Below are 288,358 nucleotides of genomic sequence, written 5' to 3'. Positions count from 1 at the left end.
AGCAAGGGTATTGCCTCGAGCAGGACGACCAGTTATAACTACCGGGGAAACGGATAGGTAGAGAGGGAGAACGGAACGTTCTGGAAGACCGTCCTACTGACCCTACGGTCCAGGAATCTCCCAGTCTCCCGCTGGCAGGAGGTCCTTCCCGATGCACTCCACTCCATCCGATCACTGCTGTGTACCACAACAAACGAAACACCTCATGAACGTCTCCTGGTCTTCCCTCGGACGCCCTCCTCCGGAACCACGCTCCCAACCTGGCTGGCAGCTCCTGGACCCATTCTGCTCCGCAAACATGTGCGGGCGCACAAGTCAGACCCATTGGTAGAGAGGGTCCACCTCCTTCACGCTAACCCTCAGTACGCCTACGTGGCGTACCCCGACAGCAGGCAGGATACGGTCTCCCTACGGGACCTGGCGCCCGCTGGATCCCCACCCACACCCCACCAGCCCCCTCCTCCCTCCCACCGGCGCACCCCACGGCAGTCCCCTTCCCAGGGGGCTTGGTTCTTCCACTGGTCCCACCCAGGGATGATGAAGCCACCGAAGAAGCCAAAGTCACTCTCCCGGAGTCACGGATGCCCGAGCCGGCACTTGCATCACCGCCGAAACTGTGACGATCACAGAGGACGACCAGGGCCCCTGATCGACTAATTGTTTCATTCTGATATGTACATGTAAAATGAATACTGTAACTAGTTGTGACATGTAATAAGGCAAAACACTGTACCACCGACAGGTACCACCATAACCTCTATTACTGTATGACGCAAGACCACCACCCCCGCCGGACTCTTTTTTTAACAGGGGGTGAATGTGGTAGCCGGTATTAGGGGTATTACGGTACCTAGATTGAAGCTGTAAGATCATTGGTGTGGGATGTATCTGAGACAGGAAGATCATTGGTGAAGCCTGCCTGCTGGTTCCGCCCAGTAAGGCGGAGTATAAGAGCCTGTGTCTCCCTAGCAGCTGCATTCTGTACCTGCGCTGCTGGGGAAACATCTAGTCCAATCAAGCCTTCAATTGTCATCCAATCTCGCTTCTGGAGCCATTGATCGTGCATCACACTTAAAATGGCCGCCTGCACTGAGACCATGTTTCGTCATGACGTGTGTCACAGCGCTAATGGTGCTGATGTCTTCCTCTGAGTTGGGTCCAAAATTGTGTGAGCTAATTGCATTGTTTTGCTGTGCAGGCACCTCTTTCACAAGACACATTTTACTGTGGCATTCTGATTGAGCCCTTCTTTCTGGGTACACGTACTAACTATGTTACGTTAACATGCTTCGCTATTTTTCATAGAGCAATACCGATCGATGTATTTTAATGTTTCATCATAGCTCTTGTTCTGCTTTTCAGTGCATTAGGCAAAGGTATATAGTTCTGCTGCTTGAGGACCTGCTACCGCTAGGAGCAACGCAATTAGCCTGTCGACAGGCTGTGCCTGGAGGCCTAGGGCTAAAAGTTAGAATTGGAATTGCTGCTTAAAAAGTCACCAATTTCTTTCTACGTTACACGTGAACTGGAGCTGGTGGGGTCCCCTGACTTTGTCCATCTCTAGCTCCAACCTTCTACAGGGTTGAGTCGCCTCAGGCTTCAGTTTGCCAGATCGGTCTCTCCACTGAATTCCTAACTTTGTCACTGCCTTTGTTATCTTCAAATCTTCAGCACACTTGGTACCATGTTGTGTTTGGTCTTCTATACCTTGCTAAGGAATCCACCAGGCACGTAGACCTGTCCAAACTAGGATCTTTATTGAATCTTGCGTGGTAAGATAGTGATTGTGGTGATATGCCTATGGGCTATATCACAGATTGATGGTGTGTGACCTCTGACCAGCAGATGGCAGTGCAGACACACCACACGGCCTCTAGACCAAGGCATGTGACCAGTGACTCCCATATAAGGGGAGACACATCCGGCCATCTTCAGAAGATTGAGAGGGTAATAAGACATACAAGTGAATGGTCAGTGCTAGGTGCAGAGTCCAGAGGAGTAGTAAACAGACTTCATTATAACATGCTCTGTATCAGATTGCTATCTTACCACACGAGACTCAGTTAAAGATTTTGGTTTGGACAAGTCCAAGTGTTTGGTGGATTCCTTCGTAAGGTATAAAGGACCAAACACAAAAGCGATCTGTTACAGAGCAAGTTGTCATGGAATTTCTTTGTACTCCTCTGGAATTGCACCTGGCACGACTGTTCACCTGTATGTCTTACTACCATCTCCTCTATTCATCTTCTGACGATGGCCAGATGTGTCTCCACTTATGACCACGGTCCAGAGACAGCATGGTGTGTCTGCACCGCCACCTACTGGTTGGAGGTCACACATCATCCTTCTATGATATTGCTTACAGGCATATCACCACAATCCTCACCTCCTGACACTTTGGTTCCCCCCCATCCCTGCCTCAACCCCTTCCCTAAGACCTTCATCCATCCTTCCAAACACTCCCACCCGGTTCACCCTTTCCTGTCCCCCAATCTCGCTGGTCATCCCTACCTTCCCATGGCGCAGTCTCTTAACTTCTGCAGCAGGTCCGAAGCTGCAGCTAAGTCACATTCGGTGTGTGAAGACTTCTCATCTTCCGATAGATGTTTCACCGGGAAGCCATCTTGATGATGCTCCACCCACCATGCAATACATGTGTTCCTCCAGGATCTGGCAGCAGTTGGCCTCCATCATCTTCCTCTCTCGGGATGTCTGTAAGCTGAACAAGGCCCGAAAGGTAGGTGCCTACTTTTGCATGACATGCTTATGTGGACGTGTTCTGCGCCGGCGTATTTTCATGGCGATGTGATGGTAAATCAGATGTGGGGGGATGATTCCGGTGGGTAGACAAGTTGATGAGATGCTGATACATAAATATTACATTCCCATGTTGGACGGCGGGAAGGTGGCCCACCATTGACAGGCGCAGTGGACGACCGCTAACTGGTTTCACAATGGTGTGAAATCGATGGTTGGCCTTCCCGCCACATTGTATGCTCATGCCACCAAGCTCACCTGTCGCAAATGGGGTGGGAAATTCCCCTCTTGGCTTGTGGACCTGACAATATTTTTCCCACTCGTCCAAAGTTGTTGCTTCGCTGTTCCTTTACTTTCGCTGAGTCAAAATCTTGGAACTCCCTCCCGAACGCCATAGTGGGTGTACCTACACCTCAGGGACTGCAGCGGTTCAAGAAGGCAACTCACCACCAACTTTTGAAAGGCAATTAGGGATGGGCAACAAGTGCTGGCCTAACCACATCACATAAATTAATTTTTTTTAAAGCCTCTCCTCCTCCCAGAGTGTGGCAGAAAGGGACAAAGAGCACAAACTCAAGAGTGCACCAGCCGATAAGCCAGAGAATGGTAAAAAGACAGGGTGGCATTTTCCCCGAATTGCACTGAATGCGGTAGTGGACGTGAAATTGGCCTTTTCCCTGTGGCTATAATGTTGGTCTTTTGGGCTGTATCGTCTGCTTCCCGCCTCTTTAATTATGCAAGCATGGGAAACATTTGGACTGGGCGTCAATTAGTAGAAGGAACATGGATCCTTGAAAAGGGCCTGCGAAATCTGCATGCAAGCGTGCCCAAGGCCGCCCTGGCCATTCCCAGTAACGTAGGGGCCCTCTCTGAAAAGTCCCAGCAGGGGCTTATGATCAGTCACGATAGTGAAATGGCGGCCGTACACGTACTGGTGGAAGCATTTCACCGCAAAAACCACTGCCAGGCCCTCCTTCTCGATCTGCGCGTACTTTTTCTCCGCTGCAGTCAATGTGCCGGAGGCGAAAGCTATCGGTCGTTCGGCCCCGTTCTCCATCTTGTGGGACAGGACGGCCCCGATACCATACGGGGATGCATCACATGTGACGAGCCAAGGCTTTCCAGGATCATAGTGGGTTAGTAACCCAGACGACGACAATTGTTGCTTTACCCGCCGGAAAGCGGTTTCTTGCGGCTGACCCCAAACCCAGGTGTGATTTTTCTTTAGCAGTAGGTGCAAAGGGGCCAGCGTAGTTGCCAGATTGGGGAGGAACTTCCCGTAATAGTTTACGAGACCGAGAAAAGAACGAAGATACGAAGTGTCAGTCGGGATGGGAGCATGTAGAATTGCACGCACCTTCTCTGCGACGGGGTGCAGACCTTCGCGGTCCACCCGGTAACCTAGGTAGACTACTTCCTTTGCCTGAAATACGCACTTTGTGCGACGTAAACGGACTCCAGCCTCCGAAAGGCGTCTAAGGACAGCCTCCAGATTTTCCAAATGTTCCTGCTCCGACGTCCCTGTAATCAAAACGTCATCTAGGTAGACAGCCACACGTGGTAAACCTCTCAAAATGCCCTCCATAACACGTTGAAAAATTGCGCAGGCAGAGGATACTCCAAAGGGCAACCGTGTATATTCATACAGGCCCCGGTGTATATTAATCGTTACATATGGTCGGGAGGCAGGGTCCAGCTCCAACTGCAGGTAGGCGTGACTCATATCTAATTTTGTGAACGAGAGTCCACCTGCAAGTTTCGCGTAGGGATCCTCGATGCGAGGCATTGGATATCAGTCGAGTCGGGAAACCGTATTCACTGTAAGTTTATAGTCGCCACACAAGCGAACTGTGGCATCTGGCTTCATTACAGGTACAATTGGTGCTGCCCAGTCAGCAAAACGGACGGGCCTGATAATACCCAAACTCTCCAAACGAGTGAGCTCCCCTTCTCGAGCAAGGCATAAGGCACTGGGCGCGTCCGGAAATAGCGCGGCGTGGCTCCTGGTTCAACTTGGATACGGGCTACGGCCCCTTTTATTTTCCCCAAACCAGGCTGGAATACATCTGGGTATCGTCCTAGCACCTCAGTCAACCCTTCAGAAACTGTTTGGAGGATGTGCTGCCATTGCAACCGCAAATGGCGCAACCAGTCCTGACCCAACAGGCTGGGCCCATGGCCGTGCACCACGATAAGTGGGAAACGCCCCTCCTGGCGTCCATAGACAACAGGGGTCATTGTAGTTCCAGCAATGTCCAGTGGTTCCCCCGTGTAGGTGGCCAACCTGGCCTGAGAGTCGGTTAATGTAAGGGTCTGTATACCCTGCTTGATGCGGTTGAATGTCCTCTGGGCGATCACGGAGACCGCTGCGCCAGTATCCAACTCCATCTCAAGTGGGTGGCCATTGACCCGTACTGTCACCTTAATGGGGGCCACACGGGGAGCTGCCACACAATGCAACTGCAGGCAGTCATCCTCCGTCTCCACAGGTTCATCCACATGGAAGGTACGGTCTCTGGGCTGGTCCCAGTTACGGCCCCTGGGCTGGTCCCAGTTTCGGTCAGAATGACGGCGCCTCTGGCGCCCCCAGGACCGCCGTCCTCGACGGGGTCGGCGCCTACAAGTCTGACATGGACATGGCTCCTCATCCATTGGCTCTGGAGAAGGCTCCCTTCGGGGAGGAATGTCCGACCGCCACTGGCGTCGGTCCGGACATTGCCTCGCCCAAGGTACCGCAGGAGTGCGGAGGGATGTTTTCGGACGGAAGGGGTTGCGCCCCAAGGCATGCACTTCCATTCCCTGTAGCTCCTGTACTCCTCGCTCTGCACTCTCTCGGGACAATACTATTTGAATGGCCTGTTGAAAAGTCAATGTTGGCTCAGCTAACAACTTTCTCTGGGTGGCCGCATTGTTAATACCGCAAACCAAACGGTCGCGTAACATTTCTGACAAGGTCTCACCATAGTCACAGTACTCCGCAATCCTGCGTAACCTGGATAGAAAATCGGCAAGGGATTCTCCAGGGGTCCTCTCAGCGGTATTAAACCGGTAACGTGGACTATCGCGGACGGGGTTGGGTTAAAATGTTGCCCCACTATATTCACAAGTTCATCAAACGTTTTGGTGTCCGGCGCAGCTGGGTACGTAAGGCTCCTAATCACCCCAAATGTATGCGGGCCGCAGGCGGTGAGCAATATGACCACCTGGCGCTCGTTTTCGGTGATATTGTTTGCCCGGAAATAGTAACGCATTCGTTGTGTGTACTGGTTCCAGCTTTCCAGCGCAGCATCAAAAACATCCAAACGTCCGTACAGAGGCATGGTATAATAGAAAACAACTTCCAACCTGTATCCAACAAAAATCCAGGGAGGTGGCTTCAGCAGTGTAGACGGCTATTCACTTTAACCTTTGTCGCCAGTTTTGTAAGGGCCACGAAGAATCCAGCACGAGTTATAAGGATACAAAGTAATAACATTTATTTACTATAACATATATACATAACAGTAGCAGTAACTTCCCTTGCTACATACTCCTTCCTGCTGGTTCCTGAACTGGCCAGCTTATTTATACTAGGAGTTTACTAGTGGTTGCTCCGCCCCCCTCATTGGGAAGCTCATACTCCCACAGGATTGTGGGATAGTCATTAGTCCCCAGCCAATGGTAAGTAGGCAGGTTATAACACATATTAAAGCCTTCAATTGTCTCCAACCTTGCTTCTGGAGTTATTGATCGTGCATCATTTTAATACGCTAGTTTTTAAAGGATGGAGCTCCGAATCAAGCCGGAGTGTCTGCAACTCAGCCCCCACGTGGCAAACCCAGCGGCAACCTTCAAGCACTGGCTGGCGTGCTTCAACGGATATCTCGGGAAAACACACCTATGGGAGAACAGAAACTACAAGTTCTGCACTCGAGGGTGAGCCCAGAAATCTACACCCTCATCGAGGACGCGGACGATTTCGATGCCGCAATGGAGCTGCTGAAAGGACATTATATTCGCCCTGTAAACCAGGTCTATGCCCGACATCTACTAGCGATGAGGCGACAAATCCCTGGAGAGTCACTGGAAGAATTCTACTGTGCGCTCTTGGTGTTGAGGAGAAACTGCAGTTGCCCGCAGGTTTTGGCGAGCGACCACACAGAACTTTTGATCTGGGACGCTTTTGTTGCAGGTATGCTGTCCTCCCAAATCCGCCAGCGATTGCTGGAGAAAGAGACACTAGGCCTTAAGGAGGCACGGGCCCTTGCCGGCTCCCTGGATGTGGCCTCCCGAAACGCCCGCGCTTACGTCCCCGACCGCGCGGCAGCCCTACTGGGCAGCATGGAACCCCCCCGCCGCTGACCCCGAAGCATCTCCCATCCCCCCACAAGCTTGAGCTAGGTTTTTTTTCCTACTATGCGGACAAGGCCCGTCCACTGATACAATCCACAGTTTTTCCCCTGTCGATAGAGGCCCGCCAGGCCTTCAGCCGCATCAAAGCAGACATTGCAAAGGCCACGATGCACGCCATCGACGAGTTCCTCCCCTTTCAGGTCAAGAATGGTGCATCCGACGTAGCTCTGGCGGCCACCCTCAACCAAACGGGCAGACCCATGACCTGCTTCTCACGCACCCTCCACGCCTCCGAAATCCGCCATTCCTCAGTCGAAAAGGAGGCCCAGGCTATGGTAGAAGCTGTGCGACATTGGAGGCATTACCTGGCTGGCAGGAGATTCACTCTCCTCACTGACCAACAGTCAGTTGCTTTCATGTTTGATAATGCACAGCGGGGCAAGATAAAAAAACGACAAGATTTTACGGTGGAGGATCAAACTCTCCACCTACACCTATGAGATCTTGTATCGTCCCGGGAAGCTAAACGAGCCTCCTGATGCCCTATTCCGTGGCACATGTGCCAACGCACAAGTGGACCGCCTCTGAGCCCTCCACGAGGACCACTGCCACCCGGGGGGTCACTCAATTTTTCCACTTCATCAAGACCCGCAACCTGCCCTACTCCATCGAGGAGGTCAGGACAGCCACCAGGAATTGCCAAATCTGTGCGGATTTCTACAGGCCAGAGAAAGCACACCTGATAAAGGCTTCCCATCCCTTTGAGCGCCTCAATATGGATTTCAAAGGCCCCCTCCCCTCCAACGACCGCAACACATACTTCCTGAACGTGATTGACGAGTACTCCCAGTTCCCATTCGCCATCCCCTGCCCCGACATGACCGCAATCACCGTCATCAAAGTCCTCCAGTATCTTTATGCTGTTTGGTTTCCCCGCCTACATACACAGTGATAGGGGGTCCTCCTTTATGAGCAAAGAACTGCGTCAATTTCTGCTCAGCAAGGGCATTGCCTCGAGCAGGACGACCAGTTACAACCCCCGGGGAAACGAACAGGTAGAGAGGGAGAACGGAACGGTCTGGAAGACCATCCTACTGGCCCTGCGGTCCAGGAATCTCCCAGTCTCCCGCTGGCAGGAAGTCCTCCCGGATGCCCTCCACTCCATCCAGTCACTGCTCTGTACCACGACCAACCAAGCACCTCACGAACGTCTCCTTGTTTTCCCCAGGAAGTCCTCACCTGGGACCTCGCTCCCGACCTGGCTGGCAGCTCCCGGACCCAGCCTGCTCCGAAAACACGTGTGGGCGCACAAATCGGACCCATTGGTCGAGAGGGTCCATCTCCTACACGCTAACCCTCAGTACGCCTACGTGGCTACCCCGACGGCCGACAGGATATGGTCTCCCTACGGGACCTGCCGCCTGCTGTATCCACCCCCCCCCCCCCCCCCCCCCCCACCGCCACCAGTCCCACCCTCCCTCCCACCAGCGCACCCCACAGCCGCCGCCTTCCCAGGTCAGTCGGTCCTTCCACTGGCCCCGTCTAGGGGTGATGAAGCTGCCACAGAAGCCGAAACCACACTCCCGGAGTCACAGACACCCGAACCTCCACCGGCATCACCACCAAAGCTACAACGATCGCAGAGGACAACCAGGGCCCCCGATCGAGACTATTACAGCCATCAGATCACCTGAAGCGCTACCCCACCACCAACAGATACTACTGCAATGACAGTGCTTTGGACAGTCGCCTAAATCTGCAAGAATCTTGCCCGGCATTGAAAGGCTCTGCGAGACTGCATCCATTGGTTTACACAGCAGCTCAAATGACCAATTAGGGTCTGGGAGTATTTTAGGGGTGTGGGGTCCCTTCTCTAAACCTGCCAGTTGTAGGGTTTAGAGGTCTAATGGCCAACAGGCATCAGTATTTTGTCCTGTTGCCCCCTTTTCTATTGGTACATTCTTACAATCTAGATTTTTCAAGCCTGGAACAAAGGGTTTTGGCAAGGAGATCATTCAATGGCCTGATTATAAATTACTCAAGCATGAGAGCATTATAACAGTGAAGGATCCATATTCCCTAAATTGGGTTTGAATGCTCCTAACATGTCTCAGTTATGCCTCCCTCTTTATTTGGGGATGTGAAATTTTGGAGGGTGCCCATCAGGGGGGAGGGTCTGTCAGTCCTTTGTCAGTCATGTATAGCATGGTTGGACAGGGCGTGATGATCCCCTCCCATATGTCAGTCCTGGAGGTTTCTGGCTTCATATTAGGCCAGAGGGGGCACAGTCTGTAATGACTTAGGCCAGGCCTTTGAGATTGGCCAATTAGAATATGAGTTCCCTGATTAGTGGCCCAATCAGGGAACCCCTTTCTCTGTATATAACAGGGAGTGTCAGATCCTCTGCATTCCCAGTGTAGACAGCAAGCTGAATGCACCTGGTTGGTCGGCTGTTGGTTTTGTAAATAAAAGGAATTCTGGTGAAGCGACTTCTGCCTCCATGAACTTATTACACTGTCACAGTCAAGGGAGGCATCTGCTGCCTATAAATGGAAAAGAGGTAATGTAGGAGCGGGCACTCAATGGTCTTATAGTGGGATCTCGCTAAGTGACAGTACATTAGACTTCAAGTTGGGGAGGGGTCAGGTCAAGATGGGGCATGGAGACATCAACATCAAACAGTTTGGTAGGACAGGGATACTCACGACTATGACTATGGGATCAAGAATTAGTGGGGGAAGAAGCAAAGTGGTTGGAGGGCAGGAAGCCTGAGAACTGTGCTCCTCCAGGATGATGGAAGATCAAGATTGGGACTTAGATATTGAAGGCTATTTGACAGTTTGAAAAGATAGGAAGCTCAGAAAAGGTGGTAGGGTAGTTCTGTTAATATAGGATGCAATAGGTACGAGAGTCAGAGATGACCTTGGCTTGAAAGAGCAAAATGTAGAAACAGTTTGAGTAATTAAGAAATAGTAAGGTCACCTGTGGGAGTAGTTTATAGGCCCTCTAACTGTAGTTAAATGGTAGGATAAGGTATACTGGAAGAAATAAATAGCTACATTTATGGGGAGGCGGTGGTGCAGTGGTACTGTCGCTGGACTAGTATTCCAGAAATTCAGGATAATGGTCTGGAGTTTGAATCTCAAAATTTGAATTCAATAAGAAATCTGGAATTTTTTTTTTTAGAAAATATTTTATTGAAGTATTTGTAATTTTCACAGTTTAAACACTTTAACATTTCTTAAACAGCCGCGTGGGCCAACACACGCAAAAAACATAAGAATAACATGCCCTACTACCCCTGCCCTATTTCCTAATTACCTGTATATTAAGTTCCCTGTCCTTGTCTTACACTACCATGCCTCCCATTTTCCTCCCCCCACTGTTGCCCCCCCCCCCCCCCCCCCCCTGCTGCTGATGTTCAATTTTCCTTGAAGAAGTTGATAAACGGCTGGCACCTCTGGGCAAACCCCCGAATTGAACCTCAAGGCGAACTTAATCTTTTCCGTGAGCACAGTAAGAAGTCTTACAACACCAGGTTAAAGTCCAACAGGCTTGTTTCGATATCACTAGCTTTCGGAGCGCTGCTCCTTCCTCAGGTGAATGAGAAAGGAGCAGTGCTCCGAAAGCTAGTGTTTGAAACAAACCTGTTGGACTTTAACCTGGTGTTGTAAGACTTCTTACTGTGCTCACCCCAGTCCAACGCCGGCATCTCCATATCATGGCTTAATCTTTTCCAGCCTGAGGAACCCTGCCATGTTGCTGACCCACACTCCTGACTTTGGAGGCTGCGAGTCCCTCCATCGCAGCAAAATCCGTCTCCGGGCCACCAGGGAGGAGAAGGCCAGAACATCGGCCTCCTCCTCTTCCCCCCCGTACATTGCCAATTCTGAACTCGGAGTCACCCTCCCTTCCAGGACGTCTGACATGATGTCCGCAAAACCCTGCCAGAATCCCTCAACTTCGGACCTTGGGTAGGGTGCTTTTTCCAAGAGCTGATGCAGACTCGATGGGCCGAATGGCCTCCTTCTGCACTGTAAATTCTATGATAATCTCTGATGCATCGACCCGTTACCAGATCGATACCAGCAACCATCAGCATAACAAAACACCAGCCATCTGCATACTAATGAGCAATCCCTGGGAACACTGAGCAACATTTAGACACACAAAGCAAAACCAGACTCTTCGGCGCCAGCAGAAGCCTACACAAAAGGAGGTGAACGACCACCTCAAGACCACCCATCGATCAGGGAACCGCTCCAGCATTGGAGAAAATCATACCAAGTGATTGGGACAAAGTCCAATCACTTGGGACCAGGTACAGGGTCCGCCCCGAAAGGCGGGAAGCCCCTGGGGACTATAAGAATTGAGCCCCAAGTTCAAGGCGCTCTCTCTTCAACCTCTTCCAGCTCTCTTCCTGCTCGCTTAACTCTTCAACAGCCGCTCAAAAAACTGTAACGCTCGCTACGAGATAGGCGCTCCTAGCTACCAATCTGTACCAACTTTGAATCCCGCAGGCTCAAAACCTGAACGAAAGGCCATTCATTTCCCTGACCTGGTGGGCCAGTTCCAAGTTAAGTATTGGCCTGTTAACTGTAGAAGTAGCTTAGACGTAGAATTTGTACATGAGTAGTGATTACTGTGGATAATAAATGTGCTTTGATTTAAATCTTACTAAGCGGTGTATTGGATTATTGATCATTACTCGGACTTGAACCACGTGGCGGTATCATAAAGATACCTGGCGACTCAAGAGCAAAGGTGATAAAACAGAGCAATTAAACTAAGGCAAAGTTAGCAACAATTTATCCTCCACTTCCTCAAAAAAACCTCCTCATCGGGGCCACAGTCATATGAGCCCTATGAACCACCTTGAACTGGATCAGGCTAAGCCTGGCACATGACAAGGATGAATTGATTCTCCTCAAGGCCTTTTCCCATAGTCCGACTTCCAACTCCCCTCCCAACTCTTCTTCCCACTTCGTCATCACCTCCCCGATTGGGACCCCTTCCTACTCCATCAATTCCTTGTATGTATCCGAGACCCTCCCCTCCCCAACCCCCGTTTTTGACATCACCTTATCCTGTAGTCCCCTCGGGCGGGGGGGGGCACCTCCTAAAGCCCCCGTCCAGCCGTCCCCGGAACAAAACGGTGATTGTCACAGATCGGCGACCACACTGACGCCCCCTCCAATCCCATTTGCTGTCTCCATTGCCCCCACACCCTCAGGGCTGCCACAACCACTGGGCTTGTGGAGTACCGAGCTGGCGGGAACGGCAGGGGCGGCGTTAGTAAAGCCTCCAAACTCATACCTTTACAGGATGCCGCCTCTACTTAGAAATCTGGAATTAATGATGACCATGAAATCATTGCTGATTGTTGTAAAAACCCATCTGGTTCACTAATGTCCTTTAGGGAAGGACATCTGCCATCCTTAGTGGTCTGACCTACATGTGACTCCAGACCTATAGCAATGTGGTTGACTCTTAACTGCCCTCAGGGATTGATAATGCAGGCAGTGAAGGTGAACGTTCTGCCACATTTTTTGTTTCTGTTTCAGTGTCTGCCGGTCTTTTTACCAAAGTCATGTTTTAAGGGGGTGAATAGGCTGGTCTTGTTGTTTGCGTGGGCAGGGAAGGTGGCTAGGATAAGGAACGTAGTGCTCCAAAGGGCACAGCAGTCGGGGGATACTATTCCTGGGCAGCGAATGTGGAGAAGGTGAGGGGCTGGAGTAGAAAGATGGAGGCCTAATGGGTGCGGATGAGGCGGGTTCCTGTAAGGGGTTGGAGTTGCAGGTGCTGGCAACGTTGCGAGAAAGTCTTCCTTAATTTTCCGGTGCCACTGTCCTCTTCATTGCTTGAGGAGGTGCTGTCAGTGATGGGGCTGGAGGGTGGGGTCATTTGGGCAATTTATAGTATGATCATGGAGGAGGATAAGGTGTCCATGGAAGAAATTAAGGCCAAGTGGGAGGAGGAGCTGGGGATGTTGTTAGAGGAGGGATTATGGTGCAAGGTGCTGCGGAGGGACAATGCCTCAACCTTGTGAGCGAGACTGGGATTGATTCAATTAAAAGTGGTGCACAGGGCACACTTAATGAACGTGAAGATGAGCCAACTCTTTGAGGGGGGTAGTGGATAGCTGCAAAGAGTGTGGGAGTGGCCCAGCTAATCATGTTCATATGTGCTGGTCCTGCCCAAAGTTGGAGACATTTTGGGGGTTGTCTCTTAGCACCATGTCAGATGTCCAACATGTAGATTTGGAGCCTGATACCCTGAAGGCTATATTTGGGGTGTCAAACCTGCCGGAGTTGCAGATGGATGTGGGGGCAGATGTCTTCGCCTTCACCTCGTTGATCGCGCGCAGGTGGGTCCTGTTGGGATGGAGGTCAGTTCCTTCCCCTGTGCCTCGCTGTGGCTGAGGGATCTAATGGAGTTCCTGTACTTGGAGAAGGTGAAATTTGCTCTGAGGTGGCAGATGACGGGTTCCACAAGAGATGGGGTTTGTTTATCTTCCACTTTGGGAATCCGGTTGCCATCAAGGGGTTGTGGCGGGGCAGGGTTTTGTGTTTATTCTTTGTATAAATGTTAAAATATTGAAAATTTGAATAAAATATTTTTCAAACTTTTCAAATAATATTTTCAAATAAAATATTTGTCAGACTCTTCTGCTCAACCTAACAGAATTTTGAAAAAATGAAAACTACAGACTGACCTGGCTCCTCCCATTAATTACGTCCACCATATCCCACTGAGGTGTCCTATCACCTGCTTAGTTTAAAAAAAAAATGTTGTCCAATTAAGGGGCAGTTCAGCATGGCCAATCCACCTACCTTGCACATCTTTGGGTTGCGGGGGTGAGACCCATGCAGAGAATGTGCAAACTCCATACGCACAGATACTCGGGGCCAGGATCGAACCCGGGTCCTCGGCGCCATGAGGCAGCAGTGCTAACCACTGTGTCATCATGAAGCTGTTTCACCTGCTTAGTTAGCACCAAATACAATCCCTCATAAATTATCTACTTTTCAGGGAATCTTCAGCAATCAAAACAATATCCTATTGTAGATCCCCAAATTTCTTTCTCTGTCAGTCTGGCCTCAATAAAAGTTGAGACGGATTCGCACGTAAAAAGAAGTTATTTATTTAGCTTGCAAGCTTAATCATCTTACAGAAACGTAAAAGACATCCAGCCTCTTACACCCCAGAAAAACGACTGACTAAAAGACAAAGGGATCTCTGCAAAATCAATTCAAATGGTATCAAGTTTCACATACTCGACGGACATAGGTCAGCCTATGTCCCTCCTGACCTGTTTAATCTATTCTGATTGGCTCACTTCCAATCCCTTTCTTTGGCCCCTATCAATGCAGCATCACTCTCATAGACACACCTCTTCCTGCTTTTTCCATGCGGTCTCAAACCCCTTTGTCCCTAACTGCCAGAATCAAAGTGGCTTATTTCTACATTACATTAACTAGTATCTCTAAAGTAACTATTTTATATCACATTCGTCACTATGCGCCATCTCTCTGTAAATAAGTAAATGGTTAAAATCATTAATTGCCTCACCTTTTATGACTTCATAATTACAACATTAGTAGAAGCACTGCGTGTATGTATTTTAAACCAGAATTTGTAATAACATCACTGCCAAAAATATGATGGCCTATCTGGGGAAAACAACAGCAGCGGCCAGAGCAGTGGCACCACAGCTGGCTCTGTTGTTCAGCAGGGAGGGTTAAAGTGCAGAAGAGCAATAGTCATTGGGAACTCCATAGTCAGGGGAACAGATAGGCGCTTCTGTGGTCGTGAAAAATACTCCAGGATGGTGTGTTTCCTCCCTGGTGCCAGGGTCCTGGATGTCACTGAATGGCTGCAGGACATCCTGAAGGGGAAGGGTGATAAGGCAGAGGCCATGGTACATGTTGGTACCAGTGACATAGGTAGAAAGAGGGATGAGGTTTTGCATCAGGAATTCAGGGAGTTAGGCAATAGACCAGGAGCTCGACCTTTCAGGTTCTAATATCTGGATTACTCCCAATGCCCTGTGGTAGTGAGTACAGGAATAGGAGAATAGCACAGATGTGTGGCCTTAAGTGTTGGTGCAGGAGGGAGGGTTTTAGATTCCTGGACCATTGGGACCATTTTTGTGGAAGGTGGGACCTGTACAAGAGGGACGGACTACATCTAAACAATAGCGGGACTAACATCCTTGCTGGCGGGTTTGCTAGTGCTGTTGGGAAGAGTTTAAACTAGTTTGGCAAGGGGAGGGGACGCAGACTGATAGCACAATAGGGACACAGTATAACATAAAAAAGCAATCAGGTCAGTGGGAATACAGCAGCTGGATGGCCTCTACTTTAATACCAGGAGTATTAAAGGTAAAACGGATGAATTAAGGGTGATGACTGACACGTGTAATTATGATATAATAGCTATCACAGAGACATGGTTGAGTGATGGGGAGGATTGGCAGCTCAACATCTCAGGATATAGAATCTTCAGGCAAGACAGAGGAGGGGGTAGAGGAGGACGAGTGTTGCTCGTTTTCGCCTTAGTTTAATTGCTCTTGTTCTATCACCTTTGCTCTTGAGTCGCCAAGTATCTTTCTGATACCGCCACGTGGTTCAAGTCCGAGTAATGATCAATAATCCAACACACTGCTTAGTAAGAGTTAAATCAACACACATTTATTATATACAGTAATCAATACTTATACATTAATTCTACTTCTAAGCTACTTCCTACAACTAACAGGCCAATACTTAACTTTGGAAATGGCCCACCAGGTCAGGGAAATGAATGGCCTTTCGTATGGGTTCTGCGCCTGCGGGATTCAAAGCGGGTACAGGTCGATAGTCAGGAGTGCCTATCTCGTAGCGAGCGTTGGAGTAAGACTTACAGTTCTTGCAGCTGTTGTAGAAGGTCAGCAGAAGGGTCTCGAAGGGTGCGGAGAGGAGAAGAGACTGAAGAAGGGTCAATTTGAACTCGGACTCTATTCTTATAGTCCCAAGGGGCTTCCCGCCTTTCGGGGCGGACCCTGTACCTGGTTCGATATTCTCCAATGCTGGAGCGATTCCTTGATCGGTGGGCGGTTTTGGGGTGGTCGTTCACCTCTCTACTCGCGCCAGGCCTTGTCGCCCGCGTAAAAGCAGCGCGCATAGATGACGCGGCCGGTGCCGCATAACGGGTGTCATCCGCGCATGCGTGGTTGCCGTCTTCTCTAAGTCCGCCCCGCAAGAAGATGGGGGACGGATCTTGCGGGGCCGCGGAAGGAAGCAGGTCCTCCTTCAGAGAGGACGGCCCGACGATCGATGGGCACCGATCGCGGGCCACCCCACATTCCAGGTAAAGCCCGGTGCAGGATCCCCCCTCGCGCCACCCCCCCCGCCCCCGCAGGCCGCTCCCCAGCGTTCATGACTGCAGTGACCAGGGGCGGCATTCTCCGACCCCCCGCCGGGTTGGCCACCGTGAATCCCGCCCCCACCCCCGCCGAAGTCTCCGCTCCCGGAGATTGGGCGGGGGCGGGAATCGGGCTGCGCCGGTTGGCGGGACCCCCCGCTGGATTCTCCGGCCCGGATGGGCCGAAGTCCCGCCCAGAAATTGCCTGTCCCGCCGGCGTAAATCAAACCTGGTATTTACCGGCGGGACCAGGCGGCGTGGGCGGGCTCCGGGGTCCTGGGGGAGGGGGCGCGGGGCGATCTGACCCCGGGGGGTGTCCCCACGGTGGCCTGGCCCGCGATCGGGGCCCACCGATCCGCGGGCGGGCCTGTGCCGTGGGGGCACTCTTTCCCTTCCGCCTCTGCCACGGCCTCCACCATGGCGGAAGCGGAAGAGACTCTCCCCGCTGCGCATGCGCGGGAAACTGTCAGCGGCCGCTGACGCTCCCGCGCATGCGCCGCATTTCCGCGCCAGCTGGCGGGGCAACAAACGCCATTTCCGCCAGCTGGCGGGGCGGAAATCCCTCCGGCGTCGGCCTAGCCCCTCAATGTTGGGGCTAGGCCGCCAAAGATGCGGAGCATTCCGCACCTTTGGGCCGGCGCGATGCCCGTCTGATTGGTGCCGTCTTTGGCGCCAGTCGGCGGACATCGCGCCGTTGGGGGAGAATTTCGCCCCAGGTGTGGATGGCGCCGGGGGGAACCCGCCGTTTTGGCCTGGCCGCTCGGCCCATCCGGGTCTCAGAATAGCGGGGGTGCCGGAGAATCGCCATTTTCGGTGTCTCCAGCGATTCTCCGGCCTGCGAAACTCGACCTGGCCGTTCCCGCCACTTGGAAGAATCGCGGGAGGGCGTTGGACCGGCGTCCCCGGAAATTTTGGCGGCCCAGGTGATTCTCCCAACCGGCGTGGGAGTGGAGAATTGCGCCCACTGTTTTACCTGCAGCTGTCTGTTTGAGTTCTGTTGGCTGATTTTCCCATCAGCCTCTTCCATTCGCCATTTGAAATCGGGGTTTGGCCATTCTAATCGGGAGTTAGCCATTTTAACCGGCTACACGAGGCATGGCATTATCAGTTAAAGAGGCAGTTACTGCAGTAAGGAGAGATGATATCTTGGAGCGGGCATCAAATGAAGATTCGTGGGTAGAGCTTTGGAATAAAAAAGGGACAGCTATGTTGCTAGGTGTTTATTGTAGACTCCCCAGACAGTCAGCGGGAAATTAAGAGCAAAAATGTGCACAATTTGTGGAGGGGTGTAAAAATAATAAGGGAATTATATTAGGGGGTAACTTTCCCAAAATTAATTGGGATAGCCATCATGTTAAGGACTTAGATGGAGTAGAGTTCTTAAAATGTATATCGGGGAATTTTTAACTCAATATATAGAGGATGTAGATGTATTGGGTAACACGGTAGCACAGTGGTTAGCACTGTTGCTTCACAGCTCCTGGTCACAGGTTCGATTCCCAGCTTGGGTCACTGTCTGTGCGGAGTCTGCACCTTCTCCCCGTATCTGTGTGGGTTTCCACTGGGTGCTCCGGTTTCCTCCCACAGTCCAAAGGTGTGCAGATTAGGTGGATTAGCCATGCTAAATTGCCCTTAGTGTCCAAAAAGATTCGGAGGGTAGTTTACATGGATTCCAGCAAAGCCTTTGACAAGGTCCCACATGGGAGACTTATTAAGAAGGCAAATGCACATAGGATACAGGGTGAATTGATCAGGCGGATTCATAATTGGCTCAGCGGTAGGAGACAGAGGGTGACGATAGACGGCTGCTTTCGTGTCCGGGAGTCAATGTCCAGTGGCATACCACAAGGATCCGTGCTAGCTTCCTATTGTTTGTCATTTATATAAATGACATTGATGACTATGTGGGGGGTAGGATAAGTAAGTTTGCACATGACACAAAGATTGGCCGGGTGGTTAACAGTGAGGTTGAGTGTCTTGGGTTACAGGAAGATATCGACGGGATGGCCAAATGGGCGGATAAGTGACAGATGGAATTTAACTCTGAAAAGTGTGGGGTGATCAGTTTTAAAGGAGTAATTTAACAAGGAAGTATACTATGAAAGGCTGACACTGGGATGTTCCGAAGAACAAAGGGACCTCGGCATGTTTGTCCATAGATCTCTAAAGGCAGAAGGGAAGGTTAATAGAGTGGTGAAAAAGGCACATGGGACTCTCACTTTTATCATTGGGGCATAGGTTACAAAAGCAGGGAAGTCATGAGGGAGCTGTATAGAACTTTGGTGAGGCCACAGCTGGAGTACTGTGTGCAATTCTGGGCGCATTATAGGATGTAATTGCACTGGAAGCGGTGCAGAGAAGGTTCACCAGAATGTTGCCTGGGATGGAACATTTAAGTTATAAAGGGAGATTGGATAGACTTGTTTTTTTTTTCTCTGAGGCAGAGAACACTGAGGGCGATCTGATTGAGGTGTACAAGGTTATGAGGAGCATGGACAAGGTGGATAGGGAGCATCTGTTCCCCTTAGTTGAAGGGTCAGTTATGAGGGGACACAAGTTCAAAGTGAGGGGTGGAATGTTCAGGGGTGATTTGAGGGAAACCTTTTTTACCCTGAGAGTGGTGACAGTCTGGAATGCACTGCCTCGAGGGTGATAGAGGCAGGGTGCCACACATCCTTTAAAAAGTACCTGGATGAGTACTTGGCACGCCGTAACTCTCAAGACTATGGGTCAAATGCTCGCAAGCGGGATTAGGTGAGCTGGTCAGGGCCTTTCATGCGTCGGTTCAGACTCGATGGGCCGAAGAGCCTCTTCTGCACTGTAGTATTCTGTGATTCTGTGATATAACAATTTCTACATTCATTACATAACATCAATCAGGGAGCAAAATATTCTGGTCCTGGTAATGAGACAGGATTAATTAAAAAAATCATATAAAGGAGTCTTTATGTGATAGCAATCATAACATGATATAATTTCATGTTAATTTTGATGGGGAGAAGTGTGAATCTAAGACTTGTGTTTTAGACTGGAATAAAGGTTATTGTAAGTGTATGAAAGCAAATCTAGCTGAAGGAAACTATGTAACGAAACTATGTTACAAAGTAAGATGGTAGAGATGTAGTGGTAGACTTCTGAGGAAATAGTTAATAACCCTCAGCAAAAATTTATCCCAGTGAGAAAGAAAGACCCTTTGAGAAGGATGCACCATCCGTGCTGAATAAGAAAGTATCAAATTGAATGAAACATTGCACAAATCTGCAAAGATTAGTGGTAGGTCAGAAGATTGATCAAATCTTAAGAATCAGCAAGGAATGACTAAAAAAAACAAAAAGGGAGAAAAATACATGTGAGAATGAAAGCTACTAATATAAAAACAAGAGTTTCTATCTACAAGTATTTAAATAGGAAAAGTGTTACTAAATCTAGTGTTGGTCTTCTAGAGAGAGTCTGGGGAATTGATAGTGAAAAAAGCAAGGAAATGGCACATGCTTTGAATCAATATTTTGTGACTGCTTTCATGTAGAAGACTTAAGAAACTTCCCAAAGATACTTGAAAATTACGGTGGCATGATGGTTAACACTGCTGCCTCACAGCTCCAGGGACCCGGTTCAAATCCAGCCTTGGATGACTGCCTGTGTTGAGTTTGCACTTTCTCCCCGTGTCTGCGTGGGTTTCCTCCCACAGTCCAAAGATGTGCAGGTTAGGTGGATTGGCCATGCTAAATTGCCCCTTAGTGTCCAAAAGGTTAGGTGGGGTTACTGGGTTATGGGGATAGGGTGGAGGCATGGGCTTAAGTAGAGTGCTCTTTCCAAGGGCCGGTGGTGACGCGATGGGCCGAATGGCCTCCATCTGGACTGTAAGTTCTATGATTCTATAAGAGGTGAATGGAGGGAGGGAGGCTGAAAAATCCCCAGGAGTAATTGGATTGCATCCTAGGGCCTTAAACAAACTGGCTGTAGTAATAGTAGATGCATTGATTATAATCTCCAAAATTGACGGCACGGTGGTGCAGTGGTTAACACTGCTGCCTCACGGCGCTGAGGACCAGGTTCGATCCCAGCCCCGGGTCACTGTCGGTGTGGAGTTTGCACATTTTCTCCATGTCTGTGTGGGTCCCACCCCAATAATCCAAATATGTGCAGGGTAGGTGGATTGTCAATCTAAATTGCCCCTTAATCGGAAAAAAAATAATTGAGTACTCTAAATTAATTTTAAAACTATTTCTCCAAAATTCCTTAGATCCTGGAAAAGTCTCGGTGGATTGAAAAATGGCTAATGTAACACCTTTATTTAAGAAAAGAGGAAGACAGGATGCAGGAAACTACAGGCGGGTTAGCCTAAAATGCCTTAGGGAAACGGTTAGAGTCCATTATCAAAGAGGTTATAGCAGGATACTAAGAAAATTATAATTTGATCAGTCAGAGCCAACATGGATTTGTGAAAGGGAAATCATGTTTAATTAATTCATTCGAGTTTTTGAGCAAGTAACAGGCACATGAAGGTGTGGTATATTTGGATTTCCAGAAGGCATTTTATTGGATGCCACATCAAAGGTTACTACACCAAATAATATTACATAGTGTAGGAGGTAGCTCATTAGCTTGGATAAAGGTTTAGTCAGTTCATAAGGCGCAGAAAGTAGGGATGAATTGATCTTTTTTGGATTGGCAAGTTGGAACAAGTTGCCACAGGGATCAATGTGGGGCCTGAATTATTTACAATCTACACCAATGAATTTTGTGAAGGATCGAATGCATGATAGCTAAATTTGCCGATGACACCAAGAAAGTAAATTATCAAGAGGAAGGATAGTGTCTGCAAAATGATATAGATCAGTTAAGTCAGTGAGCAAAAATTTAGCAACTGGAGTACAATGTAGGAAAATGTGAACTTGTCCACTTCAGCAGGAAACATAGGAAGGGAGTACACTATTTGAATTGATGGAGATTGCACAACTTGGCGGTACAGAGGGATCGGATGTCATTGTACATGAATCACCTAAATGGTGATTCAGCAAGTGAATAGAAAGGCAAATGGGATATTGGCATTTATTGCAAGGGGAATGGGAATATAAAGGTAGAGAAGCTTTGTTGCTATTGTATAGGGCCTGGGGCAGCACGGTGGCGCAGTGGTTAGCACTGCTGCTTCACGGCGCCAAGGTCTCAGGTTCGATCCCGGCTCTGGGTCACTGTCCGTGTGGAGTTTGCACATTCTCCCCATGTTTGTGTAGGTTTCGCCCCCACACCCAAAGATGTGCAGGGTAGGTGGATTGGCCATGCTAAATTGCCCCTTAATTGGGAAAAATGAATTGGGTACTTTAAATTTTTTTTTAACTATTGAAGAGGGCTATTTTTTAAACTATTGCAGTGAGACTACATCTGGAATACTGTGTACAGTTCTGATCTCCTTATTTGAAATAAATATACAATAGCGATAGAAGCAGTTCAGAGAAGGTTCACTTGCCTCATTCCTGGGATGAGGGACTTATCCTGTGAAGAAAGGTTGAATAGGTTGAGTCTTTCACCATTGGAGTTTACAAGAATGAGAGGTGGTGTCATTGAAACATAAGATCCTGGGGGGATTTGATAGAGTAGATAATGGAAAGATGTTTCAACTACTGCGAGACTAGCACCAGGGGACACAGTTTAAAAATAAGAGGTCTACCGTTTAAAATGAAAATAAGGAGAAATATTTTCTCTGAGTGTTATTAGTATATGGAATTATTTTCCCTGGAAAGCAGTGAAGGCTGGGTCATTGAATTTATTCAATGCAGAGTTAGACAGGTTTTTGATAGACAAGGGAGTCAGGGCATATGGGGGGTGTTGCTAACTTTTGGTTGGTTCAATTGGCTCTGTTTTATAACCTTTGCTCTAGAGTCGCCAGGTATCTTTATGATACCGCCATGAGGTTCAAGTTCAAATAATGATCAATAACTCAACACACCAATTAGTAAGATTCAAATCAAAGCACATTTATTATACACAGTAAATCACTACTCATGCATAAACTCTACTTTCTAAGCTATTTCTATCACTAACAGGCCAATACTTAGCTTCGGACTGGCCCACCAGGTCAGGGGAATAAATGGCCTTTCGTTCGGGTTCTGAGTCTGCAGGATTCAAAAGCTGGTATAGACTGGTAGCTAGGAGCGCCTATCTCGTAGCGAGCGTTGACTTGAGACTTACTTCTTTGGAGGCCACCGGACAGGTCACTGTCAAGGGTTAGTTCGCGTTGCTGAGTGACCCTGTCAAGAAGGACGATTTGAACTTGGGGGCTTTACTTTATAGTCCCCAGGGGATTCCCGCCTTTCGGGGCGGACCCCGTACCTGGTTTTAAGTGATTGGACTTCGTTCCAATCGCTTGGCTCGATTTCTCCAATACTGGAGCGGTTCCCTGATCGTTGGGCGGTCTTTAAGTGTCCGTTAACCTCTTTTGTGTTGGCTCCTGCTGGCGCCGAGGAGTCTGGCTTGGCTTTGTTTACCTTAAAATGTTTTGATTGTTCCCGGGGATCGCTCATTACTATGCCGATGGCTGCTACATTACTATGCAGATGGCTGCTTGTATCGATGCTGTCTCGGTTTTTGCAGAGTCTAATACACAGTAACTTGCGCCTGCTAGTTTTTGCCTGTGTTGGCTGAATTTCCCTTCAGCCTTTGCTGTTCTCCATTTTAAGTCGGGAAGTGGCCAACTCAGGTGGCTACACGCCCTCCTTGCGATCCTAACGCGAAGCGTGAAGGATCACAGAACTGCGTTGTCTTCATTCCCTGACCCGGCGAGCACTCTTCTATGGCCTCTATACTGACCATAACAATGCAAGAAAATTTTAACTAACATTTCTAAGTGGCGCTATGTCAAAACAGGGACATGCATTACAAAATAAGAAAAACGGTACCTCTAACTGTCCTTAATAAACTACACTCACTCAAACATTCGATCATACTCACTTCCTAAACAATACACACAAAATCATGGCAGCATTATTCACATTTTTCCTGGCTACGGCTGGGTGGGGGGGGGGGGGGTTGGGGTTAGGGGGTTCGCATTCGCGCGTTCATTAGGGTGATGAGCAACACGGAGGATGTCCTCATGGTTCTTCTTCTTTCTCTTCTCTTCGTTTCGTCTCTTTTCCTGGAGCTTCTGGTGTTCTGTGGGATCAAGCATAGTGTCTGTTACTATCTTGGTTTAATATCTCATTTATTAGTATGTCTGTCCTTCAGTGCCAATTCTCCCTTTACAATTTGTCACCATGTGTGACTCCCTCATTTAAAAAAAAACCCGAATGTTCAGGACAAGACACGCTTAAAAATACTGAAACAGTGCGAGCCGTCTCGCAGGCTGTGCGCTTTACCATCCAAATGTTTGAGGATGTAAATAGCATAGGGTTGGCAACCTAAGGGTCACCTGAAAACGAAACAAAACTTTTTGAACGAAAATTGCCGAAATGAGGTGCATATGGGCCGCGACGGGTAAGAAGTGGATGGAATCCCCGGGTAGGACGGCGACTAATGCCGTGTGTGCTCTACCCGAGCGTAGCTGACCAGAGGGGGGGTCCTCAGGCAGGGCGGAGACCAATGCCGTTTCTCCACTGCCTGAGCAACCGACAAGAACGGGCAAGAAATGTAGTCATCGTGGGGGGTTGCCGTATTGGTTCTTCCTTCGAACCATAAGGGCAGTTATGAACGGGGGTTTGGCAAGCTCTTAGAGGTTTCGGCCGATGAGTGTGCTGGCACGTTCTCAAAGGTTTCTGCCGACAAATAAGGCGTGGGGCCGTGGGAATTTTTTTTTTCCGGTCTTACATACAACATTTGACAATACAACTACAAACAACATTAAACATGCTGCAGGTTCCATCAGAAAGGACTCAGTTTCTCCCAAGCGGTTCCTTTTTAAAACATCATCTGGACACCTCAGTTATCGGTTGTGAACAGGGTCGCAAAGGGGTTCTCGTTTTGGGAGTCAGACTCAGTCGTCATCTTCTCCCGGATGCCAAACTCTCGAATGTATCAGGGTGGATAGGGCTGCATGGTGTGATTTGGGATCCATCTCTTCATTCCGGACGAGTCTGAATGAATTGTCCCGGTGCCAAAAGATGGTGTCTAATTCTGTGGGGACGGAGTTAGGGTCGTCATTGTAGGTCGGTGGTCGGTGGTGGGGTTTGTTTCGGAAAGTGATCATGAAGGGATCACTCGAATCGTGCTCAGATTCGCTGGGTGTGGGGCCTGATGTATGGGGATAGTAGGGTGGCGTGCTGTGGCTGTTGTCTGAGTCACAGTCGCTGTCTCTGCTGCTGCAATCTGTGGGTGTTCCGGGGCGTAGTGTATAGTTCGGGGGTGGAGTCGGGGTTGAGTCCGTGGCTGGGCTGGACGTGTTGGGGGAGGGTAGGGTTACATTGGCTGTGGGCGGGGCGTGGTCTGCTGCGTCGAGCATGACGTGGTGTGTGTGGTTCGACTGTGGTCCATATGCCTTAAGCTGGTTAATATGGAACCACGCAGTCTTTCCGATGGGGAACTTTATTTTGTGCATGGAGGGGCTTACTTTGTCTGCAATGGAGTACGGACCCGAATATTTAGGTGACAGGAATGTGCTGGGGTTGTATATGGAGAGCATGACCTGCTGTCCTACACTGAACTCAGTCGCATGTACTGTCTTATCGAAACAGGCCTTTCTCTGTTTCTTTCGTGGCCCAATCAGCTGCTAGCTGAGCCGTTTTAACATTCTGTACCAGTTGTTCTACTGCTTTCTCATGTGTGAGGGCCGTCACTTCGGGGCTGGTCAAATCTAATCCCAATAAAAATTCTGTGCCTTTCATGGGGCGTCCGGTCATGAGAGTGTGTGGGGTGTAACCTGTAGATGTTGAAAATGTATTTCGTAAAAACATCAGCGCAAAAGGGAGGACTGAATCCCAAGTGGTGTTGTTCTGCTGGACCATTTTTTGGAGGGTAGCTTTTAGGGTCCGATTCATGCGCTCCACGATACCACTCGACTGTGGGTGGTATGCTATGTGGAATTTTTGGGTAATGCCAAATATCGTGAGGGCTTTCTTCATGACACGTCCCGTAAAATGAGAACCTTGGTCGGATTCAATGCTGCGGGGGAGTCCCCATCTCATAAAGATGTGGGTTAAGATCTTGGCTATGGTCTTTGCCGTGTTCGTTCTCGATGGGAATGCCTCTACTCATTTTGTAAACATGCCTATCACAATGAGTACATACTTATAACCATTCCTGCAAGGGGGCAATGGTCCTATAAAATCAATCTGGAGGTTAGTCCAGGGGCCATTAACGGGGCGGGTGTGACTAAGCTGAGCCTTCTTTGCGTATCTGTCCGGGTTGTTCTGGCCACAGATAAGGCAATTCTCAACATACTGCGTTACGTCTTCTTTTAAGCTGGGCCACCAACAGAGCTGCCTGAAGTGGGCTGTAGTGGGATCAATTCCCTGATGTCCATGACTGTCATGGAACAAACAAATGAGGTGATTCCTGTCCTGTTCAGGAACCACATAAAGGGTGTCTTTTAACACCACACCGTCATGTGTGGTCAGAGCATTTTTAAAACTATCGTAAGGTGCTGGATAGTTTCCTTTCAAAATCTCCCTGAGATTGTTATCCTGCTTCTGGGCCTGCACTAAATCCTCGATATTAGTCTGCGAGACCTGAACTGCATTTACTGGTGCGCTTTCGGGGGGTGTCCAAAAATATCCGTGCCTGGAACCTGCCTTAGCCAGTACATCGGCTTTTACATTTCTAGCGGGGGAGGAACGATGGTGACTACGACCTTTGACAATTCCGAATGTCCTGTTCTGTGCCTTTTCTAAAATGTGGCGGAGCAATGGGGCTGAGGGGAGGGGTTTTCTGTCTGCGGAAACAAATCCTCTTGCTTTCCACAGGGGTAGGAACTCTGTAAGGCTGTTGCAGACATAGAGGCTGTCCGAATATATGTCTGCTGGGCTGGGGAAGGAATCTGGGTGTTCTACAATGTATGCAATGGCTGCTAGTTCTGCCGCTTGTGCGCCTAAGTGTCCTGGAAGTTTTATTGCGATTTCTTCTAAGGCGCGTCCCTGCGCGTCCTCTACATAAATGCCGCATCCTGTTATGCGCTTTCCTTCTAATATTGTGGAAGATCCATCCACATATATTCTTATGGGTTTGCACGTGTCTGTGTGCTGGGGGCTCTGGGGTGAACTACCTATCTTTCTGGGGGGTGTTTTTGCAATAAAGGGGCCATTTGTTGTGGTGTGGTGAGATGATTTCACATTCGTGGGGGGTGCCTGGGTACTGTAGGTTATCTGCTAAGAAAGTGTGGGTCTTGGTCCTTTTAACAGTGATGTCCCGTCCCTGCAAAAGAAGGGTCCATCTGGCTGCTCTTATTTGACTAACTGTACCATCCTGGAGTCGTCCGTCCAGTAAAAGTTGGGTGGGGGTGAGTTCCGTCAGGATTGTGATGGGGTTTAGTCCGGTTATGTAAGAAAAATACTGAACTGCCCAGAAAACCACGAGCAGGTGCCTTTCACAGGCTGAAAATCCCTGCTCCACAGCATCTAAAACTCTGGAGGTGTAAGCCACGGGCCTTAACTGTTTGTGCCGTTCCTGGAGGAGCACGGCCGAAAGAGTGCGGTCTATGCTTGCTACCTCTATCGCGTAGGGGGAGAGCGGGTCTGGAACTTGTAGTGCGGGGGCTGCTATGAGTGCTCTTTTCAAAGAGTCCACAGCATCCGTATGCTGCGGAAGCCATTCCCAAGGGGTTCCTTTCTTTAGGAGGTCTGAGAGGGGTGCTGCCTTGCTGGCAAAACTGTCAATGTGGTTTCGGCAGTAGCCAACCAGTCTTAAAAACGACTGGAGGGCTGAAACGTTCTGGGGAAGGGGCAATTTGGTAATCGAGTCAATCCTTTTGTGCTCGATCTCGCGTTTACCATGTGTGATAATTGTACCCAAATATATCACTTTGTTTTCCAAAATTTGGGCCTTTTTGGGGTTCACCTTACAACCAATTTTCTGTAGAAGTTCCAGGAGTTCGGCCAGAAGCTCGATGTGCTCTGCCTTGGTGTCTGTCTGCAGTAATAGGTCATCCACATACTGGACCAGACATTTGGAGCGAGAAAATTTCGATAATCCATTTGCCTGCTGTCGGTGGAAAATGGAGGGGGAGTTGTGGAATCCTTGTGGAAGTCATGTCCATGTGTACTGCTGATTTTTAAAAGTGAAGGCAAATTTGTACTGGCACGCTTTTGCCAATGGAATGGACCAGAATCCATTGCTGACGTCCAAAACCGTAATGTATTGTGAGTTGAGTCCCTGTTTGAGCATGGTCTCGGGACTTGTGGCTACCGTGGGGGCTGCTGCGGGGGTGACTTTGTTGAGTTCCCGGTAATCGATGGTCAGTCACCATGATCCATCGGGCTTTCTCACTGGCCAAATCGGGGCATTATTAGTGGAGGCTACTGATCTGAGTATGCCCTGCTCTAATAAGCTGTCGATAACTTTTGCGATTTCTCCCTCTGCCTCTTGGGGAAATCTATATTGTTTTGGGGGTCTAGGGTCAGGTCTTGTGATTTGAACGGAACCAGTCATCCGGCCACAGTCGTGTTTGTGGGTCGCGAATGCTGTCCTGTTCTTTTGTAAAACTGCCCTAACCTGCTTGTCTGTGCTAATTGTGGTCGGGTCAAACCAAAATTTGCCTACTGCGCTAATTTTGTTTGCATATTCTCCTATGGTGAGTGTTGCGGGGGCTCTTGTGGATTTTGCCATTCTCCAGACACATTGGTTGACTGGATCAAAGGATAGGTTGTGGGAATTCATAAAATCTATGCCTAAAATGTGTTCTGCTGTGTGGGGTAGATTGACTAAAACTATGGGGTGCTTGGTGGTGATGTTGCCGATTTGAATGGGTACAGGTGCTGTGACGTGTCCCTGCTGTGAGTGGCCTGTAAAGCCGCTAAGGGTGATGGTGGCTGTAGTGGGCCACATGTCCTTTTGAAACATGGTGGAGGAATTGATTGTGGTGCGGGACCCTCCTGTGTCCCAGAGAAACTCGATGGGCTGTCCCCGTATTTTTGATGCAACTACTGGTCGGCCTATCCCAAAGGGTGTCGCAGACCCAACTGGGGGAGCCCGAACACCGTCAGTCCGTTCCGCTCAGGTCCGTCTGATCTGAATGGGTGCTAACGCTATGTATTGGCTGTGTCCTGTTGTTATTTAGAGTGCCTGAATGCTGGGCTCTCTGTTGCTTTTGTGGGGCATTGCACTCTCTTGCAAAGTGTCCCAACTGTCCACAATTGTAACACTCCTGTGACTTTTGTGGTGTTGCTCTTATTAGCCTTAGTTTTATTAGCTCTAATTCTGTCACCTTTGCTCACGAGTCGCCAGGTATCTTTCTGATACCGCCACGTGGTTCAAGCTCAAGTAATGATTAATAATGCAGCACATCGCTTAGTAAAAGTTAAATCAACGATCATTTATTATATACAGCAATAAATACTTATACAATAATCCTACTTCTAGACTATTACCTACCACTAAAGGCCAATACTTAACTTTGGTGATGGCCCACCAGGTCAGGGAAACGAATGGTCTATCGAATTGGGTCTTGCCTGCGGGATTCAGAAAGGCTGGTACGAGTCGATAGTCTGGAACACCTATCTGGGAGCGATCGCTGGAGTAACACTTACTTGTTCTTCGTCGAAGGGTCTCGAAGGTTGCGAGTAGGAGAAGAAGGGTCGATCTGAACTTGGCCCCTATTTTTATAGTTCCCAGGGGCTTACCGCCTCTCGGGGCGGACCTTGACCCTGGTCCCAAGTGATTGGACTTGGTCCCAATCACTGGGTTCGATATGCTCCAATAATGGGGCGATTCCTTGATCAGGGGGTGGTCGTTCACCTTTCTTTGTTTCGGCCACTGCTGGCGCTGAGAGGTCTGGATCGGCTTTCAATTGCTAATTTGTAGCAATTGTTCCCGGGGATAGCCGATTAAACTGCAGATGGCTGGGTTGATGTGCTGCTAATGGTTGCAGATATCGGTCTGGGCCGACTTCCCCAGAGCCGAATACACTGTTCTGTCTGCAGCTGTCTGTTTGAGTCCTGTTGGCTGATTTTCCAATCAGCCTTTTCAGTTCGCCATTTTACATCGGGGCTTGGCCAAATTAATCGGGAATCAGCCATTTTAGGTGGCTACATTTAGGTGTTCTTGCCTTCATTTGCCCATGTGGGGTTCTGGTGTGCCTTAACTGTGTGTATGTCTGCTTCTGCCTGCTGTTCCTCGGGATTTTTATTCGTGGGTTTGTTTTGAACAGATTGCTCCCAGGCGCGGCATAATCTTTTTATAACCCATTTCTCATTATGAGCCTCCTCTGAGGGATCATAATTGGCACAGGCTTTTTGTCCTGTTTCTGTGGCATGGGAGATAAGGGTGCAGGTCCATTTGGCCATGTTGTCTGGGGACAACTGGGCACGGTCTAAGTCTCCGAAAACTGCTGCGAAATGGACCCACAAGCATCCAGCAAATGCTGTGGGGTGCTCGGTTTTCTTTTGCCTGCACTTATTGAGGCCATCTACGGGGTCACCCCTGTTATACCCGATCGCATTTCTGCAAGGGTGCCTCCTCCTACATTCTGTGGTTCGGGAAGGGCTGCTATGACCGAAGGGTCTAAACTCAAAACTGTGAGCTTTACTCTCGCTCATCCAGGCCGTACATGGTAGCCTGCTGTTTTACTCTGGCAAAGAAGTGGTGGGGGTCTGAGGTGGGGAGGAACGGTTTGATTTTATCGCACGCGTCACATAATTGAGTCACTGTTAAGGGGGTGGTGTACAGAAATTCAGTGTCGTCCGATGTGGCTGTGCGGTGGGTGGTGACTGGGTTCATTGGAGCCTGAATTATCTGCTCTGTGGGGGGTTGGGGCGCTTTTCTCTTCTTGGGCTTTCCCTGCACACATGTTCCCTGAACATATCTCTGCGCTGTCTCACTCAATTCTTCCCAATCAGGGCCGTCTTCCTCATCTAGTTGTGATCCAAAGGTTTCCTGGAAGCCTTTTTGAACTGTAAGCAGAGATTGCAGTTCTGCAATCTGCTTCCGGCACTTTGCATGGTTTAATGAGCTTTGTCTTTGCTCCGTGGTGGCAGCATGGAGTGCTCTTAACGCTGCCTTCAGGTCACTACACTGCCTCTGCAATGCCTTTACCTGCCTCTCAGTTTCCTCTCGTACCAGGACTGCACATTGCGTGTCCTGATAGGCCTTTTCGTACTGGGATTGGAAGCTGCTTAAGTGCGCCAGACAAGACTGGTGTGCCCGCTTGGCATCATCCACCTCTCCGTCCTTTGCTGCTAACTTCCTCCTCAATTCTACATTCTCTTTCTCTACCTCACTGACATCGACCTTGCTCATTCGCTGTATGCCTTCTATCACTTTTCGGAGCGTCCTAACAACCTCCTCTGTGCCTCACAATTGTGCCAATAGGACACGACTGCCATCGGCTTGCGAGCTTTTCCTAAGCTCTTCTTGTGAATCTCGCTCAGGTTCTCCCACCAAGTATGTCCAATACGCCCGAGACCTGTTTCCTCATTTTCACAGAATTTCCTCCAAAGGGGCCATCCTTTCCCTATGAGGTACTTTCTGATTTCCTCTTCCCAAACGGGACACTGTCCTACTCTACTGCTGGTCGCTGCGACCACAAATTCTTCAGGGTTCATGAGGCGTTGCATTGCCTGCATTGCCATCTTTCTTCTCTGAATACTTCTCTTGAAATTTTGAACAAGGGGTATTAAGGCGGTGCTGTAATTACGAGTGCGGCTTTCGCTATTTTCCGGAATACAAACTCCCGACAGTTTTGTTGTAACAAAAATCTATCAGTATTACCTTATCGCCCTGTTAGTTACGCATGCATTAACACACTTCCGAATTATGAGGATTGATCAGAACTGCTTGAACACTTGTGGGTTTTTTCTGTTCCCAATTGGATTTCTAATTCAAATTTTGGGTTCTCCCGGAGTGGTTAAGCCACTTCTAGATCGGGTCCCGGCGGAGTCGCCAGTAATATGTTGCTAACTTTTGGTTGGTTCAATTGGCTCTGTTTTATAACCTTTGCTCTAGAGTCGCCAGGTTTCTTTATGATACCGCCACGAGGTTCAAGTTCAAGTAATGATCAATAACTCAACACATCAATTAGTAAGATTCAAATCAAAGCACATTTATTATACACAGTGAATCACTACTCATGCATAAACTCTACTTTCTAAGCTATTTCTATAACTAACAGGCCTATACTTAGCTTCGGACTGGCCCACCAGGTCAGGGGAACAAATGGCCCTTCTTTCGGGTTCTGAGTCTGCAGGATTCAAAAGCTGGTGTCGACTAGTAGCTAGGAGCGCCTATCTCGTAGCGAGCATTGACTTGAGACTTACTTCTTTGGAGGCCGCTGGACAGGTCACTGTCAAGGGTTGGTTCGGGGTGGACCCCGTACCTGGTTTCAAGTGATTGGATTTCGTTCCAATCGCTTGGTTCGATTTCTCCAATACTGGAGCTGTTCCCTGATCGTTGGGCGGTCTTTAAGTGTCCGTTAACCTCTTTTGTGTTGGCTCCTGCTGGCGCCGAGGAGTCTGGCTTGGCTTTGTTTACCTTAAAATGTTTTGATTGTTCCCGGGGATCGCTCATTACTATGCAGATGGCTGCTACATTACTATGCAGATGGCTGCTTGTATCGATGCTGTCTGGGTTTTTGCAGAGTCTAATATACAGTAACGTGCGCCTGCTAGCTTTTGCCTGTGTTGGCTGAATTTCCCTTCAGCCTTTGCTGTTCTCCATTTTAAGTCGGGAAGTGGCCAACTCAGGTGTCTACAGGGGCAGACAGCAAAGTGAGGTTGAGACATAACCACAGATCTTACTGAATGGGGAAACAGGCTTGAAGGTCTGAATGGCTTATTCTTGCACCTAAATACTATGTTCTTATGTTCTCATTCACCAGGCTTCGGAAATCTGTTGCTGACCATTGATCTCAAAGAAAATGGTCCCTTTTTACCTTTCCAAATATTGCACTTTTGCTCTTACATCTGAACTTTAAAATTTTAAGAGGCTTTAGGAAGTGACAAAAAGGTATTAATGAAATAAAAGTCTTACATTTAGATAGCACCTTTGACAAGACCAGGTGTTTTACAGCTTATTAGGTGAGGTTTAGACAGTTCTGTAATGTTGGAAACATGGCAACTAATTTGCATGCAGCAATGAGATAATGACTAGATAATCTATTTTTAGTGATGATGGTAGAAGAAAAATATTGGCCAGTATACTGTGGAGAACTCCCCTGTTCTTCTTTGAAATAATGCAATGAGAACTTTTACATTTACCTGCAAGGGTAGACCTTGGTTTCATACTTCAACAAATACACTGCACCTCCAAAAGTGCAGCACTCCTTCAGTACTGTGCTGACATGTCAGCTTACATTTTGTGCTCAAGTCCCTGAAGTGGGACTTGAATCCTTAACTTTCTGACTCGCCACTAGAAAACCACCACAGCAATATACATATGGAAAACTTTATTATTCTAATGTTTGTATTAATTGATTGATTTGATTTATTGTCACGTGTACCGAGGTATAGTAAAAAGTTTTGTTCTGCGTACAGTCCAGGAAAATCGTTCCGTACAGGAAAAACGTAGGATATAAGTAAATGTAAATACATCAACACAGACATCGGTTGCAGCATACGGAGTGTAGTGCTACTCAGTAGTGAAGATGTGTGTAGAGATCAGTTCAGTCCATAAGAGGGCATTCAGGAGTCAAGGGAGAAGCCGTTTTTGAATCTGTTAATGTGTGTTCTCAGACTTTTGTATCTCCTGCCCGATGGAAGAGTTTGAGAGAGAGAATAACCCGGGTTATTCCTGGGGCATTGAAACCGGTTCTGGGGGAGGTGGGTCCAGTACAAATCGGACGGTCTGCACCTGGGCAGGACTGGAACCGATGTCCGGGGGGGGGGCGGGGTTTGCTAGTGCTGTTGGGGAAGGTTTAAACTAATGTGGCAAACTAATATGCAGGAAGTCAGAGGGAAATAAAACGGGGCCAGAAACAAAAAGCAGTAAGGGGGATAGTGTAAGGCAGAGAAGCCAGAGTCAAAAATCAAAAAGGGCCACAGTACAGGGTACAGTGACTGAGGAGAGAGTGAAAAGGGTCAATGCAGGATTGAGGGTGTTGTACCGAAATGTGCGCAGTTTACGGAACAAGGTAAATGAGCTTGTTGCGCACATTGAAATTGTCTGGTACGATCTTGTGGGCATCACAAGACGTGGCTGCAAGGGGCTGGGATCTAAATATTCAAGGATATTTGTCCTATCGAAAGGACAGGCAGATGGGCAAAGGGGGTTGCATTGTGAGTAAGGAATGAAGTTAAATCGATTGCAAGGAGCAATATAGGATCAGAAGGCATAGAATCTCTGTGGGTAGAATTGAGGAATCGCAAAGGTAAAAATACCCTCATGGGAGTTATGTGCAGGCCCCCTAGCAGTAGTCAGGATGTGGGGCAAAAAATAAATCAGGAGATAGAAAAGACATGTAAAAAAGGCAATATTACAATAATCATGGGGGACTTCAATATACAGGTGGACTGGGAAAACAGGTTGGTAGTGGATCCCAAAAAAAGGAATTTGTGGAATGCCTAAGAGATGTTTTTTTGGAGCAGCTTGTGACAGAGTCTACTAGGAAACAGGCAATTCTGGATTTGGTGATGTGTAATGAGGCAGACTTGATTAGGCAACTTAAGGTGAAGGAACCCTTAGGGAGCAGTGACCACAATATGATAGAATTTACCCTGCAGTTTGAGAGGGAGAAGCTGCAATCATAAGACATAGGAGCGGAAGTAAGGCCATTCGGCCCATCGAGTCCACTCCGCCATTCAATCATGGCTGATTTCAACTCCATTTACCCGCGCTCTCCCCATAGCCCTTAATTCCTCGAGAAATCAAGAATTTATCAACTTCTGTCTTAAAGGCACTCAACGTCCCGGCCTCCACCGCCCTCTGTGGCAATGAATTCCACAGACCCACCACTCTCTGGCTGAAGAAGTTTCTCCTCATCTCTGTTCTAAAGTGACTCCCTTTTATTCTAAGGCTGTGCCCCTGGGTCCTAGTCTCCCCTGCTAATGGAAACAACTTCCCTACATCCACCCTATCTAAGCCATTCATTATCTTGTAAGTTTCTATTAGATCTCCCCTCAATCTCCTAAACTCCAATGAATATAATCCCAGGCTCCTCAGACGTTCATCGTATGTTAGGCCTACCATTCCTGGGATCATCCGTGTGAATCTCCGCTGGACCCGCTCCAGTGCCAGTATGTCCTTCCTGAGGTGTGGGGCCCAAAATTGCTCACAGTATTCTAAATGGGGCCTAACTAATGCTTTATAAAGCTTCAGAAGTACATCCCTGCTTTTATATTCCAAGCCTCTTGAGATGAATGACAACATTGCATTTGCTTTCTTAATTACGGACTCAACCTGCAAGTTTACCTTTAGAGAATCCTGGACTAGGACTCCCAAGTCCCTTTGCACTTCAGCATTATGAATTTTGTCACCGTTTAGAAAATAGTCCATGCCTCTATTCTTTTTTCCAAAGTGCAAGACCTCGCACTTGCCCACGTTGAATTTCATCAGCCATTTCTTGGACCACTCTCCTAAACTGCAATCAGATGTAACGGTATTAAATAAGGGTAACTACAAAGACATGAGGGAGGAGCTGGCCAGAGTTGATTGGAAAAGGAGCCTAGCAGGAAAGCCAGTGGAACAGCAATGCAGGTTTTTGGGGGGATTATTACAGAGGCACAACAGAAATTCATCCCAAGGAGGAGGAAACATGCTAAGGGGAAGACAAGCCATCCATGGCTGATGAAGGCTGTCAAGGACAGCATAAAAGCTAACGAAAAAGCATACAAAATGGCGAGGATTAGTGGGAAGCCAGAGGATTGGGAAGCCTTTAAATGTGAGCAGAGGTTAACTAAAAAAGCAATAAGGTGGGAGAAGATGAAGTATGAGTGCAAGCGAGCTAGTAATATAAAAGAAGATAGGAAGAGTTTTTTTATAAATAAAAGGCAAGAGAGAGGCAAAAATAGACATTGGACCACTAGAAAATGTGGCTGGAGATGTAATAAGAGGAAATAAAGAAATGGCAAACGAACTGAGTGGTTACTTTGCATCAGTCTTCACGGTGGAAGACACCAGTGGGATGCCAGAGGTCCAGGACTACCAGGGGGCAGAGGTGAGTGCAGTGTCCATTACTAAGGAGAAGGTTCTGGGGAAACTGAAAGGTCTGAAGGTGGATAAGTCACCTGGACCGGATGGACTTCAACCCAGGGTCTTAAAAGAGATAGCTGAGGAAATTGTGGAGGCATTGATGATGATCTTTCAGGAATTACTGGAGGCAGGAAGGGTTACAGAGGACTGGAAAGTGGCTAATGTAACATCACTGTTTAAGAAGGGAAGGAGGCAGAAGACGGGAAATTATAGGCCGGTTAGCCTGACTTCGGTCATTGGTAAGATTTTAGAGTCTGTTATTAAAGATGAGATTGCGAAGTACTTGGAAGTGCATGGTAAAATAGGACTGAGTTAGCACGGCTTTGTCAAAGGGAGGTCGTGTCTGACAAATCTGTTAGAGTTCTTTGAGGAGGTAACAAGGACGTTAGACAAAGGAGAACCAGTGGACGTGATTTAAGAACATAGAACATACAGTGCAGAAGGAGTCCATTCGGCCCATCGAGTCTGCACCGACCCACTTAAGCCCTCACTTCAACCCTATCCCCGTAACCCAATAACCCTCCGAACCTTTTTGGTCACTAAGGGCAATTTAGCGTGACCAATCCACCTAACCTGCGCGTCTTTGTAGGTGGAGGGGCAGGTAGTATGGAGGAGGTGGGGAGGCTGCAGAAAGATTTAGACAGTTTAGGAGAGTGGTCCAAGAAATGGCTGATGAAATTCAACGTGGGCAAGTGCGAGGTCTTGCACTTTGGAAAAAAGAATAGAGGCATGGACTATTTTCTAAACGGTGACAAAATTCATAATGCTGAAGTGCAAAGGGCCTTGGGAGTCCTAGTCCAGAATTCTCTAAAGGTAAACTTGCAGGTTGAGTCCATAATTAAGAAAGCAAATGCAATGTTGTCATTCATCTCAAGAGGCTTGGAATATAAAAGCAGGGATGTACTTCTGAAGCTTTATAAAGCTTTAGTTAGGCCCCATTTAGAATACTGTGAGCAATTTTGGGCCCCACACCTCAGGAAGGACATACTGGCACTGGAGCGGGTCCAGCGGAGATTCACACGGATGATCCCAGGAATGGTAGGCCTAACATACGATGAACGTCTGAGGATCCTGGGATTATATTCATTGGAGTTTAGGAGGTTGAGGGGAGATCTAATAGAAACTTACAAGATAATGAATGGCTTAGATAGGGTGGATGTAGGGAAGTTGTTTCCATTAGCAGGGGAGACTAGGACCTGGGGGCACAGCCTTAGAATAAAAGGGAGTCACTTTAGAACAGAGATGAGGAGAAATTTCTTCAGCCAGAGAGTGGTGGGTCTGTGGAATTCATTGCCACAGAGGGCGGTGGAGGCCGGGACGTTGAGTGCCTTTAAGACAGAAGTTGATAAATTCTTGATTTCTCGAGGAATTAAGGGCTATGGAGAGAGAGCGGGTAAATGGAGTTAAAATCAGCCATGGTTGAATGGTGTAGTGGATTCGATGGGCCGAATGGCCTTACTTCCGCTCCTATGTCTTATGGTCTTATGGTCTTTGGTCTGTGGGAGGAAACCGGAGCACCCGGAGGAAACCCACGCAGACACGGGGAGAACATGCAGACTCCGCACAGACAGTGAAGCCACAGTGCTATCCACTGTGCTACCGTGCTGCCCTTATTTAGATGTCCAGAAGGCCTTTGACAAGTGCCGCATAGGAAACTGTTTCTAAGTTAAAAGCCCATGGTGTAAAGGCTAAGATCCTGGCATGCATAGAGGATTGGCTGACTGGCAGAAGGCAGAGAGTGGGGATAAAGGGGTCTTTTTCAGGATGGCAGCCGGTGACTAGTGGTGGGACCACAACTTTTCAAATATACATTAATGATCTGGAAGAAGGAACTGAAGGCACTGTTGCTAAGTTTGCAGATGATACACCGATCTGTAGAGGGACAGGTAGTATTGAGGAAGCAAGGGGGCTGCAGAAGGATTTGGACAAGCTAGGAGAGTGGGAAATGAAGTGGCAAATGAAATACAATGTGAGGTTATGCACTTTGGAAGGAGGAATTTAGGCATAGACTATTTTCTAAATGGGGAAATGCATAGGAAATCAGAAGTACAAAGGGACTTGGGAGTCCTTGTTCACAATTCTCTTAAGGTTAATGTGCAGGTTCAGTCGGCAGTTAAGAAGGCAAATGCAATGTTAGCATTCATGTCAAGAGGGCTAGAATACAAGACCAGGAATGTACTTCTGAGGCTGTATAAGGCTCTGGTCAGACCCCATTTGGAGTATTGTGAGCAGTTTTGGGCCCCGTATCTAAGGAAGGATGTGCAGGCCTTGGAAAGGGTCCAGAGGAGGGTCACAAGAATGATCCCTGGAATGAAGAACTTGTCGTATGAGGAACAGTTGAGGACTCTGGGTCTGTACTCGTTGGAGTTTACAAGGATGAGGGCGAATCTTATTGAAACTTACAGGATACTGCGAGGCCTCGATAGAGTAGATGTGGAGAGGATGTTTCCACTTGTAGGAAAAACTTGAACCAGAAGACACCATCTCAGACTGAAGAGATGATCCTTTAAAACAGAGATAAGGAGTTTTTTCCAGCCAGAGGGTGGTGAATCTGTGGAACTCTTTGAAGCTGTGGAGGCCAAATCACTGAGTGTCTTTAAGACAGAGATAGATAGGTTCTTGATTAATAAGGGGATCAGGGGTTATGGGGAGAAGGCAGGAGAATGGGGATGAGAAAATATCAACCATGATTGAATGGCGGAGCAGACTCAATGGGCCGAGTGGCCTAATTCTGCTTCTATGTCTTATGGTTTTATGGTCTTATGGAAGGAGTCTTTGATTATGGTGTCTGCTTTTCCAAGGAAGCGGGAGGTGTAGACAGAGTCAATAGTTGGGAGGCAGGTTTGTGTGATGAACTGGGCTGTGTTCACGACTCTCCGAGGTTTCTTATGGTCTTGGGCCGAGCAGTTGCCATACCAGGCTGCGCTGCAGCCAAATAGGATGCTTTCTGTGGTGCCTCTGTAAAAATTGGTAAGGGTCAATTGGACATGCTGAATTTCCTTAGTTTCCTGAGGAAGTATAGGCGCTGTTGTGCTTTCTTGGTCATAGCGATGACATGGGTGAACTAGGACTGACAGATTGTTGGTGATGTGCACATCTAGGAATTTGAAGATAGGAATTTAGCAGCTCAGTGAAACTGAGAATATCCTGAATTACACACAAATCCATGCACTTAGATCAAAAGGGAATCCCTGACACCATGTTCCAGAATGGCTTAAATTCCACTCCTGTAGTGTTAATTTTTCACAGCATTTGAAAGAATAGTTTTGCATGAGTGTATCCATATTTTCCTATTAAACAAAATCTAAATCTGTACTGGATTTCCCATACGCAGTGTTTTATATTCTTAGCTTTCAGGTGTGGAAACAAAATGTAGAGGTACATTCAAGCAAAAGATTGCATACTTTTTGATGCGATGACAACTTTCCCAAAGAAAAGGCATTTGTTTAAAATGTAATGCTCTCAGGATGGGGGTCGGTTAGCTCAAATGGCTGGTTCATGATGCGGCGCAACGCCAACATTGTGGGTTCAATTCCCATACTAGCTGAAGTTATTCATTAAGGCTCAAACTTGCCCCTTGCCTGAGGTGTGGTGATCCTCGGGTTAACTCACCACCAGCCAGCTCTCAAAGCGGGGAGCAGCCTCTGGGACTGTGGTAACATTTACATTTGCTCTCAGCAGCAGGATTGAGGCTGTGAATCTCCCTGGAACAAAGTGTGGAAAAACTGCTCAGATTTTTCCAGCTCAAAAAAATGTATTCAAAAGGGAATTTATTTTTAACCAATCTGTGAGCTGTTCTGGTATATAATCTTTTTAAAAGAACTATCAGGGCTCAACATTTTACAAAGCTACAAGATCTGTAAACATAGCTTTGCAAGATATTGTTCAAATCTTTCAAATGGAATTGAACATGAGAACTTATCAAACAGTAATTTCACCCTGTATCCAGTCATGACAATGCAGTGTCCTACTCCTTTCATACCTAGCCTTTGTTTCTGCTACATCCATGGTATCAGTATTAGTCAAACTCATACCCAATATTGATATTGCTATGATAATGCAATATTTTGTTGTATTGTAATTTATTTGGTGTAAATTGCCTTTGATTTGACTCTGGAGTGTCATAATTAATTAATAAATGAAGAAAGCGTTAAATACGTATCTTCAGAGGGCAGCACGGGGCGCAGTGGTCAACCAAAAGTAAAACAATCGGGAAATAAATTACCAGAGTAGGCCATTAAAAAGGCTGTATCAAAGAGTGCCCAATTCTTTTTTTCCGATTAAGGGACAATTTAGCGTGGTCAAGCCACCTACCCTTCACATTTTTGGGATGTGGGGACGAAACCCATGCAAACACTGGGAGAACGTGCAAACTGTCACTGTGTGGAGTTTGCACGTTCTCCCAGTGTTTGCATGGGTTTCGTCCCCACATCCCAAAAATGTGAAGGGTAGGTGGCTTGACTACGCTAAATTGTCCCTTAATCGGAAAAAAAGAATTGGGTTCTCTTTGATACAGCCTTTTTAATGGCCTACTCTGGTAATTTATTTCCCGATTGTTTTACTTTTGGTTGAAGAGGTTTAATACGCGTGTCCTAACTTCCATAATACTTATTTTGTTCTTTGGCATTTAAACAGATTGATTAAACTGCCAAGATCAATTTTATCACTTCTCTTCAAATCTTGAAAACTTCAGTTTAATTACTAAAAAATTCTAAGGAAAGAAAACCACGGGCGCGATTCTCCGCTCCCACATCGAAGTGCCCACGCCGTCGTGAACGCCGTCGAGGCTCACGACGGCGCGAAACGGCGCCTATCCCAACCGATTCAGGGCCCGATAATGGGCTAGGAGCGGGGCTGCGTCATTTACACGCGCCAGGCCTTGTCGCCACGTAAAGGCGGCGCCGCATACATGACGTGGCCGGCGCTGCGTAACTGCCGTCACCCGCGCGTGCGTGGTTGCCGTCGTCTCTGAGTCCGCCCCGCAAGAAGATGTCAGACGGATCTTGCGGCGCTGCAGAAGAAAGGAGGTCCTCCTTCAGAGAGGACGGCCCGACGATCGGTGGGCACCGATTGCGGGCCAGACCCCATTTGAGGCCCTCCCCCAGTGCAGGATCCTCCCCCCCCCCACCCCCCACCCCGCAGGCCGCCCCCAACGTTCCCGCTCTGTTCCCGCCGGCAGCGACCAGATGTGGACGGCGCCGGGGGGAACCCGCTGTTTTGGCCTGGCCGGTCGGCCCATCCGGGCCTGAGAATAGCAGGGATGCCGGAGAATCGCCATTTTGGGTGTCTCGGGCGATTCTCCGGCCTGCGCTGCGCGGAACTTGACGGGGCCGTTCTCGCCGCTTGGGAGAATCGCGGGAGGGCGTCGGACCGGCGTCGCGGGAAAATTTGGCGACCCAGGCGATTCACCCAACCGGCGCGGGAGCGGAGAATCCTGCCCCATGTTTCTTAATTTGTGTATATAACTTCAATTCCTGAATACTCACAATCACTTTTATTGGTATGTTTCTGTACTCTATTAAGAGGAATAACTTCATTCATTCGATGACTAGAAATTCCCAAAGCACTTCAAAAGGGTGATTTCCTTTCTTTATTACACCTATACAAGAAATCCAGGTACGAGCTCTGCAAAGCCATCAGAGATGCCAGGAGAGAATATCAAACCAAGCTAGAGCCACAGACAGACTCTCGGCGGTTGTGGCAAGGACTAAACAACATAACGGGCTACAAAGCGAAGCCGAACAGTATCTCTGGCAGCAGCGCACCCCTCCCCGATGAACTCAATGCATTCTATGCTCGGTTCGAGCAGGTAACCAACAATCCGCTGTCGAGTGCCCCAGCAGCCCATAATTCACCCATACCCACTATCACAGCTTCCGAAGTCAGATTGGCCTTCCTGAACATGAACCCTTGGAAGGCGACGGGCCCGGACGGGATCCCTGGTCGTGCACTCAGAGCCTGCGCGGACCAGCTGGCAGAGGTATTCACGGACATCTTTAACCTGTCCCAACTCCACTCCGAGGTCCCCACCTGCTTCAAGACCACCACCATCAGGTACCAAAGAAGAACCAGGCAACGTGCCTCAATGACTACCGACCAGTGGCCCTGACTCCAGTCGTAATGAAGTGCTTCGAGAGGTTGATCATGAAGCGCATCACCTCCATACTCCCAGAACGCCTTGATCCACTGCAATTCGCATACCGCTGCAACCGGTCCACATCAGACACCATTTCCCTGGCCCTACACTCATCCCTAGAGCATCTCGAAAACAAGGACTCCTACATCAGACTCCTATTTATTGACTGCAGCTCCGCCTTCAACACCATAATCCCAGCCAAGCTCATATCAAAGCTCCAAAACCTAGGATTTGGCTCCCTACTCTGCAACTGGATCCTCGATTTTCTGACCAACAGACCACAATCAGTAAGAATGAACAACAACACCTCCTCCACAGGAGTCCTCAACACCGGCGTCCCGCAAGGCTGCGTACTTAGCCCCCTACTCTACTCCCTGTACACACACGACTGCGTGGCAAAACTTGGCTCCAACTCCATCTACAAGTTTGCTGATGATACGACCATAGTGGGCCGGATCTCGAATAACGACGCGTCCGAATACAGGAAGGAGATAGAGAATCTAGTGGAGTGGTGTAGTGACAACAATCTCGCCCTCAATGCCAGCAAAACTAAAGATCTGGTAATTGACTTCAGGAAGCAAAGTACTGAAACACACCCCTGTCAGCATCAACGGGGCTGAGGTGGAGATGGTTAGCAGTTGCAAATTCCTAGGGGTGCACATCTCCAAAAATCTGTCCTGGTCAACCCACGTCAACGCTACCACCAAGAAAGCACAACAGCGTCTATACTTCCTCAGGAAACTAAGGAAATTCGGCATGTCCACATTAACCCTTACCAACTTTTACAGATGCACCATAGAAAGCATCCTATCGGGCTGCAACACAGCCTGGTATGGCAACTGCTCGGCCCAGGACCGCAAGAAACTTCAGAGAGTCGTGAACACCGCCCAGTCCATCACACAAACCTGCCTCCCATCCATTGACTCCATCTACACCTCCCACTGCCTGAGGAAAGCGGGCAGCATAATCAAAGATCCCTCCCACCCGGCTTACTCACTCTTCCAACTTCTTCCATCGGGCAGGAGATACAGAAGTCTGAGAACACGCACGAACAGACTCAAAAACAGCTTCTTCCCCACTGTCACAGACTCCTAAATGACCGTCTTATGGATTTACCTCATTGGCACTACACCCTGTATGCTTCAACCAATGTCAGTGCTTATGTAGTTACATTGTATATGTTGTGTTGCCCTATTATGTATTTTCTTTTATTCCCTTTTCTTCTCATGTACTTAATGATCTGTTGAGCTGCTCGCAGAAAAATACTTTTCACTGTACCTCGGTACACGTGACATTAAACAAATCCAATACAATCCAATATAGTTAAATGCTAAATGCACTTAGATGCCATGGTTGGTTTAGTCCCTCTTAGTCAGAAAGTCATAGGTTCAAGCTCCAGTCCAGTCATTTGAAGGTATTATCTTAGCTGGGATTTCAGTGTAGTATTGAGTGAGTAACATTTATGGAAGTTGAGTCTTTCAGATAAGAATTTGAACTGTCCTTTCGGATGACAGCATGTGATGAATGTCAGAAATTGGTATATGTATTGTATTACATGTATCTGGTGCAGTAATGGTTTTAAATGCCTGGATTAGGCTCTGTATATATCTGCTGCAGTAATATACATATTTTTAAATCCTGGTTTAAAAGGACAGTCACAGTGGCTGCAAAATGGTGCAATTAAGATGTCGTAGAAGTGAGATCGTAATTACTTCAAACCATGCTTATATTTAAAAGGAGAGGCTAATGGGTTTTTGTTATGATTTCTGGGGAGTAGATAATTAGAGACATTTTGTTTAAACTTAAGTCAATAGGTCATGGGATCTGAGTGGAATAAATATGATGTAGTAATTGGGAGGAGCCAGGTATGTACCAGGTCTTGAGCAGTCAGTTTAGATTTGGCTGTGAACAGAACAGAAGCTTCTGCAAAAGGCTGTCAGATTGAGCAGTAATCTGACACAGACAAGAATCTGCAGGCTGTTTCCTGACAGGATCTCTCTCTCTCTCCAAGCAGTCTTTCACAACAACTTTCTATCCAAAGATAGGCAAGTAATGCTGTGTTTGTGAACTGTATTTAAAGGTAGTGTTGGACCTGTGATGGGTTTTGCTTGATTGGAGATAAAGAAGGCATTATTTAGAAGTTAAGATGTTTATTTTTACTGTTAAGCATTGTTTAACTGGTAATTGTAAGCTATATTTATGTGCTGTTAAAGTTAGTTCAAGACTGTGTTAATAATAAAGTTTGTTTTAATATACTATATCCCCATTTGGTCTGGTCCGGGATCGTAATGGGCATCCCATGGCACAAATCAAATAGAATCAGGGGATTACTCCTGGTGTCTTGATCAACAATTAGCTCCAAATCACTAGATGAAGTAAAACAGATTATTAAATCACTTACCTCATTATGTTTGCAGGAATACTGTGAGAAAAATGACTACTTTGTTTGCTTAGTTATCAAAAGAACTACATTGGAATGAAGCTCTTCTGGACATTTTGTTTATAGGCTCCCTAACATTAACTACAACACAGGACAGAGTATTTGTCATGAAATAATGGGGGCTTGTAAGAAAAATATTTTCATAACTGTGAGTGATTTTAATCTTCATATAGAATGGCAAAGGTAGATTTGAGGATGAGTTCATATAGTTTAATTAGGGTAGTTTCTCAGAACAAACATAGTGGAACCAATCAGGGAAAAGGCTATTTTCGACCAGGTAATGCATAATAAGACCGGATAAACCAATGATCTCATGGTAAAGGATTCTCTAGGACAGTGTTTTTCAAACTTATTTTCCTGGGATCCACTTTTGCCAACCGGTTTTCCTTCGTGACCATGTTGGCCGACCTTCGTAATCCATACTGGGCGACCTTTGTGACACACGCCACGTTCACTTACTCTTAATGCGAAAGACGATCTGCTTGATCCTCATGATCTCATTCCAATCAGGTTCACAGGCGGAGAAAGCAATGCGCATATCAGGTGCAGAATTCAGCTAGTTCCTTTGTGCTGTCTTCATCTTTGTGAGAATGGAAATGTGCTATCATGGGTCAGGTATAGCATAATATTTTCATTTAGAGTCAGCTGTAAGTTAATAACTAACTCTGGGGTTCAACTAACTCTGGGGGTTCAACCTCAAAGGGAGGAACGGTGGCATAGTGGTCAACACTACTGCTTCACAGCTCCAGGGTCCCGGGTTCAATTCCAGCCTCGGGTGACTGTCTGTGTGGAGTTTGCACTTTCTCCCCGTGTCTGCGTGGGTTTCGTCCAGGTGCTCCGGTTTACCTCCACAGTTCAAAGATGTCCAGGTTAGGTGGATTGGCCATGCTAAGTTGCCCCTTAGTGTCCAAAAGGTTAGGTGTGGTTACTGGGTTATGGGGACAGAGGTGGAGGCGTGGACTTGAGTAGGGTGCTCTTTCCAAGGGCCGGTGCAGACTCAATGGACCAAATGGCATCCTTCGGCACTGTAAATTCTATGATTCAAAGAGAATTTTTCACTCACCACTTCTCTTTCAAAATCTGAAACTTCTCCTTTCATTTGCCAGTACTTTCCTGCATATAACACACATGGGCTTTGCAACTTCATTTGCATTGGCACAATTGACAAAATCATACTTCAAGTACTACTTTGCTCCCAAGTTATGTTTTTTTCTTTGCAGCTGGCTCTCTGTACAGAGCTAACACTAGCATTGTTCTGTCCTGCACTGGACTTTCCCATGCAGCTGTCTCCAGTAGATTCAGTTGTGAGATCTGGCCAGTAGGTATACTGTTTATTTGTGACTTTGAACATCTCTTCCGTGTACGAAAATGATTCATCTTCACAGTACTCCTTTCTTGTTTGCCAGCAGCTGGAAAATGGAAGAAACTGTCCTTCATGATTTGGTGCCAAAAGCACATACATACAGGGCACTTGACGTCATCTGCACGTGCTGGGTGCCTGACCTGGTCGCTGCTGCCACTTCTGGCTGGAAGACTGCACACAGCTTATTTCCTTAAGAGTCATAGAAGTCTACAGAACAGGAAAGGCTCTTGGCCCATCGTGTCTGTGCCGGGCAAAAAACAACCACCTAAGTATCAAATCCCATTTTCCAGCATTTGGCCCATAGCTGTGTATGCTTTGGCATCACAAGTGCACATCAAAACACTTCTTAAATGTTATGAGGGTCTCTGCCTCCACCACCCTTTCAGGCAGTGAGTTCCAGACTCCCACCACCCTCTGTGCAAAAAAGCTTTTCCTCATATGCCCTCTAAACCTCCTACCCCTTACCTTAGATCTATACCCCCTGGTCATTGATCCCTTCACCAAAGGGAAAGGTTTCTTCCTGTCTCCTCTATCTATGCCCCTCATAATTTTATATACCTCAATCATGACCCTCCTCAGTCTCCTCTGCTCCAAGGAAAACAACAGAAATTTCTGGAAATACTCAGCTGGTCTGGTAGCAGCTGAGGATAGAGAAAGAGGAAAGAGTTAATATTTTGAGTCATATATAACTATTCTAGAGAATGGAAAGAAGGTAGAAATATGGTGGGTTGCATGCCATTTGATTAGCTTGCATCATATTTTTGTCCTTGGCCTGCTGCTGTTTTCCAGTAAAGCTCAAAGAAACTCAAGGAACAGCACCTCATCTTCCAATTAGGCACTTGATAGCTTTCTGGACTCAACATTAAGTTCAACAATTTGAGACCATGAACTCTGTCCCCCATTTTGATTGCTTTTTCTGCCATGTGCTAGTATTAGTCTTGTTTTCATGGTTTTGCTTTTGGACAGAGTTAGTTATTATTCTGCCACTCACATTCACACTGGAAAAATGCTTTGTCTCTTTACTACAATCATTGTCACTCCAGGCACAATTTAACACCGTGTTGCGCCTGGCGCAGATCGGAGCGTGCCAGGTGAATAGTGGGAAAGGCCAAAATCAAGATTTTCACCGGGCATGAACCATTTTGCAATTCACCTGGCCCCGTTCCCGATGGCGAGTTCCCAACCTCGACCAAAAATGGGGAGAAAATCATTGACACACATTTGCAGGAATTACCCGACTCCCCAGCGAGAAGTCACGCGGGTGTCGTATAGTACTCCTTTTTAAAAATGTGAAGCTGGCTTCTGTGGGGAAGTGAGGAGGTGAGTGTGTGGATTAGGGGAGAGCTCCTGAGCATGGTTTCCCTAATGTTCCCGGCAGAGGTCTGGCGTCTAGGGGGCTCCCGAAGTGGCCGGGATTGTGCGGAGCAAGATTCGCCAGCACAACTGGCTCGCTGCATGGCACTATGAGCGAAGGTGTGAAACGTAAGGGCGAACATAGAACATACAGTGCAGAAGGAGGCCATTCAGCCCATCGAGTCTGCACCGACCCACTTAAACCATGACTTCCACCCAATCCCCATAACCCCTCCTAACCTTTTTGGACACTAAGGGCAATTTTAGCATGGTCAATCCACCTAACCTGCACGTCTTTGGACTGTGGGAGGAAACCGGAGCATCCGGAGGAAACCCACGCAGACACGGGGAGAACGTGCAGACTCCGCACAGACATTGACCCAGCGGGGAATCGAACCTGGGACCCTGGTGCTGTGAAGCCACAGTGCTAGCCACTTGTGCTACCGTGCTAGGTGGGGGAGGCTTGAGGTATTTGAGGGTCACGGGATGGAATCCCAAACTGATTGTCAGTGTTTCTCCTTGTCTACTTTCTTCCAGATCAAAAAATGTTTGCTGGTGTCGGTCCTGCAGAGGCTGCCCTCATGTTGCTGCTGGCAGCCAAGGCAGGCAAGCAGGCCCCGCAGAAAGCAGCAGTGACGATGCAGGCTGGAGGCAGCATCCCATATGCAAGGGACCATCACACACCCTGAAGATCTGACCACCCATCAGGCTGAGGAGGGACCCAGAAGGGGAGGCCAGTGACAACCCAATATGTACAGGCATTGTTGGTCATTCAATGAGCTGATGAACACCATGTGGCGCAGAAGATTGCATCTCAGAGAGACAGCGCGGCACATGTGGAGGAAGAGGGCTCCAGCTCCCGGTGGCTGTGAAGCTCATCTTTTATGCTAACAGTCATTCCGGGGCTTGGGCGGGGACCATTGTGGCATTTCACAATGTAAAGCCCACCGGTGCATTCGGGAGGTGAATCCAACTATATCACCTTCCACCTGGCCCACCAAAATGCCGGGCTGCGGGATGCCCCAGGTCCATGGGATAACCGATGCACACATGTCACCCTGCGAGTACCGGGCATCAGAGAGTGCTCTATATTAACAGGAAGGTGTTTCCACTCGCTGAATGTTCAGATCGTGTGTGACCACCACCTCAGAATCACGCACTTGTGTGACCGCTGGGAGGGTGCATGACAGCTACATTCTTGGACACTCGAAGATCCTTGGTGTATTTGAGGACCATCCCAGGATGATGGTTTGGCTCGTGGGAGGCAAGGGATACCTGCAGAGGTTATGGCTGATGACACTAGTACGGAAGCCTGAGACCGAAGCGGAGACCCAATATAATGAGGCCCATGTTGCCACCTGTGCTGTCATTAAGTGGTGGATTGGACTGCTGAAAATGTGGTTCCGATGCCTGGATCACTGTGGTGGTGCCCTGAAGTACGCCCCCCAGAGGAGGGACACGTGGCCTCAGCTGAGGAGGGAGACCAGGAGGGACTGGAGGGAAGAGAGGTAAGTGCATTGCAATCACACGCTTGAGTTATTGGAATACACTAAGTGCTTGGAATGCACTTACCTCTTTGATGTGGTCAATGTTTGTAAACATTGGTGCTTCACCACTTAGGAGTCATTGATCCGTGAAGGGAGACGAATGAATCCAGACTGTAGCTGGTTTGTGGAAGCTGTCAATCACAGCCCACTTTGAGAAGATTATAAATGGCTTGCAGCTAACGGATCTGCGAGTTTGAAAAACAGGTCACCACTGTTCTCCTTTGAGGAATGGACACTTGGAGCCTCCAGGTAAGTGTTGCAGCTCTGATTCTTTGCACTGCCACTGTCTGGACGCCTCTCTAGCTTTCAGACAGGAGTCTCTTTTCTGGGGGGAGGGGTCCCTCTAATCAAGGGGTCCATATGTGGTTGTCCTTTTAGTCAGGGGACACTGTGGAGATTGCTTTAGTTAAGGGGGTCTTGTGGGGGGGTTCCTTCAGCTAGAGGGTCTCAGTGGGGAGGTTCCTTCAGTTAGGGGATCTCTGTGGGGGATCCCTTTAGTTAGGGAGTATCTGGGGGGTCTCCTTATTACAGGGGCACAGTTGGCCGGTCAGCCACGTACTTGGGGGGGGGGGGGGGGTACCCAGGCAATCTAGGGTGGAGGGCTATTGTGGAGGGAGGGCGGTTTGGGGATGCTCTGCGGTGTGGGGGGGGCTCAGAATGGCGGCCCAATAGAAGGATCCCCTCGTGAATCCCTCGCATTCCATGTCATGCATAAATTTGCATTGCGGGGAAGACTGAATTGCTTGGCGGTTTGCGTTCCCAGGGAGATTGTAAATCGATTGCATTCACCTCCAGTGGGAGAACTTTGTGAGAATTCACCTCCAGTGGGAGAACAGTCTCCCAAACGAGAATTCAGCCCATCATGTTTCCACCTTGATTTCGTTCAGTAGCAGTCACAGTCAACCTGAACCGTGAACTTTGCTTCTCTTTCCACAGATGCTGCCATACTAGCAGAGTATTTTTTGCACTTCCTGTTTTTGTGATTCAAATTAACCAAAAACTTTATTGGTCCAGCCATATGAATATTGTGGGTCCAAGGACAGGTCAGAGGCTGGAAATCCTGCAGAGTAACTCAGCCCGTGACTCCTCAAAGCTTGTCCACTATCTACAAGCACAAGTCAGGAGTGTGCTGGACACTCTCCACTGTCTGGATCAGTCAAGCCCCAACAGTGTTCAAGAGGTCCAACGACTTCCAGGACCACTTGATCGGCAGCCCATCCAACAAGTAATATTAAATTTTTCTACCATCAGTGCAGTGACAGCAGTGTGTACTGTTCACAAGATGAACTGCAGTGACTTGCCAATTTTCCTTTGCCAGCATGTTCCAAGCCTTCACTAACCATCTTCATCACATAGAAGGACAAGGGCAGCAGATACATGGGAACACCATAAATTGCAAGTTCTCCTCCAAAGCACGCACCATCCTGACTTGGAAATATATCACCGTTCCTTGCCACCAGATCAAAATTCTGGACCTCTTCCTCTGACAGCACTAGATGTACCCTCACAGACGGACTGTAGTGCAGCGATTGACTGTATGACAATGGCTTCTCCATAGAACCTGATGCATCTACAGCCATTTTTAAATGTCTTATTTACTTGCCTCTGTTTGTTAAATGCAGAATAAGGATATAAAAGACGAATTTTGGTTGAAAAAAAGAGCTCGAGCTCACAACAAAGTCAGGCGATATTTTTGAAGTGTTGGAATGATTTAATTACTTCAGTAGAAATCAGCTGAACAATTGGAATTTGCACTGATAGGGCTAGAGCAATGATCGGAAAACATCTGATGTTGCGCAAAAATTAAAAGCAGCTGTACTTCATGCTATTCTAACATTTAAACTGAGAAGCATTTGCTGGAAAAATTATTGAACAAGGTTTTCAGTGTTTTCAATAAAGCAATTAAACTTAATAATTTTATTAAATCCAGAGTAATATGCTCCAAGTATATCATTGCGGTTTGTGAGGAAGTAGGTGCAGAGCACAATTCCGTATCCATGCATACAAAGATGAAATTGCTATCTCAGGGCAGGATGCTTGCTCATACATTTCATCTCGAGGAAGAAATATGCATTTTCACAGCTGGTAAGAAACCTGAACTTGCTGAGCTGCTAAGCGATGTATAGCTGGTGAAACTGGGTTACCAACTAAACATTTTCACTGAGCGAATCAGCTGAATGAAACTCTTTGTTTGCTCAGCATGAAACAATTGTAACAATGAAAAGGAAACTGAAAGTTCTTGTGGGGTGAATATAAGTGTGCTTGGGGCTTCCATTCAAGAAGAATTGTTGAATTTGACATAACTAGGCGCAGTGGTTACTGTTGCTGCCTCACGGTGCCGGGGTCCCAGGTTCGATCCCGGGCTCTGGGCACTGACCGTGTGGAGTTTGCACATTCTCCCCGTGTTTGCGTGGGTTTCGCCTCCACAACCCAAAGATGTGCAGGATAGGTCAATTGGCCACGCTAAATTGCCCCTTAATTGGAAAAATGAATTGGGTACTCTTAAATTAAAAAGAAAAGAATTTGACATAACCAGTCAAGCCTCAACTGACAGCACACTCTTCTGGTTTATGCAACAAAGGCTGAAGCATTTGCAACCATCTCCAGCCAGAAGTGTCAAGTGAACGGACCATCTTGACTTCCTCCAAATGTCCTCAGCACCACAGATGCCAGGCTTCAACCAATTGATTCACTCTACCTGATATCAAGAAACAGCTGAAGTCTGTGGACCTTAAAAGGCAATGGGCCCTGACAATACTTTGGCAAGTTTTAAAGGCGTGCTACAGAACCAGCTGCTCCCCTAGCCAAGCTGTTCCACAATAAGCAGGACAAATCTAATCCGACCAATTACTGTCCCATCAGTCTCGTCTCGATCATTAGCAAAATGATGGAAAGGGTCACCAACAGTGTTATCAAGTGGCACCTACACAGCAATAACCTGCTCACGGATGGTCAATTGGGTCTCGTCAGGGCCATTCAGCTCATGACCTCATTACAGCCTTGTTTCAAACATGAACAAAACAGCTGAACTCAGGAGGTGAGGTGAGAGTGGCTGCCCTTGAAATCAAGGCATTTTTTCAACTGAATATGACATCAAGTTGCACTAGCAAAACTGAAATCAATGGGAATAAAGCGGAAAACTCGCCATTGGTTGGAGACATACCTAGCACAAAATAAAATGGTTGTTGCAGGTCAATCACTTCAATTCCATGGTATTGCTGCAGGAGTTCCCCAGGGTAGTGTCTTAGACCCAACCATCTTCAGCGGCTTCTTCAATGACCTTCCCACCATCATAATGTCAGAAAGGGGTGTGATTCTCTGGTGAGTCACAATGTTCTGTGCAATTCGTAATTCCTCAGGTACTGAAGCAGCTCTTGTCCCTAAGCAGTAAGACCTGCAGAATATTCAGGCTTGTACGTATATGTGGCATGTGACATTCATGCCACACAAGTGCCAGGCAACGATTATCACAAACAAGAGAGAATCTAACAGTGGGTGGCATGGAGGCACAGTGGTTATCACTGCTGCCTCACCACACTAAGGACCCGGATTCAATCCCGGCTCCGGGTCACTGTCCGTGTGGAGTTTATACATTCTCCCCCCCCTCCCCCCATAACCTAAGGATGTGCAGGGTAGGTGGATTGGCCACGCTAAATTGCCCCTTAATTGGAAAAGATACTTGGCTAGTCTAAATTAAAAAAAAAAGAGAATCTAACCATCTCCCCATGACATTCAATGGCATTACCATTGCTGAATTCTCCCACGAACAACATCCTGGGTTTACCATTGATCAGATATTGAACTGGATCAGTGATATAAATACTGTGGCTACAAGAGCAGATCACAGGATGGGAGTTAATTAGTGAGTGACTCACCTCCTAACACCCCACAGCCTTTCCTCCATCCACAAGGCACAAGTCAGAAGTATGGTTGAATAGTCTCCATTTGTCTGGATGAGTGCAACTTGAAATGCACTCAAAAAGCTCGTCACCATCCAGCATGAAACAGCCCGCTAGATTGATATCCCACCCACCACCCCAAATGTTCACTCCCTCCACCACTGACGCACAGTTGCAACGGTGTGAACCATCCGCAAGACACACTGCAGCATCTCAGTGTGGCTCCTTTGACCGCACCTTTCAAACCCGTGACCTTTACCCAAGAAGGACAAGGGGGCTGCAGATGCATGGGAACATCACCATTTGCAAGTTCCCCTCTAAGTCACACACCATCCTGATTTGGAACTATAATTGCTGTTCCTCCACTGTCACCAGGTCAAAAATCCTGAAATTCCCTAACATCACTGTGAATGTACCTACGCCACATGGATTCTAGTGGTTTAAGAAGCTGAACTACAATCCTCTGTCCCATAACAGTATCAGAAGTGCCGATGACATTTCGTGAACCAGCTTCCTCAGAACGGAGTTCAGTGAAATATTGCTGTGGACATTCTGAGTGAATGCTCCAAATAATTCAGCAATGCTTCTTCTGCAGTGGGCACTTGCTAGTCCCATTTAGCACAACCTACTTGTGCCAAGCTGAATTTTCATCTGTAACATCAATGAAAATGAAGTATCAAGCCAGGATGAACATTGGTCATGACACTGCAGGTGTACTTAACAAAAGATAATTCCCATCTTAGCAGCAACAAATTTCACATTAAGAAAGCTGAACAACAATCATAAATAGATGCTATGTATTGAATGACTAATTTTCATACGATACTGAAGAAATAGATGTGTTCAGGGGATCTGCAGAAATGTTATAACACAGGACAGGTGGGGCTCGGAAGCAAAAGAGCTGTGAAACACTCTGGTAGGTAAAAAGAGCATAATTAAAAATGAAAATAGTCTTCCGGTGGCGGCGATGAAGGAGTAAGTCGCACATTTGGTGGCTCCCGCTCTGGTCGGCCTTTTGGACCTTTCCCCCCGATTTTCTAACGGACTTGAATTGTTGAACGGATGTCAGTGGCAATTCTCTACTGAATTCCCACTTCGGTGCATGGAGAAAGGGACTAGAAGTGTTTGTAAGAGCAGAAACAAAAAGATAGAGAAGACTTGGGCTGTAGTTGCAACAGGAGACTATCTGGCGGAGGGTTGGACCTCTGGCTTGTCGACCCAGCAGTCAATGGAGCAGCTGATGCAAGTCATTCAGGAGGGCTTTGCTATGCAGAAATGGGACTGCTTGGACCCGATAAAAGAGTAGATTGAGTGGTTGGAGCTTAGACTGGACGCCCAGGATTGGGCGATCCAGAAGGTGGAGAAGGCGCTGGCTGAGCAGGAGGAGCATCAGACTGCGGTGGAGCTGGAGGTGGGGATGCTGAGGGACCAGCAGAAGAGGCTTTTGGAGAAGGTGGAGGACCTAGAGAATAGGTCCAGCCGGCAGAACCTAAGAATTGTCGGGCTCCCGGAGGGGTCCGAAGGAACATACGCTGGGGCATACATCGCAGACATGTTTGAGAAGCTGCTGGGGGAGGGGGCATTCACCCGGCCCTTGGAGGTGGATAGGGCTCACAGAGCACTTGCGAGGAAGCCGCGAATGGGAGACCCCCCGAGGGCAATGGTGGTGAGATTCCACAAGTTCTCGGATAAGGAGCGTATTCTACAGTGGGCCAAGCAGACACAGAGCTGTAAGTGGGACAATAGCATCCTGCGGGTTTACCAGGACCTGAGTGTGGAGGTGGCCAGGAGGAGAGCAGGCTTCAACCAGATCAGGGCGATTCTTTTCAAGAAAAAGGTGGAAGTGTGGACTGTTATGCCCAGCCCGTCTCTGGGTCACGCATGAGGATCAGCACTTCTACTTCGAGTCGCCTGAGGACGCGTTGGACTTTGCGAAAAAGGGCTGGTGGTGGACTGAGAACTTTTGAACTTGGCTGCAACGTTCATGCTTTCGTTTTTTTCTTTTTGTTTCTCTGTTTTTGTAAAAAGCTTCTCGTTTTGCGTTTTATGGAAGATGTTTGTGATGCAGTTTGCATTGATTTGGAACCAGCAGTAGTGCTGAGTGAGTTAAGGTTTTCATTTGCACTGTTGGGGGATGGAGGTGTGCTTGTTTTGATCTTGGTGTTTTTCTGTTGGGCAATTGTGTGGGGATTGTTTGATATTGGAGTTTGTTTGTATGAACGTGGGGGGGGGGGGTAGTGTAGGGAGGGAACAATAGGTGGGAGACTATCTGGCGCCGGGGATGGGGACCACCAAGCTAGCTGGGTGAGTGAGCTCTCAGAAGCGCAGTTGGGGGGGGGGGGTGCATATGTTTGGTTTAGGAAAGGGGTTGGGTTACAGGGTGTTGTTGCTGGGGGGGGGGGGGTGAATGTTATGCTGACGAGGGAGGGACTTGGGCTGAGGGACAGAGAAGAGGTCGGGGGCTGCCTGGGGATGGACCAGTGGAGGCGCGGAACACAGGCTGGAGGCGGGCCTAAAAAAGGGGATGGCAGAGGGCAATGAGACCCCCAACTAGGCTGATCACCTGGAATGTTCGAGGGTTAAATGGGCCGGTCAAAAGGGCACGTGTGTTCGCGCATTTTAGGGGATTGAAGGCGGACGTGGTAATGTTGCAGGAGACGCACCTTAAGGTAATGGACCAGATTAGACTGAGGAAAGGCTGGGTCAGCCAGATGTTTCACTCGGGACTAGATTCAAAGACTAGAGGGGTCACGATCCTGATCAATAAGCAGGTGGTGTTTGAGGCGGGACGAATAGTCTCGGACGTGGGAGGTCGGTACATTATGGTCAGTGGGAAGCTAGAGGGGGTGCAGGTGGTATTAGTTAATGTATATGCGTCAAACTGGGACAATGTGGAGTTTATTAGCAGGTTGCTGGGAAAGATACCAGACCTGGACTCGCACAGGTTGGTCATGGGAGGGGACTTCAATACAGTTATGGACCTTGGCTTAGACCGGTCAAGCTCGAAAACAGGCAGGGTGCCAGCAATGGCAAAGGAACTGAGAGGGTTCATGGAGCTGATGGGGGGCGGGGGGGCGGGTGGCTGGATCCATGGAGATTTGGGCAGCCGAGGGTGAAGGAGTTCTCCTTCTACTCACACGTGCATAAAGTGTACTCCCGGATTGATTTCTTTATTTTGAGCAGGGCCTTTCTGGCTGGGGTAGTGGACACGGGGTATTCGGCAATTACAATCTCAGACCATGCACCGCACTGGGTTGACCTGCAGGTTAGGAGGTTGGATATGGGACTTTTGGCAGATGAAGGGGTGTACGAGCGGTTGAGGAAATGCATTCAGAGCTACCTGCAGGTCAATGACACGGGGGAAATTTCAGCAGCAGTGGTTTGGGAAGCACTGAAGGCGGTGGTCAGGGGGGGAGCTGATCTCGATCCGGGCACATAGGGAGAAGGTTGACAGGGCAGAGATGGACCGACTGGGAAAGGAGATATTACAGATTGATAGAAGGCATGCAGAGACCCCAGAGGCAGGGCTTTTAAGGGAACAACGGAGGTTGCAGGCAGAGTTTAGCTTGCTGACCACAGGGAGGGCGGTGGAGCAGCTGAGAAAGGCGAGGGGGTTGATTTATGAACATGGAGAGAAGGCCAGCAGAATGCTTGCACAGCAGCTCAGGAAGAGGGAGGCAGCTAGGGAAAGTAAAGGACGGTGAGGGGACCCTGGTTGGTGATTCGGTAGGGGTGAATAAGGCGTTTAGGGATTTCTACAGCAGGCTGTACAAGTCGGAACCCCCTACGGGGCCGGAGGGGATGAGGCACTTCTTGGAGGGGCTGAATTTTCCAACGGTGAACGGGTAGAAGGGCTGGGGGCCCCAATTGGGCTGGAAGAGATAGTGGAGGGCTTCAAGGCCATGCAGGTGGGTAAGGCCCCGGGTCCGGATGGGTAGCCAGTGGAGTTTTATAAAATGTTCTCGGGCACATTGGGGCCAGTGTTGTTGAGCATGTTCAATGAGGCAAGGGAAAGAGGGGTGCTGCCCCCGACGATGTCACAGGCACCAATTTCGCTGATTCTTAAGGACGACAAGAACCCAGAGATGTGTGGGTCCTACAGGCCGATCTCCCTGTTGAATGTGGATGCCAAGTTGCTGGCCAAAATCTTGTCCTCCAGGATTGACGATTGTGTTCCGGATGTTATCGGAGAGGACCAGACGGGTTTGTTAAGGGTAGGCAGTTGGTGGCCAATATAAGAGTGCTGTTAAATGTGGTCATGATGCCCCCGGAAGGGAGGGAGGTGGAGGTAGTCATCGCAATGGATGCAGAAAAGGCTTTTGATCAGGTAGAATAGGATTGTCTGTGGGAGGTACTGGGATGGTTCGGATTTGGGCGGGGCTGTATTGACTGGGTCAGGGTACTGTATCAGGCTCCTGTGACAAGTGTACGGACGAACAGAACAACTTCGGACTATTTTAGACTGCACCGGGGCACGAGACAGGGATGCCCCCTCTCCCCTCTGTTGTTTGCGCTAGCTATAGAGCCGTTGGCAATTGCTCTGAGAGCCTCAAGGGGCTGGAGGGGACTGGTCTAGGGGGGTGGTGGAGCAGAAGGTTTCGCTGTATGCGGATGATCTGCTTCGGTATGTTTCGGACCCAGTAGAGGGAATGGGACCGGCTGCATAAATTGAAGCTGGCCCGGCTAGTGGACCAAATGAAGGACGATGTTCAGAGATGGGACGCACTTCCGTTGTCGCTGGCCGGGAGGGTGCAAACGGTGAAAATTAGGGTCCTCCCGAGATTCCTATTTGTATTTCAGTGTCTCCCCATCTTTATTCTGCGGTCCTTTTTTAAGCGGGTCAACAGAGTGATCACGGGCTTCGTCTGGGTGGGCAAGACCCCGCGTGTAAGGAAGGTAATGCTTGAGCGGAGTCAGGGAGAGGGCGGGCTGGCGCTGCCAAATTTTAGCAACTATTACTGATATAGCCATGGACAGGAAGTGGGTGGTTGTGGGGGGGGGGGGGGGGGGGGCATGGGTGCGTATGGAGGAGGCTTCATGTAAGGGCACCAGTCTGGGGGCGTTGGTAACTGCGCCTCTGCCGCTCTTGCCGGCACGGTACTCCACCAGCCCTGTGGTGGTGGCGGCCCTGAGAGTTTGGGGCCAGTGGAGGCGGCATGTGGGAGCATCGGTCTGGGCCCCAATTTGTGATAATCACTGGTTTGTCCCGGGGAGTATGAATGGGATGTTCCGGTTATGGCGGAGAGCAGGGATTGAGAGGATGGGGGATATGTTCATAGAGGGGAGCTTTCCGAGTATGAGGGCGTTGGAGGAAAAGTTTGGGCTGGCGAGGGGAAGTAAATTCAGGTATCTGCAGGTGCGAGACTTCCTTCGTAAACAGGTGTCAACCTTCCCGTTCCTACCGCTGAGGGGGATTCAGGACAGGGTAATTTCCAGACGGTGGGTAGGGGAGGGGAGCGTCTCGGTCATCTAAAGGGAGCTTATGGGATAGGAGGAGACGTAGACCGAGGAGATGAAGCGCAAGTGGGAGGAGGAGCTGGGAGGTGAGATAGAGGATGGTCTAAGGGCAGACACGTTGAGTAGAGTCAACGCGACCGCAACATGTGCCAGGCTCAGCCTGATACAATTTAAGGTTGCTCACCGGGCTCACATGACAGTGGCCCGGATGAGCAGATTCTTTGGGGTGGAGGACAGGTGCACAAAATGCGCAGGAGGACCAGTGAACCATGTCCACATGTTTTGGACATGTCCAAAGCTTCGGGGATTTTGGCAGGGGTTTGCGGATATCATGTCCAAGGTTTTAAAAACAAGGGTGGCGCTGAGTCCAGAGGTGGCGATTTTCGGGGTATCGGAAGATCCGGGAATCCAGGAGGGAGATGTTCTGGCCTTTGCTTCGCTGGTAGCCCAGAGACAGATACTATTGGCATGGAGGGACTCAAAGCCCCCGAAGTCAGAGACCTGGCTATCGGACATGGCTAGCTTTGTGGAGAAAATTAAGTTCGCCTTGAGAGGTTCACTGTTAGGGTTCGCCCGGAGGTGGCAACCGTTCGTCGACTTCTTTGCGGAAAACTAATCGTCAGCAGACAGGGGGGGGGGGGGGGGGGTAGTCTGAGTAGGGGGGTAATAAGGGTGGGACCTGTATGAAAGGTAAACGGCTTTTGCACTATGTTTATGGTTTCATGTATATTGTTTATTTTGTTGTTGTTACTGTACCAAAAATACCTCAATAAAATGTTTATTAAAAAAAAATGAAAATAATTAGCCGGAGAAAGGACGTTTTATTTATCTGCTCTAGCTGAACGTTTAACTGAACCTGTGGCTTTAAGCTGCTGTCTGTGTCCCAATGTCGCTGACCCTTTTCTGTGATGTGTGCGACAAGTGGCACTGAATAAATGACAAACATGTGGCAAACATGCCACTGCACTGCAGTCAGCCAGTGTTTGGGGGGGGGGGGGGGGGGCTGTTTAAACGTCTTCGTCTCTCTCGAGTTTGATGAAACTTTAATGCAACAGCATCTGCGTGATGGAGGGTTCTCACGCTTTAAAAAAAAATCGAATCGCCGAGTCTTTATTACAGTCACCACGGGCGTCGTGTGTAGGTTCAGAGGATCCGTACCATCGACTCCACTGGCTGAAATATTTGTAAAACAAAAGGATTGGTGAGGTAAATGTGCGAGTTCTAGTTGACCTGCGTAATGATTAACATCGAGTGACTCCTGGATTAAATCAAGAATCGGGTGTGAACTTGGAAGCCCTTTCTCTCTCCTCCTCTTGGAAAGCTACCAAAAATGCAATTAGTCAGGTAACTGGGGATCGGCAGGTCGCAGCAACAGGTAACGCCGCAGATGTGTTGTGTGTTGAAATGTTATCTGCAGCAAAGCCCCCCGCCCTCCTCCCAGAACCGTAACCTGGGAGACGTTGCCAGACACGGATCCCTGGAACCTCGCTTCCAACAGCCGCTTCTTTAAACGTGCTTCACCACTTCACTTGGTTGAAGAAGCCCAATCCTCACGGTTGGCACCAACCCATTTGTCCGACAAGGCCTCCAAGGCGCCCCCACCCTGAGCACAAAGCTCCCCCCAGCCCGGGGGCGGGGCGGGACGCTGAGCTGAGTGACAGCTCCGCCAGCCAACCGCGGTCCTCTGCCCAGCTCGCGGGAGCGGGGAGGGGCGGGGGCGGGGCCGCCACCGGCGCCGCAGCCAATCGCAGGCGGCGGCTCAAGTGGGTCGGCCGCTCCCAGGGTTGGGTGTGGCCGGGGCGGGGCCGCGCGGCGGGGTTTGAAGCACAAGCGCAGACGGCGAGGAGAGCCAGCCAGCCGCGAGCGGGTTGTTGTCAGTGCGCGCACTGGGACGGCGGCTTGAGCGCGCGATCGGCAGCTTGCAGCCAGCCCGTCCGCCAGCCCCTTCAGCAGGACGGCAGCGCGTCACAATCATGCAGAATGGCAGAACCGCCAAGCATCCCGTTCAGAACCACGGGTTCCAGATTGTTCCACCCGCTCAGTGTCCACTTCAATGTGCCGCTGGACCAGGTAAGAAAACCCTCGTCCACCAACAACCCCTGATCCTCCAGCCCTATTTCAGTCTGTTGCTGCTGATCCTCCAGCCCTTACTCAATCTGTTGCTGTTGATCCTCCAGCCGTCGTTCAGTCTGATACTGTTGATCCTCTGGCCCTTCTTCAGTGTGTTGCAGTTAATCCGCCAACTCTCCTTCAGTATATTACAGTTGATCCTCCAGCCCTTCTTCAGTATGTTATTGGCAGTGTGATCCGAGAGAGCATGCATGTCTGATGGCCATGACGGGGTTGTCTATAATGACAGATTGACAAGTTATTTAATTACACTGATGGGAGATGGGCATCGCTGGCAAGGGCTATTATTGTTGCCCCAGCATTATTATTGCTCTTGAGTCGGTGGTGTTGAGTTGCCCCCTGGGGTTGCAGTCGGTCTGTGTGGTGAAGGTGCCCCCATGAGTAAATAGGAAATTCCAGGATTTCAACCCAAAAGCAATTATAGAACAGTGATATATTTTCTGGAGGGGACCTTGGATGTGATGCTGTCACCATATCTCTGCTGCTTTTGAAGTGGTAGATGCCACAAGTTTGAGAGCTGTTGTCAAAGATACTTCTTGTAGACCAAGGATTCTCAACTGGGGCCTGCAGCTTCCTCGGCGTTCCCAACAAGTTTTACCAGTAGATTCATGTCTCCATTGCGCGGACAAATTAAACCCAATCCCCCAAGTGTTAGAATATCCAAGGCTACGGGCAGGATTTTCCGCACTCCCCCGGGTTGTGTTTCACGGTGGCGGAGGTGCCCATCATTGGTCGGTGGCGGGATCTCCTGACCGCATCGCTGCCAAAGGAGTTGCCTGTTCTATGCACCCCCTGCTGCTGGGAGACTCATGGCAGGGGTTCACCATCGGCGGAACCGGAATATTCCACTGGCGAGAACAGCCGGAAAACTCCGGCCAGAAAATTTTATGTTTCAACCCCAAGTCATCAAGCAACATCAGTACGGTATCACTTCAGTCTCTCTCCCCACACAGACAATGAGGGAATAGAAACCATCACTTGGCACAAACGATTCACAGTCATCAGTCCGTCATGTTGGCAAGGAGACAGCACTCAGTCTGAGCAGGTGCATTCTTCTCAATTTGTTATGAAGAGACACTGGAGCAAACATTAGCACCATCGGGTATCACCAGCATTCTACTGGTTTGAATGGCACTGCCATTGAAGTTGATAAAGTGTCAAGATGCTAACTTCAATATACCTCTATCAAGCCAGTTGACAGTCTAATTTCAGCACTATTGAATAAGGGTGAACATGGAGCATGAAATGCGCTTGTGGTTTTTGAAGATATCTCCATGTCTTGGCAGAATTTTTGCTCCGCACCAGCAGCAAGTTTCACATTAAGTAAAACAAAAATAGCCTAGCGTCCTCCGGGGAGATTAGATTTGGCGCTCCTGGCAGACGAGAAGTTCTGCGAGTAGGTAGCCTCGGCAATAGAGGACTATGTGGAGCTTAACCAGAACAGGAAGGTTTCGGCCTCCATGGTTTGGGAAGTGTTGAAGGCAGTGATTAGGGGGGAGGTAATATCCTATAAGGTCCACAGGGATAAGGTTGAGAGGGCGGCAAGGCAAAGGTTGGTCGAGGTTAGTGTGGAAATGGACCGAAGGTATTCAGCGGCCCCGACTAGAGAGCTGTTAGCGGAAAGGAAGAAGTTAAAGGTGGAGTTCGATATTGATAGGGAAGACAGCAGGTGGCCACACGGGAGATAGCACAGGCTAGGGGTGGGTGGAGGCAGTGCTGGTGATGACCCTGTTAAAAATTAACTGGGCATTTGAGGCATTTTATCAGGGGTTGCATAGGTCCAAGCCCCGGGCAGAGAACACATATGGAGCACTTTCTGGACAGGTTGGAATTCTCGGTGGTGGAGGAGGGATAGGGACTAGTGGCACCATTGGGACTGCAGGAGATAATGAAATAAATGAAAATCGCTTATTGTCACAAGTAGGCTTCAAATGAAGTTACTGTGAAAAGCCCCCAGTCGCCACATTCTGGCGCTTGTTCGGGGAGGCTGTTACGGGAATCGAACCGTGCTGCTGGCCTGCCTTGGTCTGCTTTCAAAGCTAGCGATTTATGGAGTACATTGCGCTGATGCATAATGATTGCCGGCCAAGTTGGCAAAGGGGTACATCTCCTTGATCCCAAAGAAGTTTTTTTAAATATAAATTTAGTGTACCCAATTCAGGTTTTTTTTCCAATTAATGGGCAATTTAGCGTGTTCGATCCACCTACCTTGCACATCTTTGGGTTGTGGGGGTGAAACCCACGCAAATACTGGGAGAATGTGCAAACTCCACACGGACAGTAACCCAGAGCCGGGATCGAACCTGGGACCTCGGCGCCGTGAGGCAACAGGGCTAACCCACTGCGCCACCGGGCTACCCAGATCCCAAAGAAGTTTAATGTTCCAGTGGAGTGTGGGTCTTATAGGCCCATTTCCTTGTTGAATATGGATGTGTGAAGGTGCTGGCAGAGGTTTTGGCAAGATGATGGAGGGTGCGTTTCTGAGGATCAGGCAGGCTTTGTCAAGGGGTGAGAGTTGTCGAGTAACATTAGGTGGCCTCTGGACATGCTGATGATCATGTCTAGGGGGAAGATGCCAGAAGTTATTATTTCCTGTGGAGGTACCTGTTCGAGGTCCTGGGAAGGTTTGGGCCAATGTTCATATCCTTGGTAAGATTGCTCTATGCTGCCGTGAAGGCGAGTGTGAGGACGAATGCGGTGAATTCGGGATATTTCTGGCTCCATTGGGGCACGAGTCAGGGATGCTGGTTGTCTCTGTTGTTATTTGCGTTAGCTATTGAGCCTCTGGCCATTGCACTTTGGGCATCAAAGGACTGGAAAGGCATAGTAAGGGGAGATATCTCTCTACGTGGACGATCTGTTGCTATGTGTCTCGGATCTGCTTGTATGTATGGAGAAAATAATGGGGAAGTTTCATTCCTCTTCGGGGTATAAGCTCAACGTGAGAAACCTATTTCCAGTGAATTCTCAGGGAGGTATGAGCCTTTCTGGCCAAGATGAGATTTAGTTATCTTGGTCTTCAGGTGGCTCACGACTAGGCCACGATGCACAAATAGAACTTGGCCAGCTTGGTGGATAGGTTGAGAGGGGAACTGAAGAGGTGGGATGCTCTCCTTGGTGGATAGAGTGCAGACCATAAAAATGAACATTCTCCCGAGGTTTTTGTTCACGTTTCAGTCCCCCCCCCAAAAAGTGTTTTTTGTGACAGTGGATAGGTTAATTTCGGCCTTCGTGTGGGCAGGTAAGACCCCCAAGATCTGGAGAACTTTCCTGCAGAGGGGACAGCGGGGGTGGGTTGGCTGGCATTACCAAATTTGCTACATTATTATTGGGTGGAGAATGTGGAAAATGTGTGGTGGTGGTGGGATGGGAGGGCATCGAAGTAGGTGCAAATGGGGAGGCCTCCTGCGAGGCAACATGTTTAAAGGCGCTGGTTACGGTCCCTCTCTCGTTTACCCTGGCCAGGTGTACAGTGAGCCCGGTGCTGGTGGCATCCCTGAAGATTTGGAACCAGCTTAGGCAGCCCTTTGGGTTGGGGGGGCCATGTCAGTACAGTCATCTATCTGTGGAAATTATAGGTTTGTGTTGGCAGGGATGGATAGGATAGGGAGGGGGTTGAGAGGTTTCAGGATTTGTTTGTGGAAGGGAGTTTGCGGGGCTGGAGGAATTGAAGGAGAAGTATCAGCTCCCGAGGAGGAGTGAAATACAGCACATACAGGTGGGGACTTTATACAAAAAGAGTTTCCTTCATTCCCTCAGCTGCTGAGCCATCCACTGTTAGATAGACTGTTATCAAGTGATGAGCTTTGGGAGGGGAGCTCTTTGACATATATGGGTGGTTGCAGGAGATGGGAACGGCTTCATTAGTAGAGATAAATGGGAAGTTGGAACAGGAGCTGGGAGTGGCACTGGGGGAGAGGTCTGGAGTGAAATATTGTATCGGGTGAGCTTGACCGTCTCCTGTGCTAGGATGAGCCTGATATAATTTAACGTGGTTCGCAGGGCTCATATGACTCGTGCACGGATGAGCAGGATCTTCCTGGAGGTGGAGAATAGGCATGAGAGGTGCCCAAGGGGACCGGCAAATTATGTACATATGTTTTGGTCTTGCCCGAAATTGGTCGTCCTTTGGACATTGGTATTTGAGAAATTGTCGAAGATTGTGAGGGTGGAGCCGTGTCCTTTGGTGGCAATCTTTGGCATATCGGAGTTGCTGGGCTGGAAGGGGGTCGATGTCGTGGCCTTCGTCTCTCTGATTGCCAGGTGACGAATCCTACTGGGTTGGAGGCTGGCAGTGCCACCGAGGGTTTTGGCATGGTTGGGGGATGTGGCAGAATTTTTGCAAATGGAGAAAATAAAGTTTGCCCTTAGGGGGTCTGAGGAGGGGGTTTCTACAGATTGAACCCCCTACAGATTGAGGCTGTTCGTCTCTGTTTTCAAGGAGCTGTTTATCGCCAGCGAGTAGATGGGGCGGGGGCACAGCGATTTTTGGGGGTAGAGTTTGTTAAATTTGTAAGAGATGAAAAATGACCATCTGTTTGTAATTTGATTTTGTTTTTGTGAATGTGGAATTTCCTGTATGGTTTGGAATAAAATATATTAAAAAAAAAAGTAAAACAAAAATAAGGAATGTATATGTTTAATTTTATAACTAATTGTTATTCAGACAAACATTGTGTTGTATTATAGGAGCCTGTAGAATTTTTTGACATGAGAGGGAGTCCTTCAAACTCAAAAATATTGAAAACCCCTACTGGAGATGGCCCAAGTTCAGGTTGAGAACCTCTGTTGGAGATGTACATGCTAATGCCAGTGGTGGAGGGAGTGAATGTTTAAGGTGCCAGTCAAGCGGGCTGCTTTGTCCTGAATGGCATCAAACCTTTTTGAGTGCTGTTGGAACTGGACTCGTCCAGACAAATGGAGAATATGCCATCGCACTCCTGACTTGCATCTTGTAGGTGGTAGATAGGTGTTGGGGAGTCAGATGGTGAGTCATGTACTGCAGAATTCCCAGCCTCTGTTCTGCTCTTGCGGCCACAGCATTATGTGGCTGGTCCAGATAAGTTTCTGGTAAATGGTGTTCCTCCGAATTTTGATTGTGGGAGATGAAACAACTCCTTTAACACAATAAAATAGTTCAAGGCATTTTGTAGAGGCATAATCAAATAAAATGCCGCATAAGGAGATACTCGGCAAGTGACCAAATGCTTGGGTCACTGAGGAAGGTTGAAGGAGTATACGTATGAGAAGAGGAAAGTGAAGTCGAGAGGCAGGGTGATTTACTGAGGGAATTTCATAACGTATGGCCTCAGTAGTTGAAGACACAGTGGAATGATAAAATTGGAGATGATCATGAAGCTAGAATTAAAAGAGTGCAGATGTCGCAGAGGATTTTAGGGCTGGAGGAGAGGACAGAGATAGGGAGAGACGGGCAGCATGGTGGCGCAGTGGTAGCACTGCAGTCTCACGGCGCCGAGGTCCCAGGTTCGATCCCAGCTCTGGGTCACTGTCCGTGTGGAGTTTGCACATTCTCCCCATGTTTGCATGGGTTTCGCCCCCACAACCCAAAGATGTGCAAGGTAGGTGGATTGAACATGCTAAATTGCCCCTTAATTGGAAAATATTAATTGGGTACTCTAAATTAATTTAAAAAAAAAAGAGATAGGGAGAGAACAGGTCATGGAGGGATTTGAAGCGTGAACAGGGCTGTTGAGTGAACGGAATTTTGTGCTAGTTAACTCGCCTGTTAGGAGGGGGTCCCCTACACCCCACATGGGAAGGACATCACCCGGGCCTGAACCCTGGTATGGGCAAAATGCCAGCCTGGCACCTTGGTACAGTCAGCCTGGCACCCAGGGAATGCCCCTGCCAACCTGACAGTGCCACCTGAGCAGTCTGGCACTGTCAGAATGCCTATGTCATATTACCAGGGTGTTAGGTTGGCAGCACCAAGTTTCCCAGGTGGCACCAGCTGTGCCAATCCAGCCAGAGGTCAACCACCCGAGGGCCTCCGATTGCATGGGATACCCCCCCCCCCTTCCCCGAATGCCGTTTTGCCTGATCCACATTTGCGGGGACCAGTGCTAAACGGTGCCTGGCTGGGATCTCCTCGGCAAGGCCGATAGATGTCGGGTGGCCATTGAATCCGGCTAAGTGAGCTTTTAAGCCTTTTTAGTTATGCGAGTCTGGGTCCCGCCCATTGTGGGCAGGATCCAGATCACGACATGTCGTGAGATCTTCTTCGATCTCGCGAGGCTTAATGACCATTGGGAATCCCGAGAGAGGCATTTCCGGATGTACTGGCTGCGTCCACGACCGACTCCGGCGGCCTGTAAGTCACGCCCGGTGTCTTGCTTTTTGTGGATAGGATATACCTAGACAATTTTCCACATTGCTGTGTAGATGCTAGTGTTGTGGCGATACTAGAACAACTCAGCTAGGTACATTGCTAGTTCTAGAGCACAACTCTTTAGCTCCACTGTTGGGATGTTGTCAGGGTCTCTCGTTTTTGTTCATTCTTGTGTGCTGATCTATTTCTTGATATCATTTGGAATGAATCAAATTGGCAGAGGGCTTGGATTCTGTGATGATGGGGTCCTCAGAAGTAGTTGACACAGTTGAAACCCATGTAATATAAAAGGGACAGTGGCAGCCTGGATATAAAATTGTCTGAGTAGTTAGTGGTAAACGTGTTTTTCAGACTGGAGGGTGGTATACCTTAGTCTTCCCTGGGTGTCAGTGCTAGGACCGCTGCTTTCCAACTATATATTAATTTTTTAAAATATAAAGTTAGAGTATCCAATTTTTTCCCGAATTATAACGTGGCCAATCTGCACATCTTTTGGGTTGTGGAGGTAGAGACCCACGCAAAAATGGGGAGAATGTGCAAACTGGTTTAGCAGGAGCTGTTTAGCACACTGGGCGAAATAGCTGGCTTGTAATGCAGAACAAGGCAGCAGCGCGGGTTCAATTCCCGTACCGGCATCCCTGAACAGGTGCCGGAATGTGGCGACTAGGGGTTTTCCACATGAACTTCATTGAAACCTACTTGTGACAATAAGTGATTATTATTATTAACTCCACACGGACAGTGACCTGGGGCTGCGATCGAACCCGGGTCCTCAGCGCTGTGATGCAGCAGTGCTAACCACTGCACCACTTTGCCGCCCCCTTCTTGCTATATATTAATGAAATAGACTTGGATGTACAAGATACAATTTCAACATTTGTAGACTAATGTTTTGAACTGTGAGTTGTGTTGGTGAAATTGATGGATAAGTGGTGAAGAAACTTAATGCAGAGAAACGTGGTGATACATTTTGGCAGGATGAACAAGGAGAGGCAATATAAACTAAAGGGTAGAATTCTCAAAGGATGCAGGATCAGAGAGCTCAGTGGAGGAGAGGCAAGGGGAATCTCTGAGCTCAAATCATCAAAGATGGCTGGTTGAGAAAGTGGTTAAAAGGCAAACAGTATCCTGGGCGTTGTAAATTGAGCCACAAGAGCAACAACAAAGAAGCCATGATAAATCTTTATCAACCACTGGTTTGTCCACCACTGGAGTCGTGTGTCCAATTCTGTGTGCTGCACTTCAGGGCGGATGTGAAGGCTTTTGAGAGGATGCAGAAAAGATTTGCAAAAACGGTACCAGGAATGAGCGAATTCAGTTGGAAAGATATGTCGTAGAAGCTGGGCTTGTTCTACTTGAAAAAAAGGTTGAGAGAAGATTTGATATAGGTGTTCAAACCAGAGGTGGTCTATACAGAGTAGATAGAAATAGTTCCCTATGGCAGAGGGATTTAGAATCAGGGGACTTGGGTTTAAGGTGTTAGGCCAAAGAACCACCCCAGGGCCATATTCAGGACTCAGAAACATTTCCAAGTTTGCTTTCCTGCTCCCAGAAGGAATATCCAGCCCCTGCAGTTTGTACTGGATTGTATTGTCACAATTTGCCCCAAATCACCCAAACCAGTGGAAATGATCGTGGAACTTTGTAGCAATCGAGTTTCCGCGACCTTTCGTGCTTGTTTAAAAAAACGTCATGCTAGAAAATGGCTCTACTCTCAAACCTAGTCACATTTCGTATCAGATTCCTTTCCTTTCCATGTTCCACTGGTTGTGCCTGTTGGTGGCCTTCAATGCGGCCCTTAAAATTAAATATTTGTTTCTCACAGGGTGAGGCACTAACAGGCACAGTTTAGATGACTGAATTTTTTCTTAATTTACTGAGAAAAGTACTTTTGTAAATCAACATAGCTAGTATGTTCTTTGTAGTCTTTGTAAAGTGCTTTTCAGTTATTGATGATCTCTATACTGGTGGTAGCTGAGGCTCTCTTATTAAAAATGCAGTTTTTTGTAATAAACCCATTTCAGCTGCATTAATGAAACTGCACAAGGTCACCCCTCTTAACTTAAGAAGGCACATGGGATAGTTGTCTTTTTAGACGAGGCATGATGGCCGGTGCAGACATGATGGGCCAAAAGGCCTCTTTTAGTACTGTAAAACTCTATGACTCTATCTTAATAATGGAATGTTTGTCAAAACAAAATTTTTTAAACCAATCACTGCCCGGTCATACTGCTTTCTGGTGGGTTTTGCATTCAGTGCTCAGCAAATAAGTCTGAGTGGAAACTTGAAGAGGAAGGAAAACCTCAACATCAGCTCAATTTTGGGTACAGTATGCACCAATCCCACTCATAACAGAAACCCCAGGCTACACAGTTTTCAAGTTCAGTTCAATATGAGCTGATTGGAATTGTGCTGCGAATGACGATTGTAACCATTGCTGTGGGCTTATGACAAATTATGTTATTGTTTCCTAATTACTGCAAGGCATTCATCTGTTTTGCTTTAAAGGTACATCTGCATTTGCCATTGATTTCTTTTAATACTGTAGTTTAGTCAAACATTGTTTTGATGAGATCAAGATTGGGGCAGCAGACTTCCGGGTGCCGCGATGACCAGCTGAGTCGCACGTTTCGGCAGCTCCCGGTGAAACGGACTTTTGGGCTCTTGATAGGAGCCCCAACGGCAATTTTGACGGCTAAAAACACTGTGCGGTAAACCAGAAGGGAATCCCCCCTGGATACGGATGAAAAAAGGAGGAGAAAGTGGCCGGATTGCAGTGGATCCTTTAGAACAGCGGCAAGGAAGGCAAGCAAAAACCAAGATGGCGTCGGAAGGTGGCAGTTTAACATGGGGCCCTGAACAACAAGAGTTCTTGAAATGCTGTGTGGAAGAGCTCAAAAAGGAAATGAAGAAAGAGCTGTTGGCCCCGATACTACAGGCGATCGAAAGGGCTAAAGGAGGAACAAAAGACCCAGGAGCGGGAGCTTCGGGTCGTGAAGGCAAAGGCAGCCGAGAATGAGGACGACATACAGGGCCTGGTGGTGAAGACGGAGATGCATGAGGCACATCAGAAACGATGTGTGGAAAGGTTGGAGGCACTGGAGAACAATGCAAGGAGGAACAACCTGAGGATTCTTGGTCTTCCTGAAGGTGTGGAGGGAGCGGACGTCGGGGCATATGTGAGCACGATGCTGCACTCGTTAATGGGAGGGGAGGCCCCGGCGGGTCCGTTGGAGGTGGAGGGAGCATACCGAGTGATGGCGCGAGGGCCGAGAGCAGGAGAAATTCCCAGAGCCATAGTGGTGAGATTCCTCCGTTTTAAGGATAGAGAAATGGTCCTTAGATGGGCAAAGAAAACTCGGAGCAGTAAATGGGAGAACGCGGTGATCCGCGTTTATCAAGACTGGAGTGCGGAGGTGGCGAGAAGGAGGGCGAGCTTTAATCGGGCCAAGGCGGTGCTTCATAAAAAGAAGATAAAATTTGGAATGCTGCAACCGGCAAGACTGTGGGTCACATATCGAGGGAGGCACCACTACTTTGAGACGGCGGATGAAGCGTGGACTTTTATTGTGGAAGAAAACCTGGAATGAACGGGTTATTAAAAAGAACGTTTGAACAAAGTGGTGGGGCGAATGTGGGGGGCAAAGAGGGGGGTTAAAAAGGGGGGAAAGAGGAGTTTTATGTACTAATCCTGCGATGTAACTTTTCTCTCTTCCACAGGTGGTGATGGGGGGAGGAGGGGAGGTGGAGGAGATGGGGCGTTGGCCATTGGGGGCGGGGCCAAGGGAGAAGCGCGGGCTTGGTTCCCGCGCTATGATAATCATGGCGGGAATAGAGAAGCAGGAAGGAGGGGGCGTCGCACGGTGCGAGCCGAGGTCACGGGGGGGAAGCCGAGGTCGGCCAGAGTTTGCTGACTTCTGGGAGCAACATGGGGGGAGTAATTACGCTAGCGGGGGATCTAGCGGGGGGGGGGGGGGGGTGGGAGGGGGGAATTACTGGGTTGCTGCTGCTGGGGAGAGGGGGGAGCTGGTATGGGAGGGGATGGGCGGGGGTGCACCGCCTGGGGGAGATACAGCTGCGTGGGAACCGGGTGAGGAGCTGGAAAAAGGTGATGGCTAATCGACAAGGGGGGGGGGGGGGGGGGGGGGTAGGAAGCCCCCCAACCCGGCTGATCACGTGGAACGTGAGAGGGCTGAACGGGCCGATAAAGAGGGCACGGGTACTCGCACACCTTAAGAAACTTAAGGCAGATGTGGTTATGTTACAGGAAATGCACCTGAAACTGATAGACCAGGTTAGGCTACGCAAAGGATGGGTGGGGCAGGTGTTCCATTCGGGGCTAGATGCGAAAAACAGGGGGGTGGCTATATTAGTGGGGAAGCGGGTAATGTTCGAGGCAAAGACTATAGTGGCGGATAACGGGGGAAGATACGTGATGGTGAGTGGCAAACTACAGGGGGAGACGGTGGTTTTGGTAAACATATATGCCCCGAACTGGGATGATGCCAATTTTATGAGGCGGATGCTAGGACGCATTCCGGACCTAGAGATGGGAAAGCTGATAATGGGGGGAGATTTTAATACGGTGTTGGAACCAGGGCTGGATAGGTCGAAGTCCAGGACTGGAAGGAGGCCGGCAGCAGCCAAGGTACTTAAAGATTTTATGGAGCAGATGGGAGGTGTAGATTTAGCAGACCTAGGAGTAAGGAGTTCTTGTTTTTCTCCTATGTCCATAAAGTCTACTCGCGAATAGACTTTTTTGTGCTGGGAAGGGCGTTGATCCCGAAGGTGAGGGGAACGGAGTATACGGCTATAGCCATTTCGGATCATGCTTCACACTGGGTAGACTTGGAGATAGGGGAGGAAACAGGAGGGCGCCCACCCTGGAGAATGGACATGGGACTAATGGCAGATGAGGGGGTGTGTCTAAGGGTGAGGGGGTGCATTGAAAAGTACTTTGAACTCAATGATAATGGGGAGGTCCAGGTGGGAGTGATCTGGGAGGCGTTGAAGGCGGTGGTTAGAGGGAAGCTGATATCAATAAGGGCACATAAAGGGAAGCAGGAGAGTAAGGAACGGGAGCGGTTGCTGCAAGAACTTTTGAGGGTGGACAGACAATATGCGGAAGCACCGGAGGAGGGACTGTACAGGGAAAGGCAAAGGCTACATGTAGAATTTGACTTGCTGACTACGGGCACTGCAGAGGCACAATGGAGGAAGGCACAGGGTGTACAGTACGAATATGGGGAGAAGGCGAGCAGGTTGCTGGCACACCAATTGAGGAAAAGGGGAGCAGCGAGGGAAATAGGGGGAGTGAGGGATGAGGAAGGAGAGACGGAGCGGGGAGCGGAGAGAGTGAATGAAGTGTTCAAGACATTTTATAAAAAATTATATGAAGCTCAACCCCCGGATGGGAGGGAGAGAATGATGGGCTTTTTGGATCGGCTGGAATTTCCCAAGGTGGAAGAGCAGGAAAGGGTGGGACTGGGAGCACAGATCGAGGTAGAAGAAGTGGTGAAAGGAATTAGGAGCATGCAGGCGGGAAAGGCCCCGGGACCGGATGGATTCCCAGTCGAATTCTATAGAAAATATGTGGACTTGCTCGCCCCGGTATTGACGAGGACCTTTAATGAGGCAAAGGAAAGGGGACAACTGCCCCCGACTATGTCTGAAGCAATGATATCGCTTCTCTTAAAGAAGGAAAAGGACCCGCTACAATGCGGGTCCTATAGACCTATTTCCCTCCTAAATGTAGATGCCAAGATCCTGGCCAAGGTAATGGCAATGAGAATAGAGGAATGTGTCCCGGGGGTGGTCCACGAGGACCAAACTGGGTTTGTGAAGGGGAGACAGCTGAACACGAATATACGGAGGCTGTTAGGGGTAATGATGATGGCCCCACCAGAGGGGGAAACGGAGATAGTAGTGGCGATGGATGCCGAGAAAGCATTTGATAGAGTGGAGTGGGATTATTTGTGGGAGGTGTTGAGGAGATTTGGTTTTGGAGAGGGGTATGTTAGATGGGTGCAGCTGTTGTATAGGGCCCCGATGGCGAGCGTGGCCACGAATGGACGGGGATCTGCATATTTTCGGCTCCATAGAGGGACAAGGCAGGGATGCCCTCTGTCCTCATTATTGTTTGCACTGGCGATTGAGCCCCTGGCAATAGCGTTGAGGGGTTCCAAGAAGTGGAGGGGAGTACTTAGAGGAGGAGAAGAACACCGGGTATCTTTGTATGCGGACGATTTGTTACTATATGTGGCAGACCCGGCGGAGGGGATGCCAGAAATAATGTGGATACTTGGGGAGTTTGGGGATTTTTCAGGGTATAAATTGAACATGGGGAAAAGTGAGTTGTTTGTGGTGCATCCAGGGGAGCAGAGTCGAGAAATAGAGGACCTACCGTTGAGGAAGGTAACAGGGGACTTTTGTTACCTGGGGATCCAGATAGCCAAGAATTGGGGCACATTGCATAGGTTAAATTTAACGCGGTTGGTGGAACAAATGGAGGAGGATTTTAAGAGATGGGATATGGTATCCCTGTCACTGGCAGGGAGGGTGCAGGCGGTTAAGATGGTGGTCCTCCCAAGATTCCTCTTTGTGTTTCAGTGCCTCCCGGTGGTGATCACGAAGGCTTTTTTTAAAAGGATTGAAAAGAGCATCATGGGTTTTGTGTGGGCCGGGAAGACCCCGAGAGTGAGGAAGGGATTCTTACAGCGTAGCAGGGATGGGGGGGGCTGGCACTACCGAGCCTAAGTGAGTATTATTGGGCCGCTAATATTTCAATGGTGAGTAAGTGGATGGGAGAGGAGGAGGGAGCGGCGTGGAAGAGATTAGAGAGGGCGTCCTGTAGGGGGACTAGCCTACAGGCTATGGTGACAGCCCCATTGCCGTTCTCACCGAGGAACTACACCACAAGCCCGGTGGTGGTGGCTACACTGAAGATTTGGGGACAGTGGAGACGGCATAGGGGAAAGACTGGAGCCTTGGGGGGGTCCCCGATAAGAAACAACCATAGGTTTGGCCCGGGGGGAATGGATGGGGGATATGGAATGTGGCAAAGAGCAGGAATAACGCAACTGAAAGACCTGTTTGTGGATGGGAAGTTCGCGAGTCTGGGAGCGCTGACCGAGAAATATGGGTTGCCCCAAGGGAATGCATTCAGGTATATGCAACTGAGGGCTTTTGCGAGGCAACAGGTGAGGGAATTCCCGCAGCTCCCGACACAAGAGGTGCAGGACAGAGTGATCTCAAAGACATGGGTGGGGGATGGTAAGGTGTCAGATATATATAGGGAAATGAGGGACGAAGGGGAGACTATGGTAGATGAACTAAAAGGGAAATGGGAAGAAGAGCTGGGGGAGGAGATCGAGGAGGGGCTGTGGGCAGATGCCCTAAGCAGGGTAAACTCGTCGTCCTCGTGTGCCAGGCTAAGCCTGATACAGTTTAAGGTATTACACAGGGCGCATATGACTGGAGCAAGGCTCAGTAAATTTTTTGGGGTGGAGGATAGGTGTGCGAGGTGCTCGAGAAGCCCAGTGAATCATACCCATATGTTTTGGTCATGCCCGGCACTACAGGGGTTTTGGATGGGGTGACAAAGGTGCTTTCAAAAGTAGTGGGGGTCCGGGTCGAACCAAGCTGGGGGTTGGCTATATTTGGGGTTGCACAAGAGCCGGGAGTGCAGGAGGCGAGAGAGGCCGATGTTTTGGCCTTTGCGTCCATAGTAGCCCGGCGCAGGATATTGTTAATGTGGAAAGAGGCCAAGCCCCCGGGGGTGGAGACCTGGATAAATGACATGGCAGGGTTTATAACGCTAGAGCGGATTAAGTTTGTTCTAAGGGGGTCGGCTCAAGGGTTCACCAGGCGGTGGCAACCGTTCGTCGAATACCTCGCAGAAAGATAGATGGAATGGAAAAAAGAAGGCAGCAGCAGCAGCCCAGGATCAGGGGGGGGGGGGGGGGCGGGAGGAGGAACCAGAAGGACTCTCAGGGTTGTTAATATATACTGTATAATATGTATAGGTCGTTGCGACAGATAATTATATATTGGACTGTTAAATTATATTTTTGGAGAGTGTTACTTGTGATAAGGCAGTTGCCAATTAGGGTTAGTTTTCATTTTTGTTATTTATTCATTTTTTGTTTATAAAATAGGTCATTGTTATTTGTGTTGTTATAATATTGTGTAAAGGATGCACAATGTACTGTGTTGGTTGACCAAAAATTTTCAATAAAATATTTATTAAAAAAAAAAGATTGGGGCAGCACGGTAGCACAAGTGGATAGCACTGTGGCTTCACAGTGCCAGTGTCCCAGGTTCAATTCCCCGCTGGGTCACTGTTTGTGTGGAGTCTGCACGTTCTCCCCGTGTCTGCGTAGGTTTCCTCCGGGTGCCCCGGTTCCTCCCACAGTCCAAAGACGTGCAGGTTAGGTGGATTGGCCATGGTAAATTGCCCTTAGTGATCAAAAAGGTGAGGAGGGGTTATTGTGTGACGGAGATAGGGTGGAAGTGAGGGCTTAAGTGGGTTGGTGCAGACTCGAAGGGCCGAATGGCCTCCTTCTGCACTGTATGTTCTAAGATCAGTGATGCCATCTGCATGATTAAATAAAAAAATTGATTATCATGTAAATCGAGGAGGACTACTGGGTTTTTGTATGTAAAAGGTTCAAGTTAGCATTTGGAGTCAATGGGGCAGAGTTTCTGCGGGATTGCATTGGTTTCAATAAAATCATCCAAACCAGCATAAAAGATCAAGGAATTTGAAGCTCAAATTACTTTCAACGCAAATCAAATTTCTGCAATCTGTGACGTTGGTTTTAAAAATCTTATGCTGGAAGCTGGCCCTGCCTACAAAGCAGTGCAGTCACAGTTGTAATGCAGGAACTGCGGTAGTCAATTTACGCAAAGCAAGCTCCCACAAACAGCTATTTGATCATGCCCAGATAATCTGACCCCCATCCCAGAGGGTGACAGGAAGAGGCCACACACCCAGTGTGGTAGTAGAGGTATTACAGTACCTGATAGGCTGGAGCACCATTGGTGGAAACTGTATACTTTCTATTGGTTAAGATGTATGGTAGCTCCGCCATGCTAGGCGGGGTATAAGAGCCCGTGCCGACCCAACAGCCTTCATTCTGTACCTGAGCTGCTGGGGAAACATCTAGCTTATTAAAGCCTTCAGTTGGACTACAACCTCGCTTTAGTGGTCATTGATCGTGCATCACCCAGGTTTAGCCCCCACCAATAGTTGAGCATGTGTCCTCTCCATCCACCCCTCAACACAAACAGGGTGAATTAAAAAAAAATATATATATATTAAGATTTTTAACACAATTTTTCACCCTTACAAACAACCCCCCCCCCCCCCCCCCCATAACAAATAGAAAGAAAACGCACATCGCAAGACATAAACATGGTTAAACGATATGTGGCAGAACTTTGTACATTGAACTCCTCCCGTACTTGTCAGTTTTCCAGATCCTTCATGTATTTTCTTGCTCAAATACCCCCCCAGACAGACCCCCCCCCCCCCCCCGGGGTTGCTGCCGACCGACCTTCATCTAACGCTCCGCGAGATAGTCTAGGAACGGTTGCCACCGCCTGTAGAACCCCTGCGCAGACCCTCTCAAGGCAAACTTTATCCTCTCCAATTTGATAAACCCTGCCATATCATTTATCCAGGCCTCCACGCTGGGGGGCTTCGCTTTCTTCCACATTAGCAAGATCCTTCGCCGGGCTACTAGGGACGCAAAGGCCAGAATGCCGGCCTCTTTCGCCTCCTGCACTCCCGGCTCGTCCACTACTCCAAATATTGCTAGCCCCCAGCTTGGCTTGACCCGGACTTTTACCACCTTAGATATTGTTCCCGCCACTCCCCTCCAGAACCCCTCCAGTGCTGGGCATGACCAAAACATATGGACATGGTTTGCCGGGCTTCCTGAGCACCTCCCACATCTGTCCTCCACCCCAAAGAACCTACTCAGCCTCGCCCCCATCATGTGCACTCTATGAACCACCTTAAACTGTATCAGGCTAAGCCTGGCACACGAAGAAGAGGAATTAACCCTACTTAGGGCCTCAGCCCATAGCCCCACCTCAATCTCCTCCCCCAGCTCCTCCTCCCATTTACCCTTCAGCTCCTCTACCAACGCCTCCCCCTCTTCTTTCATCTCCTGGTATATCGCCGACACCTTGCCCTCCCCCGACCCATATGCCCGAGATCACCCTGTCTTGAATTTCCTGTGCCGGGAGCTACGGGAATTCCCTCACATGTCGCCTCACAAACGCCCTCACCTGCATGTATTTGAAAGCATTTCCCGGGGGTAGCCCAAACTTCTCCTTCAGTGCCCCTAGGCTCGCAAACGTCCCATCAATGAACCCCCATTCTTCTAATCCCTGCTCGATGCCAGCTCTGAAACCCCCCCATCCATCCTCCCTGGGACAAACCGATGGTTACCGCTGATCGGGGACCACACCAAGACTCCCATTGCACCCCTGTGCCGTCTCCACTGGCCCCAGATCTTTAGCGTTGCCGCCACCACCGGACTCGTGGTGTACCTTGTCGGTGAGAGCGGCAGCGGTGCCGTCATCAGCGCCCCCAGGCTCGTTCCTTTGCATGACGCCATCTCCAACCTCTTCCATGCTGCTCCCTCTCCCTCCATCACCCACTTACGGATCATCGCCACATTTGCTGCCCAGTAGTAGCCACCCAGATTCGGCAGCGCCAACCCTCCTCAGTCCCTGCTGCGCTCCAGAAACCCCCTCCTTACCCTCGGGGTCTTAATCGCCCACACAAAACCCATCATACTCCTGCCTACCCTCTTAAAAAAGGCCTTGGTGATTACAATTGGAAGACACTGGAACACAAAAAGAAACCTCGGGAGAACCACCATTTTGACCGACTGCACTCTACCCACTAGCGAGAGCGGCAGCATGTCCCATCTTTTGAAGTCCTCCTCCACCTGCTCCACCAGCCTCGTCAGATTCAGTTTATGTAGGGCCCCCCAACTCCTTGCTATTTTGATCCTCCGGTACCAAAGCTCCTTTCCGCCCTCCTCAGCAGTAGATCGTCTATCCCCCTTTCCTGGTCTCCTGACTGTACTACAAAAAGCTCACTCTTCCCTACATTAAGCTTATAGCCCGAAAAGTCCCCAAACTCCCTTAGCGTCTGCATGACCTCCACCATCCCCTCCACTGGATCCGCCACATACAGCAACAGGTCGTCTGCATAAAGCGACACTCGATGCTCCTCTCCCCCTCGGACCACCCTCCTCCATTTCCTAGACTCCCTTAATGCCATGGCCAAGGGTTCAATTGCTAATGCAAGCAACAGGGGGGGACAGGGGGAACCCCTGCCTCGTCCCACGGTACAGCCGAAAATACTCCGACCTCCGCCGATTCGTAACCACACTCGCCACCGGGGCTCTGTAAAGGAGCTTAACCCAACTAATAAACCCTCCCTCGAACCCAAACCTACGCAGCACTTCCCAGAGGTACTCCCACTCTACTCGGTCAAAGGCCTTCTCCGCGTCCATAGCTGCCACTATCTCCGCCTCTCCCTCCACCGATGGCATCATTATCACGTTTAAGAGCCGCCGCACATTGGTGTTTAGTTGCCTGCCCTTTACAAATCCCGTCTGGTCCTCGTGAATCACCCCCGGGACACAGTCCTCAATCCTCGTAGCCAGCACTTTTGCCAGCAACTTAGCATCCACGTTGAGGAGCGAGATCGGCCTGTACGACCCACATTGCAGTGGGTCCTTGTCCTGCTTCAGGATCAAAGAGATCGTCGTCTCCGACATTGTCGGGGGCAGGGTCCCTCCCTCCCTTGCCTCATTAAAAGTCCTCACTAGCAGCGGGGCCAACAGGTCTACGTACGTCCTATAGAACTCAACCGGGAACCCGTCCGGTCCCGGGGCCTTCCCTGCCTGCATACTCCCCAGACCTTTGCTCAGCTCCTCCAACCCAATTGTGCCCCCCAAACTAGCCACCTCCTGCCTCCTCCACCCTCGGGAATGGTCCAGGAATTGTCTCATCCCCTCTTCCCCCACTGGGGGCTGGGATCTGTACAGCTCCTCATCGAAGGCCTTGAATGCCTCATTTACTTTCGTCGCACTCCACACCGTAGCTCCCCTTCCATCCATGACTCCACCTATTTCCCTCGCTGCCATCCTCTTGCGGAGCTGGTGTGCCAGCATCCGACTCGCCTTCTCCCCATACTCATACGTCTCCCCCTGCGCTTTCCTCCACTGTGCCTCTGCCTTCCCTGTGGTCAACAGGTCAAACTCCGTTTGAAGACGTCGCCTTTCCCTAAGTAATCCCTCTTCAGGGGCCTCTGCATATCTCCTGTCCACTCTTAATATCTCCCCCACTAACCTCTCCCTTTCCATACCCTCTGTCTTCTCCCTATGAGCCCTGATGGAGATTAGCTCTCCCCTGATCACCGCCTTCAGGGCCTCCCATACCACCCCCACCTGCACCTCCCCGTTGTCGTTGGCCTCCAAGTACCTTTCGGCACACCCCCTCACCCTCCACACACCGCCTCATCTGCCAGCAGTCCCACATCCAACCGCCACAACGGGCGTTGGTCCCTCTCCTCTCCCAACTCCAGTTCCACCCAGTGCGGGGCGTGATCTGAAATGGCTATGGCCGAATACTCCGTTTCCCTCCACCTTCGGGATCAGCGCCCTGCCCAGAACAAAGAAATCTATCCGGGAGTAGGCTTTGTGCACTTGGGAGAAAAAAGAAAATTCCCTGGCCTGCGGCCTGGCAAACCTCCACGGGTCCACTCCCCCCCATCTGAACCATAAACCCCTTAAGCACCTTGGCCGTAGCCGGCCCTCTTTCCGGTCCTAGATCTGGAATGATCCAGTGCTGGGTCCAACACCGTATTAAAATCCCAACCCATTATCAAGCTTCCGACCTCCAGGTCCAGAATGCGCCCCAACATGCGCTTCATGAATCCGGCATCATCCCAGTTTGGGGCGTATACATTTACTAATACCGCCCACGTCCCCTGCAACTTACCGCTCACCATCACGAATCGACCTCCATTGTCGACTACGATATTCTTGGCCTCAAACGACACCTGCTTCCCCACCAGTATTGCCACCCCTCTGTTCTTTGCAGCCAGCCCCGAATGGAATACCTGTCCTACCCATCCCTTTCTTAACCTGACCTGATCCGCCACCTTCAAATGTGTCTCCTGGAGCATGACCACGTCTGCCTTCAGTCCCCTTTAGGTGCGCCAACACTCGGGGGCCCTCTTGACCGGCCCATTCAGGCCCCTCGCATTCCATGTTATCAGCCGGATCTCCCCCCCCCCCCCCCCCCCCCCCCCCCCCCCCCCCGGGCCGACTAGCCATCTCCTTTTCTAAGCCAGTCCCGTGCTCGCGCCGCCCTCAGCCTCCAGTCCCCCAGACGGGAGACCCCCGCCCCAACCAACTCTTCTGTGTCCCGTTCCCCTTCGGCCAGTGCAGCAGCAACCCTATTCCACCCCCCCCCCCCCGCTAGACCCGTGTCTCGCTTTTTTGCTCCCCCCATGGCACTCCCGTACGTCAGCTGACTCCTGCTGACCCCGGCTTCCCCCGCCGTCCATTGACACCCCCCCCGTGTGGGAATCTCCCAATCAGTGTGCACTCCTCCATCCCCCCCCCCCCCCCTGTTCTTCCCTAGCGCGGGAAAAAGCCCGCGCTTTCCTAAGCCTGCCCCGCCCACTCTGGCGCAGCTCCTCTCGCGGCCTTGTCTCATTTTCCCCTATCCCCGAGCCTCCTCTCCTTCCAGCACCATCTCGTACGGTCTTCTCACCCGGTCCCTTTCCCCATCCCCCAGTCCGTGGAACATTTCCTGCGCGTGATTAACACCCTATGTACATCAAACATCCCCCCCCCCCCCCCTCACAAACCCTCAGTTTGAGTCCAACTTTTCAGTTTGAATAAAGGTCCAAGCCTCCTCAGACGTTTCAAAATAGTGATGTTGGTCCTTGTATGTGACCCACAATCGCGCTGGCTGCAGCATTCCGAATCTCACTCCTTTTCCGGTGCAGCACCGCCTTGGGCCCGGTTGAAACCCGCTCTCCTCTTTGCGACCTCCGTGCTCCAGTCCGGGTATATTCGGATCTCCGCATTGTCCCACCTGCTGCTCCGCTCTTTCTTGGCCCATTTCAAGACCCTCTCTCTGTCTGTGAAACGGTGAAAACCTCACCACAATTGCCCTTGGCGGCTCATTAGCCTTGGGCCTCCTCGCCAGCACCCGGTGTGCCCCATCCAGCTCCAAAGGCCTCGAAGGGGCCTCCGCGCCCATCATCGACTCGAGCATCGTGCTCGCATATGCCCCCGGCATCGGCCCCCTCCACTCCTTCAGGGAGACCCAGAATCCGAAGATTCTTTCTCCTCGACCTGTTCTCCAGGTCTTCGAATCTTACCGGCCACCTCTTGTGCAGCGCCTCGTGCGCCTCCACCCTCACCGCCAGGCCCAAGATCTCATCCTCGTTCTCATTAACTTTTTTCTGCACCTCCTGGATCTTTACCTCGTGGGCCTTCTGGGTCATCCCTAATCCTTCAATCGCCGACAGCATAGGCGCCAGCATCTCTTTCCGCAGCTCCTCAAAACAGCGCTTAATGAACTCTTGCAGCTCCGGCCCACATTCCACTTTATCTCTGGCCGCCGCCATTTTGTTTTTCTTCCCTCGCTTCTCCCGCTGCTCCAATGCCGCTTTTTGGCCGTTTCGCTCCTAGTCCGATCCATAAACGGCGAAGGGGGACCCTCACTCTTCCCCTTCCCACACGGAACGTCTTCAAAAAATTCCCGTTGGGGCTCTTCTAGAGAGCTCGAAAGTCCGTGATCGCGGGAGCTGCCAAATCGTGCGGCTTAGCTCCGCATCGCCGCAACCGGAAGTCCACAAACCGGGTGAATTAACCTCATGAGTGCTATGCTCCTGCTCCAATGTTGTGCATGTATGAAGGAATTAAACAGACTGTCGGACTATCAGCAAAAACAGACGACTGCAGTGAAAACAAAAAGGCAGGGGAGATCATCAGCAACTGTGATAAACAGTTGGAGAAATAGATAGAATATTACCTTGAGTTGGACTTTAGGGATACCACTGTCACTGAGGAAGCACTAGACACCATAGAAAGCCTGTCTGTTATAGAAGAACTGGATATCAAACCCACAGTAGAGGAAAGCTCCACAAGCTGATGCTCTACCACCTGAACTCATCAAACAAGGGAAACCAGCAATCCTGCAGCATTTGTATGAACATCTCTGTTTCTGCGGAGGAGGAGGGGACAGTGCCTCAGGGCATGCACAATGCAAAGATTGTATACATGAACAAGGGCAACTGCAAACAGCTGCAACAACTATGGAAGCATCTCCCTGCTGAGCATGGGAAAAGTGTTTCCCAATGTTGCCCTTCGCAGACTGCAAATCATGGCTGAATGCATCCATCCCAAATGCCAGTGTGTTTTTAGAATGGAAGATCTACAATTGGCATCATGATCTCTGTTGGCAGCTGCAAGATAAATCCTGTTTATCCTCGGCAGGGCAAGATCACCTTTTCAGAGGTCTTAGGAGTGTGATCATGGGCTGGCTCGCTCACATTCATCGGTTGGAGGACAGTTGTTTAGCCAAAAACCTATGGGGCCACTGGGTCACAACCTCCTGTGGGAGCATATCTCTGCTACAAGGACACCTACAAGCACGATTTAAAGATGGTGGTCATTGACACTGAAAACTGGGAGACCTTCCAGATGGCCAAGAATAGGGTCCAGAGAGGTTCCAGAGAAAACAATGGCTAGAGAATTGTACACCTTCTCAACCCATTGTCTTTGCAGCAAAAACAGCAGTCTCCCATGCCAAAGTGGGGCTTCTGAACCAGAGCATATGATGCTTAACGCAAAGTTGACCACCAAAGCACAAACTATCGTCTTACGAGACAGAAGGCTGCCACAGAATCTGATCTTGATATGTTTATTAAGAAATAAATATTGGCTAGGACATGGATAACTATCCTGCCCTTTGAAATAGTGCCATGGATCTTTTTATGTTCACCAGAGAAGGCAGATGGGGCCTGGGTTTTATCTGAAAGATGGCACTTCGAGCAGAGTAACACTCTCTCAGCCCTGCACTCGAGTGTCCGCCTTGTGTTTTGATGTTACACAGAGACGATTCTTTAAGATTATCACAACAATAAAGAATAGGAGCAGGCCAAAGCTGGAAACCGTGGGCACTCTAAGATCAATCTGTGGGAGGATGTCACAGCAGATGTTTTGTCTACGTTGGGACATGTAGGAGTGGAACCAAGTGGGGGTAGTGCCAGAGGTGGAGTATGGAGAAGGATAAACCAGTTGGGCGGGATTCTGCCATTCGCGTCCACGCCGTCGGAAACGCCGTCGCGTTTCACGACGGCATGAACGGGCCCGCTGGGAGTACCGATTCTGGCCCCTACAGGGCCCAGTACGGCGCTGGAGCGGTTCACGCCGCTCCAGCCTCCCCATCCCGGCGCGAACTGTGCGCCGCGGGTTCCGTGCATGTGTAGTGGTGCCGGTGCTGACCCACGCATGCGCGGTGGCCTCCCTCAACGCACCGGCCCCGACGCAACATGGCGCGGGAGTTCAGGGGCTGGCGCGGAAGAATATAGGCCCGGGGAGCGAGAGGCCGGGCCGCCGATCGGTGGGCCCCGATCGCGGGCCAGGCCCCATCGGAGACCCCCCCCCCCCCCCCTCGACTCTGCAAACAGTTTGTGTGTTGCCACTGGCAAACAGGCGCCGGCGGGACTCTGCCTTTTTAGAGTGGGGCCGAGAATCGGCAGCCCCGGCTGCGTACAGCGGCCCGCGACCAGCGCTGCAGCCAAATGCGGCGACGCCAATGGCACCGATTCTCCGCTCCAGCGGAGAATCGCGTGCCGGCTTCGGGGCAGCGTGGCCCGGTTGTGGGGAGAATCATAGCAAGTTAGGAGAGAGAAAAATACACCGACCATATTCTATAAAAAATGGAATGGACTGGTGGAAACTGACAGAAACAAGTACCTGATTTCCTCGGAATATGGCAAAACATGAGGTAGCCGTCCACACAAACTACAAAGGCAGTGTACCAACAATTTATCTTCCCCAAGGATTCTCCGGCCGGCCAGGGCTGGAGAATCCCACCCGTTGTCTCTGAGAAAAGGTTGTAAAGGACATCCAGGAAAGACTTTGGTGATGTTGGCCATAATTTCCTCTGGTATGGACAGGACTGAAAGGAATTACAAGGAGTGCTGGGAAAATGAGAATGCCTTTTCTCTAACGTAATCACTGTGGAAACTTTGTGTTCCCACTGTGTCATCAACCATTGAAAAACAACAAAAGTCCCTTTTTTTTTAAAGAAGGGCCCAATAAATAAAGAACTCAACCATGAAGATAAGGAAACTCATAAACTTAAATGATAATATTTTCCATGTCCTCTCTATGCTCCAGCCCCTGCAGGCTCACAATCTGGATCCTTGGTACTAGCTCGCTAATGTTCAAGCAACAATGCTAGAATTTGTTTTGTTTCCAAGCTTACTCTTTTCATCTCTGGGTTGGACAATATAATTGCTGGTGCATCAATTTGCAGAATTAAGAAATTTGGCTGCTTTTAAAATATTTTAAAATGTTATTTTGGACACACGAGGTTTTCTCTTTTCTTTGAACAAAACTGAAATGATGTAACTCTGTTTTAGAATTATGTTTTCGCAGAGCAGTAGTTATGACTCTGCTTCTGCTTTAGCTGTGTCAGCATCATATACTATATTCCACCAATATTTATATGGTTGGCACAAACTAAACCAGGCATTATCTGCTGAAATGGTAGCTCTAATAATTGAAGTTTTATAATACTAATTATCTAAAGATGGGTCTTGAAGATTTCAAGTGATGGAGCTGCGACTCTTTCCCTTGGCAGCTTATTCCATAGTGGGAATGGCCTTGGGAAGATAAATTGTTGGTACACTGCCTTTGTAGTTTGTGTGGATGGCTACCTCATGTTTTGCCATATTCCGAGGAAATCAGGTGCTTGTTTCTGAAGGTTTCCACCAGTCCATTCCATATTTTATAGAATATGGTTGGTGTATTTTTCTCCTTCCTAACTTGCCATGATTCTCATCACAAATCTTTCATCAAGGATGCATTTCCTTTTACGTCCTATACAGATTCAGGAAGAATTGTGCAGCATATCGTACTCTGTTGGGAAGGTGGTTTATGTATGCCAAGAAGGGTAAAGGTCCCAAGACAGTTCCCTGGGGCACTCTGGAGAGGAAATCTCCAGGAGAGGAGAATTCTCCATCACACATATTGGAGGAATGAAACTTTTATTTTGGATCTCTGCTGCATTTATGTCATTGATTGCAGTTGCAGAGTGAGATATTGTGAATAATATTTTCCACGTTTCAATCTGATTTTCTTTCAGAATAAAGGTACGGTTTCTACACTTGACCTCATAACTAGTTGAAGTGAGGGTGTGAATAACAAACCAGTTTTTTTTTTTCTACACCCTCCTCCACTTTGACAGGTCAAATCAATAAATCCATTTAGAATGAGGTCTGTGGGACATTTTGCTTTTAAAATGCAGGCATTTCCTCAAATACTACAAACCGAGATGAAGACACTATCTTAGTCCTTCAGGTAGAGCTGGTTATTCATAAATATGTCAGCTGGTGTGGGAAGGAGATATGATTAAGCACAGTGTCTGTATTTTTATGTTGCTGTTTCCCTTTCGAGTGGTCACTGACTTTTCCACTAAAAACCAAAATGGGTTAACCAGCCAGTCCAAGACTCACTGGAGCTTCCATGGGGTGTTTTTAAAAATTCATTTACGGGATGAGGGGTCGGTGGTTAGGCCAGCATTTATTGCTCATCCCTAATTGTCGTTCAGAAGGTGGTGGTGAGTTGTCTTCTTGAACCGCTGCCGTCCCTGAGGGGTAGGTACACCCACTGTGCTGTTAGGGAGGGATTTTGCCCCAGCGATAATGAAGGAATGGCAATATATTGCCAAGTCAGGGTGGTGAGTGACTTCAAGGGGCACCTCTAGGTGGTGGGGAACCCAGGTATCTGCTGCGTTTGTCCTTCTAAATGGTAGTGGTCATAGGTTGCAAGGTGCTGTATGAGGAATGTTGGCAAGTTACTGCAGTGCATCTTGTAGATGGTACACACAGTTGCCACTGCTCGTCGGTGATGGAGGGTTTGGATGTTTCTGCAAGGGGGAGTAATGAAGTGGGCTGCTTTGTCCTGGATGGTGTCGAGCTTCTTGAGTGTTGTTGGAGCTGCACTCATCCAGGCAAGTAGAGAGTATTCCATTACACTCCTGATAATAATAATCTTTATTGTCAGAAGTTGGCTTCCATTAACTCTGCAATGAAGTTACCATGAAAAGCCCCTACTTGCCACATTCTAGCACCTGTTCGGTTACACGGAGGGAGAATTCAGAATGTCCAAATTACCTAACAAGCACGTCTTTTGAGACTAGTGGGAGGGAACCGAAGCACCTGGAGGAAACCCACACAGCCACGGGGAGAATGTGCAGACTCTGCACACAGTGACACAAGCCGGGAATCAAACTTGAGACCCTGGCGCTGTGAAGCACATTGCTAACCACTATGCTACCATGCTGACTTGTAGCTGGTGGATAGGCTTTGGGGGACGGGTGGGTCAGGAAGTGAGTTAGTCGCTCCTTTGACCTGCCCTGGTAGCTACAGTATTAATGTGGCTAGTCCAGTTCAGTTTTTGATCAATGTTAACCCCCCAGGATGTTGATTATGGGGGATTCAGTGATGATAATGCCATTGAATGTCAAGGGGTGATGGTTAGATTCTCTCTTGTATGAGATGGTCATTTTCTGGAACTTGTGAGGCACGAATGTAACTTGCTACTTGTCAGCCCAAGCCTAAATATTGCCCAGATCTTGCTGCATTTGGACATGAACTGCTTCTGTAATGTGAACACTGCCACTTTCTAGGGGCGGGTGGTGCAGTGGTTAGCACTGTTAACTCACGATGTCAAGGACCTGGGTTTGATCCCGGCCCCGGGTCACTGTCCGTGTAGAGTTTGCACATTCACCGTGTAACTGCGTGGGTCTCACCCCCATAATGTGTAGAGTAGATGGTTTGGCCATGCTAAATTGCCCTTAATTGTGAAAAAAAGAATTGGGCGCTCTAAATTTAAGAAAACAAAAATAGAAAACTGCCACTTTCTACTCATTCAGTTGTAAGGTCTGATACCGGGTGCTGCATGTGAGCGATGAAAGGGATGAGGACCGAGCGGCAGTGAAATTCTGTAATTATGAATCCTTGCCTTACCTCAGCTTGCATTCTCCACTCAGCTGAAAGCATTGACGAATGCTTGGCTACAATTTCACAGGTGCAGCACATTGTTATCACAAGCTTCTTCCTAACCCCATAGAGTTTCAATGTCCCCAGGCACCTTCCTAGATATCATGATAAAGGTTTTTTTAAAGTCTTGGAGTCAAACATAATGCAAAATGTTTCAAATTTTCTAGCTGCAGGATTAGAGAATCCAGACCAATGTCTCTAATTAACTACTTCACAGGGAACCCTCTTAATATAAATAGAAATCCATTAGCCCAAACTTTTAAGATGCTTTAACTGCACCTCTGACTCCAAAAAACCTAGCTGTCTTGCAAACCATGATTATTAGAAACACTACTACAGCAGTCATACACACACTAACCCAGGCCTTTAACCCTTACTGCACCAAATACATGTAATACAGCATATTTGAAATTCCTATATTCATCACGCATCTTCAGGCCTGTCCCGTCACGGAATATGGCGCAAACACCTGGTTTCATAATTAATGAGATCGGGGCCATAAGATTTGGCGTGATTTCATACTGGCCTCCCCAGCGGCAACACTCCCCGACCCGGCCATGGGATCTAATCCCCAGATGGGAGAATTCCACTCTTTAATTCTGTACTTTAAAAGTTACGTTTTATTTGAAGCAGATTGCCTTACTCTCTGCCTTCTGTATGTTCATTTCAAAGTTTGAGCAATTGCCATCTTTTCTTTTTCTGTTTCAGCTAAGTGTGGTGGAGACAACTTTGTGAAAGGACATGCCACTCCTAATAGAGATATATCATTCTGTTTCAGAATGCAGTAGATATTTCTGTTGAAGGTTTCAATCGTTGTTACGCTAAGCCTAATATAAACATGATACTGTTTGTCCTATATGATTAATATAAATGGCGTTTGCTATTGCTGTTTGATTAGCACAAATACATTATAATTAATGTATCAGTTATTCTTGCCTTTTAATTGGTACGAGTAGTGTAAATTGATGCTGTTCACTTGAGAGGGGAACAAAGCAGTGGATGAAGAATGTGACAAAGAATTCAGAAGGCAATTGGGAATTAAGAAAGGTAGCTCTTAAAGAATGTAAAAGTAATAAAGCATTCTGTAAAAAAAATAAATGAGAAACAGATAGGGCCACTAAAGGATGTGCAAGATAATGTCATGCCAATTGTATCTACTTTCTCTTGTTATATGACTGGAAGGATCAGTTTATTCAGCTAAGAATGAATGCGGATGGAATAATTGCCATTTGTAGCGATCGTATGATGCAGCATTCAAATTTCAGTTGCCAAAACCAATTTGAACAGTTTGTGCTATCAGTTTTCCGAGGGCTCCCTCTGGTATTTAGCAGACAGAGATTTCTGAGGATGGTCTAGTCCCATCAGTCCAGTCAGTTGCAATCTCCAGAGACGTCTAACTTTTTTGTAAGACGTGCCAATTCACCTGTCCTGCACAATGACTCATCTAGTCAGGTGAGTCATGGACAGCTTATTTTTTTAAACTTAGAAAAGAATTCAGCTTTTAAAATTGTAATCACAGAAACTTTTAAACAAATCATGAGCCGACTGCACAAGATTACAGGGAATCAAAGGATTGCAGGACAGTTGCTTACTGATGATTACAAGCAAGATACTTTGGGTGCGAGTTTCTTGGCCGCGTTGCACTCAAGCGAGAGCACAACCCTGCCGTAGAAGGAGAATCTTGGGAAAGCCCTCCAGCAGGCCTCCCGATAGGCTCCGCGCCTCGCGAGATTCTCTGAAGTCCCACAAGACGTCGGAGTCGGAACTCTGCACCAAATGGGTGGTACCGAATGATGCTCGTGGAAGAAGGTCATAACCCTACTTATGACCTACCTCCGCAGGATCAACTGGCCTCCCTCAATTCTTTGGCCTCCCCAGGGAGGCTGCAGCCGGGCGCTGATCAATGCTGGTCCACACAAATATGCACCAGTCATAATGACACTCTGGAGCATCGGAGACCCCTGGGTGGTCAGGGTAAGTGCAGGGTGGCTCCCTGGCACTCCCTCCAGAACGTGGGCACCATGGCACCGCCACCCTGACACTGTCAAAGTGCCCGGATGGCACAGCCAAGCCGGCAGAAGCACTGCCTGGGTGCCAGAATGGCAGTGCAAGGGTGCCCGAGTGCCAGGGTGGCACTGCCAAGGGCCAGAGGGTGAGGGGGACTATGCCCATGGAAGTAGGGTGAAGAAGGGGTTTGAAGGGAAGGGGAGTGCAGGGCAGGTAAGTAGGGGCCTCCAGGAGTTTGAGTGGGTGATTTGTGCGGTCCTAGAAGGGAGGGGGTGCTGTAAGGGGGATGAGGGGGCCTGAAGAGGGGGGACCTCCAGGGACCCCATACCATGGTGCCTTCACTTGGGGGATGTGGGGTAGTGTCCATGTGCGTGGGGGGTGACATTGCCCACGGGTGGGGGACCCACAAGCTCACCTAGAGATCGGGGCACCCTTTCAAAATGGCGGCTTGATCTCTTGAGTTCAGCTGCCTAATCCTAAATTAAATTCTAAGTGTGGGCTAAACCGGTGAGAAACTCCCTGGGCCCAAAAAATGACTAAGTATCATTGAATAGTGGCGGGGAACTCGCCGGCAGGAAACTCCCTGAACAAACCCGCCACAAATTAACTTAGAAATATTTGGGGAAAATCGTGCCCTTTGATTCTAGAGTAATAGGGCAGGATTCTCTGGCCGCATTCGCCGGGCAACTGGAGAATCCCGCCCGAGGTCAAGGGAGTTTTCCATTGTTGACGTCTTGCCCGTGGTCTTCTTGCGGCAGGCGGCACGGAAGAATCCAGTCCAAACTCTGCAAAATCGCCAAACGGGAATCCAATCAAATCCTAGAGTCTTTTTTCTGGTGTTATTTCAAATAGCAGTTTACCAAAGAATTTCCATACTTTATGATTACCTGACAATATTTCCTTCGGATCAAATTTGTAACCAATCAACTGCATTTTAAAAAGTCATGAATTCTCTAGCTCCATCTTCTTGTGTATCAGATGTTTCCCTTGCGCACTGCCACCTTTTAATATATTTCTAAAAATTGCAGCTGCTCTGTGTACACTATACTGTAGGATGCACAGTACCAACTACAAGGTTTCTCCGGCAGCTGTTCCCAAATCCATAACCTCTTCTTTAGAGTTGGACAAGGACACATTTTCCCTTCATCACCACTGGATCAAGACCCTGGAATTCTCTACTGAGCAGCACTTTGGGAGCATCTTCACCATATAAACTGCAGTGGTTCAAGAAATAAGCTCAACAACAACTTCTTAAGGGCAATTAGGGAAGACTTGTTAGAGAAATCCACATCCCAAGGATGAATTAAAAAAACACCAGTCCAATCCAGTGGTTGTCCAGCAGAAAACAGCAGCCAGAGAGAATTTTGAAGGAATTACAGAAAGAGCAGTCAGAGAGGAGAGAGAGAAGAAAACAAAACTGAGAATGGGAGACAAGTAGTTTGTTGGAAGAGGTTTGTGAGCAACATCCGTGAAGGTCAACCAGTATAAGATGCATTTTATTGATGTGATAATGAGGAATGAGTGTTCCCCTAAAGTCCTTTTCCATAACCAAAGTGGGATTCATGACTTTGGTTTATTCTAAGTGTTACCAGTACCGTCCATGCTAAAACACACAATTTAAAAGAAAAATATTGTAGAGTACTGATGATGATCATTTGAACACAGACCTTGCTTGGTAAGATGATTGAATTAAAAGTGCAGTGAAACATTTTTCTCCTTTGATCTAAAACCTGCTGAAGAATACAGGGTGGGATTTTCTGGCCCCGTCCGCCAGGTGACTGGAAATTCCCGCCCGAGGTCAACGGACCTTTACATGGTCCCCATCCCGTCCGTGTTGATCTTGTGGCGGGCACGGCCGAAAAATACAGCCCAAAGTTTAATGACCACAACTTCTTAACTGAGACATAATCAGAATGATTCACTAAATAATCTAATATAAACCACATTTGAAACAAAAGATAAATGACTGGTTTATAATTGTAAAAATATTGCAAAAAAAAGATACCAAAAGGTTTGATGAATCTTGATCACTGTCTGAACAAGTGGACATGATGTACAATCTCACACTGCACATCCGTTTCTATGCACGAGAATGATGTAGCTTCTATTTCATCCTGCAGTACTGATTCATAGTCCTGTCTGGTATCAAGCTGATCTGAGCTGTCGACAATCTGGCAGATAAACGCTTTTATCCCACTTAACCCACGAATCATACCTAGGTGTGGAAAGCCAGCGCTTTGTGGTGAATTATTAACTGGGATTATTTGATCAGGAAATATGAAACTGTTAGCTGTTGACCTCTGCTGATCCTACATCATTCACTTCAAACATAGACTTCCAGCCGTCTCTGCCTATGAGCTGAGTTACTGAGCAGACAAGGTTGTAACTGTAGATGTGTCTTGAATTAAAACCTGTCCACTGTTGGTTCAAGCTGCTTTTTGATTTGTTTTGCAGGTGAATTTTGCGGTGTGTCAGCTGTTTGCCCTGTTTGCTGCCTTCTGGTTTCGCCTTTATCTTACTCCCACTAGAGCTGGTGCTATTGTGCGTCATCTGGTCATTACAATGATTGGCATATATTTTGCTATTTTCTGCTTTGGATGGTAAGTTTAAAAACCATGTTTAGAATTTATTACTACAATCAATCCCACCTCCCATATTGTGTGAATTCAATTATGTACTGATTTCATTTGGATTTATCGTGCATTTTTCTTGCTCACTGGTAATGTTTCTGATTCAGTCAAGATGCTTAGATGCAAAAAAAGTGGCAGTTAAGTGCCAGGTGCTCAATAAATTGAGATATTGGTGAAAGGGGTAAAGTTGTGAACAGTATAATTAATGTGATAACCATGACTTTTTGACCTTTTTGAAGAGTGCTGATATGTCATGACAGCGTCAAATGTTGTGGGTTCAGATCCCACTCCAAAACACTTGAGCATTTAATCCAGGTGATGCACACAATACACATAATACAGTAGTGAGGGAGCGCTGCATTGCTGGAAATGCCATATTCAGATGAGACAACAAGACATCTTCCCTCTCAGTTGGACACTTAAGAAATTCTTCATCGGCTGTAGAGCATATTATGTTGTGCTGGGGTTATGAAAGGCACCATTTAAACGCAAGTTCTTTCTTTTAAAGTAAAGCTGGGGTCAGGAGTCATTTGATTGGGCAAACCCTATTGGGTTTTCAGAGGCCAAAGGGAAAGGGTCCCTCATTTACTGGCACCCTAATGCTGATTGCAGAACCCAGCATCGGGATGGGGGAGGACCTGCTTGAAAGTCACCCCCTGCTTCTGACACCAGCTCGCCCCTCATCATCAGCACATCCCCACCCACATAGTCCACACTCACCTCCATGTTGTGATCCATCACTGATCCCTCCTCCAGGCCACAGTGTAATACTGGCAGTAATCACCACTCCTTGTGGTCCTACCTTTACCGAAGTACTGCTGGCCTCTGATTGGCCAGTTGCTCTCAGGGAGGGGATTTCTGCGCTACTGGGGACTTAATCTGACTCCTAATATTGCCCAGGTAAGTGCCTGATTACCTTGTAATTGCATTGTACCTCCTGGAGACAAACGATGTGGAGCCCCGACCTGTTCTCCAACCAGTGAATGAGACCCCTGTCGCATTCATTAAATGCCACCCCTACAGTGTAAAGGCTCAAAGCTAGCCTTTTGAATGGAAAAGCTATTTAGATATTTATCCTTAAAAGCCTTTGCTATGATCCTGTGATGTCTGTTCCTTGTCCCATGCCTGTTTTGATATCCTATGCAATTTCAACAATTTGTGGGAAAAGCACTCCAGAATGCAAGTGGTTTTATGGATTTTATATATTGATCCACCAAATGCAAAATTTAAAAAGTGAAAAAAAATGGGACCACTGTTGGATTCATGTATGCAATTTAGGCATCCAGTTGTGGAAAGGAAATTGGTGTCGAGGAAAAAGGTGTCATAAATTCACTTCAGATTAAATCAGGGATGAGAGGATATAGTTGTGCTAAATGTAAAAAGAAGCAGATGCAGAAATGCTAAAAGGATCTGATGCAAGTGTTAAAATTCCTGGAAGGTTTGAGAGTAAATCTTTTTTTTTCTCAGGTTGTGAAGTTAGCTATGGAAATCTGCCCATTGCTTCATGTGCATGTGGAACATCTGCTCACTAGAGAATAAGGTCCATACCATTCGACCCTATTTCAATGATAACATCAACATTGAGGCTTTGACAGAAATATGGTTCATGGGTGGTTTAACATTGCCCATTATTGAAGCTTCTCTTGCCTGCCTGTACTTTCTACCACCTGACATGCTCAAACCTCTGTGGTTGTGATGTGGCCCTTTTCACAAATTACACTTTATTCTCTTCCCCCTGCTCCTCTGGCATCTTGTTCTCTTTCAATCGTCTCACCTTATTGCACTCTTCTTGCAACTCCTTTAAATTCTTCATTTCCTACAACCCCTCATGCGCCAACCTGAGGTTCACACTGAGATATCCTCCCAGGTTTCACCCCTCAACCTCTGCACCAAGCGTTGCCGTATCCTCTGATTTTAATTTCCATCTCCAACTTTGATTTTACTGAACTTCTGCCCTCTCTTATCCTCTCCTACCTATACTCATGGCCATTTCTCAATTATACCATTTCACACAGCCTCTACTCCCATTGCTTCAATTGCATACAAGTCTATATTTCTGCACTCACTTTGTATCGCTTACCACCCACCCTCCCCACTGCTTCCAACCTCACTTACCTCCGCATCCATTCTTGGAAAGAAATTCTATTCTAATCACTTGAAATTGCACTTCCAAACTCCCAACTGTCTACACTTTGACCCTCAGTTGCCACAGCGTTTCTCAGCTATCACCTTGTTTGACCATTCCCTCTCTATCGTCAGATTTAACTAAGCTATGTCAAGAATTATTAGACCTTTTTCTTCTTCATCAAAGCTGGTCACCATTGCTGGATCACTCTGGACTATAAAGGTAAATCCCAGCTTCTTTGCTTCTCTGTCAAACTAAGGGGAAGATCACCCTACTGGTGTAGCCAAACCCATAAGTATTTTAAGGGAGACAGGTGCCACACAAACTTTCTTACTGGAGAGGGATTTGGTTTCCTTCTGGAGAGTTCAATGAAAGCCAAGGTGTTAGTTATGGGGATAAGTGGCGATGTTATCCCAGTTCCATTGTATGAAGTATAATTGGAGTGTGATTTATTGTCAGGTCCGATAATTGTCGGAATGTGGGCAGACAAACATGCCAGGTCCAGAACATTCCAGGCTGGAGATGAGGTAGTAGTATTATTGGCTTTGCAGGGTGAACCTCTGAAAGTGACATTCCATGGCACTGAAAAGGTATTTAGGAGGGTGAATAAGGTGACTTACCTAATAGATGCTCCAGACTGTCTTCTGGTGATGAGGATGTGCTGAGTAGTTGCACATCTGGTGACTCTATTACTACGAACCTGAAAATAGGCTCTTTTACCCAAAATAGCCCGCTAAAACAGGGGAAAAAAGTATCCCCTTACCCTAACTAATAATAATACAAAAGAAGATGCTGAGCAACAGTAATTCCAGAGGCCGCAAGGAGACTAGAAACATAAAGAACCAGGAGAAACAAGCGGCCGAGGCAGCAGACGCACAAGGCAATGAAGCGCAGGCCACACCAGATCAAGAAGGACTGGCAATCTGCACACGGAGCTCCCCCTCACCAGAGAGCGGATGGAGGATGTTCCTCTCCAGAGAACTAAGAGAACACAGTGAAGAGTCAAAGACCAATATCCAGGCTGCAGTCAGGGGACGGAGGCGCTGGCAACCATGCAGGTGGCCCTGGATAAGGCAGAGAGGTGACTGGAGGCCCAGGGGATAGGTGAGCCTGCCGGAAGGGATCGAAGGCAGAGACACCATGGACTATGTGGCCCAGATGCTGGGAAACCTGGTGGGAAGGGACAGCTTCCCCAACCAGCCAGAAATAGTCAGAGCCCACCGGTTGCTCCGCCCAAGACCCAAATCTGGAGAGCAGCCGAGGGCGATAATCGACAAAATGCACTGGTACCAGGACCGGGAAAGAATCCTGTGCTGGGCCAGATAGACAAAGACCTGCAACTGGGAAGGACACCGGATCAGGATTCATCAGGACATTGAGGTTGACCTGGCCAAGCGCCGGGCAGAGTTCAATAGGGTGAAGCGGCCCTTTACAAAAGCCAAGTCAAATTTGGAATGCTGTACCCAGCTAAACTCTGGGTCATATTCCAGGACAGGGAGCATTTCCTCACGACCCCTGCGGACGTGGACAAATTTGTCGCAGAAAACGGGCTGGAAAAACATCTGCAGAGACAGCGGTGAAAAGATCACCCAAAGGGACTCTAATCAGCTGGAGAGACACGTTGCACGGGTCTGCATTGCCTCGCTTTGAGGGTGTGAACTAAATAGAAAGGAAAGGGTGAGGGCAAGGAGCGTAGGAGAGGGCAAGGGGAACGGCAGGAGGGGAAAAAGATAGTGGGCGAAGGGTGGACACATAGCCGACCCCGCGAGGGGGGCCACCACACTAGCAGAAAAGCTCACACCAGGAGGTATATGCAAAAGGGGGGGACTGCAGCGCATCTCCCATGGGGAGAGAGTGCCTGGCAATGGGGGGGGGGTATGCAACACCAATTGGGGGACCGTCAGTGAGAAAATGGGGGGGATAGGAACAGTGGGGGGGGGAGGAACCATAGGGGAAACATAGAAACTAGGGTAGTAAGGGCATTAGGCTGGCTACAACAGGCTACACACGGTGACTTGGAACGGAAAGGCACCGCAAGCAGCCGCTTTGGAGAGTCCCTAAACAATAATAATAATCTTTAGTATGTCACAAGTAGGCTTACATTAACACTGTAATGCAGTTACTGTGAAAATCTGGTAGTCACTACAGCGCCTGTTCAGGTACACTGAGGGAGAATTCCGAATATCCAATTCGCCTAACTAGTACGTCTTTCGGGACAAAGGGAAACCACAGTGTGCAGGGGCTCACCCACATGGCGTACACACAGTTGGCGGGGCCATGTTGGGTTCCCTCTGGGCAAAGGAAAATCCCGGAGCGCTGGGGCGCATCTGACCATCGACATTGTGGATGGCGCCCTAACAAAGGCAAACCCCAGAGTGCCTGGGCGCATCCTTAAGGTAAGTATGGTTGATCCTGCAGGGGGGACACAAAAGAAACCCATCAGGACAGTCACCTGGAACGTCAGGAGACTTAAAGGCCCAGTGAAAAGATCCAGAGTCTTTGCCCATCTGATAAGTATGAAAACTGACATCGTGGCCGGGATTCTCGGGTATCCGGCGGGCGGGCTGTACCGGCAGCAAAGAGTGGCGTGAACCACTCCGGCATCGGGCCACCCAGATGGTGCGGAATCCTTCGCACCTTCGGGGGCTAGGCCGGTGCTGGAGTGGTTGGCGCCGTGCCAACTGGCGGCGAAGGGCCTCCGCCGGTCGGCGCGAGTTGGCGCATTCGCAGGAGCGTCAGTGTGTTCCCAGAACTGCTGCCGTGATTCCTGCGCATGTGCAGGGGGTTTCTTCTCCGCGCCGTCCATGGCGGAGCTTTATACAGGCCGGCACGGAGGGAAAGTGTGCCCCCATGGCACAGGCCCGCCCGCAGATCAGTGGGCCCCGATCGCGGGCCAGGCCACCGTGGGGCTTCCCCCTGGGGCCAGATACCCCCGCGCCCCCCTGAGGACTCCGCAGGCCGCCCTCATAGAGCCAGGTCCCGCCGGTACGGACCTGGTCTAATCCACGCCAGCGGGACTTGCTGAAAACAGGCACCCGCTGGGCCCATCAGGGACCGGAGAATCGGCAGTGGGGGGGCCACTGCCAACAGCCCCCGACTGGCACGGCGTGATCCCTGCCCCCGCCAAAAAACCGGCGCCGGAGAATTTGGCAACCGGCGGCGGGGCGGGATTCACGCCGCCCCCCACCTCTGGCGATTCTCCGACCCGGCGGGTGGTCGGAGAATCCTGCCCAGTCTTCCTCCAAGAGACACACCTGAGGGAGAAGGACTGACTGCGGGTAAGGAAGGGCTGGATGAAACAGACCTACCATTCCTGCTACGGGACGAGAGCTAGGGGGGTAGCCATACTGTTAAATAAGGGGACAATGGGGACTTCCGGTGACGGCGGGCGGGAGGCGGCCGCACAATGGAGGGCACCCGTTCGGGAAAAGCATTTTCGGGGCTTTAAGCCCGGTCCTGGGGTCCGCGGAGGCAGCAGAAGCAGGGAGAAGGCACGTAGGAGGCACAGTGAAGACACGGGAGGAAAAAAAGAACAAAGAAAAATGTCGAGGGTGAGCAAGAAAACGGCCGAAAAAAAAAACAGCTGGAGGTCCGTCGGGGAGTGGAAAGCTCACCGCGGGGTCACCAGGAAAAATGGAGGCTGGAGCACCAGGGAAGGCCGCACTGCTTACGGCTGAAGAAATGACTAAGGTGATGGCTGCGGAATTTGAAAAGCAGTTGGCGCAGATTGCGAAATGCATGGAGACGGTGAGGAATGAGATGAGTGAAGTTTTGCGTGTGCTGGTGGAGGAGGCGGTTTCCCCGGTGAGGACGGAGATGGCGAGCGCAGTGGCGGAGGTGCGAGAGCAAGGGGAGGCGCTGAAGGAAGTGGAGGAGACGTTATTGCAGCACGATGATCAACTTGCCTCGATGGGGAAAGAGATGCGGAAGGTGATGGATACTAACCAAGATCTGCGAGGAAAAATGGAAGACCTGGAAAACCGATCCAGCCGACAGAATTTGAGGGTCGTGGGGCTGCCCGAAGGAGTTGAAGGACCGAAGCCGACTGAGTATTTTGCCACGATGCTGGCAAAACTATTGGGGGAGGGGGAGGACCCCTCCCGATATGAACTGGATCGGGCTCATCGGTCGTGGAGGCCTGTACCAAAGGCGAGTGAGCCGCCAAGGGCAGTGACTCTGTGCTTCCGTAGGTACAGTGTGAAGGAGAAGGTCCTGAGCTGAGCCAAGCAGAAGCGGGTGGTGCAGTGGGCTGGAGCTGGTATACGTGTATACCAGGACTTTACGGTGGAGCTGGCAAGGAGGCGGGCTGCCTTCAACCGGATGAAGAGGGCACTGTACATTAGCAAGGTGCGGTGCGGCATTGTATATCCAGCGAAGCTGAGGGTGACTTACAAGCTCAGGGACTGTGTAAGATTACGGGTGACTACGGGTAATCCCTGATTCCTTTTTGTCATTTGTTTATGTAAACATGCGGGTTGAGGTTTGGGGGTTGGTGGGTAGATGGGAGCGTTGTTATTATGGGGACTGACATATCTTGTTGATTAGTTTATTGTTGATGGATGTAAATGTGGGAGAAAATGTGAAAAAGGAGGAGAATAAAATTTTTAAAAATAAATAAATAAGGGGACAATGTTTAACGCGACAAGGATGGTTATGGACCAAGGGAAACGTCATGGCCAGTGGTGTCCTGGACGGGGCACCAGTGGTCCTGGTGAATGTGTACGCTCCCAACTGGAAAGAAACGGAGTTTTAAAGAAGACCATGGCGGAAATACCCAACGCTGACACTCACCGACTCATCATGGTAGGGGACTTCAACTGTGTACAGGACCCACGGACTGACAGGTTGGATCCCAAAACAGGGAAGACCTCTAATATGGCGGAAGAACTCAGTACATTCCTGGAGCAGATGGGGGCAGTGGACCAATGGTGGTTCACCCACCTAAGGGGAAGGAGTTTTCCTTCTTCTCCCAGGTATATAACATACACACACGGATTTGTGTGAAATCAGTGCTTCTAGGGCTATGATGTGGAGATGCCGGCGTTGGACTGGGGTGAGCACAGTAAGAAGTCTTACAACACCAGGTTAAAGTCCAAGGCTAATAAGAGCGGAATACTCCGCGATCGTGATCTCCGACCACACTCCATATTACATGGTTGTGAGATTGGAGACGGACTGTGCCCACGCCCCTCACGGAGATTGGACACGGCCCTCCTGGTCGACAAGGCTATCTGTGAGAAAATATCACAGGCCATAGATGAGTATATTATTAGTAACCGGAATGGGGAGGTTTTATCCTCCAGGTTCTGGGAGGCGCTGAAGGCTGTGATCAGGGGTGAAATTATTGCTTACAAAGCACGAAGAGAAGGGAAGAGAGGGGGGCTAGGCAACAGCTAGTCGACTCCATGTTCTATGTTCCAGTCCTTGGCTTGCACTGATTAGTTGAACATATGGATGATAAGGGAATAGTGTAGATGGGCTTTAGAGTGGTTTCACAGGTCGGCGCAACATTGAGGGCCGAAGGGCCTGTACTGTGCTGTAATAATCTATATTGGAGGTGGACCGCTAATACTCCGAGGCACCAACCTTAGAGCTCCTGGCGGAGACAAAAAAGCTGCAAATGGACTTTGACCTGCCCTCCACGAGGAAAGTAGTGCACCACTCCGCCAGGCATGGGGGAACATGTACGACCACGGAAACAAGGCTAGCCACTTGTTGGGGCTCATCAATTGAGAAAGCAGGCAGCCACGATTAGAGAAAGTAAAGGCAAACTAGTAACGGAGCCGGAATAGGTCAGCGATGCATTCGAGGCCTTCTACCAGGGGCTGTACATTTCCGAGCTCCCTGCAGGAAACTTGGGGATGAAACAGTTCCTCAATGGACTGGACATGCCAGTTGTAGGAAAAGGGGGCTGGAAGCACCATTAGAACTGGGAGAAGTCATGGAGAACATCAACTCCATGCAGGTGGGGAAACCAGATGGGTTCCCGGCGGACTTCTACAAAAATTTGCGACAGCACTGGCCCTGAACTTTTGGGAGATGTTCAGATTCACTGGCGAGAAGCATCCTGCCACTTGGGATAGCACAAGCCTCAATCTCGCTGATACCCAGAAAGGGGAAAGACCCAACAGAATGCGGGTCCTACAGACCTATTTCGCTGCTAAACGTCGATGCAAAAATACTGGCCAAGATCCTAGCCAAGTGACTGGAGAACTGACTACCAGAGGTGGTGGCAGAAGACCAGATGGCTTTTTCAAGGGTCAACAGCTAACATCGAACATCAAGCGCCTGCTGAACGTGATAATGACCCCACCCAGGAAGAGAATACCAGAGGTGATCATCTCCCTGGATGCAGTAAAGGCCTTCGACAGAGTCGAATGGAGGTACCTGTAGAGGTACTGGAGCGGTTTGGGTTTGGAACAGGGTTCACCGCCTGGATGAAACTCCTGTACAGCCCTCCCATGGCGTGCGTACGGATGAACACCCCAGCTCTAAGTACTTCCAGCTGCACAGAGGTACAAGGCAGGGATGCCTGCTGTCCCTGCTGCAGTTTTCACCCTAGCGATCAAACCACTAGCGATCGCGCTCAGGGCTGCAAAGGATTGGAAGGGGATACGGAGAGGAAACAGAGAACACTAGAGTCTCGTTCTATGCGAATGACCTGCTCCTCTACATCTCCGATCCGCAAAGCAGCATGGAGTGGATCATGACGCTTTTGACAGAGTTTGGAACCTTCACGGGCAAAAGTGAGATCTACCTGGTGAACCCGCAAGGGGGAGGGGCAGAGCTGGAGGAACTGCCATTTAAACTGGCCCAAAACAAATTCCGCTACTTGGGGATCCAAATCGCCCAAGACTGGACACTGATCTGCAACTGGAACCTGACCAGCCTGCAGAGGTGAGACACGCTCCTACTCTTCCTGCCAGGGAGGGTGCAGACGATCTAGATGAACGTACTGCCCAGGGTCCTCTTCCTGTTCAGATCCATACCAATCTACATCCCCAAGGACTTCTTCAACCAGCGGAACAATTGATCATGACATGGGGGGGGAACCCTACGATCCCTAAGAAAGACCTACAGAGAACAGGAAGCATGGGGTGCCGAGCTCTCCCAAACTGCAATATTATTGCTGGGCGGCAACAGCGGAAAGGGTAAAGGGGTGGATAAAGGAGCCGGAGGCCGAATGGGTAAGAATGGAGGACCTCCCCATGAGCACTGGCCATGGCAGCGTCCCATCCCCACCGACCAGTCACTCAACGAGCCCAGTGGTGATAGCCATACTCCGGTTGTGGAACCAACTACCACAGCACTTCGGTCGAACCGAGCTGTCCCATTAAGGCCCCCATCTGCACCATCCACAGGTTCGCACCAGCCAAAATGGACATCGCCTTCAAAAGGTGGAGACGGGAAAGGGGGACGTTGACAGTCACGGACGTCGACACAGACAATAGACTGAGTACACTGGAGGAACTAACAGAGAAGTTCCAACTGACCGGGGTAAACAAATTAAGATATATGCAGGTCAAAAGCTTCTTGCATAGGGAAACAAAGACATACCTATGGCCACCACAACAAATGCTATTAGAGGACCTATTGGATGCAGACATCTTATGGAGGGGAAACTGCGGGGACCTGTATGGGCGACTACTGGGAACGGCACGTTCAACACTGGGTGAGACAAGGGCAAATGGGAGGAAGACCTATGGTTTGAATTAGGGTGGGGTCTCTGGAGTATATCACTGCATAGGGTCAACTCCAGCTCCTCTTGTGCAAGGCTAAGCCTAATGCAGCTGAAATTGGTACACAGAGCTCACTTAACCAGAACCCGAATAAGTAGATTCTTCAAGGAGGTGGTGGACAAATGTGAACGGTGCCAAGGAGGCCCACATGTTCTTGTCATGTCCCAGACTTGTTGGGTTCTGGACAGCCTTCTTCGAGGCGATACCCAAGGTGGTGGGGATGAGTATGGAGCCGTTCCGAGAGTGACAGTCTTCGGGGTATCAGAGCAGCCAGAACTCTTTATGGGGAGGAGGGCTGACGTCCTTGCCGTTGCCTCCCTAATCGCCCGCTGGAGAATCCTGCTCGGCTGGCGATCAGCAGCACCACCTAAAGCTGCATACTAGGGACAGCACGGCGGCGCAGTGGTTAGCACTGCTGTCTCATGGCGGCGAGGTCCGGGTTCGATCCTGGCTCTGGGTCACTGTCCATGTTGAGTCTGCACGTTCTACCCGTGTTTGTATGAGTTTCGCCCCACACAACGCTAAGGTGTGCAGGGTAAGTCGATTGGTCACGCTAAATTGCCCACTAATTGGAAAAAATTAATTGGGCACTCTAAATTTAAAAAAAAAAAAGCTGTGGACTGGCTGTCCGACCTGTCGGAATTTCTCCAAATTCGCCATCCGGGGGTTGGAAGAGAGCGTCCATAAAATGTGGGAGCCATTCACCGATCTGTTTCGCGATCTGTTTGTAGCCAACAGCAATAAGCCAGAGGGAGGGAGGAGCCACAGGAGAACCACAAATCTGAACAAAATGAAACGTAGGGAAGGTGGGGGTGGGGGTGGAGGAGAGGGGGGGGGGGGAACAAAGAGGCACAGAACCCAATCATGGCCAACACATACCAATATATGTAGCACCATGCTACCCCAACAGGCACAGGTTGGAAGGTCCTACGAACGTAGAAGGCACGCCACACAACCAGAAGGGGATTGGGTGGAAAGGGGGGATTTGGGAGAAGGAGAGCTAGCTAAAACTGGTCACCTGCTGAACAACAAGAAATTTTAACTGGCGTATATAATTAAAGATAACCAATGTATATAGTTTTGGTGTAGGTTCACATTAATTTTGCTTTGTATAAAATGAAAAACCCTAATAAAAACATTTAAAAAAATTAGATACTCCAGACCGTGAAAAGAAGGACCGATTATGCCACATAAATATATTGAAGAAATACTATTGTGGGAAAAGGATAGGAAGGAACAAAGTGTGTCAGGTGGTAGAAGTAGTGGAAGAGGACAGAGATGGGAAGCTGAGGTAGGAGAAGAGGTCGATAGTTCACAGAATGACCCCCTCTGTGGTACGAATAACAAGTGCAGACATCTTATAACAATTAGAGACCAAGTTTGCCTATTTAGGAGAAGAAAAATGAGAAGATCTAATAAAGATACAGGAAACAAATATAGGCAGATTTTTAGGGACACACCAGGGTGCACTACATTATCTAATCACATTGTAGACATAGGAAACTCCGAACCAATAAAGCAACATCTGTCTCGACTGAACCCACAGAGACTGGCTCATTCAGAGGCGGAAATCTAGTGCACATTGGATATGTTGCGGAAACAAGTGAAAACGGTGTGGTCCACAGAACGCCACGCAGAGGTTGGGAGATTGAGAGCTATGTTAGTGGGCGAACCAGTGCTGGCTGTCCTGGATTTTTCCAGACCTTTTAAGATGGCCACGGTTGCCAGCTACCTGGGGGTGGGGGCAGTGCTACTACAAGACGACGATGTGGAATAGAAAGGCCAGTGGGATTTTGAAAAAAATTGAAGTCTGCCATAGAAAGTATTCCATCATTGAAAAGGAAACCTTAGCATTGCTACTAGCTCTTCAACACTTTGAAGTATATGTCCGACATGACAATAAACAAAGCTTAGTTTATATGGACCATAATCTGCTTGCATTTATAGAAATGTTTAAAACCTGGAATGCAAGATTATTCTGTTGAGTTTATTATTATTCAATGTTAAAATTGTACACATCCCGAGAGGGGATAATGTGATAGCAGATGTTTTGTCACTGGGTTAGGGCTGATCAGTTACCAATGTACAAACTTGTGGGAGGGGGGGGGGGGGGGGGAAGATACCTATATAATGAGGAAGGATGAATCGATTTATGTTTTGCTATCTCATAATGAAACATCCGTGCCCTGACGTTTCATTCCTTTTAGGGAGGGAGATATGTAAGGACACTTCTGTTGATTCCTTTATTTCCCATTTCTTTTCCTTTGTCGTTATCATTTTTGATTCATGGATATTTCATGAACATTTACCTTTAAGTCGAGAAGTGGAAGTGAGGAACTCAAAAGTTGCAAAATAATAGTACACTGTGCTATGGAGGTTTAGCTTTTGACCAGAAAAACAAACTTTATGGCACCCGAGTGATCGGAGGGATTCAGTTCGATTGGTTGGTTGGTGTGCAATTGATTGGCCAAAGACCATATTCTGCCAGGCGACAGACAGTGATTGGGTCCTGCCCAATCAGAGAATGCACAAAAAGCTCCTGGACTCTCAGAGAGAAGAAGCTGTGAGTCTGTCTTTGTTTGTTTCATTGTTTGTTTGTTTGCTTCTTTCTTTGTTTCTTTCTGTGTTTCTTTCTTTCTCTCTGTCTTTTTTTCTTTCTCACTCTCACGTTCTCTCTCACTCTCTCTCACTTTCTCTTTCTCTCTCTTTCTCTCTATTTCTCTCTTTATCTCTCTCTAAAAGTGCTCCCTGCCTGCTGTCTCTCAAAAAATGCTTCCTGCCTGCAATTTCTGAATCTGCAGAGAGGTCTTGAGATCCTGATGAATCTATAGTGAAAACCAATACAGACCTAAAGCAAAGACTTCATCCAACTGGAGGCCTAGACTGGAAGACGTCCGTCTGAAACAGAGACTTTTATCCGTTTACTTTTTTTAAAAAAAAAACCCTCTTTCCCCTCTGTGTTTGTCTGCCTTGTGTGTGTATAGAGGGTGGGGCGAGTTAAAGAAGGGGGATTAGGAATTAGATAATAGTTTACCAGTTGTATTTGCTGCCTATTTATGGAAATTGTTATTAATAAAAATTAAGGGGGTTTAAATTTACAAACTTGGCGACTCTAGTTAATGGGCAGCCAAAGGCCAAAGTCTTTCGGTATTTTCCAAGAATTATTAGTTAATTTCAATTGTGTTGTGACTCTAGGTCAAGTGGGGCTGGAGTTGACCGCGCACTAGCCCAAGGTGCCATAACAATATTAAAACAGGGTCAGTGCATGCTAGATGGGCTGAATCACCTCCTTCTGCACTCTAGAGATTCTATGGATTTTATGGACAGATGGGTTCAAGTGACAGCTGGCACCACTTGTCATAGAAGGGTATCAACAGTGTCTGTCAGCAGGTACTTTGAGGATGGAAGGCGCTGCACATGAATGTGCACTTGTCCTCTCATCTGATATCTTGCATGTGTTGATCACAACATCTGGCATTAGGTTGTGTTCAGATGGAGCAACGCTTAGCTCAATTTTCTGTTCTCCAGCCCAGCCACCAAGACAAATGATGGTGCTTCTACTGCAGCCCTAGTTGACTTGAGCAAAATCAAGCCAGGACCAGAGACTGAACCTGGATCGATCTGTGGGGCTGGTTGGCATTGGGTGGGAGCAATCTTTGGCTGTTGTAATTTGGAAGTAATAATCTCCAGAACTTTATTCAATGTGGTTCTTTATTGTTTGATTTGATTTGATTTATTGTCACATGTACCGAAGTACAGTGAAAAGTATTTTTCTGCGGCCGAGGAACGTACACAGTACGTTCATAGTAGACACAAGAATAATCAACAGAGAACATTGACAAATGGTACATTGACAGAACAGTGATTGGTTACAGTGCGGAACAAGGGGGCAAACAAAGCAAATACATGAGCAAGAATAGCATAGGAGGTCGTGAATAGCGTTCTTACAGGGAACAGATCACCGAGGGGGAGTCGTTTAGGAGTCTTGTAGCTGTGGGGAAGAAGCTGTTCCTATGTCTGGATGTGCGAGTCTTCAGACTTCTGTACCTTTTGCCTGATGGAAGGGTCTGGAAGAAGGCAATGTCTGGGTGGGAGGTGTCTCTGATAATGCTGTCTGCCTTCCTGAGGCAGCGGGAGGTGTATACAGAATCAATGTGGGGGTGGCAAGTTTGTGTGATGAGTTGGGCTGAGTTCACCACAGTCTGCAGTTTCTTGCGATCTTGGACTGAGCAGTTGCCATACCAAGCTGTGATGCAGCCGGATAGGATGCTCTATCGCACATCTGTAGAAGTTTGTGAGAGTCGATGCAGACATGACAAATTTCTTTAGCTTCCGTAGAAAGTCGAGACATTGTTGGGCTTTCTTGACTGTTGCATCAACGTGAGTGGACTCGGACAGACTGTTGGTGATGGTGACCCCGAGGAACTTAAAGCTATCGACCATCTCCACTTCGGAGCCATTGATGCAGACAGTAATTTGTAATTTGAATCGCAAAGCATAAGCATATTATGCGAAGTTAAACCTGAAGTTGTGTTTGTTTTCATAGTTAACAAAAGATTTGCCAACATCCCACAAGGCTGTTTGCTGTCTGTTCCTGATTGGGAACAATAGGAATGGTATCCTTTTTCAGAGGTGGAGGAAAAGCAAGATTAAATAGAGAAAAAGTAACCAAGTTACACAGGCTTATTTTATTTGAAAAAAAGGAACACATCATCCTTTCCAGTAACTAGTCCAGCTTCGCTTTGGTTCCCTGATTGTGATCTTTGTTTTGTTTAACTCTGGAAACCCAATTGAAGTTGGAGGGGAGCAATATTTGAACATCGAGATTATAAACCAAGAATTCAGTTTCATTGTCCCTTTAAACAGAAACCATGAAAGTAACACTGGCAAAATAACATAGCAGTCAATAGCTGTGAATATTTGAAGTTATTTTGCTTGCTCCCACAATCTGCGGTGAACCAGTTTCACCATACATTGCAAGTGAAGATGTTGCCAAGAAATTGCCATGTTATTTGGGCAAAAAATGTATTGTAAAAGTAAGCATTGAACGTGCAGTTTTCTGATCCATTCATCTAAAGTTATATTTATATTGGTTCCTGTATGGCTTGTTTAGTTATGTCCACCTAACTTTCATCAGGGTTTCCTTAAAAATGTCCAAATTGGCATTTTGCAAAATCTCTCCCTGTTTTGTGTTCCTACCTCATAAAAGGTGCCAGAACTAATGGATCCACAATATTTATGCCAGGGGAGTTTTTTGGGGTGAGGGAGAGGTGTCGTAAGAGGATAGGGAATTCTGAGAATGTAGAGATTCTGATTAATTTAATGGCAGGACCTCATTATGATTTTGTTTTACTCTGTTTCCCACTTGGCAACTGGCCAGATTGACTGTCTTAAGAAAACCAGCAGCAGAAACTCAGCCAGAAATGGTCAAAAAGAACTCACAGTGACTGGAAAAGATTTGGGTTAGGGAAGAAGAGATTACTGAGCAGAAGGGGATGTGAGTGTTGGTAGGTTTGAATGGCAAATAGGAGGGGAAGACCCTGGGTTGTGGGTTTGGTGATGGGGTGGGAGGAGGGGTGGGGGGCGGTGATGACCAATTGCAGCCAAAGGTTTGCTTGAGAGACTGCAGGGAGGATATCTACTCCTCCTGTCCCACAAATAGTTCTATAAAAAGCATTTCCCGAGACAGACAGATATGCAGCATTTTGGAAGTCAAATTTTGCCTGTCATGGAGAAATAAAACTCCACCCCACCTACATTATCCCTCCCAGTGCATCTCCAGAGCAATAAGCATATCTGTTAAGCTTGTAGTCTGCCGCTTGTATCATTAGTAGAGCCTTAAAGTTTGGCTGCATAGTGGTGGTGGCTTTGGGATTATGGGTGCTACTTAATATCAAAATGGCACCTGTGCTGCTCACACTCCGTGCAGGCATTAACATAGGAGTGTGGAGCATATATTGGGAGAATGCAGGGTAGGCAGATCTTAACGTCAATAAGCAATTACCACTGATTTGACGTCTGAAGTGCCAATTTGGAACTCACTGCTCTACTCTCCCAAACTGCAAGAAGGATCCTCCCACCTGCGTTATTTAAAGAGGTCATCACCAACTTTCAGGTGGATGCTGATTACTTTCCACCAGTTTTGTGCAAGTGATGGGTACTTTGAAGAAGTTGGTGAAGACTACAGTTGGTGAAGTCTGCAGTGAGTGGTGCTTGCATGTCCAAACAATATTGTTTGTGATTGCAAGGGCTCTGGGCAAACATTTGCTCCCGTCATGGATACAATAGTAGCAATCCCTTTGGACGACAGCATGAGAGGGAGATGATGCAGAGGCAACAAATAAGAAGACAAGCGGTCACAGAGGGAGGAAGAAGGAGAGACGGGCTCTCGGCAGGAGACCGTATCCAGCTCGGGTTGTCCCAGAAGACTTGCCTTCTTGACCCTGGTGGATGAGGTGGAACGAGAAGGGTCACCCTCTGCCCAAGATGTGGGCATCGCCAGCCATCCAGCGCGGTGAGGCGCGGCTGGCGGGAGGTGGGCACCGCAGTCAATGCTGTGGGGCAGACCCCCCCGGATAGGGGAGCAGTGCCGCAAGAAGCTGCACGACCTCATCCGGGCTGCCAGTGTAAGTGCCATGAGGGTGCCCGGGGGGGGGGGGGGGGGGTTGTGAGTGTTGGGGGGGATTGGGGCATCAGGGGAGGTGGTGGGGGGGGTCATGGTGCCCAACTATCTACTCGACCCACATGAGCCCCGCACAACCAGCGTGAGTGCATGAGAACCGGAGGGGGTTCTCCTGTCCTGCACCCCCTAACCGTTCACGAGCAGAGGGCCCTGGACCTCGCTGGGGGATCCGCCACCCGGGAGGTCGCGCCATGCCAGTCGGAGGCGCAGAAGCAAGTGAGAGAACCCTGCATGTCCTCCCCACTCCCAACCCGTCATCGCCCCCCTCACACTCTGGCCATTGCACCCTCGATCCCATCCACCCTCACACTCTGGCCATTGCACCCCCGATCCCCTCCCCCCTCACACTGTGCACCCACCACCACCATACACCCGGGCCACCGTGTCTAACGAACCCCAAATCTTTTATGTTCCCCAGGGCCACCCGCCGAACCTTCAGGGACGACTCGCCCAGGAAGCAGCGCAACATTGCCAACCACAACTGCACCCAGGGACGCACGCCAGAGGTTGGCAGTCGGTCGGACAGGAGGGCAGACGTCACAGTCTGGGACGCAGGACCAGGACGCTCAGGCCACCGGGACAGACATTAGTGAGGGGCACAGGGTGGACAGTCATGCCGAAGCCCACATCACGGCCACACACCTGCTGGATCGAACTGGAGGTCAAGACGACATGGCCGGCATGGAGCTTGCGCCGGGCCATGAGGGGGACCAGTACACACCAGACTTCCTGACGGATGATGACCTCGAGCTTGCGGCACTGCTGGCTCCCACACCATTCACCATCACAGAGACACCCACCTCGGTTGGGCATATAAGTGATGAGGCTCCCGGGTCACTGTCTGGTGCGCACCCCACAGCCGAGCCGGTACAGCAGATGGAGTTTGGAGCAGCCGAGGGGCTGGACGGTCGGAGGGCAGCCCAGGCCCAGCAACCAGCTGCCACCCAGACGGTTCCCGGGTTCCTGGATGTAATTGACCCACCAGGACAACCGATGCATGTGAACACCCAGGGACTGAATAACGGGATGAGGGCAATCTTCCAGGACCTGCACACGCAGCTGGAGGAGTCTATTCGCGTCCAGGAGCAGGGAGTGGTGCCGCTCATCGCAGCCACCCAGGTCGACACCGCACGGGTGGCGTCCGCGGTGGAGGCAATGGGTGAAAGGGTTTCGGCCATGGGTCACGTTCTGCAAGGCATTGGGCTTACCGTGCACGCGTGGCCCAGGAGAGGGCGGCCCTCTCACAGGCAGCCATCTCACAGAGCCAACAGGACATTGCCGCCGCTCTCGGGGCCCTGGCTGAGTCTCACCATGCCATGGCCCGGTCCCAGAAAGCGATGGCACTGTCCCAGCAGTCGGTCGCGGAGTGCATTGACCGCCTGGCGCATGTGATGGATGGCGTCGCGCACTCACAGGTCGAGATCGCACAGACCTTGGCAGGAATGTGGCACTCCCTGGGCTCCATCTCGGCGAACATTCGGACCGTGGTCGATACCGCTGCAGCCCTCCAGGACTGGCAGCGCCAGGTGTCGGTGGTGCGACGGGGCATGTCTCCGAGCACATCCCCGTCCCACAGTGAGGCCCGGGGGCCACCGGGCTCCCCGAGGGAGGAGGAGGTTCTGGGGCCCGTCCCGGTAGCTCCATCAAGGGACGTCCCGGTACACTCGGCCTCCCCCCCGTTCCGTCCCTGGCGCATCTGGTGGGGAGCGGGCAGGTCAGGGTGGCACCACGCCATCCAGCACGCCCGCAGAGCAGCCTGGCCCATCAAAGCCGGGCCGCCCCAGGAAACTTGTGCCAACGGGGAGCCATGTCGAAGGGCGTGATTCACAGTAGTCCACCTCCACTCCTGCTGTACCATCTGGGAACACACCTAGACGTAGTGGTAAGGCCCGTAAGGCAAAGTCGTTAGGCACGTAAGAAGTTGGCATGGGTGCAGGGCACAGTCTAGTTGTAGTGGGTAGGGCACCTATGTTAACCACACGAATAAACGTACTGTTAAATTTGACTTGTAAGACTGTGTGCTATGTCCGGTGCCAGGGGGCTCGTGAGGGTGCCCGATTGGCGTAATGGTATACGAGCCGTTCAAGGTCTGTTCCGGATGTGCTGACCCTTTCCCCACCTGCCTCCAATAATCGGACACCGTTGTCCTCGGTACACCGACACCAGCCACCCCACGGGCATGTGGTGAAATATCCGCCACGAAGGCTGTGACCACCGGAGTGCATGGTTCAGCTATAGCCAAGTCAGACCTCGGCTGGCGAATCTGAGCACACAGCTCATCGCAGAGCGGGCTGTCATCATTCAACATGGCACTGTTCACACCCGCTTACCCAATCATCACTGTTGTGCAATCCCGTAGTGCCGCAGTGGTAAGGTGATGTGGAATTGTTGCCGTGAACGTGGTGCCGGGGGGGGAGGTGGGGGGTGCTGTGTGGTGCCCGTGTACAGGAGTGATGGTGCAAGTGGCAGTTCAGCGAATCCCACCCCCACAGTGCGTGAACCGTGCGGCCACCAACGCATCGCGTGCCCGCTGTCCGCGGCGTTGCCGTCGCGCAGCCTCCTGGACGTAACGAGCAGCCGGGCAGTGTCTGCGTCCTGCGCCCCTCCCCCCACCCTGATGCGCCCCATCATCCTCATCCTCCCCATCCTCCTCTTCCCCATCCCCCTCGTTTGCATTGGCTCCGGTGCTGTCGGGTCCTCCCTCCGACTCCTCCACCAGGTCATCTCCCCTCTGCATGGCAATGTTGTGCAGCACACAGCAGACCACAACCATGCGACCGACCCTGTCGGGTTGGTACTGCAGGGCCCCTCCTGATCGGTCCAGGCATCTGAAGCGCATCTTCAGCAGCCCGAAGCACCGCTCCACCACACGCCTGGTTGCTGCATGTGCCTCGTTGTATAGGCTCTCCGCGTTGGTGTGAGGCCTCCGTATTGGCGTCAGCAGCCATGACCTCCAATGGATAGCCCTTGTCGCCCAGCAACCAGCCCCTCAGCCGGTGGGGGCATCCATCGAACATTGCGGGGATGGACGACTGTGCCAGAATGTAGGCGTCATGCACGCTGCCGGGGTACTTTGCACACACGTGCATGATCTTCATGTGGGGGTCGCACACCACCTGAATGTTCATGGAGTATGCGCCCTTTCTGTTCATGAACATTTCCCTGCTGTCTGCAGGTGGGCGCATGGGGACGTGCACACCATCGATGACACCCTGGACCATCGGTATCCCGGCCACCTTGGCGAATCCACGTGCCCGTGCTTCCTGCTGTGCTCGATCCTCAGGGAATTGAATGTACCTGTCCGCGATGGCGTACAAGGCGTCGGTGACGGCCCTGATGCACCTGTGGACCGATGCCTGTGATATCCCGGATAGGTCCCCGCTCGGTGCCTGGAAGGAACCGATCGCATAAATGTTTAGGGCCACCGTCACCTTGACGGAGACTGGTATCGCGTGTCCTCCTCCCATTCCGCGTGGTGCGAGGTGCGCCACGAGCTGGCATATATGTGCGACCGTCTCCCTGCTGAACCGTAGTCTCCTCCTGCATGTGATGTCCGTTAGGGACTCGAACGACATTTTGTCACGGTACACCCTCGACCTTGCTGGACGTCTGTGGCGCCCTGGCACCACCATCAGTGGATCCTCCTGCTCCACCTGCTCCTCCTCCTCCTCACCCTGCTCCCCCCCCAAGCACTTCCTCTGCATTCCTCGCCGTCTGGCGGTCAATGTTCCCCATGGCATCCCCCTGTACATTCGGGTCCTGAGCGCCTGCGGCCTGCCCGTCGACGACGGGCCACTCCGCGGCCATCCCCTCTGCTGCACGGCAACCGCTGCATCTGCAGCCACTGTGGGCCGTCTGACTCTACGCTGCCGGATGGCAAACTCCAGAGCTGCGGCTCCAACCACGGCAGTAAACATCGCTGTCTGGTTGGCATACATGGTGACCTGCAGGAGGGTGGTGGGGGGCAGAGAAACGACATGTTACACCAAGGTTCTTCCACAGCTCGCCAGCCGGGTTGCATGGGATACCTGTGTGTCCCGGTGGCCTGGTCGCGCTGCAGACATGCAGCCAGCCTAACACCTGGTCACTGTCTGCGCCCAACGGTCAGTTCACACCGGACTGCTCACCAGTGTGCACTCGCCTGTGCCCATCAGCCACACGCACCCTGCGGCCGTGTCCTCGTCACCGCCCTGCCATATCAGGGCGGCTGACCTGTGGCATCCGCGGATGGACGATACCATCCACACTCTCCCTCACCCCCCCTCCCACCTGCACGCCGCTCCCTCATCGCCCCCCTCCCACCTGCACACTCTCCCACCCACCCCTCTCCCACCTGCACACTCTCCCACACCCCCCTCCCACCTGCACACACTCCCACCCCCCCCCCAACTGCACACTCTCCCATCCCCCCTCCCACCTGCACACTCTCCCACCCCGCCTCCCACTTGCACACTCTCCCACCCCCCCTCCCACCTGCACACTCTCCCACCCCCCCTCCCACCTGCACACTCTCCCACACCCCCTTCCCACCTGCACACTCTCCGACACCCCCCCCCCCACCTGCACACTCTCCCACACCCCCTCCCACTTGCACACTCCCACACCCCCCCTCCCACCTGCACCCTCCCACACACCCCCTCCCACACACCCCCTCCCACCTGCACACTCTCCCACACCCTCCCACCTGCACACTCTCCCACACACCCCCCCCCTCCCACCTGCACACTCTCCCAAACACCCACTCCCACCTGCACACTCTCCCACACCCCCCCTCCCACCTGCACACTCTCTCTTTCCCCCCCCACTCCCACCTGCACACTCTCCCACACCCCCCCCCTCCCACCTGCACACTCTCTCTTCCCCCCCCCCTCCCACCTGCACACTCTCCCACACCCCCCCCCCCTCCCACCTGCACACTCTCCCACACACCCCCCCCCCTCCCACCTGCACACTCTCCCACACACCCCCTCCCACCTGCACACTCTCCCGCACCCCCCCCCCGCCCCTTTGGCCGCAGCCTTCTCGGGTAAGCCGACCCGGTCTCCAGGTGCTGCGGAACAGTCCGCTCACCTCCCTGCTCAGCGTCAGCCAGCACGACTGGCTGACGACTTTAAATAGCAGGTGTGAACGGCGACGGCGTGAACTGGGGTCACGCCGTCGGGACTTCGGCCCATCCGGGCCTGAGAATAGCAGGGGTGCCGGAGAATCGCCATTTTGGGTGTCTCGGGCGATTCTCCGGCCTGCACAGCGCGGAACTCGACGGGGCCGTTCTCGCCGCTTGGGAGCATCGCGGGAGGGCGTCGGACCGGCGTCGCGGGAAAATTTGGCGGCCCAGGCGATTCACCCAACCGGCGCGGGAGTGGAGAATCGCGCCCAATGACTTTAGATTTTTGAAATCCTTTTTGTGGGGCACGTGCCCACCTTTGTTCCTTGGGTTCATTGAGAGATGGTTACAGCAAGAAGGAGGCAATTTACCCCTTGGAGTCCATCCCAGCTCTCTTCAAAAGCAACCTAGCTCATCCCATTCTCCTGTTCTTTTCCCATAGCTCTGTAATTTATTTCCCTTCAGATACTTAACCTAGCTGTTTTTGAAAGGCACAATTGAATCTGACTCTACTGTCCTTTCAGGCAGATGAGGCTTCAAAATAAAGGGAGTTTTGGGACATTTCGGTGGCTCCCGCTAGAACGGACGTTTGGGCTCTCCGGAGGAGCCCCAACGGAAATTTTTTGACCGATTCCCGTGTGGGAAGGTGCGAGCAAGGTCCCCCTTCCGTCGTGTATGGAGGGGACCAGAAGTGGAGCGGGGGAAAAAGTGGCTTTGGAGCAGCGGCAGAAACGAGGGGAAAAAAACAAGATGGCAGAGGGCGGAGATCGAGCAGCATGGGGGCCGGACAAGCAGGAGTTTCTCAGGCGCTGCGTGGAGGAGCTTAAAAAGGAGGTGCTGGCGCCAATGCTGACGGCGATCGAGGGGCTGAAGGAGACTCAGAAGGCCCAGGAGGTAGAGCTCCGAGAGGTGAGGGACAAAACCAACGAGGACGAGATCTTGGGCCTGGCGGTGAAGATGGAGGCGCACGAGGCGCTGCACAAGAGGTGGGCCGAGAGATTTGAGGTCCTGGAGAACCGGTCGAGGAGGAAGAATCTCCGCATTCTGGGTCTCCCTGAAGGGGTGGAGGGGGCCGATGCCAGGTCATATGTGAGCACGATGCTCCATTCGCTGATGGGTGCGGAGGCCTCTCCGAGCCCCCTGGAGCTAGAAAGGGCTCACCGGGTCCTGGCGAGGAGACCCAAGGCCGGCGAGCCGCCAAGGGCGATAGTGGTGAGGTTCCATCGTTTCGCGGACAGAGAGAGTCCTGAGATGGGCCAAGAAAGAGCGGAGCAGCAGATGGGAGAATGCGGTGATCCGAGTCTACCAGGACTGGAGCGGGGAGGTGGCAAAGAGGAGAGCTGGCTTCAACCGGGCCAAGGCGATGCTGCATAGAAAGAAGGTGAGATTCGGAATGCTGCAGCCAGCGCGACTGTGGGTCACATATCAAGATCGACACCACTATTTTGAAATGCCAGAAGAGGCTTGGACCTAGATCCAAATGGAAAAATTTGACTCAAACTGAGGGTCTGTGGTTGAGGGGGAGATGTTGACTGTATACAGGGTTGTAAATATGGGTAAAGAATGTTTCACGGGTGGGACAATGGATGGGGATGGGGGAAGAGTTTTGATGGGGAGACTGTGAGGAATGTGGGCGCCGGTGCTGGAGGGAGGTGAGACCCGGGGATGGGGGAATTGGGATAAGGCTGCAACAGGAGCTGCGCCACAGGGGGCAGGGCTGGCTCAGGAAAGCGCGGGCTTTTTCCCACGTTAGGGAAGGGCGGAGGGGGGGGGATGGAGGAGCGCAAGGAGGAGGGGAGATTTCCCCACAGGTGGGGGGGGGGGGGGAATCAACGGGAAGGCGGGGGAAGCCGGGGTCAGCAGGAGTCAGCTTACTTACGGAAGTATTCTGGGTGGAGCAAAAGATCTGGATCTAGCGGGGGCGGGGGGGGGGGGGGGGGGGGTGGAATAGGGTTATAGGGTTGTTTCTGCATTGGCCGAGGGGGAACTGAAAACGGAAGTGGTGGTCAGGGCGGGGGTTCCCCGTCTGGGGGAAAGGAGGGTGCGGGAGACGCGGGCACGGGACTGGCCTAAAATAGGAGATGGCTAGTCGGCGGGTGGGGGGGTGGGGGGGGTGCGAGCGAAGTGCGAAGCCCCCCAATCCGGCTGATCACGTGGAATGTGAGGGGCCTAAATGGGCCGGTTAAGAGGGCCCGAGTGTTCGCGCACTTAAAGGGACTGAAGGCAGACGTGGTCATGCTTGCAGGAGACACATCGGAAGGTGGCAGATCAGGTCAGGTTAAGAAAGGGATGGGTAGGACAGGTATTCCATTCGGGGTTGGATGCGAAGAATAGATTGGTGGCAATACTGGTGAAGAAGCGGGTGTCGTTTGAGGCCAAGAATATAGTAGCGGACAATGGTGGTCGATACGTGATGGTGAGCGGTAGGTTGCAGGTTGCGGGTGGTATTGGTAAATGTATACGCCCCGAACTGGGACGATGCTGGATTTATGAAGCGTATGTTGGGGCGTATTCCGGACCTGCAGGTAGGAAGCTTGATAATGGGTGGGGATTTCAACACGGTGTTGGACCCAGCACTGGATCGCTCCAGATCTAGGACCGGAAAGAGGCCGGCTGCGGCCAAGGTGCTTCGGGGGTTTATGGACCAGATGGGGGGAGTGGATCCGTGGAGATTTGCCAGGCCTTTGGCCAGGGAATTTTCTTTTTTCTCCCATGTACACAAAGCCTACTCCAGGATAGATTTTTTTTGTTCTGGGCAGGGCATTGATCCCGAAAGTGGAGGTAACGGAGTATTCGGCCATAGCCATTTCAGACCACGCCCCGCACTGGGTGGAACTAGAGTTGGGAGAGGAGAGGGACCAACGGCCGCTGTGGCGGTTGGATGTGGGACTGCTGGCAGACGAGGAAGGGTGCGGGGGTGCATTGAAAGGTATTTGGAGGCCAACGGGGAGGTGCAGGTGGGAGTAGTATGGGAGGCGATGAAGGCGGTGGTCAGGGGAGAGTTAATCTCCATCAGGGCTCATAGGGAGAAGAGAGAGGGCAGGGAAAGGGAGAGGTTAGTGGGGGAGATTTTAAGAGTGGACAGGAGATATGCAGAGGCCCCTGAAGAGGGACTACTCTGGGAGAGGCGAAGTCTCCAGGCGGTGTTCGACCTGTTGACCACAGGGAAGGCAGAGGCACAGTGGAGGAAGGCACAGGGGGCGACGTATGAGTATGGGGAGAAGGCGAGCCGGATGCTGGCACATCAGCTCCGTAAGAGGATGGCAGCGAGGGAGATAGATGGAGTCCAGGATAGAAGGGGAACTACGGTGCGGAGTGCGGTGAAAGTAAATGAGGCATTCAAGGCCTTCTATGAAGAGCTGTACAGATCCCAGCCCCCAGTGGGAGAAGAGAGGATGCGACGATTCTTGGACCAACTGAGGTTCCCGAGGGTGGAGGAGCAGGAGGTGGCTGGTTTGGGGGCGCCAATTGGGTTGGAGGTGCTGATTAGAGGACTGGGGAGCATGCAGGCAGGGAAGGCCCCGGGTCCGGATGGGTTCCCGGTTGAGTTCTATAGGAAATACGTAGACCTGTTAGCCCCGTTGCTGGTGAGGACTTTCAATGAGGCAAGGGAGGGGGGGACCCTGCCCCCGACAATGTCGGAGGCAATGATCTCTTTGAACCTGAAGCGGGATAAGGACCCACTGCAATGTGGGTCGTACAGACCGATCTCGCTCCTCAATGTGGATGCTAAGTTGCTGGCAAAAGTGCTGGCTACGAGGATCGAGGACTGGGTCCCGGGGGTGATTCACGAGGACCAGACGGGATTTGTAAAGGGCAGGCAGCGAAACATCAATGTGCGGAGGCTCCTAAACGTGATAATGATGCCATCGGTGGAGGGAGAGGCGGAGATAGTGGCAGCTTTGGACGCGGAGAAGGCCTTTGACCGAGTAGAGTGGGAGTATCTCTGGGAAGTGTTGCGGAGGTTCGGGGGAGGGTTTATTAGCTGGGTTAGGCTCCTATATAGAGCCCTGGTGGCGAGTGTGGTTATGAATCGGCGGAGGTCGGAGTATTTTCGGCTGTATCGTGGGACGAGGCAGGGGTGCCCCCTGTCCCCCCTGTCTTTTGCAATAGCAATTGAACCTTTGGCCATGGCATTAAGGGAGTCCAGGAAATGGAGGGGGGTGGTCCGAGGGTGAGAGGAGCATCGAGTGTCGCTGTATGCAGACGACCTGTTGCTGTATGTGGCGGATCCAGTGGAAGGGATGGTTGAGGTCATGCAGATCCTAAGGGAGTTTGGGGACTTTTCGGGCTATAAGCTCAATGTCGGGAAAAGTGAGCTCTTCGTGGTGCATCCAGGGGACCAGGGAAGAGGAATAGACGACCTACCGTTGAGGAGGGCAGAAAGGAGCTTTCGGTACTTGGGGATCCAGGTAGCTAGGAGCTGGGGGGCCCTGCACAAACTTAATTTGACGCGGCTGGTGGAGCAAGTGGAGGAGGACTTCAAACGATGGGACATGTTGCCACTCTCGCTAGCAGGCAGAGTACAGTCGATTAAATGGTGGTCCTCCCGAGGTTTCTTTTTGTGTTCCAGTGCCTTCCAATTGTGATCACCAAGGCCTTTTTTAAGAGGGTAGGCAGGAGCATTATGGGTTTTGTGTGGGCGAATAAGACCCCGAGGGTAAGGAGGGGGTTTCTGGAGCGTAGTAGAGATAGAGGAGGGCTGGCATTGCCGAATCTGGGTGGCTACTACTGGGCAGCCAATGTGGCGATGATCCGTAAGTGGGTGATGGAGGGAGAGGGGGCGGCATGGAAGAGGTTGAAGATGGCGTCCTGCAAAGGAACGAGCCTGGGGGCGCTGGTGACGGCACCGCTGTCGCTCTCGCCGACACGGTACACCACGAGTCCGGTGGTGGCGGCAACGCTAAAGATCTGGGGCCAGTGGAGACGACACGGGTGCGATGGGAGCCTCGGTGTGGTCCCCGATCAGGGGTAACCATCGGTTTGTTCCAGGAAGGATGGACGGGGGGTTTCAGAGCTGGCATCGGGCAGGGATTAGAAGAATGGGGGACCTGTTCATTGATGGGACGTTTGCGAGCCTAGGGACGCTGGAGGAGAAGTTTGGGGTACCCCCGGGAAACGCGTTCAGGTACATGCAAGTGAGGGCGTTTGTGAGGCGACAGATGAGGGAATTTCCGTTGCTCCCGGCACAGGGGATTCAAGACAGGGTGATTTCGGGTGTATGGGTCGGAGAGGGCAAGGTGTCGGCGATATGCCAGGAGATGAAAGAAGAGGGAGGGAGGCTTTGGTAGAGGAGCTGAAGGGTAAATGGCAGGAGGAGCTGGGGGAGGGGATTGAAGAGGGTTTGTGGGCTGATGCCCTAAGTAGGGTTAATTCTTCTTCCTCATGTGCCAGACTTAGCCTGATACAGTTTAAGGTTTTTCACAGTGCGCATATGACGGGGGCGAGGCTGAGTAGGTTCTTTGGGGTGGAGGACAGATGTGGGAGGTGCTCAGGAAGCCTGGCGAACCATGCCCATATGTTCTGGTCGTGCCCGGCACTAGATGGGTTCTGGAGGGGTGTTGCGAGAACTGTATCTAAGGTGGTGAAAGTCCAGGTCAACCAAGTTGGGGGCTAGCACTATTTTGAGTGGCGGACGAGCCGGGAGTGCAGGAGGCGAAAGAGGCCGGCATCCTGGCCTTTGCGTCCCTGGTAGCCCAGCGAAGGATCTTGTTAGTGTGGAAAGATGCGAAGCCCCCCAGTGTGGAAGCCTGGATAAATGACATGGCAGGGTTTATCAAGTTGGAGAGGATAAAGTTTGCCTTGAGAGGGTCTGTGCAGGGGTTCTCCAGGTGGTGGCAACCGTTCCTAGACTATCTCGCGGAGCGTTAGATGAAGTTCGGTCAGCAGCAGCAACCCGGGGGGGGGGGGGGGGGTGGGAGGGGGTCCATCTCTTTCGGCGGGGGGGGGGGTTTCCTGGGGGCACTTGAGCAATAAAATACATAAATGTTCAGGAAAGCTGATATGTGCGGGAGGAATCCAATGTACAAGGTTCTGTATTATGTTGATTTGATATGTTTATGTCTTGCTATGCAACTTTTCTTTTCTTTTTGTTATGCGGGGGGGGGGTGGGTTTGTATGGTTGAAAATTTGGTTGAAAAATTCTTAATAAACATATTTAAAGAAATAAAATAAAGGGAGTTTGTAGTTCAGAAGCCAACACAAACAATAATGAGGGCAGAGGGCAAGCCTGCCCTGTTTGCTTTTCCAGAAGACTAAACTCTGAAAGCAGTATGAAACATTTCCAATATAAAACCTTAGTGAGTTTTAGTTTGGCAAGGATTACAATTCAAGTTGCCAGTATGCAGATGTTTTGTATTCTAAATTAATTATTGAGTTTCAAATGCTTCCGCCATATGTCTTTTGTTGTCATGTGGGGTAAATAGTCTTTGAAAGTAGGGGATTGGGAATATAGTTAGAAGAGTGCAAAGGGCTTCATGGCAACTCAAAACATTTTGACAGAATAGGCAGGCAGGTGGCAGATGCAGTTAAACGTCCAAATGTGTGAGGTTTAAAGAAAATATTTCATGGGATCTGGTCATCGCTGGCACTTATTGCCTATTCTAAATTGTCTTTGAACTGACTGCTTGCTCAACCATTGAAGAGGGCAGTTAAGAGTCAACCGCATTGCTCAACGTCTGGAGTCACATGTAGGCCAGTCCAGGTAAGGACGACAGATTTCCTTCCACAAAGGACATCAGTGAACCAGATGGAGAAACATAATATTCCAGTCATTAAGGCTGTTTCCACTGGAGCAATGCAGATAGTTTCTTTTTAAATTATTGTTATGGGCCAGGGTTTAGAGAACCCCAAAGTGTATCATGGAGTTCACCTGACCCACAACTTTTACAAGATTGTGGTATGGGGAGCACACTCTGCAGGTGTGGTACAGCAGAAATGGAAACGTTTTTTAAAGCAAAACAATGTTTATTCTATGAACTCAAGTTAACCTTTTTAAAACATACAGTGAACATCTTGGCAACCATTAATTCAAATACAACCCCCAAACACTACAACACTAAGCAAACCTTTAAGCTTTCCTTTTTAACATCCATACGACTTAAAAACAAAACCTTTATCAGAAGCACATCAGGTTAAAGTCACTACTGAAAACATTTATAATTCTGAATTCACCAAATGATCAAGAGATAGTCTTTTGATGGCAGAGAGAACAGCAGTACACCTCCTAGGTCTGGCTCCAGCTCCAACACTGAAAACGAAACTAAAACACACCATGCAGCCTGCTCAAAAACGAAAGTAAAAAGCTGAAAGACAGCCCAGCTCCACCCACTCTCTGACATCACTGCAGGAGTAAACACCCATTTCTTAAAGGTACTCTCACATGACATTATGGATGAGCTGTCTTGATAGTGAATTACGGTACAGCATGGGAGAGAGTGAATTACGGTACAGCATGGGAGAGAGTATGCACCAATGTTCTCTGACAGGAGGGCTTGATGCAGAGGTGGAGAGGAGACTAGATGTTGTCTATCCATAGAGGGCCAGGAAATCCTTGAAGCCAACTTTATGAGGGCAGTGGGACCAGATAACCGTGGCGCTCAATGCCATGAGTCAACTCCCAAGTATCTAGTGCTGCTATAGTTGGGTGACCTTACATGATTGAATGAATCTTCAAATGCCATATCCCACCAACTGTGCCTCTAGCCTCAGCAATTATTCAATGCACACTCTCCCATCATTTTCATACTAATCATCTTTATCGATCACAACACATGCCAAACATTCATAGCTTCACCTCATGTCGATCTGCTTAGCATTGTTGCAAGTCTCTCACCCACATCTCACAACTTGTGCAGACTGCCATCTAATAAAAAGTGGTAGCCATGCCAACCAAACAGATTGCACCACACTTGCTCTCACACTTCCTTCTTTCTTGCAGGACAGATAAGTAGTTTTGTGGAGGCAGCAAGAGTTAACCGGAAGTGATAGGCATAGATGCATGTCCTAACCTGTTTGGAGGAGATGGGGTTGGCTATTATTGACACACTCATTAATGAGGCCTTGGCCAGCAGTGGGACTCTTATTATCAAAGATGATAAAATCCACATACCTGATGCTCCTTTTCACATCGCCCGCTGGAAGGCTCTCCCAGGATTCTCCGGCCATGTCGTGTTCTCGCTTGAGTGCAATAGAATTGCATCCTATCTGTGCCCAAGTAGATGGTGTTACCAGCTCTATATAAAGCATTTTCGATGGAATGACCCCAAACCCCCCACCCCTTACATATTTCCGATATGTCGACATGTTTGCTTAGTGTTTCAAGGTGGCACTGTGGTTTGCACTGCTGCCTCACAGCTCCACAGTCCTGGGTTCAATTCCGGCCTTAGATCACTGTCTGTGTGGAGTTTGCACCTTCTCCATGTGTCTGCGTGGGTTTCCTCTGGTTACTCTGGTTTCCTCCCACAGTCCAAAGATGTGCAGGTTAGCTGGATTGGCCATGCTAAATTCCGCCTTAGTATCCAAAATGTTAGGGGAGGGTTACTGGATTACAAGGATAGGGTGGAGGCGGTGGGCTTAAGAGGGTGCTCTTTCCAAGGGCCGGTGCAGACTCGACGGGCTGATTGGCCTTATTCTGCACTGTAAATTCTATGATTCTATATTTGGGTGGCACAGTGGTTAGCATTGCTGCCTCATGGCGCTGAGGTCCCAGGTTCGATCCCGGCTCTGGGTCATTGTCCGTGTGGAGTTTGCGCATTCTCCCCGTGTTTGCGTGGGTTTCGCCCCCACAACCCAAAGATGTGCAGTGTAGGTGGATTGGCCTCGATAAATTGCCCCTTAATTGGAAAAAATGAATTGTGTACTCTAAATTTATTTTGAAAAATGATTCTATATTTGAATCTGCAGCTGCATGTAAGAATTTCCTTACACATCTTAATGCGCTATGACAAAGTGTCATCCAGACTCGAAACGTTAGCTCCCTTCTCTCTCCACAGATGGTGTCAGACCTGCGGAGATTGTCGAGTATTTTCTGTTTCAGATTCCAGCATCTGCAGTAATTTGTTTTTAACCAATCTAAGATCATCGACCAGGCTTACAATATAGCTCACCTACATTTGCTGGACGTTGCATACATTCATATGCAAAGACCTGTTCTCTGCAGGCAAAAAGAATATGTCCAAATGTTATATCTTTTTGAATGAACAACTGGGGACAGTAGCGCTCTGCATTTGCCATGGCAACTGTCATGATATTCAGGTGAACATCATAGCACATACATACATACATAATGATGGACAGATCAACGGACCAATCAAAACACACAACACGACAGCCAATCACAGACAAGAGCATACACAGTACAAAACAGGGAACACGACACTTCCTGGGGACTCGAGCAGGAGACGGCTCAGGGCACAGGCCTCATTGCCAGCCACTCAGACATTCACCATGTGCTGAGTACCAGAGTTTACTATGTTAATAGTTGATTGAAATAAAACTGCGTTGTACCATTCGCAACCGTGTTGGTTCGTCTGTGTATCAGAGTACCCAACACTTCATGGTACCAGGAGTGATTTGATACCTACCCACAAATCTGCCATCCTGCGCCATGGACACCGTCAACACACCGCAGCCGTTGCATGTCGCTGGGAACCTCGGCGGCAATTGGAAGCTGTTCAAACAGCGCTTCCAGCTCTTTCTGGAAGCCAACGAAAAAGAGAGTGCCTCGGACACCAGAAAGATCGCCATCCTCCTCACCACCGCAGGTCAGCACGCCATCCATGTCTACAACTCTCTGGTGTTCGCGGAACGCGAGGACAAATCCAAATACAAGACGGTCCTGCTCAAGCTCGACCAACACTTCAACGTCGAGGTCAACGAGAGCTTCGAGAGGTATATCTTCCAACAGCGCCTGCAAGGTAAGGATGAGCTCTTTCAGTCATTCCTTATGCATCTCCACATCCTCGCGCAGTCCTGCGGTTACGACACCACCTCAGATTCCATGATTCGGGACCAGATCGGTTTTGGGGTCGCCTCGGGCACCCTACGCCAGCAGCTTTTAAAAATAAAAGGCCTCACCTTGGCCTCCGCAATCGAAGTGCGCGCCAAAACCTTTGGCAACACTGAGGGACGTGATGCGCAGGCGTGCTCGACGCAAGACCGAACTGCGCATGCACAGTGGCGCAACGAACGCCATGACGTCACGCGTGCGGCAACTGTGGAGCTGCACATTTAAAGCGGCAGTGTCCCGCAAGAACCCAACAATGCCTACGCTGTGGCAAGGTGGGCCACTACGCTGCTTACTGTCGAGCAGCTCAACCTGTCAATCTTCCACAACTCCGACAGCCTCGCAGGGACGTGCGGACCATTCAGCCTCCCCATTACGAATTGTGCCCAGACAACATCCAGACCGGTGACACAGATGACCGAGACGCCTTCCGTGTTGCGGTCATTGATGGGAACCGAGTTAACACGATCAATCCGGGTGATGAATGGTGTGCCACCCTGACGGTCAACCGATCGCCGATAACTTTCTGCCTGGACACTGGCGCCTCCGCCAACCTCAGAGCATGGTCAGTCTTCTACGCCATGAAGGTCAGACCACCAATTCGGCCGTCCCGGTGCAGGATGGTCGACTACAACGGGAACGTTATCCCGGCTATAGGATCCTGCCAGCTCCAGGTGACACACAAAACACACACACGGCCACACTCTCGTTCGATATAGTCGGCTCATCGAAGGACTCCCTGCTAGGTGCACAGGCATGCAAGGCTCTCCACCTCGTGCAACAAGTGCACTCTCTCTCTCCAGACGGCACGTCTGACTTCCCGGATGCAGAGTTCAACGCACAGCTCCAATCGCTCCTTGCCCACAACCGGGAGGCATTCGAGGGCATGGGAACACTGCCATACACCTACAGAATTCGGCTCAAACCAGACGCCACCCCGGTCATTCACGCACCTCACAGAGTCCCTGCGCCACTCAAAGACCGCCTCAGGCAGCAGCTGCAGGATCTCCAGGACCAAGGGGTCCAATCCAGGGTCACAGAGCCCTCGCCGTGGGTCAGCTCCATGGTGTATGTCAAGAAGCTCTCCGGCGAGCTCCGGAGCTGTATTGACCCAAAAGACCTCAATAACAATATTATGGGGGAACATTACCCCATATCCAAACGGGAAGAGATCACGAGCGAAATGGCCCAGGCGAAAATATTTACGAAACTGGATGCCTCTAAGGGTTTTTGGCAGATCCATCTCGATCAGTCCAGCCGAAAGCTGTGCACCTTCAACACCTGTTTCGGCAGGTTCTGCTACAACCGAATGCCATTTGGCATCATCTCGGCATCCGAGGTCTTTCATAGGATCATGGAGCAGATGATGGAAGGCATCGAAGGGGTGCGCGTATACATGGACGACGTCATTATCTGGTCCACCACACCACAGGAGCACAGCTATCGTCTCCAACGCGTCTTTACACGCATACGTGAAAACGGCCTGCGCCTCAACCGAGCCAAGTGTTCTTTCAGCCAAACCGAGCTGAAGTTCCTGGGGGACCACATTTCCCGGTCAGGGGTCCGTCCGGATGCAGACAAGGTGAGCGCCATAACAGCCATGCCACAGCCGGCAGACAAGAAAGCAGTGCTACGCTTCTTAGGCATGGTCAACTTCCTGGGGAAGTTCATTCCCAACCTTGCCTCCCACACGACAGCTCTGCGCCACCTCGTCAAAAAGTCCACAGAGTTCCAGTGGCAGCACATACACCAGCAGGAATGGGAGGAGCTCAAACTCAAGCTCACCACAGCACCGGTATTGGCGTTTTTCGACATGTCTTGTGCCACTAAAAGCTTGACTGATGCCAGCCAGTCCGGCATTGGGGCAGTGCTCCTGCAGCGGGATGACACTGCGTCATGGGCCCCGGTCGCCTATGCATCGCGGGCCATGACGCCCACAGAGCAGCGCTACACGCAGATCGACAAGGAGTGCCTGGGCTTGCTAACCGGTTTAGACAAATTCCATGATTATGTGTATGGTCTTCCCCGGTTCACTGTTGAAACTGACCACCGCCTCCTGGTCAGCATCATAAACAAGGACCTGAACGAGATGACCCCTCGCCTCCAGCCCATCCATCTTAAACTTAGGAGGTACGACTTCCAACTGGTCTACACCCCAGGGAAGGACCTTATCATTGCAGATGCCCGATCGAGAGCAGTGAGCACGCCGCCAGAATCGGAGGGGTTCATGTGTCAGGTCGAGGCGCAGGTGGCCTTCACATCGGCAAATCTGCCAGCTGACGACTCCAGTCTGGCCCGTATTCGCCGAGAGACTGCGGCCGACCCCCTTCTACAACGTGTGATGCGCCACATGACGGGAGGGTGGCTCAAAGGGCAGTGCCCGCAGTTCTACAATGTCCGAGACGACCTGGCCGTCATTGATGGTGTCCTTCTGAACTTGGACCGGATTGTGATTCCGCACAGCATGCACAAGCTGGTTCTCGATCAACTACACGAAGGCCACCTGGGGGTCGAGAAGTGCAGATGGAAGGCCCGAGAGGCGGTATACTGGCCGGGCATAAGTGATGATATTGCCAATATGGTGCTCAACTGCCCCACCTGCCAAAGGTTTCAGCCGGCGCAACCTCCTGAAACGCTTCTGCCCCATGAGCTGGTGACGTCCCCCTGGGCGAAGGTGGGTGTGGACCTCTTTCACGCGCTCGGCAGGGACTATGTCATCGTCGTTGACTACTTCTCAAACTACCCAGAGGTCATACGCCTGCACGATTTGACGTCGTCTGCTGTTACAAGGGCCTGCAAAGACACCTTCGCTCGCCACGGCATTCCGATGACTGTCATGTCGGACAATGGGCCATGTTTCGCCAGCCAGGAATGGTCATCATTTGCTGCCTCGTATGGCTTCACACACGTGACGTCTAGCCCTCTGCACCCCCAGTCCAATGGAAAGGCGGAGAAGGGCGTTCACATTGTCAAGCGGCTCCTCTGCAAGGCTGCTGCTGCCAGATCGGATTTCTGCCTCGCCCTGCTGGCCTATCGCTCGGCCCCACTAGCCACTGGTCTCTCACCAGCCCAGCTGTTGATGGGTCGCGCCCTCAGGACCACTGTGCCTTCCATTCTGACACACCCAATCGACCATGCTCCGGTACTGCACAGGATGCAACTGCAGCGCGGTCGCCAGAAGAGGTCATATGACACACGGGCAACTGATCTTCCCGCCCTGGCCCCTGGAGACGAAGTCCGCATCCACCTACCAGAAGGTGGCTGGTCAGCACCTGCCGAAGTTCTCCGACGCGTGGCTCCCCGCTCGTTCCTGGTTTGCATGCCTGATGGATCCATTCGTAGGCGCAATCGCCGGGCTCTTCGCCTGCTTCGACGCTCGCTACGAGACCTTACACTGACACCGTGCCCGCCTGTTGTTTCTGATATCGACTTCGTGGAGCTGCCTGCTACCATGCCCCTTCCGTCGTCGCCCGTGGCCAGGCCGGTTCCTCAGCCGGTGGTTCCAGACCTACCCTTGAGGCGGTCAACCCAAATTCGTCGCCCACCTACTAGACTGGACTTATGAGACTGTTTATACATTGAACTCATGCAACCACTGTGTTAATATGTTTATGTTCTTATCGTTACAGGAATTCGTTTTATCGTTCAACATTTCCACGTTCTTTGTTTATGGTACAACCTCGTTATTATGTCACACCCGACATTGCCTCTTGTATATAGTTAAGCCCCATGTACATGCTGTAAATATTACACACACACACACATTTAGCTACACTCAGTACACATCTCTATTTATAACCACGTAGGCACATAATCTTGTAAAAAAGGGAGGATGTCATGATATTCAGGTGAACGTCATAGCACATACATACATACATAATGATGGACAAACGGACCAATCAACACACCCAATATGACAGCCAATCACAGACAAGAGCATACACAGTACAAAACAGGGAACACAACACTTCCTGGGGACTCGAGCAGGAGACGGCTCAGGGCACAGACCTCATTGCCAGCCACTCAGACATTCACCATGTGCTGAGTACCAGAGTTTACTATGTTAATAGTTGATTGAAATAAAACTGCGTTGTATCATTCGCAACCGTGTTGGTTCGTCGGTGTATCAGAGTACCCAACACGTCAGCAACATCTCAACCATTCAGTCTTGCCAATCAATTCCTTATCTCCCATGCAGTACAAATTGATGTTCCCTCTGAAATTTGTCTGTCGTGATGAGTGCAAGTGAACAAGCTTCGAAGGCATGTCTGTTTTTTACCCCCCAACAATATCCAAGAGATTTAATACAGAGACTGGGGTTTAAAAAAAAAAGAGGATTGTGAGGCTTTGTAATACTTTACCAGAGTGCATGATTGAAGCGTGGGTCATGTCAGCTGTAGGAGGAGGTCAAATTGGTACTTGAAAAGGTGAATAACGGGCTACAGCATTGGTACGTAGAGTTAGAACTGCTACTTCCATAAAGGACATCCACAAATTGCCTGCTTGAAGCTAAATTGCCTGCTACAGTGTCTTTGTTTACATGTACAGAACAAACCGTATTATGCTGTTGAGGCGATGTCAATTCAAAAATTCAAAATAAGTTGGATAGATTTTTAGTGGGTAATGGTTTTAAGGAATATGGAACCTAGGTGGGTAAATGGATTTAAGATATAATCAGCAATGATCGAATTGAACGGCAGAATGGTCTCAACGAGCCTGCTTCTGTTGCAGTGTTCTTCAATGCAATTTATAAGATAAAGCCAATAGTTGTTAAAATGTGAAGATCAACTATTTTTGTTTGGGCTTCAAAATAATGTTTCTGACCTTTTTATTTTCCTGTTCCTCCTACAGGTACTCGTTGCACATTTTTATAGAAGTTACTTTGTGTTACTGCATTATGATAACAGCGAACGTCTCAAACATTCACAGGTACAGAACCCAGTATGTGTAATGTTTTCTGTAGAACGTGTACCACCTTGGAAATACTACCTAAATTTAAAATAAATCTGGTAACGTTTTTTTTGAAAAAGAAAACTATAGTTGCATTTTGTACTTAATGATTTGCTTGAAAGATTCCACTTTCCCCGACACATCACAGCTGAATGGTAAATCTCCTATTGTTAAGGGGACACGTTGATGCTGTGACTTGCCTTTACACCGCTGTCAGTGTCTTTCTTACTGAACAGTATGCAGGACCAAATCGATCAACTTAAAAAAAATATATATATTTTCCCATCTCCCTGTGAAGCAATGATGTGGAGATGCCGGCGTTGGACTGGGGTGAGCACAGTACGAAGTCTTACAACACCAGGTTAAAGTCCAACAGGTTTGTTTCGATGTCACCAGCTTTCGGAGCGCTGCTCCTTCCTCAGGTGAATGCAGAGGTCTGTTCCAGAAACACACATATAGACAAATTCAAAGATGCCAAACAATGCTAGGAATGCGAGCATTAGCAGGTGATTAAATCCTTACAGATCCAGAGATGGGGTAACCCCAGGTTAAAGAGGTGTGAATTGTATCAAGCCAGGACAGTTGGTAGGATTTCGCAGGCCAGATGGTGGGGGATGAATGTAATGCGACATGAATCCCAGGTCCCGGTTGAGGCCGCACTCATGTGTGCGGAACTTGGCTATAAGTTTCTGCTCGGCGATTCTGCGTTGTTGCGGGTCCTGAAGGCCGCCTTGGAGAACGCTTACCCGGAGATCAGAGGCTGAATGCCCTTGACTGCTGAAGTGTTCCCCGACTGGAAGGGAACATTCCTGCCTGGTGATTGTTGCGCGATGTCCGTTCATTCGTTGTCGCAGCGTCTGCATGGTCTCGCCAATGTACCACGCTTCGGGACATCCTTTCCTGCAGCGTATGAGGCAATGCAGAGGTCCTTCCTCAGCATCTCCATTCTGCACTGAGGCTGAAGTTGAGAACTTGGTGAAAAATGCTGCTTTGGAGTGGCACAGTTTGCTGCTCCAATATAAAATGTTTGTCACCGCAATATACGTGTTTGGCACTATTTTGTTCATGTATTGGGGCTTGAATGGCAGAACTTGAACTATAATTTGAATAATATGTTCAGTGCTTGTGTTTGAATTGGTCACAGTATTTAGTTGACGGCAGTTAACGCAGTCAAATGTGTTTTGCAAATTGTGTGAACTTGATTTGCTTATGGTAAATTTAAAATGTTAAATTATAATGATGTGACACACATTCTGTTCCATGCCCCTTGTGTGATGACCGTAATGTTGCAGTTGTTCAGTTTGAAGCCCTTAACTATGTACAGTGTGTCTGAAATGCAACTCCAATTTAACTTTTGATATTTGTACGCACAGTTCTATCAGAAGTCAACCTGTCGCCGTATCTCTTTTCCTGAAACATTTATGCTTCTGTTCCCCCATTCTCCAAGTTGCTTCATTCTAGTAGTCTTGCTTGTCTCTTTTTAATAATAACTGTTCTGGCCCATTTTCATTTGCCCTACATTGTTACACATTTGTGTAAATTCTGCTGTTTCCTTGCCTGTTTTTATTGTAATTACTGCAATTTTTGTTTTGTTTTGTGGTTGCTCGTATTGGTCGTGATTTTTTTTTTTACATCAAAAGTGACTTTATAAAAATTATGAAAGCAAGTTGTCTCAAGGTGCTGACACCAGCAGCATTGGGAAAAATAGCAGAGAAGATGGCGTAAGTCTGGAAGAAAGCATTAAAGGGCACAGGGTCTGTCCTTTAAAACCCATCAACAAAGAGTTCAGTTTCAAGGTTTTGCAAAGATTAACTTGGAGTGAAGACTGTGTGACATGTTCTTGTTTCAAAAACAGTACGAATATAAAAAGAATGGCATTCTAAAGGAACAAAGGAGGGAAGTTCAGAACAGCATTGAACATAGCTTGAAATAAAATGAAGATAAAGCCAGAGAGAGAAAGGCGAAGAGGTTGCATGGATTGCCTGTTCGACCTTTTCTTATAGCTTGCCTAGATGTGTAAAGTATTTGAAGAGCTTTGACGGCACATGATATCTAATCAGTGAGTAATGGAAAAATACAGAAAAGTTCCAGGTTCAACCCCTGCTTTGTGTTGAGTAATTGGTGTTGGCTAAGATGGGGATGCAGTTGAACTTGACGCCATTTGGCATACAAAGGGGAAAATTAGCCACACTTTCTCCTCCCAGTTGCTATCCGTGTCCACAACTGGTTGCACATTTGGAAAGTGGGGGCTCTTTAGATCGGTCTGGTAAGATTGGGTCAGAGGGGGTGTTGGGGTGTCAGTTATATAGTTACCCATGAGTTGAACTAGGATTTTTCTGTCTAACATTTCCTCGATACCTGTCCAGGTAAATACGTTGGAACTGTCTGAAGTTCCTGACTCCCAACTGCGAGGCAGAGACTTCTGTGGAGTAGGGAATTTCCAATTAGAGGTTCATACAGCAATAATAGAGAGGGGTGAGACAATGGAAGTCCTTGAACAAAGGTTGCAAATTTTTTAATTGATGTGTTGCTTGACTGGGAGCCAATGTAGATGGTGGATGAGTGGGGAGGCGTGACTAAGGACGTGGCAACAAAAGTTTGAATGGTGTCCAATTTATGGAAGGTAGAATGTGGGAGGCTGACCAGCAGTGCGATGGAAGTGTCACGTCTAGATATAGCAGAGCCATGAGTGAGGGTCTCAGCACAGATGAACTGAGTCAGAGATGGAGTCGGGTCATATTTCAGAGGTGCAAATAGGAGGTCCGAGTGCAGATATGTGGTTAAGCTCACCTCCGGGTCACTGAGGTTGTGAACAGTCTTGTTCAGCAGTTGGTGGGGGGTGGTTATGTGATGTGAGTGCAGCACAGGCTGCATTTTCGCAACCTCTGGCACTACTCATCGTTTAATCCTTTTTTTTATCCTGCTGCACAACCCATAATTATTTGTTCCTGGTATGCATGTCCTGTGCTATGTTTCTGGAAGATCCTTGCTAGATTTCGGCAAAGGGGAATCGAGTTAAGTGAAAAAATCCTTGTTTGATTGATGAGATCGGAGTCAGCCAGGGTGGGCCCAGCTTGCAGTGGCGGTTTTGCTGGCGAGCGGGCCTCCGCTTCGGTGATGCTGTCAGAGTTGAGATGATGGCTGCCTTTGTGAATGATGTCGTGGACCACTGGTCTTGCGCTGTCTTGTCCTTAGTATTTGTCAGGGTAAGGGTCACAATCTGTAAAAACGCACCATTGAACCACCAGTCCGATCTGCCTCTCATCGTTGTCCCACCCTCACCGATAAGTGGTAGGCCATGGGTGCCACAGTGTGAGACAGCCTAGTATGACAGCATCCCCAAATGAATTAACCCAAACTGAGCCCATCTCTCACCGCTCCCCCCTTCCCAAATAATGTGGTCCATGAGGAGGAGTCCCCATCATACAACCAGGGATCAACCAGGTGTACAGTGGTTATGTTATCTAAAAGACAGGAGTCCGACTTTGCCACACAATGAAGGGCATCAGAGCTCATTCCACAGCACGTTGTCATCATCCTCCATCCCGCAGACACGACCCGCTGATACTGCCAACCCAGGGCATCCTCGTTGTGATGCTGAGCCCGGAGGGGGAGGGGGAGCTATGGCAATGGGAAAGGATGAAAGGCAAAGGGGAAGTTTCAGTGAAAGGCTAAGGGGAAGGTGTGGTGGAGGGCAGTGGGAAAGAACAATAAAGAACAGTACAGCACAGGAACCTTTGGCCCTCCAAGCCTGCTCCAATCATGATGCCTGTCTAAACTAAAACCGTCTGCACTTCCAGGGTCTGTGTCCCTTTATTCCCATCCTATTCGTATATTCATCAAGATGCTTCTTAAACGTTGCGATTGTATCTGCTTCCACCACCTCCCCCCGCAACGCTTTCCAGGCACTCGGCACCCTCTGTTTAAAAAACCTGCCTTGCACATCTCCTCTAAACTTTCCCCCTTGCACTTTAAACCTATGGCCTCTAGTAATTGACTTTTCCACCTTGAGAAAAAGAGTCTGACTATCCACTCTGTTCATGCCACTCATAATTTTGTAAACCTGTATCAGGTTGCCTGCAATCTACGTTGTTCCAGTGAAAAATGCAAGTTTATCCAATGTCTCCTCATAGCTAATACCCTCCAGACTAGGTGACATCCTGGTAATGGTAAACCTCTTCTGTACCTTCTGTAAGGGCAGCACGGTAGCACAGTGACTGGCACAGTTGCTTCACAGCTCCAGGATCCCAGGTTCGATTCCTGGCTTGGGTCACTGTCGGTGCGGAGTCTGCATGTTCTCCTCGTGTCTGCATGGGTTTCTTCCAGGTGCTCCGGTTTCCTCCCACAGTCCAAAGATGTGGCCGGTTAGGTGGATTGGCGATGATAAATTGCCCTTAGTTTCCAAAAAAAAAGGTTGGGTGGGGTTACTGAGGTACGGGGGTAGGGTGGAGGCATGGACTTAAGTGGGGTGCTCTTTCCAAGGGCCGGTGCAGACCTCTTTCTGCACTGTAAATTCTATGTACCCTCTCCAAAGCATCCACATCCCTCTGGTAGCGTGGCAACCAGAAATGTACGCCGTATTCCAAATGTAGCCTAACTAAGGTTCTGTACAGCTGCTGCATGACTTACAAATGTTCATACTCAGTGCCCCGACCGATGAAGGCAAGCATGTTGTATGCCTTCTTGACTAACTTATCAACCTGCATTGCCACTTTCAGTGATCTGTGGACCGGTACGCCCAAATCTCTCTGCCTGTCTATACTCTTAAGGGCTCTGCCATTTATTGTATAATTCCTACCTGTATTAGACCTTCCAAAATGCATTACCTCACATTTATCTGGGTTAAAATACATCTGCCATCTCTCTGCCCAAGTCTCCAACCGATCTATATCCCATTGTATACTTGATGACAGTCCTCTTCACTATCTGTAAGTCCACCAATCTTTGTGTCATCCGCAAACTTACTAATCAGTCCAGCTACATTTTCCTCCAAATCATTTATATATACTACGAACAACAAAGGTCCCAGCACTGATCCCTGCAGAACATCACTAGTCACAGCTTTCCATTCAGAAAAGCATCCTTCCACTGCTACCCTCCATCTTTTATGACTGAGCCAGTTCTGTATTCATCTTGCAGCTCACCTCTGATCCCAATGTGACTTCATATTTTGTACCAGTCTACCGTGAGGGACCTTGTCATAGGCTTTACTGAAGTCCATGTAGAGAACATCCACTGCCCTTACCTGCATCAATTATCTTTGTCACTTCCTCAAAAAATTTGATTAAGCTAGTGACACATGACCTCTCCTTCACAAAACCATGCCTCTTATCGCTAATAAGTCCATTTGTTTCCAAATCTGAGTAAATCCTGTCCCTAAGAATCTTCCCCAATAATTTTCTTACCACTGACGTAAGATTCACGGCCTATAATTTCCTGGATTATCCCTTTTTAAACAAAGGAATAACATTCGCTATTCTCCAGTCCTCTGGGCCCTCACCTGTAGCCAATGAGGATACAAAGATTTCTGTCAAAGCCCCAGCAATTTCTCTTTTGCTTTCCTCAGTATTCTGGGATAGATCCCATTTAGGTCCAAAGATGTGCGGGTTAGGTGGATTGGCCATGCTAAATTGCCCTTGGTGTCCAAAAAGGTTAAGTGGGGGGTTACTGGGTTAAGTGGGGGTTAATGGGTTATGGGGACAGGGTAGATACGTGGGCTTGAGTAGGGTGCTCTTTGTAAGGGCCGGTGCAGACTCGATGGGCCGCCTTCTGCACTGTAAATTCTATGAATAGGCCCTGGGGACTTAGCTACCTTAATGCTTTTTAAGACCCCAAACACCCCCTTTTTGATATCAACGTTCCCCAGACTATTTACACACCCTTCCCAAGACTCCTCATCCACCAAGTCCTTCTCTTTGGTGAATACTGATGCAAAGTACTAATTTTGTACTTCGCCCATTTCCTCTGGCCGACGCATAGATTCCCTTCTCTGTCCTTAAGTGGGCCAACCTTTTCCCTGGCTACCCTCTTGCTCATATATATATGTATAAAATGCCTTGGGATTCTCCTTAATCCTGTTTGTCAAGGACTTTTCATGACCCCTGTTAGCTCCCCTGACTCCTTGCTTAAGTTTCCATGTACTTTCTTCCTATCTTTCAAGGGCTTTGTCTGTTCTCAGCCTTCTAGACCTTATAAATGTTTCCTTTTTCTTCTTGACGAGGCTCACAATATCCCTCGTTATCCAAGATCCCGAAACCGGGCATACTTGTCCTTCTGTCATGTGAGAGTACCTTTAAAAATGGGTGTTTAAGAAATGTACCTTTAAGAAATGGAGCTGCTCATGTTACTGGAGTGATGTCAGAGTGTGGGTGGAGCTGAGCTCTACTTCTGCTTTTTAGTTTCAGTTTGAGAAGCTTGGATGTCTGTTTTTCAGTGAGCTCAGACTTTTAACAAAGAGCTGTACTGTTGATCTCTGCCATCCAAAGACTATCTATGGATCACTTGGTGAACCCAGAATTGTAAAAGATATCAGTATTGAATGTAAACCTAATGTGTTCTTGTTTGAAGGTTTGTTAAGTCTTTTGGATGTTAAAAGGACATCTTACAGGGTTACTTAGTGTTGTAGTCTTTGGGGTTGTATTTGATTTACTGGTTGCTAAGATGTCACTGTTTGTTTTAAAAAGGTTAACTTGAGTTCATAGAATAAACATTGTTTTGTTTTAAAGAAATACTTGTCCATTTTCTGCTGTACCACACCTGTAGAGTGGGCCGTGTGCTCCCCATACCATAATCTTGTAAACGTTGTGGGTCAGGTGAACTCCATGATACACTTTGGGGTTCTCTAAACCCTGACCCATAACACTTCATCCTCACAGGCACATGCCTACATGTGCGGCATCGTAGCACAGTGGTTAGCACTGTTGCTTCACAGCTCCAGAGTCCCAGGTTTGATTCCCGGCTTGGGTCACTGTCTATGCGGAGTCTGCATGTTCTATCCGTGTCTGCGTGGGTTTCCTCCGGGTGCTCTGGTTTCCTCCCACAGTCCAAAGATGTGCTGGTTAAGTGGATTGGCCATGCTAAATTGCCCTTCGTGTCCAAAAAGGTGAGGTGGGATTACGGGGATGGGATAGGGTGGAGGTGTGGGCTTGAGTAGAGTGTTATTTCCAAGGGCTGGTGCAGACTTGATGGGCCGAATGGCCTCCTTCTGCACTGTAAATTCTATTCTATGCCGGTTCTGAATTCTAATCAACTGATGTTGAAAGATTCCCACATGTCAGATGTTGATTTACCCTCAAACAACCGCCCCGATCGAAATTCTTCAGTTCCTGCCAAATATTGTTAGAATTAACCTTTCCCCAATTTAGCACCTTCACCCAAGGACTGCTCTTATCCTTATCCACGGGTACTTTGAAAATTATGGAATTATGGTTACTGTTTCTGAAATGCTCCCTTAGTGAAACTTTGACCACCTTTCTGGGCGCATTTCCCAATGCCAGGTACAGTAGAACCCCTTCCCTAGTTGGACTATTGACATATTGTTTCAAGAAACCCTCCTGGATGCTCCTTATTAATTCTGCCCCGTTCAAGCCTCTAGTACTAAGTGAGTCCCAGTCAGTATCGGGGAAGTTAAAATCACCCACCGCAACAACCCTATTGCTTTTAGATCTTTCCAAAATCTGCCCATATATCTGCTTCTCTTATCTCCCACTGGCTGTTGGGAGGCCTGTGGTAAACCCCCAACATTGTGTCTGCACCCTTCCTATTCCTGAGCTCTACCCATATTGCCTTGCTGCATGAGCCCTCCGAGGTGTTCTCAGTACAGCTGTGATATTCTCCTTAAGTAGTAAGGAGAATTTTACAATCCCACACCAGACCCCAAAAGCGGCTAAAATACTGGCCAGAAACCCCAATATTTTATTTTAAAGTTTGTAAGACTGTGAGGAAAGGATAACTCGCTCCAGGAGTGATTTCACACAAAATGGGAATATGGTACAGAAAAAAACAAACTTTATTACTAACACAGTATTAAAATATCACCTATCCCCCACCTATCCTCTATACCGCCTGAAGCACCTGAATCTGGAACGTTTAGCTGCCAATCCTGTCCCTCCCTCAAACAACTCTCTGTAATAGCATCAATAGAAGGGACTGAGGATTGTGGGGGCAATGGCAATGGAGCTGCCGGTCCTTTGGTCTCCAGGTTGGCGAATCAAGAGCTGATCAGGTTCTCCCTGGTTCGATGGCCCCGAAGGACTCGTTTTGCGGCCTGTCGAACCAGCTCCGAGACCTCACCTGGCTCACCCTGGACACCGTCCTCATCCGACGAGGCCTGCCATTCTTCTCCCTCCTCCAGCACGTTGCTCCGCTGCTGCGTGATGTTGCAGGAAGCAGCGGGCTACCACAATGCCACGACCCTCTGGGGCTGTATTGGTGAGCCCCACTGAGCAGTCCAAGCATTGGAAGTACACCTTTAGGAGCCCAATGCACCGGTTGATGATGATCCTGGTTGCTGAGTGAGCATCATTATAATGGTTCTCCACCTCGCTCTGGGGGCTCTACACAGACGTCATCAACCATGACCTCAGCAGATAGGCCTTGTTACCCACTAGCCAAACCCTCACCTGAGGGAGCATCTCAAAGTGCTGGGAATCTCCGAGTGAGCCAGGATGTATGCGTCATGCATGCTGCCTGGGTATGATGCACAGGCGTGCATGATGTGCAGCTGGCGATCGCACCCCCTGTTGAGCCAGTTCTCTGAGGGCGATATGTGTGCCATTAACAACACCTTCGATCTGGGGCATGCCAGCAATGGCAAAAAATACAACTACCCGAGCATCATGGTGGGCCAGGTCTTGTTTAAAATGGATGTCGATAGCTGCCCGGGTGCAAAAGACATCTGTGACATCTCGGATGTACATGTGCGAACGTTTGTGAAATCCCGTACGTGTCCCTGCTCGAGCACTGGAATGAGCCAGAGGCATAGAAGTTGAAGGTAGCTGTCAACTTGATGGCCATTGAGAGTGAGTGCCCTCCTGCAACCCCTCAAGGTGCCAGGACCACCACCATCTGGCACAGGTGACCTACAATCTCCTTGGTGAGGCGGTGTCGACGGCGGCACACGTGGTCTGGCAGCTCCTCGAAGTGTGAGCGTCAAGGGTAGAAAAGTGGCCCTGGTAGTCGGCCAGCACTTGAGCCTTACCGGCTGAGCCCTGCTGCTCTCGGGAAGGCTCGTGTCATGCAGGGTCTTCCCTGGGCTGGCCCTGGCGCTCTTGCCACCGTGTACCTGCTACAGCAGCAGCGACCATGTAGATAGCTAACATGGCTGGATGAGTTTGAAATTCCATTTCTGTGTAGGGGAGAGACAGGGGGCTGGATTCTCCGCCCCGCCGTGCACATTTCTGGTTCACCCTGCTGGCGGGATGCTCCGTTACGCCGGCTGGTCAATGGGGTTTCCCATTGTGGGGCAGCCATCAGGAAACCCCCGGGCTGCCAGCAAAATGGAACATCCCGCTGGCGGAGAATCCAGCCCAGAGACTGTCAGCAAGGCAATGCTTTCCTTGACCATCCAAACCCCCCCAAATTTAATTGTCATCCTGAGTTTGACTGCTCAGCTACCCTCGCTATTTCCCTTCCCCGGCCTCCTTTTAAGTCATGTACTTGACACTGCAGCCGTGACCCCATCAATGACTGGCACCTGGCCCTTGATGTGCAAAACCTTGAACCTCTCCACCCATGTGATGAATGTAGGAATTTCAGATGTATTGCATTATTATTTGACTCAATGTACTGAATGGTCTCCTTCTGCACTGTAGGAATTCTGATTCTTCCAATATATTTGGTGCAGTAAGGGTTAAACGCCTGGGTTAGTGTGCAGTAGTGTTTTTTTTTACAAATTCTGGTTCGTAAGTCAGCTAGGTGTTTTGGAGCCAGAGATGCAATAAAAGTATCCCAAAAGTCTGGGCCAATGGATTTTTATTTATATTAAGAGGGCTCCCTGCTGTGTAGTTAATTAGAGATGTTGTGTTCAGTTTAGTATGATGATATATTTGATGGGAAGAGCCAGGGGTTGAAGCAGTCTGGTGTTGAGGTTCACAGTTTTAGTTTTTAGCTGGAGGATGTGTTGAGAAGGTTTACTGAAGAAATCCAGCCAGAAATTCTGCATTATTCTGACAGGGTGTTAGATCTTTTTCTTTAAAACAGTCTCACAAGACCCCCCTTTCTCAAAGTGGAGTGTTCAAGACATTTTTGTACAGCAAGTATTCCTGAGTCTGCAAACTATTTTTAAAAGTGAATTAGGATCGGAGATAGTTTTGTAGTTTGAATGGGAATAAAGGTAGCAGGTAAGGGTTATTGTGTCACTGTATTGATTAGCATTGTTTAAGGGGTAATTTCTTGTGTGATATTTTAATACTGTGTTAGTAATAAAGTTTGTTTTTTCTGTACCATAGTCCCATTTTGTGTGAAATCACTCCTGGAGCGAGGTATCCTTTCCTCACAGTCTTACAAACTTTAAAATAAAATATTGGGGTTTCTGGCCAGTATTTTAGCCGCTTTTGGGGTCTGGTGTGCGATTGTAAAATCCGGCCCTACCAAATGGGGTGCTGGTGGCTGCCACAACAGGTGTTACCTATGGGCTCTGTGGCCCCTGTTCTGGTTCTGCCAGTGGGGTCTACTGTGGGTGTCCTCATTGAGTGAGCCTTGTCCCTTCCCACTAGAACGGTGGCAGCTGGTTGTATGGTGGAAACGTTTTATTGCGCAGGCATGCGGCTCTATGCTAAGTATTACGATCCCGGACCAGACCTCAACAGTGGCCTGAATACTGGACCGAAACTCCAATGTTTTATTTTAATTTTGTGAGACAGTGAGGAATGGATACTTCACTCCAGGAGTGATTGCACAAAGAAACAAGGATATGCTATTTTAAAACAAAATGTTATTTCTAACATGGTATTAAAATCTTTAACATCACACTCGAAAATACTGTCCCTGAACAATAGGTGTGATCTAGCAGCCATGTCCTATAAGACATACGAGCAGAATGAGGTCATTCGGCCCATTCAGTCTGCTCCGCCATTCAATCAGGGCTGATATGTTTCTCATCGCCATTCTCCTGCCTTCCCCCCCATAATCTCTGACCCCCTTATTAATCAAGAACCTATCTATCCCTGTCTTAAAGACACTCAGTGATTTGGTCTCTTCAGCCTTCTGCGGCAATGAGTTCCACAGATTTACCACCCTCTGTCTGAAGAAATTCCGCCTCATCTCAGTTTTAAAGCACATCCTTCAGTCTGAGGATGTGCCCTCGGGTTCCAATTTTTCCTGCTAGTGGAAATATCCTCTCCATGTTCACTCTATCTAGCTTCTCAGTATCCTATAAGTTCCAATAAGATCCTGCCTATCCTCCTAAACTCCAACGGGTACAGACCCACAGTCTTCAACCGGTCCTCATATGAAAAGCTCTTCATTCCATGGACCATTCTTGTGAACATCCTCTGGGCCCTTTCCAAGGCAAGCACATCCTTCCTTAGATATGTGGCCCAAAACTGCTCACTATACTTCTGCCCGAAACGGTGTCTGACATGGCTGTTACTCCTCCAGGATTTATCCGGCTCGTCGTGCCGTGCTAAGTCTAACAGGATCTCGTGAGACGTCGCGATCGGGTCCCGCACATTGTGGGCGGGATCAGTATTTGGCAAATCTGCATATTAAGAGTGAACAGTTAGTCTCACTCTAACATGCGCTCGCCTGATCTACCCGAGGTTTTGGGATCTAACCCCTTCGCCTCGGAGACCTTAGGCGACCGCCATTCTGTACTAGTCCCCACAAATGGCGACCAGATGGAATAGCACTTGGGGGGGACTCCCAGGGGATCTGAGGCCCCCGGGTAGTTGACCTCTGAGCAAGGTGGCACCCTAGCAGTGTTGGTGCCACCCGGACAACTTGGTACTGCTTGTGTCACCTGGACAATTTGGCACTGTCAGGCTGGCAGGGGCACTATCAAGGTGCCAGGCTGGCAGTAGCAAGGTGCCATGCTGGCATTTTACCCGCAGCAATGATTGAGTCTGGGGATGCCCTGCCCCTGGGGATGCCCTGCCCATGTGTGGGGGGCCTTATAGGTGAATTGGGGTATTGGAGAGGTCCGGTGCTCGTGTCGGAGGTTGAGAGATCGGGGCGCCATTTAAAATGGTGTCCTAATCTCCTGCACTGAGGGGTTCCGGTGAGCGGAGCTCCTGAGTGCAGGAAATGCAACTTGCGGGGGGGGGGGGGGGGGGGGATGTTTACACAAACAAAAAAGACAGTGGGGTCGTTTCCTGCCCAGAACGGACTCTATTCCATTTGGTTAGATGGTGCTCAATACATTGAATACACTACTCTTAATTGCTATCTTTATTCCCACTGAAACAACAAAAAAATAGACCATCACAGCTCTCAATCCACCCTAAATACCAATGACACAGAAGAACACTTACTTCACAGTTATTCTTTGAGAAAGAAGAGATCTCTTGACACTGCTTTACAGAATAGATCTGACTCTGGTCCGAAACTCTGGCTTGATATCTTTAAACGCTGTTTCAACTGGCTTATTTCAGCTCCCCCTTGTCCTCCGACAAGTCTGCACTGCTTTAAATACAATTAATCTGTGTGAACTAATCTACAGGGAGAACAAAGTGCCTTACTTGGAACCACAGCTTCAGCCAAATTCAGAACTGAAACTGAAAAATGCTTTCTCAAAAAGCCTTGATGCCTTCACTCCACCCAGGGAATCCCATTAATCGGAACAGAATTGCATTAGTCCAAGCTTTTACAATGGTTAATTGCACCTCAGGTTCCTAAAAGCTTTGTTGTTTTTCAAACCAAGATTCTTTTAAAAACATGATTGCAGCAGTCAAACACCCTATAACCCAGGCTTTTAGCCCTTACTTCACCAAATACTTATAGTACAATGTATCTGAAATTCATCACATGGTGTGCAGGCACGTCCTACAAATAGGGGTCACTGAGGGAAGCGTGCCTTTACTGGCAGCTTGGCTGTAGTGTGATGAAGTCTGTGTTTAACACAGAGGTTGTGACTGAGAACTGTTCAGGTTTCTTGGGCGGGTCTGCGATCCAAATACTCATACCGTGTGATGCCAATGGGGCACGTTTGACCTGCAGGGCCTGGACAATTCTCATGAGCCTTAGGAGTGGGTTAGCTGATAGTCTCATTAGTGAGGCGTTTACTCTGAGAGGCGTTTACTCTGAGTGGGGCTGTGTGCCAGGGAGGGTTCCAGCATCCACCGTTGCATGTGTCCTTTGTGAGGGGATAGCTCTGTTTATACCTTGCTTCCTCTGCTCTGGAGGAGTGCAATGAGGAGTCCCAACACCCGGTGGTCTGGCTATTGAGCATGGCCACGCCCATCCCCCTGATTGTACTGCTGATGCATGAGGGTTTCCAGATGCGCAGGGTAGATGGATCTCTACCTGATCAGGGGACCTCAGAGCATTTCAAGGATACTGGCAGCTGTCAACAGTTTAAACATTCAGGAGCCTGTAAGTAGCATCTAAGGGGTGAGTTGCTAGTCTTTTACAGCAGCAATGGGAGGTTCAGCTAAGGCATTCAACAACACTCAAGAAGCATGTTGGCACAGTGGCTAGCAGTGCTACCTCACCGCGTCAGAGACGTGGGCGCATTTCCGGCCTTCGGTGACCGTGTGGTGTTCGCACTTTCTCCCCGTTTCTGTGTTGGTTTTCTTTAGGTGCTCCCCCTGCAACTCTCCTTCTCAGTTCCAATCCCTCATCCTTATTCTCCTCTTTTGTAATTCCTCTTCTGCTTTCTCCTCTCTTCTCCTAAGGCATCTCCCTGTTCCTTTGCCTCCTTGCTCCCCTTGTCACCTCTCTCCCCGTTCCTTCCTCTCCCACTAGGTTCTGTCTCTCCCCTCTCCATGCAGCTCCTTCCCCTCTTCCCCTCCCCTACATTAGTTTCATCAACCCGGACCTCAAACTTTATTTTAACTGAATTATTCAAATTAGTCTTGACTTTCTGTGTGCTATTCCAGAAATGATTGACCAAACACACGATGAATGATGAGGTGTATACCTACGGGTTTGAAAATGCGACGTTAGAGTTGGCAAAATAGTGATATTGAAGCTATAAAAACGGAGTTAAATTTAGTGCATGCTCCGACATTTACAAAATGCATTCACCCCCTGATGACTCAGTGGGTTGTGCACCATCCCAGTGCTAACCGAAGCTCTACAGATCAGGAAGGTCCTGAATTCTACCCATGATTTATGCTCCTCCAACTGATCCCAGCTGGTTCACTGGTTGGGGAGGCAGCTAGCATCGGCTTCAGCATCCCTGAGTTAAGAAAGGGGGAAAAAAATAATCTAATCCGGATTTATGCTGCTGGTGACACCCACTTGAATGGGGGTGTATAATTCGCCTCCTGTTCTGACCTCTTGCTTATCTCTGTTTTCTTTACTCCACACTTAGCTGTGCCTTCTGCCATAGAGACCTTGAGTTGACCTAAACTGCTCCTTCTGCAATACTCTCATTTCAAAACAACCTATCTTACTGGCTCCTCTGGCTCAGTGATAATTGTTTTTACTTGCTTGAATGAATTACCAGACGGTGACTCCTGCCAGTGGATACCATGTGCCAGAACCAGCATTTGAACTTGCGGGAGAGGCGAGAAAATTCAGGATGTTTTAACTTTTTCTCTGTATGTAACATGCTGTTAATTCCAGTACATTTATGTTCCTTGTTCTTCAGGTATTCATTTGTAGCTGCAATGGGCTATCTCACACTGTGCCAAATTAGCAGAGTATATATCTTTAATTATGGACTGTTGGCCACAGATTTCTCTGGGTGAGTTATTTTTCAGACATATCTTAATTGTAATTTAATATTTGAATATGAAAGTCATTTTTTAAAGGAGGGCATTGAGGGGACAAGGAATGCAATTATTGACTTGGATAAGGATGAGGAAGTTACCTTTTTCCCTCTGTTTTAGAGACTATTTCAAGGTACTTTTAACAAGTTGAATATCTGCAAACTCCAATGTTTTCTTTTGTGGGATAGAGTTCCTGTCATTTTAATTGTTATGATTTTCTGTTTCCCCGACTGACTTTGCAGAGTACTTTCCTGTGACTGGTCATCAAAGCCTGAGGGGAACAAAAGTTTGCCCCAACTGTATAATGGCACTGCTCGATGCAGTAGCCATGCGTTTAGTGTCAGTGTTGTAATCTGAAGGGCCACGGTGGAGTGACAATGGCTGTAGGTGTTTTAAAAATATTTTTATTCGATTTGTAAAATTTTAAACATACGAACAAATGAAGCAAACCTAACACCCAGCAAAAGCTTCCCCCCCGAGCAGCCGACGGTAACCAACTCTTTAAAATGCAGTATAAATAACCCCCATCTCTTGTGGAACCCCTCGCTTGCACCCCTCAAAATAATCTTGACCTTCTCCAAATACAAGAACGCTATCAAACCCCCCAGCCATGCAGAGGCACAGGGTAGAGAAGCTGACCTCCACCCCAACAGGACCCGCCTGCGAGCAATCAGCAAATCAAAAACTGAAACATCTGCCCCCACTCCCGTCTGCAGTTCTGGAAAGTCCGACAACGATTCTGGCCCCCAGGAGACTGGGCTCCAAGTCCATGTGGAAGATTGCTGACATGTTGCAAAAAGGCAACCTCCAAAATCTCTCCAACTTCGGGCAGAACATGTGTACATGATTGGCCGGAACCCTCTCGCGCTGCTCACAAATGCCCTTCACATCCTCTGTTTAAAAAAAATAATTTTTATTAAGGTTTTCACAGAATATCAATAACAAAATGAAAAAGGAACCCAACAGGGTTAAAAACAAAACATAGTCAAAAAGCTACCCTCCATACCCCCCTCCCCCCTGTACATAAATAATAAATTAACACCCCAACTTAACACATGCCAACATAGCAAATATATACACCCCCTCAGATCCCCCAGTGTAAATAAACATAAATAAAGTAAACCCCCCCCCCCCCCCCCGAGTTGCTGCTGCCATTGACCACAGGAAGTCTAAGAACAGTTGCCACCGCCTGAAGAACTCTTGTACCGACCCTCCTCAAGGCGAATTTCACCCTCTCCAACTTAATAAACCCCGCCATATCGTTGATCCAGGATTCCATGCTTGGGGGCCTCGCGGTCCTTCCACTGAAGAAGAATCCTCCGCCGGGCTACCAGGGACGCAAAGGCCAGAATACTGGCCTCTTACACCTCCTGCACTCCCGGCTGCATGCTGTCACCCTCTGTCTAAAGAGTATTCATCTCGTAACCAGTCCAGTTCATGAATTGCCATGAGCCATGCTTGAATGAAGTTGGAAGGGATACCTTCATGTTGTTCTATTATGTTCCATAAAACTAGAATTGTTTCCTTTTTGAGGCAACCCTATGATGAAGCCAATGCCAATCCTGAGATCCCAAAGTGCCTTTTGTGATTCCTTGTCTAAGGCCACATTTTCTGAAGTCTGTTTCTTCCTTACTTAAGAATTTGATTGTTTCACTGGAGTAATTTAAAAAAAATCAAATCTGAATTACTGTAAAATCTAATGAGGAATAGTTGTGGCAGTGTATGCTAACATGCAACCTTATTTAAAAAAATAATTTTGAAGGTAATTCCATGGTTATTTTTACACCATTTATCATTGGGCTTTCAGTCTTATACTGTCTATCTTGCTGTATTTTCCACATAACTCTGTGATCTGTTTCTTTTCCTTTCTGCTCAGTGGATTATTGTGGTGAGTTGTTTATCCTTCCCATATTTGCTCTCTCATTTGCAGAAAGTCTTGGTGTGCTGTGTATTCTACCATGTTGGCAGTGAGATAACTGAGCTTTACTGAATTCCGTTCTAACCCAGCAATAATCTTTATTGTTTAAAAACATATTTGTGCAAATATGCTGGAGATAGAGAAACTTCAGCAGTTATTCTCGTGAGTGAATGTGACCGCAGATAATTTATTTGTCATTGCTCAATGGCATACTACAACTGCACAAGAAAGCTGTTTAATAGGGAAATTAAACTTGAGCAAAGCACTGGAAGTGTGCAGTAACATCTTGAACTTTTAAAAAATTGGGTTTTGGATTGCACTGGCAAGGCAACATTTATTGCCCATCCAAGGTTTCCATGAAGGTGTTATGAATCAACCACATGTATGTTCAAAAGTCCAGGATGAGTGTAGGCTGGTGTTGCAGGCAGAAATTGGTGGGGGAAGATGGGTGTGGGTGGCTTTGGATGCCTTCCTCTCTTCCTTTTATCAATGATTCAGTGGCCTTGGAGAGGGAGCTTTTTGTGTCCACTGGCATGCTTGGAGCTGTCTGAAACTGATGGACACCGCAAGAAGTTGAGTGTCTGGTGGACACGAATATTAATAATATGCCTCACGTTTACTAATTTATCTCTTTATCAGAGTTTGTTTGAGTTTCTATTAGTTGCTACTCCTCGCAAGGGGGCACTTATAGATTTATTTCCCTGCTGGTGACAGTTGGGAAGCTCTTGCTGGTCAACCAAAATAGGCATAATGTAGGACTGAAGTTGCACACAGGTTAGACTGAGGAGTGATGGCATGTCATTTCTGAGGGACCTCAGTGAACCAGTTGGGTGTTTAACGATGATCTGCCATCTTCTGCCATCATTGAGTCCGATTTTAACTGAGTGAGGTAAATCATGCCAATGCTTCCGGTGTAGGCTCTTGAATGATTAGAATGACTAATTTCAGATTTATAGTTTGCTATGATGTGATTTGAACTCAAAACCTTGTAACTAATCCAGCCACATAGTCGTTTGGCTTGCCATGTCCTTCTGAGGATTGCAACCAGAACCAGTAAACACAGTTTAACATTTTTATTAAAATCAGGAAGGGTTGTTGACTTTTTCTCACTTCTATTTTATTCGTTTTTTTTGTGGTGAAGCATTGAAAATATTGGACGGAATTCTCCCAAAAAATGACTTAAGTGCCATTTCGGGTGGAAAAATTGGTGAGAATCCCACTGGCTGTCCAGCGATATTTCCACCGCAATCCACCCAGACTTAGTCATTATATTGGACCTTGGGGAGGTTCCAGCCAGAAAGAGGTATGCAGGACCTAAAGACGCTATTTAACTGGTGCTACATTTTTGATGCATGCTCAAAGTTAAAATCAACTTTTTAGAACATAAGAACTAGGAGCAGGAGTAGGAAATTCAACCCCTCAAGCTCACTCCATCTTTCAATGCGATCATGGCTCATCTCCTCTCTGCCTCAGCTCCACTTACTTGCCTGTTCTGCATAATCCTTCAACCCCATACTGATTAAAAATCTGTATATCCTCCTTAAATTTACTCAAAGTCCTGGCATCCACTGCACTCTGGGGTAGTGAATTCCACAGATTCACGACCCTTTGAGAAAAGTAATTTCTTCTCATCTCTGTTTTAAATCTGCGACCTCTATCCTAAACTATGACCTTGTGTTCTAGATTGCTCCACAACAAGAAGCATCTGCTCTACGTCTACTTTGTCAATACCTTTTATCACCTTCTATACCTCAGTTAGATCTCCTCTCATTTTTCTAAACTTGAGAGAGAATTGGCCTAAACTGCTCAATCTCACTTCATAAAACAAACTCCTCATCTCTGGGATCAATCTAGTGCACCTGCTCTGAACTGCCTCAAATGCAACTACATCCCTCCTCAAATAAGGGGACCAAAACTGTACACAATACTCCAGGTGCGGTTTCACCAATGCCTTGTAGAGTTGCAATAACACTGCCCTACTTTTATACTCTCTCCCTTTAGCTACAAAGGCCAAAATTCTATTTGCTTTCCTTATTACCTGCTGTACCTGCATACTTGTTTTCTGTGATTCATGCACAGCGATACCCAGCTCCCTCTGCACCAAAGCAGTCTGAAGTTTCTCTCCATTTAGATAATAAGTTGCCATTCCATTTTTTCTGACCAAAATGGATAACCTCACACTGGGATTCCAACAATTTCTCAACGACAGGTTACACTAACTGGTCTATAGTTTCCTATTTTCTCCCTTCTTCCCTTTTTGAATAAGGGTGCTACATTCACATTTTTCCAATCCACTGGAACCGTTCCCACATATATTATAACCAATGGATCCACTATCTCCGCTGCCACTTCCTTTAAGACCAAGGATGTAGGCTATCAGGCCCTGGGGACCTGTCTGCCATTAATCTCAATAGTTTGTTGAGTACATTTTCCATATCAATAATTATTTTTCTAAGTTCTACCCTTTATATTACCTTTGCATAGCCTGTTACCATTGGGATGGTACTAGTGTCCTTCATCGTGAAAATTGAGGTAAAATTGATTTAGTATCTCTGTTATTAACTCCCCCGTCTCATCTGTCAAGGGACCGACATTCACTTTAGCTACTCTCTTCCTTTTTATATGCTTATAGAAACTTTTGCTATCCTTTTTTAGATTTTGCATTAGTTTTGTTTCATTTTATTATTGCTCTTTTTATTATTTTTTTAGTAACTCTTTGTTGATCTTTCAAAGTTTCCTAATCTTCCAGCCTGCCTCTGGCCTTTGCAATATGATATGCCTTCGTTTTTGTCTTTCAGCAAAGCTACACTGCCTTCTTCTCCTTTTTGTCTATCCTTCCGAAATACTGAGTGCCCTCCGCTATTCAATTACCAGAACTGGTCTCCTTGTAACCATGTCTCAGTAATTGCCACCAAATCATACTGCTCGTCCCATTTGCGTTGTTAACTCATTAATTTTGTTCCGAATGCTTCATGCATTCAGAGCTTTTAAGTTTGTTCTATTATCAAATTTCACTACTCTTGCCTGTTTCCTTGATGCAATATTACATTCACACGTTCTGTCCCTTCCTTTTCTTTTCTGGTAACAATCCACTTTATCAATAACCTACACTCCTACCTCATTCTTTAACTTTGATTTTCTAATTTTCCACATAACGTCTCATCGGGGAACGCATCCAGTCGTCCTGGGACAGAGAATCCCGCCCATTGTCTGTGGTGGGGCGTGGTTTGGAATGGATCATCTCCAAGTAGGAACCTAGACACTGTCCCAAGTTTCCTTTATGGATTCCGATATTGGTCATGTTCTGTTTTTAGATAAATGAGATAGGAAAGAGTTATTTTTCATTCACAGGCACCTCGTGTACACATGAAGAACATCCGGTAGGTATGGGGATGAATGGATTTGAAGCCTTCTGGAATGTAAGAAATTTTAGGGGTCGACAAAGGACAAATAATCAACTTCTTATTTATTATGAGTCATTCCTACCTTACCTGTCCTTCCCAGTGCCGCCACCCTCTGCTGTAACTTTATTTGCCAGTCCAGTTCAAATTGGGGACTATTTCTTGTGTATGTAATGTAAAAAAGGAGAAAAAGGCGAGAGGAAAAAATCACTACATCATCTGACTTGGGAACCTTGTTTCATTAAATGGGGAACAATTCCCCTGAAATCCCCTTCTCAAGGGCAATTAGAGATGGGCAATAAAAGCTGGTCTAGCCAGAGACGCTCAGATCCCATGAATGAATAACTAAATGTGGATATAACTGCTAATAAAGAGATTGGCCCAATAAATGAAAAGTAAGTAAGATGGAAAGTCTTATGAAGTAGTGCGAACAAAGCCAACAAAAATAATCTGGTATTTTGTTTTCTTCCACTGCAGAAGTGAGATTGGCTCAGTTTTCTTATAAGGAAAAAAAATGAATGCAATTATCCAAAAGAAAATATGAAAGGTTTGGGAATGGGTTTTAGGTCTTTTCCCCTACAGTACAGCAGCATCCCTCCTCCCATTACCAGTTACCCAAATCCAAGCATCTAATGCCTCATATCATCCTGTAGGAAGTTACCAACCACGCATATGGAAAGTAAAAGAAGGCACAATCTGCTGGGCAGGAGGAAAGCAAGTAGACCTGAACAAACCAATTGTATAATGAAACTTGCTATACCAGCCTGACATACACATCTTGTGCAGCCAACTGTTCAAAAATGCTAGCATCCTGAATTTGTTCATAAATATTAAATCTGTCATTTTACAAGTTCCCTCTGGATTCATTTTGTCATTGTATCTGAATGATTGTACACCATTTGGTTCAGTGATTGGACCATTGACTTAATGACATAAATCAATCTAGAAATGGATTGAACCAGCTGTATCTGAGATAGGGCATAGTGTAATTCTTGGATGATTCCATTGCAAGTCAAAAGCACATTATCAAAATAGAGATATAGAGATGTCTTGGGGGTTGTTTGGCGTTGTGGCAGGGCACAGTGGGGGCACTTTGGGGAGAGAGGAAGGAGTTATATAGCTTGGCACCAAAAGGTGTTTTGCTATGGAAACTGACTTTCAGTCACTGTATCTTAGATTTCTGTGGCTTGAATTATGGTGATGGTATCATGCAAGTAACCTTCGTAGACATTTTGGGCAAAAAAATGGATAAAGCCTTAATTAAACTGTTCAGTTTGCTCGGAGTAAAATATTTAATGTGAAACACCAGTTACCAATTATCAGAAGGTAATTGTTCAGTATCATCAGTGTCTTGAAACTTTGGGGTCACTAATCTGACAATATTGGCCAACATATGTGCATTTATGGAAGGTTAATGAAGCGAGAGTTGGAAGTTGTTTTGATGTATGTGGGGAGTACAGTTCACTATAATTCTACCTTGTAGGAGCTCAGCGGTTGTGCAGGCTGTAAAAAGAATGGTTATGGTTATTAAAGATACCTGAAATTCTAGATTTTTGAGTGCACCCGCAGTTTCAGATATTCTGGTTTATTTAGTGTCCGCTTCTACTGTTGACTTCAGCTTTCTTTAAATTTAAAATTATTTTCCTTTTGTTCCTAGTCCATTGATGATAGTCACCCAGAAAATCACCAGCCTTGCTTTTCAAATACATGATGGTAAGGACTCAATGATCTTGGCACTGAATTGTATTTTTTTTCCTTTTCTGGAGCTGAACCTTTGTAATATATGTTTCACATGCTTGAAAGATCAACTTGAAATAACTTATGGCACAGTTATATGCTTGAAATATTAATCACAGCAACATCTGTTCTGACCTAAAACTCTTGGAATTATGTTCAGTATGGCTCAACCTATGGATGAATTTTGTTCACAGTTGAATGACTCACCGGGAAGGCATGCAAATCTTGGCCCCTTCCTCACCGGATTTTGGATGTGATGCAGACTGACAAAATCCAAATCTTTACAAGTGTGTGAATGTAGATTTTATAACTGAGGCTGAAAGAGCAACTTAGCAATAACTGCAGCCACCAGGATGCTCCATGTGCTGATGGTTTTGATACTCGGCTATTTCTATACTTACGAAAATGAACTCCGAATTATCGAGAGACTTCTTTATGATTGACAATATGATATTAAGCTTGCATCAATTTTGTAATGAATTCAATTCAAAAGAAACATTGGGCTAAATTCCCACCTTGCGATGTCGCAAACGCGAACCGCGATCGGACGGAGAATCGGTCGTCTGGCCAAAATCAAGGTCCATGCCTGGCAACGATTTGGGGGTCATGCTCTGGTCCCTCGCTGGTGGTGATAATGAAGTTTGCGTCCCGCGTCGGCGACGACATGTAAAGTGGCATTTGCATTCATTTAAATGTGATTAGCGTGTTTGACCCACTGTGTTTTGAGCCTCCATGATGCTCCGCACCTCTCAGACTGAAGGCACGCGGGTGCAATTTACTACAGATATGTACAAAGGTGGACTGAGCACTATGGCTGCTGAGGGGGAGAGAGAAGGTAAACCAAGTTTGAAAAACGTTAAAATTGCAGCGCTTGCTGGGGGATGGCTTCCATAGCCGGGGGAGTAGCCGGAAGGAACTTGGAGACAGCTCTGTGGATTCGGGGTGACCCCCTGGCTTGGGCTGTCATTGTTGAAGTATTTGTTTGAAACACACCCATTTGATACAAATTACAGGCCCCAGGCTGCTCACTCTGCTGACTGCTCACTGTGTCCTGTAATGTTCATAGAGCCTCTGGTCATTTGGCAACCCACCCTGCCCACCCCTCTGGAAAACCTCAGATCCCAGCTGACCATCAATTGGATGGGCATGGCCACGCTCAATCAGTGGCCCCACTGCAGGGTAAGCAGGGGAATAGCAGATCTCACCCCAAACAAAGGACACATGCACCATGCCCTTTGGCATCCTGCCTGGCACACTGCCCGCCTCAGGACAGAGGCCTTACCAGTGACACTATCAGCTAGCCCATTCAGCATTACCACCAGTTGTCTCCAAGCCCTGCCTGCCCACTGTGCCCCTGCTCCCATCCATCCTGCCCCCGGATAGGTTTTCACAACCTGTGTGTCACACCCAGGACTCGCATCACACTGCAGCTACACTCCCAGCAGACGCACACTTCCCTGCCTCACCCCTATCTGTAGGACCTGCTCATATACAAGCCTCTAAGCATGGAGGCAATTAGTAGTGCACGGTGACCCTCTCCACTGCACAACAAGGTGCCACCTTGCTGGCAGGATAACACACACATCACCCAATGAGACCCCACTGGGGAAACAGGACAGGGAGCCACAGAGCCTATCGCTGATACAGGTTGCGGCAGCCTCCATTACTCCTGTTGACAGGAGGTGACAGGACGTGCTGCATCTGACCATGTGAGTGCCGTCAGTGCCTGTCCTTTAAGGAGATGCCGGACTGCATGTGCCGTCAAAGGCTTTGGCTAACCAGGCAGACCATGCGCCACCTGTGCCAGTTGATGGTGCATCTGGCATCACGGATTTGGAGGCGGATACCTGCTCTCGGTGGCCGTCAAGGTGATGGTCGCCCAGAGCTTTTATGCCTCTGGTTCTTTCCAGGGGCTGAGCAGGGATCTGTCTGGGATCTTTCAGACGTCCGCACAGAGGTACATCCGCACTATGACGGATGCTCTATGTGCCCAGGCAGCAGACTATATAAATTTCAGTCTGGACTAGGCACATCAGGATGTTGGGAAACAGGAATTGCCGCCACCACTGGTCTGCCCCAGATCCAGGAGGTGGTTGATGACACACATGTCCCCCGACGAGCATCGACTCATCATGGGGTGCCCTGTATCAGTCAGAAGGGCTTCCACTCCCTGAATGTGCAGTTGGTTTGTGACCACCAGCTGCACATTATGCACCTTACCCAGGCAGCGTATACGTATACGTCCTGGCACACTCATTGGTTCCCAACACCTGTGAGGTACTCCCTCGGGTGAGGGTTGGCTTTTGAGCGACAAGGGTTACCCGCTGAGCTCTTGGCTAATGACGCCTGTCCGGGGGCCCCAGACTGACGTGGAGAACCACTATAATGATGCCCATGCAGCAACCAGTAACGTAATTAAGCGGTGCACCACCGTCTTGAAGACATGCTTCCGATACCAGGAACGATCTGATGGGGCGCTCCGATATAGCCCCCCGGAGAGTCTCGAACATCTTGCTGCGTCCTGCACCAATATCGTGCAGCAGAGAATGGACATGCTGGAGGAGGAGGGCGAACGGCAAGCCTTGTATGATGAGGAAGAAAGAGGCATGGAGTCTGGGCTGGCACGAGAGGCCGCCCAACGTGTGCTCCAGGGCCGCCACACATAGGACAACCTCGTGACCTCCAGATTTGCTTATTTTTTAAAAAAAAAATATTTATTAAAGTTTTTTAACACAATTTTTCTCCCTTACAAACAATAATCCCCCCCCCCTGCCTCGTAACAAAAAAAAAACCAAGAAATCGCGCAGAGCAAGATATATACATGGCAAAATGATATATTTACACAGCTTTGTACACTGGCCCTCACCCGTACGTGCCAGTTTCCCAACCCTTCATGTTATCTCTTGCTCATCATCCCCCCCACCCCCCCAAGGTTGCTGCTGCTGCTGACCGACCTTCCTCTAACGCTCCGCGAGATAGTCTAGGAACGGTTGCCATCGCCTGTAGAACCCCTGCGCAGACCCTCTCAAGGCAAACTTAATCCTCTCCAACTTTATGAACCCAGCCATATCATTTATCCAGGCCTCCAGGCTGGGGGGCTTCGCCTCCTTCCACATTAGCAAGATCCTTCGCGGGGCTACTAGGGACGCAAAGGCCAGAATGCCGGCCTCTTTTGCCTCCTGCACTCCCGGTTCGTCCACTACTCCAAATATTGCTAGCCCCCAGCTTGGCTTGACCCGGACTTTCACCACCTGAGATATTGCTCCCGCCACTCCTCTCCAGAACCCCTCCAGTGCCGGGCATGACCAAAACATATGGACATGGTTCGCCGGGTTCCCTGAGCACCTTCCACATCTGTCCTCTACCCCAAAGAACCTACTCAACCTCGCCCCCGTCAAGTGCGTTCTCTGGACCACCTTAAATTGTATCAGGCTGAGCCTGGCACACGAGGAGGAGGCATTAACCCTACCTAGGGCATCAGCCCACAGACCTTCCTCGATCTCCTCCCCCAGCTCCTCCTCCCATTTACCCTTCAACTCTTCTACCAGCGCTTCCCCCTCTTCTTTCAACTCCTGGTGTATTTCCGACACCTTGCCCTCCCCGACCCATACACCCGAGACCACCCGATCTTGAACTTCTTGTGCCGGGAGCAACGGGAATTCCCTCGCCTGTCGCCTCACAAAAGCCCTCACCTGCATATATCTAAAGGCATTTTCCGGGGGTAACTCTAACTTCTCCTCCAGTGCCCCTAGGCTCGCAAACGTCCCGTCGATGAACAGGTCCCCCATTCTTCCAATCCCCGCCCGATGCCAGCTCTGGAACCCCCCCCCCCCCCCCCCCCCCCCCCCCGTCCATCTTCCCCGGGACAAACCGGTGGTTACCCCTGATCGGGGACCACACTGATGCTCCCATTGCACCCCGGTGCCGTCTCCACTGGCCCCAGATCCTTAGCGTTGCCGCCACCACCGGGCTCGTGGTATACTTTGTCGGCGAGAGCGGCAGCGGTGCCGTCAGCAACGCCCCCAGGCTCGTTCCTTTACAGGACGCCATCTCCATCCTTTTCCATGCCGCCCACTCTCCCTCCATAACCCACTTGCGGATCATCGCCACATTTGCTGCCCAGTAGTAGCTCCCCAGGTTTGGCAGTGCCAACCCTCCTCGGTCCCTACTGCGTTCCAGGAACCCCCTCCTTACTCTCGGGGTCTTATTCGCCCACACAAACCCCATAATACTCCTGCCTACTCTCTTAAAAAAAGTCCTTAGTGATCACGATGGGAAGGCACTGAAACACAAACAGAAACCTCGGAAGGACCACCATTTTGACCGACTGCACTCTACCTGCCAGCGAGAGCGGTAACATGTCCCATCTTTTGAAATCCTCCTCCATTTGCTCCACCAACCTCGTCAGATTCAGTTTATGTAGGGTCTCCCAACTCCTGGCTATCTGGATCCCCAGATACCGAAAGCTCCCCTCCGCCCTCCTCGGCGGTAGGTCCCCTATCTCTCTTTCTTGGTCCCCCGCCTGTAATACAAAGAGCTCACTCTTCCCTACATTGAGCTTATAGCCCGAAAACTCCCCAAACTCCCTTAGAGTCTGCATGACCTCCACCATCCCCTCCATTGGATCCGCCACGTACAGCAACAGGTCATCCGCATATAGCGACACGCGATGCTCTTCTCCCCCTCGGACCACCTCCCTCCATTTATAGACTCCCTCAATGACATGGCCAATGGTTCGATCGCCAATGCGAACAACAGGGGGGACAGGGGGCACCCCTGCCTCGTCCCTCGGTACAGTCGAAAGTACTCCGACCTCCGCCGGTTCGTCACTACACTCGCCATCGGGGCTCTGTAAAGGAGCTTAACCCAATTGATAAACCCTACCCCGAACCCAAACCTACGCAGCACCTCCCAGAGGTACTCCCACTTTACTCGGTCAAAGGCCTTCTCCGCGTCCATAGCTGCCACTATCTCCGCCTCTCCCTCCTCCGATGGCATCATTATCACGTTTAAGAGCCGCCGCACATTGGTGTTTAGTTGCCTGCCCTTTACAAATCCCGTCTGGTCCTCGTGGATTACCCCCGGGACCCTCGTGGCCAGCACTTTTGCCAGCAACTTTGCATCCACATTGAGGAGTGAGATTGGCCTGTACGATCCACATTGCTGTGGGTCCTTGTCCCGCTTTAGGATCAAAGAAATTGTCGCTTCCGACATTGTCGGGGGCAGGGTCCCCTCCTCTCTTGCCTCATTAAAGGTCCTCACCAGTAGCGGGGCCAACAGGTCTGCGTACTTCCTGTAGAACTCCACCGGGAATCCGTCCGGTCCCGGGGCCTTCCCTGCCTGCATGCCCCCCCCAGACCATTGCTCAGCTCCTCCAACCCAATTGGTGCCCCCAAACCAGCCACCTCTTGCTCCTCCACCCTCGGGAATCTCAGCTGATCTAGGACCAGGTTTGCTTATTAGGAAGCCTGGCTCTGCCATCCCCACCTCTCCGTACTCTCCCCAAGCCCCATCCCCTTCTAAGTGGCGCCCTCTTCCTGATAGCCGCTCATTTCCTCCCCTGCCCCTCTTCCCTTCGCTTCGCTCCATCCCACCACCCCAGCAGACCCTCTACCCCCTAGAGTCCTGCCAGAATCATTACAGTACAGGGTGTTGGCCCTGGGTAGGCAACATCAGCAGTTCCTGTCCACAGGAGGGAGGATGATGGCAACTCGCTATGAGATGAACTCTGGTGCTCCGCATCATTTGACAAAGTCTGACTCCTGTCTTCAGGATCACATTCCACTGTCCGCCCGGTGATCCCGACAAGTGTGCTGACCATTCCATCTTATGGGCCCATTTTTGGGGGTTAAAGGGTGGGGTTTGGCAGTTATGGAGATGGTGAATGGTGATGGGTTACTCACTGGCTAAGCTGTCCTACAAGGCGCCCCGTTCCCTGCCACCTCAGAGTGACCCAGGTGGAACGTTCAATTGCCTTGGGAGGGGCCCTGCCCCATGCCATCCTCCAACACCCACACCACTAACCTCGCACCCCTCAACCTCTACAAGCAGCCCAACCCATCGCTCACACCCTTCAGACAGGATTGAGGCAGGCTGGAATGTTGGTGAAAAAATGTTTAAACGTGACTATATACAATTAGTGTGCCCTGACCCCTACTTCCAACCTATGTGCTGTACCTGTGCCAACTTAACTGGTGTCCAACTTCCTTATTTTATGTGGCTAACAACTCCTTCTAGGAGAGTACATCAGACGTGGAGGAGGCCTGCTGCGTAACTCGCTTTCTGACCTGAGATGCCTTTGGTGGCCGTCCTGTGTAGGTTCTGTCCACTGGCCGTCCGATGCGCCAGTGTCAGGTGGGAGGGATCCAGAAGCACTGAGGTGTTTCAGCATCTCCCCTGCCGGCGCCACCAGCATGGACCCCATCACTTCCTCCTCCCTCAGGTGCCTGATGGCCCCCAGGCTACTCCATGGGAGGAAGTGAGGCTGGAATGAGATCCGGAGGCTGCGCCCTCACCTGGCGCTGTCAGTCCTGGAGGGCCGCCATCACCTCAACCAGGGTCCCAATGCCCTCAACCATGAAGCATTGAGACTGGCCACATCTCTCAACGAGTGAGTCATGTCCCTCATTTTCTTGGTCATGTCCCTCTGTGACTGGCCCTGGTCAGTCAGCGTCTGGCCAATGCTCTCCATGTCCTCAACCATGACCTTTTGTGACTGGGTCAAGCTCTGGAGCGCAGCAGCATGGCAGTATATGGCTGCCTGTGACTGCCCCCCCCCCCTGTAATTTCAAGTCACAGTTGGTAGTTGTTTCCACTTTTATCCCCTACTAACTTGCTGCCCAGCTCTCTCTCGAAGCTGTTTATGAATAATGTTGTACATCATTGGTGGATTAGATGTTGGTTAGATTATTTTATTTCCAATGATTTCCAACTTCACATAAAATTGCACAGCACAGAAGGAAGCCATTAAGTTGATTGTACCTATGCTGGCTGTTTGACGACAATATAGGAAACTGAGAGATAAGTGTGAGAGGCCTGTTTTAAAATTGAATTTTTGATTGGAGTTGCCAAGTAATCTTACTAATTGTGTTCACTGGCTCATGTCGCTATTACTGTGACTTGTCTTTTTTGCAATGTGGCTCCTAGCAACAGATCCCCAAAGTCGGATCTTATTTCATTGTTGGCCAACTACTGTTTTTCATAGTAGCAACTTTATGTTTTTGTTTTTTCTCTCTGTTGTAAAAGGAATTCTCAGAAACAAATGTGGGGATTTGGTGAGAAAATTATGTATTGTACAGTAGAATCAGGAGTAGCCTTTCATTCATTTGTGACTTGAGGATTTTTTTCTAGCACAGGTAACCTATTGATTTAACATTTGAAATATTGCACTCTTTGTTCAAGTGTTATGAATCACAGATATTATTTTAAATTAAGACTTGAAGAATGTGGTGAAACTGGTGTAACCTGCAATACTGGCTTTTGGAGAAGGTTAAAGCAGAGTAGGGGCGGGGCTTGATAAACTTGCCCTACTCATAATGAAGAAATCTGTCCGGGAGTAGGCTTTATGGACGTGGGAAAAAAAGGAAAATTCCCTGGCCCCCAGCCTGGCAAACCTCCATGGGTCCACTCCCCCCATCTGGTCCATAAACCCCCTCAGCACCTTGGCTGCCGCCGGCCTTTTACCCGCCCTGGACCTGGAGCGGTCCAATGCTGGCTCCAACACCGTGTTGAAGTCTCTCTCTCTCTCTCTTCCCCCCCCCCCCCCCCCCCCCCCCCATTATCAAGCTCCCTGTCTTCAGGTCCGGAATCCGACCCAACATGCGCCTCATGAATCCGGCATCGTCCCAATTTGGGGCGAATACATTCACCAGTACCACCCGCACCCCTGCAGCTTACCACGCACCATCACGTACCGACCTCCATTATCTGCACAATGTTCAGTGCCTCAAACGACACTCGCTTCCCCACCAACAGCGCCACCCCTCGATTCTTCGCGTCCAACCCCGAGTGGAAAACCTGCCCCACCCACCCCTTCCTCAGCCTAACCTGATCTGTCACAAATGCGTCTCCTGGAGCATAACCACATCTGCCTTCAGTCCCTTCAGGTGCGCGAACACACTGGCCCTCTTGACCGGCCCATTCAGGCCTCCCACATTCCAAGTTATCAGCCGGATCAGGGGGCTTCCTGCCCCTCCTGCCGACTAGCCATCTCCCTTTCTAGGCCAGCCACATGCCCGCGCCTCCCGCACCCTCCATTCCCCAGGCGGCGGACCCCCGCCCGACTCCCTCTCCGAACTCCAACTCCCCTTTGGCCAATGCAGCAGCAACCCAGTCGTCGTTCCCAACCCCCCTCCCCCAGCTAGGTCCCCCACTACTTGCATTGCTCCCCTCATGGCACTCCCGTAAGTCAGCTGACTCCTGCTGACCCCGGCCTCTCCCACCAATCCGTCGACCCCTCAGTGTGAGAATCTCTCCTCCCCCTCCTGGCAGTCAGCTCCTCTCCAACACCGCCCTTCCCCCCCCCCCCCCCCCAGCCCCGCCCCTTCCCTTCCTAGCACGGGAAAAAGCCCGCGCTTTCCACCAAGCCGGCCCCGCCCTCTGTGGCGCAGCTCCCTTTTGCGGCCTTATCTCAGCTCCCCCACCTCGGGCCTCCCATTCCCCCGGCGGGGCCCCGTCCTTCCAACCATCGACGCCCACACTCTCACACAACCCCCACTTCGAACCATTTACCCAACCCCACCCAGCACCAAAGAAAACAGAACAGAACATCCCCCAAAACACAATAACCACAATAACCCCCCCTCGACACCCTCTCCCAACAAACCCTCAGTCCGTGTCCAACTTTTCGGCCTGGATAAAGGTCCACGCCTCCCCCGGCGTCTCAAAGTAATGGTGTCGGTCTTTAAACGTGACCCACAATCGCGCCGGTTGCAGCATCCCGAATTTCACCCCCTTCCGATGCAGAACCGCCTTAGCCCGGTTGTACCCGGCCCTCTTCTTGGCCATCTCCGCGCTCCAGTCCTGATATATACGGATCTCTGCATTCTCCCACCTGCTGCTCTGCTCCTTTTTAGCCCATCTCAGGACACACTTCCTGTCCACAAAGTGATGGAACCGCACCATTACCGCCCGCGGCGGCTCGTTGGCCTTGGGCCTCCTCGCCAGGACTCGGTGAGCCCCATCCAGCTCCAGGGGCCTCGGGAAAGCTCGCGTGCCCATCAGCGTGTTCAGCATCGTGACCACGTATGCTCCAGCATCCGACCCCTCCACTCCCTCCGGGAGACCCAGAATCCGAAGGTTCTTCCTCCTTGACCGATTCTCCGTGTCTTCAAACTTTTCTTGCCACTTCTTGTGCAGTGCCTTGTGCGCCTCCACCTTCACCGCCAGGCCCAAGATCTCTTCCTCGTTCTCCGAGGCCTTTTGCTGTACCTCCCAGATCGCCGCCCCTTGGGCCTTCTGGGTCTCGGCCAGCTTATCGATTGATGCCTTCATCGGCTCCAGCAGCTCTGCCTTCAGGTCCGCAAAAAAGCGCTTGAGGAACCCCTGCTGCTCTTGCGACCACTGCGCCCATGCTGCCTGGTCTCCACCCGCCGACATCTTGGTTCTCCTCCCTCGCACTTTTCGCTGCACCAAAATCACTTTTTTCACCGCTCCACTCCTGGTCCAATCCATACAGTGCCGGGGGAATCGTACTGTCACCTTCCCACACTGGGAACCGTCGAACAAATGCCGCTGGGGCCCCTAAAAAGAGCCCAAAAGTCTGTTTCTGACGGGAGCTGCCGAACATGCGACTTAGCTCAGCATAGCCGCAACCGGAAGTGGGGTCTCTTTTTTTTTTAATGTCCACCTCCAGCACCAAAGCTTCCAGTGCTGCATCAGAGAACCATGGAGAATTCCCTCTGTCCAGTTATGTGTAGGTCAGATGGTTTCCACAGCCACTTTAAACACCTGATGCAGCCAAAATGCAACTCACTTTTGAAAGATGCAGGCTGATCGTTAGTGCAAACTAGCTTTAAATGACTCTCACCTCACCTGAACTTGAGCCCCCTGCTGTTGAGAGATATAGTTGCTCAGCAACATGCTCGCACTCAACTATCATTTAAATTAGCAGGCAACACTAAATTTGCAAGCTGCCTGCATCACAACAAATGGGAGAAGGTCAATCACTAAACCTGATCCCCGTGAGCCTTATCCAATGATTTTCCCAGTATGCGAGACTGTGCGACAAATTATTTTAACGCACTGGTGTTGTAGAAGAGGAATACCTTGCAGATTGTACCTCGAAGGAATAGAAATGCACCTTGATGATGCAAGTAAAGTATGTCACTAATTGAAACAAAGAGGGATTGGTGGCTGGAGGTGAGCAACCATTGTCTATCGGGGATTTTTTTCTCTCTCCTGTCAAGGTGTGCAGCAGCTTTCAGAGCCTGTCTAAATTTGGAACAACAGTCAGGTCTGAGCCAGATTGGAGTTTATTGGAGTGTGGAGAATTGCTGAGAGCTCGTAGTGGGCTGTATTAAGAGGGAGCTGTATTTTTAAGGCAGCTTTGTGAATGGGGAGATAAAACTTCCATTTGAAGTCACAAGAGAAAATGAGGTACTAAGTTTTATAAAGGACCGTGTTGGAGGCGATGATCTGTTTTGTTTCTGCTTCAGAGAATGTGAAAAATTCAAACTTGGTAAACTGAGGCCAGAATTTTCAAACAATGGAGCCGGTCTCTGGCTTAGCCAAAATTACACCAGAGCTCAAATTCCAGCAGTTCCTCCCCCCAATCCAACACCTGCCATTTTCACCCGAGGACGGAGGAGAATAGGCAGGTTGTGCTTTGCACACTTGTGGTTCACAGAAGCAACTGAACATGTAAAGGTATAGCTGCCTTAAAACAGATTCAGTTTTTGTTAGTCCAAAACATAGCTTGTGGGCTTCACACTTTTCAAGAGAAAGTCTAAATCTACCGGAATTCTTTGGAGAGATAGGGTACCCTTTTGGATAGGTACAAGGGCATCTTTGGGAGAGGTCAGGTGCCCTATGGGAGAGGTCCAAAGCCCCATTGGAATTAAAAATAAATAAATTTAGAGTACCCAATTATTATCTTTTCCAATTAAGGGGGAATTTAGATTGGCCAATCCATCTAACCAGCACATCTTTGGGTTGTGGGTTTGAAACCCTTGCAGACATGGGGAGAATGTGCAAACTCCACACGGACAGTGACTCCGGGCCGGGATTCGAACTCGGGTCGTCAGTGCCACAGTCCCGGTGCTAACCACTGCACCACATGCCGCCCTCTTTGGAATTTTTAAATGTAGACATTAATGTCTCATAGTGGATAAACTCATTGGATTGTCAAGCTGTCAAAGGATTTAAATCTCCTGGACGGGATTCTCTGGTTTCTGACACCGAAATCACTTTTGACAATCCGCCGGAGAATCCCTATTGGCGCCGGTATCGGGGGCGGCGCCGCTTTATGTAATGGTCCGCCCCCTCCAAAACGTTACCTGAGGCCCTCCCCCTGACGTTCCACCCCCGATGGGCTGAGTTCCCGACGGCGTCAGTTGCGTGTCCTATTTATTTTCGGGAACCCGGCATGGCGGCTGCGGACTAAGTCCAGCGCCGCCACAGCTTGGGGGGAGCTAATCCGTGGGCGAAGGGGCTTTAGTGGGGGCTGGGGGCACTGGCGGGGGGTGGTCCGGGAGTGGCGAGCCTGGCCAAACGGGGGCACTATTTGGCAGGCCGGGCCCGCGCGGCCGCTGCCATGCGCATGCACGCCCATGGACCCGGCAATTCTCCCGCCATATTCACAGCTAGACGCTGTATGCCTGCTAGTCCCCACCAGATGGCGGATCGATGGCCATTGTGCGCTGTTTTTCCGGTCGTAAAACACCACTGTTCCCACGCCGGCCTCAGCACATGGTCTCCCAAACGGAGAATCCAGCCCCCTGACTTTTAATCTTTTAAAAGTCTGTTGTTTTTTAAAAAAAAAAGTGCTTGCTCTTTCCCTCTGCCTGGTGACATAAACCTGAGGGCAACTTTTGTAGGATTTGTTCTGGATTACTGATTCCAAAATCTATGATTATCACAATGGGGTGCCTGTCAGTTCGCATTTTGATTGAGAGCTCTAAGTGGTTATAAATTCATTGTTAACGACTTCCGGGTGCGGCGATGACCAGCTGAGTCGCACGTTTCGGCAGCTCCCGGTGAAACGGACTTTTGGGCTCTTGATAGGAGCCCCAACGGCAATTTTGACGGCTAAAAACACTGTGCGGTAAACCAAAAGGGAATCCCCCCTGGATACGGATGAAAAAAGGAGGAGAAAGTGGCCGGATTGCAGTGGATCCTTTAGAACAGCGGCAAGGAAGGCAAGCAAAAACCAAGATGGCGTCGGAAGGTGGCAGTTTAACATGGGGCCCTGAACAACAAGAGTTCTTGAAATGCTGTGTGGAAGAGCTCAAAAAGGAAATGAAGAAAGAGCTGTTGGCCCCGTTACTACAGGCAATCGAAGGGCTAAAGGAGGAACAAAAGACCCAGGAGCGGGAGCTTCGGGTCGTGAAGGCAAAGGCAGCCGAGAATGAGGACGACATACAGGGCCTGGTGGTGAAGACGGAGATGCATGAGGCACATCAGAAACGATGTGTGGAAAGGTTGGAGGCACTGGAGAACAATGCAAGGAGGAACAACCTGAGGATTCTTGGTCTTCCTGAAGGTGTGGAGGGAGCGGACGTCGGGGCATATGTGAGCACGATGCTGCACTCGTTAATGGGAGCGGAGGCCCCGGCGGGTCCGTTGGAGGTGGAGGGAGCATACCGAGTGATGGCGCGAGGACCGAGAGCAGGAGAAATTCCCAGAGCCATAGTGGTGAGATTCCTCCGTTTTAAGGATAAAGAAATGGTCCTTAGATGGGCAAAGAAAACTCTGAGCAGTAAATGGGAGAACACGGTGATCCGCGTTTATCAAGACTGGAGTGCGGAGGTGGCGAGAAGGAGGGCGAGCTTTAATCGGGCCAAGGCGGTGCTTCATAAAAAGAAGATAAAATTTGGAATGCTGCAACCGGCAAGACTGTGGGTCACATATCGAGGAAGGCACCACTACTTTGAGACGGCGGATGAAGCGTGGACTTTTATTGTGGAAGAAAAACTGGAATGAGCGGGTTATTAAAAAGAACGTTTGAACAAAGTGGTGGGGCGAATGTGGGGGGCGAAGAGGGGGGTTAAAAAGGGGGGAAAGAGGAGTTTTATGTACTAATCCTGCGATGTGGTAACTTTTCGCTCTTCCACAGGTGGTGATGGGGGGAGGAGGGGAGGTGGAGGAGATGGGGCGTTGACCATTGGGGGCGGGGCCAAGGGAGAAGCGCGGGCTTGGTTCCCGCGCTATGATAATGATGGCGGGAATAGAGAAGCAGGAAGGAGGGGGCGTCGCACGGTGCGAGCCGAGGTCACAGGGGGGAGCCGAGGTCGGCCAGAGTTTGCTGACTTCTGGGAGCAACATGGGGGGAGTAATTACGCTAGCGGGGGATCTAGCGGGGGGGGGGGGGGGGGAGGGGGGAATTACTGGGTTGCTGCTGCTGGGGAGAGGGGGGAGCTGGTATGGGAGGGGATGGGCGGGGGGGCACCGCCTGGGGGAGATACAGCTGCGTGGGAACCGGGTGAGGAGCTGGAAAAAGGGGATGGCTAATCGACAAGCGGGGGGGGGTAGGAAGCCCCCCAACCCGGCTGATCACGTGGAACGTGAGAGGGCTGAACGGGCCGATAAAGAGGGCACGGGTACTCGCACACCTTAAGAAACTTAAGGCAGATGTGGTTATGTTACAGGAAACGCACCTGAAACTGATAGACCAGGTTAGGCTACGCAAAGGATGGGTGGGGCAGGTGTTCCATTCGGGGCTAGATGCGAAAAAACAGGGGGGTGGCTATATTAGTGGGGAAGCGGGTAATGTTCGAGGCAAAGACTATAGTGGCGGATAACGGGGGCAGATACGTGATGGTGAGTGGCAAACTACAGGGGGAGACGGTGGTTTGGTAAACGTATATGCCCCGAACTGGGATGATGCCAATTTTATGAGGCGGATGCTAGGACGCATTCCGGACCTAGAGATGGGAAAGCTGATAATGGGGGGAAATTTTAATACGGTGTTGGAACCAGGGCTGGATAGGTCGAAGTCCAGGACTGGAAGGAGGCCGGCAGCAGCCAAGGTGCTTAAAGATTTTATGGAGCAGATGGGAGGTGTAGACCCGTGGAGATTTAGCAGACCTAGGAATAAGGAGTTCTCATTTTTCTCCTATGTCCATAAAGTCTACTCGCGAATAGACTTTTTTGTGCTGGGAAGGGCATTGATCCCGAAGGTGAGGGGAACGGAGTATACGGCTATAGCCATTTCGGATCACGCTCCACACTGGGTAGACTTGGAGATAGGGGAGGAAATAAGAGGGCGCCCACCCTGGAGAATGGACATGGGACTAATGGCAGATGAGGGGGTGTGTCTAAGGGTGAGGGGGTGCATTGAAAAGTACTTGGAACTCAATGATAATGGGGAGGTCCAGGTGGGAGTGGTCTGGGAGGCGCTGAAGGCGGTGGTTAGAGGGGAGCTGATATCAATAAGGGCACATAAAGGGAAGCAGGAGAGTAAGGAACGGGAGCGGTTGCTGCAAGAACTTTTGAGGGTGGACAGACAATATGCGGAAGCACCGGAGGAGGGACTGTACAGGGAAAGGCAAAGGCTACATGTAGAATTTGACTTGCTGACTACGGGCACTGCAGAGGCACAATGGAGGAAGGCACAGGGTGTACAGTACGAATATGGGGAGAAGGCGAGCAGGTTGCTGGCACACCAATTGAGGAAAAGGGGAGCAGCGAGGGAACTAGGGGGAGTGAGGGATGAGGAAGGAAAGATGGAGCGGGGAGCGGAGAGAGTGAATGGAGTGTTCAAGACATTTTATAAAAAATTATATGAAGCTCAACCCCCGGATGGGAGGGAGAGTACGATGGGCTTTTTGGATCGGCTGGAATTTCCCAAGGTGGAAGAGCAGGAAAGGGTGGGACTGGGTGCACAGATCGAGGTAGAAGAAGTGGTGAAAGGAATTAGGAGCATGCAGGCGGGAAAGGCCCCGGGACCGGATGGATTCCCAGTCGAATTCTATAGAAAATATGTGGACTTGCTCGCCCCGGTATTGACGAGGACCTTTAATGAGGCAAAGGAAAGGGGACAACTGCCCCCGACTATGTCTGAAGCAACGATATCGCTTCTCTTAAAGAAGGAAAAGGACCCGCTACAATGCGGGTCCTATAGACCTATTTCCCTCCTAAATGTAGATGCCAAGATCCTGGCCAAGGTAATGGCAATGAGAATAGAGGAATGTGTCCCAGGGGTGGTCCACGAGGACCAAACTGGGTTTGTGAAGGGGAGACAGCTGAACACGAATATACGGAGGCTGTTAGGGGTAATGATGATGCCCCCACCAGAGGGGGAAACGGAGATAGTAGTGGCGATGGATGCCGAGAAAGCATTTGATAGAGTGGAGTGGGATTATTTGTGGGAGGTGTTGAGGAGATTTGGTTTTGGAGAGGGGTATGTTAGATGGGTGCAGCTGTTGTATAGGGCCCCGATGGCGAGCGTGGTCACGAATGGACGGGGATCTGCATATTTTCGGCTCCATAGAGGGACAAGGCAGGGATGCCCTCTGTCCCCATTATTGTTTGCACTGGCGATTGAGCCCCTGGCGATAGCGTTGAGGGGTTCCAAGAAGTGGAGGAGAAGAACACCGGGTATCTTTGTATGCGGACGATTTGTTACTATATGTGGCAGACCCGGCGGAGGGGATGCCAGAAATAATGCGGATACTTGGGGATTTTTCAGGGTATAAATTGAACATGGGGAAAAGTGAGTTGTTTGTGGTGCATCCAGGGGAGCAGAGTAGAGAAATAGAGGACCTACCGTTGAGGAAGGTAACAAGGGACTTTCGTTACCTGGGGATCCAGATAGCCAAGAATTGGGGCACATTGCATTGGTTAAATTTAACGCGGTTGGTGGAACAAATGGAGGAGGATTTCAAGAGATGGGATATGGTATCCCTGTCACTGGCAGGGAGGGTGCAGGCGGTTAAGATGGTGGTCCTCCCGAGATTCCTCTTTGTGTTTCAGTGCCTCCCGGTGGTGATCACGAAGGCTTTTTTAAAAAGGATCGAAAAGAGCATCATGGGTTTTGTGTGGGCCGGGAAGACCCCGAGAGTGAGGAAGGGATTCTTACAGCGTAGCAGGGATAGGGGGGGGCTGGCACTACCGAGCCTAAGTGAGTATTATTGGGCCGCTAATATTTCAATGGTGAGTAAGTGGATGGGAGAGGAGGAGGGAGCGGCGTGGAAGAGATTAGAGAGGGCGTCCTGTAGGGGGACTAGCCTACAGGCTATGGTGACAGCCCCATTGCCGTTCTCACCGAGGAACTACACCACAAGCCCGGTGGTGGTGGCTACACTGAAGATTTGGGGACAGTGGAGACTGCATACGGGAAAGACTGGAGCCTTGGGGGGGGTCCCCGATAAGGAACAACTATAGGTTTGCCCCGGGGGGAATGGATGGGGGATATGGAATGTGGCAAAGAGCAGGAATAACGCAACTGAAAGATCTGTTTGTGGATGGGAAGTTCGCGAGTCTGGGAGCGCTGACCGAGAAATATGGGTTGCCCCAAGGGAATGCATTCAGGTATATGCAACTGAGGGCTTTTGCGAGGCAACAGGTGAGGGAATTCCCGCAGCTCCCGACACAAGAGGTGCAGGACAGAGTGATCTCAAAGACATGGGTGGGGGACGGCAAGGTGTCAGATATATATAGGGAAATGAGGGACGAAGGGGAGACTATGGTAGATGAACTAAAAGGGAAATGGGAAGAAGAGCTGGGGGAGGAGATCGAGGAGGGGCTGTGGGCAGATGCCCTAAGCAGGGTAAACTCGTCGTCCTCGTGTGCCAGGTTAAGCCTGATTCAGTTTAAGGTATTACACAGGGCGCATATGACTGGAGCACGGCTCAGTAAATTTTTTGTGGTGGAGGATAGGTGTGTGAGGTGCTCGAGAAGCACAGCGAATCATACCCATATGTTTTGGTCATGCCCGGCACTACAGGGGTTTTGGATGGGGGTGACAAAGGTGCTTTCAAAAGTAGTAGGGGTCCGGGTCGAACCAAGCTGGGGGTTGGCTATATTTGGGGTTGCACAAGAGCCGGGTGTGCACGAGGCGAGAGAGGCCGATGTTTTGGCCTTTGCGTCCCTCGTAGCCCGGCGTAGGATATTGCTAATGTGGAAAGAAGCCAAGCCCCCGGGGGTGGAGACCTGGATAAATGACATGGCAGGGTTTATAAAGCTAGAGCGGATTAAGTTCGTCCTAAGGGGGTCGGCTCAAGGGTTCACCAGGCGGTGGCAACCGTTCGTCGAATACCTCGCAGAAAGATAGATGGAATGGAAAAAAGAAGGCAGCAGCAGCAGCCCAGGATCGGGGGGGGGGGGGGCTGGGGGGAGAGGAGAGGGGGGGGAAGAGAGTGGGGGGGAAGAGGAGAGAGGGGGGGGAAGAGGAGAGGGGGGGGAAGAGGAGAGGGAGGGGGAGAGAGGGAGGGGGGGGGAGAGAGGGGGGGGAAGAGAGGGGAGGAGAGGGAGGGGGGGGAGAGAGGGGGGGAGAGAGGGAGGGGGAGGAACCAGAAGGACTCTCAGGGTTGTTAATATATACTGTATAATATGTATAGGTCGTTGCTACAGATAATTATATATTGGACTGTTAAATTATATTTTTGGAGAGTGTTACTTGTGATAAGGCAGTTGCCAATTAGGGTTAGTTTTCATTTTTGTTATTTATTATTTATTCATTTTCTGTCATTGTTATTTGTGTTGTTATAATATTGTGTAAAGGATGCACAATGTACTGTGTTGGTTGACCAAAAATTTTCAATAAAATATTTTTAAAAAAAATAAAAAAATTCATTGTTAACTATGAATATACATGCTTGTTTTTATAAGAAATTAAGTTGTTGAAAGAATTTAATACAGTGAATGTTTTTTAATGACCGGGAAGCTAGCAGTTGGAGGAACATAGAATTTAATTAAGGTAACATAAAGTTTACCCATGACAGCAAACTATTTTCACTATACAGTCTCGTTGGAACAATCAACATGGCAGTCCCTGTCTGGGCTTGCTTTTATGCTCGCCTTTTCGAGCCCCAGCTAGGTGGGCTGCCTCCCACTAAAGGGGAAGCTCGTATTCCAAGTTCTCAATGAGGAGATCAATTACAGTTTCCTCGTGGGCGTTGTGGGGGTTATCACACCCTTTCATCCTGATGCTCGATCAATAACCTCAGAAGCGAGATTGGAGACAATTGAAGGCTTTATTCCACTAGATGTTTCCCCCAGCAGCGCAGGTACAGAAGTCAGCTGCTGGGGAGACATGGGCTCTTGTACTCCGCCTTACTGGGTGGAACCAGCAGGCAGGCTTAACCAATAAAAACAGTACCTCCTACACCAATGGTCTTACAGCATTATAGGGTACCGTAATACCTCTAATACCGACTATCACATTCACCCCCTGTTTAAAAAAAGAGTCCGGCGGGGGTGGTGGCCTCGCATTACACAGTGGTAGAGGTTAAGGTTATGGAGGTACCCGGTATACATCAGTACAGTGGTTTTGCCTCATTACATTGCAACTATTTACAAAATTTATTTACAGTTCAGAATGAAGCAATTAGTTGATCGGGGGCCCAGGTCGTCCTCTGCGATTGTCGTAGCTTCGGTGGTGATGCAGGTGCCAGCTCGGGCATCTGTGGCTCCGGGAGCGTGGCTTCGGCTTCTTCGGCACTTCATCACCCCTAGACAGGACCGGTGGGAGGACCGATCCACCTGGGAAGGGGGCGGCTGTGGGGTGCGCCGGTGGGAGGGAGAGTGGGATTGGTGGTGGGGGTGTGTGGGGATCCAGTGGGCGCCAGGTCCCGTTGGGAGGCTGTATCCTGTCGGCCGTCGGGGTACGGCACGTAGGCGTACTGAGGGGTAGCGTGGAGGAGATGGACCCTCTCGACCAATGAGTCCGACTTGTGCGCCCGCACGTGTTTCCGGAGCAGGATGGGTCTAGGAGCTGCCAGCCAGGTTGGGAGCGAGGTCCCGGAGGAGGACTTCCTAGGGAAGACGAGGAGACGTTCGTGAGGTGTTTGGTTGGTCGTGGTACACAGCAGTGACCAGATGGAGTGGAGGGCATCCGGGAGGACCTCCTGCCAGTGGGAGACTGGGAGATTCCTGGACCATAGGGCCAATAGGACGGTCTTCCAGATGGTTCCGTTCTCCCTCTCTACCTGTCCATTTCCCCGGGGGTTGTAACTGGTTGTCGTGCTCGAGGCAATGCCCTTGCTGAGCAGGAATTGACGCAGTTCGTCGCTCATAAGGGAGGACCCCCTATCGCTGTGACAATGTAGGCGGGGAAACCGAACAGCATAAAGACACTGTGGAGGGCTTTTATGACGGTGGCTGTGGTCATGTTGGGGCAGGGAATGGCGAATGGGAACCGGGAGTACTCGTCAATCACGTTCAGGAAGTACGTGTTGCGGTCGGTGGAGGGGAGAGGCCCTTTGAAGTCCATACTGAGGCGTTCAAAGGGACAGGAAGCCTTTATCAGGTGCGCTTTCTCTGGCCTGTAGAAGTGCGGCTTGCACTCCGCGCAGATTTGGCAGCTCCTGGTGGCTATCCTGACCTCCTCGATGGAGTAGGGCAGGTTGCGGGTTTTAATGAAATGGAAGAATCGAGTGACCCCCGGGTGGCAGAGGTCCTCGTGGAGGGCTCGTAGGCGGTCCACTTGTGCGTTGGCACATGTGCCGCGGGATAGGGCATCAGGAGGCTTGTTTAGCTTCTCGGGACGATATAAGATCTCATAGTTGTAGGTGGAGAGTTCGATCCTCCACCGTAAGATCTTGTTCTTTATCTTGCCCCGCTGTGCATTATCGAACAAGAAGGCCACCGACCGTTGGTCAGTGAGGAGAGTGAATCTTCTGCTGGCCAGGTAGTGCCTCCAATGCCGCACAGCTTCTACTGTGGCCTGGGCCTCCTTTTCAACTGAGGAATGGCGGGTTTTTGAAGCGTGGAGGGTGCGTGAGAAGAAGGCCACGAGTCTGCCCGCTTGGTTGAGGGTGGCCGCCAGAGCTACGACGGATGCATCGCTCTCGACTTGGAAGGGGAGGGACTCGTCGATGGCGTGTATCGTGGCCTTTGCGATGTCCGCTTTGATGCTGCTGAAGGCCTGGTAGGCCTCAGTCGACAGGGGAAAAACCGTGGATTGGATTAGCGGGCGGGCCTTGTCCGCATAGTTGCGGACACACTGTGCACAATAAGAGAAAAATCCCAGGCAGCGTTTCAGGGCCTTGGAGCAGTGAGGGAGGGGGAACTCCATGAGGGGGCGCATGCGTTCAGGGTCTGGGCCTATAACTCCATCATGCACTACGTAGCCGAGGATGGCTAGACGGTTGGTGCTGAATACGCATTCATCCTTGTTATATGTGAGATTAAAGGATTTTTGCAGTCTGGAGGAATTTTCGGAGGTTGGTGTTGTGGTCCTGCTGGTCGTGGCCGCAGATGGTGACATTATCGAGGTACGGAAACGTGGCCCGCAATCCGTACCGGTCAACCATTCGGTCCATCTCTCAATGGAAGACCGAGACTCCATTTGTGACACCGAAGGGAACCCTTAGGAAGTGATAGAGCCGCCCATCTGCGTCGAAAGCAGTGTATTTGCGGTCGCTAGGGCGGATGGGGAGCTGGTGGTAGGCAGACTTTCGATCCACCGTGGAAAAGACCTTGTATTGTGCGATCCTGTTGACCAGATCGGATATGCGAGGGAGAGAGTACGCGTCAAGCTGCGTAAACCTGTTGATGGTCTGGCTATAATCGATGACCATCCTATGCTTCTCCCCGGTCTTTACAACCACTACTTGAGCTCTCCAGGGACTGTTGCTCGCCTCAATGACACCTCCCCTCAATAATCGCTGGACCTCCGACCTAATAAAGGTCCGGTCCTGGGCACTGTAACGTCTGCTTCTGGTGGCAACGGGTTTGCAATCCGGGGTGAGATTCGCAAACAGGGAAGGCGGATCGACCTTGAGGGTCGCGGGGCTGCAGACAGTTGGGGGGGGGGGGGCTTATAGGGCCGCCGAATTTCAAGGTTAAGCTTTGGAGGTTGCATTGAAAATCTAACCCTAGGAGCGTGGCAGCGCAGAGGTGCGGAAGGAGGTAGAGCTGGTAATTTTTAAACTCCCTTCCCTGGACCGTGAGGTTCGCTATGCAGAACCCCTTGATCTCCACTGAATGAGAGCCGGAGGCCAGGGAGATTTTTTGGTTAACTGGGTGAACGGGAAAAAACAGCGCTTTACCGTGTTGGGGTGTATGACGCTCTCCGTGCTCCCAGAGTCGATCAGACAGGATGTTTCATGCCCATTGATGAGCACGGTCGTCGTTGCAGTCGAGAGTGTCCGGGGCCGAGACTGGTCCAGGGTCACCGAGGCTAGTCGTGGCAGAAGTTGGATGTTCTCCTCGGGTGGTGTGTGGTCATCCGAGTCGGGGTCCTGAGAGTCCAGCCAAGATGGCGGCGCTCACTGGTTGCACATGGCTGGGGCTGCACAAGATGACGGCGCCCGGAGGGGACACGTGGCCCTGAAGGAGGAAGATGACGGCGGCCGCTGGCCGCACGTGGCCCGTGGAGAGGGTTGTGGTGGTGGTCCCGATTCGCCTCTGGAGACCGCAGCGGGAGCCGGGGCCTGGCATACCGCCACAAAGTTGCCCTTTTTGCCGCATCTTTGCAGAGGGATGAGCGGGCCGGACAGCGCTGTCGGGGGTGCTTGGCTTGCCCGCAAAAATAGCAGCGGGGCCCCCCGGGGTTGCCTGGCAGTCTCGCAGCACAAGCTTGTGCGGGGATGGGGGATGCATCGGAGTAGGTCGCGGGGGGTTTCCACGCTGCCCATGGGTCAGCCGCACGGTCGGGGACGTAAGTGCTGGCGTTTTGGAAGGCCACATCCAGGGAGCTAGCAAGGGCCCGTGCCTCCTTGAGGCCTTGTGTCTCTTTCCCCTGCAATCGCTGGCGGATTTGGGAGGACAGCATACCTGCAACAAATGCGTTCCGGATCAAAGGTTCTGTGTGGTCGCTGGCCGAAACTTGCGGGCAGTTACAGTTCCTCCCCAACTCCAGGAGCGCACGGTAGAACTCCTCCAGTGATTCCCCAGGGATTTGTCGCCTCGTCGCTAGTAGATGTCGGGCGTAGACCTGGTTTACAGGGCGAATATAGTGTCCTTTCAGCAGATTCATTGCGGCCTCAAAATTGTCCAGGTCCTCAATGAGAATGTAGATCTCTGGGCTCACCCTCGAGTGCAGAACTTGCATTTTCTGGTCCTCTGTGGGTAATTGTGGCCGTCCTGAGAGATCCATGAAACAAGCCAGCCAGTGCTTGAATGTTGCCGCTGAGTTTGCCGCGTGGGGGCTGAGTTCCAGACACTCCGGCTTGATTCTGAGCTCCATTCTTTAAAATCTAGTGTAAGAAATTGATGCTCGATCAATAACCCCAGAAGCGAGATTGGAGACAATTGAAGGCTTTATTACACTAGATGTTTCCCCCAGCAGCGCAGGTACAGAAGTCAGCTGCTGGGGAGACACGGGCTCTTATACTCCGCCTTACTGGGTGGAACCAGCAGGCAGGCTTAACCAATGAAAACAGTACCTCCTACACCAATGGTCTTACAGCATTACAGGGTACCGTAATACCTCTAATACCGACTACCACACATTTCCCCCCCATCCCAAGTCTGAAGTTCCCGCTCTAAAACCATCTGAGGAGGCCTTCTGCGCCGCTTTGTATGTGCTTCCATCAAGTGGGTCTGGGTCAGGTGGCATGTAACGGTTGATAGTCTAACTTTTTCTAGACGATCTGCTGAGGGTTATTGCCTGGTTTCGGCCCCAGACATGGCATCATCCGTTGGTACATACGTCTCGGTGTCCATCTCTGAGCCAGAATTGTCTTCGTCTTGATGGTCCGGGCGTTGCGCCAGAGTGGGTTTACATGCCTTGGCTTAGGAGTGGTTCTCGGGTAAGTTGAGGTACCGACATCCCTGGTCGGCCATCTTCTAGTACGGGCTCACGCTTCTTTAGGTGGTCCCTGTGTTTATGCAAGGTTTTACCTTGGACCTTAACCCTGTCTGATATGGTCCTGTTTTCTCCAGTATGACCCTGGGAGCTAGAGTACACCGTCTCCAAAGTTGCGGGCATAAACTGTGGCCCCTGATTGAAAATTCTGCCCTGACGACCTGAGGTCATGATATTTTTGCTGTGTGTCTTGCAACAGCTCTACTTTCCTGCCCAGGTTTGGGAAAGTCCGGCTTAATCTGGTTCTGAGACGTTGACCCATCAGCAGCTTCGCTGGTGCCACTCCTGTGTAACATGTGGCGTGGTTCTGTAGTTGAAAAGTAATCTCGCCAGTTGTGTGTCCAGGGAGCCGGTGGTCTGTTTCCGCATATCTCCGGAATGCTTCGACCACCCGTTCGGTCAGACCATTGGATGACGGGTGGTACCAGGTGGTTCGGATATGTCTGATTCTATTCATACATGCAAACGTGGAGAACTCTTTGCTTGTGAACCGTGTACCATTACCGGTGACCAGTACGTCAGGAAAACCGTGAGTGCTAAATGACCTCTCGATGGAAGCCCCCGATATGCTGGAGGCCATCTTATATATGTCAAGCCACTTAGAATGGGCGTCTACAAGAATGAGAAACATGGAACCCATCAACGACCCAGCACAATCCGCATGCAGCCTTACCCAGAGCGGCCCAGGCCACTCCTAGGGATGAAGGAAGGCCGTAGGTGGGAGCTTCTGGTGCTCCTGACATGCGGGGCAGCTTTGCATGGCTCGCTCGATGTCCCCTTGATTCCTGGCCACCAGACGTAACTTCTTACCAGCGTCTTCATTTTTGAAGCCCCTGGGTGACCGTTGTGTAAGTTCTTCAGGATCAACTCCTGTCCTGGGGATGGGATGACCACATGTGCTCCCCACAGGAGGATGCCGTCTTCGACATTTAGTTCCTGCTGATTTTGGATATAGGACTCTCGAGCCGCTGGGGGGGGGGGGGGGGGAGGGGGGGGGGGGGGAGGGGGGGGGGGGGGAGGGAGGGAGGGAGGGAGGGAGGGAGGGAGGGAGGGAGGGAGGGAGGGAATACCCTGTAATCCATCATGTAATAATATGTGGCAGAGCTTCGCCAATTTGAGATACTTCTGTGTCCACATGCGTATCACCTGCAGAGTGTCCATAAAGTTCAAAGACACCATAACCTGGCCCTCCAGTTTACTCCCACAGTCCAAAGATGTGCAGGTTAGGTGGATTGGCCATGATAAATTGCCCTTGGTGTCCAAAAAGGTTGGGTGCGGTTACTAGATTTCGGGGATAGGGTGGAGGGCTTAAGTGGGGTGCTCTTTCCAAGGGCCGGTGCAGACTTGATGGACCGAATGGCCTCCTTCTGCACTGTAAATTCTATGATAACGTTGTTCGCCACTGGTGGAGATGGGGGACTTACAGGCAGCAGAAGGTGTCTGAGTGGGCTATCTGGACCCTTGGGCGATGAAAAGTATATTCATATGTTGTGCGCAAAAATGCCCAGCTCTGAATTTGGGCCGAGGGGGGGGAGAATCTCCTCGGCCTCCTTAAAGATGCCCAGCAGTGGCTTGTGGTCAGTAATTATATAGTAGTGTTGCCCGTAAACATTCTGATAAAGTATCTTCATCGTGAATATCAGGGTCAAGCCTTTTTCTGTCTAGGCATAGCGGAGCTTCGTGTCTGCCAGAGTTCTGCGTGCGAATGCTATGGAGTGTTCTGTGCCATTGTCCCCTCTATGGGACAGCACCGCCCTGATGCTGTAGGGGGAGGCGTCACAAGTGACAATGATCGGCCGGGATGGATCATAGTGGGCAAGTAGCTGGGAGGATGACTACCACCTCTTCACTCCTGCAAATGCCTCTTCCTATTGAGTACCCCAAGCCCACTTTTGGTTCTTCCTCAGCAAGGTGTGAAAGGGTGCCAACAGAGTTTCCAAGTTTGGAATTAACTGCCCGTAATAATTTACGAGGCCTTAAAATGATTATAGTTCTGTGGCATTCCGTGGAGTTGAGGTTCCTTTTATGGCCTGGACCACCTCCTCCTTTATTCACCCTATACCCTAAGGGTGTCACTGCCTGTTTTAGAAAAACACATTTGAATGAAAAATGAAATGAAAATCGCTTATTGTCACAAGTAGGCTTCAAATTAAGTTACTGTGAAAAGCCCCTAGTCGCCACATTCCGGCACCTGTTTGGGGAGGCTGGTACGGGAATTGAACCGTGATGCTGGCCTGCCTTGGTCTGCTTTCAAAGCCAGCAATTGAGCCCTGTGCTAAACCAGCCCCTTGCTTCTCCACAGACCGGCCTCCTACCTGAGAGAATCATCTGAGAACCTCCTCTAGATTATCCATGTACTCCTTGTCGATGGCTCCTGTAATGAGCACGCCGTCTATATACATGCCACCATGGATAGTCCCTGATTCCACCATTTTTTTGAAAGTTTGCAGGGGCTGAAGAGACCCCGAAAGAGAGGTGAAAGTTTGTAGGGGCTGAAGAGACCCCGAAAGAGAGGTGAGTGTATTTGAATATTCCCCTCTGGGTGTTTATAGTTGCATACTTCCAAGATGCGGAGTCCAGTTCTAACTGCAGATAGGCGTGCTCATATCAAGTTTGGTGAATGAGCGTCCTCCAGCTAGTTTTGCATACAAGTCCTCCACGCAAGGTCCATCATCAGGGGGTGCCCATTGATCTGCAGTGTGACCCAGATTGGCACCACCTTCGGGGTCGTGATGCAGTTAGCTGTATCATGTTGTCCTCTTCGGGCGAGGCCAAATGCAAGGCCTTGTCTCGGGGCGATCTCATCATCTTCCCGGATGGCGCTCTCTCCGCCGAATTATGGCAGCCTTGATTACCACACGCCCACATGACTGGCAATGCTGCTGGAATTTTCCCTCGTCCTTGGAGAGGTATCTCACTGGTCTCTGGCGACTCCTGAATATTGAGCCCGACTATGGTATTCGGGTACAGCCCTGGGATGCATGAGTCCGGTATGGAGGACGAGCAACACTCTGGGCACTATAGTCCATGGAACCTTGGTGTTCCGGCATCCCTTTCTCTGCATTTTCACGGGACAGCACTAGCTCAGTGGCCCTTTTTAAATCCAATGTGGTCTCCACTATCAGCTTCCTTTACGTGGCTATGTTGTTGATTCAACAGACAAGTCAGCCTCTCAGCATTTCAGATAGGGATGGCCTGAATTCACAGTGCTCCGCCAACCATCAGAGTCAGGTTAAGAAGTCTGTTACTGACTCCCCAGGAATGTGTGCAGCCGTGTTGACCCGGTACCGTTGCGTAATACCCAACCGTTTTGGGTCATTGTGGTTAGACACCAGTGCAACAAATTCATCAAATGATTTGGAATCTGGAGAAGCCAGGTAGGTGAGGCTTTTTATAATACTGAAAGTTGGAACCCCATAAGCTGTGCGGCGGATTACCTCCTGTCGGTCCTCTCCCAAGATGCGATTGGCCTGGAAAAAGTACCTCATCCGCTCTGCGTACTGAGCCCCATCTTCCCGGTCTTTTATGCTCGATCTTCGAGCCCCAGTTGGGTGGGGCTCTGCCTAGTAACGGAAAGGTCTTTTTTTCAAGAGCCTTACGGGGAGAACAATTATGGTTTCCACATGGCCCTCGTTAGGGTTATCACAGTTTTTAAAGAGTAAATTTATCCATAGGCACTTAGAGCTTTATTTGATTTCACATCAGCATGGCTCCTGAAGTCTGCCCATGGTGAACACTAGGTGAGTTGGTAAGGGCAATGGGTGGTGAATAGGGAACATGGGTGGCATAAATTGACACAAAGTTGGTAAGGGGCAATAAAGGACCATGGGGTGGATAAAGAGTCTTGTTGGAATGGAGGTTATGAGTGGCTATAGGGGTGGGTAGAGGAACATGAAATGGCATGGATGAGGCATGGGAGGAGTGAGATGAAGGCAAGACAGTTGATTTTTGGCGTCTTGTTATTTTTCATCGGGAACAAAATACTGGAGGAACAAGGCCAGCTTTTCAGACAGCCTGCCTCTGTACCTGGCAGCTCCTATTGATATCTCTGCACTGTTCCATGGAGCAGTGGGCCCATCTTCTACTCGCACTCCACCCCCATCCCAGAATGAAAATCTGACTACCTGGACCATTTTCTCCTGAGTTGGAATTTCCCACCTCTTGTGCTCCCAACTTAGAATCCCGTCAGTGCTGACGAAAGCCATTCGGCCATCGAGTCTGCACCGACCCTCCGAAAGAGCACCCTACCTAGGCCAAATCCCCAGCTCTATCCCCATAACCTCACCTAACCTAAGGATATTTAGGGGCAATTTAGCATACCAATCCGCCTAACCTGCACATCTTTGGATTGTGGGAGGAAACCGGAGCACCTGGAAAGAACCCACGCAGATGCACGGAGAACGCGCAAACTCCACACAGACAGTCAACCGAGGTCGGAATCAAACCCGCGTCCCTAGAGCTGTGATGCAGCAGTGGTAGCCACTGTGCAAACATGCAGTCCCAGGGCAAAAATTCAGGCCATACTTTTGGGGGGGGGGGAATTCAGGCCTCAATCTTTTTAGGCTGTGTGTACTTTCCCCCCCCTCTATGATTATTGGTTCCCCTCCACTTGCATTTTGTGACACTGCTTCTTCCCAACTTTAGAGGGACTAGCTAAGATTCCTTGCAAGGGAAATTGTTTGCATTAAACCTTGTTCTGTCACACTTGCTCAGTGTTCATATTCCTTATTGTTACATCCTTGTGCACTTTTTCACTTTCTGTCTCGATTTCTGTTTATTCAGTGTTTATAGATGATTACTGCTCACATTGTGCTAAACATTGTGACAGACAAACAGACCGACAACCAAAATTATCGTGAAATCAGTTGCCTATCTGAAGATTAACCTCTGTACTTTTGAAGGAAGCTTCTTTGCTGTAACCTTTTATGGAACATTTTATGTTTAACAGTTTAGATCCATGAAGTGATCTATCTGGGCAGAAAAACTGGTATGTTCAGAAACTGGCGTACCAAAGGATCACTATTTGCATGCAAGAAGAGCTGTTTTAGTGCAATTCTAATTCAATTTTTTATTAAAGCCTAAGGTGACAGGGACACCGTGGCATGTTACAGGACTCAACACACCTGGGTCTGCTGGGCATTCATAAGTTCATTTGACACTTCCTTGACACAGCAAACCAGTGAATGTACTCCAATGTTAGGGGAAAGCTTGTGTGCGGGAAAGAGGGGATGTGGGGGAGCTTGGATCTCTGATCGGTGTAGGGAATAGTCTGTGTATCTATCACTTTTGTTGGTTTTAAATGTTGATGACTAGCATTTCTGAAGCATATAGTTCTGCATCATTTATATTAGTGTGCAAGCCAAATGCTTATGGAGTGTATAAGTGGCTGTGCTAGCAGTCCACTTTTAATGATACTGACATGTGTTCTGTCCCCTGTTTTCCACTGATTGTTTTGTTCTAATTTTCAATAGGGCTGGGACGTAAAGATGAAGAACTCACTACTGAACAGCGCCGTCTTGCTGTTAGGTAATACAAGGAGATATGCAATTGACTTCCCTTCTTCTACATTTAGTACCAGAATTAAGAGGCCGTTTCTAACCTAATTCATCATATATAATTTTCTTTATTAATGATTTTTCGTATGTTGTGAAACACCTAAATATTCCACTCTAGAGCTGGTAGAGATTATGGGGCTTTCCATACAATGAGAAAATGGCAATAAAAGTAATGCAGACACAAACGTGTATTTTACAAAGGAAATGATGGGCAATGGATTGTCCATTGTCCAAATGTTCTCCAAACAGTAGGTTACAGTACTTCGCTGGTGCCAAGTAGGAGGCTTAGTGGAGACGAGTTGCTTTCCTTTTCTTCCTCACTTCCAGTTCCCTTCCTCCAAGGGACCATGTGTGTTTATTCTTGGTTCCCTCCCTGACTCACATTTTGAGAGGTTATATACTCCTTCCTTGAAGGGACTGGCTGAGCTTGGGGGCTCCTAGCATGGGGAAAGGCTGGAATGAAGCATTGCAAAGTTCCATCGTGTTTTCTGTTGTTACATTCTCCACTCTTTAATTGCTCAGTTTGTTCCTATCTGACTTTTAGTTTTGTTTTCCCTGTGTCTGTGTTATAGGGATGCTGCTATCTGCCCTGTGGCTTATGCCAGTAATATAATTATACCTGCTGGGAAGTATGCAAAATACTGGGTTGACTCACAGCTTGACATGTTTTCTTTCTCCTTCCATTTTCACTCCTTTTACCATCCCCTGTTGCTCGATGGAGTATCACCTGCCTCTGCTTGTCCTCTGAATTCACTGCAGTACTGCATTGAGAAAAAACCATGACAACTAAAAATAGAAAATGTGGAAATACTCAGCAGGCCAGCCAACACCTGTGGAGAGTTAAATAGAGCTTATTTTGCAGGTCTATGGGGCAGGATTCTCCGACCCCCGCCGGGTCGGAGAATTGCCGGGGGTTGGCGTGAATCCTGCCCCCACCGTCTTCCTAATTCTACGGCCCCCCAAAACCGGCGCGCCGTGAGTTGCGCCACCCGCCTCTGAGAATGGCGGGGTCCGGCGCTACTCAATGGGCGCCGGGGCTGCCCGAATTCTCCGGCCCGCGATGGGCCGAAGTCCCGCCCGCCTTTTGCCAGTCCCGCCGGCGTAAATTGGAGTAGGTCCCTTACCGGCGGGACCTGGCGGCGCGGGCGGGGTCCGAGGTTCTTGGGGGAGCGCGGGGGGATCTGGTCCCGGGAGGGGTCCCCATGGTGGCCTGGCCCGCGATCGGGGCCCACCGATCTGCGGGCGGGACTGTGCCGTGGGGGCACTTTATCCTTCCGCACCGGAGGCTGTACTGGTCCACCATTCCCGGTGCGGAAACAAAGCCCTCTGCGCATGTGTGGGAGTGACGCTAGCATGCGCTGGCGCTCCCACGCATGTGCCAACTGGCGCCGGCCGGCGGAGGCCCTTCAGCGCCGGTTGGTGTGGCGCCAAGCCCCTTTCCCGCCGGCCGGCGGGGCGCAAACCACTCCGGGGTGGGCCTAGCCCCTGAAGGTGCGGAGGATTCCGCACCTTTGGGGCGGCCCGACGCCGGAGTGGTTCACGCCGGGACCCCCCGTCCCGCCGGGTAGGGGAGAATCCCACCCATGACCTTTCATTAGAACTGAGAGAAGTTAAAGACAGAGAATGGTTTTTAAGCAAGTTCGGAGCTGGGGTCGGAAAGTATGGTGGGGGGGGGGGGGGGGGGCGTGCGGAGGAACAAGGGTTAGATCGTTTCCGAATATCCCCACCAGTCTTCAATCTGTTCACTTCACTTCATGTGATATCAAGAAATGGCTGAGCGCACTGGATATAGCAAAGATTTGCTCCCCAGAATTACTGAATATAATGGTTACAGCACAGAAGGATATGGCTCATCTTGCCTGTGTCGACTTGCTGCAAGAGCATTGCACCTTGTGTCAGTCCTGTGCCTTTTTCCCATAGCCCTGCAATTTTTCCTTTCGAAACGATGATGCAAGTCTCTTTTGAAAGCCACGTTTGAATCTGCCCCCCCCATATTTTCAGGCAGTCCATTTCGGATCCTAACAACTCACTGTGTAAAAAGTTTTTTTCATCATTACTTTTTTTACCAATCATCTTGAATTGGTCAGCAGAATATTGCAGATGCTGATATTTTAAATAAAACAAAAACTGCTGAAAATAATCAGCAGGTCAGGCATCATCTATGAAGAAAGACCAGGGGCGAAATTCTCCGGTATCGGCGCGATGTCCGCCGACCGCCGCCAAAAACGGCGCAAAGGTGCAGAATCCTCCGCATCTTGGGGGGCCGAGCCCTAACCTTGAGAGGCTAGGCCCGCGCCGGACTGATTTCCGCCCCGCCAGCTGGCGGGAAAGGCCTTTGGTGCCCCGCCAGCTGGCGCGGAAATGACATTGCCGGGCGGCGCATGCACGGGAGCGCTAGCGGCCGCTCACGGCATCCCCGCGCATGTGCTGTGGAGGGGGTCTCTTCCGCCTCCGCCATGGTGGAGACCGTGGCGAAGGCGGAAGGAAAAGAGTGTCCACAGGCCCGCCCGCGGATCGGTGGACCCCGATCGCGGGCCAGGCCACCGTGGGGGCACCCCCTGGGGCCAGATCGGCCCGCGCCCCCCCCCCCCCCCGGAGCCCGCCCGCGCCGCCTTGTCCCGCCGGTAAGTAAGGTGGTTTAATCCACTCCGGCGGGACAGGCATTCTAGCAGCGGGACTTCGGCCCATCCGGGCCGGAGAATCGTGGGGGGTGGATTCCCGCCCCCGCCAAATCTCCAGTGCCGGAGAATTCGGCAACCGTCGGGGGCGGGATTCACGCCAGCCCCCGGCGATTCTCCGACCCGGCGGGGGGGTCGGAGAATCTCACCCCAGGAGTTGAATTCTCCGGTCGCTGCTGCCGAAATCGCGTTCAGCAACGGGTGGAGAATCCAAGTTCCCGTCCAAATCGGGGGCGGTGCTGCTTTTGCCTCAGGACATTGCCTGAGGCCCACCCGCCGATGCTCCGCTCCCTGACCAGCCGAGTTCCCAACGGTGTGAGTCGCGTGTGGTCTCACCCGTCAGGAACTCGGCGAGTCCCATGCTGCCGGGAACTCGGCATGGCGGTTGCGGACTCAGTCCAGCGCCGCCACAGTTGGGGGAGGGCCAATCCGCGGGCAGGAGGGGACATTATTCGGGGCTGGTGGCACTATGGTGGGGCGGTCCGGGGAGGGCGAGCTGGCCGCAGTGGGGGACTATTTTGTGGGCCTGGTCCGCAAGCGGCCACCGCCATGTTACACTGCGCGGCCGCAGCAGGCCGCTGCCATGTGCATGCGTGGCCATGGACCTGCCAATTCTCGGGGGCATATTGGCAGCTTGAGCCGGATGCTCCAGCAAAACGGGGAATCGGCCGTTTTGCACCAGTTCTTCTGGCGTAATACACCACCGTTCCCACACTGGCGTGGAGACATAGCCCCAGAATCGGAGAATCCAGCCCGAGAACTGGGAAGCATTAGAGATGTAATAGATATTGTGCAAGTGGTGGGTAGGACATGACGCCTGCCCCTCGAGACTGCTTCACCAGTTGCTAAGATCACGACTACTCTAATTGTGGTCTCAACTCCACTTCCTTCTCTATCCCCTAGACAAAGTCAATCTCACTCAATCTTGAAAGTACTCAATGTCCCAGCCCCCACTGCACTCTGGATAAGAGAATTCTACATAATAGTGACTGCCTGAGAGAAAAAAATTCTCCTCACCTCCATCTTAATTGGGAGACTCCTTAACCATGTTCCCTAGTTTTGATATCTCCCACAAGGGGAAACATCGTCTCAGCATCCACCCAGTCAAGTCCCCGCAGTATCTTAAATGTTTCAATAAGATCACCTCTCATTCTTCTAAACTCCAACCTACTCACCCTTTCCTCATAAGATAACCATTTCATTCCCGAATGAGTTGTATGAACCTTCTCTGAACTGTTTCTATTGCAATTATGAACTGGATTCTCCATTTGGGAGACTATGGGCTGGATTCACCGGTTTTGAGGCTAAGTGCGGAGGATCTGTGGAGTTGTACATCAAAAAGATCGGCAGCGCCCCTCACCGATCCTGTGACCGTTGAGGGGCTAGCAAACGCAGCTATGTAAAATTCCCGGCTCCCACGATATAAACGGCTGGAGAATAGCCGGGCCCATGGCCGAGCATGGCGGCGACCCACAGCGGTCGCGCAGTAAAACATGGCGCCGGCCGTGCGTAGACCTGACCTGCCAGATGGTGTCCCCCTGGCCATCCCCCACCAGTCCCCGCAGCCTCTGTGGAAGGCACTGCTCCCACCTGACTGTGGCGACTGTGGGGAGGACCTTCAGGTGACGAACTAAGGCTGCCCCAATGGTGGAGCCACGTGACGCGATGACGTCATTTCGGAGGGGGCAGAGCATACAAAGCCTGCGTCAAACAGGCACCACCCCGATTTCGGCGTCAAAAGGGATTCTCTGCCCGATCGCTGATTACAAAATCGTCATCGGGGAACGGTGAATTCCGCCCCGTGTTCCTGCTGGAACTGATTAGCATGTAATTTGCATTCTCATTGGGGTGCTATTTGTTCTGAGATTCAGGACATTCAAATGGGCCAGCACTCTGCCCATGTAAATTGCGAGCAATTCCCATTCCCACGGGCGTCTGAATCACTGGGGCTGGAATTCACGCTGAAATGTTTGACAAGCTGGTGCTGCTTATAAGCGCTCCACTCATCACTCTCAGCCATCAAGGTGGCCCAGAGAAGACCAGCACCGTGATTTCGGGAATCTGAGTTGGACAGACTGCTGGGCACCATTGAGGAGTGGAAGGACACCCTCTTCCCTAGAGTAGGGCGCTAACTCAAGCCCAACATAGTCAACAGCGCCTGGGAGGAGGTGACAGAGGCGGTCAGTGCTGCCAGCCTCACAAGAATGACAGGAACGCAATGCCACAAAAAGCTGAATGACTTCCTTAGGGCAGTTTGGGTGAGTCACCACCTTTGTGCCACTGGCATCACTCCAGCCCCTTACTCCTCATATCTGTCTCTTCCCCCCCCTCCCCCCACCCACCCCAATCCCCCACCAACAACACCCCACCTGCCTGCATCTCCCTCACAAACCTACCCTCCAATACATCCCACCACATCTATTGTCCTCTTTGGCCAGGAGCTTGCATACACATACCACCAGCTACAGACCACCCTGCAGAACACGCCTCCTGGCATCTCGCTATGTCCTTTCTCTGCTCATTCGGATAAGATGGCCCATAACAGACGCGAGAGGCAGAAGACCGGAAGGGGCATATCAGACTTGCGGATCCACACCCCTGCTGAGGAGAGGGCCATGCAACGAGTAGGTGAGGCCGAGGAAAGGACAGGGGCTGACACAGAGGTCGTCATGTTCTATGTGCCAAGCAAGAGAGCACCCAATGCCACACCGATGTCGCCACTTTTCACGCCGGGGTCAAAACCTGGCTGCAAGATTGGAGAATCTCGGCCCACGATTTTTCCATTGCGGGCTATTCTCCGTCTGATCGCAATTCTCGCTGTCGGCGGTGGGAAGTGGAGAATTCAGCCCATCTCTTTCCTTAAATAAGGAGACCAAAACTGTACACAGTATTCCAGATATGGCCTTACCAATTCTCTGTACAACTGTGACAAATCTTCCCTACTACGAATGCTGGAAATCTGAAATAAAAACAGAAAAGCTGAGAAAAACTCAGCAGGTCTGGCAGCATCTGTGGCGAGAGAAACCCAGACCTGAAACGTGAACTCTGCTTTTCTCTCCACCGATGCTGCCACCCCTGCTGAGTTTTTCCAGCATTTTCTGTTTTTATTCCGTACTTTTACATCTGATTCCCTTGCAATAAACGGCAACATTCCATTTTCTTACCAAATCACTTTCCGTACTTGCATCACAACCTTTTGTGATTCATGTACCTGGACACACTGATCCCTCTGTACCAGAGAGTTCTGCAATCTCTCAGGATTTAAATAGTATAGTGCTTTTCTATTGTTCCCGCCAAAGTAGCCGTTTTTCCGCATAGTTAATATCCTGATTACAAGCTGAAGATTTGTGGTCCAGAGCTAACCATGCCTGTAGCCAAATTGTTCCAGTATAGCTACAACACTGGCATCTGCCCGGAAATACAGATAATTGCCCAAGCCCTGCCCACAAAAGGCAGAACATATCAAACCCAGCCAGTTATAGCCCATCAGCCTACCCTCAATCATTAGCAACAATGAGCTGCCCCGCCATGCTGCTTGTTTTGCCTTTTTCCCCTCTCCACATACCAAACGTTAAACCATGGCTGTTACCTCAAATGGGCTATTTTTGACTGGCATCCCCTTTTACCTTGGAGACTGAGTGAATTGGAAGACCAGACCTAAATAAATAAATAGTTATCTTACTCTCCCTTGTGAATATGGTTGTTCATTGCGTTTATTGTAATGCTTTCTCATTTTTTATGTTTACAGTGCAAGGCCGACTTTACTGGAGTATTGCAGCTATCACTTGAATTTTCTCGGTATTTTGGCTGGGCCTACCAGCAGTTACAAGGACTATATTGCTTTTATTGAAGGAAATCATATTGATATGAAACTAATAGAAGAACACTTGAAGCAAAAAAGCATTAAACAATTTCCTGATCTGTCCCCATTGGTATGTATATAATGACAATAACTGTATTCATGACGGATTGTTGAGATTACCTGTAAAAATCAAAACTAACAAAATTTTAAACTGGACTTAAAGAGCTTGATGGTGCAATGGGTTAGATACATAGATGTTTACCTCTGGTACCTGGGTGCAGATCCAACCTAGACTAACATGGTGGAAGACTTCTATCTGCAGGCTGTGAGGGTCCCATGAAAAATAAGTTTGGGTAATGTCAATTCAGCCGTTGGTGCATATGGGCCCACGGTTTAATCCTGTCTTGGTATTAATTGTATTTCCACTTAGACAAGACCTGTGGATGTGAGAAATGGAAAAGATCCACTGCTGGTGCAGTAAGAGATGTTCATCTGAGGTTGAGGCTAATGACTCGATGTTGCGCTGAAGTAAAAAATATTGCACTCCACAAACTAACGTCCCTGGTGGACAGACACACCCGTGCACACACATGAACACACGTTGCGGGAATGCAGTCAAAAGGGAAATCGGCAATATAAAAAATAAATGTAGGTTAGAAATATTAACATCAATTCTGACAGAGAATGGAATAACCTTTTACTTTAAGGCAAAGAAATTTAACTTTTCATTCCAAAATTCATTATGAAATCTAAAGGAAGCACAATTCTTGGTGCTCCATCTCCGCCTTTTATGATTTCCTGCTAAAGTGCTCCAATGTCTTTCCCCTCTCTATCTTTATAACTTCCTTCAGTCCTGCAACCCACTTAAGATTGTGACAGTGCACCAATTCTAACTTCCTGCACATTCCCAATTGATTGCTGTGTCTCCAGCTGCCTTGGCTCTCACTTGGGAATTGCCTTTCTCAACCAATTCACTCTCTCTCCTCCCAACACAAAGAAGGATGGTTGTGGTTATTGAAGACCAATCATCTCAGTCTCAGGACATTGCTGCGGTAGCTCCTCAAGACAGTGACTTCAACCCAAACATCTTCATTAATGACCATTGTAAGCTTAGAAGTAATTTATGCATGATTCCCTATAGTCCTCCATACCTTTCCTTTTCAAATGTGTATCCAGTTCCCTTTTGAAAGTTGTCATTGAACCTGCCTCCACTATCCTTTCCAATAGTGCATTCCACACCATCAGAATGCTCTTTCTTTTAAAAAAGGTACACTTGATACGCTTTCTGTCTCTTGTGAAGTGTGAACACTTAGGCTGTACCTTGCACAGACCAGATGCAGGTTGATCCCTCTCTGCCTCTTCCTTAATACCTCTACTTTGTATCTTAAATGAAACCCAGGAAGTGCACCCCTATTGAATTATCAAATAAAAGTATGTTTCCAGTGTTCCTGGATGTAAGATTGCCCACGAGTCAGCACAAATTGGCAACTTTGTTCTATACATGGACTGAGATGAACCTTGAAGCTTGTAAAGTGAGGGAACTTTCTTCAGCCTTACAAAAGGAAAATAGTGCAGTTGTTGGAAATTTTAAATAGAAACTAAAAGTACTAGAAATATTCAACAGGTTAGGCAGCATCTGTGGATCAATGAAAGGTCAGCTTGACCAGAAACTTTAACTCTGTTTCACTCCTCAGAAGCGGCCATAGCTACTGAGTATATCCAACGTTTTTTGTTTTGATTTAATTAATCTTTGTTGAATTTACAGTGAAAGGACAGTGCAAAGGAAGAATTCAAAGAGTGTATTCAGGACAGTTTCCTCAAGTAACATGTTGTGGATCCAACCAGGGATCAAGCTGTTTTGGATTTGGTAATGTGTAATGAGGCAGGTTCAATAAACAGTCTCAGAGTAAAAGATCCCCCAGGGGACAGTGACCATCCCATGGTAGAATTTAGCATTCTGTTTGAGAGTGAGAACCTTGGGTCAGAACTGTGAAAAACTTAAATAAGTGTAATTACAAAGAAATGAGGGCACAGTTAGCTGGAATGGATTGGAAAAAGAGTTAGCGAAGAAGACAATTTGTCAGCAATGGCAGACATTTTATGAAAATAGCTCATGGCCTGGATTCTCCGTCCTGGAAATTAAGTGCTGCTCAGGTGGCGAATCACGATAAATGCGCTCTGCTGTTAGGAGCGCTGGTGAGGAGAAATTCATGTCATGCCATTGGGCTTGCCTGAATCCAGGCCCCACAGCGGGTCTGATTTGCTGGGGCCGGGATTTGCGTTCAAAGCCTGACAAGCAGGAGCAACTTTTAAGGGCTCCATTCGGCACAGACTGTCATTCCAACCAAGGAGATGGTTGCTGAAAGACCTGCACCAAGGTACCTGGATGTGGCCAGCGACGTATTTACGCCATTTTTGGAGTGCCGGAGCATCCCGATTTGGCGTCAAACCGGTGCCTACCCCGATTTTGGAGTCGGAGGCTATTCTCCGCCCAATCACGTTTCGCGATTTCGGCATCAGCAAGCGGAGAATCCCGCCCTAAGTTCTCGCACCAGAGCTGAATTGCACCTGATTTGCGCTCATGCTGGGAGCGCAAATCAGGAAGCGATTCCCAATTCTTAACCATGCAAATTTTTTTTGAGGGCCACTATTTCGAATGGGGGGCTGGATAGCAAGGTCCTGCGGTTGGGTCCCCCTCACCCTCCGCAACGCGATTCACACCCGCCTTCTCCAGGATTTTCTGGGTAACCTCCCTCCTCCTCCCAGTATGGGGGTGACCCCAGACACCTCCCCAGAGACCCCCTAATTAAAATGACCATAGTCTGCCCAGAAGAGAGACCCCTGTGTGGAAGCCCCCACAGAAGAGAGGCTCCTGTCTGAAACACCCCCAAAAGAGAGACCCCTGTCTTGAAGCTAGAGAGCAGTCCAAACACTGCTTCAAAACTCACCTTCAGGCAAAGGAAGTAGCACTTGTAAATTCCTGGAATGGGAAAACTTGTCAACTGGGTTTAAACCTCCTTGGGCTGAATTCTCCATCAGCGTGATCCTTCGCTTCACCGGCCCGAAGGCATGGGGGTGCTCACAATGGGAAACCCCATTGGCCGGCTGATGGGATGGAGGATCCCGCTGCCGGCGGGGGCGCGCTGCACCAGAAACCGGGTACAGAGGGATGGAGAACTCCGCCCCAGATCTTTGATCTGCAAGGCATTCATTCATTTCTCTTTGATATTGATTTCACTAGGCTGTGATTGACAGCTTCCATACATACCCAGCTGTCTGCATTGTTCCAGTCATCTCCCTTCACGCATGAGTGACTTTGAAGTAGTCAGCTGTGAAACTAATAGAAAGCACTTAACTCTCTTTGATGTGATTCGGCAGCTGTCAATCAAAGCTTGATGTTTATAAACATTGTGGTTAGTTTAACAGCTGACTACTTCAAAGTCACCCCAGGGTGTGCACGACACATACGTCCTGTCAGTTCCGGCACATTCGAGGCACTCTCTCGGGTGAGAGGTTGGTTCTTCGGTGACAAGGGTAACCCTCCAAGGTCTTGGCTAATAACGGCTGTCCGGAGGCCCCAGACCAATGCGGAGACCCTTTACAATAAAGCCCTTTCAACAACCAGAAATGTCATTGAGTGGTGTTTTGGCATCCTCAAGATGCGCTTTTGATGCCTGGACCACTCTAATGGGGCGCTCCAATATAGCCCCAGGTGCTCGTTTGCTGTGTCCTGCGCAACATCACACAGCAGAGTGGGGACATGCTGGAGGAGGAGGAAGAACGCCAGACCCCATCTGACGAGGATGATGGCCAGGAAGAAATGGGCACTGAGCCCGGGCAGGCCATCCAACATGTGATCCAGGGCTGGCGCACATGGGACAACCTCATCATCTCCTTATTTACCAACTAGGAGGCCTGGCAATTGGCCGCCCTGTGCCACTTCTCCATACCCCCCAACCTCCTTCCAAGTGGTGTACACTTCCCCATGGCTGCTCATCCTCCCCGTCCCTCCTCCTCCTTTGCACCAGCCCTGTTTTTAAAAAATAATTTAGAGTATCCAATTATATTTTTTCCAATTAAGGAGCAATTTAGTGTGGCCAATCCACCTAATCTACACATCTTTAGGTTGTGGGGGTGAAATCCAAACAGACACGGGGAGAATGTGCAAACTCCACACGGACAGTGTCCAGGAGCCAGGATCGAACCCGGATCCTCAGCATCGTAGGCAGCAGTGCTAAAACTCGGCCACCGTGCCGCCCTGCACCAGCCCTGTTACTCCTCCCTCACTGCACCATGCCTGTCCCTCCCCACTTCACTGTACCACCCCTCTCCCTCCTCCCTTCACTCCATCCCACCACCCTAGCTCCCCCTCCCGTCCTTGCGGGTCCTACCAGCATCACCACAAGGTATTGGCCTTGGGCAGGCAATATCATCAAGCGTTGTCCACGAGACAGAGGATGATGACGCCTGCAGTGAGATGAGCTCTGGTGCTTCTCATTGTTTGACAAAGTCTGATCCCTGCCCTCAGGATCACATTCCACTGCCGTCCCGGTGACTCCTGTATGTATGCTGGCCGTTCCATCTCACGGGCCCATATATCCTATGGGGACTGGGGGAGCATGTCGTCAGGGGTAGGCAGTGGGAGGCGGTTATGGATATGGTGAGCGGTGACTGATCACTCACTGGGTAAGCTGTCCTACCAGGTGACCTCACATTTCTGGCCCCGTTCCCTGCCTTTTCCTAGGGGACACATAAAGGACATGGTGAGACGCTTGAAGGCGAGTTACACTGGGGGCCTGTAGGTATTGACATGTGTGTTCAAGGCATCTGGCCAAAGAGGACAATCCAGGTGTTGGAGTTGAGTGCAGGGTGGGATGTGAGGGAGATGTAGGCAAGTGGGTTTTGATTGGCCTCTCAGGGAGTGGGGATGTGATGTGAGGAGTGAGGGACAGAAGTGATGCCAGGGGAACAGAGATGGTGACTCACTCCAGCTGCCCTAAGGAGGTCATTCGTCTTCCTGCACTGCGTGCTGGTCTATCTGGTGAGGCTGGCAGCACTCACCACCTTGGCTGCCTTTTCCCTCCCAGGCCCAGTTCACAACAGCAGGCCGCAGCCTCCTGCCCACCATGGGGAAGAGGGTGTCCATCTCTCCTCCACTGCATCAAGCATCCTGTTAAGGTCTGGTCCAGGATGTGGGGGGCCTGTCTTTGCCTGCTATCTTCTTGACTAGAATGACAATGTATGGGGAGTAGAGTGTTTCTGAGCAGCTGCAGCTGGTCAAGCTCTCCAGCACCAATTCTGAAGCCCCAGTGAATCAGATGCCAGTGAGAATGGGAATTGTTCTAGATTCACATGGGCAGAGTGCTGGCCCATTCGCAAGTTCTAAATTGCTCCACGAAAAGGACTCTCAATGGGACAGCAAACTGCACGCATTTCAGTCCCGGTGTCAACCCTTGGGGACCGATTTATCCGGACAAAAACCAGAGTTCCATTTCAGGCGCATATAGCATGGTCTTTCACGGCACCTGCAGCACCGAGAAAGGCACCATTATTTAACACTGATTTTCCCTTTCCCCTTGGCGAGGAACCCCCTCCGCCGAGGCCGCACTTACATCATTTCCTACACTGACAAGCTCAGCTCCCCAGTGCAGGAGACGAGTAGCAGATCAGGAGCAGCATTTTCTGTCAACACCCCATCAGCAACTCCACCGCAGCCTCAGGGCGCCCCCCCCCCTCCCCATTGCACACAGTGTACCGCTATTGGGCCCAAACCCCCCCTCCCTCACCCCACCTATTAAGGGCAAGGCACCCAGGGGCCCGATCCCTGGCATGTGGCACCTGGGCATCTTGGCACTGCCAGACTGGCACCCTGGCAGTGTGAGACTTCTTGCGAGATTCAACGGGTCGGGCGCAATGAGGCCATTAAATCACGTCCTTAGTCTCTCAAACGGAAAATCCTAGCCAATATGTCATTTTTGGACGGAAAACTGGTGAGAGTTCTGCCGGATGTTTAGGGGGCGATTCCCATCTTAATCCACCCACTTAGCTTTTTTTGGAGCTTGGGGAGATTCTCACTGAATTCTCCGACACTTGGAATTTTTTCTGCAGTGAGGATCTAAAGACCGGCTTTTCAGAGAAAAAAGGGTGCCCCGATCTCAAAGTCAAGTTTAAGGACCCCCACACCCCCCAACCACGGACATCGTGAACCCCCGCAGACAGGTGCAACACCTCAACCCTTGACACAAGAGGAGCAACCCCACCATCACTAAATGACACTGCCCCCCCCCCCCCCAACCCAAACCACCATGAGGGTGACCTGCCCAACCATCGATCCTCGCCGGCATTGCCCCACACCCCAAGTGGGCAATAACCTCGAAGGGGTCGCTAGGGTCTCTCGCCTTTTAAGATTTCCCCTCCCATCAAGGCCCCTCCTTTCAGCCCGTCCCATTTCAGGACCCCCCCCCCCCCCCCAATGTAGCCCCATCAGGCCCCCCCCCCCTCCATTTTCCCCCTTCAGGCTCACCCGCCCCATGCGCTCCCTTTCCGATCATACCCCCTTTCAGGCAATGCTGCCCCCCCCCCCACCAGCCCAGCCCCTTTTATTCCTCCCCCTTTTATATCCATGACCCCTCTTAGACCACGCCCCTTGGCAGTGCACCGTGGTATCCTGGCACAACCCGTGACACCCTGGTCAATGGCCTCCTAGCTCCACAGAATGATAATCACGCCTGGTTTCCATTTTTGGGACCAGTCATGATTCCAGTGAGCCTCGCCCTGCGCCCTTAATCCACCCATTTAGATTTTTTTGGAGCTTGGGGAGATTCTCACTCCATTCTCCAACACTTTGAATTTTTTCTGGAGTGGGGATCTAAATCTGCAGGCAAGACTGGCTTTTCAGAGAAAAAAGGGTGGCGGTAAATTGTGGAAGCCAGGAGATTCTGGCTTCGAACAGGCTAAGCATATTTAAATGAGTTTAAAGACTCGTTTAAATATGCAAGTCTGGTTCACATCCAGTGGGTGTGAGCCAGATAGTGTCAGGTCCGGCCGGCCGGGCGCATCATGCTTCGTTTGCCTCCCGGCATGAAACTCGATTAGGGGCTCTGCTGCTATTCTCTGGGAATAGCGGGACATGTGATGGCCGCAACGGTGGAGGAGGGATGGTAGAATCACATCCATGGTGTCATTGTCTTCTACACAAACTCCACGACTATTGGTAACTTTTCACTTTTACCACTTTGCCTTTGGTGTGCTTAATATCTCTGACATTTTTAATGTGAAAGAAAAATACTTTGGCTGCTGAAAACTGAAAGAAAAGCAGAGAATGCTGGGAACACTCATTGTATCAGACAGCATCTGTATAGAGAGAAACGGAATTAATGAGCTGGATTTTTGTGGAGTCTTGGAACTGAAAGTCCCATCCCATTTCTGACAAATCCCATTTTCACCAGTAGGAGAAAGGGGGCTGGGTGTAATTCACACATGCAGGAAACCTGAACTCCGCAGGGCCATTCAAATAGACCTCATTTTCACATCAGAAGGGGTGTCATGAATTTATGGAGGAGACATAAAGGCCTGTGAAAGGTATGTAGAACTGTTAAGGTGGAAAGTTATTTAAATCCCAACCCTATTAAAATTAAAAAAGCGACCTGCCTGTGTCAGTGAGTTGAAAAAAATCTGTTCCAGCAGCTGCGATAGCTGTTTATTGACAGTACCCAAGGGTTATCATTATATCATTCTTAATAGTTAGCTGCTTTCCACAACTGACCGTTATCCCAGCTGTTGAGTTGTAAATTCATAATTTGATTGACAACTCAGAGGTTCATAAGGATTAGTTGTCTTTGTGGGATTATGTGTGTTTTTATACAGGATTAACTACTTGCAGTCATTTTAACATTTTGAATGGCCTTTCATGAATGGTATTTTTTATAGCAAAGGCTGTAATAGTTATGCTCCTGAGGTCTGCCCATGGTAAATACTGGGTGAGTTGGCAAGGAAGAAGTAAGGGTAAACGGTGGTGGGCTCATGGGTTCACATGAGTTGGGATTAGATTTGCATGGAGGATATAAGGGGCCAGGGGAGGGTGAGTGATGGGGCATGAGTTAGCATAGATGGGATATGGGGAATGTAGGTTGTGCAGAATGAGGGCGAGAGGGCCTAATGTTGAATAAAGCAATTAGGATGAAGTCTCAGAGAACCACGGCGGTCCTTTTATACAGCCTGCCTCGGGACCTTTGTGGCCGATTCCGATCTGCATCCGGGGAGGGGGTGGCGGGCCCGACTCCATCCTGCCCAGGAGCAAAACCGCACCATTTGGGGGGCCTTCTGAGTCAGATTTCCTGAGTTGCTCTACCTTGCCTTGGGAGCGAAAATCCGGTCCATGTTTCACGTCAGTGGTCTTTCATCTGAACTGATTTTTTTCCCTGACATTGTAACGGATTTTTAAAAATCCGTTACTCTATACTGTGAAATAAGAAATGCTTGGCATTGTTTCAAATTGGTTCCTGACAGCTATTTTATAAGCCACTCGAGTACTGCCGGAATTGACATAAAACTGCTTTAATTTTGATTTATTACATTATAATTTGCATTTGTCTGTTAACCTAAAGTCTATCTAAATATCTAAACATTTAGTGGGGTTTGCTTTATTTTTCTAGAGAGCTGTAGCAAACAAAATGCTTATCACCTTTGTATGTCTAGTTTGGTTTACGGTAATTACGAAGAACTTCCCTATCTCATACAATGTGGATGCCAAGTTTACAAACGAAGCCTCATTCTTCAGGAAAGTCTGCTACCTCTTCATCTCAGTCCATGCATCCAGACCCAAGTATTACTTTGCTTGGACTTTAGGTAAAGTAATTTGCTGTGCCTTCTTACTTACACATTCATTCCACATTTTACATTTTATGATTAATTAAGGCTTCATGAGTCTCAAATTAAACCACATAAATCAATGAGACATAGAGGAAGTATTCATACTTAGAATGACCAGAATAATACATGATTTAATAAGTAAAATTAAAATTGTTTTGACTTGTTTGACCCGACTGCACGTCAACATCTTTTGTCTGTTTCCTTCATGGGTGAAGGATCCAATATAAGTTTGGGAAAGATTCAGCCTGAAAGATTTGCACCAACCCTTCCTTGGTGTTCTCACAGATCCCCCACTTTCCTGTCCCCAAAAAGTCCCATGCCTTTCAATGCTTGCAATATTTTTGCCAGGAAGATTTGAAAAGAAAAAATTTGATTTTAGTAAAGGCAACGGAGTCAGTTGAGTAAAAATAAAGTACTGCTTTATCCACAACAGAAACGTGTATACACACACAGGACAAGGTTAGGCTTCACTAGTTCCTTCTCTCTGGAGGCCTGTTCTAGTCAGGCCGACCTCACATTCAATAATCCCTGCCCCATAGTTAACGGGGGAGTTCATACTCCTCGAGCCGCACAGGAACTATCAACCAACCTGTCCTGTGTGCCCCGAGCGCGATACCACCCTCGGGGGAAGACGAGATGATAAATACGATGAAGATGAAGAAGAAAAAAGTCAGGTGGACTGATGATGATGAAGGAACAGAAGAATCTGGTTCTGGCCAGGTGCGGGTGACACAGGGGCTTTGGCCAAGGCACTTAGCACCCCTATGACGGAAATGGAGTAGCCGAATATAGCGGGCCACAGAACTATACTTTCGACCGGAACGCTGAGGCAGAGAACCCACAGGTGGTAGCCAGGCGACGATACTATTTCACAGGATGGAACAGAGGAGACCTCCGAGGTCTGCGTCTCCCTCTCGGAATCTGAGGACCACACATCTGGCATTCCGGTACCCTGAGGAGAAGAAGATGGGTGTAGCAGAACAGGCAGCTGAGGCAATGGAGTTGGCAATAGGGGGCGATCGTACACGAAGAGGCGTCACAGTGGTTGGTCGGACTGCAAGCGGGGAAGGCATGGGGACGGCGGAACAGCAGATGAATGAGCACAAATGTGACCAAAGTGCCTCTTCATTAGTTGGCCATGCACACGGACCTGATATAAGACGGGTCTGGTCTGATGACCCCTGGAAGCCAGTGAGGACCTTTACCAAAGTTGCGAATTGAAATCTCCTGATTTGGTTTGAAACGACTTAGCAGGCGATGCCAGTGGGGCAACGCCCTTGCATTTCTTGCAAGCGGCACACCTTAGCGGTGATGTCGGGGAGCTATAACCCCAAACAAGTGCGAAGACCGTGATCCATTAACAGCTCCATCGGGGCCACTCCATGATTTCATGCGGAGTGGTGCAATACGAGAAGCGAAACCAAGCCAGCTGGTGTTCATCCATCCTGCGGACTGTTTACTCAGGCCCGTTTTACATTTGGACAGCCCGTTTGATGCGGGGTGATATGGCACGTTCGGACATGTCAGATATCGTTTGACTTCATGAAGGTGGCAAACTCCTCGCTAGTGAACGTGCATGACTAGGACCTCCGGCAACCCGTGCATGGAAAAAGAGGCATTTAGCCGGTCGATGGTGGTGAAAGACGACATTTTGTGTACCTCCAGCCATTTTGAGTGCGCAACAACGATCACCAGGAACATAAAACCCATAAAAGGCCGGGCGAAATCAGCATGACCTCTGGCTCAGAAGCACCCTGGACACTCCCATGGGTGCAGGGGCGCTGCCACTGGGAGTTTCTGGTGGGCCAGCAGACAGGCCAATGTTAAGCAAGCAACTCTATGTCCGTATCTATGCCGGGCCACCAGACATAGCTTCGAGCCAACATTTTCATCTTGGTAACTCCCGGATGCGCAGCATGATGGTCCTTCAGGATCAGTGACTGACCTTTCTCGGGAATGACAACCCTGGTACAACAGAAGTGTTGCCTTTTCTTCTTTTACTCTTTTACTCTGTCCTTTCTGTGGCTCTGTTCCAATTATGGGAATCAGTGAGTTTGCCCTTCTTTCTATGTTATCTGTATTCTAATGCTCAGAGTCGCCAGGTATCAAATGATACCACCACAAGGTACAACCGGCTATTGATCAAAGAGCCAAACACCAGTTAGTTAGTTCAAGGTCAAGGGTACTTTATTTACACACAATTAGTCATGCAACATAAACACTACTAGTTACCTACACCTATCGACTAAGACAACCTGTACTTAACTTGGGGCACCCGGCTTAGGTCAGAGAACAGTGACCGCTGTTCGACTCTGGATCTATCGAGTCCGAAGGAATAACTGCTGCTCAGCTAGGCTCATCCGTCTGGTAGCGAGTGTTGAACTTGGGCTTGCTTCTGGTGTTGCTGCAATTGGAGATGGCCGTGACTGGGGTACCAGGTCCAAGAGAGGACGAACATGTGGTAAACTCTTCTTCTTATACTTGGGTGTTTTTGCGCTCTTTTGGGCGGTCCTTCAGTTTGGGTTCCACTAATTGGGTGATCCCTGATCACTCTGTTCGATTCCTAACCAATAAGTGGGCGGGGATCTGGATGGCTGGGCGTGTCCCAAGCGGTCACTGACCCCGTTGTTTACGCGTCCCCTGAATAGGGAGTGGCGCCGGAATGTCTGGGACTGTACCGGTCGCTCTAGTACCAGTCCTTTGTTTTGGTGAAGATGGGCTATCAAATGCTAATCGGCCCCATTAAAATGCTAATTGGTCGGAGTTTCGATACCATCTGGACTTTTTGCTTGCAAATATGCATTTCAGGCTCTGAGCCTGTCTGAGTCTTGGCTTGTCCATTTTACCCGCTAGGCTTTGCGAGTTTCTCTGTACCTGGTTGTGAGTGGCCATCCCAGATGGCTACACTCCGTCCTCTTGATCCTCAACGCGAAGTGTGAATGATCACAATACTGGGTCTTCTCTTGCTCTCAGAAATGCCGGTACCCTTAATCAAGGACAGGTTCTACCCTATGGGTCAAAACGTTTACCTAAATTTCCCTAATACAACACTTATCTAAAAATTACTAAGGGGCCATTTAACATTCAGTAAAAAAAGGGGAACCTCTAACTGTCTCTAACTAGACTACACTCATGCTGCTATTTAACAATCAAAGAACTTATCTTACAATACAAAAATCCAATAGCAGCTTCACATCTCTTTGCATCACTAACATTCACATACAGAAAAATAAGCTTTATTAATGAAACAACAACCGCAGAATTTATTAAAGAGAAAGGTTCAGAAAGAGTGGGGTTTGCTGGAGTCCGAGGAAAGGGGCTCTAAATGTGTATACTGGAGGGCGGGAGGCTTGCCTCTATTTCCGCAATCTAATTGTCTGGATGGCACTGCACAATATGGCTATCACTAGTAAGGCTTCCACTGTGTAGGACAGGGAATACCACTGAACGTGATTCGCACACCATGTGGGGGTATCGGTGGCTGGGTCTATGTGTGGTGTAGTGTCCAGGCTGGGGGTGTTGTGTTGAGTAGTCGTGTTCGGGGCCTGTGTGGTGGGGGGGTAGGGGTAGGTAACGCGCGCAACTGTACTGTTCCAGCGACGATCATGACGTAGATCATCAGGGTCGTCTTCATCTTGTTCAGGCTTTCCTTCGTCTTTGAGTATCTTTGTATCTTCCTTGGGGAACAAGCATAATGTCTGTTATTAACTTGTTGCTTAACATGTCGTTTGTCTGTCTGTTTCTCCTTAACATCAATTTCCCATTAGAATCGTCACCATATGTGACTCCCTCATTTTTTAAAATAAAACAACCATTTGCGGAGATAAGACATCCGAAAAAAAAATTCTGTCACAGTGCGAGCGCTCTCGCAGCCTGTGTTTCTTGGGCTGAGTGGGCGGACAATTTCTCTGTCCTCTGCGAACCCATTTGTCCAACCAAGTGATTCTGACATGTAAATAGTATGTGGGGGATAGCAACCGAAGGGTTGCCGGAAAGGGCAAAAGTTGTGGCAAAATGCATTCTTTAAACCACAGGAAAGAAAAAGTACAGCAAAAGAGTTTCGAAAACAATTCTCCGAATGGGGTGGTGCATCCGCGGCAGGGCAAGAATGGGTGGAATCCCTGGGTAGGGCGGTGACCAGTGCCGTTACTCCGCTACCCAAGCTTGGCTGACTAAATGTATAGGGGGTCCTCGGGCAGGGCGGGGATCAGTTCCGTTACTCCACTGCCTGAGTGACCTTCCAAGAGCGGTAAGAATTTGTAAATATATGGGCTCCAACAAACTTGTTTCTTTAACTGCCATGTGGCGTCAGAAAAGTAGTTATGACTGTATCAAGAAAGTGTCCGTGAGGACGACACACAAAATCATACAAGAGAGAACGTACAACATTTAAAAACAAACTTAACATAAAAGCGGGCAGGTTCCATCAGAGTATAGGACACCGTATATCTCAATCGGTTCCTGACTCTCATCATCTGGACACCTCAAGGTTCCATTCCGAAAAGTTTTTCAAAGGGGTTACCATGGTGGGAGTCAGACTCGGAGTTGCCACCATCTCCCGGGTGCCAAACTCGTTCATGGAGTTTGCGTGCTAACGCGGCGTGTGCCGATATGGGGTCCATTTCATTATTCCTTGTCAGACGACAGGAATTATCACGGTGCCAGTGTTTCATGTTCCGTAGGGCAAGGGGGTTGTCGCTATTGTCGGGTGGTAGGTCAGGTTCCGGTGTGGGCAAATAAATTCTTTCAAAGAGGCTGAGCGTATCCTGGTCGGGGTCTCTGCGGCTGTAGTGACTGGGGCCTGGTCTGTGTGTCCATTGTTCGGTGTTCTCAGGGGCTTCAGTTGTGCTGTCGCTGTCGTTGTCGCTAGCAGCCGAATCAAGCGTCATGGTGAAATTTGATTCTGGGGGCGGGGTCAAGGTCGTGTCTGTGGACATGCTGCTTCTGCTGGGGGAGGGGGGATTGGGTTGTCAGTGGGCGGGTCCTCATTGTCTGCCATCGCCAATGAGAGGTGGTGCGGGTGGCTGCACTGCACTGCACTTAAGCTGAGTTACATGGAATCATTCTGATTTTCCGTTCGGATACGTGATTTTATAAACTGAGGGTCTTACTTTGTCCGAGATTGAATAGGGTCCTGCAAATTTAGGGGAGAGGAATGAGCTGGGGTTGTATAATGTGATCATCACTTGCTGTCCGACTGTATACTCTGTCGGGTGTACTGTCTTATCAAAGCAGGCCTTACTCTGCTTTCGTTTAGCGCCTAGTCGAACAGCTGCAGCGAGCTGTGCTGCTTTAATATTCTCTACCATGTGCTGGACTGCTTTCTCATGGGTCAGGGCGGTGACTGCGGAGCTGGCCAAATGAAGTCCAAATAAGTATTCGGTACCCTTCATGGGTCGTCCGGTCATGAGGGTATGGGGGGTATATCCTGTTGAGCTCGAAACTGTGTTCCTAATAAACATCAGTACGAATGGGAGCACTGTGTCCCATGTTGTGTTGTGCTGCTGCACCATTTCTCTAAGAGTGGCCTTTAATGTCCGAGTCATGCGTTCCACAATGCCGCTGGAGTGCGGGTGATAGGCAATGTGGAACTTTTGCTTAATGACAAATATTGTCATCACATTTTTCATACCCCTGCCTGTAAAGTGCGAACCTTGGTCCGACTCAATACTACGGGGGAGTCCCCATCTCGTAAAAATTTGCTTGGTTGAGATCTTCGCCGTGGCCATGGCTGGACTTGTCCTCGAGGGGAAAGCTTCGACCCATTTCGTAAATGTGTCGATTACCACTAACGCATATTTGTATCCATTACTGCAGGGGGGGAGGGGACCAATATAATCCAATTGAAGGTTTGTCCATGGGCCATTTACAGGATGGGTGTGTCGTAGCTGGGCTTTTTTCGCTTACCTATCTGGGTTATTTTGTGCACAAATCAAGCAGTTTTCAACGTAATGAGATACGTTGGTTTTCAAATCAGGCCACCAGCAGAGGGGTCTGAGGTGGGCAAGGGTGGATTCAATCCCTTGGTGTCCATGTCCGTCATGGAACTTACAAATTATCTCATTCCTGTCCTGTCCTGGGTGGAGACTACATAAATGCCATCTTTTAAAACGATTCCCTCATGGATCATCAAAGAATTTCTAAACTTTTAGTAGGGAGCTGGGAAGTTTCCTTTTAAAATTTCCTTTAATGCCTCGTCTTCCTTCTGTGCCTGGGCTAAGTCTTGGATGTTGGTCTGTGAGACCTGAACTGCAAGTACTGGGGCACTCGGGGGGGGGTTGCCAAAAGTGGCCATGTCGTGAGCCTGCCTTCGTTAGGGTGTCAGCTTTCACGTTACCGGGTGGGGAGGAACGGTGGTGACTTCTTACTTTGACGATGCCATATTTCCTGCCTTTCGCTGTCTGAAGGATATGTTTGAGCAGTGGGGCTGAGGGTAGAGGTTTTCCGTCGGCGGAAATAAATCCTCTAGATTCCCACAGGGGTAGGAATTCTGTTAGGCTGTTGCAGACGTACAAACTGTCTGAATATATGTCTGCAGGGGTCGGGAACGAATCTGGGTGCTGGACAATGTAAGTGATGGCTGCTAACTCCGCTGCCTGTGAACCTAAGTGTCCAGGCAACTTTAAAGCTATCTCTTCTAAAGTGCGTCCCTGCGCGTCCTCTACATAAATACCACAGCCTGTTATCCTTTTTCCATCAAGGACTGTGGAGGAGCCATCTACGTAAATTCTCAATGCTTTGTCTGTGAGCTGGGTCGTCTGTTGTCCGATACCTGTCTTTTTTGGTACCGACTTGGGAACAAAGGGGCCCGTGCTGTGCTTGGGGGCTATGATCCCGCACTCGTGGGGTTCCTGGGTAGTGCAAATTATCGGCCAGAAACGTGTGCGTTTTTGTCCGTTTTACAGTAATGTTGCGTCCTTGTAGGAGTAGGGTCCATCGCGCTGCTTGAATTTGGCTTACTGTGCCGTCTTTTAGCCTGCCATTCAATAAAAGCTGTGTCGGGGTGTGCTCGGTCAAAATGGTTACTGGATTGAGTCCGGTTATGTGTGAGAAGTACTGTACCGCCCAGAAAACTGCTAACAGGTGCCTTAAGCAGGCTGAAAATCCCTGTTCCACTGGATCTAAGACTCGTGAGGCATAGGCTATGGGTCCTAAACGATCGTGCCTTTCCTGCAGGAATACAGCCGAAAGAGTTCAGTCGGTGGCCGCTACCTCTATCGCATATGGGGAGTGTGGATCTGGGTCTTGCAAAACAGGGGCTGTGCTCAGGGCACGTTTCAATGCATCCACGGCATCCGTGTGCTGTGGAAGCCATTTCCATGGGTCTTGTTTCTTTAGGAGCTCGGAAAGTGGGGCTGCTTTTGTGGCGCATTCGTCTATGTGGTTTCTACAATATTCAACCAGTCCTAAAAATGACCGGAGTGCTGTAACGTGTTTGGGCAAGGGCAATTTGACAATGGAATCTATGCGTTTGTGTTCTATCTCACGCTTACCATGCATGATGACCGTACCTATATATGTGACTTTTTCCTGGAGGATTTGGGCTTTCCTGGGGTTAATTTTGCATCCAATTGTTGTGAGTAGTTCTAATAATTCTGAAAGAAGCAAAATGTGCTCTTCCTTGGTGTCAGTCTGTAGGAGCAAGTCGTCCACATACTGAACAAGGCATTCAGGATGGGAAAATTTAGATAAGCTGTTTGCCAATTGTCTGTGAAATGGAGGGGAAGTTGTGGAAGCCTTGTGGAAGGCACGTCCACGTGTACTGCTGTCCCTGGAAAGTGAACGAAAATTTATACTGGCATGCTTGGTCCAGTGGTATGGACCAAAAGCCATTGCTGATATCGAAGACTGAAAAACTTTGACTGGATTTCCTGTCTCAACATGGTCTCGGGACTCATGGCAACGGTGGGGGCTGCTAGGGCAGTCACTTTGTTCAACTCTCTGTAGTCAGTGGTCAGTCGCCATGAACCATCAGGTTTTCTTACTGGTCAAATCGGGGCATTGTTCGTCGATGCTACAGTTCGAATGACTCCTTGATTCAATAAACTTTGGATTACCTTGGCTATCTCTCCCTCGGCTTGCTGGGGAAAGCCGTACTGTTTCTGGGGCTTAGGATCGGGACCTGTAATGTTTACTGGGATTTTGCCGCAGTCGTGCTTCTCCTGGGCAAATGCTGCTCTATGTCTTTTCAAGACGTCTCTAACTGATTTGTCTGTGGTAATGGGTTTGTGGATCAAACCAGTACTCTCCTACTGAGCTGATTCTATGGGCATAGTCTCCTACTGTGAGCGCTGCTCTAGCCATTTTCCGTATACATCGGTTGACTGAGTCGAATGAAAGGTTGTGTGCACTCATGAAATCTATGCCTAGGATGTGTTCTGCTACCTGGGGTAAATCTACTAAAACGACCGAGTGTTTTTGAATATTGCCAATCTGTACTTCCACAGGGGCTGTGATGTGTCCCTGCTGGAGGTGACCTGTAAAGCCATTAAGGGTAATGGTGTCCGTAGTGGGCCATATCTCTCTCTGGTACATGGTGGAGGAGTTTAACGTGGTTCGGGACCCTCCTGTGTCCCAAAGGAACTCTACTGGGTGTCCCCGGATTGTGCCTGCAACTACCGGTCTTCCGGACTTATCCCAAAGGGTATCGCAGACACAAGTTGGGGAGCCCGAACACCGTCAATCGGTGCCATTCATGGCCAAATTATTTGCTCGAGCGCTAACACTGTGGATGGGCATTGTTTCTGGGGGGGGGGGAGTTTGTGTGCTGATTCCTTTGCTACTTCGGGGGGGGAATTGCATTCTCGGGCATAATGTCCTTCGTGTCCGCAATTATAACATTCCTGTGTCTTGGGGTGCTGCGCTGTACCTCTGCCTTCATTTACCCATGCGGGGTCTTGGTGTGCCCTTACTGGATTCATTGTGGCATCTACTCTCTTCTGCTCTGTCTTTCTATGTACAGACTGTTCCCAAGCTCTGGACAATCATTTTAGAACCCACACTTCATTGTATGCCGGGTCTGAGGGGTCGTAACTGGCACATACCTTCTGTCCTGCCTCTGTGGCATGGGATACTAGGGTACGGGTCCATTTGGCCGTATCGTCTGCTGATAAACGGGCGCGGGCCAACTCGCCAAATACCGCGGTAAAGTGGATCCAAAAGCGTCCAGCAAACGCTGTTGGATGCTCTCCCTTTTTCTGCCTGCACTGGTCGAGTCCTTCTACCGGATCTCCTCCATTATAGCCTATGGCGTCTAAAATGGCCATTTTCATTTCTTGGAGGCTACCACCTCCTACATTTTGTGGGTCGGGAAGGGCTGAACTAACTGACAGGTCAAGGCACATAACTATGAGTTTTACCTCTTCCTGCTCGTCTAAACTGTACATGAGGGTCTGTTGCTTTACTAGTTCGAAAAAGTGGTGTGGGTCTGATGTGGGGTGGAAAGTCTCAATCTTCTCGCGGGCATCTCTCAACTGGGTGATGGTTAATGGGGTGATATACACAAAATCGGGTTGGTCTTCCGTAGTGACCCTGCGCTGCATGGTGATGGGCTTCATTGGGTTGGGTGCTGCCTGTGCAGTCGGTGGTGCGGGTGCTTTTCTTTTCAGGGCCGGGTGGGCTCTATTTTGATTCTCGGTCTCACGTACGTACCATTGGGCCGTTTCACTGAGTTCTTGCCAATTGGGGCCGTCTTCCTGATCTAGCTGTGGGCCAAAGGTGTCTCTAAACCGATTTTGAACAGATAGCAGGGATTGCAACTTTGCAATTTGTTGCCTGCACTTGGCATGATCCACCGAACTCTGCCTCTGTTCCGTGGTGGAACTGTGGAGTGCTCGCAGGGCTGCCTTCAAATCATTGCACTGTTTCCTCAACTGTTGTACTTGGTTCCCTGTCTCTTCTCTTACCATTACAGCACGTTGTGTGTCCTGGTTGGCCTTATCATACTGAAACTGGAAGCTGCTAAGGTAGGCGAGACAAGATTGATGTGCCCTCTTGACATTATCCATTTCCTTGTCCTTCGCTGCTAACTGCTCCCGGAGCTGCACATTTAATCTCGCATTCACTAATAAGTCCCTCTCTCCTTCTCCTCTAGCTGCTTATGGTGCGTCCTCACGACCCCCTCTGTGCCTCGCAATTGTGCCAGACAGGACACGATTGCCATCGGCTTACGAACCTTACTTAAACTTTTCTTGTGGATCTCGGTCAGGCTATCCCACCAAGTCTGTCCTCTGCTGCCATGACCTGTTCCCTCATTTGCGCAAAATTCCGACCATAGGGGCCATCCTTTTCCCTTTAAGTATCTTCTAAGCTCTCCTTCCCAAATGGGACACTGTTCTGATCTATTGGTCGCTGCGACCTCGGGCTCTTGTGGATGCATAAGGCGTTCCATTGCCTTCATGGCCATACCTACAATTACCTCTGTCTACCGGGATTTGGGACAAGGGGGAATAAAGCGGTGGAGCAAACACGGGTACGGCTCAAGCTATTTTCTTTTTTTAAAAATAAATGTTTTATTAAAGTTTTTCCAATCAGCGTTTTTACATAACAAAAATAGAAATACAGATGGTAATAAAAAGTAACAATAAGCATAGCCCAAAGCTTACAATAAAACTAATTACAAAACAGAATTTTTAAAAAAAAACCGAACAAGGTGGGTTTTGTCTCCATGCCCAACTCACATTATATCAACAGTACCGCCCCCCACCTGAACCCCCCCAGGCTGCTGCTGCTGCTGACACTTACTGCTCCCCTAGAAAGTCAAGGAAAGGTTGCCACCGCCGGGAGAACCCCATCAAGTACCCTCTCAAGGCGAACTTTATCCGCTCCAGGCTGAGGAATCCCACCATGTCGCTAACCCAGGTCTTCACGCTCGGGGGTTTCGAGTCCCTCCACATTAACAAGATCCGTCTCCGGGCTACCAGGGAGGCAAAGGCCAGTACCTCGACTTCTTTCGCTTCCTGCACTCCCGGATCCTGTGCCACCCCAAATATCACTACAGTTGGACTCGCCTTCACCCGAGTGTCCAAAACCCTAGACATCACCCTTGCAAACCCCTGCCAGAATCCTTTAAGCACCGGGCATGCCCAAAACATATGGACGTGATTCGCCGGACTCTCTGCACACCTCGGGCACCTGTCTTCCACCCCAAAAAACCTACTCATTCTTGCCGCCGTTGTATGCGCCCGATGCACCACCTTAAACTGGATTAAGCTGAGCCTGGCACATGATGAGGAGGAGTTCACCCTGCCCAGGGCATCAGCCCACAGGCCCTCATCCAGCTCCTCGCCCAGCTCCTCCTCCCACATATCCTTCAACTCCCCCACTGAGGCTTCCTCTACCTCCTGCAGCTCCTGATATATGTCAGACACCTTCCCCTCCCCAACCCAGATGCCAGACACCACCCAATCCTGGATCCTACGTGGGGGCAGCAGCGGGAATGCCCCCACCTGTTTTCTAAGGAAGTCCCGAACCTGAAGGTACCTGAACGCATTCCCCGGGGTTAGGCCGAACCTCTCCTCCAGCGCCTGCATGCTGGGGAAAGCCCCGTCTATAAACAGGTCCCCCATCCTTCTAATACCTGCCCTATTAGGTACCAGCCTTGGTACCCCCCATCCATCCTACCCGGAACAAATCTGTGGTTATTCCGTATCGGGGTCCACACAGAGGCCCCCTACTCGCCCCTGTGTCTCCTCCACTGCCCCCATATCCTCAGTGCCGCGACACCACCGGATCTGTGGTGTATCGTGCCGGCGAGAACGGCAGCGGAGCCTGACAAATGTCCCCAGACTGGTGCCTCTACACGATGCCGCCTCCAGCCGCACCCACGCCGCCCCCTCCTCCATCATCCATTTCCCAATCATGGCCACATTGGCCGCCCAGTAATAACTGCAGAAGTTCGGCAGAGCCAGTCCCCCCCACCACCACCACCCCGGCTACGCTCCAAGAATACCCTTTTGGCTCGCGGGGTTTAATTCGCCCACACAAATCCCGTAACAATCCAATTCACCCGCTTAAAGAAGGACTTGGGGATGAAAATGGGGAGGCACTGAAATACGAAGAGGAACCTGGGGAGAACCGTCATCTTCACAGTCTGCACCCGTTCCGCCAGGGAAAGCGGGAGCATATCCCACCTTTTAAACTCTCCCTCCATCTGCTCCACTAGCCAGGTTAAGTTGAGCCTGCGCAGGGCATCCCAGTTCCTGGCCACTTGTATCCCCAAGTACCGAAAGCTCCTCTCCACTATCCTGAGCGGGAGCTCCCTCAGTCTCTCCTCCTGGCCCCTACCGTGGACCACGAACAGCTCACTCTTCCCCACTTTCAACTTATACCCCGAGAACCTCCCAAAGTCCCCCAGGATCCGCATGACCTCCCCCATCCCCTCTAATGGCTCTGAAATATACAACAGCAGGTCATCCGCGTAGAGGGGAACCCGGTGTTCCTCCCCTCCGCGCACCAGCCCCCTCCAATCCCTTGAAGTCCTGAGCGCAATGGCCAACGGCTCAATTGCCAGGGCAAACAGCAACGGGGACAGGGGACACCCCTGTCTCGTCCCCCGGTGCAGCCTGAAATATTCCGACCTTAGCCGGTTTATGGACACACTCGCTACAGGGGCCTGGTACAGCAGCTTGACCCACCCTATAAATCCCTCCCCGAATCCAAACCTGCCTAGCGCCTCCCACAGATACTCCCACTCCACCCTGTCAAAGGCCTCCCCCCCCCCCCCCCCCCCCCCCCCCCTCACCCCCGTCCGAGGGCATTATGATGATATTCAGGAGCCTCCTCACGTTCGTGGTCAGCTGCCTGCCGTTAACAAAACTGGTCTGGTCTTCCCCAATCACTCCCGGGACACAGTCCTCTATTCTGGTGGCCAGAATTTTTTGCCAACAGCTTGGCATCTACGTTCAGGAGTGATATCGGCCTGTAGGACCCACACTGAAGCGGATCCATCTCCTTCTTCAGGATGAGCGAGATCAATGCCTGCGACGTTGTCGGAGGGAGGGTCCCTTTCTCCTTTGCCTCATTGAAGGTTCTCAGCAGGAGCGGGCTCAGCAGCTCCGAGAACTTCTTATAAAATTCTACGGGGAAGCCGTCCTGGCCCGGGGCCTTGCCCGTCTGCATGCCCGCCAGCCCCCTGACTCCCTCCTGCAACTAAATCGGGGCCCCCAGTCCCTCCACCCACTCTGCTTCCACCCTTGGGAACCTCAACCTGCCTCATCCCTTCCCCCTCCCCGGGGGGGGGTTCCGACTCGTATAACTTCCCGTAGAACTCCCTGAAGACCTAATTAATCCTCTCTGGGCTCAGCACCATGTTGCCTTCCAGCTCAAGCCATTTTCAAGTTTACGCAACTCCCGAATGTTTCACACAACAAAATCTATCGAGTTTACCTTATATCCCTTTGTTAGTATGCATGCAAATTACACACTTCCGAATTCTGGAGGTTTCATCAAAACTGGTTTCGCTTGTAGTTTCTTTTACTTTGCCAAATTGGATTCTAATTGAAACACTTTTGTGGGTTCTCTCGGAGTGACACGGTCACTTCTGGGTCGAGTCCCGTCAGTTGTCGCCAATAACTTGCCTTATCTTCTTTTACTCTTTTACTCTGTCCTTTCTGTGGCTCTGTTCCAATTATGGGAATCAGTGAGTTTGCCCTTCTTTCTATGTTATCTGTATTCTAATGCTCAGAGTCGCCAGGTATCAAATGATACCACCACAAGGTTCAACTGGATATCGTCAAAGAGCCAAACACCAGTTAATTAGTTCAAGGTCAAGGGTACTTTATTTACACACAATTAGTCATGCAACATAAACACTACTAGTTACCTACACCTATCGACTAAGACAACCTATACTTAACTTCGGGCACCCGGCTTAGGTCAGAGAACAGTGGCTGCTGTTCGATTCTGGATCTATCTAGTCCGAAGGAGTAACTGCTGCTCAGCTAGGCTCATCCGTCTGGTAGCGAGCGTTGAACTTCGACTTGCTTCTGGTGTTGCTGCAATTGGAGATGGCCGTGACTGGGGTACCAGGTCCAAGAGAGGACGAACATGTGGCGAACTCTTCTTATACTTGGGGGTTTTTTGCGCTCTTTTGGGCGGTCCTTCAGTTTGGGTTCCACTAATTGGGTGATCCCTGATCACTCTGTTCGATTCCTAACCAATAAGTGGGCGGGGATCTGGATGGCTGGGCGTGTCCTAAGTGGTCACTGACCCCGTTGTTTACGCGTCCCCTGAACAGGGAGTGGCGCCGGAATGTCTGGGACTGTACCGGTCGCTCTAGTACCAGTCCTTTGTTTTGGTGAAGATGAGCCATCAAATGCTAATTGGCCCCATTAAAATGCTAATTGGTCGGAGTTTCGATACCATCTGGACTTCTTGCTTGCAAATATGCATTTCAGGCTCTGAGCCTGCCTGAGTCTTGGCTTGTCCATTTTACCCGCTAGGCTTTGCGAGTTTCGCTGTACCTAGTTGTGAGTGGCCATCCCAGATGGCTACAGAAGGAAGACACCACCCTCAAAGGTCAGCTCTGCCATCTTTGTTGAAAAAGCCTTCAGCTCCGCTGGGAGTTGTTGACGTGGGCGACCAAATGTCGAACTTTGGATAAAATGGATCATACTGCATCCAGTCGTGGATGCACATAGCCATCGCTGGTCGGCAGTCCATGAAATTAAGGACCGTTATGACTTTGACCGCCTGCTCGGGCAACAGAAGGCGACTCAAAGCATCTGCATGCACAATTGAATTTCCAAGGACAAACCTAATGCACATCAGTGCAAATTGGATATCTGGCAGATTGAAAACAAAATAGGGAAGGGGCGAAAGTGGTCACCAAGATTTAGGGGTGACAAGGAGTTTAGCAATTACAACAAGGTGAGGAGAGAGGGTGCACTTGGCAAATGGGAGGCCTTGGACTTCTTTGAGCGGCTAGGCCTATAAGGTGTGACAAAGGACACTTAATCTATTACTGCCGGCAACTCCAGCCCCCGTTTCACTGACAGATTTCCTGACCTCTGGGTAACCTGTGCAACAACAGGAAAGTTGATATCCGGCTCCTAATTGCACTGTGGTTGACAGATTTAAATACGTTAATGAGCAGCTCGCCTCCCTTAATGAGAAACCCAGCTGCCGAGAAAACACGCACAAGGCATGGACACGATGGACTGGGGACAATCTCCCTGTTTTAAAAAAAATATTCTCGACTATCCTGTCCCTCTTGGAATGGGCTGACAGTGGTGGAAGTTGGTATGTGTTAAGGACAAGCCATGGTATTTGGCTCATGGACCATACAAATAGCATGTTTCATTTCCATATCACCAATTTATGTAGTGGGTAGAATTCTATAGGACATGCAACCCAGATATAGACCATCCAGTCCACCTAGACTCTCTTGGTTCACACAAGTTTCCTCCCATTCCATCAACTTCATCCTTGCCTTCCAGCATATTCCCTATTCTCTCATATGTGCATCTAGTTTACTTGTGAAAACATCTCAAGATATTTGCTTCAACCACTTCCTGTGGTAGTGAATTCCACATTCTAACCACTCTTGAGTAAAGATTTTTTTCATTCTTCTCAGGATTTATTGCTGATTATTACGTATTTATGTCCCTTCGTTTTGGATTCTCGCACAAGTGAAAACATTCCCGCCAATCCACCCTTTTGCAATCTATTTTTAATTTTAAAGACCATTAACAGATAATATCGAAGTCTTCTCTTTCCGTTTTGCTATCCAATTTGCTATCCATTCAGCTGTTTAACCACTTATTTTACATGTCCTAATTTTTGTCACAAGCCTGTTGTGTGGTACGTTATCAAAGGCTGTTTTGGAAATCCAAATACCCAATGCATTACTAGTCAGTCAGATCTAGTATGATCCATTATGGATGATTTGCATGTACAGTGTAGATGTGAAACGATTCATATGTTTCAAAATCCTGTTAACACCACCTGTATGTTGTAATGTCAATTCTTTATATTTTTCACTGAGAAATACATGAATTTGTGAAGCACTAATATCAGAAGAGTTCTTCTGTAGTATTTTTGCCACAAGGAATTGAAAACAGATGCTTTGATAATTCAAATATGTTCATAAAAGATGTGAGGGCATTGCTAGAAGTTCCATCCTTCAGTTGTTTCTTCTGGTGATTCATGCAAAGCATTCTTTGGGACCATTTAAAGAAAACCAAGATATTCTGTTAGACATTGTTCTTTGCTTGGATGGCAGTAACTAAAATAGAAAATTTGACATTCCAAAATATAAAGATCTACACCAGATCTACTTCTGGGCACGATTCAACCAAAAAAAACTCGATGCCCGGTTTTGGGCACATTTTAGAGGGGTGGTTTTTGGTGTCTGCAGAGCCGAGAAAGACCCCGTTATTAAACAGCCTTTACCATTTTGTTTTGGCCTCATCGAGGAACTCTCCGTCGAGGCCACAGGTTATTCTTTTCCTGCACTGACCAGCTCAGCTTGCCAGTGCAGGAAGACTACTTGCAGATCACGACCCCATTTCTAGAGGCAGCTCCGATCTTTCAACCCCCTCCCCCAATCAGCAACCCCACTGTGGCCACTGGATCCCCCTACCTCATCCACTTTACTTATTCCAAGGTCCAGCAGGAGTGCCAGGGTGCTATCCTGCCCAATGTCCGACCACCCAGGAGTCTCCAATGGGCTGGGAGACCCCTCCCTTGGTGCTTTGCGACTGGTCCATGTTTGTGTGTACGACTGCAGGGTCCCGGGAGAATCTGTCGAACGCGTATTTAAATGTGCTTAATGGCTCATTTAACTATGCAGATCTGGATCTTGCCCAGGGAGAACAAGATCCAGATCGCGACACCTTGAGGTTCAACGGAATCTTGCAAGATGTTCCTAACTTCGTGAATCTCGCGAGAGGCCTCTTGCGAGATTCAACGGGATGAGGCCGCTGAATCGCGTCCTCTGTGTTGGCATCACCTTGAGTCCCCTATGACCTGGAGGTTGGATTCTCTCTTGTTGGAGATGGCCATTGCCCGGCACTTGTGTGGTGCAAATGTTACTTGTCACTTATCAGCCCAAGCTTGATTATCCAGGCCTTGCTGCATGTGGGCAAGGACTGTTTCCGTATCTGAGGAGTCGGGAATGGTGCTAAACATGTGCAATCTGCAGCAGTAAGCATCCCGCTTCTGATCTTATGATGGAGGGAAGATCATTGACGAAGCTGCTGAAGATGGTTGGGCTTAGGACATTATCCTGAGGAACTAATGTCCTGGGACCGAGATGATTGACCTCCAACAACCATAACCATCTTCCTTTGTGCTGGGTATGACTCCAACCAGTGGAGAGTTTCCCCCTTTTTCCCATTGACGTTGAATTTTGCGAGGGCTCTTTGATGTTACACTCGGTCAAATGAGGTCTTGATGTCAAGGGCAGTCATTTCCACCCCACCTCTTGAGTTCAGCTCTTTTGTTGATGTTAACCTAAGGCTTAATGAGGTCAAGAGCTGAGTGGCCCTCGTGGAACCCAAACTGAACATCAGTGAGCAGGTTGTTTCTGAGTAAGCGCCGCAAACCTATATGAACCAGGGTTGATCCTTGGTAGAATGTGGGATACTCCCAGCAATGAGGTTATAGATTGTGGTTGTATAAAATTCTGCTGCGGATGGCCCACAACATCTCATGGATGCCCAGTTTCGAGTTGCTATCTCGGTACCACAATGGTAGTGCCACACAACACAATGGACGGTATCCTCAATGTGAAGACAGGACATTGTCTCTACAAGGACTGTGCGATGATCATTCCAACAAATACTGCTAAAGATAGATGTATCTGATGTTTCCTCACTGCCTGCTGCAGACCCAGTCTGGCAGCTATGTCCTTTAGGATTCCACCATCTCAGTCATTAGTGGTGCTACCAAGTCACTCCTGGTGTTCTGTGCTTCAGCCGCCCTCAGTGATTCGTCCAGTGGTGTTCAACATGGAGGAATACTGATTCATCTGCGGAAGGAGGGCGGTATGTGGTAATCAGCAGGAAGTTTTCTTGCCCATTTTTGACCTGATGGCATGCAACTTCATGAGGTCCAGAGTTGATGTTGAGGACTCCTAGGGATACTCCCTTCTGACCACCATGCCATCACCTTTGGTGGGACAGGATAAGCGCAAAGATGGTGATTGTGATGTCTGGGACATTGTTGTAAGGTATGATTCAGTGAGTAGGAATATGTCAGACTGTTGCTTGACTAGTCTGTGAGACAGTTCTCCCAATTTTGGCACAAGCCTCTAGATGTTAGTAGTGAGGACTTTGCAGGGTCGAAAAGGCTGGATGCACCATTGTTGATTCTGGTGCCTAGGTCAATGTTTGGTGATCCACCCAGTTTAATTCCTAAATTATCTTTTCTGCCTTTTTGGACAGAAACTCACTGTTTCGGCCAGCTGTCTGCAAGCTGATCAGCACGGTATTGAGATGACAAGCTGAATGGCTTCACTGTACCATTTCAAACTCTTATTTGTGCTTTCCTGACTGACCTGTACTAATTTTCCAGAGAAAAATCCCATCTTCCAGCACCTTAAAGTGCTCTCACCTAAAGGAAGTAGGGTCAAAGACTGTTTGCTGAAATCTTTGTCAACTCTACATCAAACTACTCTTGACACTCAAAAGTTACAACCTTCAACAAAAAGTTACTCCCTGGGGTATGAAACATTCTGGCACCTATATGTTTTTGGCTTAAGAATCCTGCTGTAAAATGAATAAAGATGTTCTATCATGATGGAAGATTTACCTAAGACCAACCTAAACAATTTTGTCGCTTCAAAACTCATGCAACATGTAAAAGTTAAAAAATATATATTTAGAGTAACCAATTCTTTTTTCCAATTAAGGGGAAATTTAGCGTGACCAATCCACCTACCCTGCACAATTTTGGGTTGTAGGAGTGAGACTCACACAGACATGGGGAGAATGTACAAATTCCACATGGACAGTGACCCAGGGCCGGGACGAACCCGGGTCCTCAGTGCCGTGAAACATGTAAAAATTTATGATGTTTAGTCAATCCACTTTCCCCCAATTAGCTTTCCGCATTCTCTGTGATTTGAACATTTTGTGACTGGGTGGTTATCTGTCGAAATTAATTTCGCGGATTGTCTCCTGCCATTATTAGTTTGTGACTTAAAAAGTTTGGGACTGAGAGATTGCACAACCTATTGCTAAAACACTTGGATGTTCTTTCGGAAATTAAATTAAGCAATAACTAGTCATCCACTTCCTTTTTCACTCTTAGCTGATGCAATCAATAATGCAGGTGGTTTTGGGTTCAATGGCCTTGATGAAAATGGGAACTTGAGATGGGACCTGATCTCAAACCTAAACATCTGGAATATCGAGGTGAGATTATCATGTGCACATATGTAAACTAGATTCTTAAAACCAAGGGCGGGATTCTCCGGCCTCCCAGCCGTGTGTTTCTCGCGGTTCGCTGGTGGCGGGATTCTTTGCTCCACTGCTGTCAATGGGAATTCCCATTGAAACCCCCCCACGCCTCCAGGAAACCCATGAGTGGGGGTACACTGCCAGCGGGGTCAGAGAATCCCGCCGCCAATGAACGGCCAGAGAACTCCGGCCGAGGTTTTCATTACTGTTTTGTCATTGCTGAGATCTTAATTGGTCTAAAGCTACTATATATAATTATTTTTGGTTAATACTTTGTTTTGTGCTGGATTCACAGTGCTGAAGTTAGAAATGACCGTTTAATGACAGAACGGAAGATTGCTAGAAAATTCTGATCATAAAAATTGCAAAGGTTTTCTGTAGCAATGACTCATTTTGATTGCATAAACTGCTCTTGCATGATTAATATTTCTTTTCAAAATCTGTTCCCAGAATTGCCTTTACTGCTTTCACTTGCGTAAGAGTTAATGAAACTTGAGTTTCTTAGCAGGGTGCTTCTTGATTGTAAATATCTTTTCATCAATGTTTTTTAAAAGCATTTTATTTGGTTGGCCGGATCACTGCTTGAGAAAGAATTGACTGACGAATATAAGAGGTTATGGACTTGGTGCTGTCCCAAGTCAGCTCCATCCAGTTGTTGGTGTGGATCAGAAATATGGACGTGCACTGAGCTGTTTTCCACCCTTTTTAAATATCAAGTTTCACATTTTTACGACCGATTTAAAAGTAAAAAAAAAAAGAAATCTGTTAAGTTTGAAACAGACTATTTTCAAGATTTTAAGATCTGACTTTTCCACAGCTATACCAATATTTTGGACTTTGAGGAACCTTTAGAAGTAACCTGTTAATAGAGTTTTAAAATAAATTTGCTGTTAGTTATTTGGCTTGTAAACATAAAGGGCGCGATTCAGCAGACTCCAGCTCAAGTCCTCTGTTCGGCACGTTTAGCGGGGTGTTTTTCAGCGCTGAGAAAGACTCCGCTATTCAAAGACAATTTGCCGTTTCTTTGACCTTCGTGAGGAGCTCCTTGTCGAGGTCCTTCTAAGCCATTTACTGCACTGGTGAGCTCAGCTCTTCAGTGCAGGAAGACTACTCACGGATCGGGATGTTATTTTTAAAGACTGACCCCCAGGACCTCCCCATTTCACCCAACTTTTCCTTTGAAGTGTTTTTATTGGTATTTTCCTGTTTTTGCAGAGTAACAGCTCAAGTTTGTTTGATATTTACAAGTAAAGCTGATTCTTATTTACACGACTTTTTACATGTGGGACTGGATTCTCTTTTTTTGGGACTATGTCCCCAAGCCGTCGTAGAAACTGTGGACTTTCACGCCAGAAAAGCTGGCGTGAATGGGCCACGTATTCCTAGCCCTGCAGGGGGCTAGCAGTGAACCAACGTAAAAATAACAGCTTTTGTTGGAGATACCGGCCCCCGCACTTCCGGGTCAGAGGCCGCTGATGCGCACGGCGGCGGCTTCCTGCGCCGTGCTCCATGGTGGACTCAGACCGCGGAGTTGGACCTTAAACATAGTGCCCACGATCGGCCACACGCCCGGTCCGGACCGCCAGCCCCAAAATTGCCCGGTGCTGTATAAGCCCTCCCCTGCCCTCCGATTGGCTCGCCCCCGACCATGGCGGCCGCGGACTGAGTCCGCAGCTGCCACACTAGTATCCCGACTGGCAGGACCCTGTTCGATCCACGCGTCGGGATTTGGCCGGTCGAGGGCGGAGAATGGTGGGGCGGGCCTCAGCAATGGCTGCAGGTAGGGGATATGCAGAGTACGCCGCTTTTCGGGGCCCGGAGAATTCGGGAACCGGTCCCGAATCCATGTGAGGAAATGGATTCTCTGCCCCGGCGCCGGCCGCGATTTCTGTGTCGGGATACGGAGAATTCAGCACTTGGTTTCACCCATCTGCCTCCACCCACCCTCCCTTCCCCTTCCTTTGTTGGTGGCTTAGCATGTCTCTTAGTGATGCCTTCTGCGTTTGGCGCCACAGACACTGCGTTCCGTTTCTTTCTGTTGGGGTCTTTAGTTTCTTGGAAGTGGTAGGGGGCTGCGTGACCCCTCTCCTCCTCTCCTTTTATCCTGTGTTCCACTCTGTGGCCCCCTTGGGTTCCCTTCCCCCCCTTTCCCTCCTCTGCCTCGTGGCCTCGCTTGGGTTTCCTCCTCTCCCCTTCCCCCTCTGCTTCTCTCCATTGTGTGTGCTCTTATTTGTTTTCCTCTATCTCTCTCTGTCTTCTTCTCCCCCTCCAACCTAGTTGCTGTTGGCTTCAAACGGGTCTTGGAACAGGCTGTTGAAAGGCCCCACACTTTGTGGAAGCCCTCGTCCAACCCTCGAATAGTGTACTTGATCTTCTCCAAGTGGAGGAATTCAGAGAGGTCTGCCAGCCAGTCTGCAGCCATGGGTTGTGCTGCTGATCGCCAGCCGAGCAGGATTCTCCAGCGTGCAATGGGACACAAAAGCTAGGGTGTCCAACCTCCTCCCCATATGTAGTTCTGGCTGGTCCCATACCCTGAAGACTGCTACTCCTGGGCAGGGCTCCACCCTCACCCCCACAACCTTGGACATTGCCTCGAAGAAGGCTGTCCATAACCCGACAAGTCTGGTGCAGGCCCAGAATATGTGGGCGAGGTTGGCTGGCCTCCCTGGCACTGTTCATATTTGTCCTCCACCTCCGGGAAGAACCTGCTCATTCGGGTTCTGGTCAGGTGAGCTCTGTACACCACTTTAAACTGCAAAAGGCTTAGCCTGGCGCAGGAGGAGATGGAGTTGGCCCTACTCAGTGCTTCGCTCCAGAGTCTCTAACCCACTTCCATCCCCAATTCGTCTGGCCATGTCCAGTGGTAGTCTTGCCCTATCCAGTAACCGTTCATATATGCCCCACAGTTTCCCCCTCCTTGTGTGTCTCTTGGGGCCCTTGGGTATCTTGCCGTCTCCTTGCAGAGAAAGTGTTTAATTTGGAGGTGTCTGAGTTCCTGTCCTATCGGCAGGTCCAAGTCCTCCATTAGTTTGTCTAAGATCGTGAGTTTGTTTCCTATGTAAAAGCCCCTGACCGCTAGCATCCCCCGTCCTGTCACCATTTAAAAAATGTGGCACTAAGCATAGATGATGGGAATCTGTGGTTGCCGCAGATGGGGCCCATGGGGAACATCCCGGTAAATCCGAAATGCTGCCTCATTTGATTTCATGTTTTCAGAGTGGCCGCCACCACTGGGCAGGATGTGTATTTTGTTGTGGGGGGATGGGAATGATGCCGTAGCGAAGGCTTGGAGGGTCGTTCTCTGGCAGGAGGACTCCTCCAGCCTTACCCATTCCATGTTTGGCTCTCGTATCCATCCCCTCACCCTCTCGGTTGTGGCTGCCCAGTGGTAATACTGTAGATTGGGCAGGGCCAGACCGCCCGTGTTTTCCTTCCTTGCAGTGTTGTCTTGGGGATTCTTGGGTTCCTGCCCCCCCCCACACAAACACCATGATCATTTTGTCCACTTTGTGTAAAAAGCCCTTGGGGGTGAAGATCGATATGGATCTCAACAGGAAGAGGAACCTCGGCAGTACATTCATTTTGATTGTCTGCACCCTCCCCGCCAGGGAATTTAGGAGCACATCCCATTTCTGTAAATCCTTTTTAACTTCCTCCGCCAGGCTGGCCAGATTCCACTTGTGAATCTGTGTCCAGTCATGGGCTATCTGGTTCCCTAGATAGCAGAATTTGTTTTGGGCTCGTTTGAATTGTAGCCCATCCAGCTCTGTCCCTCCCCGTTAGGACTCACCAGGAGTGCCTCGCTCTTGCCCAGCCAGAAAAGGCTCCGAACTCGTCCAGCAATTGTATGATTGCTTTCAGACTGTTCTAAGGGTCTGAGACGTAGAGGAGCAGTTCATTCGCATAGAGCGATACTCTGTGCTCGCTGCCCCCTCTTTGATGCCCTTCCAGCTTTTCGCATCTCACAGGGCGATTGCCAGGGGTTCAATTGCCAGGGCAAACAGAAGCAGGGATAGTGGGCATTGCTGCCTTGTGCTCATGTGTAGCTGGAAATATTCAGAGCTGGTGGTGTTGGTCAGAATGCTCGCCTTGGGGGCATTGTACAGGAGTTTCACCCACGAGATGAACTCTGTCCCCAGCCCAGAACGCTCCAGTACCTCTGAGGTATTTCCATTCGACTCTGTCGAAGGCCTTTCCTGCATCCAGGGAGGTGACCACCTCTGGTGTTCTCTCCTTGGATAGGGTCATTATTACATTCAGCAGCCGCCTGATGCTCGCAGTTAGCTGCCTACCCTTGACAAAGCCCGTCTGGTCCTCTACGACCACCTCCAGTATGAAGTTCTCCAGTCTCTTGGCTAGGACTTTCATGAGTATCTTTGCGTCTAAATTGAGTCGTGAAATGGGTCTGTATGATCCGCATTTTGTCGGGTCCTTGTCTTTTTTGGGTATCAGCGATATCATGGCTTGTGTTAGCGTAAGAGGCAGGGTGCCCCTCGCGAGTGAGTCTGCGAACATGTCCCGTAGGTATGGGGCCAGGGCTGGTGTGAATTTTCCGATGCCTTCCCTGCCTGCATGGAGCTGATACTCTCCATGATCTCACCCAGTCCAATCGGTGCTTCCAGCTTCCCCCGCCTATCGTCTCCCATGACTGGCATGTCCAGTCCATCGAGGAACCGTTTCATCCCCGCATCCCCATCGGGGGGTTTGGAGGTGTAAAAAGGTGCTGAATGCTCAGTTGACCTCTTTTTGCTCAGTAACCGGTCTGCCTCTGCTGTTCCTCACCTGAGTTATCTCTTTCGTGGCTGTCTGCTTTCTCAGCTGGTGAGCCAATATACGGCCAGCCTTTCCCCCGTGTTCGTAGAAGGTCCCCCGTGTCTGGCAGAGTTGGTGAACTGCTTTGCTGGTGGATAGCAGGTTAAAGTCCATCTGTAGCTTCTTCCTCTCTGTCAGAAGCTATACGGTCGGAGTCATGGAGTACTTTTTGTCGACCTCCAGAATGGAGTCAATCAGTTGTTGCTTGGCCACCCTCTCTTCCCAGTCTCTAGGTGCCTTGTAGGCTATAATCTCTCCCCTAATCACCACCTTCAGTGCCTCCCAGAGCGTGGAAGGTGAGACCTCCTCACTCTGGTTATGTGTGATGTACTCTCCTATGGCTTGTGATATTTTCTGGCAGAAGCTCTTATCGGCCAGTAGGTCTGTGTCCTACCTCCATGTGGGGTGTTGGGCCTGGCCTGTCTCCAATCTCACGCCATGTAGTGTGGAGTGTGGTCGGAGATAACTATTGCGGAATATTCCGCCCTTACTATTCCTGGAAGCACCACTTTCACCACTGCAAAGAATCTATTCTTGAGTGCACTTTGTGGACCGGTGAAACGAATGAGAATTCCTTCTCACCGAGGTGTAAGAACCACCAAGGGCCCACCTCCCCCATCTGCTCCATGAATGTTCTCAGCTCCCTAGCCATGCCTGCCCTTTTCCCCAATCTGGCGTTCAATCGATCCGTCAGCGGGCCCTGCGCACAGTTAAAGTCTCCCCCTATGACCAGTTGGTGCGTATCAGCATCAGGGATTTCAACTGTCATCCCAGTTGAGCGTGTACACATTTACCAGAACTATTGGTGCCTCTTTCAGGACACCGTTGACCATGACGTACCATCCTCTGGGTCCGTAACCGTCCTTGTCGCCGTGAATTTCGTCTTGCTAATAAGTATGGCTACTCCCCTGGCCCTCGTCCCGTAGCATGAATGGTATGTCTGTCCTACCCAGCCCTTTCTTACCTGCAGTCGGTCCTTCTCCCTCAGGTGTGACTCCTGTAGGAAGACTATACTGGCCTTCAAACTTCTTAGGTGGGCGAAGACTCTGGATCCTTTCACTGGGTCGTTAAGTCTCTTGACATCCCAGGTGATAATCCTGGTGGGAGGTTTCTTTCGCCCCGCTCTTGCGGGATCAACCATACTTAGCTGGTGGACTGGTCCCTGCACCCTGGGGTCTCCCTTTGTTGGGGGACGCCGTCCAAAATGGCCATGGTCCGGGTAGGATAGATGGGGGGTTCCAAGGCTGGTATAGGGCAGGCATTAGGAGAATGGGGGACCTGTTTATAGACTGGACTTTCCCCAGCATGCAGGTGCTGGAGGAGAAGTTCGGCCTGCTCCTGGGAAATGCGTTCAGGGACCTCCAGGTTCGGGACGTTTTTAAAAAGCAGGTGGGGACATTTCCGCTGCTGCCCCCACGTAGGATACAGGACAGGGTTGTGTCTGGCATCTAGGTAGAGGAGGGGAAGGTGTCTGACATATATCAGGAGCCACAGGAGGCGGAGGAACCTCAGTGGAGGAGTTGAAGGGCAAGTGGGAGGAGGATCTGGGCGAGGAGCTGGATGAGGGCCTGTGGGCTGATGCCCTGGGCAGGGTAAATTCCTCTTCATCATGGGCCAGGCTCAGCTTAATTCAGTTTAAGGTGGTGCATCGGGCTCACATGACGACGGCGAGAATGAGTAAGTTCTTTGGGGTGCAGGACAGGTGCGCGAGATGTGCATGGAGTCCGGCGAACCATGCCCATATGTTTGGGCATGCCCGGCGCTTAAATAATTCTGTCAAGGCTTTGCGAGGGCGATCTCTAGGATTTTGGACACTCTGGTGAAGGCGAGTCCAACAATAGCGATATTTGGGGTGTCGGAGGATCCGGGAGTGCAGGAAGCGAAAGAGGCCGAGGTATTGGCCTTTGCCTCCCTGGTAGCCCGGAGACGGATCTTGTTAATGTGGAGGGACTCAAAACCCCCGAGTGTGGAGACCTGGGTTAGCGATATGGCGGGGTTCCTCAGCCTGGAACGAATAAAGTTCACCTTGAGAGGGTCCTTGATGGGGTTCTCCCGGCGGTGGCAACCTTTCCTTGACTTTCTAGGGGAGCAGTAAGTGTCAGCAGCATCCCGGAGGTGTGGGGGATCAGGTGGGGGGGAATTGTGGATACAATGTGAATTTTGTGTTGTATGAAGACAGCACCCACCTTGTTTTGTTCAATAATTCTCGTTTATTTTTGTTATGTAAAATGTTGGTTGGAAAAAGCTTTAATAAAAACATTTATAAAAAAAACAAAATGGCCTTGGTCATCGGTCTCACTATGAGGTCGGGCCCCTGCGCTCCGGGGTTTTCCTTTGTTCAGGGGGCACCCAATATGGCCGGCAACTGTGTGCACTCAAGAATATCCATTTGCCCAGGAACCCTCAAGTGGCTGCTTGCCACGTCATCTTGTTTACTCAGCCCGCCCTTCACTCGCTAAAGCCCGTGCAAAAAACAACTCATTCTCCCTATTCTATTTCTTTTGTGCTCTTCCTTCCCACCCCCCCCTTCCTGCATTGTCATTTCCCTTTCTCCCCCTGTGCTTTCCCCGTCCCTGTACCCCACCCTCCCCCGACCAGGCGCTCCTTCCCTGCCGGGAGGTGCGTCGTGGCCCCCCCTTGCTTTCTGTCTTCACGTACTAGCTATCCCTGCTAGTGTGGTGGCTCCGCTTCCGGGGCTGGTCTCGCCCCTACCTTACGCCCGCTGACTGCCCATTTTCCCTGTCTAATCTCTTGCATGCCTTCCCCTGTCCTCACTTCCTTCTGAGACCTAATCTTCCCCTTACTATCGGAGCGAGGCAGCACAGTCCCATGCAAACATGCTCACAGTCCAACGAGTCTTTGATTTTCCCTTTCACAGTCTTTCTCTGCACAACCCTCACGGCTGCCTTTCCTGTCCCTTCTCCAGGCTGTTGTTTTTTACAAATTCATTTGCTTCCTCCTGGTGGTAAAGTGATCTTTCTTCTGGGCTGTGACCCAGAGCCTGGCCGGGAACAGCATCCGAAAACCTATCCCGTTCTCGTACAGGTACGACTTCAGCTGGTTGAACTCGGCCCTTCCTTTTGCTAGGTCTGCCCCAATGTCCTGATAGATATGGATTTTATGTCCTTCCCAGGTGCTCACTTTCGTCTGACCGCAGGATCCTCTCATGATCCTGGTATCGGTGGAGCTTTGCAATGATCGTCTCATCTGCACCCCAGCTTTGGGTTTCGGCCTAAGCGACCTGTGTAGTAATCTCAGGATTGCTACCAGTGCCACGAGCTAGTCAGAGTAGGAATGTCAGGATAGATAGAATGAATGCGTCGCTCGAGAGATGGTGCAAGAGGGAGGGATTCAAATTCCTGGGGCATTGGAACCAGTTCTGGGGGAGGTGGAACCAGTACAAACCGGACGGTCTGCACCTGGGCAGGACTGGAACCGATGTCCTCGGGGGGGGGGGGGGGGGGAGCGGGGGGGTCTTTGCTAGAGCTGTTGGGGAGAGTTTAAACTAATGTGGCAGGGGGATGGGAACCGATGCAGGACGTTGGAAGGTAGTAAAACAGTGACAGAAACAAAAGGCAGTAAGGGGGAAAGTGTAAGGCAGAGAAGCCATAGTCAAAAATCAAAAAGGGTGACAGTGCAAGGTACAGTGACTGAGGGGAGCTCAATGATAGGACCAGGAATACTAAAAGGAATAAAACGGTAAGTAAAAACATTAATAGTAAGCGACGCGGCCGGTTGTTACATGAAGATATGGGTTCAACGACAAGGAAAATTAGGAGAAAGGTTAAGAGGAAATATAACTTAGGAGAGGTTATTGATCGAGGTGTTAAGATTCAGAACAGAGGTAAAAAAGCCAACATAAGTGTACTTTACCTGAATGCTCGTAGTATTCGGAATAAGGTAAATGAGTTGATGGCGCAAATCATCGTGAATGACTATGATTTTGTGGCCATTACTGAAACATGGTTAAAGGATGGTCACGACTGGGAGTTAAATATCCACGGGTATCAAACTATTCGGAAGGACAGAGTGGATGGTAAGGGAGGTGGTGTAGCTCTGTTATTTAAGGATGACATCCGGGCAATAGTAAGGGATGACATCGGTGCTATGGAGGATAAGGTTGAATCCATTTGGGTGGAAATCAGGAATAGTAAGGTGAAAAAGTCACTGATAGGAGTAGTCCAGAGGCCACCAAATAGTAACATTATGGTGGGGCAGGCTTCAAACAAAGAAATAACTGATGCATGTAGAAATGGTACAGCAGTTATCATGGGGGATTTTAATCTACATGTCGATTGGTTTAACCAGGTCGGTCAAGGCAGCCTTGAGGAGGAGTTTATAGAATGTATCCGCGATAGTTTCCTAGAACAGTACGTAATGGAACCTATGAGGGAACAAGCGGTCCCAGATCTGGTCCTGTGTAATGAGACAGGATTGATTCAGGATCTCATAGTTAGGGATCCTCTCGGAAGGAGCGATCGCAATATGGTGGAATTTAAAATACAGATGGAGGGTGAGAAGGTAAAATCAAACACTAGTGTTTTGTGCTTAAACAAAGGAGATTACAATGGGGTGAGAGAAGAACTAGCTAAGGTAGACTGGGAGCAAAGACTTTATGGTGAAACAGTTGAGGAACAGTGGAGAATCTTCCAAGCGATTTTTCACAGTGCTCAGCAAGGTTTATACCAGCAAAAAGGAAGAATGGTAGAAAGAAGGAAAATCTACCATGGATATCTAAGGAAATAAGGGAGAGTATCAAATTGAAGGAAAAAGCACACAAAGTAGCAAAGATGAGTGGGAGACTAGAGGACTGGGAAATCTTTAGGGGGCAACAGAAAGCTACTAAAAAAGCTATAAAGAAGAGTAAAATAGATTATGAGTAAACTTGCTCAGAATATAAAAACAGATAGTAAAAGTTTCTACAAATATATTAAAAAAAAAGAGTGGCTAAGGTAAATATTGATCCTCTAGAGGATGAGAAGGGAGGTTTAATAATGGGAGATGAGGACTTCCGGGTGCGGCGATGACCAGCTGAGTCGCACGTTTCGGCAGCTCCCGGTGTAACAGACTTTTGGGCTCTTAATAAGAGCCCCAACGGCAATTTTAACAGCTAAAAGTACTGTGCGGTGAACCAGAAGGGAATCCCCCCTGGATACGGATGGAAAAAGGAGAGGAAGGTGGCCGGATTGCGGTGGATCCTTTAGAGCAGCGGCAAGGAAGGCAAGCAAAAACCAAGGTGGCGTCGGAAGGTGGCAGTTTAATATGGGGCCCTGAACAACACGAGTTTTTGAAACGCTGTGTGAAAGAACTCAAAAAGGAAATGAAGAAGGAGCTGTTGGCCCCGATATTACAGGCGATCGAAGGGCTAAAGGAGGAGCAAAAGACCCAGGAGCGGGAGCTTCGGGTCGTGAAGGCAAAGGCTGCCGAGAATGAGGACGACATACAGGGCCTGGTGGTGAAGACGGAGATGCATGAGGCACACCATAAACGATGTGTGGAAAGGCTGGAGGCGCTGGAGAACAACGCGAGGAGGAACAACCTAAGGATTCTTGGCCTTCCTGAAGGTGCGGAGGGAGCGGACGTCGGGGCATATGTGAGCACGATGCTGTACTCGTTAATGGGAGCGGAGGCCCCGGCGGGTCCGCTGGAGGTGGAGGGAGCATACCGAGTGATGGCGCGAGGACCGAGAGCAGGAGAAATTCCTAGAGCCATAGTGGTGAGATTCCTCCGTTTTAAGGACAGAGAGATGGTCCTTAGATGGGCAAAGAAAACTCGGAGCAGTAAGTGGGAGAACGCGGTGATCCGCGTACACCAAGACTGGAGTGCGGAGGTGGCGAGAAGGAGGGCGAGCTTTAATCGGGCCAAGGCGGTGCTTCACAAAAAGAAGATAAAATTCGGAATGCTGCAACTGGCAAGACTGTGGGTCACATATCAAGGGAGGCACCACTACTTTGAGACGGCGGATGAGGCGTGGACTTTTATCGTGGAAGAAAAATTGGAATGAGCGGGTTATTTTAAAAAAAAGAACATTTGAAACAAAGTGGTGGGGCGAGTATGGGGGGCGAAGAAGGGGGGAAAGAGGAGTTTTATGTTATTAATCCTGCGATGTGGTAACTTTTCTCTCTTCCACAGGAGGTGGTGGGGGGAGGAAAGGAGGTGGAAGAGATGGGGCGTTGGCCATTGGGGGCGGGGCCAATGGGGAAGCGTGGGCTCTGTTCCCGCGCTATGATAATCATGGCGGGAATAGAGAAGCAGGAAGGAGGGGGCATCGCACGGTGCGAGCCGAGGTCACGGGGGGAAGCCGAGGTCGGCCAGAGTTTGCTGACTTCTGGGAGCAACATGGGGGGTGTAACTACGCTAGTGGAGGATCTAGCGGGGGGGGGGGGGGTGGGAGGGGGGAATTATTGGGCTGCTGCTGCTGGGGAGAGGGGGGAGCTGGTATGGGGTGGGATGGGCGGGGGGGGCACCGCCTGGGGGGGACACAGCTGCGTGGGAACCGGGTGAGGAGCTGGAAAAAGGGGATGGCTAATCGACAAGGGGGGGGGGTAAAAAGCCCCCCAACCCGGCTGATCACGTGGAACGTGAGAGGGCTGAACGGGCCGATAAAGAGGGCACGGGTACTCGCACACCTTAAGAAACTTAAGGCAGACGTGGTTATGTTACAGGAAACGCACTTGAAACTGATAGACCAGGTGAGACTACGCAAAGGTTGGGTGGGGCAGGTGTTCCATTCGGGGCTAGATGCGAAAAACAGGGGGGTGGCTATATTAGTGGGGAAGCGGGTAATGTTTGAGGCAAAGACTATAGTGGCGGATAGCGGGGGCAGATACGTGATGGTGAGTGGCAAACTACAGGGGGAGACGGTGGTTTTGGTAAACGTATATGCCCCGAACTGGGATGATGCCAATTTTATGAGGCGTATGCTAGGACGCATCCCGGACCTAGAGGTGGGAAAGTTGGTAATGGGGGGAGATTTCAATACGGTGTTGGAACCAGGGCTGGACAGGTCGAGGTCCAGGACTGGAAGAAGGCCGGCAGCAGCCAAGGTGCTTAAAGATTTTATGGAGCAGATGGGAGGAGTAGACCCGTGGAGATTTAGCAGACCTAGGAGTAAGGAGTTTTCGTTTTCTCCAATGTCCACAAAGTCTATTCGCGAATAGACTTTTTTGTTTTGGGAAGGGCGTTGATCCCGAAGGTGAGGGGAACGGAGTATACGGCTATAGCCATTTCGGATCACGCTCCACATTGGGTGGACTTAGAGATAGGGGAGGAAACAGAAGGGCGCCCACCCTGGAGAATGGACATGGGACTAATGGCAGATGAGGGGGTGTGTCTAAGGGTGAGGGGGTGCATTGAAAAGTACTTGGAACTCAATGACAATGGGGAGGTCCAGGTGGGAGTGGTCTGGGAGGCGCTGAAGGCAGTGGTTAGAGGGGAGCTGATATCAATAAGGGCACATAAAGGGAAGCAGGAGAGTAAGGAACGGGAGCGGTTGCTGCAAGAACTTTTGAGGGTGGACAGGCAATATGCGGAGGCACCGGAGGAGGGACTGTACAGGGAAAGGCAAAGGCTACACGTAGAATTTGACTTGCTGACAACGGGTACTGCAGAGGCACAGAGGAGGAAGGCACAGGGTGTACAGTACGAATATGGGGAGAAGGCGAGCAGGTTGCTGGCCCACCAATTGAGGAAAAGGGGAGCAGCGAGGGAAAGAGGGGGAGTGAGGGATGAGGAAGGAGAGATGGAGCAGGGAGCAGAGAGAGTGAATGGAGTGTTCAAGGCATTTTATAAAAAATTATACGAAGCTCAACCCCCGGATGGGAGGGAGAGAATGATGGGCTTTCTGGACCGGCTGGAATTTCCCAAGGTAGAGGAGCAGGAAAGGGTGGGACTGGGAGCACAGATTGAAATAGAGGAAGTAGTGAAAGGAATTAGGAGCATGCAGGCGGGGAAGGCTCCGGGACCGGATGGATTCCCAGTTGAATTTTACAGGAAATATGTGGACTTGCTAGCCACGCTACTGATGAGGACCTTTAATGAGGCAAAGGAAAGGGGACAGCTGCCCCCGACTATGTCTGAGGCAACGATATCGCTTCTCCTAAAGACGGAAAAGGACCCGCTACAATGCGGGTCCTATAGACCTATTTGCCTCCTAAATGTAGACGCTAAGATTCTGGCCAAGGTAATGGCAATGAGGATAGAGGATTGTGTCCCGAGGGTGGTCCATGAGGACCAAACTGGGCTTGTGAAGGGGAGACAGCTGAATACGAATATACGGAGGCTGCTAGGGGTAATGATGATGCCCCCACCAGAGGGGGAAGCGGAGATAGTGGTGGTGATGGATGCCGAGAAAGCATTTGATAGAGTGGAGTGGGATTATTTGTGGGAGGTGCTGAGGAGATTTGGTTTTGGAGATGAGTATGTTGGATGGGTGCAGCTGTTGTATAGGGCCCCAGTGGCGAGTGTGGTCATGAATGGACGGGGATCTGCATACTTTCGGCTCCATAGAGGGACAACGCAGGGATGCCCTCTGTCCCCATTACTGTTTGCACTGGCGATTGAGCCCCTGGCAATAGCATTGAGGGGTGCCAAGAAGTGGAGGGGAGTACTTAGAGGAGGAGAAGAACACCGGGTATCTCTGTATGCGGATGATTTGTTGTTATATGTAGCGGACCCGGCGGAGGGGATGCCAGAGATAATGCGGACACTTCGGGAGTTTGGAGAATTCTCAGGATATAAACTGAACATGGGGAAAAGTGAGTTGTTTGTGGTGCATCCAGGGGAGCAGAGCAGAGAAATAGAGGACTTTCCGCTGAGGAAGGTAACAAGGGACTTTCGTTACTTGGGGATCCAGATAGCCAAGAATTGGGGTACATTGCATAGGTTAAATTTAACGCGATTGGTGGAACAAATGGAGGAGGACTTCAAGAGATGGGACATGGTATCCCTGTCACTGGCAGGGAGGGTGCAGGCAGTTAAAATGGTAGTCCTCCCGAGATTCCTCTTTGTGTTTCAGTGCCTCCCGGTGGTGATCACGAAGGCTTTTTTCAAAAGGATCGAAAAGAGTATCATGAGTTTTGTGTGGGCCGGGAAGACCCCGAGAGTGAGGAAGGGATTCTTACAGCGTAGTAGGGATAGGGGGGGGGCTGGCACTACCGAGCCTAAGTGAGTACTACTGGGCCGCCAATATCTCAATGGTGAGTAAGTGGATGGCAGAAGAGGAGGGAGCGGCGTGGAAGAGATTGGAGAGGGCGTCCTGTAGGGGGACTAGCCTACAAGCTATGGTGACGGCCCCATTGCCGTTCTCTCCGAAGAAATACACCACAAGCCCGGTGGTGGTGGCGACTTTGAAAATTTGGGGACAGTGGAGACGGCATAGGGGAAAGACGGGAGCCTTGGTGGGGTCCTCGATAAGAAACAACCATAGGTTTGCCCCGGGGAGAATGGATGGGGGATTTGGAATATGGCAAAGAGCAGGAGTAACGCAGCTGAAAGATCTGTTTGTGGATGGGAAGTTCGCAAGTCTGGGAGCGCTGACCGAGAAATATGGGTTGCCCCAAGGGAATGCATTCCGGTATATGCAACTGAGGGCTTTTGTGAGGCAGCAGGTGAGGGAATTCCCGCAGCTCCCGACGCATGAGGTGCAGGTCAGAGTAATCTCAAAGACATGGGTGGGGGACGGTAAGGTGTCAGATATATATAGGGAAATGAGGGACGAGGGGGAGATTATGGTAGATGAGCTGAAAGGGAAATGGGAAGAAGAGCTGGGGGAGGAGATTGAGGAGGGGCTGTGGGCGGATGCCCTAAGTAGGGTAAACTCATCGTCCTCGTGTGCCAGGCTAAGCCTGATTCAATTTAAGGTGTTACACAGGGCGCATATGACTGGAGCACGGCTCAGTAAATTTTTGGGGGTAGAGGATAGGTGTGCGAGATGTTCGAGAAGCCCAGCGAATCACCCCCACATGTTCTGGTCATGTCCGGCACTACAGGGGTTCTGGGTGGGGGTGACAAAGGTGCTTTCGAAAGTAGTGGGGGTCCAGGTCGAACCAAGCTGGGGGTTGGCTATATTTGGGGTTGCACAAGAGCCGGGAGTGCAGGAGGCGAGAGAGGCCGATGTTTTGGCCTTTGCGTCCCTAGTAGCCCGGCGCAGGATACTGTTGATGTGGAAGGAAGCCAAGCCCCCGGGGGTGGAGACCTGGATAAATGACATGGCAGGGTTTATAAAGCTGGAACGGATTAAGTTCGTCCTAAGGGGATCGGCTCAAGGGTTCACCAGGCGGTGGGAACCGTTCGTCGAATACCTCACAGAAAGATAGAGTGAATGGAAAAGAAGAAGGCAGCAGCAGCAGCCCATGGGGGAGTGGGGGGGGGGGAGGAACCAGAAGGAGTCTCAGGGTTATTAATATATATGTATAATATGTATAGGTCGTTGCTATAAATAATTGTATATTGGATTGTTAAACCATATTTTTGGAGTGTGTTTATCTGAGACAAGGCAGTTGCCATTTAGTTTTAGTTTTCGTTTTTGTTATATATTATTTATTCTTTGTTTATAAAACAGATCCTTGTTATTTATACTGTTATATTATTGTGTAAAGGATACACAATGTACTGTGATGGTTGACCAATAATTTTCAATAAAATATTCTTAAAAAAAAAAAATAATGGGAGATGAGGAAATGGCTGAGGAACTGAACAGGTTTTTTGGGTCGGTTTTCACAGTGGAAGACACAAATAACATGCCAGTGACTGATGGAAATGAGGCTATGACAGGTGAGGACCTTGAAAGGATTGTTATCACTAAGGAGGTAGTGATGGGCAAGCTAATGGGGCTAAAGGTAGACAAGTCTCCTGGCCCTGATGGAATGCATCCAAGAATGCTAAAAGAGATGGCTCGGGAAATTGCAAATGCACTCGTGATAATTTACCAAAATTCACTAGACTATGGGGTGGTCCCGGCGGATTGGTAATTAGCAAACATGACACCACTGTTTAAAAAAGGAGGTAGGCAGAAAGCGGGTAATTATAGGCCAGTGAGCTTAACTTTGGCAGCAGGGAAGATGCTGGAATCTATCATCAAGGAAGAAATAGCGGGGCATCTGGATGGAAATTGTCCCATTGGGCAGACGCAGCATGGGTTCATATAGGGCAGGTCGTGCCTAACTAATTTAGTGGCATTTTTTGAGGACATTAACAGTGCGGTAGATAACGGGGAGCCAATGGATGTGGTATATCTGGATTTCCAGAAAGCCTTTGACAAGGTGCCACACAAAAGGTTGCTGCATAAGATAAAGATGCATGGCATTAAGGGTAAAGTAGTAGCATGGATAGAAGATTGGTTAATTAATAGAAAGCAAAGAGTGGGGATTAATGGGTGCTTCTCTGGTTGACAATCAGTAGCTAGTGGTGTCCCTCAGGGATCAGTGTTGGGCCCACAATTGTTCACAATTTACATAGATGATTTGGAGTTGGGGACCAAGGGCAATGTGTCCAAGTTTGCAGATGACACTAAGATGAGTGGTAAAGCAAAAAGTGCAGAGGATACTGGAAGTCTGCAGAGGGATTTGGATAGGCTAAGTGAATGGGCTAGGGTCTGACAGATGGAATACAATGTTGACAAATGTGAGGTTATCCATTTTGGTAGGAATAACAGCAAAAGGGATTATTATTTAAATAAAATATTAAAACATGCTGCTGTGCAGAGAGACCTGGGTGTGCTAGTGCATGAGTCGCAAAAAGTTGGTTTACAGGTGCAACAGGTGATTAAGAAGGCAAATGGAATTTTGTCCTTCATTGCTAGAGGGATGGAGTTTAAGACTAGGGAGGTTATGCTGCAATTGTATAAGGTGTTAGTGAGGCCACACCTGGAGTATTGTGTTCAGTTTTGTTCTCCGTACTTGAGAAAGGACGTACTGGGACTGGAGGGTGTGCAGAGGAGATTCACTAGGTTAATCCCAGAGCTGAAGGGGTTGGATTACGAGGAGAGGTTGAGTAGACTGGGACTGTACTCGTTGGAATTTAGAAGGATGAGGGGGGATCTTATAGAAACATATAAAATTATGAAGGGAATAGATAGGATAGGTGCGGGCAGTTTGTTTCCACTGGCGGGTGAAAGCAGAACTAGGGGGCATAGCCTCAAAATAAGGGGAAGTAGATTTAGGACTGAGTTTAGGAGGAACTTCTTCACCCAAAGGGTTGTGAATCTATGGAATTCCTTGCCCAGTGAAGCAGTTGAGGCTCCTTCATTAAATGTTTTAAAGACAAAGATAGATAGGTTTTTGAAGAATAAAGGGATTAAGGGTTATGGTGTTCGGACCGGAAAGTGGAGCTGAGTCCACAAAAGATCAGCCATGATCTCATTGAATGATGGAGCAGGCTCGAGGGGCCAGATGGCCTACTCCTGCTCCTAGATCCTTGTTCTTATGCCTAGCTCTAGGGGTTTGAGGAGGTTGTTTCTCCTGACTAAGCCATCCAGCATTTGGGCGACGTAGCCCATTGGATCCCTGCCCTTGCTACCTTCCGGAAGGCCCACGGGCTGAATGTTCTATCGTCAGGACCTGTTCTCTTGGTCCTTCACTTTCCCCCTTAAGTTCCCCTGGGCCACCACCAACCTTTTCACTTCGGCTTCCAGGGTGCCGATTCTGTTGATCTGGTCGGTCGAAGCCTTCTCCAGGTCGAGGATCGTCTTGTGTGTCTCCACTTTCTTCCCCAGCCCATCGGTAGCCTTTTGCATGATGGCCATCGCCTCTGGCACCGCCTCCTGGATTTCTGTCTTGATCGGCTCTTTCATGGCGGTCAACTCCTTCATGAGGAGGTTCTTCCATCCGTCTCCAGGTGGTGGGGAGGAGGCTGCTACTCGGGTCTTTGGTCTTCCTCTCTCCTGGGCGGCTGGGGCTCCTTCGCATCGTGGGTCCGCCGCATTGCCCGCCTGCTGCCTGTGGCTTTTACCGCCACTTCTGCCATCTTTTCGGCCCTTGACCTCAGGTTGCCGGCATACTCTCGTGGTTGTTTTCTTCTCGTTGTTGAGGTAGTTTGGTCTTCGGATTTTGGCAAAATTTGACTAAAAGTGCCCTTTTTGGTTCTGGTTAGGAGGAGAGCCACCTGATGTACGTCCGTTCAGCATATCACCCTCACCGGGAGTCCACTTCATCCAACTTACCACTTCCAGGGTCCTCGAGCCCACCCTCACCCCACCTTTTAACTCCTCCGCCCCCACCCCCCGGCCCGACCTCTGGCATGGGCAACTTGGCACCTGAGCAACCTGGCAGTGCCACCCTGGCATCCTAACAGTGCCAAGGTGCCTGGGAGGTACCAGGCTGGCAGTACTAAGATGCCCAGGTGCCAGGGGAATGCTAGACTGCCACCCTTCCCTGTCCCCGGCCACCCAGGAGCCTCAACTCCCCAGCGAGACCTCCTAAGGTGCCATCATGTCTGGTTCACGAGCCAGTAACAAATGGCGCCTGGTTACGACCTTGCTAGGGAGGTCGGTGAGCCCTGGGTCTAATGGCTCATTTAAATATGCACACCTGTTTCTCGTCCAGTGGGAGCGAGATCCAGACCGCGATGCGCCACAAGGCTCCGTTGAATCTCGCAAAACGTTTCGAGCATCGCGAACCTCACAACAAGCCTCTTGTGAGTTTCAACGGCCTCATCCCGATACTAAATCGGGAGTGATGAGGCTGCAGAATCGTGCCCTAAGGTGCTGAAAATTATGATAATGCTTTCAAGTCATTAACACCAGATAATTTGATTATCTCACTGTGTGTGTGTGTGTGTGTGTGTGTGTGTGTGTGTGTGTGTGATTGTGTGACTGTGTGATCGTTTGTGTGTGTATATATGACGAGTGTGTGTGGCTGTGTGCGTGTGAGAGTGACTCTGTATGTGTGACTGTGCAAGTGTGTGCGAGTGTTTTGTGACTGCATGTGTTTGTGTCGGAGTGAGTGCGTGTGTGTGTGTGACTGCATGTGTGTGGGAGTGTTTATGACTGCGTGTGTTTGTTTGAGAGTGCATGTGTGTGTGTGTGTGACTGTGACTGTTGGTGACTGCGTGTGTGAGTGCATGTGGCTCTGTCACTATATGGCTGCGTGTGTAAGAATGTGTGCGACTGTGGGAGTGACTGTGTGTGTGACTGTGCGTGTGTCTTTGCGGGAGTTTGTGTGCCTGTGTGTATCTGCGTGACCATAAGTGCATGGGAGTGTGTGTAACTGCGTGTGTGTTTATGTGATAGTGTGTGCATGTGTGTAGTGTGTCACACACCACCACGAAACAACAATTGCACACGCACCCACTCACTCTCAAGAACCTGCATACACCGACTCTCACACTCTGGTCATTTTCCTTACTCTTTTTAACTGAATTATTTATTGCCAATACATAGATTGTCATAGAATTTACAGTGCAGGAGACCATTCGGCCCATCGAGTCTGCACCGACTCTTGGAAAGAGCACCCTACCCAAGGTCAACACCTCCACCCTATCGCCATAACCCAGTAACCCCACCCAACACTAAGGGTAATTTTGGACACTAAGGGCAATTTAGCATGGCCAATCCACCTAACCTGCACATCTTTGGACTGTGGGAGGAAACCGGAGCACCCGGAGGAAACCCACGCACACACGGGGAGGATGTGCAGACTCCGCACAGACAGTGACCCAGCGGGGAATTGAACCTGGAACCCTGGAACTGTGAAGCAATTGTGCTATCCACAATGCTACCGTGCTGCCCCGTTGCCCCGAATACATTGCAGTACTTCTATTCAGTGTACTTTTGTGAATGTTGGTAGCGTGTTTGACTGTTGGGAATTACCTGAAGCCCTAAATGCATTTCATAGCAGCAGGCAATTGTCACGAATGATAGCTCTCACCCTACTACTGTTTCATAGACCAACTACTAACAATCCTATTTCTGTCCAGACTCGGCTCAACTCACTCTCAGCACCTTCCTGGTGCATATTCAGCTGCCTGAAGGATCTGTGGCATTCCAGCATATTACTCTGCTGTGCTCTTGAGCTGTAATATGCCAATCGAGCAATTCTGGTCAAGTAGAGGGAGATGAAACAATGGCCGGAATTCTCCGGTTGTTCGGATTCTCTTTCCCGCTGGCAGCGCATTCCCACCTGTGGGTTTCCTGGCAGCATGGGGTGGCTTTAATGGGAAGACCCATTGACAAGTGGCAAGGTGCGAATCTCTGGCCGTGTTGCGCTCAAGCGAGAGCACAAAGCAGCCGGAGAATCCCGGGACAGCGCTCTCGCCAGCCTCCAAGCAGCCTCCACACCTCGTGGGATTCACCCAAGTCCTGCGAGGCTTCGGAGTCAGATCTCTGCCAAAAAGGGGTGGGACCAAACGTGCTCCCAGAAGTAGATTTTAGACCTACTCACCCGGGATACACCAGCCTCCCTCGATTCTCTGGCCTCCCCAGGGAGATTGCATCCAGACGCCGATCAGTGCTGGTCCACAAGAAGGTGGACCAGGTGGAACCGCACCCTGGGGGTCCCCCGGACAACTGGAGATCCCTGGGTGGTCAGTGTCAGTGCAGGGTTGCCCCCTTGGCTCTCCCCTAGGAACGTGGGCACCTTGGAACTGCCCAGCTGGCCTCTCAGTGGGGGTTATGGGTGGTCGTTAGGATGGACGGGCAGGGATATGGGTTGCCCCAGAACAGGTACATATGATCCAGGGTATGGCATGGTGGTGCTACGTGCGAGGGCCCCCTACCCTCCCATGGTGACCCACCCCTACGGCTGGTCCCCCACCAACATCCGAGGGTTCCCCATCCCCAGCCGAGCACTGCGGTGGCAAGCCCAGCGCCTCCGGGCCCGTTGCCTGTGAGCAAAGATGACTATTCACCTCCTCGGCTCCCCACAGAAGGTTCACGTTTTTCAAAAGGAGTACTAATCAGCACCAGCGTGACCACTTGCTGGGGAGGCTGCTAATGACGGGAGGCCATTGGATATGGGGGTGACTCTCATTAATTGTATGGAAATAGGGCTTTTGTGAGGGTCACGAAGAATCCAGCACGAGTTTTAAGGATACAAAGTAATAACATTTATTTACAATAACATATATATATAACAGCAGCAGCAACTTCCCTTGCTGCACACTCCTTCCTGCTGGTTCCTAAACTGGCCAGCTTTATTTATACTAGGAGTTTACTAATGGTTTCTCCGCCCCCCTCATTGGGGAAGCTCATACTCCCACAGGATTGTGGGATTGTCATTAGTCCCCAGCCAATGGTAAGTAGGCAGGTTATAACATCGGCTTAAGTGGTGATAATTGTTTTCTCGCCATGCTACGGCGAGATCCCGATTTTGCCTATGGAAGCGGGCCGGTTGCATCGCGAACTGTTTGCCACCTGGCACGGTTCTCGCTATTGGCCTCTCCTGCTATTCACCGGCCTCGTTTCGCTTGAGCGAGAGTGTAACGAGGCCGGAGAATCATGCCTAAGTGTGGGCTAAACCAGCAAAAACTTCCCAGGGTCCAGAAAAGTGGCTAAGTGTCATTGAATAGCGGTGGGGAACGAGCTGGCGGGAAATTCTGAAAAACCCGCCACAAATTAACTTAAAGATTTTTTGGGTGAATCGCGGCCACAGTCCCGCAGCCAGCCAACGCTGCACTGTCGAGAAACTCGTGGCTGGGGGACTGGAGAATCCAGCCCAATGGCTCATAACAATGCCAAAGTACACTATCTTTTTTAGAAATTATCTCATTAAATGACCAAAGAAGAATAATACAAATTAATTTACACTTCTGGGGGAAAAAAAACTTATTTCAGTAGTCACTGCTTTTAATTGAAACACTTGTGGAGTTGAGTTCATAGGATTTTCTTTGGGCAATTATCTATGTGTTAAATGTCCTTCAAGTTGGGAAACCTGTATCACTTAAGAGTGCTGCATTGTAGCTATTTCTACTTCTCCTTAATTGACCTCTTACAAAACGAGCTTTCATAGTCCATTGGTCATTGCCAGCAGATGACTCAATGATGCCAATACTATTCTGTATAAGGTAGAAAGATCCAAAACCCTTTTATTACAATTTTTATTGCCCAAAATCAAAGGAGTGATTCCACATTTTGATGTTGCCAAAAGGCCGAGTATCTTACGAACCGTATGTCACAGCCTGTGATTTCCAGTAATTGCATGGTTACCCACCAGTCTTTTGATGCTGTCTCTTATTGCCATCAAGCTATTCTCTAGATCTTTTGTCCACATCACTGTCTAGAGTTTTGTTGGCGAGGAGAAAAATTTTAAAATGCACAGATTATATTCTCCCAACGTAGTCTTTAAGGAGTTGTGCTTAGGATGTTTGTATGGGTTGGGTAAATGGGAAAAAATGCAGCATGAAAAATAACCACTGCTTAGAGAGAGGGAGGTGGAGTCTTGAAACTTCAAATAATAAAAAGGGGAGGGCAGGATTCCAGGATCTGCACAAATGGATTTGGTTTGTGATTTTATTGCAGAACTATAGAAATAGTTTAAAAAAAAAAAAAAAAATATTTTATTAAAGGTTTTCATAAAATATCAATAACAAATGAGAAAGAAAAAAGAACCCAACAGGGTTAAGTACAAAACACAATCTTAAAAAAAAAAGCAACCCCCCAAACCCCACCCCTGTACATAAATAATAAATTAACATTAACACCCTGACTTAACACAATAGGTGTATACACCCCCTCAGACCCTCCAGTGTAAATAACATAAAACAAAAATAAAGTAACCCCCCTCCCGAGCTGCTGCTGCCATTGACCAATGTCTATCGTTCTGACAGAAAGTCTAAGAACGGTTGCCACCGCCTAAAGAACCCTTGTACCGACCCTCTCAAGGCGAATTTCACCCTCTCCAATTTAATGAACCCTGCCATATCGCTGATCCAGGATTCCACGCTTGGGGGTCTCGCATCTTTCCACTGAAGGAGAATCCTTCGCCGGGCTACCAGGGACGCAAAGGCCAGAATTCCGGCCTCTTTTGCCTCCTGCGCTCCCGGCTCCTCTGCCACCCCAACTATAGAAATAGTTTAAATCCTCTTTTGCTGAAAACGCAAAGGGGGGAGCAAACTGAAGCAAATTGTGACTCATAAATGAATACTTTAGGCTGTCTGCTTGCAACTAATGGAATTGGTTGTTCCCTGTTACCTCGGAAACTCCAGATTATTGTTGTCCTTATGGAGTTCATGTCAAGCTGTGGTCTTTTTACTCACTTTATTCACATCTCAACAGAGATGTGTTTTTAAAAATAATGCTCATGAAATATCACAGGAAATAGGAGTAGGAGTAGGCTATTTGGCCCCTCAAGCCTGCTCTGCCAACCTATAAGATCATGGCTAATCTGATTGTGGCCGATTTCCTATTTGCTCCCCCTCTCCCACCCTTTAACCCTTGACTCACTTGTTGATCAAAAATCTGTCTGACTCTGCCTTGCATATATTAAATGACCCATCCTCCATTGCTTCCAGGGAAGAGTATCACATGGGTTAAAAATGCTCTGAGAGAAGACATTTCTCCTTCTCTCAGTCTTGAATGAGAGAGCCTTTATTTTTAAACTGTCCCCAGCCACTCTCAGTATCTACTCTACCAAGCTTCAGAATGCAACCTGTCCTAACTACCTTTTCTGGAACTTACTAAGAAAAACTGTGTGAAGTGCCAAGTGCTGATGTTTATGCTTAATCTTCAACAATTAATTGTAGAGTGAATCTGACACTTTTGTGCTACTTGATTATTAGTTATAGCTGCCCCAAACTCTGTCTTTAAAACAATGCTGAACTGTGGACCCGCCATATTATCTAGAAAGTGGAAAAATACCTTTTATCTAAATGTCTTGTAAGGCAATCTCGGTTTCCTCTTCTTTGGTACTGAAAGAAACCTGCATTCAACTTACTGACTGCTTTTTATATTTTTTCATTAACAGACAGCTACAAGTTTTAAAATGTGTCTGGATAGTTGGAACATTCAAACTGGAGCTTGGCTAAAGAGGTAAGCAAAATTGCTGCCAAATGCAGGCTTATTACGAATAGTCTTGCACAATACAATATTACAGGATTTGCGACGACTGAAATTCTGCATAAATCATGTGTCGTCTAACATCATTTATTTCACTGAATTGATCCTTTGTTCAATTTTGTTATGGCATACATTACAGACTCTCATTCTATGCATGCTGGCCATGTGTGGCTCGGGTGCCCACTAGAGACATGAGCCATTAGTCAGTGAATAGTCCTTGTCACTCAGCAACCACTATCTGGCTTGACATGCCGTCTCCAATAGTGAAAACAGTGGACTGGCACAGAACAAAGGCATCATGACTGCTGCTTGGATACAGGGCATTCACCGGTACAATCTGCTGAGCACGGACAGACATGAACTGCACATTCAGGAGGTGGAACCTGTTCTGGTCCACCTCTGTTTTTATATGCGGCACCTCTAAACCCAAATGTGGACAGTCAGTGCTGTCCTGCACATTGGTGAAGTGGATTCTCAAAGCCACTTTCATGACCCACCTGCTGTTCCCTGGTCAGAGAGAACTCAGTGTACTCTCCTGTTCTAGCACAAAGAGCATCAGTGACCTTGTTTAAGCAGCAGTGGACAGGACAGTGATCTGGAAATGTTAGAGATGTCGCCAGCTACAGACTGGACCAATCTTGATGGATGAAATTAATGGCTACAGTTACCTTCACAGCTATTGATAGCACTGACTTTGCCCTGCTCTGAGGTGGCACAGTGGCTAGCATTGCTACCTCACAGCATCAGGAACCCGGGTTCAATTCTGACCTTGGGTGACTGTGTGGAGTTTGCACAGTCTCTCTGTATCTGCATGGGTTTCCTCCGGGTGCTCCGGTTTCCTCCCACAGTTCAAAGATGTGCAGGTTAGGTGGATTGGCAATGATTAATGCACAGGGTTACGGGGATAGGGCAGAGGAGTGGGCCGAGTTAGAGTGCTCTTTCAGAAGGTTGGTGCAGTCGCGATAGGCCACTGCAGTATGGACTCCTGCCTGCAAGAAGTGGCAAGTTTCCGTGAGCATCTCCTTTGTAAAATGCAGAGGATGCATACACTCACAGATATTTGTCAGAAATTTAGAATGGCATAGGGGTTTCTTGTATGCTAACAGTTGGTATAGCTTAAGTTGATTTATTGATGTAGCACAGATATCTCCTTTTTCAATGGATTCAGCAAATGCATTTTATTAGAAAATGGAAGCCTGAATATCAAATTCATTCTTTGATAAGACATTGCACTCTTAACGAGTACAACCAAAACAAGTTATCTGATCATTAGTTTTATTTGCTTGCCGTGCGACTTGGCTACAGGGAATTTGGTTGTCAGGCTAACTTCCATAAGCACAGTGACTGCATTTCAGTTGGGGCCCACTTGGGTTGTCCTGAGAACAGTGAAAGATATTCTTTTAAGTGTCTGTATATTAATTCTGATTATTATGAACATAAATTGTATGACTTCCAGTTTGTTGTCGACATAGTTATCTGTTTATAGATACTATTTTGAATCGACTTATAATAATAATCTTTATTAGTGTCACAAGTAGGCTTTCATTAGACTGCACTGAAGCCACTGGGAAAATCCCCCAGTTGCCTTCCACAGCGCCTGTTCAGGTACACTGAGGGATAATTCGGAATGCCCAATTACCTAACAAGCAAGTCTTTTGGGACTTTCTCGTGGGAGGAAATAGAGCATCCGAAGGAAACCCACGCAGACACGGGGAGAATGTGCAGACTCCGCCCAGAGAATGACTCTAGCAGGCAATCGAACTCGAGCCCTTGACACCGTGAAGCAACAGAGCTGACCACTGTGCTACCATGCTGCCCAAATCTGTGAAAATAACTTTGCATCTATGGGCAATTGGTAGATGAAAGATGATCCTATTAATAGTGAGTTGTTATCGGAAATATTGCAGTGCCTGAGTCTAATTTTCTCACCCTTAATCTTGTCCCTTTCTGTTTCTCTCAGTGTCTGCTATGATCGGGCCCCCTACTTCCCCACAGCTCTAACATTTATCCTTTCAGCTTTGTGGCATGGAGTGTACCCTGGGTATTACTTCACTTTCACGACTGCAATCCTTATCACGCTGGCAGCAAGAGCAGTGAGTAACCATTATCCATCTGCATGGAGATTGTGGAAGCATCGTTTATTAGTTCTAGCACCCAAAAAATTGAAGAATGTCATTCACTTATTGGTTTAATAATTCGAAAAGTAATTATAATTCAAAAAGTATTGTAGAAATAGTTAAGTTAACCACTTTCAGAAACACCTTGTTTGCTGGTTACTGCTTCAGTTACGTCCTGGTTACTTAAGAGTTGAGGTTTAATTGAACAGAATTTGTGAGCTACACCCATCTTGTTGACTTATGTTATAAATGCTCAGGATTGTCATTTAATATAATAAATTCCTGTTTAGGGAAGGCTACCGTTGTTAAATAGGTGTTTATTCAGCGTGGTCCTCCCTAGTCAAAGATGTCCCATTCCAGAAAGGGGCGTGGTGAGGATAGAACAGACAGTGCAGAAAGAGGCCATTCAGCCCATCGAATCTGCACATTAAGCCCTCGCTTTCACCCTATCCCCGTAACCCAATAATCCCTCATAACCTGATAGGACACTAAGGGCAATTTTGCATGGCCAATCCACTTAACCTGCACGTCTTTGGACTGTGGGAGGAAACCGGAGCACCCGGAGGGAACCCACGCAGACACGGGAAGAACGTGCAGACTCCGCACAGACAGTGACCCAGCAGGGAATCGAACCTGGGACCCTGGCGCTGTGAAACCACGGTGCTATCCACTTGTGCTACCCTGCTGCCCAATCTTTGCACACTTTGAACTGGAGCCAATCTTTGCACACCTCTATCAGCATTTATTAACAGAGAAACACATTATAAAACATTCGCCTCCTAATCCAACAACCACAGTTTCAGTCAGTTCCTATTTCTAAGAGCACATGAATTCCCAATTAATGCCTGCCACATGCATACAATTAGAAACAATTAATATGCCGTGAACAGTCCTCTCAATTTATGGGTGCTGAGGAGGGAACCAGGGGGGTAACCGTGCACGGCACCAGCATGCCAACCCCTGATCATGTGTACCCGTTCCGGGGGCAACCCTTATTCCTGCCCGTCTGCCCCTACACCACCCATAACCCCCATCGACTACCGAGGCCTCTGGCCGTGAGGCTGAAGGCTATTGCTGATGGGGAATTGGCAGTCGTAATTAAGTGAGCACTTCACACAACCCGAATGGATTATCGTGGGTGAGCGGGCTATGTAACATGTGGAAGTTATTGCCTATCATCCTAATCACACCTTGGTGCCTGGACACTATACTTGAACACTGGGAGGCAACACCACACACACAGCAGCTGAAATCTGAACACCCGAGGGAAGGGGCACAGCTCCGGGGACATATCCACGGCCGGAGGTTGGGTGGGTGCCACAGGGAGGGGGAGATGCCTGGTGAGATGGGTCAAGGGTTTGGAGCTCGGCCTGCATTGCGGAAGAAAGTGACAGCGGCATCATACATTTTAATGTAAGTCTACATGTGACATTAATAAAAAAGATTACTAGTTGTGCACAAAGGTGTTTATTGTGTGTAACAATTCCCCACTCTCCCGATGGTGCCAGATTGTGCCTCAGAAGCCTCACCACTAACAGTTCCCACCGAGGTGCGTGTATCTGCGCTGGTGGAGGGTGGGGATGACAGCTGTGATGTGTCGATCATGTCTTCTTCGGAGCTCTCTTCCGAGGTTTTCCCTTGGGAGGCTGGAGAGGGTGTCCCTGGGTTGGACTGGCGCTGTCGGTTGGAGGACCTACAGGAGAATGAACATGTGGTCAACTCACGTTTGACAGGTCCTTTGGCTGGGGCATGGTGGTTCCTCACCTGCGGGGTCCACCAGCCTCCATGGTGGTGACCGCTCTGTCCTTGGCTACCCCAGTCATCTGCAGGACACGCTCCACGAAGGTGATGAGGCTTCTGCTGTCCGGGACACCACCATCAGTCTGGGCCCTCTCCCGGCAATTGTGGGAGAACGTTTCCTGAGGAGAGACAGAGAAGGCATCGTTAGCCACACGCGAGGTTCAAAGTGGTTGGGGGGGGGCGGGGGTTGTTGTGAAGGAAGGGTTGGGGGGGGGGGGCTTGATGGGGGAGCGGGCAGAAGGAGAGTTGGGGTTGCATGGGGAGTTGAGGGGTGGATGCTCGTGTGGGGGATGAAAAGTCTCGGGGGGGTGGGGGGGGGGGGGGGGGGTGCAGGGGGTTTTCCGGCACTGGATGCCAGTCCTCCTGGTCACACTGCCGGTGCTCACCGCCGTTGCCATCACATCCCAGGCAGCACTGGCTGCCCTATGGCTGACCCTCAGGGGAACAGGACATCCTTCCTGACCTTCAATGCGTCTAGCAGCCTCCCCAGATCTGCATCCCCCAATCTTGGGGCTGGTCTCGTGGGGTGCCATTGTTGCAAGCTGGCTGGGATTGGCTGAGCAAGTGCAGCTTAAGTGCTGCTCAACCTTGTTAGTGCGGGCTGGAGAGCGCGGTGTCGGAAAATCATCTGGCGAGTCTTCATTTGCGGCGAGCAGCCCGTGAGGCCTCGTTAAGTGGACCAATTAACTTTGAATAGCGTTGCCGGCCGAGTGCCGGCAAGCTCGCGGCCGGTCCCGCTTGCTATAACACGTAGAAATCTTTCCGGAGAATCGCGTCCAATAGCAGTGTTAATTTGTGACCGATCAATTACGTGCACTATCATTTGTTAGCTTACAGTAAACCAATTACTTGTATTTACATAATGCCATTAACATTGTTAAAGATACCTAAGCACCTCACAGGAGTATTATCAGAAACATTTTGACCAGGAATTCTTCCATCCTGCCCATGGCGGGTTTGGTGGTGGGCAGGAGTGGGGAACCTAGCGAGAGTGAAAAAGTCAGAAACCTGCCAGCGTAAATTCTCCCAATGGCGGGTTGGCCTTCCCACTGCTTGGCGATGTGAATGCCATTTACATTGATTTGCGTTTCCTGAATATTCATTAAAACAGTTGCCTGCCGGTATCCTGTCACGCCTTCCAATCCATCATCACACCAACTTGAAGTTACATCGGTCTAAAACCTGATTGATAAAGAGTGGCGTGCTCAAGACGGTATCAGTTTACAGGAGACTTTGAAGCGAGTGCGACAAAGCCTACCTGCCGTAGTGCTATGCTGATCCTGATGTGAGGTGAGGGCGGTGTGGGGGGTTGAGGGTGAAGTGTGAGGGGTGAGGTGAGGTGGGTGTGGGGGGGGGGGGGCACAAATATGTCATGAGGATCCACAACTAAGCAGGAGGTCTCACTTCCTCGCCCGCCGCTGACCTCCCCATCAGCGACCTCCCTTTCCTCTGGGACGCCGACCACGTCCAGTGCCCTCTGCTCGGGCATGGTGAGGGGACACAGGTCTGGTGGTCCCCCTCTAATCTTCTCCCGCTCCCGGCAGTTGTACGCGGCCTTCTCCTGAGGCAGGGGGGGGCGGGGGCGGGGGGTTCAAACACAAACGACGACACTGTTAGATAGTCTGGTGCATGCAGCCCAGGGGTTGGGTAGATGACGGCCTCTGTGGCCATAGCACCCGGCCATTGCGGCTGGCATGGGTGCAGGCATGAGGAGCAGGGTGGGGGTTCGGCTGACCCCTTGGGGGCGGGCGGGGGGGGGGGGGGGGGGTGCTGGGGTGAGGCTCCGGGTTACATGGAGGCCCGCCAGGCCGTCAGCCGCATCAAAGCAGACATCGCAAAGGCCACGATGCACGCCATTGATGAGTCCCTCCCCTTCCAGGTCGAGTGCCCCTGGCATCTTACATGATTGGTGCCAGGGGCACAGTGCTGTCTACTCACTCTGGATGCCCTGAGGAGGTTGTGCAGTTTCTTCCTGCACTGGATGGCAGTCCAGGCGACTTCGCCAACGGTGCTGACTGCGTCTGCCATCTGTGCCGAGGCACGGCGAATCTCCTCTCAACCTCCTCCAGGGTAAACAGTCCCGGCTACTTTAGTCTATCCTCACAATTGAAGTTCATCATCACTGAAACCATTCTCATGAATCTTCTTCCTCCTCCTCTCCAATGCCTTTACATCCTTCCTAAAGTGGGGTGCCCACAATTGCACACAATAGTCCAGTTGAATATGAACCACTCCCAAGTCTTATTTGCGAGTCATGACTCTTGGTAACGTTGCATTTTTAGTACCTCCTACTATCAGCTTGCAGTGTTAATTAGAATGAATGCAACAGCTATCTTTGTGTTCTGTACCCAATACCTTGTAGCATTAATGATGACTCTATTTCAGGTTCATTTGGCATTTGTGATCTCCATATAGACAGGGTTATATGCAGCCTTCATAAAAAAATTATTTTGGTCATTTACATATGCTAATTAGTTTTTCTTTGCATTTAAGAATGGTCTGTTTCTTTTTTAAAAATCTCTACTTCAGTTGGGTTAGATGTTAGAACAAGCATTATTGTGAGAGGTGGATTTCATAATGTCAATATATATAATTATTTCCAGTCTTTCTTGAATAATTTGCAGTTTGTCACTCATAAAGGAGGACCCCCTATCACTGTGTTTGTAAGCGGGGAATCCGAACAGTGCAAAGATGCTATGGAGGGCCTTGATGACGGTGGTTGTGGTCATGTCGGGGCAGGGTATGGCGAATGGGAACCGGGAGTACTCGTCAATCACGTACGTGTTGCGGTCGGTGGAGGGGAGGGGGCATTTGAAGTCCATGCTGAGGCGTTCAAAGGGACGGGAAGCCTTTATCAGGTGCGCTTTCTCTGGCTGGTAGAAGTGCGGTTTGCACTCCGCGCAGATTTGGCAGTCCCTGGTGGCTGTCCTGACCTCCTCGATGGAGTAGGACAGGTTGCGGGTCTTGACAAAATGGAAAAAGCGAGTGACTCCCGGGTGGCAGAGGACCTCGTGGAGGGCTCGGAGGCGGTCCACTTGTGCGGTGGCACATGTGTCGCGGGACAGGGCGTCAGGAGGCTCGTTTGGCTTCCTGGGACGATACAAGATCTCGCAGTTGTAGGTGGAGAGTTCGATCCTCCACCGCAAGATCTTGTCATTTTTTATCTTGCTCCGCTGTGCATTATCAAATATGAAGGCCACCGACCGTTGGTCAGTGAGGAGAGTGAATCTCCTGCCGGCCAGGTAATGCCTCCAATGTTGCACAGCTTCTACTATGGCCTGGGCCTCCTTTTCGACTGAGGAGTGGCGGATTTCGGAAGCCTGTAGGGTACGGGAGAAGAAGGACACGGGTCTGCCCGCTTGGTTGAGGGTGGCCGCCAGAGCTACATCGGACGCATCGCTCTCGACCTGGAAGGGGAGGGACTCATCAATGGCGTGCATCGTGGCCTTTGCGATGTCTGCTTTGATACGGCTGAAGGCCTGGCGGGCCTCTATCGACAGGGGAAAAACTGTGGATTGAATCAAGGGACGGGGCTTGTCCGCGTAGTTGGGCACCCACTGGGCGTAGTAACTGAAAAACCCTAGGCAGCGTTTCAGGGCCTTGGAGCAGTGAGGAAAGGGGAACTCCATAAGGGGGCGCATGCGTTCAGGGTCGGGGCCTATAACTCCATTTCGCACTACGTAGCCGAGGATGGCTAGACGGTCGGTGCTAAACACGCATTTATGCTTGTTGTATATGCTTTGTAAGGTTAAAGATTTTAGCGGTCTGGAGAAATTTTCGGAGGTTGGTGTTGTGGTCCTGCTGGTCGTGGCCGCAGATGGTGACATTATCGAGATACGGAAACGTTGCCCGTAAACTGTACCGGTCAACCATTTGGTCCATCTCGCGCTGGAAGGCCGAGACCCCATTGGTGACACCGAAGGGAACCCTTAAGAAATGGTAGGGCCGCCCATCTGCCTCGAAGGCAGTGTATTTGCGGTCACTAGTGCGGATGGGGAGCTGGTGGTAGGTGGACTTGAGATCCACCGTGGAGAAGACCTGATAATGCGTGATCCTGTTTACCAGGTCGGATATGTGGGGGAGAGGGTACGCGTCCAGCTGCATAAACCTGTTGATGGTCTGACTGTAGTCGATGACCATCCTATGCTTCTCCCCGGTCTTTACCACCAGGACTTGAGCTCTCCAGGGGCTGTTACTGGCTTCGATGACCCCTTCCCTCAGTAGCCTTTGGACCTCTGACCTAGAGATGTAAATTTTTGAACTCCCTTCCCTGGACTGTGAGGTTTGCTACACAAAACCCCTTTATCTCCACTGAGTGTGAACCGGAGGCCAGTGAGATTTTTTGATTAACGGGATGGATGAGGAGAGAACAGCGCCTTACCGTGTCGGGGTGTATAAAGCTTGCCGTGCTCCCAGAGTCTATTAGGCAGGACGTCTCGTGCCCGTTGATGAATACGGTCATCGTGGCGGTTGAGAGTGTTCGAGGTCGAGACTGATCCAGAGTCACCGAGGCCAATCGCAGCAGTTGAGAGTTCTGTTCGGGCAGTGCGTGGTCAGCCCAGCTGAGGTCCTGGGGGTTCATCCAAGATGGCGTCTCCCATTTGTCGCACATGGCTGGGGTGCACAAAATGGCGGCGCCCATCCTTCCAACGTGGCGTCCGCTGAACAAGATCGCGGCACCCAGGGTCCGCACGTGGCCCTGGGATATGGAGTTGGCGTCGACCGCTGGACGCACAGGGCCCGTGGAGAAGTCTGTGGTTGCGGTCCGCACTCGCCACCGGAGACTGCGGCCACCGCTCGGGCCTGGCATACCCCCACGAAATGGCCCTTTATGCCGCATCCCTTGCAGGTGGATGCGCGGGCCGGGCAGCGCTGGCGGGACTGCTTTGCCTGCCCGCAAAAGTAGCAGCGTGGTCCCTCGTGGTTTCCAGGCCACCTTGCAGCGCAGGCCTGTGGGGGAATGGGGGAAGTCTCGGGGTCCGCCACGGAGGGGTTCCACGCTGCCCAGGGGGCTGCCACGCTGTCGGGAACGTAAGCGCGGGCGTTCCTGGAGGCCACGTCCATGGAGCTGCAAAGGCCCGTGCCTCCCTGAGACCTAGGGTGTCCTTTTCTAACAGGCGCTGGCGGATTTGTGACGATAGCATACCTGCCACGAAAGCGTTCCGGACTAAGAGTTCCGTGTGTTCGCTCGCCGAAACTTACGGGCAGCCGCAGCTTCTGCCCAACACCAGGACTGCACGGTAGAATTCCTCCAGCGATTTCCCCAGGGGTTTGTCGCCTTGTTGCAAGCAGGTGCCGGGCATAGACCTGGTTTACCGGGCGACATTGGTGTCCTTTTAGCAGCTCTTTTGCTGCATCGAAGTCTTCCGCTTCCTCGATGAGGGTGTAAATCTCCGGCTCACCCTTGAGTGCAGGACGTGCAGTTTCTGCTCTCCCGTGGGTGGGTTTTGGGCCGTCTCGAGATACCCTTTAAAACACGCCAGCCAGTGCTTAAAGATTGCCGCTGGGTTCGTCGTGTGGGGGCTAAGTTGCAGACACTCCAGCTTGATTCGGGGCTCAATCCTTCTTAAAAAAATAGCTTATTAAATTGATGCACGATCAATGACCACTAAAGCGAGGTTGTAGTCCAACTGAAGGCTTTAATAAGCTAGATGTTTCCCCCAGCAGCTCAGGTACAGAATGAGGGCTGCTGGTGCGGCACGGGTTCTTATACCCCGCCTATCAGGGCGGAGCTATCATACACTCTAACCAATAGCAAGCATACAGTTTCCACCAATGGTGCATTAGCCTATCGGGTACCGTAATACCTGCAATACCACAATGGGAAAGTAACAACTTTGAACTGGGAGCTTCAATCACAGCTGATCGCTACTTGGATATTGTGTATCAAATCCGACAGCACAGACTGAACTGAACCAAACTGAGAAATCGCATATAGGGAAGCATGCTTAGTATTTATGATACTTCTCTGGGCATGTTGCCCTAAACGTAGCTCCGAACCATCATTTTAAATGACTCCTGTTGCTAACTTTTGCCTTAGTGTAATTGCTCTGTTTTATCACCTTTGCTCTTGAGTCGCCAGGTATCTTTCTGATACCGCCACGTGGTTCAAGTCCAAGTAATGATCAATAATCCAATACACCGCTTAGTAAGATTTAAATCAAAGCACATTTATTATACACAGTAATCACTACTCATGTATAAATTCTACGTCTAAGCTACTTCTACGACTAACAGGCCAATACTTAACTTGGAACTGGCCCACCAGGTCAGGGAAACGAATGGCCTTTCGTTCGGGTTCTGAGCCTGCGGGATTCGAAGTTGGTACAGATTGGTAGCTAGGAGCGCCTATCTCGTAGCGAGCGTTGAAGTAAGACTTAATGGATATCAGCGGTGGCTGGACCGGTCACTGTCAAGGGTTGGTTTGTGTTGCTGAGTGACCCGGTCAAGAAGAGAAGCAGAGGGCCGATTTGAACTTGGACTTGATTCTTATAGTCCCCAGGGGCTTCCCGCCTTTCGGGGCGGACCCTGTACCTGGTTCCAAGTGATTGGACTTTGTCCCAATCACTTGGTTCGATTTTCTCCAATGCTGGAGCAGTTCCCTGATCGATGGGCGGTCCTGAGGTGGTCGTTCACCTCCTTTTGTGTAGGCTTCTGCTGGCACCAAAGAGTCTGGTTTGGCTTTATGTGTCTAAATGTTGCTCGCTTTATGTGTCTAAATGTTGCTCATTGTTCCCAGGGATCGCTCATTAATATGCAGATGGCTGGTGTTTTGTTATGCTGAAGGTTGCTGGTATCAATCTTGTCTGGTCTTTCCAGAGGTAAATACACACTCAACCTGCAGCTGCTCGTTTGTGTCCTGTTGGCTGACTTTCCCATCAGCCTTTGCCGTTCGCCATTTTAAATCGGGTGTTAGCCATTCTAAATCGGGAGTTAGCCATTTTAACTGGCTACTTTCCCTCCTTGTGATCCTAACGCGAAGCGTGAAGGATCACATAACTATGTTGCTTTCCATTCCCTGACCTGGGGGGGAACACTTCCTTCATGGCCTCTGCACTGACCATAGCTATGCAAAATAACTTTAACTAACAATCCTAAGGGCGCTATGTCAAACAGGGACATGCATTAGAAAACAATAAACTGGGAACCTCTAACTATTCTTAATACACTACACTCACTTAAACATTTCACTATCCTACCTTCCTCAATCATACAACAAAATCATAGTATTTTATACACAGTCTTTCCTGGCTTGGCAGTCAAGCTCAGGATCATACAATTTGCTCATGTACAGTTCTTTACATTTCTTTATTTCCAATAAATGCAAGTGAATGCACTTTATTATAGATCGCGGGGGTCGGGGGTCTGGTCGTATCCGAACATAGGGGGATCTGATCCTATATACCGGGGTTCGAGCGCGGTAGGCTCTCCTTCTCCATTTCCGTAGACGCATAGTCTGCACTAAGCAGCAGAGTATCGCTAATACCAGTAATGTTTCTATTACATAGGACCGAGAGTATCAGGTTATAAACCTGGCACACCAAGATGATGTGGTGTCGCTGGTGACTGGGTTCTGGGTACTGCGGGGAAGTGAAACATTAACGGCTGGGGGGCTTGAAGCCATGGGGTTCGCGTTCATGCGCAACCAAAAGTCCATATACATGATGCTGATCCATATGAAGGAAATCCTCATGGCTCTTCTCTTTCCTTTTCTTCTCTTCTCCGGTCCTGGAGCTTCTGGAGTTCTGTGGAAACAAGCACAGTGTTTGTAACTATCTTTGTTTAATATCTCGTACGATAGTGTGTCTGTCCTGTAGTGCCAATTACTTCCTTTATAATTGGTGACTATGTGTGACTCCCTCATTTTTTTTTTTCTTCAAAAATCGAATTTTAGGACAAGACACACTTCCCAATAATGAACCATTGCGAGCCGTCTCGCAGACTGTGCAATTTACCATCCGCGTGTTTCAGGATGTAAATAGCATGTGGTTGGCAACCTAAAGGTTACCTAAAACAAAACAAAACTTTCTGAACTGAAAGTGCCAAAATGAGATGTGTGATTTGGATGGAGTCCCCGGGTAGGACGGCTACCAATGCCGTGTCTCTCCTACCCGAGCGTAGTTGACCAGAGGGGGGTTCCCAGACAGGGCGGGTCCCAAGCCGTTTCTCCACTGCCTGAGCAACCGACAAGAACGGGCAAAAAATTTAGTCATCGTGGGGGGGCTGCCGTAGTGGTTCTACCTTCGAACCAGAAGGGCAGTTACGAACGGGCGTCTGGTTCCTTAACCAGTCTCTGCAGACAAGCTAGTTCCGCTGAACTAGTGTCTGGCAATGGTGAGTCTCTGTAGGCAAGTGCTGAGAGGTTTCGGCCGAATAGGCGTGGGGCAGTGAGAAAAAAATTCTCCTGTCGGACATACAACATTTAACAAACTTATAAACAACATAAAACATTCTGCAGGTTCCATCAGAAAGGACAACACTTCTCCCAAGCGGTTCCTTTTAAAACATCATCTGGACACCTCAGTTCTCGGTTGCGAACAGGGTCGCAAAGGGGTTCTCGATTTGGGAGTCAGACCCAAGGTCGTCCTCTTCTCCCGGGTGCCACATTCTTGAGTGTATTAGGGCTTAAAGGGCTGCGTGGTGTGAGGTGGGGTCGCTCTCGTTGCGGATCAGTCTGAACGAGTTATCACGGTGCCAATAATTGGTGTCTAGCTGTGTGGGGACAAAATCTGGGTCGTCCGTGTGGTTCGGTGGTCGGTGCTGGGGTTTGTTCAGGAAAGTGATCATGAAGGGATCATTTGGATCGTAGTCGGAATTGCTGGGTGTGGGTCCTGTTGCGTGGGGATAGTAGGGAGGCGTGCTGTGGCTATCGTCCGAGTCACAGTCGCTGTCTCTGCTGCTGCAGTCTGTGGGCGTTCTGGAGCGGAGTGTATATTTTGGGGGTGGAGTCGAGGTCGAGTCCGTGGCTGGGCTGGACGTGGTGGGGGTTGGTAGGGTTACGTTGTCTGTGGGCGGGGTGTGGTGTGCTGCGTCGAGCATGACGTGGTGTGCGTGGTTCGACTGTGTTCCATATGCCTTCAGATGGTTTATATGAAACCACGCAGTCTTACCATTGGGGTACTTTATTTTATAAACGGAAGGGCTTACTTTGTCCGCAATGGAATACGGACCCGAGTATTTTGGTGACAGGAATGTGCTGGGGTTATATATGAGAGCATCACTTGCTGTCTGATACTGTACTCAGTCGCATGCACTGTAATGTCGAAACAAGCCTTGCTCTGTTTCTTTCTGGTGCCCAATTTTACTGCGGCTGCTAGCTGAGCCGTTTTAACATTTTCCACTACTTGTTCTACTGCTTTCTCGTGTGTGAAGGCCGTCACTTCGGGGCTGGTCAAGTCCAAACCTAATAAATATTCTGTGCCTTTCATGGGGCGTCCGGTCATGAGGGTGTGTGGGGTGTAATCTGTGGAAGTAGAAATTGTGTTACGCAAAAACATCAGCGCAAAAGGGAGGACTGAGTCCCAAGTGGTGTTGTTCTGCTGGACCATTTTTCTGAGGGTGGATTTTAGGATCCGATTCATGCGCTCCACGATACCACTCGACTGTGGGTGGTATGCTATGTGGAATTTTTGGGTGATGCCAAATATCGTGAGGACGTTCTGCATGACACATCCCGTAAAATGGGAGCCTTGGTCAGATTCAATGCTGCGGGGGAGTCCCCATCTTGTAAATATGTGGTGGGTCAAAATCTTGGCTGTGGTTTTTGCAGTGTTTGTGCGGGCTGGGAATGCTTCCACCCATTTTGTAAATGTGTCCATTACCACAAGTACATATTTATAGCCATTCCTGCAAGGGGGCAATGGTCCTATAAAATCAATCTGGAGGTTAGTCCAGGGGCCGTTAACGGGTCGGGTGTGGCTGACTTGAGCCTTTTTGGCATATCTGTCCGGATTATTCTGGGCACAGATAAGACAATTTTCTATGTAATGGTTTACATCCTCCTTTAAATTCGGCCACCAACAAATCTGCTTGAGGTGGGCTGTCGTGGGATCGATTCCCTGATGTCCATGGCCGTCATGGAACAAGCAAATCAATTGATTCCTGTCCTGTTCAGGAACCACATAAAGGGTGTCTTTTAACATCACACCGTCATGTGTGGTCAGTACATTTTTAAACCTCTCATAGGGTGCTGGATATTTTCCTTTTACAATCTCCCTGAGATTGCTGTCCTGCTTCTGGGCCTCTACTAGATCCTCGATCTTTGTCTGTGAGACCTGAAGTGCACTCACTGGTGCGCTTTCGGGGGGTGTCCAAAGGTATCCATGCCTGGAACCTGCTTTAGCCAGTGCGTCGGCTTTCACATTTCCGGGGGGGAGGAACGATGGTGACTGCGGACTTTGATTATCCCCTAAGTCCTGTTCTGGCTGGCTCTAAAATGTGACGGAGCAATGGGGCTGAGGGGAGGGGTTTTCCGTCTGCGGAAACAAATCCTCTTGCTTTCTACAGGGGCTAAAGTTCCGTGAGGCTGTTGCAGACATAGAGGCTGTCCGAGTATATGTCTGCTGGGCTGGGGAAGGAATCTGGGTGTACTATATACGCGATGGCCGCGAGCTCTGCTGCCTGCGCACCTAAGTGTCCGGGTAGTTTTAACGATATTTCCTCGAGGGCACGTCCCTGCGCATCCTCGACATAGATACCGCAACCTGTTATGCGCTTCCCATCCAAGACTGTGGAAGATCCATCCACATAGATCTTTATGGGCTCACACGTGTCCGTGTGCTGGGGGCTCTGGGTTGAACAACCTATCTTTCTGGGGGGTGTTTTAGCGATAAAGGGGCCTGTGTTGTGGTATGGAGAGATAATTTCACATTCGTGGGGGGTTCCAACTGTAAGTTGTCGGCTAAATAGGTGTGTGTCTTTGTCCTTTTCACAGTGATGCCCCGTCCTTACAAGAGAAAGGTCCATCTAGCTGCTCGAATCTGACTAACTGTACCGTCCTTGAGTCGTCCGTCCAGTAAAAGTTGGGTGGGGGTGTGCTCGGTGAGAATTGTGATGGGGTTCAGTCCGGTAATGTATGAAAAATACTGCACTGCCCAGAATACTGCGAGCAGGTGCCTCTCACAGGCTGAAAATCCCAGCTCCACAGCATCTAAAATTCTGGAGGCGAAAGCTACGGGCCTTAACTGGTCGTGCCGTTCCTGGAGGAGCACGGCTGAAAGGATGCAGTCTGTGGTCACTACCTCTATGGCGTAAGGGGAAAGTGGGTCTGGAACTTGTAGTGCGGGAGCTGCTAAGAGTGCCTGTTTTAAAGAGTCCACAGCATCCGTATGCTGCGGAAGCCATTCCCAGGGGGCTACTTTCTTTAGGAGGTCTGATGGGGTGCTGCCTTGCTGGTGAAACCGTCAATGTGGTTTCGGCAGTAGCCAACCAGTCCTAAAATCGACCGGAGGGCTGAAACGTTCTGGGGAAGGGGCAATTTAGCAATCGAGTCAATCCTTTTGTGCTCGATCTCGCGTTTACCATGTGTGATAATTGTTCCCAAATATATCACCTTTTCTTCCAAAATCTGGGCCTTTTGGGGTTGACTTTACAACCGATTGAGTGTAATAGTTCCAGGAGTTCGGACAGAAGCTCAATGTGCCCTTCCTTGGTGTCTGTCTGCAGTAGTAGGTCGTCTACATACTGTACCAGACATTCGGGGCGAGAAAATTTGGCTAAACCATTTGCCAGCTGTCGGTGGAAAATGGAGGGGGAGTTGTGGAAGCCTTGTGGCAGGCATGTCCACGTGTACTGCTGTGCTTTAAAGGTGAAGGCAAATTTGTTCTGGCACGCCTTTGCCAATGAAATGGACCAGAATCCATTACTGACGTCCAAAACCGTGAAGAATCGGGAATTGAGTCCCTGCTTGAGCATGGTCTCGGGACTTGTTGCTACTGTGGGGGCTGCTGCGGGGGTGACTTTGTTGAGTTCCCAGTAATCGATGGTCAGTCGCCATGATCCATCGGGCTTTCTCACTGGCCAAATCGGGGCATTATTAGTGGAGGCTACTGATCTGAGTACGCCCTGCTCTAATAAGCTTTCTATTACCTTGGAGATTTCTCCCTCTGCCTCTTGGGGAAATCCATACTGTTTTTGGGGTCTAGGGTCAGGTCCTGTTACTTGTACGGAGCCAGTCATCTGTCCACAGTCGTGCTTGTGGGTCGCGAATGCTGCCCTGTTCTTTTGCAGAACTGCCCTAACCTGCTTGTCCGTACTAAGCGTGGTCGGGTTGAACCAAAATTTGCCTTATGCGCTAATTTTGTTCATGTACTCTCCTATGTTGAGTGTTGCGGGGGCTCTTGCGGATTTTGCCATCTTCCAGACACACTGGTTGACTGGATCGAATGAAAGGTGGTGGGAATTCATGAAATCGATTCCCAGAATGTGTTCTGCTGTGTGGGGCAGGTCAACTAAAACTACGGGGTGCTTGGTGGTGATGGTACCGATTTGAATGGGTACAGGGGCTGTGAGTGGCCTGTAAAGCCGCTGAGGGTGATAGTGGCTGTAGTGGGCCGCGTGCCTTTTTGAAACAGGGTGGTGGAATTTATTGTGGTGCGGGACCCTCCTGTGTCCCAGAGAAATTCGATGGGCTGTCCCCGAATTTTCACTGCAACTACCGGTCGTCCGGACCTATCCCAAAGGGTGTCGCAGACCCAACTGGGGGAGCCCGTACATCGTCAGTCCGTTCCGGTCAAGTCCGTCTGATCTGAGTGGGCGCTAACGCTATGAATGGGCTCTGTCTTTTTCTTACTCAGAGTGCCCGTCTGCTGGGCTCTCTGTGGCTTTTTAGGGGCATTACATTCCCTTGCGAAGTGTCCCAACTGTCCGCAGTTGTAACACTCCTGTGACTTGGGTGGGGGGCTGTTCTTTCCCTCATTTACCCATGCGGGGTTATGGTGTGTTTTTACTGCCTGCATATCTGCGCCGGCCTGCTTTTCCTCGGTATTCTTAACAGCGGGTTTGCTCTGAACAGATTGCTCCCAAGTGCGGGACAATCTTTTTCACTACCCACTTCTCGTTATGGGCCTCCTCTGAGGGATCATAACTCGCGCAAGCTTTCTGTCCTGTTTCTGTGGCATGGGAGATAAGGGTGTGGGTCCATTTGGCCATGTTGTCTGGGGACAAATGGGCACGGTCAAAGTCTCCAAAGACTGCTGCAATGTGAATCCACAGGCGTCCAGCAAACGCTGTGGGGTGCTCCGATTTCTTTTGCCTACATTTGTTGAGGCCGGTTCACCCCGGTTATATCCGATCGCATCCAGGATCGCGGTATGCATTTCTGCAAGGGTGCCTCCTCCTACATTCTGTGGGTCGGGAAGGGCTGCTGCTACCGACGGGTCTAAACTTAGAACCATGAGCTTTACCTGCTCTCTCTCATCCAGGCCATGGTCGCCTGATGTTTAACTGTGGCAAAGAAATGGTGGGGGTCTGAGGTGGGGGGAACGGTGTGATTTTATCGCACGCGTCCCGTAATTGGGTCACTGTTAAGGGGATGGAATATAGAAATTTTGCATCGTCCAATGTGGCTGTGCGGTGGGTGGTTACTGGGTTCATTGGAGCTTGAACTATCTGCTGTGTGGGGGGTTGGGGCGCTTTTCTCTTTTGTGGCTTTCCCTGCGCACATGTTCGCTGAACATTTCTCTGTGCTGTTTCATTCAATTCTTCCCAATCAGGGCCGTCTTCCTGATTTAATCTTTCTCCAAAGGTTTCCTGAAAACCTTTTTGAACAGAAAGCAGTGATTGCAGCTCTGCAATCTGCTTCCGGCACTTTGCGTGGTCTAATGTGCTTTGTCTTTTTTGTTCTGTGGTGGCAGCATGGAGTGCTCTTAATGCTGCCTTGAGGTCACTACACTGTTTTTGTAATGCCTCTACCTGTTTTTCCGTTTCTTCTCGTACCAGGACTGCACGTTGCGTGTCCTGATAGGCCTTTTCGTATTGAGACTGGGAGTTGCTCAAGTGCGCCAGACAAGACAGGTGAGCCCTTTTGGCGTCATCCACCTCTCCATCTTTTGCTGCCAACTTCCTTCTCAATTCTAAATTCTCCTTTTCTACCTCGCTTACATCGACCTTACTCATTTGATGTATGCCCTCAACTTCTTTCATGAGCGTCCTAACGACCTCCTCTGTGCCTCGCAATTGTGCCAAGCAGGACACGATTGCCATCGGCTTGCGAGCTTTCCCTAAGCTCTTTTTGTGGATCTCGCTCAGGTTCTCCCACCAAGTATGTCCTATACTCCCGGGACCTAATTCCTCATTGTCACAGCATTCATTCCAAAGGGGCCATCCTTTCCCTTTGAGATATTTCCTGATCTCTTCCTCCCAAATGGGACATTGTCCCACTCTACTGCTGCTGGTCGCTGCGACCGCAAATTCCTCGGGGTTCATTAGACGCTGCATTGCCTGCATTGCCATCTTTCATACCCGAATGCTTCTTTTAAATTTGGAACAGGGGAGCTAAGGCGGTGCTGTAAATATGGGTACGGCGTTCGCTACTTTCCAATATACAAACTTCCGACAGTTTTGACGCAACAAAAATCTATCAGTTTAACCTTATAGCCTGTTAGTTACGCATGCATACACACACTTCCGAATTATGACTATTGATCAGAACTGCTTGAACACTTGTGGCTTTCTGTTTCCAGTTGGATCTCTAATTCAAATTCTGGGTTCTCCCGGAGTGGTTTTCCAGTTCTAGATTGGGTCCCGTCAGGATGACGCCAAATAATGTTGCTAACTTTTGCCTTAGTTTAATTGCTCTGTTTTATCACCTTTGCTCTTGAGTCGCTGGGTATCTTTCTGATACCGCCACGTGGTTCAAGTCCGAGTAATGATCAATAATCCAATACACCGCTTAGTAAGATTTAAATCAAAGCACATTTATTATACACAGTAATCACTACTCATGTATAAATTCTACGTCTAAGCTACTTCTACGACTAACAGGCCAATACTTAACTTGGAACTGGCCCACCAGGTCAGGGAAACGAATGGCCTTTCGTTCGGGTTCTGAGCCTGCAGGATTCGAAGTTGGTACAGATTGGTAGCTAGGAGCGCCTATCTCGTAGCGAGCGTTGAAGTAAGACTTAATGGATATCAGCGGTGGCTGGACCGGTCACTGTCAAGGGTTGGTTTGTGTTGCTGAGTGACCCGGTCAAGAAGAGAAGCAGAGGGCCGATTTGAACTTGGGCTTGATTCTTATCGTCCCCAGGGGCTTCCCGCCTTTCGGGGCGGACCCTGTACCTGGTTCCAAGTGATTGGACTTTGTCCCAATCACTTGGTTCGATTTTCTCCAATGCTGGAGCGGTTCCCTGATCGATGGGCGGTCCTGAGGTGGCCGTTTACCTCCTTTTGTGTAGGCTTCTGCTGGCACCAAAGAGTCTGGTTTGGCTTTATGTGTCTAAATGTTGCTCATTGTTCCCGGGGATCGCTCATTAATATGCAGATGGCTGGTGTCTTGTTATGCTGATGGTTGCCGGTATCGATCTTGTCTGGCCTTTCCAGAGGTAAATACACACTGAACCTGCAGCTGCTCGTTTGTGTCCTGTTGGCTGACTTCCCCATCAGCCTTTGCCGTTCGCCATTTTAAATCGGGAGTTAGCCATTCTAAATCGGGAGTTAGCCATTTTAACTGGCTACACTCCATATTATCTTTGAATGGTGGAAATTACAGCACAGAAGAGATCATTTGGCTTCCACTTGTGGCTCTGTCTCCTGTAACTCACTTTGCAATCCTCAATTCTTTTCATTTTGCCTTTTTACATACTTTCCATTTTAATCAATGAGATCAAAATTGTTTTGAATGTTTTCTATGGCTTTTATTCCTTCTTTAAAGAACATCTGTTTAGCTGTTTAAAAGCTTTAATAGATGTCTGCGTTTTCATTCATTCTTTAAAGAAAAGCTCAGCCATCTGTTTGGCTGTTGCAGATTTTGGTAGATGTCTGAGCATTTGTTTTTATCAAAGGCACTAATGCATTTTGTACTACAGTATTTGTTTACACAACTATGCTTGGGAATTTTAGTTTGATGGCTTTGGTGTCTTCAGAGACATTTATGCATTCTCTACTGCAGAGTTTGTTTGATCAGCTTTCTAGGAGAATATCAGTTTGATGGCTTGGCTGCCTTCTAAACCACAAATGGATCCTGTACTGCAAGGTTAATTTCTACATTTGGTATAATACACATGTATTACAATGGTTGGACACTTACGCTCATTTTGTTTGCTTTCCTTTGCTATGTAGAGAGGTGCTATTGCCTACACTGATTACCTCCACACTTCGGACAAGTGTGTTTGATCCTATTCCATGGTGTTTGTACTCCAAAGTTTAACATAACTGGACCGTAAAGTTGCCAACCCTCCAGTATTGCTGGTTTTCGAGAATTAAGTTAAGCTCCTGGACATTTCTTCGAAATAGAAGAAAAATCCTAGGCAATTAAAAACGTTTTTATAATTAATTTTCTTTTAACACACATTATGAAAACATTGAAGATGGAGAATAAAGGCTGTTGACAAGGGCAGTTGGAGGCAGCAGGTCATATGATGAACACTCCAGTATATTGAACCAGAGTTGTCTGTATATTGTGCAGCCACTTACTTTGTCTGGCATGAAAAGTTTCTGATCTAAGTAATAATTTTGAAGGATTGTATTCTTAACAAATATACTTGGAAGTAATTTTAATTTTGTTGAATCTTGCACTGAATTTGTTCTTGTTTGGTTTTCGCCTGCTCTTTAGATGAGGAGCAGCTTCAGACATTATTTCCTTTCTTCCAAGACGATGAAACTTGGCTACGACTTTTTCACTTGGGCTTCCACCCAGCTGGCCCTCTGCTATATAGTGACACCTTTCCTCCTATTGGCTACAGAACCCACAATCAAGTTCTACAAGTAAGTGGACTTAGTCACTGATTTTGTGTTTGCCGGCTAGTAGCAAAACAAAACATTGAAATTGATCAAAAATTGTACCGGCAAATTATTTTATATGGGGAGATTTATTCCCCCTTCATTCCCTCCAAAATGCATGCACTTGTAAATTTGGCTGCAAATATAGCCAACCCCTTATTTATTGTCCCTTGAATGATATGAAGGTTGAGTTTGGTGCAAAATATATTTGAAATCTCGACAGCTAAACCAATAATTTTGCATTAATCTCTTTATGGATGAAGTCGGCAATGTGAAGGTTGCATTGTTTATTCACATCTACTTGCCCGAGAAATCCGATTTACTACAATTTAATCTAGTGTCTCTGGACTAGTAACAGGAATGGTCTTGATGGGTTTGCCTGACTCCTTCATTGCTGTCCAGCGCATACATGTGATTGTCTGACACCAGCCTAGGTTCAATTACTGATCAGTACTGAATCATCTGAGGCAGAGTTGGAGCAATACATTTGGCGGCTGCACTTTTGAGGTTTAAAAAAGAAAAGGCAGATTTTTGGGTGATGCTTTTGATTAAATTACTTGGTGAGATCACACAATCTTCAGTTCTATTCCTTGGAATATAAAAGATATATAGAAGGGGAGATTTGAGATCAACCTTTCCAAGGTATTAATAATAATAATCTTTATTATTGTCACAAGTAGTTATATCAACACTGCAATGAAATTATTGTGAAAATACCCCAGTCGCCACACTCCGGCCCCTGTTCGAGTTCACAGAGGGAGAATTCAGAATGTCAAATTCGCCTAATGAGCACGTCTTTTGGGACTTGTGGGAGGAAACCGGAGCACCCGGAGGAAACCCACACACACACACACACACACACACACACACACGGAGAACGTGCAGACTCCACACAGACAGTGACCCAAGTGGGAATCAAACCTGGGGCCCTGGAGCTGTGAAGCAACACTACTAACCACTGTGCTACCCTGCCGGGACCTGACCTGATGAAATGTAGAAAGAGAGTAACTCTTTTCTATCGGCTGGGGAATCTAGGACTAGAGGACATGGTCTAAATAGCTTTCAAAAGTGAAATACTCAACAAATCTGGCAGCAACGGTGGAAGGAGAAACCGAAGCTGCTGTTGCTGCTCCTGGCATGCTCTTTTTCACTCCTCTTTGAAGCAGGATTGATCCATAGCTTGATGGAAATGGTAGAGTGAGGAATGTGCCAGGCCATGAAGTTGAAAATTATGCTGCAATACAGTTCTGTTCCTCATGGTTCACAGCACCTCATCTACCTGTAGTTCCTTCCTCAATACCTCCCATTGTTCTCGGGAAAAATGTTATCCTTCTTGAGACGAAGTTTAACTTGGATGGGCAGTGTAATAACCCCTACGTGGCCCACAGGGATACCCTGATTGATCTCCCCGTGGGACTCGTGAAATATGAGCTTCCCGCTAATTTGCAGAAGCCCGCCTAGTTGGGGCTCAGAAGAACATTGTGTAAAGGCCGGTCGGGACAGGGACCGGCATATTGGTTGTCCCAACGGGACTTTACGCTGTATATATATTTGCTGCCATTTATTTATGACCACAAATAAATCTGCTTCACCTTACTCTTGTGCGGCATGGTAACACAGTGATTAGCACTGCTGCCTCACAGCTCTAGGGACTTGGGTTCAATTCCAGCCTTCGATGACTGTCTGTGTGGAGTTTGCACGTTGTCCCTGTGTCTGCGTGGCTTTCCTCCAGGTGCTCCGGTTTCCTCTGTTATGAGCCAGGGTTTAGAGAACCCCAAAGTGTATCATGGAGTTCACCTGACCCACAACTTTTAATAGATTGTGGTATGGGGAGCACACGGCCCACTCTCGAGGTGTGGTACAGCAGAAATGGAAAAGTATTTTTTTGAGCAAAACAATGTTTATTGTATGAACTCAAGTTAACCTTTTTAAAACATACAGTGAAGATCTCAGCAACCATTAATTCAAATACAACCCCCAAAGAATACAACACGAAGTAATCCTCAATAACTTCCCAAACAACATCCAGAAGACAAAAGGAGCACCTTTTAACAGTAGCACATCAGGTTTACATTCACTACTGAGAACATTTATAATTCCGAATTCACCAAATGATCAAGAGATAGTCTTTTCATGGCAGAGAGAACAGCAGTACACCTGCTTTGTCTGGCTTCAGCTCCAACACTTAGGGCAATTTATCATGGCCAATCCACCTTAGTGTCCAACATTGCCCTTAGTGCTGGGTGGGGTTCCTGGGTTATGGGGATCGGATGGAGGTGTTGATCTTAGGTAGGGTGCTCTTTCCAAGAGCCGGTGCAGACTCGATGGGCCGAATGGCCTCCTTCTGCACTGTAAATTCTGTGATAATCTCTGTGAAACACTGAAAACGAAACAAAAAAAACACAGACACACCCAAGCTTTTCTCAAAGTGAAACTAAAAAACAGAGCCAGAGCTCAGCCCCACCCACACTCTGACATCACTGCAGTAACATGAGCATCAAAGATTTCTTAAAGTGACATTCTCATGCCACCTCCCCCCAAGAAAATAAAATAAACTATCAACTTCAAGATGGTTTCATTTTTCACCTTCTCACTATCCTTTAAGAAATGCACACAGTAAATATACTTTTTCGTTTCAAAAAACAACACACGCAAACAGGTATAATAATATAGTCCCTTTTTTTTTTGTTCTTCTTCCTCCAACTGAAATCCTTCTAGATTGACAGTCTATTTGAACAAGATCCATCCCTTTCTCTACGCCTCGGCATGTCTCTTTAAAGTCAGATACTTTAGTTCAATCGCAGAGTCCCTTGTAATTCTCCAACACAGGAGCATTGGTTATCACAGCTTTCAGGCAGTCAAATGCCTTGAAACTCTGTTGTCCATTGAAATTTTCGACGTTTCTTCAGCAAGTCTATCAGTGGAGCAATCACGCTACAAAACTTTTGCACAAATGTTCGATCAAATTCACTCATGCCAAGAAATCGCATTATTTCCCGTCGTCTTGAGGGTATTGAAAACTCCTCAATAACTGTTGGTTTCACATCCCGTGTGACCATTCGACCCTGTCCGATTGTATGGCCAAGGAAAGTAACTTGGACTTTTCCAAATTCACTTTTGGCTAGGTTTATCACCAATCCCGTCTCCTGAAGTCGATCGAAGAACTCCATCAGATGTTTTAAATGTTCTTTCCATGTCTGGCTGAAAATTACCAGATCGTTGATGTATACCGCACAATTGGGTACTCCTGAAACAACTTTGTTAGTTAACCATTGAAATGTGGCTGGGGCGTTTTTCATGCCAAATGGCATAACTTTGAATTGGTATTTACCATCTGGAGTCACAAAAGCTGAAATCGCCTTCGCCCTTTCGGATAAAGGTACCTGCCAGTAACCATTAAGTAAATCCAGTTTGGAAATAAAAGCTGATTGTCCCACTTTCTCAATGCAATCCTCCAAACGTGGGATAGGATAAGAGTCCGATCTTGTAACTGCATTAACCTTTCTATAGTCCACACACAACGGTTGGGTACCGTCTGGTTTAGGTACCATCACTATGGGTGAGGTCCATTGGCTGCAACCCACTTCAATTATGCCATTTTTAAGCACACTCTCAATCTCTTTGTTAACCTGTGGCAATTTTAAAGGGTTAAGTCTATATGGATGTTGTTTGATTGGAACAGCATTTCCCACATCTACATCATGTATAGCCATTTTAGTACTTCCCAATTTATCTCCACAAATTTGCCCATGTGATATCAATAACTCTTTCAGGTCAGTTCGTTTTACCTCTGGAAGATAACTCAACAATTTATCCCAATTTTTCAGAGCATCCTCGTTTACCAATTTAAGTTGAGGTATGTCAAATTCCAAGTCATCTGGATATGGTTCGTCATTTTGAGTTAGAATCATTAAAACCTCCTTTTTCTCTCCTTCCCTTTCAAAATACCTTTAAACATATTCACATGACACACTTGGTGAGTCTTCCTTCTACCTGGTGTTTTTACCACATAATTCACCTCACTTAATTTCCTTTCAATCTGATAAGATCCACAAAACCTTGCTTTTAAAGGTTCACCTACCACTGCTAACAATACTAAAACTCTATCTCCACTGGCAAAACTACGAACTTTGGATTTCTTGTCCGCTACCCGCTTCATCACATTTTGTGCAACTTTTAAATGTTGTCTAGCCAATTCACCTGCTCTATTTAATCGTTCCCTAAAATTTGACACTTAATCCAACAATGTAATTTCCGATTTGTCTGTCACCAATTTTTCCTTAATCAATTTAAGTGGTCCTCTTACCTCATGACCAAAAATTAGTTCAAAAGGACTGAATTTGGTTGACTCATTAGGTGCATCCCTAATTGCAAACAGTACAAAAGGAATTCCTTTATCCCAATCCTCTGTATAATCTTGACAATAAGCCCTCAACATTGGTGGGGGAGAGGGGGGAGGAGGAGGAGGAGGAGGGGATAAGGGGGTGAGGAAGAGGGGATGAGGGGGGAGGAAGCAGAAGGGGAGGAGGGGGGGAGGGGGGAAGGAGAGGAAGCGAGAGGGGGGGGGAAGGAGAGGAAGGGGAGTGGGGGGAGGGTGCCGTCAAGAGAGGTGGGGGGGGAGGATTTTCCGCAGGAGTGACATGCCAGCCGGCCTGCCATGGCCGGACCTTCACGACCCCTCAGGCACCAGACATAGCACAGCGGCATCTAGGTTTGGTGTAACAGTGACTTTAAATGCGACATTCACATACAAGTGCCCTAGCCCCTATAACTAAGCTGTGCCGAACTAAGCCTGTGTCGAACTTCTTTGCCTTACGGGCTCTACCACTACGCCTTGGTGTTTTCCCCAGACGGTACAGCAGGAGTGGAGGCGGACTGCTGAGACTCCTGCCCTGCGACTTGGCTCCCTGTCGACGTGCGTTTCCTGGGGCGGCCCGGCTTGGATGGGTTAGGCTGCTTGGCGGGCATGCTGGATGGTGTGGTGCCACCCTGGTCTGCCCACTGCCCACCAGGGACGGAACTGGGGGAGTCAGAGTGTGCCGGGACCTCCCTTGCATGAGTCACCGGGACAGGCCCCAGAACCTCCTCCCTCGTGGAGCCCGGTGGCCCCTGAGCCTCACTATGGGACGGTGGTGCGAGCGGAGACAAGCGCCATGGCACCACTGACACCTGGCGCTGCCAGCCCTGGAGGCCCGCTGTGGCATCGACCAGGGTCTGAACGTTTGCAGCGATGGAGCTCGGGGAGTGCACCGTCCCTGTCAGGGACTGTGCAAACTCCCTCTGGTCTTGTGCGACGCCATCCAGCACGTGCGCAAGGCCGCCGATGCTCTCAGCGATGGCCTGCTGAGACTGGGCCATGGCCTGCTGAGACTGGGCCATGGCCTGCTGAGACTCGGCCAGACCCCGGAGCGTGGCGGCAATGTCCAGCTGGCTCTGGGACATGGCTGCCTGTGAGACGGCAGCCCTGTCCTGGGCCACAGATGACGCGTGCACATGAATCCCCATGCCTTGCAGAACCTGACCCATGTCCAAAACCGTTGCCCCCATTGCCTCCACTGCGGACGCCACCCGTGCGGTGTCGGCCTGGGTGGCAGCCATAACTGGCACCACTCCCTGCGCCTGGACGCAGATGGACTCCTCCAACTGCATCTGCAGATGCTGGAAGGCGGCCATCATCCCGTTGTTCTCTCCCTGGGTTTCCAAACGCATCGGGTCTGTGGGTGGGTCTGGTAAGTCCAGGAACCCGGGAACCGTCTGGGCAGCAGCTGGGGGCTGGGGCTGGGATGCCCTCCGACCGACCAGCCTCTCGGCTGCTCCTACCTCCAACTGCTGTACGTTCGGCTGTGTGGTGCGCACCAGTCAGTGTCCCAGAAGCCTCATCACTAATGTGCCCAACCGAGGTGAGGGTATCTGCGATGGTGGAGGGTGTGGGTGACATGTCCATGTCCTCATCAGACCTCAGGTCTGGGGTCTCCTGGGTCGAGCCTTGGACCGATGGACGGTGTTCCCGGCCCATGTGAGGGGCCGTGTCCGGTCTGTCCATCATCTGTTTGGCCGTCCTGTCCGTCACTGTCACGGGGTACTTACCCTGGCTGCCCTCGTGATGTCGTGGAGCTTCTTGCGGCACTGCTCTCCCGAGCGTGGGGTGTGCCCCACAGCGCTAACGGCGATGCCCACATCACGCCAGCTGCGCCTGACTGTGCTAGCTGGGTGCCGGTGGCTACTTCTTGGGCACAGGATCGCCCTTCGCTCTTCCACTGCGTCCAGCAGTGTCTCCAGGTCATTGTCCTGTCAACCTGGGAGCGGCACAGCGGGGCGCAGCCATCTCACTGTGTCGGGGCCTGTGCGCGGACCGCGCACATAAAATGACGTGGCGCCGCATCATCCGGGCTTCGCGCGATGACGGCGCCGCTCTGGCGCCACGCCCACCGCGTTTCTCGTGGCCCCGCTGCTGGCCCCTTTTCGGGGCTTGAATCGATGCTGCCGGCAGCCCGTTAGCGCCGTCGTGAAGCGCGACGGCGTGGATGGTCTGACTCTCCATCGGAGAATCCCGCACAGGGTGGGGGATTGGGCCTAAATAGGGTGGTCTTTAGAGGGGTCGGTGTAGACACGATGGGTCGAATGGTCTCCTACTGCACTGTAGAGATTCAATGTTTCTATTCAATGTTTCTACCATTTGGCTTCCTAGGCCTTAATAGACAGGATGCACCTCACGATACTGCAGTAGTACACTCATCTATGTAGCAAGCAGACTAGCACTGTATCTGCACTTTATGCTCTTGCGGAGAGTCTACAGTTTGTACAAGAGAATCTAAATTGCAGAACAGTTCTAAGTAATTTAACTGTATCACAAAAAAGTCGTAGATTTGCTTTTCAGTTCCGCTTTCAACTGTGAACCATGCAGTGATGACAGCCATGTGGCTTTGCCCACTTACAGCACCCTGACTTGAATGAATAAATGTGCTAGGCGTGAGTGAATTGTCAGTTGTACGTTGCACACCAGATAGCTCTGCTGTCCTGTCAGACACCTTGTGAGAAGATTGTTTTTGGAGAATACAGGAATATTTAATTTTGATGTGGCTTGATGTAATTGTGAGACATCCCAGGGAGTGCAGTGTTCCAAGTTCATTTCTAACTTAATTTCGAATCTAACCAACAAACTAAAATCACTTTCTATACATAACTTTCTCGCAAATACGAAGAACAGGCTGTTTTTCAGTTTTTCTGGTTAAAGGATTTGGCATGCGAAAAGCAAAACTGAGCCCAAGTTGACCACAGATTCGTTTCAACTGAACTGTATGTAACCAGTTCCAGTTTAGCTTACTACTGGCCAGATGTGGGCTCTGCATAGCAGATGCCCAACTTAACCCTCTGGGAATTGGAACACTATTTAGGACCAAATTCCAAATAGATTTGTATTTTCTTGTTAACTTCTGCATCTGTGTTATGCTCAATTCTTGTTTTATAGTCTCATTTCCTCCAAATAAACAGTGTGGCTATTGAGGTGATTAAGAAGACAAATGGAATTTTGTCCTTCATTGCTAGAGGGATGGAGTTTAAGACTAGGGAGGTTATGCTGCAATTGTATAAGGTGTTAGTGAGGCCACACCTGGAGTATTGTGTTCAGTTTTGGTCTCCTTACTTGAGAAAGGACGTACTGGCACTGGAGGGTGTGCAGAGGAGATTCACTAGGTTAATCCCAGAGCTGAAGGGGTTGGATTACGAGGAGAGGTTGAGTAGACTGGGACTGTACTCGTTGGAATTTAGAAGGATGAGGGGGGATCTTATAGAAACATATAAAATTATGAAGCGAATAGATAGGATAGGTGCGGGCAGTTTGTTTCCACTGGCGGGTGAAAGCAGAACTAGGGGGCATAGCCTCAAAATAAGGGGAAGTAGATTTAGGACTGAGTTTAGCAGGAACTTCTTCACCCAAAGGGTTGTGAATCTATGGAATTCCTTGCCAGTGAAGCAGTTGAGACTCCTTCATTAAATGTTTTTAAGATAAAGATAGATAGGTTTTTGAAGAATAAAAGGATTAAGGGTTATGGTGTTCGGGCCGGAAAGTGGAGCTGAGTCCACAAAAGATCAGCCATGATCTCATTGAATGGTGGAGCAGGCTCGAGGGGCCAGATGGCCTACTCCTGCTCCTAGTTCTTATGTTATTATGTTACCTGAATGGGTCCTGGTTATGCCTGTCTTTTTGTGGATGTTACGACACCCTGCTCTAGTGCGCAGCCAATTCGAGCCCCACTTGACCCGGAGTCACAGCACAAGCAAATTAACAAATAGTTCTTAGAAGAATACCCAAAGTCTTTGGCCCTTGGCTGCCCAATAATTACAGTCACCAGGTTTATAAATGTAAACACAATTAATGTTTATTTATAACAAGAACTATAATAAAATATGCAGCAAATATAGCTGACCTTTTATTTTGCTATTCCTAATTCCCCACTTTATCTTGCCCCCCTTCTTTCTCCCCCCCCCCCCCCCACCCCCCACCCCCCCATACACACACACACACACACACACTCACACAGGGCAGACAAACACAGATGGGTGGAAAGGTGGTAAATAAAAGTAAAAGGAAAGGAGATCTTTGTTTCAGATGGTGTTTTTCAGCACACCTTCCTTCACAGCAAGTTTTCAGGTTAAAGTCTCTGTTTGCAGCCTGTCCAAGTTCTCTCTTTAGAATTATTGATTCAGGTCTCTGTAGCTTCAGAAATACAGCAGTCACGGTCTTTCTGGAGAGAGAAAACAGACCCTGATCTCGTTTTGCAGCATGCAATAGTTTTCCTACAGATAGGTTCATTCGGGTTCTCTGCAAGTTCGGAAATACAGCCTATTTGGAGAAAGAATGATCTTTTCTTTCTGCTGTCCGGAGTCAAATTGAAACTCCTTGGGACTCTGAAAAGCATTCCACTGGGATAGAATCCAACCACCTCCTGTTACCAGGCAGAGTATGGCCTTTTGGAACAATTCATTTGGGCACCGCCCAAACAATTGAGTCCTATCCCATCTCTCTCCCTCTGGTGGTGACAATTCTGCAGCTTCCTGTTTAAGTCAGCTGAGATGAGCCTGTGTTCTTTCCTGAAACTTCTGAATTCTGCTGCTTGATTTAAAGATACATGTGCATTAATCATCCATTGATCAAAAATAATAACAGCAACATAAAAGAAAGGCGAAATAAGCGAATAAACAGGATGGACACTGAAATGGGTCATGTGGAATACTCTTTGTTCCAGTTCTGCTTAGGCCCACTCTCACACCTTTGCCTGTGATTGAGCTCCCCTGCCCTGAGCCTCCGCCGTTGACCGAAAGTGCCCCAAGCCTTGGACGTCTTGACCCATGGCTCTAACGTCTTGCCCCAGGCCTTCCACTGTGGATGCCATCCGTTCAGTGTTAGCCTGGGTACCAAGCATTGTTGGCATCATCTCCTGTGCCTGGACTCCTCTAGCTGCACCTGTAGGCCGGGCGATTTGCTGACACCCCCTCCTGTAAATCCTGGCTCTGTGTCTACATCTCTACCAGTGATTGTATCATACTTTCCAGAAGCGTGACACTTGTCCGGACTACAGCTATTCCCATGGATCGGGCAGCCCTCTTACTGTCCGCTCCCTCAGGAATTCCTGCCTCCACCTGATGTGCTACAGAATGTGTGCCGTGCACACCAAAAGGTGACCCGGGAGCCTTTTCACGAAAATGCCCCACCAAGGTGATGGTCTCTGCGATGGTGGAGGGTGCAGGTGACAGCAATGAAGGGAAGTCATTGTATTCCATGGATTGGTACTCTGGGGTATGATGGGGATGTGGCTGGGGAGCAGTGACCCCGGACAGCCCAACCTTATCTATTGGTCATCCTGCAAGACAAAACACATGGTGATATCTTGGGATGGGCTGCTCTATGGGAAAGGGGTGATTCACTTGCTATGGGGACATCAGCTTTGCATAGGGCTCTCACTTGGTTATCGCATGCCAACTTCTGTGTCAGCCACTGCCTTTTCTTTGGCCTCGATGACTAGCTCTGTGCCCCCCCCCCCCCCCCCCCCGGCAGCGGTTTGGACACACCAGTCAGGAAATCCCGTTGGGATTCTCCTTTCCAACAAGGATCATTGGCATTGGGGCCCTCCCAAAGGGTATCCCTTCAGGCCCTGCCCCCTTCTAGCCACCCGCTCCCTCATCATCGGCACCAGCGGACAGCCCCACCAGTGGAGCGATGCCCCACTTTGGGCCTGTCCCTCCTTCATGCCCCCATCCCTTTGTACCCATCCTTTTATGGCCACGCCTTCCTTCATGACCACGCTGCCTTTTGGCAGTACTCCTTGGCAGCTTGACAGTCCCAACCTGGTACCCAGGCAGTGCCACCCAGCAAGGTAATCGACCAGATAGTGTCAGGTGCTGCGGACCCGGGAGCATCGCACTCTGCTTGGTTCCCGGCGTGAACCCCGTTCAGGAGCTCTCTGGGAGAATAGCGGGACGTGCGCCAGGTACAATGCGGGTGGAGAATTCCCCCCCCTATAGTGTTCATTTTAAATTTACAGAAACATTTTTCATCTAGATATTAATACTCTCTTGTACCTCAGCCAAGTGGCAATATATAATTTCAGACAATGGATAATTAAACCATAAAGCACAGCCCAATTCCAGTGGGAATGAGGAGAGGTCAGTGGGTCATGATTATCAATAAAAATCCTGGCTGGATCTTTTCACTCTCTTGAAACTTGGCATCAGTTGTAGCACACACCTATTGCTGTTGGCTAAGGTAGAGTGACCTGAGGCTATATAAGGCCAGTTGAGCCCAGTGCCTTCCAAAATGGTGCATTTGCAAGGTCTTGATCACAAGTGTGATGGTGTAGCAATGGATTATTTAACCATGACCATAAGATGTAGGAGCAGAAGTAGGCCATTCAGCCCATCGAGTCTGCCTCATCATTGTGAGATCATTTCAAAATATGTATATTTTATTCCAAATAACCAATAACATACACATGCAACAACCTAATATAAACATGATTCAAACAATTTTTCCCATTTCTCTCCCCTGAACTACCCCAACATCACCTACTCCCCACCCACTGGTGACAAATAGATCTTCAAGCAAGGTCAGAAAAATACTCCACTGTGAATAAAACTCCTCCTCCAACCCCCTAAAAACAAACGTAATCTTCTACAGACCTAAGAACACGTATAAATCCCCCAACCATGCCGAGACCCCCGGCGGTGCCGCCTACCTCCGACTGAATAAGATTCACCGCCAGGGAATCAGAAAGGCATAGGCCACGACCTTGGCCACTTTTCCCTCCAGTAGTTCCGGCAAAACCGAAACCCCAAAAATCGCTACCAAAGGGCACGGCAATATCCTCACCACCAGGTAGGGTCTCTAAATCCGCTGCCCGGGAACCCCCAACTTTGTGCATCCCCAGAACATATGAGCGTGGTTCTCCAATCCCCTCCCACATCTCTCGCATACATCCACCACCTCTGGAAAAAACTCTCATATGGGCCAGCGTCATATGAGCCCTACGCACCACCTTGAACTGGAAAAGGCTCATCCTGGCACAGGGCGAGGCTGAATGGATCTGGTGCATTATTTCACTCTAGCGCCCCACCCAAGCTCAATCCCCAAATCCTCCTCCCATTTCTGCTTTTTCCCCTCCACTGGTGCCTTCTCTGTTTCCACCAACCACATGTTAATATCCCCAATCCACCCCTCCCCCAGCTCATCTGGAGTAAACAACCTATCTGCAGCTGAAGGAATGAGGGCAGCTCCTTCCATGCAAAGTCCCAGACCTGAAAATATCTAAATTCACACCCCCATGGCAATTCAAATTTCTCCTGCAATTCTGCTAGCCCCACGAACCTCCCCTCTTCGAAGAGGTCCCTAACCGGCTCTGTCCCATCCCTGTACTAACTTCTGTACATCGTATCCATCCCTCCTGGTACAAACATAGGGTTCCCACATACTGGAACCAATACTGGCATATGTCCTATATTGTGCTGCCTCAGCTGATTCTAAATTTTAAGAGTTGACACAATGATGGGACTGCTGGTGTGCTTACCCAGAGAAAATGGGTGCAGGGCTGTCACCTGGGCCCTCTAGCTCATCCCCACACATAAGACCTCCTCCACCTGCACCCATTCTGACCCCGCCCCGTCCCCACCAATGTCTCACCTTCTCGACTTTGCTACCCAGTAATAATATAACATGTTTGGGAGCCCCAACCCCACCATCCAGCCTCTTTAAAAAGGTCATCCGAATCCTAGGCGTTTTGCCTGACCAAACAAATTCCAAAAACAACTTATGTTATGCATAATTATGAATATTGGAAGGGACTGAAAAATAAACAAAAATCTTGGCAAAACATTAATTTTCACGATTTGTACCCTTCCCGCTAGAGACAGCGGCAAGGCATCCCACCTCTTCAAATCCCCTTTGACCCTCTCCACCAGACTGGCCGGGTTACATTTATGCATCGTGGCCCAATCATGGGCCACTTGGATAACCAGATACTGAAACGGTATCCTGGCCACCTTGAATGACAGGGCTCCTAAATTCGCACTGGACATTCACTGGGAATACCTCACTTTTTTCCATGTTCATTTTGTACTCCGAAAACACACCAAATTTCCCCAGCAGCCCATTATCTACCACATACACATGGGGGTTTGAAACGTTTAATAACAAATTAATCCACACATCCCTTCCTTAACCACATCTGGCCCTTCACACATAAATGTGTCTCCTGAAAGAAAACCATTTCTGTCCATAAACCTTTTAGGTGCGGGAACACGCTGGATCATTTAACTGGACCATTTAAGCCACGCACATTCCATGTTACTATCCTCCCTGGTGGGTTTCTGCTGCCGTTTACTAGCAGTCCCTGCTTGCATGGCGACTCCCCCTGGAGATCCAGACAAAGGACTCCACCCGAACCGCCCCAACTGCCCCTCGCTCACTCTGCTTCCACCGCATTACTCCAACCCATATCTCTGTGCCATCCCATCATTGACCCAATCTCATACGAAACCACTATGTGCAAATAACAACCGGAGGCACACACATATTATACACACACATAACTCCAAAAAACCCGTACCAAAACCCAACATGTGCAAAAAAGCAACGTATCAATTACAAAACTAGCATATACCAACCCATGTTCCTTGACAAAGTCACCCGCCTCCTCGTAAAGTAATGTTCCCTGCCCTTAAAAGTCAGCCAAAGTTTGGCCAGGCACATCAACCCAAACCAAACCTTGCTCTGAAAGAGTGCCACCTTGCCTTATTGAACCCTGCCCGCTGTTTGGCCAGGTTGGCACCAGCTGGTTTAGCTCAGTGGGCTAGACAGCTGGTTTGTGATGCAGAACAAGGACAGCAGCGCGGGTTCAATTCCCGGACCAGCTGAGAATTCTGAATTCTGCCTCTGTGTACCCGAACAGGCGCTGGAATGTGGCGACTAGGAGCTTTTCACAGTAACTTCATTGCAGTGTTAATGTAAGCCTGGCAGCACGGAAGTTAAAGTGAATAGCACTGTGGCTTCACAGCGCCAGGGGCCCAGGTTCGATTCCCTGCTGGGTCACTGTCTGTGCAGAATCTGCACGTTCTCCCCCTGTCTGCGTGGGTTTCCTCCGGGTGCTCCGGTTTCCTCCCACAGTCCAAAGACGTGCAGGTTATGTGGATTGGCCATGCTAAATTGCCCTTAGTGTCCAAAAAGATTAGGTGAGGTTATTGGGTTATGGGGATATGGTTGAAGTGAGGGCTTAAGTGGGTCGGTGCAGACTCGATGGGCCGAATGGCCTCCTTCTGCACTGTATGTTCTATGTTCTATAAGCCTACTTGTGACGATAAATTTATTTTATGTCCTGATAGATCCGGATTCGATTCCCCTCCCAGCTACAGTCTCGAGTTGCCGTCACCCACCTCTAAATCTTCTCCTTGTCCTGGAACATGTGCATACGCTCAGTCACCACCAGCGGCGGCTCCCCAGCTCTTGACCTCTGTCTTTGTGACCAATGGGCATGATCCACCTCTGGGGCCTTCTCAAAGACCCCCGCCTCGACCAACTTCTTTAACATGCTCGAAACGTAACCCATGGCACTCGTTCCCTCCACACCCCCCCGGCAGACTGATGATTCGCAACTTCTGCTAACTGGACCGATTCTCCTGGTCTTCTACCCTTGCACCTTGCAGCCTCTGGCAGTTCAGAGGCAGAAGAGTGTTATGTAAATTGACCAGCATCACCATCTCTGCCTCCAGTGATACGATCCGGTCACTATGATCTGACACTGCTCTTTCCACCTCTTGGATCGTCGCACCTTATGACTCCAGGCACTTCTCTACCCGATCCAAAGTCCCGCGAATAGGGGCTATAGCACCCTCAATCGCACTGAACCAGTCCCCCTGCTCCTCCTTTAGCTATTGATAAATCTCTCCTGGATAAAGTCCATCAGCTGTTCCACAGGCAGTGTGGCAAACGATGACAACCCTTTTCCCTCCGCCGTTTTTTCCACTTGTGCTGTGCCATGTGTGTCCTCCAACTCCAGAGCTAGGGCTCTCACTGAATTCTGCCCCGCCGACATTCCATTCTGGGGCAGAAACCTCAACTCACTTCTTACTTTTTCCCCCAAAATTATCTATTAACTGGGTAGAAAACCAAGTGGGAGATTATGGGGTTAAGATGTGTGCAACCAATCAACTCATGGCTGCCACCGAACATCCATTCAATGAGATCATGACTGATCTGATAATCCTCAACTCCCCTTCCCGTATTAACCCCATAACTTTTGATTCATTTACTGATTAAAAATCTACCTGTCAGCCTTGAGCATACTTAACGATCTAGCGTCTACTGCCTTCTGCGGTATTTTTTTCCTATTATGGAAACTTCTATTAGAGCATTGACCTTTCAATTCTTCAAAGAGTTCCTCTTACGTGGAATCCTCTATATCAGAAGGACTGCAGGAATGTTGTACCGTGTGACATATGAATGGTGCTATTGTGTTGGGTCATTTGGCTCTTCTATTGAAGATACATACTGAATAAATTCTCTCTCTTGCTTTGTTTTGAAGGTCAATGTATTTTCACTTCCACATTCTGTGTGCCTTCGTGCTGCTGATTCTGGCAGTTCAGAGGCAGAAGAGTGTTACGCAAATTGACCCGGCATCCTTGAGGACCAACTCCTATAACGCAGTCCCAAATCACCAGCAGCTCAAGAAGGAGCAGTAGCGACTCGACAGAAGTGAAGTATTTTGGAAGTGAGAGATGCAAAACCAAAACTGTTGGTGGGGTATGGGCGTGGGAAATAAAAGAACCAGCAGCCTATATCTGGGTGGTCTTAATCTCAAGAATGTCCAACTGAAGATTTAATGAATGAAAAGGTTTAATGAAGTATATGCTTGTTTACCATACAAAGATTCCTGCATTGGACAGCCACTTGTAACTGACTCTACTCTTGCTGCATTGATTGAGCCTGGGTCATGTGGGTGCCTGTAGAATGCAGGCATTGCTGTCATTTGCCAACTTGTTGAGATTTGTTTCCTCAAAACAGTATGATTGTCCCATGAATTTTTGGACACTTTCATTATGAATGGTATGTGTACAGATAAATGATCTCTCATCAGCTACCAGAGAGTTGACGTTGAGTAATAGTTCAAGATTTCTTTTTGACTAGCTTGTTAAAATACTAACTCTGTTGCTTTAAAATCTATAGTTTTCCATTGTTATATGAAGCAAATCTACCATTTTCCTTACAACCTTTCCCCTCGCCAGGTGACAGTCTTTCCCCCTACCAATAAAGCATATCTGCCTTTGGTTTCCTGTTCCGTAGCAAACAGCTAAACCCATGGCTACAAATTCCAACCTATAGTTTTGTAATCTGGTTACCCTTGAGCCTTCAGGTTGGTCTTGAGTAGTCATAACTTGGGGATAAAAAGTTGACTGTTCTGACAAAGGCGGGTCTGCTGACTGGAGCCACTTAAAGTAGTAGCATTGTACCTTAGCTGGATGAAGAACACAGACAAGTTAAAAAGGGGATTGCACTGGGAAAATGATCATTCAGTACAATCCACAGTTGTGGATTATTTCATTGAAGAATAGGAGCTAAACAAAAGCAGTGATTGAGATCGGGGCAAATGATTCCACAGATTGTGCTGAATATGAAGTAACCAAACTTGCAATAACTCAGTGTTCTGTTTTGTTTGTGAAATCTTTGATAAAATCAAAACTGCTTGTAAGTACGAAAGTTATGCATGGTTATGCTAATAGATTTTATAATTATAGAAAACTTGATGTTGCCAATAATTTTTATATATTAAAATTATTTATTTATATTATTTAATGCCCAAAGCCTGCCTTATTGCAACTGACGATGTGTTTCTTTGTTTATCTAGGTCTCTTATAGGGATGATGAGGGAACTGGGCTTTTGAAGGCAGATTCATTTCTATGTACAAGATGGGGAGAAGGAGGTCTTGTGGTGCAGTGTGTAGTGTCCCTGCCTCTGAGGCAGAAATTCCTGGTTTGAGTCCTACTCCAGGACTTGATAGCCCAGGAAGATACATTCCTAATGGGGCCAAACAGGTTGAGTATCAACCTCCAAAATCCTTCCAACACTCCAGTGGCAGGTGTTAAGAGTGGTCGAGATTCCTGGTCAGCCATGCTTGATGCAGAGTGGTGCCCCTCAAGCTATAAGCCCCTGGCCACAGGCTAGTGATCTGTTCCAGGAGAAACCTTGATATGGGAACAGGTAAAAGTCTACCTAATGCACCACTAGGTGTGGTAAGAGAAACAAACACGATAGGGAAGCATTGCAGAATTTGATTTCCTCCTTTTCCCTCTAATAAGCTTGACCAAAGCCTTAATGGGTCATTAAGCAGTAACTATAGCAATCTTACTTAGTTTGGTACCATCAGGTTAAAATTTGATACACTTCAGGAATATGACTTGTTGGTTTAATAAACAGCAATAAATTCCAACAATAATGTCTTATTCATATTATGGAAGGACTTGAAACTCACAGAAGAAAATGTCCTGTCACCATTCAAATAATAAAACGTCACTGACTAAAACTGCTAGTATTACATGCTTAGTACTAGAAAATAGCCCTCTCTTGTGAGCTTGGGAAAATCCAGTGGTTGTTCCCGTGCAAATTGCACCTAAAGGTGTTTGGCTCATTGTTTTTAGTGTTATGGGCCAGGGCTTCGAAACTCCAAAGTGTATTACAAAGCTCACCTGACCTATGACCTTTATGTTGAATTTGGCTAGGACGAGCACAAGAGCCTTCACTTCAGGTGTGATTCATCAGACCTCCTAGGCGATTTTATCAAAACAAAGTTTATTATAAGAATGCAGTTAACACATATGAAACACTTAGCAAGAATTTATCAATTACAAACATGAAAAACACACAACAGCTACAGTAATCTATGTATATAATGCTTAATGAATCCCCTTAGCTGTTCCAATTCAATAACAAAATCCAATAAAACCAAAATTTCTTTCAAGGGTGTGGCCCAGCACACTGTAATCTCACTTGAATAGGACTGGTTCTTTCCCTGAGATTCTAATCCAGCCTCCAACCAGCAGGCTCAAAACTCTTTCCGGAAAGCAACTGTAGCTTTAAGGTTACCAAGGCAGTTTGCCACACCCAATGTGCTTTCAGTTGACTGAAACAGCTTTAAAATAAACCCAGGAAAGCAGCTTAACCCAATGCTTTTTCTGCAGTCCAAATGAACAAACCAAAAATGAAACCAAAAAAACTAAGCCCCCACTCACCTGACAGCCACAGCCCAGCTCCACCCACAAATGACATCACTGAAGCTGTGCTACAAGCCATGTGGTAAAACATAACCTTCCTTAAAGGGACACTTACATGACATTAGTAGTATGTCATGGAGTAGGAAGTGTTTTTGTTCTGCATCAAACTGTTTTGCGGCAGCAAACTATTTCCTGGCTATACCTCTATTCCGCTATTTTGCCAGAAAGTTCCCCATTGTAGCAGTGATATTTTACACCTGCGAACTCCTCCACCGTGTTTGACCAGTGAAAGTGTATACTTGCAATTGAATGTGTTCCATCCTCATCATTAACATCCTTCACTGTGAAGGATACAAAAAAAATTATCTTTTACAAGAAGATACAACAATTTGCAGATAGAAAAGAAAACACTTCGGAAAAGCATTTAAAATTATTTCTGTAAATCAATATTTTGGTGTTGCCTTAATTTCGTAAATCTCAAGAGGCAGCCCTGATGTAGCGAGTAATAAGCTGTCATGTTGGCATTTGCCTCTTAGTGTTGTAAGATGTGTGCCAGTTGCCATGTCTCTTTTCTTTCTTACAGTACTAGTGGAGTGCTGTATTGTCTGAGGTGTACTCGTTTTCAGAAGACATTTTTTTTATTTGTTCAAGGGACGTGGGTGTCACAGGCTATGCCAGCGTTTATTGCCCATCCCTAATTGCCCTTGAGGGGGCAGTTAAGAGTCAGCCACATTGCTGTGGATCTGGAGTCATAGGTAAGGATGTTAGATTTCCTTCCCTAAAGGACATTAATGAACCAGATGGGTTTTTACGACAATCGACAATGGTTTCATGCTCATAGTAGACTTTAAATTCCAGATTTTTATTGAATTCAAATTTCACCATCTGCAGTGGCAGGATTTGAACCTGGGTCTCTGGTTAACTAGTTCAGTGACAATACCACTATGCCACCGCCTCCTCATATATTAAACCATGACCATGTTTGCCCTTTCGGGCAGACTTAAGGGAACCCATTCCACTATGTCAAAGCAGAGCAGATGAGCTCTCCATGTGTCCTGTCCAATATTAATTTTTCAGCCAATATCTAAAAAGATATCTGATCAATTCATCTTAATGTTGTTTATTGGCTCTTACCAGGCTAATTCCAAAAGTGATAACCGAGGAGAGTTCTTTGTTGGTTATAAAGCACTTTGGGATGTTTTAAGGTGTGAAAGGCACTGTATATACGCAGGTTCTTCTTCATCTTCAGTATCTGTAATCTTGGTTTTTAAAATGAGGATTTGCTGGGAATCTGATATTGCTGTACAGCAGTTTTATGCTGGAGTTACAGGTTTGTACCAGTAAGGTGTAGACAGAAAGGGTTAACCACTCGAGCTTGAATTTATTTTCTTGCAAGCTCAACTTTCTGGATTTTGAGATTAAGTTACTGTCCAGCACTAAAGTCACATTAGTTGTAGAATTAAAGCTTTTTTATTTCTCTTTCTGAATTCACCCTCTGTGATGTGATGACTAGGGGCTTTTCACAGTAACTTCATTGCAGTGTTAATGTAAGTCTACTTGTGACAATAAAAAGATTATTATTCTCTTAATCTCACATCATCTACAAAGCGCTTTGGTATGTCTTTGAATAAGGCACTAGTTTGATTCTGTGGCCTGGAAGTGGTTTCAAAATGTGGTGTTGTAAGTAGGGATAATGTACTGAATCACTTCTGCAAACTTCATGGACCTTTGTGGTTAAGCCAGTGTAGGTCACAGGGAGGTTGGTCCCTACAGTTTATTTATAATCAGGATGAAATTGTTTTCAGTCTCCACTGAATGACGTATGTTACGATCTCCATGGGGAAACTAAAAACCAAATTTACTAAATTACACTTAAATTAAGAAATTACTAACAAGACTTCACTTTTTGTAACTTTTATTCTTCAATATGAATCAGAACCAATGCAAACTAATATGAATTCAAGCAAATGATACTTAAAAACGTAAATTTCACTTTCAAAGATCCGTCTTACACAACTATAAAAAAGTCCTCTTTAGCATGCATGCCATTACGTAGCTACACAATTTGTTCTTTCTTCACACAAGGTAGATCAGGATTCCTATCTGACAACCACTTTCACCTCCAAGTTTCAGTTATGATTATCATCAGTAAAGCACAGAATTCTTTCTCCCTTGGGTCACAGCAGCCCTGATAGTGTAACTTTCAAGAGTTCCTTTTCATCCACTAACACCTGTGTTCATGGTTATACGACTTAGGGGAAAACGCCCAGCTCTTTAGCATTCCCAAGCAATTCATACAGCTTTTGAGGTTTTAGACATTACCTCCAAGAGCTCCTGTCTCCTTTTCTCCCTGACCTCTCCTAAAAATGTTTTGTTTAATCTCAAAAGACTTGGGCCGGAATTCTCCGACCCCGCGCCGGGTCGGAGAATCCCTGGGGGGATGCGAGAATTGTGCTCCGCCGCCCTGACGGCGGCTTCCTGATTGTCCCTCACCGATTCTCGGGCGCCTGCGGAATTCCCGCCGTGCCAGTCGGGGGCCGTTGAAAGCAGCCCACACCCCCCGGCGATTCTCTGGTCCCCGACGGGCCGAGTGGCCGCCATGTTCAGCCGGCATGGGTTACTCAGGTCCCACACGGCGGGACCTGGAAGGTTTGTCTGCGGGGGCCGTCCTGGAGGGGGTGGGGGAGGGGGAGGAGGGGGGGCGGCGGGAGATCCAACCCCGGGGGGGGGGCCCCCGTGGTGGCCTGGCCCGCGATCGGGGCCTACCGATCGGCGGGCGGGCTGGTTCTGTGGGGGCATATGTTCCTCCCCGCAGGGCTCCGCCATATTGCCCGGGGGCCGGCGCGGAGAAGGGAAACCCCGCGCATGCGCGGAATCACACCGTTCCACGCATGTGATAAAGGGTCGTCAAATCGCATGGAAATGTCCCTTCACTATTGGTGCAAACTTTAAGTCATTATCTTTTTTAAAAAATATATATTTATTGAGTTATCAAATATGAACAGTAACCACAATATTAACAAAGAAGTACATATATTATATAGGAATCAAAGAAGCGAGAAACAAATGCATTGGTTTAAGCAACTATGATATTTAAACTAATCTCTTTATAACCAAACCCACTTAACTCTCGACTGTGTCCAGTTCTTTAAAAAATTGAGATGAATGGCCGCCATCTCAAGTTGAACCTCCCCAACTAGCCTCTAATGATATATTTAATCTTCTCCAGATGTAGGAACGACATCATGTTTTCCATCCATGCGGATGCTTTAGTCCCCCAACTAAGCAATATTTGCCTCCTGCCTATTAAAGAGGCAAAGGTGAGAACATCCACCCCTACCCCCGAATGGAATGCCGGAGGGTCCGAGACTCCAAATATTTCTACTAGTGGTCAATGTTCTAGGGTCACCTGTAAAATCTTAGATATTGTATCAAAAAAGGGAACCCAGTATCCAGCAAGCTTAGGACAAGACCAAAACACGTGTGTGTGGTTAGCCGGTGTAAGTGAACAGCGATCACACTTGTTCTCCACTTCTGGAAAGAATCCACTCATCTTCGCTTTAGTCCAAAGTGTTCTATATAATACTTTGAACTGAATCAAACTTAAATTTGTCTGTGAGTCTCTCAAGGCCGGCGAGGCTTCCTATGAAAACAAGTCTCCAAAGTGCATAAGACCTCCTGCCTCCTAAGACCTGAACGATGGGTTGAAGCTCGAAGGCAACAAAGGTGATTATTGCCGATCTGGGCAAGTGGAAACAGTGAGAGAAGTTTGAAGTGCTGCCAGAACTGCTTTCAAACCCTGAGGGAGATCACCGCAGAACTTCGAGGAAAGACCTGCAGGGGAGAAGGGGAGCAGAGCAGTAATTTTGGCATGTAGGGAAGAGATTGTGCTGCAAGACAGCCTCCATTTTACCCCAGTTCGAGCCAGGGTCACAAAGCCATTGCAGGATTTTCTGTATATCGGCAGCCAATAATAAAACACGAGATTTGGGCGATCTAAGCCTCCCAATCCTCCACTCTCTGAAGCAGAGTGGTGAGGACTCTGGGACTCTTGCCTGCCCAGATAAAAGCTGAAATGGTTTGTTAACTGTAATAAAAATTTGTTTTGGGCAAAAAATGGGGATACATTGAAATAAAAATAGAAATCTTTGGAAGCACATTCGTCTTAATAGTTTGGATCCTACCTGCAAGAGTCAATGGAAGATTACTCCCCCTCTGTAAGTCTGCTATAACATTACCGGTGAGGCTCAAATAGTTCAGTTTGTGAAGCAAAGCCCAATTATGGGCTACGCAGATCCTCAGGTGTCGGAAATTAGAGGGCGCGAGGCAAAATGGCAGTGAACTAAGTTGAGCCTCTCTGGTTGATGGATTCACTGCAAAACACTCACTTTTACCCACATTTAATTTGTACCCTGAGAAGGTGCCGAATGTTGGGAGTATTATCATTATGTTGTCTACTGAGGAGGCCGGGTCTGTGATATATGGAAGTATTAGAGTGAGACCTGGTGCTCCACTCCCTCCCGGTGTATTCCCTTCCACCCATCTGATGACCTCAACGTTATTGAGAGAGGCTCAATAGTTAGTGGAAAGAGCAAAGGGGAAAAGGGGCAGCCCCATAGAACATATAAAAATACAGCACAGAACAGGCCCTTCGGCCCACGATGTTGTGCCGAACCTTTGTCCTAGATTAATCATAGATTATCATAGAATTTACAGTGCAGAAGGAGGCCATTCGGCCCATCGAGTCTGCACCGGCTCTTGGAAAGAGCACCCTACCCAAGGTCAACACCTCCACCCTACCCAAGGTCAACACCGCCACCCTATCCCCATAACCCAGTAACTCCACCCAACTCTAAGGATAATTTTGGACACTAAGGGCAATTTATCATGGCCAATCCACCTAACCTGCACATCTTTGGACTGTGGGAGGAAACCGGAGCACCCGGAGGAAACCAACACACACACTGGGAGGACGTGCAGAGTCCGCACAGACAGTGACCCAAGCCGGAATCGAACCTGGGACCCTGGAGCTGTGAAGCAATTGTGCTATCCACAATGCTACCGTGCTGCCCTTAAGAACAAATTAATCTACACTGTATCATTCTACCATAATCCATGTACCTATCCAATAGCTGCTTGAAGGTCCCTAATGTTTCCGACTCAACTACTTCCACAGGCAGTGCATTCCATGCCCCCACTACTCTCTGGGTAAAGAACCTACCTGTGACATCCCCCCTATATCTTCCACCATTCACCTTAAATTTATGTCCCCTTGTAATGGTTTGTTCCACCCGGGGGAAAAGTCTCTGACTGTCCATCTATTCCCCTGATCATCTTATAAACACAGTAAGAAGTCTTACAACACCAGGTTAAAGTCCAACAGGTTTGTTTCGATGTCACTAGTTTTCGGAGCGCTGCTCCTTCACAAACCTGTTGGACTTTAACCTGGTGTTGTAAGACCTCTTACTGTGCTCACCCCAGTCCAACGCCGGCATCTCCACATCTTATAAACCTATCAAGTCGCCCCTCACCCTTCTCCGTTCTAATGAGAAAAGGCCCAGCACCCTCAACCTTTCCTCGTAAGACCTACTCTCCATTCCAGGCAACATCCTGGTAAATCTCCTTTGCACCTTTTCCAAAGCTTCCACATCCTTCCGAAAATGAGGCGACCAGAACTGTACACAGTACTCCAAGTGTGGCCTTACCAAGGTTTTGTACAGCTGCATCATCACCTCACGGCTTAATGAACGCTAGCACACCATAGGCCTTCTTCACAGCTCTATCCACTTGAGTGGCAATTTTCAAAGATGTATGAACATCGACCCCAAGATCTCTCTGCTCCTCCACATTGCCAAGAACTCTACCGTTAACCCTGTATTCCGCATTCATATTTGTCCTTCCAAAATGGACAACTTCACACTTTTCAGGGTTAAACTCCACCTGCCACTTCTCAGCCCAGCTCTGCATCCTATCTATGTCTCTTTGCAGCCGACAACAGCCCTCCTCACTATCCACAACTCCACCAATCTTCGTATCGTCTGCAGATTTACTGACCCACCCTTCAACTCCCTCATCCAAGTCATTAATGAAAATCACAAACAGCAGAGGACCCAGAACTGATCCCTGCGGTACGCCACTGGTAACTGGGATCCAGGCTGAATATTTGCCATCCACCATCAGTCTCTGACTTCTATCGGTTAGCCAGTTCATTACCCAACTGGCTAAATTTCCCACTATCCCATGCCTCCTTACTTTCTGCATAAGTCTACCATGGGGAACCTTATCAAATGCCTTACTAAAATCCATGTACACTACATCCACTGCTTTACCTTCATCCACATGCTTGGTCACCTCCTCAAAGAATTCAATAAGACTTGTAAGGCAAGACCTACCCCTCACAAATCTGTGCTGACTATCCCTAATCAAGCAGTGTCTTTCCAGATGCTCAGAAATCCTATCCCTGAGTACCCTTTCCATTACTTTGCCTACCACCGAAGTAAGACTAACTGGCCTGTAATTCCCAGGGTTATCCCTAGTCCCTTTTTTGAACAGGGGCACAACATTCGCCGCTCTCCAATCCCCTGGTACCACCCCTGTTGACAGTGAGGATGAAAAGATCATTGCCAACGGCTCTGCAATTTCATCTCTTGCTTCCCATAGAATCCTTGGATATATCCCGTCAGGCCTGGGGGACTTGTCTATCCTCAAGTTTTTCAAAATGCCCAACACATCTTCCTTCCTAACAAGTATTTCCTCGAGCTTACCAGTCTGTTTCACACTGTCCTCTCCAACAATATGGCCCCTCTCATTTGTAAATACTGAAGAAAAGTACTCGTTCAAGACCTCTCCTATCTCTTCAGACTCAATACACAATCTCCCGCTACTGTCCTTGATCGGACCTACCCTCGCTCTAGTCATTCTCATATTTCTCACATATGTGTAAAAGGCCTTGGGGTTTTCCTTGATCCTACCCGCCAAAGATTGTTCATGCCCCCTCTTAGCTCTCCTAATCCCTTTCTTCAGTTCCCTCCTGACTATCTTGTATCCCTCCAGCGCCCTGTCTGAACCTTGTTTCCTCAGCCTTACATAAGTCTCCTTCTTCCTCTTAACAAGATATTCGACCTCTCTTGTCAACCATGGTTCCCTCACTCGACCATCTCTTCCCTGCCTGACAGGGACATACATATCAAGGACACGTAGTACCTGTTCCTTGAACAAGTTCCACATTTCACTTGTGTCCTTCCCTGACAGCCTATGTTCCCAACTTATGCACTTCAATTCTTGTCTGACAACATCGTATTTACCCTTCGCCTAATTGTAAACCTTGCCCTGTTGCACGCACCTATCCCCCTCCATTACTAAAGTGAAAGTCACAGAATTGTGGTCACTATCTCCAAAATGCTCCCCACTAACAAATCTGTCACTTGCCCTGGTTCATTACCAAGTACCAAATCCAATATGGCCCCCCCTCTGGTCGGACAATCTACATACTGTGTTAGAAAAGCTTCCTGGACACACTGCACAAACACCACCCCATCCAAACTATTTAATCTAAAGAGTTTCCACTCAATGTTTGGGAAGTTGAAGTCACCCATGACTACTACCCTGTAACTTCTGCACCTTTCCAAAATCTGTTTCCCAATCTGTTCCTCCGCATCTCTGCTACTATTGGGGGGCCTATAGAAAACTCCCAACAAGGTGACTGCTCCTTTCCTATTTCTGACTTCAACCCATACCTCAGTAGTCAGATGCTCCTCGAACTGCCTTTCTGCAGCTGTTATACTATCTCAAATTAACAATGCCACCCCCCCCCCACCTCTTTTACCACCCTCCCTAATCTTATTGAAACATCTATAACCAGGGACCTCCAACAACCATTTCTGCCCCTCTTCTATCCAAGTTTCCGTGATGGCCACCACATCATAGTCCCAAGTACCGATCCATGCCTTCAGTTCACCCACCTTATTCCTGATGCTTCTTGCGTTGAAGTATACACACTTCAACCCATCTCCATGCCTGCAAGTACTCTCCTTTCTCAGTGTTCCCTTCCCCACTGCCTCACTAGATGCTTTGGCATCCTGAATATCGGCTACCTTAGTTGCTGGACTACAAATCCGGTTCCCATTCCCCTGCCAAATTAGTTTAAACCCTCCCGAAGAGTACTAGAAAACCTCCCTCCCAGGATATTGGTGCCCCTCTGATTCAGATGCAACCCGTCGTGCTTGTACAAGTCCCACCTTCCCCAGAATGCGCTCCAATTATCCAAATAACTGAAGCCCTCCCTCCTACACCATTCCTGCAGCCACGTGTTCAACTGCACTCTCTCCCTATTCCTAGCCTCGCTATCACGTGGCACCGGCAACAAACCAGAGATGACAATTCTGTCTGTCCTGGCTTTTAACTTCCAGCCTAACTCCCTAAACTCGTTTATTACCTCCCTTTTCCTACCGATGTCGTTGGTACCAATGTGCTCCACGACTTCTGGCTGCTCCCCCTCCCCCTTAAGGATGCTGAAGACACGATCCGAGACATCCCTGGCCCTGGCACCCGGGAGGCAACATACCTTCCGGGAGTCTCGCTCGCGACCACAGAATCTCCTATCTATTCCCCTAACCATTGAATCTCCTACAACTATTGCTTTTCTATTCTCCCCCCTTCCCTTCTGAGCCCCAGAGCCAGACTCAGTGCCAGAGACCTGGCCGCTAGGGCCTTCCCCGATAGGTTTTCCCCCCCAACAGCATCCAAAATGGTATACTTGTTTTGAAGGGGAACGGCCACGAGTGATCCCTGCACTGTCTGCCTGTTTATTTTCTTTCCCCTGACTGTAACCCAGCTACTCTTGTCCTGTACCTTGGGTGTGGTTACCTCCCTGTAACTCTTCTCTATAACCCCCTCTGCCTCCCGGATGATCTGAAGTTCCTCCAGCTCCAGTTCCCTAACACGGTCTCTGAGGTCACTTCCTGTAACAGCCTCCCCGAACAGGCGCCGGAATGTGGCGACTAGGGGCTTTTCACAGTAACTTCATTTGAAGCCTACTTGTGACAATAAGCGATTTTCATTTCATTTTTCAGGAGCTGGAGTTGGGTGCACTTCCCGCAGGTATAGTCAGCGGGGACACCGGTGGTATCCCTCACCACCCACATCCTACAGGAGGAGCATGCAACTGGCCTAGCCTCCATCCCCTCTTACCTTCCAGAATATAGCTGCCCTGTGGACCAACTGGACCTCCGCCCTCCGACTCTGCTCCCAGTCAGTTGCACTCTCTGTAAACTCCTGGCTCCCTTCTCGCTCTTTGCAGAAATGTAGGGAACAAAATGAAAGGAGCACCTTACTCCCTCCTCACCTAACTCGCTCAGTCACCAAACTCTCACTATAGCACTCAAATGCACCAAATTCAGCACTCCCTCAGTCACCAAACTCTCACTATAGCACTCAAATGCACCAAATTCAGCACTCAGTGCAAACCTCATGTTCCTGCCTAACAGGAAATATTCTGAGGAAACTATATTCGTACGGATGTTGGCTTTAGGGGCATTGGCCATCTGACGAATCCAGGAGGAAAATGTAGGGCCGAAACCAAAACTCCCTAAAATCTCAAAAAAAGAAGTTCCATTCCACCCTATCAAATGCTTTTTCAGGATGCAAAGATATAATGACTTCAGTCTCCCAAGCAGTAGGGAAGGTAAGGGCAATTTTAAGAGGCGTCGGACATTGGCCAACCACTGTCCGCCTTTAATCAAGTCTGTCTGGTCCTCCGACGCTACAACTGGGAGACAGGCTCCATTCGGGATGCCAGGACTTTAGCCAGTAGTTTAACATCTGTGTTAAGAAGTGAAATGGGTCGGTATGACTCGTACTCTCCTGGCTCTTTATCCCCTTTAAGGAGCCCAGAAATTGCGGCCTGAGTGAGGGTCGGAGGTAATGACCCCCTCGACAGTGAATCATTAAACATGTCCCTTTACAGAGAGGTGTGAGCTACTCTGAGAACCTTTTATAAAATGTGATTGGGAAGCCGTCAGGACCGGGGGTGTTGCTAAATTGCAGCCTTCCAATACATTTCAGTATTTCTTCTGGGCTTAAGAGGGATCCCAGTTCCCATCTCCTGCCTTCCTCAATGGTTGGGATGTATTGACCATCGAGTTTATAGTTCATGCCTGAAATGTTTGGAGGAGACTCTAACTCATATAGCTCATGGTAATACAAACTGAAAGCTGTATTAACCTGGAGAGGAGGTGACACTAAGTTACCTTCCTTATTCCGAACCACAGGGATTTCTCAGGAGGCAGTCTGCATCTTGAGTTGATGTGAAAGAAGGCGACCCTTTTCCCCATGTTGCTAGAAGGTGGCCAGGAACGTCACAACCGAAGCACAGCTTTGTTCACAGATATCAACTTGAATTGGAGTTGTACATTTTTTCTGTGCATCAGTAGGTCTGCCGTTGGGGAAGTGAATATTTGCAGTCAACCTCCAAAATGGAGTCCACGAACCTTTGTCGTTCCACCCTCTCCATTTTCATGATATGAGATAATCTCTCCCCTTATGATGGCCTTTAGGGTTTCCTAGAGTGTTGAAGGAGATATTGACTCTGTTTTGTTCAGCTTAATAAAGTCTGCAATCACCACTGTTGTATATATTAGGAGATGTGTGGTAAGGCCCTGTACTACAGGTACGAGGGTAGTCCCTGCCTGCTGACTCCGCCCAGTAGGAGGAGTATAAATATTGGTGCTCCCTATACAGCAGCCATTTCGCCAGCTCCTGTAGGAGGCCACACATCTTAGAGTAAGTTGTATTCAACTCTTGTTTCTATGCAATTGATCGTGCATCAGGCAGCAAACAAATGCTCACATAATTTGTCATCAGACAAAGTGGGGTCCAGTCCTCAAAGTGGGCGTTTGAGAGAGCTAAAACCAAAACGAAAATCAACATAATGAGGAGCATGGTCAGAGATGACAATTGTCGAGTATTCAGCTGCCAACACTGAGGGAAGGAGGGACTTGTCAACAATAAAAAAAATCGATTCAGGAATAGGCACGGTGAACATATGGAAAAAAGGAAAATTCTTTACCCTTTGGATGCCATCGATCCACATAAATGAGATCAGTGCTCTGGACATCCCAGATGGGGTCAGATATTTTGGCATGGAATGGTCCAATTTAGGGTCCAATCCATAATTTAGGTCACCTCCTCGAATCATCCGATGTGAGTCAGGTAGGAGGTTTACTAGAGGGTTTATAAAATTCGGATTGTCCCAGTTAGGCGCATAAATATTTACTAAAATAACCGGAGTGTTTTCCAGTGAACCACAGACAATAATATAACGACCATTGGGGTCATCCAATTTCCGAGGGAGTAATTGGAATTTTTTAATGGATTAGTATTGCCATGCCTCTAGCCCTACCTTTAAAGCCTCAGTGAAAGACTTGTCACACCCAATTTTTGCAAAGCCTTATCTGGTCCTTCATTCCGAGGTGGGTTTCCTATAGAAATACACCACCTGAGTTTAGACCATTAAGCTGAGCAAAAACACTTGCCCATTTCATTGGCCAATGTAGACCTCTAACATTCCATGTTACAAGGTGAAATAGAGATCCCCATTGCCTCTCGCACTGGGGTCAGCCATTACCTCTGAAGATTAACAAGTAAGGAATCTTAACAAGCCAAGATGCAGAGATCCCACCAAGATAGCAGCAAAGCCCGGTCCAATGACCAGACGAACAGAGTAGTGGACAACGTCAAACAACTAACTTTAACATTCTCCTCCCCCCCCCAATGCCTCCCTAACACAACAACACCCTTTAATAATATTGGGCGTGATCCTCTGGCCACCCTGCGCCGGAAAAGCAGCTCGCCATGGTGCAGCTTGGCTGGAGAAAGACGGGAGACCCTGCTCCCGGGATCTATACGGCTCACAACGCCTTGCGAGTTTCAACGCAATCTTGCGAAACGTTGCAAGGGGACTCCCATCCAAAATGGGCGGGATCACTTTTTAGCAAATCTGCAATTTAGAGCGAAGCAGTAAGTCTCACTCTAATGTGCAGATTCCCGAGGTACCTGAGGCTTTAGGATTCAATCCCTTTGCCTCGGGGACCTCGGGCGAGCGCCGTTCACTGGTCCTCACAAACAGGGACCAGACGGAACGGCACTCGTGGGGATCTCCAAGGGGAACGGAGTCCCCCAGCTGCATGCCGTTTGGGTGCCAGATGACATTGTCAGCTGGCAGGAGCACTCCGGGAACCAGGTTGGCATTGCCAAGGTGCCATTTTTTTGCACGTGCACGATTGGGCCGGGGTTGCCCAGTGTGGGTGTTGAGGGAGGCACCGGGAGACCCTCCCGTGTTGTGTTCGAACGGCAGGCGTGATCAGGACACCATTCAAAAATGGCGCCCGATCTCTCTCTACAGTGAACAGTTACGGCGAGCGGAGCTCTCCATTGTAAAATTTGGGGCGATGTGCGGCCTCGGCCATGCATTGCCCATTCAGTCCCCTTATTCAAAGCGAGTTGAGTTGAATAGCCATGTATTTCTCTGCATTGTGAGTACCGGGAAACGCAGCTAAACGCACTCACTCG

The 288,358-nt window shown here is 49.2% G+C and overlaps 1 protein-coding gene across 2 annotated transcripts; it reads left to right on the top strand.

Annotated features, from left to right (window-relative positions):
• Positions 1-59,778: 59,778 nt before the first annotated feature.
• mboat1 (membrane bound O-acyltransferase domain containing 1) lies at positions 59,779-274,370 on the top strand. 2 transcript variants are annotated; one of them, XM_072509700.1, is made up of 13 exons: positions 59,779-60,019; positions 91,234-91,379; positions 127,917-127,994; positions 142,768-142,863; positions 149,865-149,920; positions 178,547-178,601; positions 185,057-185,240; positions 193,765-193,957; positions 213,236-213,339; positions 237,093-237,157; positions 239,145-239,277; positions 257,873-258,024; positions 273,108-274,370. In XM_072509700.1, the coding sequence occupies exons 1-13, from the start codon at positions 59,930-59,932 to the stop codon at positions 273,262-273,264; spliced, it is 1,509 nt and encodes a 502-aa protein (XP_072365801.1). In that variant the 5' UTR covers positions 59,779-59,929; the 3' UTR covers positions 273,265-274,370. The 2 variants fall into 2 exon arrangements, with proteins under 2 accessions (XP_072365801.1, XP_072365802.1); XM_072509701.1 differs by lacking the exons at positions 193,765-193,957; positions 213,236-213,339.
• The last annotated feature ends 13,988 nt before the right edge of the window (positions 274,371-288,358 follow it).

This window comes from Scyliorhinus torazame, chromosome 6 (genome assembly GCF_047496885.1).
Source record: "Scyliorhinus torazame isolate Kashiwa2021f chromosome 6, sScyTor2.1, whole genome shotgun sequence".
NCBI classification, from domain to species: domain Eukaryota; kingdom Metazoa; phylum Chordata; class Chondrichthyes; order Carcharhiniformes; family Scyliorhinidae; genus Scyliorhinus; species Scyliorhinus torazame.
This window is presented reverse-complemented; position numbering and strand designations above follow the sequence as displayed.

Excerpts from the sequence above, each read along its gene's own strand:
- mboat1 (XM_072509700.1), top strand. The coding sequence starts at position 59,930 with ATGGCAGAACCGCCAAGCATCCCGTTCAGAACCACGGGTTCCAGATTG. Across the intron at positions 185,241-193,764 it reads TTCCTGATCTGTCCCCATTG|AGAGCTGTAGCAAACAAAAT; the intron begins GTATGTATATAA and ends TTATTTTTCTAG. Across the intron at positions 193,958-213,235 it reads TTACTTTGCTTGGACTTTAG|CTGATGCAATCAATAATGCA; the intron begins GTAAAGTAATTT and ends TTTCACTCTTAG.